The 204,332-nt window shown below is 57.3% G+C and overlaps 2 protein-coding genes, 1 long non-coding RNA gene and 1 pseudogene across 12 annotated transcripts; 2 read left to right on the top strand and 2 right to left on the bottom strand.

The window, feature by feature from the left end:
- Positions 1-59,672: 59,672 nt before the first annotated feature.
- Positions 59,673-179,655, top strand: RAI1 (retinoic acid induced 1). 3 transcript variants are annotated; one of them, XM_086686201.1, is made up of 6 exons: positions 59,673-60,054; positions 98,632-98,776; positions 163,273-168,817; positions 173,021-173,114; positions 177,677-177,726; positions 178,166-179,655. In XM_086686201.1, exons 3-6 carry the CDS (start codon positions 163,289-163,291, stop codon positions 178,178-178,180), a joined length of 5,688 nt encoding a protein of 1,895 aa, XP_086542327.1. In that variant the 5' UTR covers positions 59,673-60,054; positions 98,632-98,776; positions 163,273-163,288; the 3' UTR covers positions 178,181-179,655. The 3 variants fall into 3 exon arrangements, with proteins under 3 accessions (XP_086542327.1, XP_086542329.1, XP_086542328.1); XM_086686203.1 differs by lacking the exons at positions 59,673-60,054; positions 98,632-98,776 and adding an exon at positions 152,237-152,724; XM_086686202.1 differs by lacking the exons at positions 59,673-60,054; positions 98,632-98,776 and adding an exon at positions 161,589-162,603.
- On the bottom strand, positions 96,876-98,395 carry LOC147574078 (uncharacterized; annotated as a pseudogene).
- Positions 179,656-180,754: 1,099 nt separating the features above from the next.
- SREBF1 (sterol regulatory element binding transcription factor 1) lies at positions 180,755-201,527 on the bottom strand. Of its 5 annotated transcripts, XM_086686208.1 has the most exons (21): positions 201,255-201,527; positions 200,419-200,432; positions 190,061-190,157; positions 188,123-188,554; positions 187,528-187,715; positions 187,305-187,442; positions 187,003-187,224; positions 186,218-186,332; positions 185,776-185,996; positions 185,312-185,513; positions 185,003-185,181; positions 184,459-184,720; positions 184,209-184,375; positions 183,853-184,021; positions 183,325-183,433; positions 182,920-183,029; positions 182,686-182,818; positions 182,338-182,503; positions 181,680-181,880; positions 181,482-181,590; positions 180,755-181,118 (listed from the first exon to the last, which is right to left on the bottom strand). In XM_086686208.1, exons 1-21 carry the CDS (start codon positions 201,343-201,345, stop codon positions 180,889-180,891), a joined length of 3,555 nt encoding a protein of 1,184 aa, XP_086542334.1. In that variant the 5' UTR covers positions 201,346-201,527; the 3' UTR covers positions 180,755-180,888. The 5 variants fall into 5 exon arrangements, with proteins under 5 accessions (XP_086542334.1, XP_086542331.1, XP_086542330.1 ...); XM_086686205.1 differs by lacking the exons at positions 190,061-190,157; positions 200,419-200,432 and having other exon boundaries at positions 187,528-187,703; XM_086686204.1 differs by lacking the exons at positions 190,061-190,157; positions 200,419-200,432 and having other exon boundaries at positions 182,686-182,812; positions 201,255-201,526.
- LOC147574076 (uncharacterized) lies at positions 194,800-200,385 on the top strand. Of its 4 annotated transcripts, none has more exons than XR_015243900.1 (4): positions 194,800-194,979; positions 197,207-197,414; positions 197,539-197,616; positions 198,911-199,276. It is a non-coding gene; the product is annotated as an uncharacterized LOC147574076 (long non-coding RNA). The 4 variants fall into 4 exon arrangements; XR_015243902.1 differs by lacking the exon at positions 194,800-194,979 and adding an exon at positions 199,832-200,098 and having other exon boundaries at positions 197,012-197,414; positions 198,911-199,082; XR_015243901.1 differs by lacking the exon at positions 194,800-194,979 and adding an exon at positions 200,105-200,385 and having other exon boundaries at positions 197,013-197,414; positions 198,911-199,082.
- Positions 201,528-204,332: the final 2,805 nt, after the last annotated feature.

The following is a 204,332-nucleotide window of genomic DNA, read 5'->3' as shown; positions in this document are numbered from 1 at the left end:
AAACAGAGCTCTTTTCCACCCTCAAGGTTATCTCTCTTTGCCCCTTGGTTACTCTTCAGATATGGGAAGCCATTTATCACACAACATCTCCTAGTCGGCTCCAGGGCAAACATCTGCTGATGACCTTGCTGGCCAGTGGCTGGACACTTGCTACAAAAGGAGATCAAAACTAAAAGCCACTTCTTCATTTCTTCATTGCCTTCCCCTCCTCTCCCTACCCTCCCCTGGCCTTGGATCTGGCTGCGTGGCTCCCAGCAGTGACTAAAATGGGCTTCTATTACTAAAATCAGCGTTTGCATATTGGGTGACTTTGGGTAAAACTGAAGCCTCTCCTTATTCTGAATCACAAAATAGGCATAATATCTCTTGAGCAAGACTGACACGGGGATCAGCGTCGGTAATAAGCACAAAAGCGCCCAACACACCGTGGGTTCTCAACAAATGTTTGTCTGCCTCTTCTGTATGTAACGGAGGCTCAGCTCTTAGATCACATTCATTACCCTCATGGACATGCTGGGGTCTAGGGCCAGCCCAGCTCAGAGGCCCCCTGGGTTCCCAGGAAGAGAGGGGGTGAGAAGCCAGCAGGGCAGACAGCCTGGGGAGGGGGGTGGGGGCAGGGATGGGGGGCGGGAGTAGGCATCGTGCACTGGAGACCTCATGCATGCTGTCTAAAACCAGGACGATAGGGGCGCCTGGGTGGTTCAGTTAAGCATCCCACTCTTGATTTCGGCTCAGGTCATGATCACATGGTCATGAGATCTAGCCTCTGTGTCAGGCTTATCGATGAGCATGAAGTCTGCTTGGGATTCTCGCTCTTTGTCCCTCTATCACCCCACGCCCCCCACACCCACCCCGCCACGCGCACACACTCCCTCTCAAAATACATAAATAAAAATAAAAACAGGAGGGTAATCAGGAGTCATAGCCACAATACCCGATACCTCCCTCCTGTATTCAGGCCCCCCTGTCCCCACTGTGCCCGAGGAGTGTCCAGGAACCAGAGAGGAGCAGGTTCAGCAGGAGCCGGGGTGGGAGCTGGGGCAGGGCAGTGCTAGTGGTAATGAGTAAACCCTCCCTTCCTCCCCAGGCTCAGGAAGGAGCCTCTCCCCCAGGGACCTCCTATGGCTGAGAAGAGGGCTCACCTGAATCCATCCATTGAAGGCCAGCAAGGAGTGGGTACTAGCAGGGCATCCCTGACCCCTCAGCGTCCACAGAGCAGACAACTCCTGCCTTCCTGCTGGCCTCTCAGTGTTTCCTGGAACACCCCAAGCACACCCTCGCCTCAGGGCCTTTGCACACACTGCCTTGCGCCTTCTGCCTGGAATGCTGCTCCCTCAATGTCCTCAGAGCTCCCTCCCTCACCTCCTTCAGGTCGAGTATCACCTTTCTGCTCTATGAACATGTCAACCTCCCCCTCCAGTCTCCATCCTCTTCCCAACTTTATTTCCCTCCACAGCCCCTATAGTCATCTAACAAATTGATTTAGTTTACTTATTTATTCTGTGTAGTATCTGTCCCTCTCGCTAGAATGTGAGCTTCACGAGGATGGAGATTCTTATCCCTTTTATACACAACTGTCTCCGTGGCATCTGGATCATGCCTGGCATAAAGCAGGCACTCAATAAGGAATGAATGAATGAATGAATGAATGAATGAATGGTTCTGCCATTCCCACATTTGGGGTGTTCTTGGGCAAACCACTTTTCTGGGCCCCAGCGACCCTGTCCATGGAAAGCGGAGAGGGATGGGATCTGTGAGTAGGAAATCAAAGCATCAAGTGAGACTCAAAGTCCCCCTCCCCCCCAACTTTCTGGTTGTGGGCCTGGGGCAAGTGACTTACCCTCTCTGATGCTCAGCAGAAGAGAAAACTCTACCAATTAAAACAAACAGCCAAGCTCTTACAAAGCTGCAGACTCAGCTTAAGCCTCGGAACTGCCCTGTGAGGCGGGGAGTGTTATTCTGGCCTTCCAGATGAGGGAACCAACTTCTGGGGAAGGGACTGGCCCACAGGCAGACAGCTGAGTAAGTGATGCGCTTCAAGCCAGCCAGCCCAAAGCCAGCCCTGGCCTTTTACCACTGTGCAACCCTGCCTCCCTGGGATGGAGGAAATGACATAAAAAGCCCAGCACAGGACCCAGCGCAGGATCAGCACTTATCCAAATGCTCAATGCTCAAAACACATCGTGCTCCTGCTCCTCTTTCCATCACATCCACCCTTCAAGGTCCAGTTAAAGCTTCATCTTTTCTTTCTTTTTTTTTTTTTTTTAATTTTTTTTTTCAACGTTTATTTATTTTTGGGACAGAGAGAGACAGAGCATGAACGGGGGAGGGGCAGAGAGAGAGAGGGAGACACAGAATCGGAAACAGGCTCCAGGCTCCGAGCCATCAGCCCAGAGCCCGACGCGGGGCTCGAACTCCCGGACCGCGAGATCGTGACCTGGCCGAAGTCGGACCCTTAACAGACTGCGCCACCCAGGCGCCCCAAAGCTTCATCTTTTCTAAGAAGCCTGACTACTCCTGTAAGGACTGAGGTAAGTCATTACTCCTCACCATGGCCTCCAGAGGCCCCAAATGGCCCCGCCATTCCAGTTCTGTCTGTATTCCAGCCACACTGACCTCTTCTCAGGTCCGGTGGGTGAAGGAAGGCCAAAACTGAATTTTAGTCCAGTGAAGTCGTCCCTCAAAAATGGAAACAAAGAGGGGGGCGCCTGGGAGGCTCAGTCAGTTAAGCGTCCAACTCGATTTGGGCTCAGGTCACCGTCTCACGGCTCTCGAGATCAAGCCCCGCGTCGGGCTCTGCGCTGACAACTCCGGAGCCTGGAGCCCGCTTAGGATTCGGTGTCTCCCTCTCTCTCTGCCCCTCCCCCACTCATGCTCGCTTGCTCGCTCTCTCTCTCTCTCTCTCTCTCAAAAATAAAAAACATTATAAATAAATAAATAAAATAAATTAGATGGTGAAACTGATAAAATCTTGTGGGGTTAAAATGTTCATCTCGGTAACTGAGGGAAAAAGCAGGAAAAACCTTGTGGGGCTACATATTTGAACGTGAGGAGCCAACTCTATACCGTGATCTCCTCAGAAATGGCCCTCAGGGTACCTGGCAGGCTCAATCAGTAGAATACCTGACTCCACCCCAGGGTCGTGAGTTCAAGCCCCATGTTGGGCGTGGAGCCTACTTAAAAAAAAAAAAAAAAAAAAAAAGTCCTTCCAGCAAGTGCAAAACATACATTCTTTTCAAGGTCATATACAACATTTGCCAAAATCAACCATATGCTGGGGCATAAAGCAAATCTCAACAGATTTCAAGGGATTCCAATCACATAGTTTATTTTCCTAAACACTGGGATTAAGCTAGCAAGCAAATCCCAATGTTTGGAACATCTCCCAACGTCTGGAAATTAGATAATACGTTTGTTTTTTAAACCCCAAAGATGAGGGACACCTGGCTGGCGACTCTTGATCCCCAGGTTGTGAATTTGAGCTCCACGTTGGGTGTAGAGATTACTTAAACATAAAATTCTAAAAGGGGCGACTGGGTGGTTCAGTCGGTTGAGCATCCGACTTCAGTTCAGGTCATGATCTCACAGTTCATGGGTTTGAGCCCCTGCGTCGGGCTGTCAGCATGGAGCCTGCTTCGGATCCTCTGTCCCCCTCTGTCTCTGCTGCTCCCCTGCTCGCTCGCTCGCTCTCTCTCTCAAAATTAAACATTTGAAAAATAAAATCCTAAAAAATAATAAACCTCAGAAATGAGATCCATTTGCTTCCACGCGAGCCACGTGTCTATCCAGGTGGCTGAGGGTGTGAGAACTATACCTTTGGGTCAGGTGACCCACCCCAATCAAGCAACGGTGGCCGGGGAATGGCGAGCGACCGGACTCTAGGAGAAGATGGCATTTCCCATTTATTGGCTTGGTTCCAGAAACACTCTGGTGGGGGTGGGGGCGGAGCTCTGAGTGCTACTGAGTGCTGGGGAGGCAAACAGGGGCTGTCACGGGTGCAGGAACAGGCAGCCGTGGCCCCAAATGCTAGAAGGTGACTTGGAAATCTCAGCAGGGGTGCACCCAGAAAGGAGGCGGGGAAGCAATGAGAATTAAGGGTTGCCGGGCCTCAGCAAAGACATTGCCTCTTGGGGCACATGGGTCATCTTAATGTGTGAAGTCTGGTTTAGGATTATTTCCTTAGGATTCACCCCCAGAGGCAAAGGGTCCAGACAGCCAGACTCCTTTCCCAAGGAGTGCAGCGACACGGGTGAACCTAGAAGGCATTCTGCTAAGAGAAATGAGTCAGAGAAAGACAAAGGCCATAAGATTCCACTTATATGCAGAATCCAAAGAACAAAACAAATGAACCAACAAACAAGAAGCAGAAACATCCATAAATACAGAGAACAAATCAATGGTTGCCAGAGGGGAGAGGGAGCTGCGGGGGGGGGGGGGGGGGGGGGGGGGGGGGGGGGGGCGGGGATGAGCCAAAGGGGGTGAAGAGGGAGGGGGAGATACAGGCTTCCAGCTCTGGAATGAAGAAGCCACCGGGATAAAAGGCACAGCATAGGGAATACAGTCAGTGGGGTTGAAAAAAATAGCGATGGATGGTGACCCACGGTAGCTACACTTGGCGGTGAGCACAGCACATGGACAGACTTGTCCTATCACGATGTCATACACCTGAGACTAACACAACATTGTGTATCACCTATACTTCAATAAAAAATAAATAAGGCTTTGTGCCTCTGCAGAAGGGTGAAGTTTCCATTTCCCTGACCTGCCCGCAGCGAATATTATTATTCCAAACATATTTACATTGATTTAATAGTTGAATAATGATACCTTACTTAATTTGGTTTTTTTCTCCCATTATTTACAATTTTGGGCATTTTCCCCAAGTGCTTTTCTTTCTGATTAGAATACTGTTTTGTTTGCACTATTTACCAATGCACTTCCTGTGCCTTCTTTCAAAAAGACTCATGAGCCTTACTCTTTTTAAAAAAAAAAAATTTTTTTTAACATTTTATTTATTTTTGAGACAGAGAGAGACAGAGCATGAACGGGGGGGGGGGGGGGCAGACAGAGATGGAGACACAGAATCGGAAGCAGGCTCCAGGCTCTGAGCCATCAGCCCAGAGCCCGACGCGGGGCTCGAACTCCCGGACCGCAAGATCGTGACCTGAGCCGAAGTCGGACGCTCAACCGACTGAGCCACCCAGGCGCCCCAACTCTTTAACAATCTCTTGAACTTCTTAATGACACGAACCAGACTGCTGCACATTTTAAGTGATTAAAAACTTTTTTACCTGGAAAATTTCCCAACCCACCAAAAACTTGCAGGAATTATACAATAAACCCATATACCTTTCACCTAGGTTTGCCTATTATCGTTTCCCAGCATTTGCCTTGTCTGTTTATATGTAATTATTTTTTTAATGTTTATTTATTTTTGAGAGAGAGAGAGAGTAAGAGTGGGGGAGGGCCAGAGAGAGAGGGAGACACAGAATCTGAAGCAGGCTCCAGGCTCTGAGCCTGATGTGGGGCTCGAACTCACCAACAGTGAGATCATGACCTGAGCCAAGGTCGAATGCTTAACCAACTGAGCCACCCAAGCACCCCATATGTAATCATTTTTTTTTTATCAACTATTTGAAAGTAAATTGCAGACTCTTCGCGCTAAATACTTCAGTGGCTATTTCCTAAGAACAAAGATGTTTTCCTACGAAACCTCGAGACTGTGACCCAAATCAGGAAGTGTATTATTGCTACAAGATCATATCCAACATATAGGTCACATTCGAATTTCACCGATTGTCCCGAAAACATCCTTCCTGGTGCGTTTTCTCATCAGATCCAGGCTCCAGGGCAGGACCACGTGTTGCCTTCCGCCGGCTTTGATGTGGAACATTCCTTTCGCCTGACCTTGTCTTTCACGACACTGACACTTTGGGAGAACACAGGGTATTTTGCAGACTGCCCCTCGGGTGGGTTTTGTCTCCCATGATTCCCCGAGGCTGTGCCTCTGGCGGCCAGGACGTCACCGAAGTGCGGCTGCGCCCCGCCCCCTCCCCCACCCCGCCGAGAGTGGTGGTGTCGCTGCCCATCCTGGGGCCGTGAGCTTTGATCGCTGTGAGCGTCTGATCTCTCCTCCGCAGAGGTGTGCGTGTCGTCACCCTCTGGCTTGTTCTTGTTTTCATAAAACTGGGGCTTGGCAGCCCGGTTCAGGAGAGTAGCGCTGGTACAGCTGAGTTCCGGTGGGGCCACCCCCGGGAAAGCTGTCATCCCACCCCCTCACCAGTGACCCCTGCTGCCTGCTCCATGCGTCCTTGGTACATGGCATCCCAGCGGCAAGCTGACTCGCTGTATTTACCGAGGAACCCCAAGGCCACCTCCCGGTCTAGCCCCCACTCCTCCTCGGGCCTCGATCTCTCCATCTGTGACACGAAGTGCCCGCGGGAGAATCTGTCCGGTTTCCGGAGGAGGGCGCTCAGCATTTGAGCGAGACCATTTTTTGTGGTGTGGGCGGGTCTTACAAACATGGAGTGTCCCTGGCCCTCGCTTTGAAATACTCCCCCCCGCCAAACATTTCCAGATGGCTCTGGGAAGGGGGTTGCGGCCCCCAGGTGAGAACGGCTAGAGACAACAGCCGGTAATATCAGCTGCTGTCTGCTGAAGGCTTCCCACGTGCTAGCCTCGTAGCAAGCACTTGATCTACATCATCCCATTGGTACTGCACACAACCCGTTGCACAGATGAGAAAAGTGAGGCCCAGAAAGCTTAAGCAACAGCCAGGAAGTGTCAGAGCCAGGACCTCCACCCCAGGAAGCCTGACCCTTAATGTCCCATCCTGTGCAAGGCTATCCGCCCACGGAGGCAACGTCACATAGGGGTGGTGAGCCCGGGGTTTCGGAGTTAAACCTGAGCGTGAGATTGAATTGTCGCTCAGCGGGTATTCACCCTCACTCTTCCCCTCCCGTTGTGGGGAGAGCAGACTTCCCCGCGCCATTGACTTGGGGCCTAGGCGGCTTGCTTTGGCTAATGGAACGGGAATGGGCATAACATAAACAGAGCCCTCAAATGGGCTTGTGCGGTATGCTCTGCCCTCTGGTGCTCTGGTGACCTACCATGAGAAGCACAAATCCTGGGTGACCACTGCCCCTTTAGCCTGGGCCCCAGAACAAACCAACATGGAGGAGACCAGCTCACACTAGACCAGCCAACCTACCCTCACCCTGCAGACACGTACAGGAGCATAAACGCTCTCCGTAAGCCCCTGCGTCCGGGCTGGTTTGTTATGCAGCATTATTGTAGCAAGAGCTGACTGATACAACCTGGGTTCTAAGACCAGCTTGGGCAGGGTGTTTTGCCTCTGCCGACCTCTGTGTCCTCATCAGCATAATGGTACGAGGCTAGTACTGATCTTCTAGGCTTGTTGTGAGGGTCAAAGGTGATAATGCTCTCAGCACGGTGCTTGGCGTACAGAAGATGTTTAGCAAATCGATGCTCTTCAGTAATGCTGTCACTGCTGCTGCTATTACCGTTAGCTGTGACCGTCAGGATTCAGTAACCGCCACACTCAAGGACTCTGACAGTCTGAAGTTAAGGAATTGGAAGGAGACGTGGCCCTAGGTTAAGGGGAGCGGCCCCTAGGAGCACTCCGCCCTGGTCCCCGAGTTGCCCTCTCCCTGATTCCTACTCTCCCCAGTGAGAGCAGCTGGAACCGGCTGCCTGGGCACCAGATGGCTAAGTGCCTGTGGTGAGGCCTGGCCGGGTCAAAGTGACCCACAGGCCACGGGAAACTCAGAGCCAGCCTGTTTCCCCCTCCTCCAGCCCAGGACTTAGGTAATCAGCACTTTTAAATTGCAGGCTGGAGCCCAGCTACCGAGCCCAGCCCCTCATGGGAATGTGTTACTGTTTGGGTCTGTGTTTCTGCGTTTGTGCGTGTCTGTGTGTGTATGAGTTGTCTGGGTCGATGTCTCACTGTGTAGGTATAAATGTCCATTTCGGTGTGTGTGTGTGTGTGTGTGTGTGTGTGTGTGTGTGTGTGTGTGTTTCCAGGTGGGTGAATGTGCTTCAGCATCTATGCGAGTGCGTGTCTAGTTCACACGTGGATGCGACTGTTTCAGTGTGAGTGCAGGTGTGTGTCCATGTGTGCTTGCCTGTATCTCGGTGCCAGCGGGTGTGTGTAGGTGTGATCCGTGCAGGGGGGAGTATACGTCCATGTGTCAGAATGTGTGAGTGTGCATCTGTGTCTCCAGGCCAGTGGGTGTATTGTCTCCAGACTCAGGGCATTGCTGTCCAGGGGCTGCCTGGGAACTGACCCAACGGCAACGCCCCTCTCCTGTGCACACTGGGACCGGCCACACCCGAGGTCCCGCCCAGCCAGGCTCTGCCACTTAACCACTCATTGATCCTGGGCAAATGTCCTGACCTCCCTGAACCCTCGATTCCTCACGGGCTTGTCATGAGGGTCAAAGGCAACAAACAAGCCCTTTGACGGGCTCTCTGTAGGCAGCCTCTGCTGACCAAAGGGAAGCTCAGTCATTCAGAAAGAGGAAGGGGAGAACCGTGGCGGGGCCAGGGAGGTGCAGGCTGGCGGTGACAACAGTAGATGCACAGGGAGGGTGTCCCCACGCCTAGTAGCTTGCAGGTGGTGCCACGGGGCCCGAGACTACAGCTTTCCTACCCTTCATGGCCACCTCGTGTTTTTCTGTGTGTTTTGTTAATTAATACACCTTAGAGTACTTTTAGCTTTCCGGGGAAAGTGAGCAGAAGGTACAGAGACTTCCCATATACTTAAAAGATATTGGCGGGGGGGGATCTGGGTGGCTCGGTAGGTGGAGCACACAGCTCTTGATCTCAGGGTCATGAGGTCAAGCCCCACACTGGGCATGGAACCTACTGTAAGAAATTTTTTTGTGTTGGGGCGCCTGGGTGGCGCAGTCGGTTAAGCGTCCGACTTCAACCAGGTCACGATCTTACGGTCTGTGAGTTCGAGCCCCGCGTCGGGCTCTGGGCTGATGGCTCAGAGCCTGGAGCCTGTTTCCGATTCTGTGTCTCCCTCTCTCTCTGCCCCTCGCCCGTTCATGCTCTGTCTCTCTCTGTCCCAAAAATAAATAAACATTGAAAAAAAAAAATTTAAAAAAAAAAAAAAAAGAAATTTTTTTGTGTTGAGATAAACTTCATTTTATTACCCATTTTCTTTTCTTTCTTTCTTTTAAAGTTTATTTATTTATTTTGAGAGAGAGAGTGCGAACAGGGGAGGGACAGAGAGAGAGGGAGGGAGAGAATCCCAAGCAGGCTCTGCACTGTCAGAGCAGAGCCCAGCACAGGGCTTGAACTCACAAATCATGAGATCATGACCTGAGCCAAAATCAAGAGTCAGACACTTAACCAACGGAGCCACCCAGGTGCCCCTTAACCATTTTATTTTCTTTTATCTTTTTAACAATTGGTAATCGATGTATGAGAAATGCCGCTTAAAGCACCTGCAGTGGTCACTTCAACCTTGACCGCTGGCTCGCTGCTGATGGAGGTTATGTCTGCCGAGCAGCCGCAGGACAATGTCAACCAGTGAGCGGCTTGCGGGTCCTCATCTGGCAAAGACCCCAAGTCTTAGAACCTTCAGCACGGACAGTTTTTCTTGCAGTGTTTCTCACAGCCTTGGTAGGTATTCTAACTGGTCCCTTCACAGTGAGATTCTTTTCCTTTGCACCTCTGCTCAAGTTAGCACACACCTTCTCCAAAGATTTTACGTTATGGCTGCTCAGAGTCATCCTAATTTGGTGATCCGCCACCTCTGGTTCTGCGGCTGTCTTTCCACTATCTCAAGAAGAGGAAGCCGTGCTGTGGCCTCCTGACTGACGGGTTCCTCTTTCCTCGTTCCTCGGGGAGAGGGAACAGAAGGGAGGCAGGGGCAGGAGTAGGTGATCCTGCCTCTGCTGCAGCTGCCACCCCATCTTCCTCAAAGAACTATTTTAACCATTTTAAAGTGTACTGGTCAGTCATTTTTAGTCACATTCACAATGCCGTGTGACCATCATCACGATCTAATTCCAGAACATTTCCATCACCCCACGTAGCCGTCACCCTGCACCCCGTCCCCACCCCAGCCCCTGGCAGCCACTAACCTACCTTCTGTCTCTACAGATTCGCATCTTCTGGAAGAATCACACAACACGTGTGACCTTTTGTGTCTGGCTTATTTTGCTCAGCATAATGTTTCTGAGATCCATCCACATGGGAGCACGTATCAGTATTTCATGCCTTTCTATGACTGAATCATATTCCGCCGTATGGCCATACCACATTCTGTTCATCCGTTCATCTGTTGATGGATACTGGGTTGTTTTCGTATTTTGGCCGTTGTGAATAATGCTGCCGTGGACATTTCATGTACAGGTTGATTGGTTTTATTTGTTTCTTTTTTTAATGGATTCCCTTTTCATTTCTCTTGGGTGTTCTCTAGCAGTGAAATTGTTGAGTCATACTGAGGCTTTTGAGAAACTTCCAGACTGTTTTGCACAGTGGCTACACCATGTTACATTCCCACCAGCAGTTCGTGAGGGCTCCAACTCCTCCACAGCCTCAACAACACGTGTTCGTTTCTGCCTTTTTTTTTTTTAATTTTAAAAATGTTTACTCATTTTTGAGAGAGAGACAGACAGAGCATGAGCAGGGGAGGGGCAGAGAAAGAGGGAGGCACAGAATCTGAAGCAAGCAAGCTCCAGGCTCTGAGCTGTCAGCACAGAGCCCAATGCGGGGCTTGAACTCACAGATTGTGAGCTCATGACCAGAGCTGAAGTTGGACACTTAACCAACTGAGCCACCCAGGCACCCCTTGTTTCTGTCTTTTTGATACTCGCCCTCCTCCTAGGTGTGAAGCGGTATCTCCTTGTGATTTTGATCTGCATTTCCCTAACGGCTAATGATGTTGAGCATCTTTTCCTGTGCTATCAGCTATCTGTTTATCTCCTTTGGAGAAATGCCTGTTCAGATCCTTTGCCCATTTCTAATTGGGTTATTTAGCTTTCTATTATGGAGTTCAAACGTAAAGGGTAATTACACAGGAGGAGTCATTTAAAACGGAATGTTGGCCATCTCAGCTTCTCAAGGGTGTCAGCCCCTGTCTCTGAGGAAACCCTGTCTCTTAACGGCCTGCTCCTGCCCTCCGGCGTTTTCACATACACACACCCATTCCCCATCTCTGGGGGAAATGGAGCACTTCTCCCCCTTCGACCTTGCTTCCAGACAAACCCAAGACCTTTAACCCAGCCAAGAGCTCTTTCGACTATTCTTCCAAAGGAAAGTTGCTCTTTCTCAGAACATCAGGGCTGCGACTGCCTTGTGTGTTTGCAGAAACAGCTGCAGCCAGCTTCCGAAAAGTAGAATTACGTGTTTGTTCTTCCAGCCACTACACGTGAATGACTCCTAATTTTCCATTGCTCAGTTGAACTTCCCTTTCAGACCCCAGACTCTCCCACCTGCTGGACTCCTCCCCACAAGGGGGTGTGTGGTCTTCCAGGCGCCTCGCTCCCAGCCCCCTCCACTCCTAGCCCGTGACCCTAGGCGCCCATTCTCTGCACCACCCAGACTCCTCCCTCTGTCCCTCCCTGCCACAACGAATCAGTCATCAACAACTGTTTCTCTGAAAGAGCTCTTCTCGGCCCTCATCAGCTCCCACCTGAACAGTCACCACAGCTGGCCTCCCTGCCTCCACCCAACAGCAGGCAACTCCCCTGCTCAAAACCCTGCAATGGCTCCTTACTGCACAGACCAAAGTTCAATCTTCTTGTGCTGGATCAGTTCCTTCATTTATCGATTGATTGCTTCATTCATTCAGTAGCCTGAGCACCTACTATGTGCACAGCACTGGGACACAGTAGGACAAAAGACAGGGTTTAGAGAAGAAGCAAATCATTGCAGGGTGACCCGTGGTACAGTGGGCCTGTACGGGGACAATAGGGACAGAGAGGCGGGGGCTAAACCCAGCATGAAGGCAGACTCTTGGACGAGGTAGCTCACCAGGACCCACTCCTACTCCAATCACATCAAGGCACCTCCAACTCCCAGAATGCACCATGATGCCTTTAGAGACCCAGTTGACCTGACAGTCCTGCCTTTGGAACACGCCCAGCCCTACAGAGACCTCGTTACAATGTTGATCTCATCTCGTTGTTATTTTAACTATGATTTTCTGGTAAATGAGTTGCCATCTTGGTTTTATTTTCTGCTGCCACAGACATGCCAGGACACAACGTGCGCCTCTCCCTCCTTGCACCTCAGCCGTCCACCAAGGAGAAGGCAGCCTTTTTTATCTAAAGTTCTGGCATCTCCTAATGCAGCGTCCTCAACCAGGTACGATTTTGCCACATACACACCCCCAGGGACATTGGGCAACGCCTGGAGAGTTGGTTGTCACAGCTGGGAGGTGCTATGGACATCTTGTGGGTGGAGGACAGGCATGCTGCTCACATCCTACTGTGTGCAGGATAGCCCCACCACCAAAAGCCATCTAAGCCAAAACAGAATAGTGCCGAGGTTGAGAAACCCTGTTCTAACCCCAGGTGTGGGTGCCTCCAGAGAAGAGGGCCCTTCCCCGGTCAAGTGGGCTTCCTGGAGATGGCCCATGCTCAGGTGTTTATGTTGGGAAGGTCCAGGTGCTCCAAGGGCCTTGACTGGCTGCTCTGTGAGGAGAAACAGCTGTAGACAGGAGCTTGGAGAGATGACGAAGGGAGACCGCTGGCCATCACCTCTGAGGGCCAAAAGGTGTCCACAGTATCTCTGGGCACACAACGAGACTCCATTTCCCAGCCTCCCTTGCTGTAAGGGATGGCCACGTGACCAAGTTCCGGCCAATGGAACGTGAGAGGAAGGGATGACATCGCTCCCAGGCCAAAGACCCTCCTATGTGCCGGCCTCATCTCTCCTTCCCCATCTCCCTGCTGAATGAAAGGACCCCGAAGACCTACCTAGAGGAAGCAGAGCCACAAGACGGAAAGGCTGCACCAAGCTGACCCCCATGTGCTCACCAGCTCCCACCAGCCCACACCCAACTCACATGAACAAGAAATAAATCTTCACGGTGCTGTACCCTGAGACTTCCGGGTTTCCTCGTTATAGCAGCTAATCTTACTTAACGAAAACCAGACCGGGTCCGCAGGAATGTGAAAGGCGGAAGACCAAGGTCCCCTTCGATTTTTTAGGGCTGACCAAGCCCTCAGTTCCCCGGTGATCCTGAGCAATTGTAGTTTTTGCCAAGCTTGGTATGTGGGCCTTGGAGCAGGGTTTCATCTGACTTTGCAAAGGGAAGGGATTTCTTATACCCGGAGCATTGTACGATAGTCTGTTCCAATGAACAATTTGTGTCCTCTTTTTTGATGGACCATGACCCCCTAGAGGGAAGGGTCTGGGCCCGATTTGCCGGATGTCACCAAGGCCTAGTAAAGGCCTTAGCTCACAGCAGTCCTGAGGAGCAGTTATGAGCCTCTCTGAGCACACAGCGTCCCTGATTGGCCCAACCCACCCTCTGCCTTCGCTTCGGCACCAGTTAGGAACACATTCACCTGCAAAAAACAAAACCCAGCCGATAGAGGCTTAAACAAATAGGCAGGGGATTCTTTTTCTTTCTCACATAACACAACCAGAAGCAAGCAGCTGCTAGGATCAGGGACTGTGACTCCACCTTCCCTAATATAATTCACCCTCCATCCTCGTGCTTTGGCCTCGGAGTCACAAGATGGCTGTGCCATGGCCCTAGTCCTCACACTTGGATACAAGACAAGTCCACGGACGGGGAAAGGTCACGGGCCACGCTAACTACACCTGCCTGTTTTCGTCCGGAGAGCAAAAGCTTTCCCAGAAATGCCCCGAGCAGACCTTCTACTTCAGGACTGATTGCCTGGGTCACATGATCAGCATGAGCATTTGGTGACAGAATGGTCACGGCTGGCTCTTTTGATTAAAAAGCCAAGCGATGTTTTGTCAGCACAAACAGAATAGGTATTAGGAAGTTGGTCGGCGGGGTCTGCCTCAATCCCCAGTCCTGTTTCTGGGGCTGTTGTCAGAAAGTCCCATTGTTCTAGGACTGAGGGGGCCACAAGGCCTGGTCTTCTCCAGGCCCGAGGCTCTGTGAAGAAATAATGGCAGGAGAGTTCATGGCTCCCATCCCTATTCTCCCACATCTGCCTGCTGCCCTGTCCTGGTGCTTCTTCCCAGTAAGCCTTCAGCATAGACATGACACCCTGTTCGCATGGCCTCTCCCAGCAGAGACCATCCCAGTCACTCTGGCAAAGCTACGGAAGAAGAGTCCATGGGTCACTCCCCCAGGGAAGGCAGCTGGGTCACTGGTTTCTGCAGAATAAACATCACGTTCCCAGTTACTCCCATTTGGGAAGCTGTCACATCGCCCCAAAGCCCTGGTCTTCTCATGTGTGCTGCAAATGACCACTGCGACTCACATCTAGAATCCAGAATTCCAAGGAAATAGAAATAAAAACAGCCAGTGGAACGAATGGAGCTACAAAGAGCCAGGCAGACAACGTTTAGCCAAGTGTGGGCACCAAAGGCCAGGGGACTGGGGAACAGGGTAGCATTAGCCAACGTGTGCCAAGTACCTACTATGCACGAGGTACTAAATGGAGCCCGTCACAGACATCAGTGAGCTCCGGTCAGATAAGGTTTCTCTCCCAGCCTGGTGATTCCCTCGCTGTACTTAAACTCCTCGTGCCTCAGTTTCCTCACCCATGCGATGGAAATGACAGCCGTCCCTATCTCACAGGCCCCCTGGCGAGGCTCAGTATATTAGTGTCCATGGAGCATTCAGAAGGGTGGCGCCAAATAAGCCCTCGACATACGTGTGGCAGAATTGTGATGCCCGTTTCACAGGCGAGGGGATGAAAATTCATGAACAAGCAAGCACATTTGCCCATGGTCATGCAACCAGGGAAAGGCGGAGCCAAGGGCCAAAGCCGGGTCTCTCTGACACCAGCCCACACGCTCGAAACCACCAACCGGCGTAATAAACGAGAACAGATTCTACGCGCATCAGACGGCGCCGTGGGTCCCCCGTAGGAGACCACAGGCAAAGCCAGGGACGAGCGGTGAGACTGTGGCACTTCATCTTGCAGCACACGGCCCAGGACATGCCTCTCTGGGCCTGCGTCCCCCAGCAAAGCAGTCCAGAAGAGAAGGGCTGAATGACTTGCAAAGCCTCAAGTCACTCCCATCGGTGGGTCTGGATTACATGCGTCCTGGGACACGCTGCTCCGGGGAAACTGGGAGGCGTGGAAAATGGCTCCCCTGGGGACTGGTGAGGTGGGGAGGGAGGCCCTATAATATCATCTCCCTCTTCCTCACTCACAGAGCTCTGGTCTTTGCACAGCGACGTGCCCAACTTAGACTGCATTTCCCGTCCTCCTTTGGAGCTGCGGTAGCCAATGATCTGGAAGCTTTTGAGTGGGACTAATAGAGACCCTCTTTAAAGAGCCAATTAGAGTAGGAGGAAGGTCTGTGCTCTTTCTCCTCTCTTCTTCTTCTTGCCTATAAAACAGATGAGACAGCTGGAGCTCCAGCAGCCATCTTGGGCTATGAGGTGACTTTGGAGATGGAAGCCATAAACTGAGGACAGTGGAGCCTGGGGCTCTGATGATTTTGTGCAACTGCCAAGCCAGCCCTCGACCCCACCTCCAGTCATCTTTTAAGTGACAATTGATCCCTGACTTACTTAAGGAACCACAGTCAGTTACATTTTCTACACCTTTAGAATCACCCAGAACTGGGTTTGAATTATGCCTCTACCACTTGCGTGACTAGAATGAATCACTGACCACTCTAAGCCTCAGTTTGCTTGTCTGCTAAATGTCAATAATACTTCCATTCTCATAGGGTTCTTGTGATAAAATAATCCACGTAAAGTGGGTCCTCCAGGGCAACCCACGGGAGCTGGTGTTAGGAGCCCTGACTCGCTAGTTCCCACGCACCTCTGTGGCTGTCACCCACTCCCACGGTGGCTTCCTCTTCCCTTGGACCCTTCCAGACCATTCCCACATGGTGAGCACCAGCTGCAGGCTGACCGCCTTGGGGAGACAAAAGCGTTTAGACACATCTCTATTGTGGGCCCCACTGCGCACGGACGACGTGTCCAGAGGAAGAAGATGTCCTTGAAGATGCAGGTCAAGTGTCGCTCCCTCTGAGAGGTCCTCAGACACCCAGCCCAGCAGAGCTCTCCCTTCTTATCCCCCAGCACCCAGATTTGTGTAGTTCTCCCACCAAAGCAGGGGGCTCAGACTAAAGTCTCTAGGTGCCTTGATACGTAAGGGAAGGGTACAGCCCGGCATCCAGCGAGAGCAGGCAGGCCCGCCCACTGCTCCTCCTGGGCCCACAGCATTCCACCAGTCTCTGGTCCCAGATGGGGCCTGTGTGCTACCCCCCCCCGTCCCATTACCCAGCTGTAGCTGCTGCCCCGGTGCCCTCTCTCTCCCCTTTACCTGTGAAACCACTGCCCGAGGGCTGGGAGAGAAGTCCTCACCTCTGACTTCTGGGAGATAGAGTCCTGGCCACAGAGTTTTCCCGCGGTGCACAGCACGGCCTTCAAGGCACGAGACCTGCTTGCCCAGCTAAAGCGCCCACGATGTTGGGGAGAGCGGGCACAGCCTCTGAGAGCCTGCCCCCACCTCCACCCCACCCCGGCAGCCCGGGAAACATCTCGCAGGCAAGCGGTGTGGTCCCGCAACAAGCCCGGGGCAGGCCGAGGCAGGCACCGGGCAGCTGGAGAAGCAGCCTGCCAGGGCTTAAGGTAGGCGGCCGCTGACATCACAGACAGGAACACCAGATACTGTGCGTCTCCTGACGGAAGAACCCAGCATTGCCTCCGAACCCTTCTCGCCAGAAACAATCCACCCCGAGTCTGCGCAAGCACTGGACCCAACCACCGAATTTCAGGAAATACAGGAGACAGAAGAACATACCAAACGCCACCACAGGCGTGCAGCCAGGAAAAATCCAGACCGTGGAGACTCTGGGGGTCAAGAGCTGGTTTCTCCAACAAATAAATTGCAAGGGATCAAAGAGATGGACAAGAAGCCCACAGAAGACACGCCATTGTTTTGTTTTATTTTATTTTAAGTAAGCTCTCCACCCACCATGGGGCTTGAACCGATGATCCCGAGTTCAAGAGCCGCACGCTCTGCCGAATGAGCCAGCCAGGTGCCCCGAGGCTTTGTTCTCTAGAGGGAACTGTCAAAATATTTGCAGACAAAATAATACGATGTCTGAGATTTGCTTCAAAGTAATAAAGAGAGTGTTGGGTAGGTGTGGGAATGGAACAAGGTTGACCAGGGGTTGATAACTGTGCAGCTGGGTGACAGGTCCCGGGGGTTCTTCACCCTGTGCTCCCTGATTTTGTATCTGCTTGAAATTATCCCTAAGAGAAAAGGTGATGTCTTGGCCAAGGGCGGTTCTGCCCCTTGGGGATGTTTGGCAACATCTGGAGACATTTCTAATTGTCACAAGGGCGGGTGCTCCTGGCATCTCGGGGGTTGAGGTCAGGGATGCTGGACGTCCTACAATGGTCAGAGCAGCTCCCCCAATGGGGGGTTATCCACCCGCAGTGTCAGCGGTGCGGAAGTTGAGAAGCCACCCGGTCAGTGCTAAGCCGAGGAGTGCTAAGGTCTGCATTTGGGCAGCCCCTTCCAAGGGAGGTCTGGAAGCGAGAAGCCAGAGCAGGGAGCTGGGCAAGGGCCGTCGATGGTCCTGGAGAGGAAGGATGAGGCCCAGCCAGGACTGTGCCCTGAGGAGCCAAGCGGGGGGCGGGCTGGCTGCTCTCTGACCGTCTGTGAGCATCGCCCCAGCAATTCAGACAAGGCAGTTATGGACTAGGAAAGCCTCTGCCCCGTTCATCGATGGTGATGAGGGTTCTGAAGAAAAATGAGGCGGGGAGGGCATGGGGGGTGCAATTTTAAGTAGGAAGGTCCCCTCACTGAGAAGGTGACTTTCGGGTAAAGTTTCGAGGGCGTCTCAAGGCAGCCATAGCAGCCGACAAGGTACAGACGTTCCTGATCTTCACCTCAGGAACCATCGCTACACGGGTAGGGACGTTTCAGAACAAGCCCGGTGCTGCCCTTCCTACCCCGTGGTCTAGCCCGTGGTGCGTGCCAAGTGCTGGGTGTGATTCTGGTTCTCCGGACAACCCCTCCCCGAAGCCAGAAGAAGTCGAAAGTTCTCCAGGGCACGGGTATTGGCGGGGAGGAGCATGGGAGCCCGGAGGACTTGCAGAAGCAGAAGCAGAAGCACTGAGGCAGAATCCAACGCTGCTCGTGCCAAAGGGATGAATCTTTTGCCAGAAGAAAGGATTCTGAGCGGCAAAGACGAAGCCGGGCTCCCAGGAGGCCATGCTCAGGGCTCAGCTCTGGCGGGCCCGCAGGAGGGCGAGGGTTGACCAGCTGGCCAGAGGCCCCTGCGAGCCGGTGGCCAGAAGCCGCATGGGGCGACAGGAACCCACCCAGCTGGCATGTTCCGTTCATCCAGACCACAAAGACCCCCCCCCCGACTCGGTCCCAGGCACTCAGGAGTCAGCAGGGGTGCAGCCTCAAAGGTGGGGAAGAGGCAGCCCTAGAAAGTCTGAGGAAAGGGGGAGGGGAAGCCATGCAGAGGCCTGGAGGAGGAACCCCGGGGGATATGCAGAGGACTGGGCCCGCCAGGGGCAGGTGAGGCTCCGGAGCCTGGGGGCCCCACACCGAATTTGGGGTTATTGTGAGGGCATCTGGGGAGCCGTGGGGGGAGGAGGGCGGCTGATCAGACCACATCTGATTAAACTCTGTATTGATTGTGGTAAAACACACATAACATAAAATCCGCCATTCGATGTCTTAAGTATGCAGATGAAGCAGCATCTCGTTCTTTCGGTCGCTGCCCTCTACCTGGCTCCACAACACTCCCACCACCCCGAAAGGAAACCCCGAACCCCTGGGCAGTCACTCCCCATCCTCCCTCCCTCCAGCCCCTGGCAACCAGCCATCTGCTCTCTGTCCCTGTGCATTGGCCTCTGCTGGCCGTTTCATATGCAAGGAATCATACAGTAGGGGGCCTTTGGGGCCTGGCTTCTCTCGATTTAATTTCTCAGAGGCCCCTCTGGTGGCCACAGGGAAAAGAAGGGTCTGCAGTGGGGCGTCGTTGAGGCAGGGAGGCCAGAAGGAGGCTGGAGCCCTCCTCAGGTGAGGGATGCTGGCCAGCCTGGACACATAGGAGGTAGGGAGGTGAAGAAGGAGGGGACCCGAGTGTATCTAGGAGGCAGGACCACCAGGACTTACTGACCTGGGCCGTGGCAGGGAGGGACGTCGCGGAGTCAGGGAGGACTCAGGGCTCGGGATCTGAGCAACCCGGACAATGGCGGTGGCAGAGGGAGATGGCAGAGACCAGGAGAGGAGACAGAAGACACAGGGGCGAGTACATCGAAGTCCCCCCCCCCCCCAAGAAATTAAGGGTCAGATATGGAAGGGTTGCTGCGGAGACTTTTAACACAAGCCAAGTCTGGGCCCGCTGGAATGTGGGGGGAGGGGAAGGTAAGTGAGACATCGTGCTGGGGACATACGCAATGCTCATCAATGAGGGTGGGCCATCCACCTCCAGGTCCCTTTTGTGGAACTGGTCAGTTTCTCCTGCTCAAGGGGACGCGTATCGACAAGAAGGCAAGCACACCTGCCCTCTCAAAGCTTCAGGGGACCCACTCACCTGTCTACCCAGCGGAAATATTTCTGGAGGCTCAGGGCCACCAGGCACTGTTGCACAGGTTGAGCACTGTGCAACAGAAAAAGGGTACTTTTACGTAGACTGGTGTTCTCCCTGGAGTTAGGCAGTGCACAGCGTGCCCAGTGCTGCCTGGCAGTCATGGTCATTGCAGAATTGCCGTGTTTGTAAGTAACGGGGCTCCCTTGAGAAGAGATGGGAATGTTTGTGAGAAACAGGACAACGTTCTCTGCTTCTGAAGGTCAAATGAAGTCTGGCATTTAAACACAGCTGTTAGAGTTGCCCTACATCCCGTGTTTTCTTTCTAAGAAGAGGAGCTTGGCCAGGGAAATGTCAACTCTGAGGCACAACCAGCTGGCTCACACACACCACAGCCATTGATGAGCCGTGCTATGTCACCACGTCCTCTGGGGCAGCGGGAGGCTCCCCGAGTTGTGCACACAGGACCCGACTCTCAGGTCAGAGAGGACCCCTGCTTTGTTCAGTCTTGGGGCCAACAGACAGAACCTCCCAGGGCTGGGCTGCCGTGTCGGGTCATCGGGGCTGCACACTGCGCAGCAGGGATCTGCAGTGGAGGCCGCGTAAACATGACCTGCCCTTCGGGCAGCTTCACGGGGCAGGTCAGGAGAGCCCCAGGCCTGGCTCAAATCCCAGCTCTGCCGCTGGCTCGCTGTGCGAACTTAGGCAAGTCACTTCGCTTCTTGGTGCCTCATTTCTTCTTCTGCAAAGTGGGGACCTGTTGGGGCTGCTGGAAGGGGCAGGGGGTGTGTGTGGAGGGTCCCTGACTGATCCTAGGTGCTGGGCTACGATAACCCTTGTCATGATCCCCGTCCCCGTTCTGGGGGAGCCGAGGGGAGACACTAACATACACTCACACACTTGCAAATTCATACACAGAAGCCTCGCCGAGTTTCACAACCCTCTAAATACCCATCCTAAGCCTCTTTAGTTCTTCCTCTTTTAAGCAAAGTATCTAAAATGCAGAAAAAGCGGGGCGCCTGGGTGGCTCAGTCGGTTAAGCGGCCGGCTTCGGCTCAGGTCATGATCTCGAGGTCCGTGAGTTTGAGCCCCACGTCGGGCTCTGTGCTGACAGCTCAGAACTTGGAGCCTGTTTCGGATTCTGTGTCTCCCTCTTTCTCTCTCTCTGACCCTCCCCCGTTCATGCTCTGTCTCTCTCTGTCTCAAAAATAAATAAACGTTTAAAAAAAAGGTTTTTTTTAATAAAATAAAGTACAGAAAAAGGGAAGGAATAATAAACAGCCCTTTGCCGTCACCCAGAGAAATCCTGCCAGGCAGGCAGCCACTGATGGTGGGGACGAGCTTGGCTACAGGCAGTGCCCTCTCTGCCTCACCTTTCCCCCCACTCCGGCTGACCCCCCGGGGTTCCTCTGCCCGGGAAGAGGAATTGAGGGTCGGAGCCCTAGGGAGGAAAGGGGCAAAAGGGCAGAGGGGCCGTGGGCCCTGGCAACACCCTCCCCTCCCAGGTTCCAGGGAGAGCGCCTTCCTGCTAAGCCGCATGACGTTCCCTCCACCTCTGCTCCCCTGAGGGAAGAAGGCCCCTCCGCTGGAGGGCCCCCCAACACCCCTGAGACGTCCCCTCGAAGGCAACACTTCACTCGGGCGACAGGCCAAAGTCAGAGCAAAATGACCCTAGGAATCCATTTGCTTAAAAGTGCCAAATAGGATGGGGCGCCTGGGTGGCTCGGTTGGCTAAGCGTCCGACTTCAGCTCAGGTCATGATCTCACAGTCTGTGAGTTCGAGCCCCGCGTCAGGCTCTGTGCTGACAGCTCAGAGCCTGGAGCCTGTTTCAGATTCTGTGTCTCCCTCTCTCTCTGCCCCTCCCCTGTTCACGCTCTGTGTCTCTCTCTGTCTCAAAAATAAATAAACGTTAAAAAAAAAAATTTATTAAAAAAAAAAAAAAGTGCCAAATAGGAAACGGGCCTCACCTAGTCCTTTTTTTTTTTTTTTTTAATTACAGACATCTTAGTAGGTGTGATGTGGTATTTCATCGTGGTATTTCATTTGTATTTCCCTAATGAATAATGATGCGGCGCATCTTTTCATGTGCTTGTTGTCTGCTTGTATATCTACTTTGAAATCGTTGGCCCACTGTTAGCATTGGTCGGTTGTTTTGTTCATGACGTACAGGAGTTCTTTATGTATTCTGGATTCCAGACCCTTGTCAGAAATATAATTTGAAAATATTTTCTCCCATTACGTAGGCTGTCCTTTCACTTTCTTGACCATGAGATCGTGACCTGAGCCGAAGTCAGACCCTTAACCGACTGAGCCACCCAGGCACCCCTTACATTTTTGTTTACGTTTATTTATTTTTGAGACAGAGAGAGACAGAGCATGAATGGGGGAGGAGCAGAGAGAGAGGGAGACACAGAATCGGAAACAGGCTCCAGGCTCTGAGCTGTCAGCACAGAGCCCGACGCGGGGCTCTAACTCACGGACTGTGAGATCATGACCTGAGCCGAAGTCGGACACTTAACGACTGAGCCACCCAGGCTCCCCGTAGTTTTAGCTTTTAAGTTTAGACCTTTGATCCATTTTGAGCTGGCTTTTGTCTATGGTGTGAGGTAGGGGCCCGTCTTCATTCTTTTGCATGTGACCATCTGGTCGCCCCTGCACCACTTGTCGAAGAAACTGTTCTTTCCCCCATGGAATGGTCTTGGCACCTTGTCAGAAATCAACTGGCCACAGACGTATTGGTTTATTTCCAGACTCTCAGTTCCATCCTGTTGGTCTACATGACTATCCTGTGCCAATACCACACAGAGTTGATTGATGGAGCTTTGTTATCAGGTGTAAGGTCAAGAAGCGTGAATCCGGTGACTTTATTCTTCTTTTCCAAGAGTATTTTTGGCTCATCAGAGCCCCTCGCATCTCCATATGAATTTGAGGATTGGCTCTTCCGTTTCTGCAAAAAAGGCTATTGGGCTTTGGATCGGGATTGCATTAAATCTGCAAGCTTGACAAAACAGCCATCCTGACAATACTAAACCTCCCAACCCCTGAACACCCAGTGCCTTTCCATTTGTTTATATCTTCTTTAGTTTCTTTCAGCAACATTTGTCCTTGTTGGTTTCAATTATCAAAACTATTTTCTTGGAGCACCTGCCTGGCTCAAGTCGGAAGAGCAGGAGACTCTTGATCTCGGAGTTGTGGGTTTGAGCCCCACGTTGGGTGTAGAGATTACTGAAATAAATAAAACCTTTAAGATTTTTTTTTGCTTTCAGTCTGCCATTTGCCTGTTAATTTCTGTGTGTAGTGTCCTTCATGAGACAGAAATCCTTCACTCTTATGTAATCAAATTCACTGCTCTCTCCTTTGTACACATGTTCTCTCCCTCTCTCTCTCTCTCTCCCTCTCTCTCTTTCTCTCTCTGTCATGCATGGGAGCACACTTCATGTTTGGGACATTTGCGATTCATCTTCCCCACCCCAGGATCACAAAGCTATCAACCCATGTTTACTCCTATTAGCTTTACCTCTTGGACATAGTATATGCAGTTTCACTTTTTAAGAGTTGGATCTTGAATTCACTGGGCCCCTCCTTTGCTCTGCTGTGAGGTGGGATCGACCTTGTTCCAGAGGCTGAACCATCACTACTCTTAACCAGCCATCCTTCTCCCAGCTCTGTGATCCCATCTTGATGCCCATCCCACGGAGAATGGAAAGGAATGTTTTCCTTTCCACTGGAATGCACGCACCTCGGCGGGGCGGCGGGTCCAGATGTGCATGAAAAGCAGTGAACTAGGAGCACCCAAGGCTCCTGGGACAGATCGTGATGCTCAGTTAGAGTGCTAAGGAACGGAATGAGACCTAACACGGCACCAATTGAAAACCAAGTGGTGTATTTTTATAAGCACAGAAACACACCTAAAGATGAAATATCAGTTTTCGTAAATGTTTTCATGTTTATGTATTTATGTTTGAGAGAGACAGAGACAGAGACAGAGAGACAGAGTACGAGCAGGGGAGGGGCAGAGAGAGAGGGAGTCACAGAATCCAAAGCAGGCTCCAGGCTCCGAGCTGTCAACTCAGAGCCCGACGTGGGGCTCGAACTCGTCAACTGTGAGATCATGACCTGAGCTGAAGCCGGACGCTTAACTGACTGAGCCACCCAGGCACCCCGAAATATGTTTTCTGAAGTGGGAGTCTTGGTTGGGGGGGACGGGAGCGGGGGTTGGAGATACAAGGGAACCCATCACACAATAAAATGAATGAGAGGTGGTCTCCCACAGACTGGTGATGATAACACGCCAAGACTTGACTCCTGCACAGCAGCCCAGGAAGTGCAGAGTGCAGGACAGACAGCTCCGGAAAGCGTGAGGGGCTCCAGAGGGACCAAAGCCTGAGTCTGAGGGCACCAAGTGCAGGATGATGGGTTCTCCAAGGGCAAGAGGCAGAAGGGGCCTGTTTCTTCCCTACCAGAGCGGTCATGGGCCAAGGCTCAAACTGCCTCCAAGAAATCACACCAGGGGCTCTATTTCATAGCTGAAGAAGGACCCTTAGAGAACCAACGATTTTATTCTATTCTATTCTATTCTGTTTTTGGTGCGAAAGGTGATTTTATTAAAGCACAGGCACAGGACCCGTGGGCAGGAAGAGCTACCGAGAACCAACTATTTTAAATGTTGAAGTTTTAAGGCCACAGGAAGGTTGAACCCAGTGAGCTGGCCTGGAACCACATCTCCGGCCCCAGCGCGGGGTCTCTCCCTGTAGACGACCCTGGACCTGCCCCAGCGTGGCGGCTCCAGACCCGCAGAGCGCGGCCGGCTGCCGCGGTTCCCTCTGGCCACTTTGGCTCGATGCCCAGGCTCGGCCCAGCCCTGCCATGGCCGCGTGAGGAAACAGCTGCCCCTTGGCCTTCCTGGGATCTGGAAGCGGGTCCAAAGCTTCACCCCACATGCTCTGTGCAGGAGGCCCGAGCGGCAGCCCAGGCACTCAGTGGCCCCTGCTTTTCCATATTTATTGGGTTTTCAGATACGCAGACATGTCTCCAGCTCCTGTCACTCGGGCTGCGACTGGTCTCCCTCTGGCTCGCTCTCTCTCACGGACTTCTCTTCCTTCCTGAGACCTGCAGACAAGAAAACCAGCTTTGCAGAGATGTTGGGGCAGAGATCTCAGACAGGGGGCCGGCAGGTACTGAGGAATGCCCAGTCCCTTGAGGGGCCGTGAGAGAGGCACGGGGAGGTGACACAGGAAGGTAGCGAGCTGGCAAGGCCAAACCCCAGCCAGGGCCGACCCCCAGACTGAGGCCAGAGCTGGCCAGCGGGGCAAGGGCAGGCTGCGGCGCCTCTGCCCCCAGTGAACCCTGGCCTGCCCATGCCTGGGCCTAGCCGAGAGTTCAGGGGCATCTGCTTCCTGGTGAGCCATCTCCATGAGCCAGACCGCGGCTGTGCAAATGCAGAGCTGGGGCTGGAGAGGGTTGTCAGGACAAGGTGCCCCAAGAGCCTGGAGGGCCTGCCCTAGCCCTTTAGCGCCCCCTAGACTTGGCCAGTGAAGAAATGGGGGCCCCATTATAGGGCTGGGTGGCTGGGGGATCCCGGAGAGCCGCTGAGGATGGTCACCATTCAGCCCATGGGAGGTGAGGAGCTACTATTATACCCACTTTCCAGCTGAAGAAACTGAGGCTCAGAGACATCCTGCGGTTTGCACAAGGTCACACAGCAAGGCTAGGATGCGAACGAGAGTTCTTCAGGGAGAATTCTCTCACCACTTTGGCCAGGGCCTGGGAGACCTCACAGTCAGCTTCCGGTCAGCAACCACACGCTCTCCCCAGCTGGGAACTGGACACGAGCCACACAGCACACAGTTACGTTCCAAATCCAAATGTTACCAGGAGCCTGGCTGGCAGGGCCACAGCCTTTCCACCTTCATCGCCCCCACCAAGGGACTCCAGCAGAGTTCCAGCCCTGGCGTGGGAGACCTGGCCCAAATCGGGCTCTGCCCCAACCGGCCAGAGCTCCCAGGCCAGGCGCAGTCCCCCTTCTGGGCTGTGAGCTACTCGGTTGTGCGACCATGCCACGATTTCCCCCACCCAGTCCACGAACAGTGCCACTCGCGTTGTTTCTTACCAGTGTTACCACCAGCAGTGCCACTGAGAATGTTCGGGAACACTCGCACAGAGGTCCGCGGGCTCTCTGGGCTCACCCAGACCTCCTGAGGCTGAAACTGCCTCCCGACAAGATTTCCCAGGTGATCTGCATGCACATCAAAGCTCCAGAAGCCCTGCTCTGGGGTCCACTCCTTGAAGCAAAGACGCATCTCCTTGACTCTGCTAAATAAGGCCAAGTTGTCTCCCCAAGTGGCTACACCAGTTTGCATCCCCACCAGGAGTGGATGAGAGCTCCCGTGGCTCAGCATCCTTGCCAAAGCTTGGCATCATCAGACTTCTTAGGATCTTCCAATCGAGTACAGAGAAAACGGTCCTCTGGTCACCTGACAATTTTCATTTGATTCATTTCTTAAACTTTCGCCTCCCCTCCGGCTCTAACACCCACGCAATCACCTTCGACGCTAATATCTGTTTTCTCCAATACGGACAAAAAGAAACGCCTATCTCTGCAAGCGTGTCTCCTTACATCAATGAGAAGAACACCCCCACAGCTCCCTGGGGAGCCAGTGGCCTCCACGGTGGTCGGTGTTTGCTCTCCCCCCACCCCGGGCCCCGCCCTCGTCCCTCAGGAGTTTTGACTTCCAGGGTCACATAGGGAGAGAGCAGTGGGGGTGGGATGCACACCGGAGGGGCGTCCTGGGTCTGACCTCGCGCCCGCCCCAGTGTCGGCGAGCAGGCAGTGCGATGCCCTAGGGACAGCAGGCCGTGCTGCGGAGCCGAGAGGCCAGTGCTGTCTGTGGTGAGGCATTGTCCGGCAGGGAGAGGCACGGAGGGTCTCAGCTGGCCCTCAAGAGGCGACTCCAGGGCGGAATAGCTTGGGCTGCCCTTGGCTCCCGGCACCTGTCAAGAAGAGCCACTTCTGGGAAGAACGCAGGCCTTGGGCTCCCGGGCTGCGGAACGGTGGGTCCCTCGCCCCGCTAGGCCTGGCCCTCAGGAGGGGCCGCCGCCACCGTAGTATCCAGCCCAGCCTGCCCAGAGCACTTGCCCCGCTGAGCCCATACATCTTGGGCACATTCCGGGAAATCCAGTCCAAGGACTGTGGACACCCCGAGGGGAGATGACGTGAGCCACACAGTCAGGCTTGCGGCGCTTCGAGGCCCAGCCTGGCTGCCTTGCGGCCCTGCGACCGATCTCCAGCACACCAGCACAGGTGGCCGGCATCTGTTCTGGACCGTCAGACGGGGCTGTGAGTGCCTCAGGGACCGCGGGAGGAGTAAATGCCGCAGGCACTTGGTCTGGCCCCTGTGGGCTCAGTGGTGTCTCGGGGAGGGGGGGGTGTCTCCTCACAAGCAGACCCTGAGACAAGGATGCCGGAGCAGTGGCTTCTTTGGGAGGTGACCCCCGGCCCCCTGAGAACCCTTGGCACCTGAGCCTGCCCGTCTCACGGGCTGAGAGAGTCCCAGGGAACGCAAGGGCCAGGGGCCACGTGAACCGGGAGGACACCTCCACGTGCAGGAGGGCCCGGCCCAACTCCTGACTCTGCTCTTTCCTGGCCGCTGGCCGCAGGCAGGTTACCAAACCTCTGGAAATCCGTTTCTTTCCCCGGGAGATGAACGAACGCCTCACAGAGCAGCTGGGAGGGCGTGGAAGGAAATCAGGCAAAGCGCTTGCCTGTGGGCATCCCCAGTGAGCTCATCGCTGCCCTGGTTGGTCCAATTCCCCAGAAACTGTTCTGGCTGCTGGCTATGCCAGCCGGAACCCCAGGTGCCCAAGATCCGCAGGTGCAGCCGGAGGGTGACAGAGGAAGACACTCGAGCACCAAGCCTGCTTGGCCTTCGGGACCAGGCTCAGGGGAACTGGTCCAGGAGACACGGTCAGAGGCTGGCCTGGCCCCACAGCCACTGGGCTCTTCATCCTCCAGTACAGCCCCTCCCCCACCCCCGCCACTCCCCTCTTCTCTCCCGGGCCACCACGTGCCTGCCAGGGGTCACCCTCATGTACTAGTGACCTTGTAGGACCCACGCCGGGGTCCTGACAGCCACGGAGAGAAGCCTCTGGCAAACATCAGCTTCTCCCCCTGTCAGATGCGCAGCTTTAACCAAAAAAATGTAAGCAGCATCAAACCCTTGCTGTCTGGGATGTGAGCCAATATTCGACACTCGCCACGACACAGGTTTATGTCCTCAGAGCAACATCTGACAGCATCCCATCCCCTCGCTTATCATTCTTTAAATTTTTTTTTTTTTTAGTTTTTTTTTTAATGTTCATTTTTGGGAGAGACAGAGAGAGACAGAGTGGGAGCAGGGGAGGGGCAGAGAGAGAGAGGGAGACACAGAACCTGAAGCAGGCTCCGGGCTCTGCACTGTCAGCACAGAGCCCAGCGCGGGGTTCAGACTCATGGACCTCGAGATCATGACCTGAGCCGAAGTTGGACGCTTAACCGACTGAGCCCCCCAGGCACCCCAATAATAATTTTTATATAGATGTGAGCTTAGGTAGACGCTGAAAGAAAAAAAAAAACTCCTGAGTGAACCCACACCAAATTGCACTGCAAATGGAACTATGTATGTAAGGCTTCACATTCTCCTGTAAGCACTTTTTTTTAAGTTAATTTATTTATTTTGAGAGAGAGAGAGAACGAGCACAAGTGGGGAGGGGGGAGAGGGAGAGAGAAAATCCCAAGCAGGCTCCACTCTGTCAGCCCGGAGTCCCATGTAGGGCTCGAACCCACAAACCAAACTGTGAGATCATGGCCTGAGCAGAAATCAAGAGTCAGATGCTTAACCGACTGAGCTACCCAGGCGCCCCTACAGCAAGCACTTTTGAGGAACTTAAGAACCTGTTTATTGTAGGCAATCTAAGGTCCCACCGTGGAACTAAGGGACTCGGGGAAGAGGAGGGGGCCGCCAAAGCCTCTTGGGAATCATTTAGACGTCAAGAAGTTGATTCCCCTGAACTTGGAAGGGCTGCAGCGAGTTTCCACTGAGCAGGCCTTACACATCTACAAGCACTGTCCTGTTTCATTGACCACCTGCTCCAGGCCAGACACTGTGGACTGATTTTACTCCTCTCGGCAAAATTTGAAGATGGTACCAGTTCCCCACTTACGGGGTGGGAAACAGACTCTCAGAGGTGGTTTGCTCAATGTCTCAGGGCTAGAAGGTGGCGGAACTGAGACTGGCCTTCCGATCTGCCCTGACCCTTCTCCAGAGGACATGCTAAGCCACTCACATCTGAGCGCAGGGCTGGTGTCTGCAAGGATTTCCCCCGCTCGGGCCATTCTTGAGAACTGAAACTCTGGCGTCTCTCTATTCCTTGCGGGTGCTCAAAAAAATGCCAAAGGAAGGGCAACTCGGTCCCAACACCAGGTGAACAGTGCCACCTGGTGGAAGACAAAGACACTACGAGTAGTGCCTGAGCCGTGGGAAATGGTCTCAGGTGCCCGTGAGATTCAAAGCCAAGGGTAGAGTTGTTCCCTTTGAATTCATAAAAGGGACAGGAGAGAAGGCCCAGGGTGTTGTCACAGATGAAAATCAGAGGTCTGGCCCCTCCTGGGTGCTTCTGACAGTGAACCCAGACTTTGGAGGTGTTCAGCGTCCAACCCAACTCTCGAGTTCTCTCCACAGCGTCCTGCCAGGAGACCATCCAGCCTGGCCTTAAATACCTCCAGAAATGGGGTGCTCACTCTCTATTCGTCTTCTTCACAAAGTTCTTCCTCTTCTCTCCTCATCACATGTGCTCTTTGCTCCTCCTCTTACCTCCGTAAACAGTTCATCTGACCCCTCTCCCCTCTGGCAGCCCCCCAGAAGTTCCAAAAAACCCACCAGCCAGGCTAGGCTTCCTCCAGCGTCACTCCTGGGACGTATGCCTGGTTCTTCTCCCCAGCATGGCTCTCCTCGTGTTAAGTGCTGGTATTTAGGGGGTGGGAAGTGAGAGACAGAGCACAGCCATTGAGCTGTTTGCTCTGACTGGTAAGCTCGTCCCCCAACACTTCCCAAGACTGGAATCTTTACCACTCGGGTCTCAGCTCAGATGTCACCTGCTCAGCAAGGCCTTCCCTGACCACCCCAGGCTAAAATAGCCTCCCCTCGTCTCACTCCTGCCCATTCCCTGCTTGATATTCCCAGAGACGTCTTGCTGTCTACAACTACGTTGCATGTTCGCGACCCGCCTCACTCTACCCCCATCCTGGGCCATGAACTTCACGATGCCGCGGGCTTTGTCTGCTGTGTTGGGTGCTGAGTCCGGGGCCCCAGGGATAGCAGATGATCCACAGACACTGCATTTGCTCACGTGAGTCTCCCCAAGTCTGGGAGTCAAACGGGGCTGTGGCCCAAGTGGGGCCCCCAGAAGCAGACCCTGCGACAAGGATCTGAGGGCAACTATGGGCTGTTATGGGTTGAATTATTCACCCCAAAATACATATGTTGGAGTCCTAACCCCCAGCGCCTCAGAATGAGACCTTACTGGAGACAGGGTCTCTTCACAGAGGTGATCAAGTTAAGTCATTAGTCACAATTTCATTGAGTCGTAATGAGGTCATGAGGGTGGGACCCAATCCAATATGACTGGTGTCCTTACCAAAAGGGGAAATTTGGACCCAGAGACAGACATGCACAGACAATGTGAAGAGACACAGGGAGAAGACAGCCCTCCACATGCCAAGGGGAGAGGCCTGGAGCCGGCCCCTCCCTCACAGCGTCAGAAGGACCCGCCCCCGCACCCCCACCCCCACACACACCTTGATGGGACTTCCCACCTCCAGAACTGTGACACCGGAAGCTTCTGTTGTTTAAGCCCCCAGCCTGAGGTTCTGTGTTATGGCCGGCCTGGGGAGCTACCACAGACATCCACAGAAACTGTCACAGGCAGAGTTGGGATCCCCACTAACAGGGGAGAAGGCCAAGCCTGGAGGTGGGAGTGGCTTGTCCGCGGTCACCCAGAACCAGGCCACAGACTCAAGTCTCTGAACTCCACACAGGGTTAAAACAAGTCCCCCATCCCCGGCCCCCCTGGCTCTGCTCTGGCAGTGCGGAGCCTGTTTGGGATTTTCTCTCTCTCCCTCTCTCTCTGCCCACCCCCCGCTTGTGTTCTCTCTCTATCTCAAAATAAATAAACTTAAAAAAAAAATGTTTTTAAAAAAGCATTGTTCTAGGCAGAATAAACAGACACAAAAGGTCACGTAATGCATGATTCCATCTACGTGAAGTGTCCGGAACAGGCAAATGGACAGAGACCAAAAGTGGATTCGTGGTTTCCAGGACGCGGAAGGAAGGGACAATGGGGAAGCACAGGCTTTCTTTTGGGGGTGATGAAAATGTTCTGGAACTAGATAGTGTTGGTTGTGCACTGCGAATATACTAAAGACCAGGGAAATGGACACTTAAAAATGGTCAGAACAGTAAATTTTACGTTATTTGAATTTATCTCCATTTTTAAAAAATATTTTGGTGGGGGCGCACCTGAGGGTCTCAGTCGGTTAAGCGTCCGACTCTTGAACTCAAGTCTTGATCTCAGGGTTGCGAGTTCAAGCCCCGCATGGGGCTCCACGCTGGGCATGAAGCCTACTTAAGGAAAAAAAATTTTTTTTTCTTTTTTAAGAAAAGAAAGGCAGAAAGGGCCTAGCAGGCAGTAGAAAAGTGAAATCAAAGGCCTCGAGGCCTGAAGCTACAGGCCGTCTTCCAGGAATTGCAAGAACGGAGCAGAGCGGTTGGCAAGAGAGAAGGTATCACCCTAGAGCCAGGAAAGGGATTTGGTGCTAAGCCGTGTGCCAGTGGGCAGCCATGGTGGGTCCTAAGCAGGAAAGTGGCTGGAAGTGGAGGAAGGAGAGGGTCAGGGCTGCGAGGGTGAGGGAAGCGAGTCTAGGGAGGGGCAGCAGGACTGCGGGGGAGATGAGGCCTGTCAGAGGCCAGCGCCAGGGGGACAGCAGGATGGGAGGCAGGGGAGAGAGAAGACTCGGGCTGACAGCCAGGTTTTAGGTTGGGTGACAGTCTCTGACGGCCTCCCAGGTGGGAAGCACCAGGCAGGAGCACTCTGGGAGGAAGATGCATAGGTTCATTAACGTATTGGCTCGGAGGCGCCCAAGAAACATCCAGGACTGGGTCCAGGAAAGTCTGGGCAGGTTACAGCAGCCCAGAAGAATCTGATTTGGAAATAAGGCCACTGTCTCAGATTCTGTGTCTCCCTCTCTTTCTCTCTGCCCCTCCCCCACTCGTTCTCTCTCTCTCTCTCTCTCTCTCTCTCTCTCTCTCTCTTGCCCTCTCTCTCTCAAAAATAAATAAACATTAAAAAAATAATTTTAAAAAAAGAAAGTAAGGCCGCTAGATGGAGGAGATGAATTGAGACAGTGGCTCTGAAATTTTGTGACAACCCAGAGGGGCGGCTTGCCCTGTGGGCTCTGAAACCACGTGGCCTGGGCTCAAATCTGAGTGCTGCCATTTTTTTGTAATTCCAGGACAGGTAACACTGAGCACTGCCATTTAGGAGCTGTGTGGCCTTGATCTCTCTGAGCCTCCTGCCCCGTTTGTGAAGTGTAGGTGGTCCTAGCTCCTATCTCACAGGTGTGCAGGGGGGACTCAATGAGTTAACATTGACGGAACACTCAGATGGGCACCTGCCGATCACTCAACAAATGTTGGCTACCAAGCAGTGCTCCAGATGGTCGTTTAGGGAGCTGATTAAAGAAGAAGCTTCCTGGATTCCGTGCCCACAGGCTCCAGTGTAGACAGTTTCTGATGAAGCCTGCCAATCTGGCTTTTTAACAAGCATCCCACCTGCCCACCCAGTGCCATCCTGGTGCAAGTGGCCTCTTGCACCTCACAGAGGCCTCTTGCACCTCACAGAGGCCCCTTCTGGGCCTCACAGAAGGAGGATGAAAGAGCCTTGGGGACGCGCATAATATGAGGAGCAAGAAAGAAAACCAAAGCACACGAGGGTGGAATTTCAGGAAAAGACAAGTGAGCCATAGAATCAAATGCTGCAGAAAGGCTCAGCCAGATGGGGACAGAGCAGCCTCTGCCCGGCAGACAGATAACAAGAGGATGACTGGCCACCTGTGGGGAGCTGGTTCCATGAAGTGGTGGGAACCGGGCCAAGGTAAAATGAGGCCATTAGAATGCATTCTATCCAATCTGACTGGTGTCCTTATAAGAGGAAATTTGGACACAAGCATGACAGAGAAAGGACCATGTGAAGACACAGGGAAACGGTGGTCATCTACAAGGCAAGGACGGAGGCCTCAGGGGAAACCAACCTGCCTATACCTTGATCTCAGACTTCCAGCCTGAGATCAGAACTGTGAGATATAAATGTCTGTTGCGGAAGCCCCCCATCTGTGGTACTTCACTATGGCGTCCCCAGCAAACTACTGCAGGAGGTGAGTCAGCAAGGCTCATAAAGATTCCAGATACCACCAGAAATCTGGGGCAAGCCTCTGAGGAGAAAGACAGAGACTCATATCAATAAACACGAAACAGCAAAAAAGAAACAAACTCTGCAGGAAGAAGAAAACTTTAAAAATGAGTAACAAGATCAATAATATCTTCAGAAAGATGAGAGAAGTACAGCAATAAAACAAGAACAGGATGTGGCAAAAAAAGAATCTTCATAGAACAGAAAAGGGTCCATGAAAATTATATCTATATCTATATGTTATACTTATACTATATATTATATTGTTGGTAAAATGTATTTATAATGCATTATACATGTTATATTTATAGAATACGTGCATGTATATGTACACACACACTCATAGACATACAGAAATTAAAACATCAGTGTAAGGGTTAAAAAATAAAATTGAATTTTTCAAGTGCAATGAGATAATGAAATAAAAAATGGAAAAGATAAGAAAATGGAGCAGATTTGTACAGGAGCATCAACATCTGAGTTTTAGGAGTTCTCGAAAGTAAGAACAGAAAACAAAGAGGGAAGAAATCATCAATCATGGAAGTTAAGAAAATGTTCCAGATTGATGGGGCTTTTCCTGTCCTTTGCAGATTGAAAGGGCTCACCGAGAACCCAAACAATGGATGAAAATAAGAGTCACATCAAAACATCATTGTGAAGATCAGTGACAAAGAGAAATTCCCACAACTTCCAGAGAGGGGAAAGAGGAGTTGGTCTCCTACAAAGGACCAGAAATCAGACTGACTCCAGACTTCTCAACAGCAACACTAGAAGCCAGAGGGTGATGGACTAGTGCTCTGGAAATAGTTGAAAACGAACTACTTCCCACCTTCAATTTCATACTCAGCTAAACTAGAAACCAAATAGCAAGGTAGATTATAGACATTTTCAGACATGAAAAGTCTCAATAAATGTACTTCCTACATACTCTTTCTTGGGAAGGGTGGAAAACCAAAATAAAAGGGGGAAAAAAAAAAACAACAAGAAAGAGGAAATCACAGACCTAGGAAACAGGAAATCCTCCTGGGGAGAGAGGTAAGAAGTGACCTGAGAGTGATCTAAGCTGTGCACCAGGCAGAAAGGGTGGTCAGGCCGGATTAGGGCAGGGCAGAAATCTCTGGAGAGATTTCTTCAAAATAAAACTGATGACACACATGATATATAAGAAGCGAAATTTGGTCCAGACAAATGGCCGAGGCAGGGGGTTGAGTTCACGGTAAGCACGTACAAAACAAAGCAAAACCTCTCTGTTCTAGCCGTAAGGAGCGCTAAGTGCTGTGCCGGGAAGCACATTTCATCTCGGTAGACTGCATGACTCAGCTGGGAGTGGTGTGCACTTGGGCGTGACGTCCACACCGAATATTGCTTGTGTCTGCTCAGGTTCTCCAGGGAGCAGCAGCTGAGATGATGTGAGAGCACAGAAGTTTGCTGGCGAGTGACGCCCGCGAGAAATAAAAGGGAGGAAAGCTGAACCAGACAGCGAGGTCACTGGACCACCATGCAAATCTGAAAAAGTCTTGTCCAACCCAACCAGGAGCTCCAGAGCAAAGACTGCCCGCTTCAGGAGTTCCACGCTGGGGAGAAGTGGCTTCAGTGTATGCCGTCCCCCGTGCGCAGGAACTGGCTGAGGGCTTTCCCAGAGAGCATCACTTCAGCCCAGATGCTGCCCTGAATCCCAGGGGTGCCACAGCTGGACCACACTCCTTGTAGCAGGGCGCATTTTTTCTTTTTTTTTTAAATTTTTTTTTTCAACGTTTTTATTTATTTTTGGGACAGAGAGAGACAGAGCATGAACGGGGGAGGGGCAGAGAGAGAGGGAGACACAGAATCGGAAACAGGCTCCAGGCTCCGAGCCATCAGCCCAGAGCCTGACACAGGACTCGAACTCACGGAGCGCGAGATCGTGACCTGGCTGAAGTCGGACGCTTAACCGACTGCGCCACCCAGGCGCCCCTGGACGCATTTTTTCTTAAAGGGCAGCACAAGCACTGTACCTCCCTGGATGACACTTTGATTCAAGTCATGACTAATTCTTTTTTTTTAATTTTTTAATGTTTATTTATTTTTGAGAGAGAGACAGAGCATGAGCAGGGGAGGGGCAGAGAGAGAGAAGGAGACACAGAATTTGAAGCAGGCTCCAGGTTCCGAGCTGTCAGCACAGAGCCGGACGCGGGGCCGGAACCCACGAACTGTGAGATCATGACCTGAGCCGAAGTCGGACGCTTAACCAACTGAGCCCCCCAGGCGCCCCCAAATCATAACTAATTCTAATAGAGGGTGGGGGGTCAAGATAGCCCACGTTTTTTTTGAAAGGGAGGAGGGAGAGCACCATATCTCCATCTTCTAGAATGGGAAGTCAGTAGATAATACCAAAAGCTGAAAAAGCAAGAAGCCGTAAGATGAGCAGTTTATTTAGAGGCATGGAGATAAACAGCAAAAGAACCAGCTAAAAAGTTCCAGAAGTGGCTTCCTCTGTGGAAGGAGGCAACTGAGGGAACGAAGAGAGACTGTTGTTGTTCCCAATAAACCTTTAAAACTATTGTACTCCTTAAGCTGTAGGCATGGATAATTTTGAGATAAAAGTTAAAGTATAAATCATCGGAACAAGACTTTGGTTAAGAACTCCAAGACCTTCAGCAAAGCTGGTCAGGAAAATCACTCTGAAAAGACGGCATCTGAGCTAAAAAGTGAAGGCTGAGAAGGAGCCAGCCTAGAGGAAGGCAGAGGAAACAATCTGTGCAAATGGCCTGGGGCAGGAGCAAGCTCGGCAACTTATAGAACCAGCAATGAACTTAGCGAAGAAAGGGGGAAAGTGGGGGCTGATGAGGTGAGAGAGTAGGCAGGGCTGGGTCATGCAGGAGAAATGGGGATTTTATTTTAAGGATGACGAGAGGGACACCTGGGTGGCTCATTTGGTTAAGTGTCAGCTCAGCTCAGCTCAAGATTTCAGCTCAGGCCACGATCTCACGGTTCACGGGATCAAGCCCCTCGTTCGGCTCCATGCTGACAGCGCAGAGCCTGCTTGGGATTTTCTCTCTTGCTCTCTCTCGCCCCTCCCCTGCTCACTCTCTCTCAAAATAAATAAATAAAATTTTTTAAATTTTTTTTTCTCAACATTTTTTTTTATTTATTTTTGGGACAGAGAGAGACAGAGCATGAACGGGGGAGGGGCAGAGAGAGAGGGAGACACAGAATCGGAAACAGGCTCCAGGCTCCGAGCCATCAGCCCAGAGCCTGACGCGGGGCTCGAACTCACGAACCGCGAGATCGTGACCTGGCTGAAGTTGGACGCTTAACCGACTGCGCCACCCAGGCGCCCCTAAATAAAATTTTTTAAAAGATGATAGGAAATGGGGTGGGCAGTGTGGTATAGGGCAATGATGTGGCCTGTTTGAATCTTTTCAGGAAGGACAGAAGCACCACAACCCTGAGGGCTGTGGATGGTGATGGCAGCAGGATGGGGGACAGTGATGGGCTAGGGACTTCGTTTGCAGGTAGAGTGGGCTGACCTTCAAGGACCAACATGGTGCCAAGGGGGCAGAGAGAGTCAAACACCCAGGACCTCACCAGGCCTGTGCCCAGCCCACAGACACTGGTAGGCCCCATTTTCTCTTTCCTTCCTCCTAATGGGGCTTCCTGGGGCTCTACCCAGGTCCCAAGGCCTCAGTCCCAGTCTGGGCAGACCCGGTGGGCCCTGTGGCGCATTGGGCCAGTGGGTCCCATGCAGCCCCTTCCTCTAACCTCAGCACTGACAACCAGAGCCATGAATATCACCGAAAGGGAGCTAGGGGCCCGAGTGGCCCACAGCAACCGCATGCCTGGTCTTTTCTGGGACAGCCCGGTTTACGCAGAATGGCTGAGCCTCCTCTCACTTCAGAAGTGGCCCCGTGTGGCCGGTCAGTTATAGCAGGGGCCGGCAAACTTCTGCATGGGCCAGTTCTGCAGGCCACACGGTGCCTGCCACAGCAGCCGGGCCTGGTTTCGTGGCACCAAGGCCACACTATATACCGTGTAAACGAGTGAGCGTGGCTGGTCCAATAAAACTTTATTATAAAAACAGGCAGCGGGCCGAATCCGGGCAGGATGGCAGGCCAAAGTTTGCTGGCCCCCAGATTAAATGGTCACCCTACTTAACCCTCAGTTTGGACCGGGGAAGGGAAGTGTTCTCTTCCCTTGCAAGAATTCCCAGGCCTTAGAAGCCAGGATTCTGGAAGAATACCTGTTTCCCCTACATCCCGCCATGGTGACAGGATGTTTTTCCTCATCCTCCCCTGCTTTGCCCTCAGGACTTCCAAAGGCCTGTCCAGCCTTATAGTACTGGGGCCTCCCAGTGGCCTGACGGGGCTGTGACTTGCTCATCTGCACACAGCAAGTTGGGAAAAGTCAAGCTGGGCGGACCCCAGGGCACACCAACCCCTTTAGGACACATCAATCCCCAGGAATGGCCCCACATGTATCCTGCCCCCCCCACCCATCGCAGCCCTCGGATTCCACCCCCACAAGTCTCTGGACTGAACCCCTCCCCCCGCCCCCCCCACACAGGCTGACAGGTGTTGGGTAATAGAAACCCAAAGGGGGGGTCAGCGCTCTCTGCCTCCGTGGGGCGCCCTCCACATCCCGTTTCCTCTCCCAGGCTGTCCTGGGGCTATCATTCCAGCGTGGCCTCCGGTGCTCCCAGCCCTCTGGGTAAAGAAAGCTGGGGTCCAGTGTTTTTACTTCCTTTGCTGCTGTAACAAAGTAACACAGAGGCGCCTGGGGGGCTCAGCCCGTTAAAGCGTCTGCTCAGACGTGATCTCGCAGTTTGTGAGTTTCAGCCCCCCCCCCCCATGTCCGACTCACTAGACTCACTACTGATCGGCTCAGAGGTTGGAACCTGCTTCAGATTCTGTGTCTCCCTTGCTCTCTGCCCCTCCCCTACTCACCCTCTGTCTCTTTCTCACTCAAAAGTAAGTAAACATTACAAAGAATGTTTGTAACATTAAAAAAAAAAAAGTAACACAAACTTGGGGGGCTTCAAATGGCAGAAATGTTCTCTCTCACAGTTCTGGAGGCCCCGAAGTCTGAACTCAGGGTGGCTGCCCGGCTGTGCTCCCCCGAGAGGCTCTAGAGGACGGGCCCTTTTCATGTTGTCCTGGAGCCTCCCGCCATTCCCCGGCCTGTGGACACATCCCTTGAATCTCTGCACCACTGCCTGTCTTCCCCTGGCCTCCGTCTGTGCGCCTCGTGTCCTCTCCTTTTCCTGAGCCAAAACCAAGAGTCGGACACTTAACCAACTGAGTCACGCAGGCTCAGGAAGGCGGTGCCCCCCTTCCCACCCCCTGTTGTGCTGATCATGGTTAAGTGGCCCTTCACACCCATTCCCACCTCCTTCTCCTGTGTCTCTCCGGACAGTGAGGCTGGAAGGCTGAACCCATGTTCCTGGATCCCTTGCAGCTAGGGTGGGAAATTGACTCTCGATGTACCAGCCCAGGAGACCAGGAAGGAGGGAGTGAGAGGGGGGCTTCTCCCCGCAAGGAAGGCGTTTGCAGCAGCCGCCTCCCAGGCTCCAGGGTGCTGCTTTCTGAGTACTGAAAGGTTGCTATGGTGACAACGGCACCCTGACTTGGCTCCTGGACTAGATCTTGATCCCCCACCATGCAGATGGTAACAGAGCCAGCAGCTCTGCTGGGCGGTCAGCTCTGCAGCCTGGTTCTGCAGGCCAAGCAACAATTCTATTGTTAACTGTTGCATTCGTCAGGACCAGCAAGGTTAGGCTGTGGTGGGAAGCGTTCCCAAAACCTCAGCGGTTTTTAAGCCTTAAAAGAACAACAGTCGAGCAACGATTTTTTAGATACAACGCTAGAGGCAGGATCCATCAAAGAGTCGCTAGGTTGGCCCTGGTTACATTTTAAAATTTCTGCTCTACAAAAGACACCGCCCAAAGACTGAGGGGGTGCCTGGCTGGCTCCGTCGTAGAGCACGCGACTCTTGATCTCGGGATTGTGTGTTCGAGCCCCGCGTTGAGGGGAGAGATTACTTAAAAAAATAAAATCTTTAAATAAACAAAAATCAAACAAGTAAATAAATAATCCACAGCACAGGCATCAGATGCTGACAAGGACGTGGAGAGAGGCAACTGTCATTCCCTCCTTGTGGGGATGAAAATGGTACAGCCACCCCGGAAAAACCGTTTGGCAGTGTTATGGATGGATATCTGTGTCCTCGCAAAATTCATACGTGAAAGTACCGGCCCCCAATGTGACTATATTCGGAGACAGAGCCTTTATGGAGATAATTAAGGTTAAATGAGATAACCTTAAATGATCCAGTAGATTCCTATCCTTATAAGAAGAGACACTGCTTAGAGCTCTCTCCTCTCTCTCTCTCTCTCTTTCTCTCTCTCTCTTCCCCACCCCTACCATATTAAGTCACAAGAAGAAGGTGTAACTCCAGAACTTTGAAAAATAAATTGCTGTTGTTTGGGGCGCCTGGGTGGCTCAGTCGTTTGAGCGTCCAACTTCGGCTCGGTTCACGATCTCACGGTTCCTGAGTTCGAGCCCCGTGTCGCACTCTGTGCTGACAGCTCAGAGCCGGGAGCCTCTTCCGATGTTGTGTCTCCCTCTCTCTCTGCCCCTTCCCCACTTGGGCTCTGTCTCTCTGTCTCTCAGAAATAAATAAATGTAAAAAAATTTTTTAAATTAAATTAAAAAAAAATAAATTGCTGTTGTTTAAACCACCTAGTCTGTGGCATTTTGTGATGGTAGCCCCAGCTAAGACAGGCAGTTTCGTAACAAAACAAAACACAACCTTACCATGGAATCCAGCCACCACGTTACCCACACGACTGGAATCTCTTACGCCCTCCCAGAAAACTGCACGGAGATATTTACAGCAGCTTTCTTCATAATCTCAACCAAAACGTCCTTCGGCAAAAATAGATGGATACCCTGTGGTCCATCCACCCACCGGAATAGGATTCAGCTCTAAACAGAACTGAGCTCTCAAGCCATGAAAAGACGCGGGGACAAGTTAAATGCAGATCACTAAGTGAAAGAAGCCGGTCTATAAAGGCTGCACACTACATGATTCCAACTATATGGCATTCTGGGAAAGGCAAAGCTACGGAGACAACAGAAAGATCCGTGGTTGCCGGGGCTTGGAGAGGAGGGAAGGGTGATCGGCAGAGCACGGAAAGCGTGGACGATTTTCGGGGCACCGAAACTGTTCTGTATGACACCATCACAGTGGATACATGCCAGCGTGCCTTGATCAGAACCCTTGGAACCTGCACCACCAAGAGTGAACCCTAAGGTAAAGTGTGGACGGTGGGTGATAACAATGTGTCAGTGTAGGTTCATCAGCTGTGACGAATGCCCTGCTGTGGTGAGGGACTCCGAAGCTGGGGGAGGCTGGAGGGAAGGGTACATGGGAAATCTCTGTACTCGCCATTTATTTTTGCTGTGAATCTAAAACTGCTCTAAAAAATAAAGTCAGGGGGGCGCCTGGGTGGCTCAGTCGGTTAAGCATCCAACTTCAGCTCAGGTCATGATGTCACAGTTTGTGAGTTCGAGCCCCACGTCAGGCTCTGTGCTAACAGCTCGGTGCCTGGAGCCTGCTTCAGATTCTGTGTGTGTGTGTGTGTGTGTGTGTGTGTGTGTGTGTGTCTGCCCCTCCCCTGCTCTCACTCTGTCTCTTTCTCTCTCTCTCTCTCTAGAATAAATACTTTAAAAATTGTTTAAATAAATAAAGTCAGGAAGGAAGGAAGGAAGGAAAGATGGGAGGGAGGAAGGGATTCCTCTCACCCATGCTGCATGTCTGACCCAGGGGAGCAGGAAGACCCCCACATGTCAGAGTCACTCCAGGGTCCAGGCTGACCAAGACTCTGTCCTGACGTGGCGTCAGCAGGTCAGGGGAAAGGGAAAGTGAAGACTTGCACACCAGCCCTCGAAGTTGCTTCCTAAAAGTGACAGGCTCACTTCTGCTATTTCATTGGCCAGAGCAGGTCACCTGCCACCCCTGACTTCAAAGCAAGGAGGGAGTGCATCCTGTCTTGCCTGGTGCTAGGAGGGGAACCAGAGTGCTCCTGATAGCCACAGACCACAGTAGTCTCCAGGAGTCCCCGCAGAAACCTTCCCCTCCCTCTTTCTCTTACACACACACACACACACACACTCCTCCTTGGCAAGATCCTGATGTCCTTGTCACTCCTGCCTCACCTGTTAAGAACAGGGGCCTTGGGGCACCTGCGTGGCTCAGTCAGTTAAGCGACCGACTCTTGATTGCAGTTCAAGCTCATGATCTCGCAGTTCATGAGTTCAAGCCTTGCCTGGGACTCCACTCTGTGACAGTGTGGAGCCTGCTTGGGATTCTCTCTCTCCCTCTCTCGCTCTGCCCCTCCCATGTGCTCTCTCTTGCTCAAAATAAATAAACTTGTAAAATTTAAAAAAAAAAAAGAAGAAGAACAAGGGACCTCAATGTTCGGCAGGAATCATTTCCAAATCAGTCAATCAAATATTTATTGAGAAACTACCCTATGCCCAGCAGAACCAGAGGTCATGGTTTACGGCCAGAGATAGTGAAGCATAATTTACACACATGAAATATATCCATTTTTAGCAGACTGTTTTATGGGTTTCAACAAATGTATAACACCGTGCGACCACAACCCCCCTTGTGACATTGAACACTTCCCTCACCCCCTGAAAAGTTCCCTCATGTCCCCTTGTGGTCAACCCTTTCCCCACCCCCAGCCCTGGACAACCACTGACCAGTATTCTGTCCCTATAATCTTGACACCCCCAGAATGTCACCTAAATCGAATCATAGTACCTAGGCTTCTGATCTGGCTTCTTGCATGCACCATAACGCATCTGCGATTCACCCTTGCTTTTTACATGTACCCGGTGGTGATGCCAAGAGTTCACTCTTTTTTATTACCAAATAATATTTCATCATATGGATGTATCACGTTTTGCTTCTCCGTTCATCAGCTGATGAACATTTGGGTTGTTTTCAGTTTGGGGCGATTACGCAGAAAACCGCCATGAGCATATGTGTGGACATATGTTTTCATTTCTCTTGGGTAAACACCTAGAAGTGAAAAGGGTTGCATCATATGGTAAGTGCATATTTAGCTGCATAAGAAACTGCCAGAGCGTTTCCCGAAGTGACTGCGGTATTTTACCTCCTCGCAAGCAACGTACGAGAACTCCCATTGTCCCAGATTTTTTCACCAGTACTTGGTATTATCCGATTTTTACATTTTAGCAATCCTCGTGGGGGTGGCGTGGTGTCTCATGGAGGTTTTGACTTGATTTCCCAGACGACCAAGGACGCGGAGCCTCTCTTCACGTGCTCGCACACCTTCTGCACGTCTTTGGAGAAGGGTCACATCTTTCGCTCGTGTTGATTAGGTTCTTTTCATGTCTTTGGGTCGTGAGAGTTCTGGGTTCGCTTTGCCAAGCCCAGCGCGCACAGGAGCCAGAGCAGAATCCCTCTGTGCAGGAGGGGACGACTGTCACCCGCCTCCTGGGCTCTTCGTGCATCTTCAACACCAGTCCCCAGACGTATGGGGCCTTTCCTACGTGAAGACCTGTCCAGGCTTTCTTGGCCCTAAAACCCATCCTCGGGCCCAGCATCCAAGCCCCCAGCCTGCCCAGGTCTACTCTCTCTTCTCCTTCTGTCCACCTCCTGCTACCTCACAGCCTTCTCACTGTGGAGCCCACGTGGTCCCAGCGCATCGACTGTTCCACGGGCACCCGAACCTCGGCCCAACCTCAGGGCCTTTGCATTTGCTGTTCCCTCTGCTTGCAACGCTCTCCCAATGACTTTGTCCCTCCTTCCATCAGGCCTCTGCTCAAAGGTCACCTCCCTGACCACGCCACCCTCAGAATTCACCCCCCATGTCTCGGCACCCTCGTCTTGCTGACATCGCTGTGCTGCCATTTGCTCACTTGGACCTTGTCTGACTTCCACCAAGCTCCGGACTCCCGAGGGAGGGAAATTTGATCACGCTGTAACCCCAGAAGCTGGCACGTCCTCAGCCCTCAATAAATATGGGTTGAATGAACGCATTTACCGATGAGGATTCCGTGAGCTATCGAGTTTGAATGCCCTTCACACCTTGCCGTGCTTCCGGGGCTCCAAAAGCTACAGTGACCCACCAGGGCCACACGGAGCAAAGGACACCTGAGCCCACATCCCTCCCCACCGAGCCAGCCTCCCGCCCACCCTGCCCTGGGGCCGGCATCCCAGAGATACACGCCCCAAACACCCAGACCACACACAACTCCGACACCACCCCTCCGTGCTGAGTCACCCACAACACCAACACCCCCAGCCCCACGCCTGCGGGAATTCTGCTCACGCTCCCACGTGCAGGCAGGTGGCCTCCGTGCCCACAGGAATTCTCTCCATACGCCCATACACACAGGGGCATTGCCTTGCACACTCGGGAATTTCACTCGCGCGCACACACAGGCGCACGGATTATGCACACCCTGCGTCCCACACCCTCCTGCCGATGTGCCCGCAGCAGCAGGCCGAGGTGACTGACGGGCCCAGGACTCCAGTGGGCCTCCGTCGCCATGACAACAGACAGCTCCTGTGTCTCAGGCTGCACGCCACGGCCCGGGGAAGGGTGCGCGGCACAGCCGCGGTGGATACTTTCCAGAGCAGGAGTGACCCAGGCCTCCTTGTAGACCCCTAGCGCCGGCCCCTCACGGCGCAGAGCAGACCCTTCAGATGTGTGCAGAAGGAGCACTGTCATTGTCCACAGAAAAGATGTGGCCCCCACTCTTGCGTGCCTGCTGTGTGCCTGGCACAGGCGTGTGCCCAAAAGCTTGCACGCGCTTCCTGCCACCCGCCCCCCCCTTCTCACGATGTCCTGACGTGAACGCTGCCAGGAAACCCATTTTCCAGGTGGTGAAACTGAGGATCAGAGAGGGAAAGTCTCTTGCTCGGGGTCACATGGTGAGTCACCAGCAGCGCTAAAATCGGAACCCAGGTCTGCCAGATCATGAGGGTCCTCTTTCCACTGCCCTGCACTGTATCTGAGCCAAGAGGGCTCCTTCAGGAGCGGCCCGGCTGTCCCCTCATCTCATCTTTTTGCACACACCCTTTCCAGACAGGAGCAATCAATGATCAGCCCTCACTAGTGGAAGAATTGGGACTACCCTTATGGAGCTTGATAAGTAGTGAAACCCCTATCATGAGTGGCATTCAAGCTATCAGAGCTGCTATAGAGAAGGATCAGGCATCAGGGAGTAAAGGGTGAGATGAGATGGCCCCTTAAGATTAGTCTTTGAGTCGGGGCGCCTGGGTGGCTCAGTCGGTTAAGCCGCCGACTTCGGCTCGGGACATGATCTTGCGGTCCGTGAGTTCAAGCCCCGCGTCGGGCTCTGTACTGACAGCTCAGAGCCTGGAGCCTGTTTCCGATTCTGTGTCTCCCTCTCTCTGACCCTCCCCCGTTCATGCTCTGTCTCTCTCTGTCTCAAAAATAAATAAACGTTAAAAAAAATTAAAAAAAAAAAAAGATTAGTCTTTGAGTCACAAATGACAGGCAAAAAATTATTGGCAAACGTAACTAGAAAGAAACCAGCTTCAGGAACAGCTGGATCCAGCTCTCAGATATCAACAAGAACCTTCCTCTGGATTCACTTTATTCTCAGAGCAACTTTCCCTCCCCCCAGGGTGGCCCCCACAGCTCCAGATCTACATCATACAACTTATAGCGCCCCCCCCCTCCCGCCCGAAGCCAGCTCAGTATGTGTTCGTCAAGTGAGTGCTAGAAGCGTGAATAAGATTGGGAGTCTGACTCCAAGCAAATCCCGGCCCCGAGGCATTGGTGGTCACTCTGATGCACTCTGGCTTGGAAATTACTGTGTACCTGGCGGTGTCCTGAGCATTTTACAAATGTTAACTCACAGAAATCACATGGCAGCCCCAGGAGGCTGTCACAATCTCCATCTCATGCATGGGGAAACTGAGTCACCAAGGAGTGAAGTATCAGGCCCGAGACAGGGCTTGGAGCCACACAGCTCCTTAACAAGCTGAGCTCAGGGGGGGCTGCACCTCTAAACAAAGACAGGACTGTTCTCCGGAAGCCAACTTCCCCCAGGGATGCCGAGGATGGTCCCGGGGTGAGTGGCCTGTCTAGTCCAAGCATCCCCACCTGTAGGACGGGCAGATTACTCCTTTCAAAAGGGTAGAACTAGGGGCGCCTGGGTGGCTCAGTCGGTTAAGCGGCCGACTTCGGCTCAGGTCGTGATCTCGCGGTCCGTGAGTTCGAGCCCCGCGTTGGGCTCTGTGCTGACAGCTCGGAGCCTGGAGCCTGTTTCCGATTCTGTGTCTCCCTCTCTCTGACCCTCCCCTGTTCATGCTCTGTCTCTCTCTGTCTCAAAAATAAATAAACATTAAAAACAATTTTTTTAAAAGGGTAGAACTTATGCCAGTGCTAGAACTTTCTGTAGCAAGTTCTGTAGAACATCCTAACCACACGCAGCTTCTGAAAATTTGAAATGTAGCTCATGTGACTGAGGAACACTGCATTAAATGTTTTTGTGTTTCATTTTAATTAATAGAAATCCAAATCGCCACACGTAGCTAACGCCACGACACCTCTACGGAGCAGCACAACTGTACTGTTCTAGATGAATACCGGATATTAATTTGGGTTCTGTTCTATTTTTACCCACCCCTGCCCCACGCTCCGATTCCAGGCAGGCTCCTTGCATTTCCTGTCTAAGGGAGTGTTGCTGGTCTCTCCACCAGCCAGGAAGTGTCGGTTACCTGTCCTGACCCACAGTCCTGCCAGAGGTGGTAGCCAGGCTGTGTGGCCCCAGGACCTTTGCATCACTCTGGAGGGGAACAGGAGTCCCAAGAATAGCGGAGATGCAATTTTCCACCCGTCAGCAGAATGGGGGCTTAGGACAGGATTTAAGTTGATTGAAAGAAAATTATGTAGGCTCTTTCTGGGACACCTGGGTTTTCAGCTGGGCCTCTATCACGTGCACATGCACCTGCTCCCTACCAGTACAGGAGGGCTGCATCTGGGCCCACATATACATGTACATGCACCAGCCCCACCCCCACAGACACCCACAGATGCGCGTGGACACACAGGCAGCCACCACCTGCGCTGCGGGCTTTTTCCTCCCACGCTCCCTGCGTGCGTCTGCATCCACAGGTGACGACTTTCTGTGCCCTCTGGGGAGGCTCGAGGGGACCTGTGGCCTCCCCAGGGAGGATCTCAGCTCCACTCCAACCCACAAAGGAGCTGTGGAGAGATCAGACGGGGCCAGGCCAGGGCAGTCCAGCGCAGCCACTGCTCCCAGCATCCCTGGGGATCCCAGGCCCGAGTTGAGGTCCAGCCGCTCACAGAGCGCCAACATTGTCCGGGCTCCCCTCCTCCTGCCCTGTCCCCCACCAGCCCCGGGGCCCCAGCCGCCGGCCTGCAGGAGCGAACGAACACCTACCCACGGACCCTACCCGATCACGTCCCAGCTCTGGTGAGCAGCGGGCAGGGAGGGGGCTCAGGGTGGTAGTCGAGAAATCCTAAAATGTACGTGTATTAGTTTCCTGTGGCCGCTGTAACAAATTACCGCAAATTTGGTGGCTTAAAGCACAGACACTTATTCTCTCAGTTCCGGAGGCCAGAAGTGTGAGATCAGTGTTACGGGGCTGACTTCCGGGGGTCAGCAGGGCACCCTCCCTCTGGAGGCTCCAGGGGGTAAAATTCATTCCTTCCCTCCTCCTGCTTCTGGTGGCTGTCCCCTTCCTTGGCTCCAGCCGCATCACTCCCGTCTCTGCCTCTGTGGTAACGTGTGTGACCTCATGTGTCACCTCCCCCCCCCGTGTCTGTCGCTTCTCTTAGAAGGACGCTGGTGATGGCATATAGGGCCCACCCAGATCAGCCAGGACGATCTCCCCATCTCAAGGTCCTTAACTAAGTCAGACCTGTTAAAGACCCTTTGTGGGCCACAAGTTCCAGAGTTTAGGATTTAGGTATGTTTGGGGGCCCATTTTCAAATTAAAAAAAAAAAAATTTAAATGTCTATTTATTTTTGAGAGAGAGAGAAAGAGAGCAAGTCAGGGAGGGGCAGAGAGAGAGGGAGACACAGAACGCGAAGCGGGCTCCGGGCTCTGAGCTGTCAGCACAGAGCCCGACGTGGGGCTCGAACTCATGAACTGAGAGCTCATGACTTGAGCCAAAGTCGGATGCTCAACCGACCGAGCCACCCAGGCACCCCTGGGGGCCATTTTCAGTCTGCCACGGTGAGCCACACGGACTCTGAGCTGGAGCTCTGTGGCCAGCTCCTGAAGCCAGCCGGGTAACCGAGCAGGGCCATTTACAGCGACAGCCTTTGGAGACCCTGTGTGGTACCAACGTTGTGGGTCTGGTGGGCCTGTGGTCACAGCCTAACGAGAGCCGCCTAGAATTGGGGGTGGGGAGTTCCAGAGAAGCAGAGTGGGGAGACGGGGAGACAGGACTGGGCTCCAGGGCAGGAGAAAGGAATGAATGTGGGGAAAAGGCGTACCGTGACCTGGGCACTGAGTGACTACCACAGATAGTGTCTCTTTTTATCTTCCCTCAGCCCTCCTTGACAGATTAGGAAACTGAGGCTCACAGAGATAACAGCTGAACAACCCCCACAGGACAGGTGCTATCAGCTCTTGGCTCCTACTTACACAGGGAAGAAGCGTCAGCTCAGAGAGGTGAAGTGACTTGCCCCAGGTCACACAGCAGCAAGTGGCAGACTTAAGTACCCCCTGGCTGACTCCAGGACCCACCTTGCTGGTGTCTCACCAGACTCCTTAAAACCAGAGTTTGAGGGGCGCCTGGGTGGCACAGTCGGTTAAGCGTCCGACTTCAGCCAGGTCACGATCTCGCGGTCCATGAGTTCGAGCCCCGCGTCAGGCTCTGGGCTGATGGCTCAGAGCCTGGAGCCTGTTTCCGATTCTGTGTCTCCCTCTCTCTCTGCCCCTCCCCCGTTCATGCTCTGTCTCTCTCTGTCCCAAAAATAAATAAACGTTGAAAAAAAAATTAAAAAAAAAAAAACAAAAACAAAAAACCAGAGTTTGAGGGGCACCTGGGTGGCTTGGTCGGTTAAGCATCCGACTTCGGCTTGGGTCATGATCTTGCGGTCCGTGAGTTCGAGCCCCGCGTCAGGCTCTGTGCTGACAGCTCAGAGCCCGGAGCCTGTTTCAGATTCTGTGTCTCCCTCTCTCTCTGCCCCTCCCCTGTTCATGCTCTGTCTCTCTCTGTCTCAAAAATAAATAAACGTTAAAAAAAAATTAAAAAAAAAACAAACCCAGAGTTTGAGCTGCTCTTGGAGGATGGACAGGATTCGGGGGAGTGGAGAAGGAAAGTGAATGCATTCTGAGAGCTGAATGGACCAGTGGGATTCTCTCTGGTTTCTGGAAGGAGGTGACGGGGAAGGTGAGAGCCAGTGTCTCTGCTCTTGGGGAGGTGTCCCCTCTCAGGGCCTCCAGGACAGACGCCACCAGCTGGTGGTCCCCAGAGAAGGGGTAGACCTCAAGTGCCCATTTTTACCCATAAATGTTTCTCAAGCACCTGCCATGGCCCCTCCCTCCCTGGTTTCCTCTCTCTGCCGTCCGCTCCCAGCCCACAGGCCCTGGGGACGGCAGGGATGAGACAGGGCTGTGCACACACACACCTGCCCCCACACAGCGGGGCCTGAGAGCAATGATCAGACACCCACAGAGACACAGCGCCAGTGGCTCAGGCCAAAACTCTGGAGTGCCCAGGACGCCTCTCTTTCTCTTCCCACATCTGCAAATCCTGTCAATTTTACCTTCAAAATATATTTGGGATCCGTAACTCTTCACACCGCCCCGGCTCGCACCCTGACCAGGCCCTGTTGATGCCCATCTGGACTCATGCAGCCGCGGCCTGGCGGCATCCATGCTGCTGCCCCCGCCCACGTCTGTTCTCTTCGGCCTAGGATTGTTGCCAGGGGGCCTCAAGGGAGATCACCCACTCACTCAGCGTCAGAGCCAGGGGCCTCTCTGTGGCCACCCAAACCCTTCCTGACCCTCTGTGCCCTCGCACCCACTCCAGCCCCCCAGGGGCTAAGCTTCCCGGCACACTCCTGCCTCAGGGCCTTTGCACTTGCTATTTGCAGGGCCAAGCATGTTCTTCTTTAGTTCTCCACGACTTCCTTACAGAACTAAGAAGCCGCTTCCCCACTCTCCCGCCCCCTCTACGAATCTCTGGCATAATTATCCAGAGTCTCCCTATTTACTTTTCTGTTTTATTTGTCTGACTCTCCACCCCCAAAAGTCGACCCCAAGAGGAAGAGGAGTTGTGTCTGCCTGGGTCACCGGTGCACCCCTGCCCAGCCCAGCCCCCGGCATCACAGGCGCTAACACCCGTGGAGCGAAGGAACCACATAGACACAGGTGGACACCCACGGAGACTGGCAGGGGCAGGTGATCCGCACATATCTGTACACTTGGGGGCGGCGAGGCCCGGCCGCCCACACGCATGCGCACACAGGCACGTACGCGTCCTGTGGGGAAGCCGCTCCCGGTCCCCGGAGACCCTGGACAATGGCCCTGACCCCGGCCCCGGCAGCATAGACGGCTAGAGCGTTTGTCCCCAGCGCAGGCCACTGGGTCCTTCCCCAGCCGTGGCTGCCCATCCCGCAGGTGGGCACCTGACGAACCTGACGCCAGTTCCCGGGAAGAGAAAGGACAAGTTCCCTGCAGCTGGACCTCGGGGCACAGAGAACGGCCTCACAGCCTTCCACACATCAGCCAGATCCCCAGCCCCTGTCTCGTCCTCTCCGTCCCTGACTCCGCGCACGCCCAGCCCAGGTGTTACTGTCCCACTGGGCACAAGGGGCCAGAGGGCCAGAGCCGATGAATGCGGCTCCCTGCCCAGCCTCCCGATCCGCCCCCAGTCCTGGTGGCCACCCTGGGTGCCACGGGCAGAGAAGTGTGCAGCCGTCATGCGCATTCCCACCAGCCAGGCCCCTCCAGCCCCGTCTTGGCTGGAGGAGCTTATCACTGATGACTCTCCCGACAAAGATCGATAGAAAACATTTTATCTCCTTCCCCAGGGGCAGCTCAGCCTCAGAGCAGCGCGGACTCCCGTTACTATGGCGACCCTCCCGGACCTCCCATCTCCCCCCGCCCCCACTCCCCACTTCCTAATCCCTCCCCTTCCTCCATCACCCCAGTCCCCACTCCCCCCCCTCTACCCCACTCCCCACTCCTTCCCCACTCCCTCCTCCACCCCCCAGGCTCTGTACCCCCACTCCCCACTTTGCACGCCCTCCCTACCCCCAGCCCCCCATTGCTTGCCTCCCACCACCTTCTCTTTGCCCCCACCCCACAGCCCAGGACCAGCATTCTCTCCCCCTCGAGGCCTGGCAGCTGGACAGAGCCTTTACACCCTTCGGCTCCAGCATGGCTGTTCTGTGAACCCGACAGGGAGCGACCTGGGGGCTGTCTACCCAGACCAGACCTTGCCAGCCCTCCCTTTCCCCTCCAGACTGCAGCTCTGGAGCCCAGCTCAGCCTTGTCTGTCAGGTGCCCTCAGTGTTCTGTGACTAGTGGCCGTACTATTAAGCTCAGTTTCCTCTCTGTACCATCATGGGGATCACAGTACCTCCCTTACAGGGCCCCTGTGAGCACCGCCCGAGCATATGAACCTGTGAAATACGGTGCACAGGGTGTGGCCGCGGCCATGGTTGACAGTCGATGCTCAAGAAATACCAGCCGCTGTTGGTAAGTCTCAACCTGCACATCCATAGAATGGGTATATGAGGGATGATGGTTGTAGAGACTCAATGACAGATGGGAACAGTTTGACCCACTGCCTGGCACATTCTAAAGACTGAATTCTCAGCAAAGACCCTGGTCTGGGCCCTGCTGACCACTGGGGATGTGGGGACGGGGAGGAGGTGGGAGGAACGGCTGTGCCCTGTCTTGCTGGCAGTGGCCTCGAGGCCTCATCAGGGTCCAAGTAACTCATGCCCCACCCCACTCGGGGGCACTTCTGTGTCGGCTGAATCATGGCCCCCAAAGACAGCCCCAAACCCCGAACGCTTTGCACGTGACCTCAGATGGCAAAAGAGACTCTGCAGTGATGAAGACAAGGATCTTGAGATGGGAGAGGAATCGCTTATCTGGAGGGCCCAATGTCATCACAAGTGTCGTCTAAGACAGAGGCAGCCGGAGATGTGACAAAGAGGAGAAGGAGATGTGACAACAGAAGCCAGAAGCAGCAGTGACTGAGGAAGGGGCCACAGGCTGAGGAACGCAGGCAGCCCCTGGAATCTGAAAAGAAAACGACACGGATTCTCCCCTGGAGCCTCCAGAAAGAACCAGCTCTGCTCAGAGAAATGGATTCTGGACTCCTGACCTCCAGAACAGTAAGAGAACGAATCTGTGTTGTTTCCAGCCGCTAGGTTAGTGGCGATTTGTTACGGCAGCCGCAGGCAACATACACACCCTCCCCGTGCCTCCCCTCCTCATCTGTAAAATGGGCTGATTTAGTACTTCCCTTGCTGAGCCCTTATGAGGCTGAAATGAATTGGTAGGTGCAAAGAGCCTAGAAGAGTAAATGGTACTGTTTTTAATCATTGCTGTGCAAAAGCTATCTGCCAAACCCTGAAGAGGACAGCACTCCTGCCCTCAAGAAACTCTCCACCCCGAGCAAGAAAGGCTCATAAAAAATAGCGATCACCCAGAATTCCATGGGACAGTAAGCGTCCAGGCACCCGGCTGAGGGAGTAAAGGCCTGATTTGACCCGAGGAGCTCCGGGAGGGCACCCTGGAGGAGCCCACTGTTTTGTTTTTTTTTTTTAATTTTTTAATGTTTATTTGTTTTTGAGAGAGACAGAGCGCAAGTTGGGGAGGAGCAGAGAGAGGGGGAGACACAGAATCCGAAGCAGCTCCAGGCTCCGAGCTGACAGCACAGAGCCCGACGCGGGACTCGAACCCACGAACCGTGACATCATGACCTGAGCTGAAGTCAGACGCTTAACCAGCTGAGCCCCCCAGGCGCCCGGACCCTGGAGGAACCCAGTCTGGAGTTGAGCCTGCAAGGGTGTGGAGGGAGCCCCCGGACAGAGCAAAAAGAGAAAGGTACAGAGAGAATAGCAGGTGGGGACGCTGGGAGGAGGAAGGGAGGGGGCTGGGAAGGACACGGAAAGGCCAAGCCAGGCTTGGGGTGGGTTGCGGGGTGGAGGGAGGCAAGCCCGGGAGGAACACACTGGAAGGGAACAACTGTCTGGGCCACCGTAAGGAGGGCGGATGTTGGGGGGTTAAAACTGAAGGCAAGAGACCGGTTCCAGAGGCTGTCATTGGGGGACGACCAAAGGCTGAAACTGTCAGGGATTTCATGACCACGGGACCAGGGGGTGAGCAGAGGGAGGAGGGTGACAGTTTCTCCACTGAGGGGAGTGTCTGGGGGTGGGGAGCAGTTCCTGAAAAGCATGACAGTTCCAACTAGTGCTATAACTGAGCACTTAGTACACCCCGGGGCATGAGCAGAGCCCTTGATCCACCTTATCTCCGGCTCAGCCCCCACAGCTCTGAGGGTGAGGGAGCCCCGAACAGCAGAACAGGGGAGGCGGCGGGAGGGGGGGTGCCGGAGGTGGAGAGGGGGTCATGGAGTTGCTTTTATAAACACACGATGAAAAACTGTTTGGGGACTGCTTTTGTAATACTTTTCTATTATTAAAAAAGAAAGAAAGAAAGAAAGAAAGAAAGAAAGAAAGAAAGAAAGAAAGAAAGAAAATATATGTTTTCTTACTGGCTAAGTGCTTTTATTTTCACCACTGGCAATCACAAAAATTTCTGCAGGGCCCAAAAGTATGGCAAGTCCCACCCCTCGATTTAAGAGAGACCCGTGAACTACATGTCCCTTGGGCCTGTGCGTATGTAATAAAAGCTTAAAGACCAGCAAGGGGACAGTGGGGGTGGGGGTGGGAGTCTGCCATCAGGAGCAAGGCTGCATTGGCAAAGTTTTATTTCTTGAGCTGACAAGAATGTATTCAGGGGCGATCGCTGAATTACTGTCTTATCTTCTTGAATATTTGAAATCCTTTTAAATTTTTTTTTATTACTTTATTTATGTTTGATAGACAAAGAGAGACAGAGCACGAGCAGGGGAAGGGCAGAGTGAGAGGGAGACACAGAATCCGAAGGAGGCTCCAGGCCCCGAGCGGTCAGCACAGAGCCCGACGCGGGGCTCGAACCCACAGACCGCGAGATCACGACCTGAGCCGAAGTCGGACGCTTAACCGACTGAGTCACTCAGGTGCCCTTTGAAATATTTCACAATGAAAAATGGCGAGCAAATGGTATTCTCCAGCTCTCCACTGAAGCTGGTCTGAGGTACGGAGTCATAGTCAATTACAGGATGGCTGTTGTAGCCAGCCTCAGGCCCTTTCATCACATCCTGCTTCTGTTTGCGTACCCCCAGAGACAGGAAGTTACCCTCTCCCTCCAGGTGGCGCGGGGTCCTCTCTGAACAGCTCTAACTGTGGGAAAGTTCTTCCTCATAGAGCCAACATCCTGCTCCAGATCCTCCTGCCCACTGGAACCACACAATCTGTATACAAGGCCAGGGCAACCCTTCGGCTCTTTGGAGATAGTGGCCCTGCTCTCATTCTCACATTCCTAATTATTCTTCTCCAGGTAAAGCAGCTTCGGTTCTCTCTGAGACAAGTAACAGAAGATCAGCTCACACTAATTTATGCAAACGGGCAAATTTATTGGTTTGTGAAACTTCAAGTCCAGGAGTTTCTGAGCTTCAGGCATAGCTGGATCCAGGCGCCCAGGTGGTATCTCTGGGTCTATCTCCAGACAGCTTCTCTCCATATTGGCTTTATTCCCAGGCCCACAGCCAACTGGCTTAACAACTCCTGGAGGGCCTGGCATAGCTCAATGCTTCCAGCAAAACTCCCAGAGGGCTTGGATCCTGTGGCCTTTCCTGAACCAGTTACGGTGGCCAGGCAAATAGGGCATTTTGGTTGGCTAAATCTGAGTCGTATGACCATCTCTGCATCCCAGAAGTAGATGTGTTATTACCACCAAAAGACAAGGTTCTGGAAAGAGACCCATAATGGCTGAGACAAGATGGAATTTTATCCCCCCCCCCCCTTATAATTCTCGATGCAACCGTTCCTGGGCTGACCCAGCTAATCCAGGTGATGGGGGTCCCCAGCAGCTGAGCGTTTGTTATCTGCATTGGAAGTAAAAACTGTTAAAACGTGACCAGATTTGCCACTGTCCTGACGGCTTACAAACTTAGCCCCCACCCCCGTTGTTTAGCACCACCTCTCCCCCGGCCCCTGCCATGGACATCTTTTCCATCAGTTTCACTTACACAAGTTGATGGTGAAGGAAATCTTCAAATCTTAACCAAAGCTGTAGAATCTCACAAAGTTGGTGAGAAGGATATTGGAGAACTCCTGGGGGCTCGTGCCCCGTGGCTGACAAATCGAGGCTCCATCTGGCTGGGTCAGCCCCATCTCAACAAGGAAAACCCCGAACATGAAGTGTTTCAGAACAGGATGAAACTCAGAGGATGGAATTCAGTGGCCTGAAGAATGCCCGGACTAAGCCGACAGCTACAAGCACTGAGCTGACCAATTCTGGGAACGTTCTCTCTCCTCTCTGGGCCTCTGGTTTCTCATCTGCAAAATGCAGACAGTTGAGTCTCCACCTCACAGACCAAAATGCACAGGGCCTGGCACATAGTAAGTGCTCAGTAAATGCTGGCTATGTACTTAGGAATGGGAGGCTGCTGCACATCCTAAATTCTGCCTTGAGCCCCCAGGTGCTTTGGCCCTAAGACAGGAGGCTGGCCGTGCGGTTGAGCTCCAGCAGGGCACTTGGACACCCCTGAATCCCGCTCTGTACTTTCTTGCTCTAGGTACTTCCCCTCCCTGGCCTCAGTTTCCTTGTGTGAACCAAGGGGCTATTTGAATAGGGGTGTCTACCCAATGAGGCTGAGGCTTGGTGAAAGGCTCGCTTTGTATTCTGTTGAGTGAGCAAATGATAAATAAGGCTATTCGCTCAGGATGCTCGATCCAATCTTGAGAAAGATCCTTCCCCTTTTCCTATCCTCCAGCCCACAAGGGTCTTTCTCCCTCCCCTAGGTAGAGGTCTTTGTCTCCTTTCAACCTGTGACAAAACTAAGGGTAGCCCAAGGCCAAGGCCACACAGAGGCAGAACTAGGTCTTAAGACCCCTGGGAAGAGGGAGGGTATCTCAAATTCAAATGCATCTGGGGATTTAAAAGAGGGTATAGAACAAGAAGTAGAATTTATATTCCTTAAAGGTATCTCAAGGGTGACTGGGTGGCTCAGTCAGTTGAGCATCTGACTCTTGATTTCAGCTCAGGTCATGATCTCATGATTCGTGGGTTCGAGCCCCACATCAGGCTCTGCACTGACCGTGGCAGAGCCTACTTGGGATTCTCTCTCTCTCTGCCCCTCCCCTGCTCTTGCTCTCTCTTTCTCTCAAAATAAATAAATAAACTTAAAAAGAAAAAAACAAAACAGGTATTTCAACTCACCAAGAACTTAGATTCCTTAAAGGTACTCAACTCCAGATTTTCAAACACTTTGCTCTCCTCTCCAGTCCAAACAAACCCAGCACCCTGGATTCCATATTCAAGCTGCAAGTTTGAGACTTGTACCAACAGCGTCTCTACTGGGAGTCTGTTGCACGGTGGCCCCCTCCCTCCTGGCCCTCTTACCGCATCTGGCTAAGGATGACGAAGCAGTTCTCAGCAGAAATCTCTCGGGCACTGGCTTTGCTGACAGTGACCCCTGTTCAGTTCCCTGCTGTCTTGTGAGAAGCCCCATGCCCTCCCCTGACTAAAACACACTGGGGAAAATCACTCTTCAGATCTCAGCTCACAGGTCACCTCCTTCAGGAAGCCTTTCCGGAATTCCTTGACAGGCAACGGGTGAATAAACTCATGTGCTGGATGACCTTGGACAAGTGACTTCACCTCTCTGAGCCTTGATGATTTTCTTATCTGTAAAAGGAGTTATGATGAGGGAGAATTCAGAGAATGCATGGAGTGTGAGGCTAAACAATGACTCACAAAGATATTCATGTCTTAATCCCTGGCCCCCATGGATGTTCTCTTATATGGAAAAAAAAAATCGGGGGGGGGGGTGGAGGGGGGGTGGTGTCCTTGCAGGTGTGATTAAATTAAGGGTCTGGCATATACAGGTGTCCCTAATGTAATCACAAAGGTCCTTAGAAGAGGAGGCAGGAAGGTCAAGGGAGGAAGTAGGAGGCGGGACAACAGAAGCTATTGTTTTCTTGCCTTTTCTAGCTTCTGGAGGTCACCGCGCCATCACAAGCCATGAAATGCAGGTGGTCTCCAGAAGCTAGAAAAGACAGGGAACAGATTCTTCCCTAGAGTCTCCAGAAAGAGCCAGCCCTCCCAACACCTTGACTTTAGCCGTGGGAAGCTGATTTCAGACTCTTCTGGCCTCTAGAACGGTGAAGAGTAGATGCGTGTTGTTTTAAGCCACTGAAATTGTGGTCATTTGTCACAGCAGCTGCAGGAAATAATACATACGGAAGGCAGCGGGTGCACGTAGGTGCTCAACAATGGCAGTTGTGAGTATTTGGACCCCACGCAATCTCCTTCCCGCAGCGAGGTCGCCTCCTCCAGCTCCCACTGAGGTTCCTGGCGTCAGGCCTGCCCCTGGGCTCTCCCAAAAGCAGGTTAAGGCAGGGAGGGCAGGAGAGTGGACCATGGTGGGGGTTAAAAAGCCCCTGAATGGACGAAAGCGGCCATTCCCACTCAACTAGTATTTGACCTCTGGGCTTAATGCTTCACCCACCTTACTTAATTCAATCCTCTCAACAACCCCAGGAAGCAGGTACTGCTGTGACCCCCGTTTTACAGATGAGGAAACCGAGACTCAGCAAGTCAAGTGGTTTGCCCAAAGCTGGCACAAAAGAGCCAGATTTAGAAACCAGGTTGGTCTCCCCCCCAGCTCCCCCCAGAACGTGTGCTTAGAACTAGCTTAAAACGGTGCAGCTCACTTTGTGACCCAGCCCCTTTGTGACCATTCCCCACTCTCCGTGGGAGATAGGTGACTGAGCCTCAGCGGGAAGGGTGCAGGTCTTGGCTCTGACACGTTAGCTTGGGAACCTGGGCGGGTGATTTCACCACTCTGTGCCACATGAACAAAATGTGATGAGTGAGCCAGCCTCACAAAAGGGCTGCCAGGATCGAATGAGACAACCCATACAAAGAAGGACAGTATCTCAGGGCACCTACGTGGCTCAGTCGGTTGGTGAAGCAGCTGACTCTTGATCTCGGCTCAGGTCATGATGTCGTAGTTCGTGAGTCTCAGCCCCGCATCTGGCTCTGCACTGATGGTGTGGAGCCTGCTTGGGATTCTGTCTTTCCTTCTGACCCTCACCTGCTTGTGCTCTCTCTCTCTCAAAATAAATACATAAGCCTTAAAAAAGAAAGAAAAAGAAACAAAGAAACAAAGAAACAAAGAAACAAAGAAAAAAGAAAGAAAGAGAAAGAAAGAAAGAAAAAGAAAGAAAGAAAAAAGAAAGGAAGAGAAAGAAAAAGAAAGAAAAAGAAAGAGAAAAAGAAAGAAAAAGAAAGAGAAAGAAAGAAAAAGAAAGAAAGAAGAAGAAAGAAAGAAAGAAAGAAAAAGAAAGAAAGAAAAAAGAAAGAAAAAGAGAAAGAAAGAAAGAGAAAGAAAGAAAGAAAAAGAAGAAAGAAAGAAAAAGAAAGAAAAAGAAAGAGAAAAAGAAAGAAAAAGAAAGAAAAAGAAAGAGAAAGAAAGAAAGAAAGAAAGAAAGAAAGAAAGAAAAAGAAAGAAAGAAAAAAGAAGAGAAAGAAAAAGAAAGAAAAAGAAAGAGAAAAAGAAAGAAAAAGAAAGAGAAAGAAAGAAAGAAAAAGAAAGAGAAAGAAAGAAAAAGAAGAAAGAAAGAAAGAAAGAAAGAAAGAAAAAGAAAGAAAAAGAAAAAGAAAGAGAAAGAGAAAGAAAGAGAAAAAGAGAGAGAAAGAAAGAGAAAGAAAGAGAAAGAAAGAGAAAGAAAGAAAGAAAAAGAAGAAAGAAAGAAAAAGAAAAAGAGAAAGAAAGAAAAAGAAAGAGAAAAAGAAAGAGAAAGAAAGAAAGAAAGAAAGAAAGAAAGAAAGAAAGAAAGAAAGAAAGGAAGAAAGAAAGGAAGAAAGAAAGAAAGGAAGAAAGAAAGACAGTATCCGGCACAGAGTAAGGGCACTGTACCTACTACAGTCCCTGTTTTACCAATAAGGAAGCTGAGGTCAGATAGGGGACCTCACCAGCCCCGGGTCACCTGGGAGCTCTGATGCTTTGCCCTCCCCTCCATAGGACCAACAGACCCCAGAGGCTGGGGGGCTGGTGGGGAGGCTCCCAGAGCAGGTGTCTGTGGGTTCTGCCTGAGTCAAAGCTTTAGAGCAGCGATTGTCTCTAAGTTCACAGGCTCATTCACTCACTCGTTTCTTCAACATTCCTCTGCTTAAAATCTGCCAACGGCTTCCTTCCCGTGGCACCAGAATCGCATCCAAATTCCTCACCAGGCCCTCTGTAGCCTTGAAGACCGAGGTCTTCCCTTACGGTTCTGCCTTCAGTGTGCCCACCACCGATCTCCTGGCCCTTTACGCATCGAGCTGTCTCCTGCCTCAGGGCCTTTGTACTTGATCTTCCCTCTGCTGGGAATGGTCCTCCCCTGGCTCTACTCATGGCAGGCTGCCTTCCTGTTTTTCAGTTCCGTGCTCCGGCCTCCTTCTCTCACTTCCAGCTAAGTAGCCCCTATCTGTCACTTCACCTGCTAATTTGCTTCCTAGGACTCATTACTCCCTGAAATTATCTTCTTTACGTATGTAAGCATTTGTTTGTTGTCTGTCTGTCCCCCACAGGAGGTTAGCTCCCTGACAGCTTGGGACCATTTGTCTCTGTTAGATTCCCCAGCGCCCAGCAAGGTGCCGGGAACCCAGTAAGTGGAGAAATGTATGTCCGACCTATTGAGTGTAGACGTCAAGAATGTTTCCCACCCTGTAAAGAGGAGGTCACGGTGACGGCTGATGGTGGGGCGAGGGTGGGAGCCTGGCCTAGGAACCAGGCCAGAGACTGGAAGCATCTGAGGGCAAGGTGCCAGTCCGAATCCGCCCGAGGTTGCAGCCCTCACCCAGCCCCCAGTCCCACGGCGTCCCCAGGACCCAGGCGGGGCGTGCGAGTCCGGGAGGGCTCCACCTGGATCCCACGCAAGGCGCCCTCCCCCCAAAGCCGGCGGGCGAGGCGGGGGGGGGGGGGGGGGGGGGGGGGGGGTGACGCGCAGTGGGGCGCGCGGACCGCCAGGGGGTGCTGTCGGGGCGCGCACGGCCCACCTGGCGCCCGGGGCCTCGAGCGAGCGCAGCCAGGCCGCCCGGGAACTTTTTTCCTCCAGCTCTCGCTCTCCTTCTCCCCCCGCGCGTCGCCCGCCCGCCCGCCCGCTCGCTCTTCCTGTGCGGAGGGGATCGCATTTCCCCGCGGCACCCGCGGACACCAGGCAGGCCCGGCCGGGTGCGCGGCCAGGGCCCGCTCCCCGCGCCGCCGGCTCCCCGCGCCCCCGGGCGCCGCCCCCGCCGCGGCTGGGCTCGGAGAGTCGAGTCGGAGAGCGAGGCGGCGGCGAGGGCGAGAGGCGAGCCGAGCAGGCCGCCCTGCCCGCCGCCCGAGCGCCGGCGCGAGGAGGGGGCGCCGCGGCCCACCCTCCTTCCTGCCTGGCCGCCGGCCGGCCGGGCCGCCGCGCCCTGACCCCCATGGCCGCCCGGGCCTGCGGGCCGCGAAGTCGCAGCGCGAGACCCAGGACCCCCGAGTGAGCGCGGGCGCCGAGGTGAGCACGGAGCGCTGGGGCGCGGGGGCTGCGGGGGGCGCTGCCGGGGTGGGGGCGGCGCGAGGCGTCGGGAGCCGAGGCAGGGTGAGGAACGGAGGCGGGCTCGGGGGCCGAGCGCGCCGCGGGCCGCGATGTGGGGGTCCGCGGGGTCACCGCTTTGTGTGGTGTGGGGGTGCGCGAGGTCACCGGAGGGCCGCCCCGGGGACGGTGCGTGGCGTGGGGGCGCGAGCGGCGAGGGGCGCGTGTGGCCCGGGGCTGTGTGTGCGCCGGGGCGCGGAGTGCTGCCGCGCGGGGCGTGGGGACGCGGGGGGACACTCGCCCGGCGCCGGGGCGGGAGGGGAGCTTTGTGAGTGCGCCCGGGGTGGGGGGCGGGGAGCCGACTTGAGCGTGTGGGACTCGGGGCCTGGCGTGCGGCACGGCGTGGGAGGCAGGGCGCCGGGGGCGGTGAGGGCCGTGCGTGGGGGAGATGGGGCGCGCCGGGGGTCTCCGCGGTGCCCCCACGCGGGCATCGGCGCCCGGGCCTGTGCGCAGGCCCCGCGACCGGGCAGGAAACGGCCCTAAGGCCCGGGGAGCTCCGGCGCGGCCAGGCCCCGGGCTCACGGGCCCTTCGGGGGTGACGTCACGGTCGGGGGGCACCGGACGCGTGAGCCCCGAGTCCCCGGACAGCGGCGCGGCGAGCCGGCCGGGTCCACGGCCCCCCGCGCCCTAGGAGGCAGGGGCCCGGGGAGGAGACGTGGAGGCCGGGCGCCAGGCGGCGTCGCCGAGTGCGGAGGGGGCGAGGGGGTGTCAGGGCGCGGGGGTGACATTTGGAGCCTTGGTCGCGCCGGGGGCCTCGGAGGAGGGGCGGAGGGGAAGCGAAACATCAGTCAGGCCCGAGGCCGCTGCGGCCCCAGCTTCCTGGGGCGCCCGTTTTCCCAGCGAGCCCGTTTCCCTTCTGGGGGCTGTGAGTCCACGCCGAGGGCTGGAGTGCCGGCCGGAGCTGTGCCCTCTTGGAAGCCCTCGCTCGGGGGAGAGGGGGCGGGGAGCGCCGGGGTTTCGGCTCCGGACGGACGAAACCGAGCGTAACAATGCGCTATTGGGGGGCTGGGGGAGGGGAGGCAGCGCGCCTGAATGGCGGACCCGGGCCCCGAGCTGCCCCCGCTCGTAGCTCTCCCTCCCGCAGCGCCTTCCCCGTGGTTTCGGCAGGCTCGGGTCCCAGGACCCACGCGGGACCCGCACGGTTCCCTCCCACGCAAAGTGCCGCACCTCCACCCCCCTCCTGCTTTTATTTCTCCAACGCAGCGGTGTGTTGACGATTCAAGGGCATTACATCTGGTTGCAATCCAGTTTTCATGCCGCTGCCGGGCTGTTAAAACCTCGCGCTGACGTCAGAGCAGGGGAATTACTTCTTTTATTTTATCTTTTTTTAGTTGTCTGCTGCCCTGGGAGGCGAGGCGGGGGTGGGTTAGGCGAGCTGCGAAGTGGGGGCGCCAGCGCCCTGGGAGCCCCAGGCCGGGGGCTCTGCTTCTCTTCCCCCACCCCATTCTCCATAAAGACCTCTCTCTCTGCCCAGGTCGGGCTCACCCAGGGTGGGGGCAGCCCTCGCTGCAGACTCAGTGGAGGCCCCTCCCGATTGACCACACAGCTGTGTTTCCAGAGGCTTCCCTGGGATGTGGCTCTGGGGATGTGGAAGCTGGAAAAGAATCTTGTTTCCCACCCCGCCCGTTTGACGGCAGAGGGTGTATATGGGACCCCAGGAGCATCCTTAGGAGCTCTGGGTGCCACAGACGAGTGAACACAGACCTTCTGGTCTCTGGGAGGCTCGTTCCCAGAAATCTGGCCAAGCCTCTCACAGGCAAAAGCCTTGGAGGGAAGCAGTCTTATCAAGAGATGATCCAGGCCCCAGAAGCCAACTCTGGAGTGGGCTAAATAGGGCTTTTCCAAGAACCAGGGGCCCCTGTGGCTTCTTCCCAGAGTTGGAACTCACCCACTCAGACCGGACCAAGAGGCTCTTGCAGGTGCCCCCTCCCCCATTCCTTTTAGACCCCCCCCCCCCAAGTCTCTACCCATGTTTTCAAACTCTTGCCAGTAGGAAGAAGTACATGTTAGGTCACAATCCTGTTCACCCCACTATCTAAAACTGAAACAAAAGTTGAGTGAAATAACTCTTTTCTCTACTTTGCTGAGCGGATACTTTCTGTTCTAGCCTATTTGAAAAAAAAATTTTTTTAAATGCCGGTTGCAGCCCACTAAATTGATTTCACAATCCACGAATGGGTCATACCCAGACTTAGAAGAAAACAGTCCAACAAAATGAATCTGGCTTCTATTCATTCCACACACATAAACTGAGGCCCTGACAGGTTCTCCCTTTTTAAATTACTCGACTAACACGTGGATTCATGCTTATTGTGAAAAATGCAAATGACCCAGAAGTATATAGAATAAAAATAAGTGTCCTCCACAACGCCCCCCCCCCCCAGGTAACCTTAGTTAAGAGTTTGAATGTATCCTTCTAGATGATTTGCTACTCGCATACATTTACATGTATCATATATACCAATATATAGCTTTCTTTTACCCCCAATGAAAATGTATCTCAGGCTCTTACTGTTTCGCTTCCTTTTTCCTCTCCATTTGTCTTTGGAAAGTCACAGGGCGAGGTGCTCCGGGTCCAGGCTTTGGATTGACTCCTGGTTCCCCCCATCCCCACACACACACTGAATGAGTCATTTACCTCTCTGTGTCTCAGTGTCCTATCTTTTGTTACTTATTTTGAGAGAGAGCATGAGTAGGGGAGGGGCGGAGAGAGAGAGGGAGAGAGAGAAAGAGAGAGAATCCCAAGAAGGCTCTGTGCTGTAAGCGTGGAACCTGATGCGGGGCTTGAACTCACTAAGCATGAAATCACGACCTGAGCCGAAGTCAAGAGTTAGACGCTTAACCAACGGAGCCACCCAGGCGCCCCTGTCTTGTTGCTTGTGATAGCCACCTGTGGTTGTGCCCCCTCCCCCCTTTTAATGTGTGGCTCACAGGGAGGGACAAGGTGAAGCCATGCGCAGTGCGAGCAGTGTTTCTGTGGGAAAGGTGCCTAAGCTCACCGGCCCCAAGGGAACAGGTGTTTTCTAAGGACCCAGCATTTCCGAGGCCCTGTACACCTGCCTCCAAAAAGGTCACAGCCCGGTGGGTGACTGAGACCCAGATAATACCCAAGGGAACCAGCATTGTCATGGGAGCTCGAGCCAGGTTTCAAGCAGGAAGCAGGTCCCCCGGTGAAGGCACCCTGTAGGTGTTACGGGGATAATAAGGGCAAGAGCGTGGGGCAGCATCTTGGGTAAGACTTGCCCCCGTGAAGAAGAGCAGAGGGAGCCACTGCAGAATTTCTTTCCCAGATGGGTGGGACAGAGAAGTTGGGCTTTAGGATTCAGTCTTGACCAGAGTTGGGAGCTTTATGGAGGCAGGGGCTTCAAGCGCAGGTAAGTAAGAAGAGGGGCGTTCCTGGCAGAGGGAACACACAAGCAAGTGTTTGGAGGCTGGAACGGACGTGGCCTGTGTACCGCGGCCAAGAGGGGTGGAACTAGCTCAGAACGAATGGTGGCCAAAGAGGTTGTGCTGGGCCTCACTGGCCTCCCTGCCTCCACCCTGCCCCTCCCAGCGGGGTCCACACTACCAGAGTGATCTTTCTCAACCTCAGCAGATAACTTCCAAGGGCTCCTGCTGGGCTGAATACAGGTCTGGTCTGTGGTCCTTCCCACACTGTAGGGGCCCTTCCTGGTGTGTCCCCCCCTCCTCCCCCCCCCCCCCCCCCCCCGCCTGCTCTGCCCTATTCAAGCCCCTTCCTCTCCCTCCAGCCACAGCACAGCCTTCTTCCCAGGACTCAGCCACGGACATCCCTGCCTCCGTGCATTTCCCTGGTCGCTGCTTCCACCTAGGATGCCTTTCACCTTCCTCCCTGCCTCCCAAGACCAAAACAGACGTCCTGTCTCCTCCTCCTCTGACCTGTGAGGCAGACTGAGTCATCTCCCTTTGTCTATACCCGTGGCATAGTGTTTATCATGGAATTATCGGTAATTCTGTCAGTGTCTGTCCTCCCCACCAGGCTGGAGCATCTAGGCCTGAGAGCACACCTCCCTCCTCTCCCAGCCCCAGTGCCAAGGGCGAGGCCTGGAACATGGGGAGACGCTTGGAAATGCTTCCTGGCAGGAAGGGCTAGGTGCGGTGGGCCGGGTGAGAGCCTGACGCTGTTTCTGTGGGCCCCTGAGATCTTTGGCAGGTGCTCAGGGCCCTAGTCAGAGGATTCTGTTCTGTCAGACTTCTGAGTGACAGGCAGGGCCAGAGAGGGGCCCAGCACCCCCAGGCTGCCCCCTGAGGGGGCTGAGGAGAAACTGGCTCATCCTGTTTCCCCAGGGATCAAGGAGATGACGGTTTGAGGCAGGGCTGTGCCCTGTGCCGGGGTGGGTCACTGGGGATCTGAGACTGGAATGTGATGGGGGGCGGGGGGCGGGGTGGGGGGGAATGCCAGGGGCTGGAGGCAAAGACTGGGGCTCCACTGGCAAAGGAGAGATTTTGTTCTGCTGGTTCTTCAACTCTGAGTGAATAGTGTGTGGGGGACAGAGGGAGGGAGGGAGGGAGAGAGGGATGAAGGTGAGGCAGGAGAAGAGAGAAGGCAGGGGAGAGAGAGAAAGACGCGGAGGGAGGGGGGAAGGAGATGCTCCTGAGGCTAAATTGTATGCTCAGGATCAGCAAAGGAAGTATCCAGGAGTTCTAGGCCTCTGACACTGACCCTTCCTTCCTTCCTTCCTTCCTTCCTTCCTTCCTTCCTTCCTTCCTTCCCTCAGCAGACATCCCCTCGGGTTTTTGGCCTCAGCCCCATGCTCACACGGGGCCCCAGAGAAGAACCACCTGTGGTCTGGCCTTCCAGGCCTTCCAAGTCCAAGATCCAGGTGGACCCTGAACATCCAGCTTCTATATAAAGTGATCAGGCTCAGGTCAACAGGCGCCCGGGGTGCCACGGAGGGGCACGAGCGAGTCCTGGGAGGGGAAACATACAGCTGGCCAGGGACCGGGCACTGGCAGCCATCGGTGAGGAGCTGTGGGGACACGTCCCCTCTTCCCTCAGGCCTCCGTTTCAGCTGTAAACTGGGAGAAGGTCAGCTGCTTTCAGACTGATGGTGCGTGAGCCCAAGTCAGCAGCTCTGCATGAAGAAAATAGGGGACCGAGTGGAGGGGGCAGACAGAACAGGGACGGCGGGAGCTCACTCACAGCGTGGGTAGGCCCGGGGCTGGGGGTCCAGAGGCAGGACCTGCAGACCGGAGCAGAGCTGGGGCCCCCTTTCCTCGAGCCCCCTCCTTGGAGACTGTGCACAGGACAGCGTGGTGGGGGAGCAGCAGAAGCGCTGGTCGAGAACCAGGAAAAGGTTTTCGTTCCAGCTGCTGCTTCAGGCCCGGCACCTCCCTCCCCCGTCAAAGATGCGAGCGTTAATTTCTGCAACCATTAAACGTGCTGCCAGCGTTAGGGTGTCTTAGGATCTGGGACGCAAGGAAGGATCTGAACCTGGGGCCATAAACACAGGCTTTGGGGTTCGGCCCGCCTGGGCCAAATCTGGGTACTGACTGCCCTCTCTAGGCTCCGTACCCCCACCTTTATGATGAGCATAATCAAAAATAATAACAACGGGCATAATCACAGGCCCCTCCTGATTGCGCGCAGAAAAGATGGCAGGTCTGTGCCAGGTTGCCTCTAAACCTTCCCCGCCGCGACACTGGCCAGAACAAAGTTTCTCTTCCAGCCCGGTGGAGGAGATGGATTGCGGGGGTCTTTGTTACACAGCGGGGCAGGTGAGAATTCTACGAGCTTTCTGGCCAGAGCTTCTGTTTCCAGAGAGGCTCTGTCCCAGCGCTGTGGGTGGGCTCTGAGAAAGCATCCGGCAACTTGTGACTTTGGCGGCAGTGGATGTGGCCGTGTAACCACAAACTCACTCATTTGTTCGTTCAGTCATTCATAAATCACACATTGAGACCCTGTTGCACACCAGCGTGCTGGGAGCACAGCCACAAGTGTGATGCCTCTCTAATACGGCCTCGCCGACAGACGAGCGCTTGTATTTGGAGTTCAGCGGCCGCAGTTCACATGCCCAGCTCCGCCACTGACTAACTGGCACAAGTTACTTGTTTTCTTTGCTCGTGTGCCTCATCTGTAAGATGGAGAAGATGGTGACACCTACCTCATAGAATTCTTGGAAGCATTAGTGAGTTAATGCAGGTAACATACAGCAGTGCCTGGTACATAGAAGGTGCTAGGGAATGGTTCCTCCTTGTTGGTTTGTTTGTGTTGTTTTTTTAAGTTTATCTGTTTATTCTGAGACCCCGAGGATGGGAGAGGGGGAGGAGCAGAGAAAGAGGGAGAATCTCAAGCAGGCTCTGTGCTGTCAGCGCACGACTCATGTGGGGCTCGATCTCATAAAACTGTGAGATCGTGACCTGAGCGGAAATCAAGAGTCAGGTGCTCAACTGACCGGAGCCACCCAGGTGCCCCCGCTCCTGCTTGTTTTTTATTCCCTCCCTGAAGAACCTTAACCTTCTCTGTGCTGGGGGAAGTGTTTCCCAGCCAGGGCTCTCCTGAGCAGAGTGATGACGCCCCAGGAAGGGAAGGGAGCGGTGGGTGGCTCTCCAAACCCCATCAAGGCAGACCGATTTCAATTAACACTTACTACCTCCTGGAGTTTGTTGGACCTTTCTATGGTGACCTGAGCTCCTGCTCTACCCAGGGGGCTCCCAGGGTGAGGCCTGATGAGAGGAATAAGGCTGCAAGAGCCTTAATCACTGGGAAAGGCGGGCTTCAGACTGTAGGAAAGATTTCAGTCTTCTGATGAAGGGGCGCCTGGGTGGCTCAGTCAGTTAAGCGTCCCACTTCCACTCACGTCTTGATCTCGCGGTTCGTGGGTTCGAGGCCCGCGTCGGCTTTGTGTTGGCAGCTCGGAGCCTGGAGCCCGCTTCGGATTCTGTGTCTCCCTCTCTCTCTCTCTCTCTCTCTCTCTCTCTCTCTCTCTCTCTGCCCCTCTCCCACTCGCACTCTGTCTCTCTCTCTCTCAAAAGTAAATAAACGTTTAAAAAAAGAAAAGTGTTTTCTGATGGAGACATTCTCAGGTGCCAGAGGCTACCAGACCACATATGCGTGTCTTAGGCAGGCCCCTCCAGCGCTCTGAGCCACTATTTCCTCACCTATCAAGAAACGAAAATAATAGTACCTGCTTCATAGTTTTCTTTTTTTTTTCAACGTTTATTTATTTTTGAGACAGAGACAGAGCATGAACGGGGGAGGGTCAGAGAGAGGGAGACACAGAATCTGAAACAGGCTCCAGGCTCTGAGCTGTCAGCACAGAGCCCGACGCGGGGCTCGAACTCACGGACCGTGAGATCATGACCTGAGCTGAAGTCGGCCGCTTAACCGACTGAGCCACCCAGGCGCCCCTTTAGTTTTCTTTTTTTTTTTTTTTTCCCCCGCCCCCCCTTTAGTTTTCTTTTTAAGAGGATTGAATGAGATGGTGACTCTAAAGCACTTAGCTGTGCTCGGCACATTGCAGAGTGCTTTATCAGAGTCACCAGTTTTGATAATAAAAATTCTCAGAATATGTAAATGTAAATTGAAAACCACCGGAAAGACTCGTGTCCAGTAGGACAGAGACTTGTGACAGTGACTGGAGAGACACCGACGCCCAGAGAAGTTTAGCTAGCGTAGCAAAGTCACACAGTCATCCAGGGCATTGGCAAAGGGGGGGCTAGCCTCGGTCTGGCGCTCTCTGATACATGGAGAGTTGTTTTTCCAGGGAATAGTTATGGGCAGTCAGCATTGATACATGGCTGAGGTCACATGGGCCTGTCTTCTGGAAGCTTCTGGTCCGATAGGGAAAATTAATTTTGCACATGATTATGATGATAGGTAAAGAGATAAAAAAAAAAAAAAATCGCCTGTTCTGTTAGGGGGAGGAAGGAGGAAGCACGCATTCATTCATTTTCGGAGGGCACTGTGCCAGGCCTTAGAGCTATAGTTCTCAGGTGGGGGCGAGGGCACATGTGGGCCACGTCTGGAGACATTTTTGGTTGTCTCAGCTGGGGAGGCGCTGGCATCTAGTGGGTAGAGGCTAGAGCTGCTGCTGAACATCCCAGGATGCACAGGAATAGCCCCCACAACAAATTATCTGGTCCACAATGTCAACAGTGCCAAGGGCGGGTGACCCCACCCTGTAGAAACGGCGGTGACCAAGTGGATGCTGCCCCTGCCCTTTTGGAGCTTAGAGTCTGGCAGGTTCGCAGACATTAAAGACGTGATTGCATAGATGCGGATTTAATTGTAATTGCGTTGCAAGCCAAGAAGGTAAAGTGCACTCTATGGAGGAGAGACCTTGGGGGAGGTTTTTCCAGGCAGAGGGCAAGGCCAAGCAAAAGCTCCCAGAGGTGGGGAGGAGAGAAAGTTCCAGTAGGCGCTCTCACCCTCCAGCCTGGTTTGAGGGAACTACAGCTGCCAGTGCTCTGGGGGCCTGAGCTGTGGGGGCCCCCCGCTGAGACCTCATGGGTGGGACTGCTGCCCTCCTGTGGGGGCCCAGCCTCCTCCCTTTCTCTCATTTGCATCCCTCTGATAGGTGGGAAAGAGAGGCAGAAAAAAGGAAAGAGAGAGAAGAGGAAGAACATATTTTCATTTCAAACACAGGAGGGGTGGGGGAGGTAGGAAGGAATCTGGTTTAGGGTACCTTTGAGACAAGCACAGAAAATCCCCACCGTGGCCCGAAATAGCACTAAAAACAGACGTTTTGGCAAATCAGACTTAATTGAGTGGTTCTCTTTTCTGGAGTCCAGCAGGATGTGGACGGAGCTGGCTTTGTTCCCTTAGGGTGACATTGTCTCCTGGGGCCCTCACCCTGGCTAATTAAACAGAGAGGCCCTGATCTCCTGGGCAGGACGGGAGCCTGGGGAGCTCAGCTTGGCAGCCCTTGGCCTTAGCCTTGAGTGTTCCAGAGGGCCAGAGAGGGTGACTTGGTGGGGGGAGGGGGGACCAGGGGACCACTGGCAACAGGGCCAGATGGGTGAAAGCAGAGGTGGAGAGGTCTGGTTCCTCTAAGGAGTGGAGGTCTCTCTGGATGCTGAAAGGGATCATAAAGAAAAGCCATCATTTAACGAGTGCCTGCTATTTTCCTGGGCATCTGTCCTCTCTGAGCCTTATCAGCTGCTCTATACAGATTCTCAAGGAAGCTGAAGCCCAGAGAGGTTAAGGGACCTGCTTGAGGTCACACAGCAAGCAAGTGGCAGAGCTGAGATCGGATGAGATTGGATGAGTGGTGGTCACTCATCCACTTGGCAGATTTCACTGGCCGTGAAATGATACCGCAGCCTGGTGGGAAGTTTTTAGGGCTTAGAGTCCAACAGCAATGAGCCTGAATTCTGAGTGGGGCAATTGGTCTCTGTGGCTTTCTCTCTTAGAGCCTCCTGTCATTTGTCAAGTGAGCATAATCATGCCTTTATCCTGAGTTGCTGTAAGAGTTAAACTCTGCGTGGAGGGGACAGGAAGGGGAAGAGGGAGGCCCAGGGAGGTTAGGACCTGCCCTGGGCCACCCAGTGTGGCAGGGTGCAATAAAAGAGCCCTGGGTTGAGGGAACCAGGAGAGGTTGTTGTATCTTGTGCAGTATCAGTATTGGGTTTCTTTATTTGAACGGGGAGAGAGGGCAGCCCCTACTCTGCAGGTAGAGAAGGTGGTGTGGAATGCGGGTGTTTATTTTTCTTTGCCTGTGAAAGCCCTGTTTCAGCTCAGGCTGATGAGGCTTCCCAGGACACTGCAGAGGGTGCCCGAGGCTGCACGCTCTGGGGTGCCCACCATGTAGAGGCATCTTCTCAGGTGCCTGCCCAGGATGGGCACTGAGGGGGCACCTACCGTGTAAGGCTCCCAGTGCAGCCTATAAGCTCTTGTCCCAGAGCCCGGGATACCCAGGACGCCCCAGAAAGACTGATGGGGGGAGGGCCATAAAACCAGGGTGTCCCTCTGCCGCCTCCAGTTCAGCCCTCCTGGCCCCATTCATCTCCTTATCTCCTGGCAGCCCGTGGGTTGCTGGGAAGTCAGGGCAGCCTTCCTGATTGACGAACAAAACAAGCCTTGCTCACAAAAGGAGAGGGGAGGTTGGCTGGGCCTCTTGGGCTCCCCTCCCCCTGCCCCAGCCCCTGGCTGCAGGCATCTTTCCTGTTCCACCCCGCTGGCACCCTCCGTTTTCTGAGAGGCAGCAAGGGGGCTGCAAAGCCATTGTGGGGCAGGCTGCCCCAGCTGGGTGCCCTGGCACTGGGGAGGTGGATTCGAGGAATGTTGGGGTGGCTGTGAGGCAGGGCTTGCTGGAATGGCCGCCCCCTCCTTCCCTTCAGCTGGCTGGGAGGGCAGCTTGGAGAGGAAGCCAGGCCGGCAGGTAGCAGAGAAAGACATCGGATCCAGGGGGAGCAGCAGAGAAAGCAAACAAACAGGGCTTTGTGTGGCTGCAGATTGGCGTCTCAGAAGGGAAGCCAGGCCTGTGGTAGTGGGGAGGAGGAGGGACTGGGAGACCAGGCCATTGCTCTGGGCCAGAGATAGGCAGCCGGACCAGCCCTAGCTAGGCGGCCTGGGAGCAGGGAGTGCCACTATGTGTGGACAGGCATCCGGAGTACTTCACTCCTTAACAGATCTGGGCTTGTTTGCCCACGGAACCTGGGCAGAGTCACTCACATGCAGGACTCGGGAAGATAGTCATCTGGCCAAACTGGCCTGGCCCAGTCAGTGTGAGTTCCCATCCTACTCTTGTCCCTCATTGTTGCTGGGAGAACACAGGGTAAGAGGGGATCAGGGTCTCCCTAGGGGAGCTGTCAGCTTAGCTGGATCTCCTGGAAGGGCAGGGATGGCTGCTCAGAGCTGCGGGCGCTTTGGGGGCTTCGAAGGCAGCCCCACTGAAGGGGAAGGGGTCCGTGCTGTCCAGTAACAGATGCCTCGGGTGTAGGTGGGTAGAGGCTGGCATCTCAGGCCCCCAGACCTGGGGAACCAAATACTGTCCGCTTCACTGGCGCACTTGGTTGGGGGAAGGGACACAGCCAGGAAGACGGGGGCCTTCTGGGACCTTCTTTCCGAGAGGGCGAGGGGGCGTTTAGTGGGGGGAGGGGGGGTGCGCGGGGGGGGGGGGGGGAGGGGACGGATGTCCAATTCTGGATCCTAGCGCGGGCTGTCCCAGCTCGGCCCGCCTCTGGGGGCCGGGCAGACCTCGGGCCTCCGGGGAAAGGCTTAGTTAGGTAGGAGCTGTCAGGCCAGACACACTGGCAGCTCGATTATCGCCTCCGGGGCCATTTCCTCTCCTCTCCTCAACCTCGAGAGGGGGCGGCGAGAGGGCAAACGCCCGCGCTTCCTGCCCTCCCCTCCGCTCCCCTCCCGCGGCGCCCACCATCTTGGCCGCGCCGGGGCCTCCTCCGCGGCGTCCGGCCTGACAAGCCCCGGCCGGCGGGCCGGCGACGCCGGGAGGGGTCGGGAGCCTCGCGGCGCGGGGGGCGGGGCGGGGCGGGGCAGCCCGCTCCCGTCGCCATGGCAGCGCTCCGTCCCGGCGTGCTCCGCGGGGGCGCGGGGCGGGGCTACCGACGCTCCGCCCCCCTCGCCGAATCCCTGGCTTTCCGGGAACCCGGGACTGAGGGTAGCGGCCTCCAATCCCGGCGCCGCGGCTCGAGGCCCGCCCGACGACCGGGCTCTGCGTCCGAAGCCCCGCAAGCCCACGTCAGGGGCAGCAGGAAGCGCCTCCCGGGGCCAGGCTCGTGGGAAGGCTGCACGGCTGACTCCCGCGGCAGGGAAGTTGAAAGTAGCGGCCAGCCTCCAGGCCGCGCTGCCCCGGAGCAGCAGGCTCCCGGCGGCCTCCAACTCTGTCCTTCTGGTGCTGCCCGTGGGTCAGTCGGGCCTACCTCCCCGCTAAGGGCCAGGGACGCACCCCACGCACACACCACGTCGTCCAGGCCTGGACTCTGCTGCTCAGACGGCCTGCCTCCAGCCCAGGAGCACGGGCCTCCCCTAGTTGGCAGCCAGTGGACTGTCTGGCCAGGAGACACATTCCTACCTCCCTAGCCCGGGCACTTCGCCTGCCCTGGGGGCAGCCTCTTCCGGAACTTTGCTGCCAACGCCTTAAGACCCGGCACTCCAGGGTCGCAGTGCCGCCTTCTTTCCTCCAGTCTCTTCCGAGGTACCGACCCAGCTGACCCTCTGTTCCCTCCTACCTGGATTGGGCAGGAAGCAAAATTTAATGCCAGCCTTTAGGTGTTGGAAGGGAGGCTGTGTGCCTGTTGGGCAGCTGCCCTTCGGCCTTTCTCAAGCCTCACCCGGTGTGCACACACGGAGGGAGAGTGAGTACGTTCAGTGTGACCCCTCAAGTTGCAGCAGGAGAGACTCAGGCTTGATATCAAAAAGAACTTCCCACTCCTAAGCATTTTGTTTTTAATGAAATTATCATGTTATTAATATGTTGAATTTAGAAAAATCTATGTACAGGAAAACAAGTAAAAAATTCCGTATGTTTCTACTCCTAGGACATAATCTCTGTCAACATCCTTTTCTAGACACATGATAAAGAATATACGATAAATACATGTAAAATATGGGACCATTCTATATATTTGGTTTTGTAAGGTACTTGCTGGTTTTAGCAGCTTTTTTCCCTCTATAAAAGGAGGACAAGCTTATTCCAGACTTTTGGAAAATATGACAAGTTAGAAGAAAAACAATTCACCGATAATCCCAGTCTCCGAAGGCAGGCACATTTGACTTTGCCCCCCTGTTCATTGGTTTTGTGTTTTTCAAGCATGCCATAGCTCATCCTGTGTATGCCATTTGATATCCTGCTCTTCCCAAAGTTGTGTAACACTCTCCTTTTTCCTGAGTCCGTGGGAGTTTTGAGAGAACTGGAACCACGTTCTTGTGAGAACTTCAGAAAAGCCAGGCTAGATGATCCCTTTCTCTCTCTCTTTTTTTTTTTCAAGTTTATTTATTTATTTTGAGCAAGTGTGTGGGAGGGGCAGAGAGAGGGTGAGAGAGAGAATCCCAAGCAGGCTCCACACTGTCGGCGCAGAGCCTGCCACGGGGCTCAAACTCGCAAACTGTGACATCATGGCCTGAGCCGAAAACCAAGAGTTGGCCACGTAACCGACTGAGCCACCCAGGTGCCTTTAGATGGTCCCTTTCTGACTTTGTTTATCCTCTCTCCACCTGCATACCCCAGGCAGGAGCCCTTCCTCATTGCCCCTAATAATGAAATAATAAATAAAAATAATAAAAATAATAAAAAGCAGCTTGGGCCAGGAGGTTCTGCTAGCTCCGGGCCAGGAGATCACCTGGCCTGGTCCGGGACACTGAAGACTCATGGCCCCAGCTGAGATTCAGGTCCCAGCAGCAAGGGGCTTTTACTGGCCCTAGCTGCATGAGGCTGCAGTGAGGTCTCATTCCAGCCTCCTTTGCCCCAGCCATCCTCAGACCCAAAGACCCCTTGTTGGTCCTGGAACACACCTTCTGTTCCCTCTCTACATCCTAGAGCCATTTTTGCTGCCCGAAGCTCCTCAGCCTCTCCCTGGGGGGTGGCAAGCCTGGCACCAGGCTCAGCCTCCCTATGCCCGGCTCCCCTTCAGGCCTCGCTACAAGCTGGCCTCGCCCCCACTGATCCCTGCAGCAAGGGCTTCTGTTCTTCCCCATTCCTGAGCAGTTCAGTTCTAACACATCCAAGCCCCGTGTGAAACAGGCCTTGGAAAATCACAGTTGCCAGGGATGGATTGGCATTTAAAAGGCATCCAAGGCTTGGGGGGAAAAAAGCCAAAGAGACAAGAGAATGCAGGGCCCTGTCTCTGAGCAGCAGCTGGATTTAGTGGATGGAAAATCACAGAATGCCCCTTTCCCTGGGAATAACACCCCTGGCAGAAGGGCAGCGGGTGGGGCACCAGACATCATGCCCCAGTGGCCACCACCTGCCACCACCACGTGCTCTCCAAAATGAAAAGAGGTGGGAGGGATATTGTGAGCCTACAGCCAATGGCCCTGTAAATTACATTCTCTTAACAGGTTTATTCATTTATAAAATATTTAAGACCCGTTTCGCTTTACCTGCAGCAAAGAGGCAGCCAGGTTGGGGCCGAGATTGATGCTCTGAACATGATTTATTTATCTGGATTTGCTCTTCTGGGCTGGGCACCGCCTGCCATGTGGAATTTAACCAAGTGGCAAGATGGGTGTGTATGTGTGTGTGTTCCTGGGCTTGGAGGCCTGTGTGTGCAGCATGTGGCTGTGTCCGTTGAGGGGGGGGTGGGTTCTGTACATGGAGGGGGTGATGGTTCTCCTGTGGCTGCCGCATCCAGGCAAGTGTATGAGTCTATCTGTGCTGGATTGCTGAATATGTGCCTGTGTGTGTGATTTGTGCATATTGTGGGGGTGTCTGTGTTTGCGACTAGGATCGATGTGCGGTTGTATGTGTGTGGTTTTGTGTGTGTGTGTGTGTGTGTGTGTGTGTGTGTCTTGGAGAAATGACAGAGGGTTGGTTTGTCAGAGCATCTCCTGGGTACCCATACGTGCAGTGGTACAGTAGGGGCGCCTGTGCGCCTCTGTGTGTGAGTGTGGTTTGTGTGTCTGTGTTTGTGGGCAGAGAACCTGGGTATGTGGCTGAGGGTCTGTCTTTGTGTTCATGTGTATATCCTGTGGTGCGAGGCCTGTTCCTGTGTGCACATGGAGTGCGGTATAAGACTTTTCTCACCTGCTTTTTATCAATGGTAGAGGGAGTGGTCAGTGACTGGGTTGCTGGGCATCTGTTTTTCCCCCCTGCCCTGGGCACCGGGAGGAACTCGGCACCTAGGAAGTCTGAGTTCTGTGACCCCTGTGTGTAGCTGTGCCTCAGGCTCCAGGGAGGGCTGGCTTTGGGGGCTGAAAGGACACCGATAATCCCTGACCCTGGCCCAAAGGCCAGAGGAAACTCCAGGGTCACTGTGGTCCAGGCCTGTGTTTCACATATGGGGAAACTGAGGTCTAGAGGCCAGACAGCTTATTAGTGGCCTAGCCAGGACCTTAATGCGGAGCCTGGCACCCACTCTAGTACTCTGCTCTGGAGCAGCACCTCCCTGGGCCTCAGTTTCCTCTTCTGTTACACGGGAATGGGTTCCCAGCTTTCCTGGGTTCCTCTCACACAGAGCATTGAAACTGTAAGGGCTGAAGCACAGAGAGAACGGGTTTGTCAAGGATCACTCAGTGAGTCGATTCCAGCTAGGAGGCAGGCAGCAAGAACAGCAAGAATGACGAGGAGATCCCTGCTCTGGGCCCTGAGACCCAGGGGCGAGTCCCAGCTCTGGGGGCGATTCTGTACTTGGGGCATTGTCTGTGTCCCTTCCCCAGCCACAGCCCCTGGCACAGATGGGGCCCAGTGACCCAGGAAGTGGCAGGCATTTGGTTTTCTTCAGCCTTGTGACAGCCCTCAGGCACCCCCCCCCCCCCCCCCACACACACACACCCTTAGCAGCTAATGCGTCTGTCACTACTTTCCTAATGAGGCTGCTGAGGGCCCCCCTGGGACAGAGACAGATACCTTTGCAGGCCAGCCAGCAGCTGAGGGGGTGGGCTGGCCGCAGGGTCAGGTTAGGAAGAGGGTGGCTGAGCCCCTCTCCTGCCTATGGAGGCATCAAGGCCCATCCAGGTCCGTGAGCCAGCTGTGTGGGGATGTGCTTGGGGATGCGTGTCGGGGGCGGTGGGGGGGAGGGATGTCTGAGGGCTTGGGGAAGCAGGAAAGCCCACACCAAGCATTTTTCTTTGGCACTGTGACTGTTTGTAGTAATAATACTTCGTCTGGTGGACAGATACGTTTGCAAGCCTACTTCGTTCCAGGACTGAGATCCGCCATGATCTGGGTTTTCGTAATCCCTGCCCCTGGGATGTGTGGCCAAGGGGGAAAAGACAGTAATCGAACAGTCAAATTACTGGTGTCATTATACATTCATGTATGGGAATGCCCATCATCACAAGCCAAGACAGAGGCATGAAGATACGTGCAGAGCTGTTTATGGAGAGAGAAGTCCTGTGTTTTGGCTGCAGGCTGCTCCGGACACCTGCTAAGGGCATATCTAGGACTGCATGAGTCAGGAGATTTTTTTTTTTTTTTTCCTTTTTGCTGTGTGGCCCCTGGCAACTGCCTACCTTCTCTGAGCTCCTCAGGGGCCAGCAGTTTCCTTCTAGCTCCATTCCCCTCAGAGTGGAACTCAGGCGGCCTGTGTCTCCTCTTCCTGTGCTCTTTGCCTTAACCACCAGGCCCTCAAGACATCTTTCGGCAACAACCTTGACTTTGGAATGCCCGAGGCACTGCCCCAGGGGACACCCAGAGCCACAGCACAGCAAGGCTGCCTCAGGCCCCACCTGCCATTTCGCCTTAGCCCTTTTGCTCTCACAGAGCCACCTCCTGAGCCAAAGGAAACCTTTGGAAGAGATGAAATCTGAGGACCGGTCCCGTCCCCCTCCCCCCAATGCTGTAGAGGGAGGCACGTATCCCTGCATTCACTTGTTCATTTGCTCAGGCCGTGTTTCTTGAATTCCTGTTAATTGCCAGGCATTAGACAAAGTGGCAAACTGGTTGTCCTCTTGCCGCATCTGGCCCAGACCCATTTTGAAGGCCCACCAAATGTTTGTGGGGGAAAATCAAATGATTGCCAGTGAATAATCAATCCTTGGGCACGATTTTACCCCCAGTTTCCAGTTTACTGGAATTCTGTATTATTACAACCTGCTTCCCCCAAGGCCATGATTGGTGGCACTGGCTACAGTCTGACCCCCAGTTGGGGTGGGACAGACCGACCCCCACCTAGCCACAGCCCCCTCCTCCTCCCTGGTAACCCCTCCTGGCTGTTGTGTGATTTCCTGGTTATGAGCCCCGCCTCAGGAGCCAGACTGCCCTGGTGCAAATCCTGCTGTTGGCTTTTTACCAGCCATGGGACCTGAGATAAAGTCCGTCTCCCAAGCCTCATTTCCCTGCTCCGTAAAATGGGGATCACAATTGCAAGTACCCACTAGCTCCTGGTGTTGCTGGGGGTGAGGGATTAAGTGAGAGAATTTCTGCTAAGTGCTCAGAAACAAGGCTTAAGTGTGGGCCGCTACTATTGTTAATAAAGGAACCACTTGCAGGCTGAGACTTGGGTTCTCGCTCCCCGGTTGCGGGACCCCCTGTGTGAGTCACATGGCACCTGCAGGCCTCAGTTTACCCAACTGTTTCTTTGGGAGAGAGACACCTGCCCTCGCTGGTGGGCCTCCTCCCTCGCCCTCCAAAGACCCCTTCTTGGGACCTGGGCGCGGTCGCGGCCAGACCTACACCCCTGTTCCCTGGCGGGACGCACGGCGGCGGGGGTGTTCGTCCCCGGGGCTGCAGGCTCCGCTCGAGCCCCGGGCTCTGGGCGGCCGCACCCCGCCGCCCCTCCGGCGCTCGCCCGCTGCCCCTGCGGGGTTGCCGCCATCAAAGCGCCTTCTCGTTCTTATGCTAATGAGCTGCATTAATGCTTAATGGCCGCGAACGCGCGGGTTTAATTGCACCTGCCCGGGCCGGAGGCGCGGCCGGCCGCGGAAGCAGCTGCGCGCCCGCCTGGACGGCCTTAATTACCTGGAAAACGGCGCCCGGCGGGGAGGGGACGGAGGGAGGGAGCGGCTGGGCCTCGGCGGGCGCTCCTGCCCCCGCCGGGCCGCGGCCCGGCCCCGCTCATCCTCGGAGCGCGGCGCAGGGTGGGGAGAGGCTGGCGTGGCAGGTTCATTTAATTAATTTATCGCCCTGCCTCGGCGGAGACCCGCTCCGCCGGCGGCCCGGCGTTCGATCGCGCGGCGCTCCCTCCGGCCCGCGGCCGCCGCCGGCTGCCCAGCACCGGGCCACCTTTGGCTTGGCATTCAAGGCCCTTCGGGACGGCCGCTGCCCGCGACCCGGCCGGTGCCACGCTGCTCGGCGGCAACAATAAGGGTGGTCGCTGGCTGTGGGCCAGGTGCCCTGGAGGGCGTTCAACGTGACCTCTCAGAGGCCCCCAGATGCCTCTCTCTCCGCCTTACCTTCCTTGCCTTTCAGGAACTGTCCCTGCTGCCTGGAACGAGGGCCCCTCTCCTCCCTCTCTCAACCCGCCCTGAAATCCATCCCCGTCCCCTCCAACAAGGCAGCCTCTGTCTTTCTGCTCCCTCTCTTGAGGGAAGGGGCGGCCCAGGATGCGGGGTATCTTGGTGTCTCCTGCTCCCCCAGACCGACAGGTCCTTGGGGCCAGTCTGGTCTGATTGTCCCAGCATGCAGTGCTGCCCTGGGCCCTCTGCCCAGACTGGGGGTCCCGGGGGATGTAGGAAATGATAGGTCAGGACACCTCAGACTCCAGGTGTTCTCTGTGGGACCTGCCTGTGCTCCTCCCCACGGGGTGAGCCACTGGCAGGGGCCTGTACCCCGGGTCTCTCCCTCAGTCCTGCTTCTCCCCACCCGCCATCTCGTCTCTGCAGACAGAGGGAGAAAACGGGAGGAGCAGGCTCCTCCTGGTCTTACGGTTTCTCCAAGTTTCTCCCCAACCCCCTTCTTCACTCCTCCCTTCTGCACTGCCCCTTGCCCACCAGCCCGTCCTTTCTGCTGCCCCCGCCCCAGTTTCTCTTCCCCTCTGGTCTGCACCAATGACCTCGTTTCCCCAAGTGGGCTCCTGTGTCCTTCCTTTGTGCCATCTCAGAGACAGAATTCTAAAGGCTAAAGTGATGTCCATCAGGAAACCACCGATCCCTGCCCTGCCCTGTGTCAGGCAGTGCTGGGGCGCGGAGGGGAGTCAGATCAGGACTCTGCCCTCCAAGGACTCCTGTTGGGGCAAGGTGGCCCGAGAAAGGAATACTTGTGCTCTAATGTAGGAAGGACCAGTTTGCAGGAGGCAGAGAACTGACTTTGAGCCCAGACGGGGAAGGTCCGGAGAGGCTTCTAAACTCAACATAGAAGGAGAAACGTGAGCTAATCAGAAGGGCCGGGAATGGTTTGAGAGGAAGAACATTTGGGGCAAAGATTTGGGGCAGAACATCGACTCATATTCGGAGTGGGGGGAGTAAGGGACAACTACAAAAAGCTCAAGCTTACTAGAGGGTGGGGAAGCACGAGGCTCGGGAGGTGGGCAGAAGTCCCTCTGCTGGCCAGCAACCTTCCGTGGCTCCCTATTGCTGAGACATCAAATTCACTTCCTCTCATGGCCAGCTCGTACTTACCCACCTCATCTCACGGCACAACCTAGCCTCAGCCCGTTCCCCACCCCACCTAGGATGTCTACTGTGGACCTACTGTGTGAGCGCAGCGTGTGTGTGGTGTTTCGACAGTGACCTTGTGTGGGCTCAATGGCGGTGGGGCCTGCTGGGTGAGCCTCTTCTGGTTTGCTGGGGTCCCAGCATGCCTGGCCTTCAGCCAGAACTTGGCATGCTCCGTCCCCATCCCCAGATGTCCTTGCAGACAAGATGGAGGTGAATGGGCAGGCTGCCAGGGGCGTCAGGTGGCATCCTAGCCGGGTGGACAGTCCTTTCTGATTAATGAGGTGGTGGAAGCCTGGAGGGAGGTCTATTCTGGCATGCCTCGGGACTCTGCCCTTGCCCAGTCAAGGCGAGGAATGAGGCTGAACGTGGGTTGACCTCCTATTATATGCCGGGCTCTGTGCAAAGCTCTTGGTACCCGGAAACTTGTCACCACCCACGAGGCAGATTCCGTTACCATCTCATTCTGCCCATGGAGACACTGAGGTTAGTGGGGGTGATGCCGTGTGTCCAAAGTGTCTCTCAGCTGGGAGGTGGCAGGATTGGGCCCCGAATCCAGCTCTGTGCAACTTCAAAGCCTGTGTTAGTAACCACCGGGCTGTGGAGCGTCACTAATGCATATGATGTCTCTGCTGCACTCTGGGCTTACGGGGACGTGGGGCCATGCCCTTTCAACTCTACCTCTCTTATGGTGCTTGGCATGGTGCTCTGCATGTAGTAGGTGTTCAATAAATGCTTATGGACTGGATGATTGGGGCAGGGAACTATGCGTAGGATTCCTAGGCAGTGGAAAGGCTCCAGGAGCTGGGGAACAAGGGGCGAAAGGGTAAGGAGACTTGGAGGCTCCGGGCTTCCTAGCAGAGGGTGGGCTCAGAGGAGGCTGGGAAGGCCTTGACTTCCTGTCCACATTAGGAGGGTGGCTGCCCTTGGAGGCTGAGCTGCTGGGGCGGACCGCGTTGTGAGTCGCTGGCACTGCTCCGGGGTATGCATGCCACGCAGGGTTTGCGTGCAGGGTGGGGGCCCATTCTGACCAAACTTCGAGGCATAAAGTCTTTGGGAGGAGGGGCTGTGTGAGGGGAATGCATTCTTGGGGCCGCCAGAGTGAGAGTCTTTAGCCATAACTTTTCTGGTATGGAGGCCCCACTGCAGCTCAGGAAGAGTTCCTCATGGTCTGGGGCCCAGGTTTGGGATGGGAGGTGGAAATTGGTGGGCAAAAACAGAAAAAAAAAAAAAAACTAAAAGAAAACCCAGCTGCAATCATAACAGCCACAGTGTTTGTTGAGTGCCTACTAGGTGTCAGATATGGGCTATGTCAGCTGTAATCTTGATCGCGACCCCATTTCACAGATGACAAGACCAAGGCTCAGAGAGATTAAGATCACAGAGCAGGGCTGGGATCTGATTCCAGGTAGGTGTCTCTCTCCCTCTCTCTCAAAAATAAGCCAACATTAAGAAAACCTTTTTGAGATAGTTGGGGACCCTCAGAGCACCGTGGACAGAGACTTAAGATCTCATCTCAGCCCTGCACAGCCCAACAGCGTGACCTTGACTCAGTCACCGGTCCCTCTGAGCCTCAGTGTCTCTCTCAGTAACATTTGGGACCAGCCTCATCGCCTTCGGGGGTTGGGGCACTGGAGAAGTCTGGGAATGTGCTGTGGCAGTGTGAGGAGGGATGGTCAGTATGGCCTTCTGCATGAGGGGACTTCTGGTCTGAGGGCCATCCTTCACCCCAGGGCAATGGGGTGCACAAGGGCCCGGAATCACAGATGTGAGTTCCGATCTCAGCCCTACCACCTACAAGCTGTGTGACCGTGGTGAGTCGCTTCACTGGCTGGACTCCAGCTGCCTTTTCTGGAAAATGGGAATATTCATAGCAGCAGCCTCAGAGCGATCCTACGAGTATTAAGTGAAACTCCACTTCCAGTCCTAAGCCCAGTGCCCAGGACACAGGAAATAATAAATGGCCTCTGCTGTTCATAGTGTTGTTGGTGTTTCTGGAAGTGTCATTAGAGCTGTTGGCCAAAACTTCAGTTCCTCATCCTCCCAAGCCCATGGTGGGATCATGCTTCCTGGACGGCTTGTGGTTGGGCGGGGTCACGTGACCGGTTCTGGCCAATGATCTGCGCGTGTCTCTCAGGCTGAACATCTCACTACTGCCGGCGAGATGCCAGAACTCTCTTTCTCTCTGGCAGCCCAGAGCGGTGACTGCTCAGTGGGCGGGAGCCTCCCTGCCACCCTGCTGGATGCGTGGTGTGAACGAGTGAACGAGAAGTAAACTTTGGTTGTTTCAAGCCCTTGAGATTTGGGGGGTTTTGTCGTAGCAAGGTAGCCTAGCCTAGGCTGACAGGTAGGTCTGTTCATATCATTGTCACTCAAATGTCATTCCCACACACACCAGGGGTCCCTACAAGGGAACAATGAGCTGTAGAGAAGGCCTGCCATTTCTAGAATAGCCTATTTCTAGAATTGTCCCACTCAGACTCTCACTTATTCACCTTCTTCCTCATTTGTGTACATCATCCATTCGTTCGTTCATTCATTCATTCAGCAAATGTCACATGAGCACCTGTTTCGTAGGCCAGGGGAGCTGACGATTGTTGTGCAGAGCAACAGCACGTGGCCCAGGGGGGACGGGGTGGGCTCCCCTGTGGGGCTCAGAGGTGGGGAATGCTGGAAGGGGCAAGGCGGGCCTCAGACTCGCAGAGCCAGGCGGAGGGACAGACTGGCCTTCTCGGCAGTGGGTCCTGCTTGAGAAAAGGCGCAGGGGTGGCAGCTGGGTCTGGCCAGGCTGCAAGGAGACTTTGGCCTTGGGCCTAGTTAGTGCTCTGGGCCGAAGGATGAGGAGGCCACATAGGTAAAATGAAAGACCAGCCGTAGGAGGGAGGGAGGGAGGCCAGGCCAAGGATCTAGGTGGGTGAGGGTTGAACAGCGGTCTGAAAAGGAAGCCCAGGGACTGGGAGAGCCCAGGGCTGGGGGCCAGTGGTTGTGGGCAGCACCTGCAGCCTGGGGGAGCAGTGGGGTGGATGGGGCTCCCTGCACGGTTTTACCGAGAAGATTTGGGGGGTGGGTGCAGAGTCAGTGGCCCAAGCAACATCTAGGGTAGCTGTCCAGGAAGGGGGGTTGCTTAGTCGACTGAACATGGAAGAAAAAACGAGGTCTGCCTGTCTCATTCAGAGCAAACCATTGATTTGGGGGTGGGGCCTAAGCTGAGAGCGGATGGCACAAGTTTCCTCCCTGCACTGTCTCAGAAGAAAAAAAGAATTGAAACTCCCACAGGGGTAAGGTTTCTAAAGATTTCACCACTCAAATGGAGGCTTTCCTTTCTTGAATCACAGGGCGTGCTATTCATTCCCCCACATGGTTATTGATCCCCTACTGTGTGCCCGGCACTGTTCTAGGTGCACGTCGATGAACAAAGCAGAGACCCCTCCCCTGGTGGAACTTCTGTTCTATTGGGAGACAGTACCTCAGAGTATGCTAGAAGGCACATGTGCAACGAGGAAAATAGCAGAGAAGGGGCTCGGGAGTTGGAAGGTGTTTGTTTGTTTACATGTTCATTTACTTGTTTTGAGAGAGACAGCTGGGAGGGGCAGAGAGAGAGGGAGAGAGAGAGAATCCCAAGCAGGCTCTGCTCTCTCAGTGCAGAGCCCAGTGCAGGGCTAGAACCCACGAACCGGGAGCTCATGACCTGAGCCGAAATCAAGAGTCTGACGCCGACCCGACTGAGCCACCCGGGCGCCCCTACAGTTTTAACTTCAGGAATCAGGAAGAGGCCTCGCGAACAGGTGATGTGTGAGGGAGGCAAGCGAGGTCTGGGGGGGGTCTGGGAATGGGGCACTGCGGGCAGAGGGAGTGGCCATGCAGAGGCCCGAGGCAGGAACGTGCTTCATGTGTTGCAAAAACAGCAAAGGGGCCTGTGTGAGGGTGGTGTGAGGGGAGAGGGTTTGTGAACAATCTGCAGGCCGTGGCCAGGACTTCAGCTTTCAGTCTGAGTTGGGGGGGTGGGGGGGAGGGAGGCCTCTCCCTCCCCTGTCGCCTTGGGGCCTTGGTCAGGGCGGAACCGCCATCCAGGCTCCCTGAACCCCAACACCAGCTTCAAAGTGGTGTGTGTCAGGGCATCTGTCTGGGCAGAGGGCCTGGAGCTTGGCTCTGAATCCTAAGAGGGCACACAGATACGAGGCCCCTGCGCACGCGTGGGTGCTGCTCGGGGGGGGGGGGGGGGGGGCTTTGGAAACCCCTTTGTCATGGAGCCACAGAGCCCGAGGGCCCCGAGGAGGCGTCTCAGCCTGGGCGGAGGCCGAGCTGGGGACTGACTGGGGCAGTCCGGGAGCTGGCGCTCCCGGCAGACATCCTCTCGCACGCGCAGCCCTAGATGCCAGCCCGCTGTGGCACTACCCATACTCACCCACGCTCAGACACACCCACACACCCCTGCCACGTGTGCTCGCATTCGTGGACGCTCACACCCCCCGAAATCTGTCACACATACGCAGGCGTGCTTCCCACTGCTCGCCAGCCCTCGGCCAGGCAACCACTTCCGCGCTCGCTTTGGGGCTCTGAGGACGCACAGGCACAGGGAGACGTGTGGGTGAGGGCCCCCAGGCTGGTGCACACACCCACCTGTCAAAGGTGACGGCTGCAGTGAGGGTGACTGAGAAGCTGGGTTTTCACAAAGAAACAGAGCCCAGAGGACGCTTCAGCCCCAAGAGAGGGCATGTGAGGGAGACCCTCTGCACCGGCCCCCCCATCCTTCCCTCACGTGCCATGCGTCCAGACGTGTACAAGCACACGGAAGTTTGCACACAGTCCTTACCGATTTGGACCACCGGCTTCCAGCATCTGAGCCACATGACCACAGTCTCCTGTGGGACCTGTCTACCCCCCCGCCCCCACTTGTCCACGCATGCACACGCCCACCCACGTACACGCACACACGGGCATACAGCCACAGCCATTTTGCTCTTCATTGCTGGTGTGGGGATTTTTCCTCCTTTTCCCAGCACTGTCTCATCCCCACCGCCCCCCCTCCCCCCAGAGCTGGGGTCTGCCCATAGAGACACTCCTGATGGCCTGGCCCCTGGCTCTGTGACTCAGACGCCCAGTCCCCCTAACCACCCCCAGCCCGGGGAGATGCCTGCACAGGGAGGCCTCAGTGCAGGAGAGTGGGACTTCCTGTGGGAGGACCCCCTGGCCCAGCGTTGGGGCCTGAGGCTGGCCTGGGCTCCGTGATCGGTTGGCACCAGCTGCTCTGCCCACGCTGAGGCCCCCTGCCCAGCTGCACCTGTCAGATGTGCCCCCTGTCCCCTGTGCCTACCAGGCACTTGCCCTCTCATTTCAGAGGTGGGGAAACTGAGACAAGGCAGCGGGCAAGCTGCTTTGAGGACACCCATGGCATGTCCACACACACACACACACACACACACACGCTGCTTCATTTGATACAGTTTGCCTTGGAAGCCTATGCATCCTGGAGGGGGAGACCTTCAGGGTCATTTTCTCCAGGGGCCCAGAGAGGGCAGGGTCTTGCCCAAGGTCACACAGCAAGTCCCCGGTACAAGCTGACCAGACTCTTATTCCAGAGCTTTCCTGGTCCAGGGGATGGGACGCATATGTGCATGGGAGGGGGCATCGACGATGATGAGATGACGGAGATGACGACAGGGAGCAGGAGAGAGGGAGGAGGCGGGGCTGGGTTTGCATCCAGCCTCCCCTCTCCCCCTCCCCTGCTCCCTTCTCTCCTTTGCACGCAGGGGTTTGTTTGGAGAATGACTCACAGGAATGCAGCAAAATCCTGATGGATGGGAAGGCAGGGCTGCAGTACCCTGAAAACCTCTTCAGGGTGGGGAGGCGGGACTGAACCATGGGGCCAGAGAGGGTGATGATCAGGGGAGCCCTGCATCAGGGGAGACTGAGGCCCTAGGAGAATATCGGACACTGCCCGCCGTGGAGCCCTCCTTCATCAGCATGAGCAGGCACGCACACGCACACGCACACGCACACGCACAACTGCAGCAGCACACCCGGGCTCCAGCCGTGCCGCCTTCTCTCTGGACCCGTCTCCCCCCTGCTGGCCCTGCCCAGGTTTTCCGTCTTTGCGCACTGGCCCACAGTAGGTGACTGAACAAGTGCATGCTGGCAATGACCGTGACCCAAGCCGGACCCTCTCAGGTGCACGTGTTATCCCTTCATTCCTCTAGCCCTTAAGGGTGCGTGCTATTCTCCTAGTCCTTTAGCCAAGCTTCCTGAGGGCCTACTGTGCGCCGGGCACTGCCAGGGCTGGGGAGGCCGGGATGAGAGGGTGCCACCCTCTGTTCTCCACCTCACAGTCAGAAGGAGGTGGCGTGTGTGTGTGTTGAGGGGGGGGGGGGTCTCAACGGGCCATCAGGGTCAGGTGAGGCCCCGAGGATGAAGTTGAGAGCAGGCATAGGGCGCAGTAGCTGCAAAGGGTGACCGAGCTTGGTGAGCCCGGGCAGGTGCCGCTAGCTCACATGGCTGGAATCTAAAGGTGGATGAGAGATGAGGCTGGGGTCAGCCAGGGCCCCCGATGCTGGGGAGCAGCCGTAGGGGAGACCTTCCTCCAGGGTGCCACATCTGGGCGTCTCTGAGGAACCACAAGGCATTCACCTGGCAGGACCTCGTGGCCTCCCACCGGGGGATGGCCCCCCCCCCCCAGCAGAGGCAGCCCCCTAGCCTGGCCTCAGACCCCAGAGCCAGGACCCTAGCCCCCCCCCCCCCCACCGCCCCCGGGCCCTGCCTCTCGGTGCCTGCTGACAGTCGTCACGCGGGTGTGCGGCCCGGGATGACCAGATCTGTGTTTTCAAGAGAAACCGGAATTTGGATTTTTATGTGAACGCTCCTGGCTCAATTAACAAAAGGCATAGTGTGGTTTAAACCGCACATGTCCACAGGCAGAGGGCCTCGTTCATAACGTCTGCTCTGTGGGGCGCTTGGTTTTTTGCATTTGTCCCTTTTATGTTGCTGACTTCACTGGAGACAGCCCAGATATTCACTGAGCTGCGACTCCATGCTAGGCGCAAACAAGACGCCAAGCGATGGAGCTGCCATTTTAGTGGAGGGGAAGACAGCGGACAGAAAGACAGATAAGGCAGGTGATAAGAGTTAATGAAGAAAAAGCGGGGCTGCAGAGACGGTGGTGGGAAAAGCTGAGCAGACATCTAGGAGAAGGATGTTGTAGGTAGCAGGAATAGCCAGTGCAAAGGCCCTGAGGCCGGGGCGTGCCGGATGCATTTGAGGAGCCTCGAGGAGGCCCACGTGGCTGGAGCAGGAGGAGGAGGGGGAGAATGGGAAGAGATGAGGTCGAGGTAGTAGACATCAGATTGTGTAGGTGATTGTAGGCTGTGGTACAAGTTTGGTTTTAACTCTTGTGTGAGGTGGGAGGCATGGAGTGAGGGAGGGATGCATCCGACTTGGGTTTCAGCAGGCTCCCTCTGGCTGCCAGAAGGGCCGAAGGGGGCAGGGGTGGGCCCAGGGAGGCTGAGAAGAAGCACTTGGCACTTACATGTAAAGACAGAGAGTAAATTAGTGGTTGACAGGGGCTATGGTGTGGAGGAGTTATGGGGAGCAACTACTAATGGGTATAGGTTTCTTTGGGGGGCCATGAAATTGTTCTGAAATCAGACAGTGATTATAGCTGTACCACGCCATGAATATACCCAAAACCACTTTTAATTTTTTTTAATGTTTATTTATTTTTGAAAGAGAGAGAGAGAGAGAGACAGAGCATGAGTGGGGGAGGGGCAGCAAGAGAGGGAGACACAGAATCCGAACCAGGCTCTAGGCTCCCAGCTGTTGGCATAGAGCCTGACGCAGGGCTCGAACCCACGGACTGCGAGATCGTGACCTGAGCCGAAGTCGGATGCCTAACCGACTGAGCCACCCAGGCGCCCCCAAAACCACTTTTAAAGAGTGAATTGTATAGTATGCAGATTGTATCTCACTTAAAATATATATATATATTTCTAGCGCATACTAGGACTTCTAACCAAAATAGATGCCCGCGGAGAAGAGTGGAAGGAAATATTAACAGGAATTGTCACAGGGTGAGGGGGATTCAGGGTTTTGTTTTGTTTTGTTTTTCCTTTCTACTTTTGTATACTTTCCAGCTTTCAAAATTGAAAGTAGGTATTTCCTTCTAAGAAATAAATGCTTTGCGATGTGGGAGGTGGGCAGGGGATTGATGGGGAGGGCTAGGCCTCTGTCCACTGGGCTTTCACGTGACAGGTTTGGAGCAGGAGAGCGCTTGTCCGGGCCCCCAGCTCTGACCTTCTGGGATTCCATTCCTGCTCACATGGCCTTGGTCAAGTCACAGGACAAGAGCTCCCAGCCTCCTCCCCCAACTAGTGTCTGAGCCGCCCGCGTGCCGTCTCCACCGAGAGACCTCCTTCTTTCCCTTGCACGCCTTCAGCCACGGGTCGCTCACCACCTCCCAAGGCAGTTCACTCATTCCATTTCTGGGCAGCTCTGCCTGTTAGCAAGCTCTTCCTTATATGGAGGTGAAATCTGTCTTCCTGTTGCTTCTACTTCTCCTAAGCTCCCTCTCTGAGCCCCAGCGTCTGGGTCTGCAGCACCGGGCCTCCGGGCCCCTTGCTTGGTTGTGGGGTGGGTGGTGGTTGTGAAGGGATTTGGGGACTAGCAGCCCAGAGCACATGTCAGTGGTCATTCAGCACGGGGGACAAAGTGCGGGTGGGCCTTCGCCCCGGCAGCACAGCCAAGTAGGATTTCCGAATTAAATGTTCAGACCACCACCGTGAAATTGAGACTTGATACTTATCCCAGCGATCGAGAACTCCCATCTCTCCGTAGACCAGGAGGGACTAATCGCCTTCAGAGCTGGCATTTTTCAAGGGTTCGCGATGAGGCAAACCCCATAATGACTTTCACGTCCTCATTTCCATGCCTCCTCAACACAGAACCCAGGCCCTGCCAGTCTCCCATTTTAAAGGTGAAAAAACCTGAGGCACATCACGCGAAGCAGCTGGGTGTGAGTCCCTCGTCACGCGTTTCGGGAGTGGTGTGGACTGTCTAAGAAAGTTGACCGCAGTCCTCCCCACCACAAAAATGTATGGAAACAGGGCCGGGGGGACGTCATACTTGTGGCTGGCTGGACCTGGCTCTTGGCCCTGTCAGTCTGTCTGGTGAAAGCCCCTTGTAGCTGCCTCGTCTCGGGGGCCGGGCTGGGGAGGGTTCTCCTGGTCTTGGACGGTGGACCGTGTGCCAAATTTAGGGATAAAGATTACAGCTTTTAGAAGGTTGCTTTCCGGCCCATAACCCCCCCCCCACCCCCGGCCCCCACCATGAGGCAATAAGCAGGAGCAGAGAAGCATCACCTCTCTTCCCAGCTGTGGCGACTGTGGCCCAGAGAGGGTGCACAGCTGCCCAGAGACACACAGCCAAGGTGTGGCAGGACCGGACTTGCACCGGGGAGGGCAGAGGCAGCCCTTTTCCTGGTTTAAGGTGTGTGGGGAGGATGGGAGCCACGATTGCATCACCCGGTAACTCTCCTGGAGGTCAGAACCCAGGCAGGCGTGCGAAGCCGGGGGTTCGACTCCTTTCCTCCACACTCGTGCCCGGGCTGGACTGCTCTGAGTCGGGCCCTGGATGGAGCAGGTGAATGAGAACGGCTCCCGAGACAGGACAGTGGTTCAGGCTCCACCCAAAGCCACTCAGACCTCGTGCCCTCCCGTCTGCACATCTCCGTTTCCACATCTCCAAAATGGGCTAAGGACGCCTCCCCCAGAGGATTTCTGGGAGGATTCCACACGGGTGCTTGGCAGAGTCAACACCCCTCCCCGCCCGCCACCCCTGCCCCGTGGCACAGTCACCTGGGTTCCGCCGGGGAATTTGGGGATGAAGCCAAACTGGGAGGAAAAGCATCAGAACAATAATCCCCTCCTCCTCCCACCCCTCCCTCCTCCCTCCTTGCCCTCCCCACCGGCGCCCCTCCTCCTCCTCCTCCTCCTCCTCCTCATACACTCACGTGGTGAAAAATTCACACCGCACAATTAGCATCCCTCCCACCCCTACCCTCCTTTTTGATCAGCAGTTTCTTCTCCGTCCTTCCAGAGGCAATCTGTGCAGATGCAGGCACCCCCTGAAAAGGGCTTTCCATTTGAATGTTCCTGGGGACTCACCCACCCTGGGAGAAGCTGAGCAGGGCCTGGGTCTCTTGTCACATTCCCACAGCTGACGGGTGGAGGTGACAGGGCTGGGTTGTCCCCTAGGAGCGAGGGAGTTGGCCTACTTGTGCCAAAGACAGAGGGCATGCCGTAGCCGGCCCAGGTCCAGGCGGGACGAGGTCGGGAGGACTTCGGGGGTCCTCACCTGGCTGGGGTCAGGAACTGGAGGCCGAGAGAAGCCCCGGGGCAGCATCCCCAGTGCCACCAGGCAGAGGGAGGGCGCAGGCCCACAGAGCTCTCGGTTGAGCCAGGAAGGGGCTGGAGGGGCACCTGAGGAGTGGTTGAGCCACCTAGAGTGACCCATGGTCTCTGGGGTCCCCATCCCTGGAGGCTGCGGGGTCAGGGAACAAATGACGTGTGGAGGCAGGTGTGCCTACGCACTCTTACACAGAGGAGTCTCTGTGTGTCCTTACGTGTGCAGTGTGTCACTTTTACACGGGTACATTTGTGTAGGTCCCTGCAGTACACGTCCTCGCATGCATACGAGCACATGCGTGTCTCTGATTTTGTGAGTGTGCATACACATGGACGTGTGTGCCTGTGTCTTTCCACCTAGGAGACCCTGTGTGTTTGTGCACATCCTGGCCCCCCTCCCCGTCTGCTGTGTGACATGGGGCAGGCCCTCTGTGTAGAAAATGGCATCCACGACCCCCCTGAATTCGGAGGAGGGAGTAATCCTTGGGCTCTTGCTGGGGTCTCTTCCCCGGGGGGCAGAGGAAGCTGCTGGGGCTCAGGGTAGGTTCCACATGCTCTTGGAAGGAGAGGAAGAGGAGGGAGCTGTTGTCGTTCCCATTCTTGGGTACCTGGGGAGCCGCTGGGCCCAGGCCAGAGGGGCCGTGCGGCTCAGCGAAAAGGGGCAGGGACAGTCCGTGTGTGCGTGTATCTGGTTCCATGGCTTTGCTTTACGCCCATGTGCTGGTACCTGTGCATCTCGGGCTCCGTGTGTCTTTGCAGGTGAGTTTTGGTGTGGGAGCGTCTCAGGGGCTGGGCTGCCGGGTCTGACTGTGTGTGTCAGTCTGCCAGATCCTGAGTATGTCTGTGTGTTTGTCTGGCCTGCTCGCTCTGGCCCAGGCAGGCTTCCCGCTCCGCGCCAGTGAATTCTGCTTGGGGAAAGTGTCAGTGGCCTCGCCCCCCCCCCCCCCCCCCTTGGTCACCGCCTGACCCTGAGGTCTCGGCGTGGGCCATGTACGGGGTTGATGGTGCTTCTTACCACGGCTCTGCGCTGGGCCCCTTCCGTCTTCCCACATGGTCCCCAGTGGCCTGGGGGAATGTGTGCACAGGATGGTCCCCAGAATGGCAGAGGGCCTCTGCCAGCATCGGGGTTCAGGCTCAGGCTGGGACTGGGGCCCCAGGTCGATCCCCAGCAAGAGCCAGATGTTGGTCTGCGGCTAGGGACTATGGCTGAGGTCAGAAGCCCATTCATGGCAGAGGGCAGGGGTCAGTCTGTGGCTGGAGTTGGGGCAGGAGGCTCACACTGACTGGGGTCAAGGGTCCAATGTGGCTGTGGCTAAGGGTCGGTCGGTGGCTGGGTCAGGGGGCCATCTGTGTTGACGTCGAGGACCGGATAGGACTCCCAGCCCCTTGGCGGCTCCCTCACCATGAAGGCAGGTTTGAGCCCTGGGCTGCAGCTGCTTGAGAGGTGGGGGCTCAGAGGCAAGAAGGTTCACATGGCTCCCAGCCGGGCCACATGTGGGAGGAATTGGTGGCATTGGTCACAGCCGGGAACGAAGGGCTGTCCTCCAGACGCAGGACTGCTCAGGAGAACGTGTGGCAGGGGCAGGCCGTCCCCAGGCTGAGGGGATGCTGCCTGGCGGACCTGGTGCCTCCCCTCCCTTCATCCCTGTTGCCCTGTCATCCCTTCTCCCCTCTCCCCTTCATTTGCTCTGGCACCCTCCACACACTTCCTGCTCCTCAGCCGTCTGCCTTCCCCTGTCCCTCCTCTGTCTGTCTGACCGGCTGTCTGTCCGGCCCGCCTCTTTTTCCCACCGACTCCCCACACAGCCCTGCCTGCGGCCTCCGCCCTCTGACTGCAGGGCCTCGCCACCTCCTCCGAGCTCAGGGATACAAGCCCAGCACCTTCTAGCGCACTCAGATGCTGAGAAAGGGAGGTGACTGCCCCCGGGGGTCAGGCGCCAGCCTGGATCGCCCCGAGACATGGAGGCTGTAGGGGCTACGGGGTGAGAGAGAGTGTGCGCCCCCCTGCACAGCGTTCCTCCTCTGGGGCCCACACCCAGTGAAGGGTAGCCCGTAGCGGGTGGGCCTGCCCCGTCTGAGCCTGAAGCTGTGTGACCTCATCTGGTGGCCTCCCACAGCCTAGTAAAGAAGGATGGACAGACAGACAGATGGCAGAGAAAGCCACAGACAGCAGAGATCAAAGGTCGTGCTGATCAAAGGCAGGAAATGGTTTGGTATCTGCAGAGCCCGAGGCAGCCCAAGGCAGATTGTGAAGGACTTGCCCCCTGCCCCCAGGGCTTTCTCCTGCCCCGACTCAGGCCGAACCCGAATAAGGAGACCCCAGACCCACCTCTGCCCTCCACTGCCTTCCCTGAGATTTGGGGCAGGGGGCATACCAAGTGTTTGGAATGTTCTAAGAGTTTAAGAGGACTTGGATGTTTATGATCCTGGCCCCCCACCCCCAGAAGCTGAACCGCCCAAGGGCTTTGCTTTCAAAGAAAAACATCTTCTCAAGTGTTTTTGCTCTGGGTCTCACATGGTGGCCCAGCTCTTAGGAAGTGCCAGGTGGGTAGAGGGTTTTGGCGGGGGACAGAAAGTAACAGGGCTGGAATTGCTTAGTGACCACGAGGGCAGGGGGTCTGTCTGTTTTGTGCATTGTCGTCTCCCCTGTTCCCCCCAACAATGGCACTTGGTGGGCACTCCAGAAATGCACCCTGGAGCAGAGATTTGCGGAGTGGGTCTCACTCGGTTGGCCTGCGAGAACAGCAGTGGCCACAAGGGAGGGAAGGCCAATCGGGCCCTCGGGCTGCTGCCCTGGACTGACGTGTTCCCGAAAAGGGGAAACTGAGGCTTGGAGTGGGAAAATGACTCGGCAGGGCGCTACTCCTAGTGCATCCGATAAAAACGGGGCCTCCTCAGCTATCTACTCTGACACATTGGCATGAAGTTCATTAACCTGTCAGATGGGGCAGGTTTGTGCCTTTCCTAAGGAAGTGCCCTCCCCCTAGCCTGGAGCACCTGCCCCAGACCACTCTGCCAGCAGGCCTGGCTGCTCCGTCTGTCCGTCTGGTTCCTCAGGCCAGATGCAGCAGCTAGTCCTGTTAGCCCCGCCTCCAAAATAAAGGCAGAATTCTGCGCCTTCTTGGCTCTCCATGATCCGCACCCTGGCCAGGCCCTGTCCTCGTCCACCTGGACCTCTGGCCCCCCTGCTCCTGCCCTGCCCGCATGTCTGCTGTCTTCGCGGCTGCTGGGGATACTAGGAGGAAGGCCCTCAAAGAGACCGTGTCCCACTTCTGCTCAGAACATTGCAGAGACACCTCTCTTCACTCCCTATAAAAGCCAAAGTTCTTACAAAGGTATATAGGGTCCTGTGGTGTGGCTTCTGTCCCCTCTTTGTCCCCATCTGTTCCCACTTGCCCCATGGCTCACTCAGCTCCAGCCACACTAGCCTGTGCTGTTCCATGAAAATTCTCACCCTGCTTCTGCCTCAGGACCTTTGCACTAGCTGTTCCCTCTGCCTGCACAGCTTTTCCCCCGACATAGCTGCACGCCCTACTATCTCAGTCTTTCAAGTCTGTTCTCAAAAATGTTTTTAAGTGCAAGTTCCCTGACCACCCAACGTGAAAACACAGCCCTTCCCCAGATGCTCCCAGTCCCCTTCCCTGGCTTTATTTATTTTTCCGCCTAAGTGTAACATACTATATAATTTACCCATTCATTCTGTTTCTTGTCTGACTCATGACCACAAAGAACAGAAGCTTTGTCTTGTTCTTTGCTCTGAATCCTCAACACATAGAACAGTGCCTAGAACATAGTAGGTGCTCAGTAAATATTGGCCAGGCAAATGGATGAGTACTTCTGCTACACTCAAGTTCTGTGACCTTGGACAAGTCAATTGTTTGGACTTCAGAGACCCCATCTTTGAAATGGTGACTGATGTGAGGGAAAGGTAGAGATTTGAAACCTGACTCTCTATAAATATGTATAAGATAGATGTTGCAATCTGCCTGGCCCACCTCTGACCCGGGGCCTGCAGACTGGTGTGTCCTCTCCTCGGAGAGCCATGGCATCTCAAAGCCAGGAGGGCCTGGGGGTTACCAGATCAAGGCTGAGCTTGAATGAGACTTCGGTGTCTCAGTGGCACCCGCCTAGCCTGGTAGGTGGAGTCTAGGCCCCTCTTCTCTGCCTGTTGTGCCCACCTGGGTGGCCCTTGGCTAACCCCTGTCCCTGGTGGCCCGTCAGTGAGCCTAACATCTGGCAGCTCCACTCACCCCATTGCCTGTTCTCCCCAGGCCCCTGCCTGGCGTCTCCTCCCTGGCTCCTGTTTATTATTTAACACTGGAATGGTATTTGGACACACACTTTGCAGGAAAGCAGCTCTATCCAGATTGCACTGGGCAAACAAAGGGCTGACCTGTCCAGGCCCAGGCTCTCCTGAGCACAGCCGCACCTCCCCAGGAAGCATCTGGCCCTTTGACACCCGTGAGCACTCCCACCACTCCCACCGTGGCCCATAAAACTCTCCTGCCAGCCAAGCATGAGGGGGTCCCCCTCCCTACTGAGCCTGGGGAAGGACTCATGTGGTGAGCAGTGGAGTCAGACCCCTGGCCGGAGCAGGGAACCTGCCAGAGAGACATCCTCCCCGGCCAGTCATTCCCTCAGCATTTATGAAGTACCTGCTATGTGCTGGGTACTACCACCATGATCCCATGGTCACGATCCCATGATCCCCCCTCCCCCCGCAACCAGTGGGGTCTGATGGAACAGGTGAGGGTTCGGGGGCCATGTAGACCTAAGTTTGAACCTTGACACTGTCTCTCCTTCATGTGTTCATTTGCTAAATGCATACTGAGCACCTGCTCTGTGCCAGGCAGAGGTGAGCAAGGTTTCCCTAGAAACTAATAGTCCAGTAGGGATCAGATTGTCTTCCTGTGTGTTCTTGATGCATCCTGAGATGGCTCTCAGCCTGGGTGTCTCCTCTCAGAGATGAGTAGGTCCCCACTTGAGGGGTTGTCTTGGTGACCCTCTGTGACAACACTTATAGAAGGGCTCTGGTCGGGTTGGGGGTTTCCAACCCCCCCCCCCCCCCGGCAGATGTGAATCTGGACCCCTCTTCTACACTGCCCCCAGAATAACAGAGAGACCCCTGGGACAGATGAAGGGCTCTGCTCTCCTTGGGACAAGCCATCCCCCCACCGTGTTATTCCTCCAAACCCTTAGGACGTGTGCCCAGATTCCAGAATGGGTGAAGAGTACTCACTGAGTGACCTCGGATGAGTCATGTGATGCATCTTGCCGTGATGTTCTCCATCCCCTTCCCCCATTCTTCTCCAAGGGGGCTATTGGTTCAAAGAAGAGAAAGCCCTGGGCTGGGATAGGCTCCCAAGAAGGCGGCTTGGGTCAACCTCATTCATTCATTCACTCGTTCATTCATTTCTTCATTCAATACCTACTGAATGTGTGTCAGCCTCCATTCTAGGTACAGAGGGTACACAGTGAGCGCACAGACAAAAATAACTGCAAAACACTTAAATAAACAAAGTATATGGTACATTAGAAGGTGGGGAAGAGCACTGCAGCCAGAGGGATAAGCGAGTGCAAAGGCCCTGAGGTAAGAGTGCGCCTGGTGAATTCAAGGACCATCTAGAAGACAAAGTAGTGGGAAAGGGGGAGGGGCATGAGGCCAGAGAGGTAGTGGGGGCCTGACTGTGTGGGATTTCATCAGAGACTGTGAGGACTTTTACTTCACTCTGAAACCAGAGAGGGGAGGGGAGCCTGTCCCTCCCCTCCTGATAAAAGGGGGCACACGCTACCACCCTCACACCCTACCTGCCAATCTTGACCTTGTGGGTGGCTGTACGGAGGAGGTGGCTGAGTCAAATGTGACAGGGACAGTCTGAGGCTGAGGGGTCAGGCAGCACTATGATAGGGGTTGCAGGCCAGTCTGCGGCTGGGTTGGTGATCCCCAGCAGGGATTTGGGGTGTTTTTTTTTTTTGTCTAATGTTGCCTTTCCGCAGCCTCAGGACTGAGAATCCTGGTTCCCAAGGCCAGATCATTGAAGATAGGGGCTAAGTAGCCTGGGTTCTACAGATGGGAAGACCAGAGCTGCCCAGGGCTTGCCGGCTGGGAGTGGGTGCCCACGGTTGCCTTCTTTGTTTTTGCTGCATCCTTACCACGTGAGCTAGGGGTCAGCCCAGAGGGCACATTAGGGTCCATTTCTGGGAGTGAGGCTGGCTCTTTGCCCCTGGGCAGATGCACCCAGCAGTCTGGGGAGCCTGTAAGACGTTCCAGGCCAGTGACCACTGTCGAGCCTGGCTATAAGCTGTTGATTCCTAGGCAGGGGAAAGAGCATGTACAAAGGCCCTGGGCACTTGGATTGGTTAGGTCTGGGCTAGGGCCCAGGAATCTGTGCTTTTGGTTTCCCACTTGACGCTGTACCAATGGTAGGTTTGGGAGTGACTATTCAAGCCACTGGGGTACTGGCGGCCTCTGTGCCATCAGGCCCTAAGCCTGCACAGCCCTTAGCCAAAGACCTGGACACACAGCAATCCATGAAACCCCTTCTAGTCCCCATTCCTCCCTCCCCTCCCCCCAGCCTACAGGAGGCTGGGCCTTAAGAAGAGCTCAAGCAGTGGCAGTTGCCTGCCACTGCCCTCTCTAAGAAGCCACCAGACCTCAGGGAGGGCCGCAGGGTGGGGAGAAGGCTCCCCACACCCAGTTGGCTCATAATTGCTGCGGGAGTAGAGTGTAGGATGCATGGAGAGGTTAGTAGGGGCAGGGTGGGGGTTAATAGAGGAAGTCGGGCAATCACTGAACAGCAAAACCTAAGTGTGATAGAGGTCGTGGGTGCACTCCTCCCCGCTTGGCAGAACAGAGAGGGGCCCCGAGCGGGGAGCACCGGTGGGGGGCCAAGGAAAGCACGACAAGCAAGACTGGCAAGCAGGAGAGAGAGTGGAGAGAGCCGGGTCTGACACGTCGGTGTGATCCCTGGCGCGATAATTGGGTGAACGGACGATAGGTCGGACACGTGTCTGGATGGAAGGGTGGGTAGAAGGAGAGACGGATAGATGAATGAATGAATGGCTGCGTGGGCGGTGAGCAGCCTGGCGAGGGGCGGGCCAGGCGAGCGCTCAATCACAGCCCCGGGGCGCTGGCGTCCGCCTGCTAAGCTCAGAACCCGCCCCCCCCCCCCCCCCCCCCGCTACGGCGGCCCCTCGCGGGGCGTGTAATTCCGTGCCCCCGGGGCCCTGGAGCTGCTCCCCGAGGCGGCTCCTGGACTGGGGCTTAGAGGGGCTGCGCCACCGCACCACCGCCCCGGGGCTCCACGCGACAGCCTGAAGCGCGCGGGCTGGGCTGCCCCTCCGCCGCGGGGGGGGGGGGGGGGGAACCTGGAGGTGCGGTCCCGCCTCGAGGCCCCGGCCCCGCTCTCCTTTGTCTTGGCCCAGTCCTCTGCCGTCTCCAGGCTGCCGCCCGCCTCTTCAGGCAGCCCTCGCCGCGCACTTGTGAGCTGCTCCGGATCTCCAGAGTCTCAGTTCCCACTGCCCCCACCAGCCCATAGGCGTCTCCCCCGCCCAGCAGGGTCCCCCAAACCCAGTGCCTCTAGGACCGCGGAGCCGGCAAGTACCAGGATCTCCAAGCTGCGTTTCTGGTGCGGAGGTGGGGGGGGGGGGGCGCAAGATGAAGGCCCCCTCGTCTCCGCCTTCTCTACCTGCCCCTCCTCCGCCACTACTCGTCGCGCTGCGCCCCGACCCCAGCGCAGCCTGTTCGCGCCTTAAACGGCTCTTCTGCGGCGGTGCCATCGTCGACACCACGCGGAGCCCCCCTCCTGACCCCCGCGCCCGCCAGGCCTCAGACCCGCACGCAGAACACAGCCCTACGCAGCCACACACAAGACCGCCTGCAGACGCACACCACAGCCTCACGTCGACCCACAGCCCTGCACAGGCGTACTGCCCCCTCCACGCGCAGACCCACAGCCCCAACAACCGCAATCCCACTCGCAAACAAACCCACACAGACACACAACAGCCCTGAGGCACACTCGGGCCCACGCAGACACGATCCTGTACACACAGCCCCTCGGATACATGCAGCCCCACAGGGGCGCAGTCCCACCCACGCAGTCACAGAACCCTCCATAAACGATCGCACACAAACACAACTCCACGCAGGCACCGCATCACTCAGTTCCTCCGAGGCCCAGCAAGACACTCGCAAGCTCGTAGCCAGACCCCCCAAACCCCGTGACATTCACACGTCGGGCAGACCAGAAATACACGGCCACACCGGCACACACACACGGACCTAACCGCGCACCCAAGAGCTCACCCACGGGCTCGTAAGTCACTGGAAAAATATTAAAGCGTTTCCCTCCCTCCCCTTCCATCTCTGACACACGCGCGCGTGCGCACAAACACACACACACACACACACACACACACACACACACACACACACACACACACTCACCCCCCACCCCCGGTCCCTAAGCGCCTTGGAGCCTCCTAGCCGGTGACCCCGAGCCCCCGCGGTGAGAGCCGCGGGAGCGTCTCCCCGGCGCCCCCTCCTCCCGCTCCCTACCCGAGCTCACCACTCCTCCCCTCGCCTCCTCCCTCCCTGCCCCCTCCTCCTCCTCCCCCTCCCCCGCGTCTGGGGCGCGGGCTGCGCGCAGCCAAGCCCCCTCGTCGCGCGCCCCTCCCCGCGCGCACCCCGAGCCCGCATCGCGCTTGCAGAGTGGATGCGGCCACGGGGCGGTCTCTAATTACCTCCTGTCCTCCGGTGGCCCGTGAATAATGGCTACTGAGGGCGCTCGCAGGGGCTGCTGAGAAGGAAACGCGGGGCGCGAGAGGCGCGGCGCGCGCGGGAGCGCGAGGGAGAAAGGAGCGAGCCCGGTGCCGCCGCGAGCGGCGGGCGGAGAGAAAGGAATCGTGCGAGCGCTCACATTTTTTTCTCCCAAGGATCTCATCTGGCCGCCGCGTTCTGGAAGAGGCGAGGGGGAGAGCGCGCGCGAGAGGAGGAGGAGGAGGAGAGAGACGGCGCGGGGAAGGGGAGACGGCGAGACGCGCAGCGCCGGCGCCCGGGAGATCCAGGAGGAACCCGCAGGTATTGTTGGCGGCAGAGCTTTGTGTCTTCGGGGGGCCGTTCCGGGGCGCGAGGGCTCCCGGAGCCCCCGGGACGCCGCCGCGCTCAGACCTGCCCCAAACCCGGGGCTGCCGGCGCTGGTGGCCGCCGGCCGCGGGCACCCCTCCCGCCGCGCCGCGATCTTGGCTGGAGTTGCAGATTTGCCTGTTTGGGGGTTTTCCACGCTGGTTGAGGGAATCGGTCTCAGGAGAAGGAATTTCTTTCTTTCCTTTTTTGTTTGTTTCTTTTTCTTTTTCTTTTCTTTTTTTTTTCTTTCTTTTTTTGTGTGTGTGGCCGCAGTTCGGTTGTGTTGGGGACTTCCCCCTCCCCTTTCTTCCACAATACATTGGTGAGAGGTCTTGGCGACTGTGGCCCTGGTGGACGACAGGGGGCTGAGATGGCGGGGCTGGTGGCCGCGGATGGGAAGGTGAGGGACGCCAGAGACGAAGGAGTTTTGCTCAAGTTCGCAGTTTGCGCGCTGGAGCCGGTCAGGCCGGGGAGGGCCGTCTGCGCACCCTGTCCTGCTCCAGGCAACCGGTGGGAAACTTCCCGAGAGCGCTGCCTCCCCGGGGACTCGGCGCCCCCGACGCCTCCGGGCGCTTCCTCCGGCCGCCGCGGCCCCTCCTTGCCGCCTGCGAGCGCTTAAGGTCGCGCTCTCCCCACCCCCGCCTTCCTCCCTCCCCCGGCAGCTTCCGGATCTGGACAGAGCTGGAGGAGCAGCTTCAAACACTTCCCCTGGAGACCCCTCCCCACTCCCCGCGCCGGAGCCTGCCACACAGGCCCCCCTGCCCTGCACCCCCGCCTCACGCGCGCCTGAGTGGCCAGGCTGACAATGAAATCTCGCGCCTTGCCGTCGGGGGTGGGGGTCGTAGCTGGGTCTCTCTGGGGGCTGGTGACCCGGAGCAGGGGGAGGGGGAGGGAGGACTTCTTGGGGGAGGGGCTTGTTTGGGTTAGAGACGTGGACGTCGGATGGTGCTGTGCTGGGGGAGGGGGCGGGGGTAAGGTGGGGTTCTCGGCCCGGCCTGGGGTCGTGGATTCTAGACCCTCTTGGGTTTGTTGATTGGCTGGTGACTTCAGGCACGTCGGACGCCCCCCCCCCAACCTCCTCCCTGCAACTCGGCCTCCTCCCCTCCCCGTACAATGCGGGCTTCAGAGGTGATCCCGAGGGTGATTGTGTGTGTGTGTGCGCGTGTGTGTATGTGTGTGTGAGAGCGAGAGAGACAGAGAGAGAGTGACGGAGTGTTTGTCTCCTGCGATCCACAGCAGACACCGCTCCGGTGACCCGGAGATCCGGACGCCTCGCTCCCTCCCGGGGGGGGGGGGGGGAGGGGAGGGGAAGAAAGGGGGAGGGGAGTGGTGGGAACTTCTCCTTTTCCCACTGGGGCCATGGGAGGGGAGTTCTAGACCGGAGAATTTCTGGGGGCCGCAGGCCTGTGAGGGTGTGCTCAACGCAAAGTAGGGGTCTTGGGGTCAGAAGCTTCTCGTCACTCCAAGCGCCCAGATCCTTTCGCTCTGGGGGGGAAGGTGTGGATCGGGTGAAAGGCTAGTTGGAACAGGACTAGGGGCCGAGAAGAGTCCATGGAAATCTGCCTCAATTGATTCCCAGGCGAGCTTCCTGGGCTCCTCCTTCCCGGAGTAGGGAGGCCCGGGGACCCCAGGCTGGCAACCCAGGCCTGGGAAAGAAACCCTTCTGCCTAGTTAAAGAGAGGACTTCTGGGCAGGGGGGCGGGGCGGGGGAGGGAAGGCACCTTGGGTGGGGGTGGGGGGGTGGCAGACTGTTTGCAGGCTGTTCTGTGGCTTGGTTCAGGAATATCAAGAGTTAACCCTTCCCAGAAATCTGTCAGCCCCCACACAGCAGGGACACACTGTGGGACCCTTTGACGTGCTAACAGCGTGACACTGGCTGACAGGAGCTAGCAGATTCCATACTCTGCTTCCCTTCTCAGCAGCCTCAGGCAGCGGGACAGGGCCTGGCTGGGTGGTGCCTTGTTCAAGGGAAGCAGAAATCAGAGCCCAGGGAGGGTACAGCAGCCAGGTAGCCACCATGCGCCAGGGTTATGGGAACTTGAAGTAGAATCACCATGTGGGCTAAGGGGTTGGTCTTTGCCCTGCTCCCCACCTTGACCCTTAAACCACCCACAGCTGGATGGTTGGCGGTTAAGGGTGAGTTTCTGACCCGTGGACTGGGCTAGGAGACCCTAGGAGCTGAGGGCAGGCCTGGTGGAGGCCAGGGGGAGGCAGGGCTGAAACCTGCAAGATTGATTTCTGCTCCCTACCCCCCAGGGCCCCATTATGGGGGAGTGTCTCCCTACCCCCCCCCCCCCCGCCCACGCATTTGTTTCCTGCAGGTGAGAAATATTCCCTGCAGATCTTAGAGCCCTGGGCCTGGCACACCATGGGCACTCCGCTTTGGCTGGACAAACACAAGAGTGAATGAATCAATGATGAATGAATGAATACATGAATGAAAGGGGAAAGTTTCTCAATAGCAGACATGTAGTCATTAAAAAAAAAAAAAAACCTTTTCAATATATACACATTTTACAATATGGTTCAGAGAACCATCTGAGATCTAGAGAAAGAAACAAGGTTACTGACAGTGGGCTACTAGACAATGTTAATATTTTGATGTTCTTTACAGACTTGGTGGTTGGTTTGTTTTTTTTAAAAGACTTTGTAGCCATTCTCTGTATTCAGATGTATATCCTGCTTTCTTGGTTGGCCCTAACAGGAGCCTTTTCCTGTTTTGTAACCAACTGTTCATAAACACCATGGTTAATATCTTCAGGCTTTTCCAGTCGGGTGGATGTACCATCATTTACTTACTGTTCCCCTTTTGTTCAACATTCCGGATGCTCCTGATGCACGAGGTAGTGAATATATTTTGCACAGAGCACTTTTTTGTGATGTTTAAGATGATTTTCTCAAAATGACGTTGCTGTTGCTGAAGATTCCGACATTTCTGCAGTGGAAGAAATGGGCTTCTCGTTTTCCCAGAAGTGGGGCACTATTCCCCTTCCTTCCTCACAACCTAGAACCTTCTGTCAGAACTGAAAAGAGCCTGGGCAGTGAATCACCTGTCTGAGCCCCCTCCTTTGACAGAGGAGGAAACCGGGGGCCCAGAGAGGGGATGTGAGTCCCAAGGTCACACCGCAGTCGCTGGGCCTTGCAGCAGCCAGGAACCAACTAGTGATCTGTCATTTTGGTTTCTACGTGTGGGAAGAGTTCCCAGGGATCTTTTAGGCTGACCTTGTCCCATTTCAAAGATTGCAGGGGTGGGGGCACTGAGAATCCAAGAGAGGAGAAGCCCCCAGCTTGCCCCTGGCATCAATGGCCAGCTGGAGCAACAGATAGGCTCCTAAGCCTGTCACATACTTTCTGTGTCACATACACTGGCCCTGCCCACAGGATCTGGGGTCACCAAAGTTGCTAGCCTGTGGTTGGCCAGCCGGGAGCTCCCGTGTTGCCCCTCCTCAAAACTCCTTGCTCTCTGCCATCCCATTTTCCAGAAGGAGAAGTCGAGGATCCAAAGCCGGTGCAGTGAGAGGAGTGGGGCTCCTGTCAGAGGATCCCAGTGGTCGTGCCCTTACGCCTGTGCCTCGGCTTACTTGTCCAAAGACCAAGCTCTGGGTCTGTTCAGGAGCTGGGGGGGGGGGGGGGGGGCAGGCGTTGGCACAGATATCCACTGTGGGGGAGTGGGGAAGGACCAGCCACATCTTCAACTTGTTTGGATCTTAGATTGATCTCAGGAGAGCCCCTGGGGAGGAAGGGGGAGGAGGGGGAAAGGGGGGGGAGAGAAAGGAACTGAAGGGGAGATCAGTGAGGGAGGGGAGCTCAGGAAGGAGGAGAATGGAAATGAAGAAGAGAAGAAGAGGGCACCCGGAGGACAGACTGGGGGACATCACTCCCAGGGCAGGTGTCAGGGCTAGCCAGCGCTGGACCGCCAGGAAAGGCTGGATGTTCTGGGGTGGGCTCTGTGAGGGCTGAGTGAAACAGCTGTTAGCCGGGCTCTGGGATCAGAAGGATCCAGACCAGGTGCGTGGCAGGGAGGCAAGACCTGGGAGGCTTCTGTTCCTGGGTTTCCCTGCAGGGCAGGTGGCGGGGCACCAGGGAGGGGGCTGGGGCAATGCGCACTCCTAGGGGACAAGGTGATTGTGGCTCTGACTTCCCATCGAAGGATAGGAACCTTCTGTTTCCCCGCTGCCAGCACACCAGCTGGCCACCGAGGTTCAGAACAACCCTCCCATGAGCGTCGGTTATTTGGACATTTCTGTGGTGCATCTCTGTGCTTGGACATGTCCCCGTGCATGTGTACACATCCATGCATGCCTGTGTGTGCATGTCTGTGTGTCTGATCCTATTTGTATGGGGGTGGATTTGCCTGCCAGCCTCTGCGTGCGTGTGTGTGTGTGTGTGTGTGTGTGTGTGTGTGTGTGCCATGTCTGTCTGCCTTGGACCCTATTTGTATGTTTTTTAAGGGGTCTGTGTGTCTTTCAGCTTGGGCACGTGTGCATGCACGCACGTCTGTGTGTGTGTGCGAATCTGTGTGTAGCCCTGTGTGTGCCATGTCCGTGGGTGTGTGCATATGTCTCTGAGTCTCTGATCCCATTTGTGCATTTCCGGCGGGGGGAGAGCGTGCCCCTGAGCTTGGGCACGTGCATGTTTGTCTGTGTGTGAGCACACACTTTCCTCCTAATGGCCCCAAGAGGGATCCAGGCAGCAGGCTTTTGTGCTGCTTTCAAGGTTGCGGCTGGGTGGGTGAAGGGGGGAGGGGGGGGCAGCCTTCAACTGGGAACGGGGGGAGGCAAAAGAAAATCTTAAAAGACCGTCTTCCCTCTGGTCTCCAAGGAGATCAGCCTGTGAAATGATCCGCACGTTAATTAAAAACGATTATATCCTGATTGAGCCATTCCTGCTCACATCCCCCGGCCGGGAAAAGCTGAGACTGAGGCCAGAGGATGCAGAATGGGGCAGGTCTGGCTGCAGGGCGCAGCCCAAGGGAGGGGAGCCCTCCTGGGGAGGGGGCACTGAGTGGCCGGGTGTTGGAATTATATGCCCAAGACAGATTTGAGCTTCTCCTTTGAATTTTAAAGACCACCACCCCGCCCCACTCCTCCCCTCCCCCCCCCCGCCCCCACCTCCCAAGGTGGTGCTCTCCGAGGTCCTGGGAGCTGGTTGGCAGGATCCCAGACTTCATGGATTCCCCACTCGTGGGCTAGACACTGGCCTTGTCGTTAACACAGATTCTGAAAGTCAGTATTCATGGTTCAGGTTTTACAGAGAAGTGACATGCTTGAGGTCAAGGAGTCAGAAGTTAGGGACCCCAGGCTGGACCCAGTTCTCTGACCCTAAGTTCCAGACCCCACTTCCGAGCTCCCAGCTGCCCCGGTCTCTCATGATTAGGGATCCTGCCTGTGTAGGACCCTGAGACGCTGAGGTGTCAGTGACAGGCCTTCTTATCCTTCGTGGCATCCTGAGATTGTTCCTTTCTCATCCAAGCTGCACAGGGCATAGGGGTGTGGTGTCCATTCATGTGGGGAGCCAGATGACTCTCTGGCCCTGGGCAGCTCTGGTCTGACTCTTGTCACTTGCGCCATCCTGGGCAGGGCCTCTTCCTCCTCCCTCCCACTGTCCCCCGTGAGGTGGCTGACACTGTGACACCAGACCAGCCACAGGTGCTCCTCAGTGCCTGCTGGATACTGTGTACCCATAGTCCTGGGTATCTGCCACGAAGACCTTTCTGGAAAAAACCTGGGCCTGGTCACGCTCTGCCTTACCTGGTTATCTCGCCCCCAGTCAGCCTTGGAAAGACTACTGTCGTAGAAAGTAGTCATAATAATAATAAACCAGGTGACCCTCAGCTTACACCCCAGAATTATGTGTTGCCCTGGTTCACAAGTGCTAGGTGCTTCGGTAAACCCTTTTAGCTCAGCATTTGTGGGGACCCAACTGTCCACAGGCATGGCCCACTGCCCTATCCCTTCTCGTTCCACGCACTTGCACTTGTGCACCTAGGCCCAGCTTCTCCGAGAGGAGGAGACCCTTCTTTAGGTCAGCCACACCCAAAAGCACATGAGAACATTGGCCTCAAGCAAGGACTTTTCACTGAGCCTTGGTTTCCCCTTTGGGCAGTGGGGATCATGGCTTTTTCCGGACCGGACTGTCAGAAAAGTAAAGAAAACCAGGTCAGGTTTGTTCAAACGTCTAGCAGCATCGGGACGCACAGAGGACCTCATTAAGCATTCATCTGTCCATTCAGGGCATCTGTGTGTTAGCGCGACAGGGGCCTTGGGTTTGCTGGCTTGTAGGGTGGGAGACATGTTGTATTCCATGCTTTCTAGGAGACAGTCTGGGGTTGAGGTGACTGTCATTTCAGTAGAAACCTTCAGGGAGCCAAGAATCTCACTGGACACCCCCTGCAGGTGCATTATCAAAGATAGTGTCTGTGAAAAGGAAGGGGATGTTCCTCCTGAGCCAAGTTCCACATTCTAAGGGGGACCTTGACCAAGGGGAGGGTTCTGAGATCAGAAATGATGTCATGGGGAGTTAGAGGGGCAGATGGGACCCAAAAAAGTCAGCATCCACCTGTTCCCAAGGTCAGGCTTGGAAGAGAGGCATGCAGGTGTCACTCATCGCACAAAAAGCATTTTGAGCTGAAGCAGGCGGAGACACTGTGCCTACCCCAGGTCATCCCTTGCAAGGTGCCACCTCCCAGGAGCACTTTGACCCATAGGGTGCCTGCTTTCCCAAAAAATACCTGCTGCTTGCCTTTCTCAGGGCCTGAGATGCCTCCTTTCGTCACTGCCAAAGGGTCAAAACATTGAAAGTTCTGCTTAAAATGCAAACCTATTACTTTGCAGGAGTGATCAGAAGCTGAACTCATGTTTGCATAATGTGGGGGCCAGCAACCTCGAAGTCCCACAGGGCCAGTGGGCAAAGCTAATGAGGATGTGAGGGCTGTCTGGCCTTCGTGGGGCTCAGCAGCTCAGCTCTGCCAGGGTGGCCTGTGGGGATGCAGCCCAGGGTGCCTGTCACCTACCTTCTTAGGAAGCAGGATTGCGATGTTTACATGACATCTCCTGGTTTGTGTCTGTTGTCACCTGATCCAGCAACCCACCTGTGGCCAAATTCAGACACCACCCCCCCTCCCCCAACCAGGCTGCCAGTCTGGAGCCTCTTGGCTTAATATATCCGCCCTCTGTGCCTGGCCTTGAACCTCAGTCTGCAGGGCCCTGAAAACCGTGCACAGGGCCAGCCTCGTGCACATCCCACACTCGCCCTGGCCCTTGTTAGTGGTCTTAGAAGTGAGGGTGTGGGAGCGTGGAGATCACACACAGGGGTGCTGGGACCCGACTGGAACAGGTCGGCCTGACCCTGTCCGTGTGGCTCACCGTGGCCTGACCCAGTCTTGTACATGCACGACTGAGTTCCCACAGCTGCTGCCATTGACGGGGCTCAGCGGGGGGAGGGGGGGGGTTGGGTTGGGGAGGGACAGCAGGCATCTGGTGGGAGCCTGGTTTATAGGTCGAGTTTCATTTCCTACAATCCTTCATTCGGCGGATGTTTGCTGACAGCCCAGAGAGGCACATTCAGGCCATGTCCAGGGAGAGTCAGGGTGGACCTCCCAGTGGAGGAAACATGGGCCCTGGGTCTGAAAGGGGGAGCATTTGACCACAGGAGGGACTGTCACTATACAGCCTGCCGGGAAGCCCAGAGGCACAAAAGGGCCAGGAGAGCTCTAGAAAGACAGGGGTGGGGGAGGCAAGGAGGCAGAGAGGCAGGAGTGGAGGCTGAAAAGGAGTCTGGGGCCTTGACCGTGGTGAAGGGTTTTACCCTGAAGGCAGTGGGAAAAGAAGGCTGTTCCAGGCAGGGAACACAGCTGGAGTCAGGGCTCGAATGAGCCAAGGAGGAGAAAAGCCAGGGATGATCAGAAAAGGACCCGGTGGGGCTGTGAGTCCTTTGGCTGGCCGGCCGGTTCTCCTTTCATAGCCTCTGTCCTCCCTCGGCACTGAGGCCTCCAGTTCTAAGTGCTGGGGCCTGAACTGGACGAGAGCATCCTCCCTCCTTGGACGGAGCCTTCGCCGACCCGCTGCCGAATTCCTGCCTCAGTTTGGAGCAGCTCCGCCCAGCCCTGCGGCGTCTGAGTCTTGGGAGGAGGGATGATTACCTCTCGCTGGGGAAAGAGGTGGATGTCCTCGGGGACCAGTAATTAAAGCCCAGCAGATTGTAATTCCCTAAAAAGAAGGCGCAGCACAGAGAGAGAGGAATGGTACCCAGGGCCCCAGGGAGGACAGGAGGAGGAGCAGCATGGGGGATGCGGGCCGCACAGGGTCGGGGGTGATAAAATAATTCCTGAAATCCTATTATTCGGAATGTTCTCTCAGCGAGGCCTCCCCAGTGCTGGGTCCTGAGCTCTTGGTTATTTCCCGTCTTCACTCCCATTTCACAGGGTGAAGGAGGGAAAGGTCCCACCATCCCCATTCCAGAGATGAAGAAACTGAGGCTTGGAGAAGTCAGGCAACTCTGGTTCAAGGCCCCTCTGGCCTAGTAAGAAGCCGGGGACGAACCCAGGGCTGTGTCTGAGCATGGCCCTCCTTGCTGGGTATTTGTGGTGTGGAGGGTACTGCCCAACCCCAGGGGAGGCCCAGCGGGGCACCCCTCCTGACACTCCCCATGCTTGGAGTCTCCTGTCTAGGGGAGGAGCAAGGGGATCATGCGTCCCACTGTGGTCACTGAAAGGAGTCTGTCATCCAGGGCTGACACTGTCATTCAGTTACTCACCTGCTCTGTGATGCGAGGCGAGAGCCACTTCCCCCTGGTCATCTCCTCATCGGTAAAAGGCTCGGATTATCTTAAGGTTCCTTGTAGCCCAAACAGCTGGATTGGCCAGTAGGGCAAATCCTGACAGCGGAGGTAAGTAACCTTTGAGAATTTTGCGCCCTCGGAGCCCTTTGTGATGTTAAGGGGCTTCAGTTTTTGCATGCTGGAGGGAGGCCGGCTCTGTTATCATCCCCGTGTGTCACAAAAGCACACAGAGGCTCAAAGAGGTCCCTGCTGCTCTGGGGAGAGCCCTCTCCTAGAAAATTAAGACCTACTTTCCACAGTCCTGCTGCCCAGCCCTAACTCCCCTCTGCCCTCTTCCAGGGAGAGGTAGAGAGACCAGGGCCTGAGAACCCAGACCAGAAACTGTTGGCTGTGTGATGCCCTCAGACGGGTGCTGTTTGAGCAGCGCATAGTTTAAAAAAATTTTTTTCAATGTTTATTTATTTTTTGAAAGAGGGAGAGAGAGAGAGAGAGACAGAGCATGAGCGGGATAGGGTCACAGAGAGAGAGACACAGAATCTGAAGCAGGCTCCAGGCTCCAAGCTGTCAGCACAGAGCCCGACGCGGGGCCCAAACCCATGAACCACGAGATCATGACCTGAGCTGAAGCTGGACGCTTACCGACTGAGCCACCCAGGTGCCCCGTCCAGCACACCAGTTGAAAATACAACATGAGATTTCACACGAAAATCCTACTTTTTGCTTCTCTGAAACTAGAAACCCGCCTATGCCCACGGGGTGCTAAAGGCAGAGCTGAGATGGGCTGCCACCTTCTGCCCGGCCCTGTGCAGTCCTCACCCCCCACCCCCACCCCCACCCCACCTCCATCCTGCCTGGCCCTCTGTTCCCATCCTGGCCCCTGGCTCTCACTTGTCTTGGGTAGATTACATCTTTGAACGTCACCTGTAAAATGTCAGAACCAAGGAACTGATTTCAAACTGTGTCTTGAAGTGTTTTCCAGAAATTCTCCAGGGAAAAAAAAAAAAAAGGAAAGGGTGCCCCACGTGGGGGGGACCTCCTGGAGAAAAACAAGGAGGTGCAAAAGGGCTCAGAGTAGTACTTGAGGAGAAACATCGAACTCTCCTTGCCTGTTACCGCCGTGCTTGGGGGGGCTTGGACACAGACACCCGTTGGACTCTTCTGGTTCCATAGCATGGTTCATTCGTTGCGGTCACTCATATGGCCCTCACAGCACCCCTGATAGAGCACCATTGTGGGGGCTTTTATTCTCATGTTTACTGGACAGAGAGAAGTGGAGGGCAGAGAGGTGAAGTGACATGCCCTGGGTCCCAGCGAGGGCGGGATTCTGACAAGGGCCCTGTTCTTGACTGCTGGCCCAGTGCTCGTTCTGATCTAAGATACTGTAAAAATTGGCTCTTAGGTGAGCTGCTTTTTCCTGTGCATTTTAAAAAATGCTCTTTTAGTTAATATGCGGGAGGGATTTCGATGTTCTCGTACATAACCTTTTGCTGAAGCGACAACGTGCGATAAAAGGGTCCCAGGAGAGCTGGTGTAATTTGGGCTGTGAGGGACAGAGAATACCAATGCAGAAGCCTCTCCAGAAAGCCCGCTGCTCCTGGGAACTGGGATACGGGGGGTGGGGGCAGCCCTCTCACCTCACCATGCCGAGGCCAGGCCCTGAGCTGTCTCCCAACTTGGACCCTGGGACCATGTGTTCATCCAGATCGTGCTTGACTATTTGGCTTTTTTTATTCCCTCACGGTTTTGAGTGAAGGTCTCAGTTCCTACAGGAGGAGGTCAAGGTAGAGAGGAACAGAGTATCCAGCACACAAAGAGCCTAAGAGTGGGGTGGTGGCTATGGGACAGACCCCAAAGCCCCATTTGTAGGCAAGAGCTGGCCAGTTGGCGGGGAGGTAGACAAAGGGGCCCATGCTGAGGGCACATTGAAGGGCACCTTCAAGGTCTTTTCAGCATTTGCCCTTGGTCCCAAAGGATCCAAAAAGGGGGCTTGGGAGGTTCCAGTTAATTGAGGCTGATTCTAAATCGGGAGGCTTAATAAATGGTAATTATCATCCTGTGGGAGCAGACCAGAGCTCCCAATGCTGCCAGGAACAGAGATCATGGATCCAGGGCCCCTTTCCCCTCCCACACCTAGAGGCTCAGAGCTTCCACCCGCAGAGGGGTCCGGGACCTGGTGCAGACCAGGGGCCACCCCCTCCTTCCTGTGTGTGGGTCCCGGGCATGAAGGTGTATGGCATCCCTGCCTGTGTGTCTGCACGTGAGATCTTTAGACACTGAGGCACATCGCGTGTCTGCATATGTACGAGTGTGCATGCACGCACGTGAGTGTGCATGCACGCACGTGAGTGTGCATACGCGTGTGCCGGTACCGGGCCACCCTCCGCTCAGCCACCTCCAGGCCCCCTTCCTTCCCCACCCGTCAAGGGACAGAGAGAAGAGACTCTCCCATGTAGAATCTCAGCAGGGCATGGACTTTGCGACTCTGGAAAGCAGTGCCCTGTGGACAGAGGTGACCGTGCAAGGTTTTGGTTCCACCCAAAGAGGGACTTCTGTCATGTAGAGTGTCATTTAGCAGAGGTGGCCTGGGGGGGGTGGCTGCTCCAAGGGGAAGGGAGTGTCCCCTCTCAGCAGGTTTGCAAGCAGATGCCGAACATGTACTTTCCTGTCTTTTGCAGTCCCTTCTAAGCCCAAGTCCTGGCGCCGTGAATCCCCTCCCCCAACACCCCTCCACCCCCACCCCCACCAACCCCCCTCCCCTTGCTGGCACGCATCAGTCACTGAGGCCGCTGCTCCGTCTTGCCAACCCAGACTGGTCTGAGGGACTGGCAGAGGGCTTCTGCCCCTTGGTGTCCCCAGAACTTGGCTCAGAGAGCCCCAGGGAATGTGGATGAGGAGGATAGCTCTGTGTGTGTGTGTGTGTGTGTGTGTGTGTGTGTGTGTGTGTGTGTGTGATGGTGGATTTGTATGTGTATCTGTGTTGTGTGTGTGCATTTGCATGTGTTCTGTACACTTGAATGAGCAGGGCTGCAAGTGTGGAGTGTGGATCTCCATGTAGAGAGTGTGTAATGTGTGTGGCTCTGAGGGGTGGGAGGTGGGCTGAGGGTGTTTCCGTGCACTGTAGGTATTGACCATCAAGTGTGCATGTGGGCCAGTGGATATGCTTGTGACCAGGGTGTGGGGGGGGGGGGGGCGGGGGGGCTGTGTCCCGCCAACTCCTTCCTGGTCCATTTCTTCCCACCCCAGGTCCCTGTCACCACCCTTGCCCCCCAGATCAGATCCTCAGGGGCTCCCAGCCACCCCAAACCCTAACCATCCTCACCCCCACTGATGGGGACCTTGACACCTGCCAGCCCATGTCTTGACTTCATCCTTGCTTCTAGCACAATAGCAGGCCCAGCATGGGGCTGAGAGATCCCAGGGGGCATCCCATAGGGACAAGGGAGGAGGAGGAAGAGGAAGCCTCCGGTTCACTGCTCAGCCCCTCCCCAGAAGGTCCTGAAGGATGTGGGTTTCTGTGTTTCTGCAGCCTCCGGGCCACACAGGGAGGGAGGCCTTTCTGGGGCTACCACCGGCATTTCTAGATGCAAGCCGGAACATTTCCAGAGATGGAATGTTTTTAGAACGTGAGACCTGGCACTTCTGGAGACAGGATGAGGACGTTTCTAGAGATAAGATGGAAAGCATTTCTGGAGGAGGGACAGGTGTGAGGATGACATGGGGGCATTTTGAGAAACGAAGTCTGAACATTTCTGGAGATAGGGGAGGGCATTTTCTGGAGTAAAGATAAAGCCTTTCTGGATTCCAAACATTGCTAGAGATGAAACATTTCTGGAAATGGACTATTTCTAGAGATCAACTGTAGTACCTCTGGAAATGGAGTGTTTTTGAAGATGATGCAGGAGTATTTCTGGGAATAAAATAGGGCATTTCTGGATTTGAGGTATTTTTGGAGCTGAAATGGAACATCTCTAGAGATGGGATGTGATATTTCTGGAAGTGGAACATTCTCGGAGCTAAGATGGAGCCTTTATGGAGAGCACTGGCATTTATGGAGAAGGATTATATTTGAAGATGAGAGAGGATTTCTGGAGATCAGATGGAATGTTTCTGGAGATGGAACATTCTGGAGATGGAATGTTCTGGAGCTGAGAATTTCTGGATTCAAACCAAGCGTTTCTGGAGAGGAAATGTGTCATTCTCAGAAAAGGATCAAGGATGGTATATTTCTGGAGATGGTGTTTTCTGGAGATGAGAGGGCCGTTGCTAAAGCTGGCTGTTTGCCTCTTGGAGTAGTAAATGGGAGAGGGTCTCCTGGGGGTGGGGGGGGGCAGCAACGCCCCCCTACCTGTGCAGGAGATGGGCCTGAGGTCCGGAGGGGAGGCCCTTGCCCAAGCCCACTCCTCCTGTGAGTGGCAGAGCAGCCCTTCTGGGGACCTTTCCAGAGCCACCCCCTCCCTCAGGCTTGTGCTGGAATCCTCCCCCAAGGGAGGCTAGAACCCTCTCAGTTCTGTTCTTGGGGTCCCCACCCTGATCCTGGTGGGGCCCTGGCAGTCTCCAGGCTCACTGCAGGAACAGGCAGTGACTGAATGGTTAAATTTAATTTAATTCCATTTCTTTGGAGCCATCTGAGGCTTACTCCCCAGCCCTCTCTGCCAGGAGCCTCCACCCTCTCTGGAGCCAATATCCCCACCACCCCCCTACCTTGGAGCAGCCCTGAGGTTGGCCTTGCTTCAGCAGAAGGGAAAGAGGGGTACAAGGCTGAACACCGGTGAAGGTCCAGGTCCCTCCCTGCTCAGGCCCAGGCTGACCGTGGGGGTGCCAGGCTACCTCCCCCCACCCCCCGCCCCAGCCCCGACTCCCAGGAAGCGGCTATTGAGGCCTGTCAGCACTTGAGCCGGCCTGGAGCCCCGGAGTAATTATTTCTCTTCCTTAATTGAAATTTCAGCCTCAGTGATCCTGCCTCAGAAGTGTGAGGTGGGGGAGGGTGGGGAGCCCCCTTCCCTGCCCCCAGTGCCAGCCTCCATGCCCCAAACGCTGGTGATGGGCATGGGGTGGAGGGGCGCAGCTCAGAGAGATGAGGGTTAGGGTCAGTTACGGCCACACTGCAGTTAAAAAGCTGACCCTTTCACCTGACGGTTTGGGCGAAGGTCGAGGGGCAGAGGGCGGCCGGCCTGAGGCAGGTGTACAATTGGGGGCAGCCACGCTGGGGGGTTCTGAGCCAGGGTAGCAGGAGGGAGTGGGCTTCCAGGGGCGCCCCTGCCTCCTCCCGGATCTGGCAGGGATCTGAGGGGGTGGCCTGGGGGGCTGTGACTCCGGCCGAGCAGGCCATGATGGCGGCAGAGGCCCAGTTCCTGGTTCAGGGCTGGGTGAGGCAGCTGGCCTGGTGGGGTGGGGTGGGCTGTGGCTGGTGGGGGCAGCTGAGGAGGCTGTTTTCCCAGCTGCGGTCAGGCTGGGCGGAGCATCCGGGCTGGGCTCTGGGTCACCACACACACACACACACACACACACACACACACACACACACACACACACACCCTCTTTCCCTCTCTCTCTTTTCCTCTCTCTCTCTCTCTCTCCCCCTACCCTCCTCCCTTTCTCCCTCTCCCTCTCTGTCTACCTGGGTGGTCCCTGCCACCCCACAGGGCCTGAGGCCTGTCTGCTGGTGGAAACGGAGGACTCTAGGGGCCAGCCAGGAAAAGCCATGGGCTCCAGACAGGCCAAGAGCCCACCCCTCCTGAGCTTCTGAGAGGCGGCTCTGAGGGGCTCAGGCTAAATGCAGAGGCTCCCAGCAGCTTCTACCCACAACTGCCCAGACTCAGGCCAGTGTTCCCATCACAAGGGAGCAACCGTGGTCACCCTCCCCACCCCACCCCCAGCCCCTGGTGCTTGCCCTCAGGGTCTCAGTCTTCCCCAACTGGGAAATGGGGTTTGTGGTCAGCTTCGTGGGAGTTTTCAGGGCTGAAAGGCCTGCCAGGTGCTCAACGAACACTGTAAGCACAGGCTGTTCTTCGCGCTGTTGTTATTAATAAATGTGCCTAAGCCTGAGCAGGCCCAGGCCAGCCCCCCGCAGGTAGCAGGAGCTCAGGGAATGGCAGCAGCTGTCATCACGGTTGTTACCGGGAGGGTGTTTTCCCGGCACCCAGAAATGTCCATCGGGGAGCTCCCGGCCTGGGGCCTTCTCTGCCCCTGGGTGGGCAGGTTTTGTGACCAGGGAGACTAAGGCCTTTGGGAGTCAGGACAGGGTGGGGACAGAGAGCAGGAGATGGCTGCCTCCTCCGTGCACACGGCTCTCTCACACACACACACACACACACACACACACACACAGGGCATCACACATCATCCATTAAGAGCTCCTGGAAAACCCACTGAGGGAAGAGCCCTGCTCAGCAAGGCCATGTCACTGCAACTTGCCCGACCCCTGGGTCGCAGAAGCTCACAGCCCATCTTCAGTGGGGAGCGGGCTACCACTGGCCTCCGAGGACAAGAGGGACAGAGGGAGCTGGATGGAGGGGATAGGTCAGCTCCAGCAGCTGAGAAAGGGTGCTGAAGAAGGCAGCGCCCACGAGTGGCCCATTTGCTTAGAGGGCGGGGGGCGGGGGGGTGGGCAGGACAGACACAGGGGGAGATGGGGAGGGATGAGGGTGCGGGGAGACGACCTGGCAGCAGACGTTGGGGGCCTGTGGCATTGGAACCTGAGCTTGGCCCAGCTGCGGGATGCCTGCTGCTCATCTGGGCTGTGGCCCCCTCCGCCTGCAGAGCTTGGGGACCTCTGTTCTGGCTCTGCTCCAGACATATTCCAATACCTGCCTTTTCCCCTGACCTCCTGCTGCCACACTGGCTTCCCTTGCCCCTCTGCGTGTGAATTTTGAGGCCTTGAGCCACCACCTGCCAGGAGCTGGGCTTGGTCCTCCTGGCAGTGGGGGCCTGGGGGGACTGGAGCAGTGGGGGCGCCCCAGAGGCCGCCCGGGGTGGGTCCCAGGCGCCAGTCCAGCTCGTCAGTCGGCTGCTGGGCTGACCTTGTCACCTTGGGTCCAGAGAGAGGGCAGCCCCTCCCCCACACGCACAGAGCCAGCAGAGCTGACATGACTCACCTCACCGGTGCAAACAACTCCCTCTTCCCACTGGGGGGAAGCAGGAAGCTTCCTGAAGCTGCAGCCCTCCACAGCTGGCTTCCCAGAGGATATGGGGATCGCTCACCTCCATGGGTCAGACCCTGTGCCGCTCCAGGACCCACCCAGAACCTTGGGAGATCCTTCGGGACCGCCACGTTTAGGAGGGAAGGAGGTACGCAGACACGCAGATGCGGACCTTTGCAATCAAGTGCTCAGGGCCTCCCAGCTCCCTCTCCGCCCACAGAAACCCTGGGCCCCGGCAGCCAGTGCTGTGCCTTCTCCCTAACACAGCTGTCCCTGGAGGATTGGGATCACTGTCCCCCCCACCGATGCGCCACATCTACCGAATTGGAAGAGTGGCGCGTCCCCTCTCAGCCTGGAGATGGCCAGTGTGGGGAGAGACCTGACACTGGGTCAGGGGCTTCCTATGGGTTGAGAGTAAAAGAACTGACACCAGGCCACACGGCTAGGATTTGAACTGGCTTCCGCCAACCACAGCTCCCGGGCGGAGAGGTCCAAGCAGCACAGGCCTGTGGGACAGTGCTATTTTTTGTATTTACTTCTGCCCCCCCCACCCCTTCGCCCACCCTGTCAGGCCTCCAGGGCAGACCCTGTCTTGATTTTCCCCAGAACAAAGCGGCCTCTACTAGACATGCCAAAGCGGAGGCTTCAATCAGAGCAGGTGAAAGGGAACTCCGTCTGGCCTTTTGTTACTCAAGGAGGGAGTGAAGGAAATGGATTTGCCCTTGAACAGGGAGAGAGGGAGACCAGGGAGGGGGTGGGGGGCATGTGCTCAAGGATGGGGCACACCTGAGATGAGACTTCTCCCCACCCGCTAGAGCATCGAGAGCGTGGTCGTCATTTTAGTATTCCGCATGCACACGCACGCACACACACTCACACGGGCGCGCGCACACACTCAGATGCACTCACACGTGTCAATCCCATCTTCCCCCCCCACCACCACCCCCCCACCACCGTCTGAGGTTCCCTCCAAACCAGGAAGCAGAGAAAAAAAGGAGAAAGGGAGAGAGAAAAAGAGATTAGTGGGAAGAAAATCCGATTCTGGAGTTACCTTAGTTACCAGCTCTAATGACTCGTGGGGCGGGCTCGGCCACCTTCCTGCGCAGGAGGACCCTCCCTCCCAGGCCCCTCCATCACCCCATTAATAAGACGGGGCCCTTGTTCATGAGTCCTGCAGCAGAAAGGGAAGAATCAAGGACTTTTCAATAAGAGAGAACTCCCTGGGTGGTTTTGAATAGTTGCTTTTTGTGTGGCAGCGGAGGGACTGTCCTCTCCTCGGCGCCCTGCCCTGCCCGCCTCCCTCCGCTGCTCCGTCTGGAGCCGCCTGCTCCTGGGTCTCCAGATGGATGAGCTTGTTTCTCGGGAGCCCAATCTTTTATTGTTCCTGCCTTTCCCTCATGATACCCTCAGCTTACCAGAAGCCAAGGGCAGCCTTTGCATCTCAGGAAAGCTAGAGAATCCCCAAGGTAATTCTAAAAAGGCTTAAACCCAGGGAGTGGGGCTCAGCGGGAGCACCTGGTTCCTGTCCTGTGCCAGGAAACAAAGGCACGCTCCCCACCTCCCTTCCCAGGTGATAGGCCTGCTGGCCGAGGCCAAGCTCACGGCCGTTGCTTCGGTGCCAGTAGAAGGGGCGTGAATGGAGGAGAGACGGGCCAAGGGGAGATGTTGGTGGAAAAGGAGAGAGACAAGCAAATCCGTTTTATCAGACGCTGCATATCTTAGGAAAGCACATTTCAGCTTTTTTGGCTTTTGGCAAGCTGGTCCTACCCTTTAATTTTCTAATAAAAAGGAATTACGTTTGCTGAAAAGGCAGTAACCAGTTTCATGTCAGTATCTCTTGTAGAGACCATAATTCCCGTCTTGGGTGCCTGCCGGCTCAGGGATAGGGGGTGGGCTCCTGTGACCACCGGTGACGCTGTACAGGGCCCAAGGGGCAGGGACATTGGGGCAGACGGCAGGCAGTGCCCCGTGGCTTTGCCCTGCCCGGCCTGCCCTGGGCTGTCCACCCCCAGCCAGGCCTCAAGCTATGGTTCCAGGCTCACCACCAAGGCCCCAAGACTCATAGCAGACGCTTAATAAATATTTGTGGCATGAATGAAAGTACGAATTCCTATAGCTGGGGCCTGGGGTAGCCGGCAGGATGCTCAGAGTGTTGGATCTTTGTTGAATGAATGGATGCATGAGCGCGTGCATGAATCCATGCTCTCCAGTCTGAAATAACCTATCTGGCAGGATGTACCAACCCTGCACCACTCCCTGCCCCCACCCCCAAATCCTGGCCCTGAATTTACTGCAAACTTCGTCAAAAATCATCTAATCTTTTTTTTTTTTTTTTTTTTTAAAGACAAAACAGAAGTGTGTAAAGTTGGAAGTTTCTATCCCCACAGCTCTGTGCCTGAGTCCCCAGAGTCAAGGGCAGGGGCCTCATCCTTTACCCCTTCCTCCTGTCACTGGGAATTCTGTGCCTTAGGTCCAGTTTGGGGGTTTCCTCCAGGGGACCCTTTCACACACACTGTCCTGGGGCGCCGTGGGGCTCCTTAGTCGTCCCCTGCCCACTATTCAACCTGGGCCAAAGGAAACACGCAGGAGGTACTTTGGGAAGTGCCTTGTCTCTGCAGGGTGGACACAGGGACGGCTTCCTTTTGCTGTTACAAATACCTTCATTCCAGTCCCAGTTTTAAACAAGCTCGTGTAGGCAGAATACTTACCACAGGCGGGCATTTGATAAGTGGTAGCCTTTGTGATTTGGAAGGAATCTGTTCCATGCCCCAAACGTTTCTTGTACCCCTTCTGTGTGCCAGGGACCCCACGGTTCCGGAGGGGTGAGGAGGCCCCTGAGCCCAGCTGCCCCTGCCCCCCACTCCCCCAGCAGCTCATCACTGCTGACACCTGGGCACTGTCAGACTGATTTATGCCACTGGAAATGCCAGGGCATGCAGGACAGCAGATCTCACACACAGCATTCTTTCTGGGGCTGACCGCAGTGTGAAGGCATGGAGGCAGCCCCCTGCCCCTGCCCCACATCCAGCTCCCAGGCACCAGGCCCCTGTGCTTCCGCCCACAGACATGGGAGCAGCCTGGGGCTCATCTGCTTGGTCACTTGGGAAGAGACCCTCAGAAATGCCCAGCATAGCATCCTTGGGCCTGCCTGAATTACAGTCCCTGGGGGCGGTCAGGAATTGGAACTATAATAAACCCCTCAGGTACTGCTGTATGCCAGCCAGGACTGGGAACCAATATAAGGTGCGGCAATATCAAGGACATCTTTTAGGCTGGCCAGGGCCTGCTGCTTTTGGCAGTGGGAGAGCTGATGGGCCCAGGGTAGGGAGGGGAAGGGAGACAGAATTGAGTACTGGTGAGGGCACCAGCAGGAGGTGTTGCTTCCTAAGATTCTGGTTTGGGCAGTGAGATAGGTCACCTTTGTGTCTCCTGCACTGTCCTTTGCACATGGTGAATGCTTAACAGACTTTGCTTACAGACACAAGTGACTTTGTGAATCGTGGCACTTGTGTATATGCTGACTTTGGGGTCCCTGTGGGACTGCCAGGATCGGCCCCACTTTCTCACTGACAGCCAACTTGTCTGGGGGAGACCCAGCTGCAGCCTGGGGTATCGTGGGTTTCAGGTTCCCCATGGTTCAAATGCCAGCTCATCTGCCCTGGATGACCTTCCCTGCCCTGAACCTCTGTTGGCTGGTCCGTAAAGTGGGCCACATCATCTTGGCACACCCAGGGTGGCCATGAGTGTTAGCAGCCAAGGAGGCAAGCCCCTGCACAGAACAGGGTCCGTACCAGGAGGTTTCCCCTAAGTCTCCTTGCTGTGGTTTTCCTTCAAAATCACTTTTTAATTACAAAAGGAGAGAGATGATGGTTGTAAATAGAGAAGAAACGTTGGAGGTACATAACATAATAGGTCAGAGCCTCTCTGCACAGAGGCTTCCTTGGAAGTCATTACTTTCCTAGTCTAATGTGGACCTTTGGATTCGAGGGAGGGGGAGCGCGCATTTGTGCGCGCACACACACACACACACACACACACACACACGCTTAATTCTTCATTGAGCACCTACTGTGTGTGGAACTCTGAGCGTTTAGAGACGACTCAGAGCCGGGCTCTGCCTTTAGGGGGCGCTCTGGGTCCTGCCGGGGAGGCTGACAGGAAACTGATCAATTACCCTTTGACGGGGAGCCTGCTGTAAGATGAGGTAAGAGGGGGTGCACAAAGGAAGGGGTTAACCGTGGGTGGCACGGTCGGGAGGGGAAGTCGGGAAGGGCTTGACAGGACCCGTGGGGTTTAAACTGGGCCTGCACAAACGCTGGTAAGTGTTTAGGTGGAGAGGAGAGGGGAGCAGGAAAGGCATTGGGGTCGGGGACAGGGAGGTGGTTTGGGACGCGCGGGCTTTGGGATCCCGGCAGGACCGCCAGGGTCAGCCCCTCCGTGCGAAGCCACCCGTGAGAGCCTGGCCGCGGCGCGCAGCGTGTGGGTGCTGGAGGGCGGGTGGCGCGGGGCCCCGAACCCCTGGGCCGGAGTTTCTGCTGTGCTCTGTAAGTAATAGGAGCCACTGAAGGCTTTTAGGCCGGGAAGTGACCTGGCCCGGTGTGTGTGTTTGAAAACGGTCTCCCTCGAGCAGGGCTTGCAGGAGGGTGAGAGGGTCAGGGAGCCCCCCGGGAGGCTTGTGCGGTGGTCCGGGACGCTGCGGAGCAGCGCTGGTGGCCGGGACGTGGCCAGAGGGGGGGCGGTGGGGGTGGGAGCGGCTGTGCCGGCGGCGATTGGACGCGGGCGGAGGGGGCGGGGTCTGGGGCGAGGACAGGGAATGGACGGTGTGCGGCTCCTGACGTGGGCGGGCGCGACGTGGGGTGGCTGGGCCTGCGTGGCCTTCCTCTCCGGCCGGGGTCCGCTCTCAGCTCCGGGCACGCCTGCCCATCAGGCCTCCATTCCCCCTTTCCGGGCAGAATGCCCTCCACCAGCACCTGGCCGACCCGCGTTGCAAACAGCAGCGGGCGGAGGCCTTTGTGCTTTCCAAGTCCTCCTCCAGGGACGCGGGTGATGACCGAGCCGGCAGATGCCCCGCTGGTGTGCCACCGCCGCCACCCACCACCCTCTGACGCTCAGCTGCTCCCCAGAAAGAAAGACCTTGTCACAAAGGGAGGGAGGGAGAGGACGCGCTTCCGCGACGCAGCCCATCTGGGAGCCAACGTTATTTTCCTGATTCAAGGAAACATCTGTTCATGCGTCTCCTTTCAGAGAGAGGCGGGCAGCCGACCCAGGACGAGGGAAGCCGCGAGGCTGTCCCTGGCGCTGGGCAGGAGGGTGGAGATCGTGGGCTGAGCCCAGGACCCCTGTCCTAAGGGGTTTCGGACAAACCACCACCGTTCTCTGCCGGATTTCCACCCACCTGCTGCCACCTGGCCTGCCTCTGGCCCTCTGTGGACTTCTGGTCAAGAGCTCCCACCACCCCCTAGATGCCCGTGGCTGTCACTGCCTCCTCTCAAGTACAGGGGCTCCTGGGGCAAAAACTATAGCCTCCCCCAGAGTGCCATATGTGTTTATCGAGGGACCCCTTCATTATTTCTCACACACAAGCCATGTTTTTGAAAGATACGGCTGCCAAACAAACTGCATTTATTACATAATGATTAATTCATTGCCCCCATTTCTTATTAATCAAAGACATCCATAACTGCCTATCCAAGCTTTGGGTGGGGGAGATAGCCAGCAGGGCCTCGAGCTGACAGCCTTCTCGCCCAGAGCAGGGGTACTGCTAGATTTGTGTCACTGTGGCCTCGTTTGGGTAAATGCACAGTACCCCTGAGGTTTCTAGAAGAAATACAGACAGCTCGTGGACCCCCCCATATATCGCCTCGCCAAACCCCTGGGGCCACCTGGGATGTTTTATCACCCCCCTCTCCAGCCAGCTCTGAGCTCAGGCTGGCCGCTTGGCACTTGGCCACTGGCTGACCGGCGGCTTGGCAGAGAATGAGGGAGATGGCGTAGGCTTGTCCCCATCCCCGGACGCTGCCATTAGTGGCAGCCAGGGAAGGAGCTGGGGGCCTGGGCTGAGGTCAGGACCGTTCTGGGCAGAGCCAGAGGGCAGCTGACAGAGCACTGTCCTGGCAAGCTGGTCCCAGGCACAGAGGCTGAGAATCTTGGGGTTCCAGGGCATTTGAGATGTTTATCCTCTCCCCTCCCAGGGGCAAGGCAAGCTTGTGTTTTTAGCTCTTGGGATACATGAGGTTGGGCCAATGCCATCCATCCCTTCTTCACTTACCCATCCAACACTGAACGTGTGGCCTGGCACCCACCACGGACGTCCCTGCCCTCAGGGTGTTCACAGTCTAGTGGGGACAGGGGCAGATGCCCAAATAAGTCATTGCTGTCCTGTGTGGTGTCCAGCCACAGGTTGCCCAGGAAGGTAGGGACCAACAAGAAGGCACCCAACCCAAACGGGGACATGTGGTCAAGGAAGCCTTCCAGGAAGAGGTGCTGTTGCTAAGTGCTGTTAGTTAATTTCGCTTTGTTTTGTTTTTGTCTACTTTTTAAATAACTTCTTTGTGCCACGTGCCATTAGGTGCTTTTCACATACGTTGTCGTGTTTAATTTGCACCAACAACCCTGTGAGGTAGGAAATAGCTTCCGCATGTTCTCAATGAGTAAGCTAAGTATCAGAGGGGAGGTTGCTTGGCCAGCTCACTCAGCCAGGATTAGAACTCCAAGTGGTTCTCAAAAGATGACAGAAAAGATGTAAGGGGATGGGCAGTGAGTCTGGCATGCCTGGCAGAAGAAACCGCAAATGCAAAAGTATGGCTGTGGGACCAGCTGGGGCATGAAGGTCTGTAATGCTAGAGCGAGCAGAGGTGGGCTTGGGTCATGGAGAGCTGGCAGCAGAAGAGCTAGGGAGCCACAGCAGGTATGTGAGTCGGGGGTGATGTCCCACTGCACGGGGCTCCGTTGGTCTCACTCAGGGCTCCAGCTCCTAGGCAGACCTCCCTTGCCAGCACTCCCCACTGCCTGCCTGTGTCTCTTCAGGTACCTGGCTACAGGCTCCCCTCCCAGATCTGGTACATCTCTTCCTGCTTCTGACCTCAGGAGACAGGAGTCAGGCTGGCATCGAGCATCAGGGAAATGCCCAACACATCAGTCCCCGAGGGCCTCCTGGACCTCTCCACGAATCCTGCAGTGCCCATCCCAACTGTCCCTGTCCACAAAGAGGCTGAATGGCGGCCAGCATCTGCCCGTCAGCAGAGAGTTCCCGCTCTTAGCACCAGCTCGCTGAGTTGCCTCCAGGGACAGTCCTGCCCGCCTCCCCAGAGAGCCAGCACTTCCGCTGCTGCCTAATGGCTCTCCCAGCTGGAGACAATCCTTGATATTTAGCCCGCGTGGCAGGAGCCTTAATAGCAGCAACTCTCCCTCCCTGCTCCTGCCTCCTGTGCCCCAGAGACAGCCCTGCTCACCTTCTGAGCTGACCACGCTACCCCCATCAGGCAGAGGCCTTTCTGCCCACTCTTGGTAATAATCTGGAGTGAACAGGCACCCAGCGGCACCGTGCATGTGGTGTTTTTTCTTCTGAGATCCAGAGATGCCCTGTGAGAGAGTGTTATTAGTGTGGCCTCCTTTTTTTTTTTTTTTTTTTTTTTTTAGACAGAGAGTGAGTAGGAAAGGGGAAGAGAGGGAGCGAGAGGGGAGGAGACAGAGAGAGGATCCTAAGCAGGCTCCACACTGAGTGGGGAGCCCTATGCATGGCTAGATCCCACGACCCTGGGATCATGACCTGAGTGAAATCAAGAGTTGGATGCTCAACCAACTGAGCCACCTGGCACCCCAGCCTCCATTTCAAAGATGAGAAAACTGAGCCTCAGAAAGGAGCCGTGATGAAGACTGATCATTGTGGCCTCACCTCTCTCCTCTTGGTGCCAGGAAGTGGACTGCGTTCCCTCACGCCCATAGGACCTTTACGGCTGCTGGTCTCTCTACCCAGAACTCTATTCTCCCTTCTCTCCCCCTCCCTGTCCCAGTGTGCCTGCCCTTTGTATTTACTAATGATGGCCTTCCTCTATACACTAGGGTAAGCTCCACAAGGGCAGGACTCCCCCCGCCCCTCTGTATCCCTAGCACCCAATATGGGGCATGCAGGCCCTCAGAAATATTTACCGAACGAGTAAATAATTGAACAAACCCTAACGTTTCTAGAAGTTTATCCTCCGTGTGTGAGGGCAGCAAGAGTTCCTGGCTGGTGGACCATTTCCCTCATGGAGTGATAGATTTAGCCTTCCGACCTCAGGGTGGTCCTCATACCTGGAATGGGTGCATAGATCCTACTGAAATTCCATTGGCTAGAACTCAAGTCATGTGGCCATGTCCATTTGCAAGGGAGGCTGGGAAATGTAGTCTAGCTGTGGCTCTGAGGCCAGACACCGGTTTTGTTGACTCCAAAGCTTCCTGTTCAGGTCTCTCTAACCACCACAGCCAACCTTTACTGGGTCCTTACCATGGTTCTAAGCTTTTCTCATGTTGGCGCATTTAGTTTTCATAACAGCCTGCAAGGTGGGTATTATTATTGTCCCCATCCACAAATGAGGAAGGAGGCCAAGGTCAAATGACCTGTTAAGGGGCAGAGCTGACTCAGGGACCCTGCCCTGCTTCCTTAAAGTACCTGCCTGCACACAGCTATTTAAGTAAACAGGCCAGTGTCCAGAAGAAATGAACTATATGCAGGCTGAGCGGCAGTTGCTGGCTTCCCTTTTTGCTGGTCTGTGTAGGTTCTGCCGTTGCCCGAGATGGGGGCTGCATCTCCCTGAGGGCTCCGCACTCTTCCATCGTTTCAGCTGCCCATTTTTGGAGGGCTTCTTCTGTTCCTTGCCACCCCCCCAGCTCCAGGCCTGCGCCTGGCACCCCCTGTGACTGGTGGGGTAAGACAGGACCCAGCCTCCCACACAGGAGGGGAAGGCACACACGTGGCTACCAACAATTGGCCGTCCACTTTGGGTTTTCTCTTCCAGCCCTTTATGACTGGCAGGTGCTCTCCTGCGGGCCTTTCTGCCACTTAGCAGCAGCCCCCCTGCCTCTCACCCCATGCAGAGAAACGACAAAAGTCCCTGGTAGGAAAGCTGCAGGGGAACCGTGCTGTGATTGGGTCTCTATGGAGGACAGCTCTGGGGAGTGGCCTCTTACCAAGTCAGGTAGCCCAGGCTTCCTGGAGGAGGTGACATTTGATTGTCCCTTGAAGGCTAAGGCAGTAGTTTGTTAGATTGAGAGATGGGAAGGGCATTCCAGGCAGAGGTGACAGTTTGCACACAACCTAAAGGAGTCTGGCTTCTTGGCTCCTATCTCTGCCTTCACCCCCAGAGCCAGGTTTGTTGCCCAGACCAGTGACCCAGGTCCTTCTGACCTATGCTGATAAGGGAATGTCTCCTAGTCCATGGAGGAGGAGAGGAGGCATGGGAAGAGAAGAGGAAGGAGGAGGACACCCTAAAAGGAGGAAGGTGAGGAGGGAAAAGGAGCAGATGTTGACTGGACTGAGCACCTGCTTAGGCCTTGAGGGGCCTGGATCTTTTTGCTGTAACCTCAGGCCTCATCTCCTCTTCTCCCCTTGTTCGCTCAGCTATGGACGCAGTGGCCTCCTTGTTCTCCATCAGGCACACTGATGCCTCAGGGCCTTTGCACTGGCTGTTTGTTCTCGCTCTGGCTCTGATTCCAGTGCTCTCGCCACAGATGGCCGTGCAGCTGATTCCCCCTCCCCTTTAGCCTTCCCTCAAAGGTCACCTCTTGAGGAGACTTACCACATCAACCCTATTTAAAACTACAAACCATCCCCCTCACATTCCCACTCCCCTTACTCCAAACCTGTTTTCTCCAAAGCACTCAGTCACCTTCTAATGTCCTGTATGCTTTACTTGTGTTTTTGCTTATTGGCTGTCTCCCTTCCCCCCCACCCCCAACTTCCCCACCCCCCAAAGTATAATCCCACCCCAGGGCCGGATTTCTTTTAAGTAAAGTCTACCCCCAAGTGGGGCGTCGCACTCACCACCCCAAGATCAAGAGTCGCATGCCCTCACCGACTGAGCCCAGCCAGGTGCCCCCGAATTTTTGGTATTTAATCTGTCTGCATCTCTAGCCCCTGAACACAGTTGGCACTCAAGAAGTGGTGGAATCAATGAGGGAATTCAGCCCTGTGACCCCATTTCACAGACGAAGGAGTAGAGGCCCAGGGTCTCGCGGCCACGTGGTGGGGGGGGGGGCGGCCCAGCATCCCATGGGAGAGATATTTACCAGTCTCTAGCATCCTGCTGTCATAGCCGAGGGCTGGTCCCCCCACAGGGCTCGGGGCGGTGCGAGGGCGCAGGTAGTCATGGTTACAGCGCCAGAGACGCCTTGTATTTCCTGCCTTTTGTGTTCGCACAGGCCCCAGCCCCCAGCCCAGGCCGCCGTCCCTGATTAGCCGTCACGCCGCGGAGGGGCGGGGCGGCCCCATGAGCCCCGCCCGGCCCCGGAAACGGGCGGGGCTAAAACGTGTGGGCGGGGCACCGGGGTGAGGCGTGTCAGTCCTCAGGCGCGCGCGGCCCGTGATTAACAAGCCGATGTGGGCGCGCGCGGCTGGAAAAGGGCGGGGCTTCCGGAACAGCAGCCCTGGGAGCTTGGTTTGGGGGGTGAGTGCGCCATGTTGGCGGCCCCCAACAAAGGGCGCCTCGTGCCAACGGCTCTGTCTCTTGCAGTTTTTTCTGGTCCCCCGGGGTCTGAGAGTGAGAGGCCCGACTGTGCCGGCGCTTGGTGGTCCACCCCTGCTGACCTGTCCCTAGTGGCCGACCCATCCCGGGGGCTGACCACCATACTTGCACGCCGGCCTGTGCCGCCCCTTCCCACCGAAGGGCCTTTGCACACCATTCTCTGTTCGTGGACATTCTACTTCCCTTTCCCTGGCCAGTTTCTCACTCTTCCTCAGGAAGCTTTCCACATGGGCTACTTGCCTGGCTCTGCTTAACAGCTTGTCTCCCTTGCAATTGTGCCTTTATCTGTGCGTCCTCCTCCCACACCAGACTGAGTGCCATCGGGGCGGGGGTCCTGCCTGCGGCCTGGCACACAGTAGGTACTCAATTTGTATTGTTGAATGAACCCATTCATCAGGCTGCCCCCAAGGCCTCCTTGGCAGGCCCAGTGCTGGATGCCGGGACTTGGGAGAAAGGGAGACAGATGCTCCTTCACTCCCAGACACAGAAGAGCTTGTGTCCAAGGCCAGGCCATGGGGTGAGTGTCTGGCCTGAACCCCAGGCCAGAGGAGCCTGGTTTGGTGTGTGCCCTTGGTGAATAGCCCACTGTGTTGGCCAGATGGGGAGCCCTGGGGCTGGCCCTAGGAGGCAGGCGTGAAACAGAAGTGAGCTGGTGAGGGCTGCTGAGCACACACTGGGGCCAGAGGCTCCTGGGAGGCCCAGCCGGCTGACTTCTTTGTGGAGCACTCACCGTGCCCTTCCCTGGCTTGATGGGGTGTGCATGACCAAACCTCCAGAGGCCTTACCCCGACAGCACTCTGATGATGAAAAGGGAACTAAAGTCATGAAATCAGTTAAATAGTTACATATATAGATATGCTTTTGGGGGTTTCGATGGACTTTGGGGTGTATGTGTTGGTCTGCACCGATACCAAAAGAAACACTACAACCCACAGCAGAGCCAGTAACAATGTAGTATTACATCGGACCTTCAGGAGTTTTGGAATTTGTATCAGGGCAATTCCTGGGCCCAGGGCACCCCAAATCACAGACCTTAAGGAGTGGGACCCAGGAATTATCCCTTTTTCAAGCCTGTGTGTTTTTGATGGTCAGAATCTTAAATCCAATTTTTGAGAAACAGAATGGCAAATGTTTGTGCTCCTGAACACGTTCAGATCCCTTCCCGGGCTCTAGCAAGACCCCCCTCTACCATTCTTTAGCCCAGACTTAGGCCCAGACTTCAGGGACTCTGAACCCTTTGGGAATTGGGGAAAAAAAGCTCTGCGTCCTCTTCAGAAAAATGTGCTGTGCACCCACATACACACAAACTTTACAGGTGATTTCAGGAAGTTCTCACACCTGGCTTGAGTGGTCTGAAAAGCAGGAGAGACCTGTTTGGTAAAAGGCCTCCATGCTGACGCTCACCTGAACCAGGGCCAGAGGGCACAGTTGTATGGGTTGTATACAGCACAAGGGCTCCTGGCAGAAATCCAGCCTGCCCTCCACTAGCTGAGCTGTGCAGCCTGGCACGTGGGGTGTCTTTTCCTATTTTGTACAAAGGCATCATATAGCATGCCCTAGCCCTCCTGCCTCCCGTGACAACTCAGGTTATGGCACTAATGAAGTTGGGGAAATGGTGCCCCCTAATGCTGACTAGATGACCTTCCGGAAACCCCATTATTAAAGCCATAGCGAATGACCCAGCAGCCCTCACCCGCCAATGCTTACTTGCTGGTGCTTCTAGAATCCTGGGCTTTCACTGGGCAGTGGTTGGGGGCTGTCCACAGGCTTCACTTGGGATAGGAAGATGGTCAGGACAGCTGGGCCTGTCTCTCAGCAGAGAGTGGGGAGAAGAATAGTGGGTAGAGGAGCACCTACTATGTAAATGTTTATCCACTCGACATGAGTGATTTCATCGCGTCCATTCTATACATCAGGAAAACTGAGGCCCTGAGATAGCTGGAGGTTTGGAGTGGAGATCTACCTGTTTGGGGAGACTTGATGAACCAAACCTCTGGAGTAGGACAGAAAGGAGGCCAAGGAGGGGAGAGGAAGTCGCTAAAGCCATACCTGACTACACCTCACAGCATGCAGCCGGGCTCCTGGAAGCCTCCCCTGGCCTTTGGACTGGTTAGAGGCCTCCTCTGGGCTCACACAGCCTGGACTTTGCTGTCATGGTGCTGCCCCCCTCGTTCAGCAGGCCCATTTCTGCACTGTCTCCCCCAGCAACCTGGCAGCAGCCCAGCACTAAACTGACAGCCCTAGACACAGGGCCTGGCACATAGTGTAAAATGCAACTTTGTTGAGTGAGTGAGTGAGTGAGTGAGTAAGTGAGTAAGTGGCTGATTAAGGGGCCTCGAGGCTCCCGGCACCTTTGTTTCTAGACCCCCGTGGGAGAAGACCTGGCCAGTGGGGTTGGTCAGAACAGCAAGACTGGGAGGCCTGGGGTGGGAGGAGCTGGGGCAGGAAGGAGAGGCACAGGCCTGGGGTTAGAGAGGCCAAGGGGAGCATCGGGCACTGGAGCCGTCTCCAAGGGTGAGTTGGCATTTCCTGTTTGCCAAGGCCCCGGCGGCCACCCTCAGTGACCTCCCGTCCCAGCTCAGCCGAAGGGCAGCGGAGCCCAGACGGTGAGGCTCTGGGAGGCTGGAGGCTGCCAGACATTGAAGCAGAGCTCTCCACACCAGGGTCTGTCTCCACTGGGCGTCTCTCTACTGGACACCCGCAGACCCTCCCCACCTGCAGGCTGCGCACAGCCTCCTGGGGGATCCCTGCCCTCTGGGGACTAAGGGCCCTGAAGATATCAGGGGTCCGTGACCCTTTAAAGCCCCCTCCCCAGGAAGCACTCCCAGCCACCATCAGTCAGCGTCCCCACCAACAGGGGTGCTTTCCTGAGCCAGAAAAGGGGGCACCCCTCACCCCCTGTCTCTTCCCTGCTTATCCCTCCAAGCCTGGGCCCCCCTCACCCTCAGATATGACTGGGTCACTTCGTGGCTCCTAACCCGGCACCTGGGACACCGCAGACCTGCTCCACACTCTCCCATGAAGACAATAATCGGTGTGTCCCTTGGGGTGCCCTCCAGCTGGGGACCAGGTCCAATTCCTTCAGTGTCCCCCGCATGTGCCCCACAGGGCCTGGCTCCGAGGAGGGCCTTGGAATATTCGGTGAGTGAGTGATACCCATAATTCCTGCAGGGGCTGACTTCCTGGAGGAATGTGACATGGGGGTGGGGCGGAGTCTCGCCCAGGCAGGCAGGCAGGAGGCCTTACCTCCCAGGAGAAGCCTCTGCCTTGAGGCACAGTGCCTACGGCGGCCCTGTCAGCACCGGGGAGCAGGGGGCTGGTACAGCCTTCCATGGCCCCAATCCTTGCATGAGTCCCAACCACTCTGGGAGGGTCAGGAGGGCCAGAGCAGCTTCCATTTGGGGCGTGGGTGATTATTTAAGAGGCTGTAGGTGGGTCTGTGTGCCCTGGCTCCCCTTCGGATGGGAGCCCCAGGGTCCCCACTTGAGAGCATTCTGGAACCTGGGACACTTAAATGCCTCGCACAGGGACGGGTATAGGGGGTGCCTGGGGACGCGCGAGTGCAGCACGAGTGAATGAGTGAATGGATGAAGAAGGGATGAGGGAGAGCGGGATGGGGCAAGCCCGTGATTATACCCATGCCCTTGCACCCCACTGCTGACCCCTGTGCCCCCAGGCCAGCCCTGATTTATGTGCGGGCTCGGGAAGGGCTTGTTGTACACACAGGCGGGGTTCGTTCGTTCATGCATTCGTGCATCAATTCATTCCTTCTCTCCTTTATCCGTTCAGCTTAACCCCTGTCATACACCTGCTATGTGCCAGGCTGTCCCAGGTGCTAAGGGCACAGCGGTGGTCAAGACAGACAAAAACCCTTGTTTGTGAAGCTGATGTGTGAATGGGAGGCACTGAAAAAAGGAGATGAACCAGTCAGTGATGGAGCAGGGAGGTGGGATGGGGGGCCAGGGGAGGGGGTTTCTGTAGAGGTGGTCCGAGTAGGCCTCTCTCTATGGGGTGATGGGCTCACCCGCAAGAATGGGGTTCTGGTCATAGTTACTGTCACTGTTATTAACAGCATTGCCACAGCCCTTCAGAGTTTGTGGGCCCTCACGTGCTGCCCCAAGAGGGTGTCTGTGGGGGAAGGCGTGTCACTCTCCTCCTTCTGGCCCCATGGTTGCTTGTGGGTCCACACTAGGCCCGTGCTGAACGCTGGGCACCGGCTCCCTGCACGGGGAAACAGAGGCCGGAGAGGGGCAGGGTCCTCCCATCTGCCTGGTAAGTGAAGGCTCCTGGACACGTTCAAGGCCTGAGGAATGACGCAGAACACTGAGCCCAGACATACCCACATTTGTAAGTGGGAGATGATGTGATTTTGGGGGACAGAGCTGTGGAGGTGAGGGGATGTCATCTGGGTGTTGGGATATCCTGGCCCAGTTTCTCTTGCCCAGAGACCCGGGTCTCAGGGATTCAGGAAGGAGAGAGCCCATCTGGGCTGCCGTGTCAGGAAAGATTTCCTAGGCTGGAGTGAGAGGCCAAGCAGGGTTAGACGAAGGAGGCAGGAAAGAATTCCAGATGAAAAGACCAGCATGGCCAGAGGCTTGGTGGGGAAAGTCCAAAGGGAAGGCACCCTCTAAAAAAACCAGCTCAATTTCGGGGGTTGCCTCAGCAGGGGAGCGGCCCCACGGCAGGGTGGGGTGGCCTGAGCCCACGTTCAGGTGTGTGTCCATCCGGGCATGCGTGCGGGGGACTGAATGGCAGACCCAGTGGCCACATTGCCTCCAGGACAGCCCCCTACGCCCTTGCCCCCGCTTCCCACCCACCCCCCCCCCCCGCCCCTCGGGCTCTGAGCAACCCAGCAAACGGCTCTGCTTCCTGCCCAGCCTCACCGCCTGCTCTCCGAGGGAGGATATTTTTCCCCCGACTCAACAACAGCCGCCACTTGCAGCTAAGCAGAAGGGAAGTTGGGACTTGCATTTTGCCTTCCTAGCGCCTCTAATCAGCCCCACACAGCCCCCGCCACAGGCTCCCATCAGTGCCGCTTCCGGAGACTACTTGAGATACACCTGCTCGCGCTAAAAGGAGAAGCTGCAATCCATCAAAACAACCCCAGGCGCGGGGCGGGAGGGGCCGGGACTTAGTTTCTCCTCCCAGGGACCGGGGCGGCACGGGGCATCTGGATCCCACGGCTCCTTGGCTTCTCCCCTCGGGCCTCGGTTTCCCGACCTGTCAAAGGGGGCAGGGGGATGAGCTCCCGGCTCCTGCCTCTGGGCCTCCTCCCTCGCCCCCACCCTCATCTCTCCCTTTCCAGAGACATTATAAATCAAACGGCTTAGAACGTAAGGCATCAAAAATTCTGAAACCTTCATCTATTATTAACGCTGACAGTAAATTCCCCCTCCGAGCGTTTTACATAGCAACTGTTACCAAGACTCGCTGGTGGAGCTGCCGCATCCCACAGCTCCGGGCGGGATGGCAGCCTCACCCGAGCCTGTACCCGACCGGCCGCCACCTGGGCACCTGCCGGTGCCTCCCCGGGGGTGGGTGGGAGGGAGGGCCCTCGGCAGGGACAACGGTTGGCTTCCTGCTGCAAGGGGGCCCAGGCTGCTCTCGGTGAGCCCGGCCGGAGGTGCCCGGCCAACCTCAGCTCCTGCCTGGGGAGAGAGAAGGGGCCCCCCAAAGCTCTTCGAAGGCAGCTGGAGCCTTCCCTCCTCGCTGCCCTGGTGAGATAGAGGACGGGAAAAGGCTTCGTAAACTGTAAAGGGCTGTGCAGATGTTGTTTACCAACTCACCCACCTGTCAGCTAGACGCTCCCGCGTGCCTGTTTGTCTGCAGGCGGTCTCTGGGCACCAGGGATTTAAAACAAAGACAAAAAGGCCCAGTCCCCGTCGCGTCCGGTTTGGTAGGAGACAGACTTGTCAACCCCTAATTGCATTGAGTGTGATAATCAATGTGTGTTTGAAGAGCAGGAACGGGAGGGGTGAGTCACCAGATCTGGGGGAGGGTAAGGGATCAGCAAGGGTTCTTCGTAGGAGCCTGCACCTGGGCAGGGTTTTGAAGGATGAATAGGGGTGGGTCTGCCTGTTCTGGATAGAGGGACTAGCATGTGCAAAGGCCCAGGGGCGTGAGGCAGACCCACTAGCAGGTGGATTATAGGCTGGCCTCTTTGCGTGGAGGAGAGGATCTAGGAGAGGGAGCAGGTTTCAGAGGGTGCAAGACCTTAGATAACAAAGCTCAGAGGGGCGTGGTTATTTCAGGACGCTGGGGAGCTATGAAAGATTTTAGACTGGGGAGGAACAAAGTCAGATCTGGGCTTGCAGAAGAACCATAGATGTCGTCTGTCCGGTTCCAGTGTGGGGATGCTGCGGTGGGTGATTAGCTAACATCTGCAGGGGCTGCTGTTGGCGGCCTCCTTGTCCTGGAGAGGTGAGACCCCTTGCCAGGTGTGAAGCAGAGGCCACTCTGTGCAAGCTGTTATTTTGCACTTACTGTATGCCCAGCCCCGTGTTGGGCCTGTGGTCTCTGCCTTGGGGAACTTGTCATCACAGTGAGGGGCCAGATGACTACAGACCCCCTGAGGGAACCGAAGCATACGCGGGCCGTGTGAGGCCTCTGCTGTTGGGGCTGGCAAGGGCCCAGGTGAAGGTCTGGGTGACTGCCTAGGGAAACACTGGCTCCCAGGCCGGGAGCCTGCGAACCCCTTCCCATGAGGAGTTCTGTCACTTGCTCTGTGCTGCTCCAGAAAGCAGGACACAAACCGGGACACAGACTTCGGCCCAGCCAAGTGGAGGCGTTGATTGGCGGAGTTCCCCCCTAGTGACGAATAATACACGTTCATTGTGGAAAATTCAGCAGATAGACAAGAGTCTCATGAAAATAAGGCTCCCCTGGGATCTTTCCACCTACCAATGGCCGGGTCACATTTTGTACCCAGTTGCTCCCGAACCAGGGACGGTTATACGTTTTTTTAAGACAGCAGTGGCATCATATTCTTTCCGCGTCCCTTTGGTGACCTGCTTTTCTCACTTAACGCATTGGGAATAGTTCCCCACGTCCTCACAGATCCAGGGGTGAAGTTTGCCAAGGGCTGAGCCACCCGGAGGGGACCCAGCTGACCTAGAATGTCCAGTGCTTGTTTCGGGGCAGAGGCCATGGCCGTCCTACTGTTACACACGGCACCCAGCACAGAGGCTAGCACCCAGTGGGTGCTGAGTGAAGAATTATAGGAAGAAGTAAGCGCTCCAGCCCGAGAGGTGAGTGAGCAGAAGTGGGGTGGAGCCCACAGGCATCTGCGAGTTAGACCTGGGGCTAAGTGGAGTTTGGGGTGAGATCTGTGCTTACCGAGGATTCCCACTGATTAGGGTTAGGAGGGTAGGGTGTTCAGAGAGGGCTTCCTGGAGGAAGCGGGCCGTGGAACATTACAGAAGGGAAGTAAATGCGTAACGGTCCATTCAGTCATCTAACAGTTGCTAAGGGCTCCCTCCTGGTCAGAACCCTACCCTGTGTGGGCAGGTCTGGGGACCTTGACAGGGTTCTGCCCCCACGGTGCCGCCAGGCTTGAGGAAGAGACAGACAAGTGCCCAGGACGTGTGGGTGTCCAGTAGCCCTTGGCCTTTTGGGAGCTTCTGGGCGCCAGGGGTTGTTGGCAGCTCAGTTGATTCCCCGGTCCCAGGTTTCCCTGCCTTGGAGAAGGGCCCCCGCAGCCCAGTGCCCACTCCCAGAAGCCAGAATTGGAAATGCAGCTGTGTGGCTGGGGGCAGATCCCTTAACCTCTCTGAGCCTCGGTTTCGTCAGCCGTCAGATGGTGGCGCTGCCCACCCTGCAAGGCCCCGGCTGCCCAGGGCCACGCTGAAAAAAGGCTCCAGGGAGAAGCCCTCACCTCCCAGAAGTGGGGGATGGCTGAACGGAAAGAGCAGTTTGGCAACAAGTTATGGCTGTAGCCAGAGGGCAACAGGCATTCGGGAAGGAACGCTGACGCTCGGCCCTTCCTTCCCCAGAGCCCCTGGAGCCTCCTAGAACTGCATGCTTGGATGGCAGTGGCCCCTCTCAGTTCAAGACCCTGTGTTTTGGAGTCCAGCAGACCTGGGTTCAAGTCCTAGCTCCCTCACTTCCCGGCTGTGTAACCTTGGGCTAGTTCCTTGTCCTCTCTGTACTCCGCGTACCTATCTCTACGTTGAGGATGGTGACGACACCCGTGTTGACTTGAGGGTTGAAAGAGGAGACCCTTGTGTGAGTGGCCTCAGCATAGTGCCTGGTGCCCAGCAAGCACGTGGAAGGTGTTGTTTTTACTGTTGCCTGGGGCAGTGGGGGTGGCAGGCTCCTCGCTGGTGTCTTAGGTCCCTGGCACACGTCCAGCTACCGGCTTCGGCCTCTGGAGTCACACGGCACCGGTCCGCTCACCAGCCCGCGTCCTTGGCTCTCTCTGAGCACCTACTGTGCGCCAGGCACCGGGGCCGCTGTGAGGGGACCAGAAGCTGCGGCTCGCCGGGAGGCAGACAGCTGCCGATCCTGACAGGCAAGTGACCGACGCGACAGTGGATGGTGGCCGGGGGCTGGGAGGGAAGCCAGGAAGGTGTCGTATGGAAGGTCACAGCGAGAGTTGAGAGGAGATGATCTTGAGCTGAGGTAAGAAGGCCTACTCGCGTTTTGCCAGGCGGACAAGGAGGGGGAGGCTCGCCCCAGGATCGTGCCCGGTGTGTTCAAAGGCTGGGGGGGCGTGAAAAGAGCTGGTAGGTGCAAGTAGCTCCTGGGGGTCCAGTGCTGCTGGGGCTTGAGGTTTGGGGGCCGGGAAGGTGGGTGGAGGTCACCCCTGCATGCCAAGCCAAGGAGGCAGGGACATTGTCCCATGGTGACAGGGGGCCGGGAGGGTTATGAGCAGAGGGCAGGGCCAGGAGAAAGACGGTGGAGTCTGAGGGGGAAGGGAGGGCAGGAGAGGTAGAGCGGGCTCAGGTTCGTGGGCCAGCAGGTGCAGGGTGAAGGGAGGGAGGACCTCTGGTGCTCAAGGGCCTGCAGGCTGAACCTGAACATGAGGATGTCCTGGGACCCAGAAGTAGCCCCAGGCTTCACTCCCAGCCCCAAGCCCTGCGCCTGGGTCAGGACTGGGAGTGCTGGCATCCACCACCGTCCCTTCAGCAAGCATGTGCCTGCTGTGTGCTCTGACAAGATAGACAGGCCCCTGCCTCATGGAGCTCACCATCCTTGGGGCAGACAGACAAAAAGTGAGTCGACACATACACGAGGGAAGTGATCTCAGAGAGTGGGAAGAGCTGTAGGGGTGGAGGGCTGCCTAGGCCAGCAGTCAGGGAGGGCTTCCAGGAAGAGGTGGCTTTTGAGCAGAGAAGATTTAGGGGCCCAGGCAGAGGGAAGGATGTGCACCAAGGCCCCGGGGGGTCAGAGCCTGATGTGCAGGAGGAGCCGGTGGGAGCCAGTGGCTAGAGATCGTGTGGGGCAAAGGGTTTAGAGACGAAGCTGAAGAGGGGTGGCCTCAGAACAGTGCCGGCTGAGCCAAGGGGTTCAGTCTGACCTGCAGGGAAGGTCTACACCCCTGGCAGTCAGGGAGCCCCCCACCAAGGCAGGAAAGCTAACCCACTATATTAATTAGCTTTCCTGTGTGACTTTGAACAAGTCACCTGCCCTCTCTGAGTCTCCAGGCTCTCCTGTGGCAGCGCAGAGGAAGACAGGTGCTTGCTCAGAGCCCTCCCAGCTGTGACTGGGTGGGCGTTTGGGACTTGGGAGGAGCAGGTAGAGGCAGCTTAGTGGAATCAAGGGAATCGGGACACAGCGGGTCCAGGAGGCCTTTGATTCCATGGCCGATCGGCTCCCTGGTGCACCCCCAGATTCTTGCCCACACAGCTCCCATTCAGCCCTCTCCTGTCACCAGGCTGGAGCAAGCTACAGCCGAGGTTCCCCCAGGACTATGCAGTGATTGGCCACTCAGAAACCCTGCTGCTCTGGGAGGTTCCCTGGCAGCCTTTGTAGCTGGGAACCGGGGCCAGTGCTGAGCTGGGATCATTTATCACGTGGCCTCAAAGGGAGGCCTTTCTGGAAAAAATGTTCTTCCCCTGGGGTTCCAATCTGTATCACCTAAAATAGGTTAATCGGCAGCACCGTTTCCCCCAAGGGGCCCCAGATCCTTCCTTGTACCCCACAACTCTCCCCAGCCGGCAGGGGGCCCTCGGGTGGGGGTGGCGTCCCGTAGAAACGTGAGAAGGGAGGCGAGGTGTAAGACAAGCCGTGTGGAGCTGTAGGAGTTGGCAGAGAGCTGGGACACGGTGGGGAGGGGGGCCTCGAGATCCACCAGGCACCTGGCTTTGTGATGACTCACGCAGGAGCTTCACTGGAGGTCCCTCCTGAGGAGCGGGGGGCCAAGCCTGTGTGTCTTTACTTCCCTCCTTGCTTGTTCTCGTGGGAAATAATGACTGCCCACCGACAGCAGCAAAAGAGGGTGATTCGGCTGAGGTCGTGGGATCCAGAAGGGGAGCAGCCACAAGTGGCAGTCTGCCTGGGAGGCAGGGCAGGGGTGGGATGCTGGGGAGTGCCAGGGGCACAGGATGTGAAAAAACATGGTGTGTTTGTACAGCCGATGTCCCCGCGTGCTCAAAGCCAGAACGTTTCCATTTCACAAAGCTGGGGAGGCTGTCAGGGCACAGGCCACAAAGACCCTGAATGCCTGGTGTACTAGTCAGGATGGGCTGGTTACGCCACATAACAAACATCCCCCAAAGATGAGCACCCTAAGACAGGGTTTATTCCTCGTCGGTGCTGTGTCTGTGGCCAGACAGGAGGGACTGCTCCCTGCTGTCACTCGGGGATCCGAGCGGACAGAGCAGCGGCCTTCTGGAACACTTGCGTGTCACAGAGGGAAAGAGACAGAGGCAGGTGAGCTTGTGGAGCTCTCCCCTAAAGCAGCACTGCCACTGTCGCTTGAATTCCATTGACCAAAGCGGGCTACACCCACCCTGACTTCTTGAGGGGAGGGGACGCACACGCTACCTGTGGCCGAGAAGACAGGGACATATCTGGTGGTGAGTTGACGTTGACCACCTAGGCCAGGGTGGGTTCTGTACTTTGTCTCAAGCCAAGTGAGGAGCCTCAGGAGGCACTGAGTAAAGGAAGCTGAAGTCTCCTTTGTTTTAATTTTGCACTTTTCCTTGACTTGCATACAGAGAAGGGCACAAATGAACAGCTGATGAATTGCTACCAATTGAACATACTTGTATGTAACCAGCACTCACATCGACAGAGCAGCACCACCCCCGAAGCAGGCATTGCCTGCCCAGGACCCATTTTTCAGCTTGCGAATTTCATCCGTATGCAACCTCATTGGTCCGATTTCTTTTTTTTCTTTTTTAACGTTTATTTGCTTTTGAGAGGGAGAGAGAGAGAGAGAGAGAGAGAGAGAGAGAGAGAGCGTGCACGTTTGCATGAGCCGGGGAGGGGCAGAGAGAGAGGGAGACAGGATCCGAAGCAGGCTCTGTGCCATCAGCACAGAGCCCAGTGCTGGGCTTGAACTCATGAACCGTGAGATCATGACCTGAGCCAAAGTCTGACGCTTAACTGACTGAGCCACCCAGGCGCCCCTCATTGGCCCGATTTCTTTTACCCAACAAGCCGTTCTGCCCGTGTTGAGTACGGTACCTGCTTTCTTCCACTGCTGTGTAGTATTCCATTGTGTGCATATAGCAGTTTGTTTATCCCTTCCACCTTTGATGAGCATTTGGGTAGTTTACAGTTTGAGGCTCTTATGAGTAAACCTGCCATGAACATTCTAGAGCATGTGGTTTGGTGCCCCAGCATAGCATTCCTACTGGCTATGTGCCTGGGAGTGGAATTATCATGGCCTCGTGGTATGTAAGAAGTCTCCTGGGCACTGTGGAGACACCGAGGCAGTGACCCAGGCCAGGAGCAGGGAGAAGGACAAAGGAATGGGCCAGGCCCTCAGCTCCCTCAACCCCAGAATCCTGAAACATTGCCGGCAGTCCCTCTTCCACAGAACTGGGGCATCTGTGTTGTGAACAGAAGATGAAACTCACATATAGTCAGCACCCCCTAAAATCACATTAAAAAAGGCCCGCACCCGGGGCTGTGCGCTCAGCCCCAAACCATAGCCTGTAGGCCTTACTGTGAGTCATGCGGTGACATAGCACGTTCTGGTACGCAGGCAAGAATAATCGTGTCATATTTGAATGCATGGAACTCACATCTGCCAGGCGCATGTGCGAGGAGCACCCTCGTTCCCAAGTCGTCCGGTTGTGCCTCCTCGCCCACCTGACATGCAGGAAGACTGAGGCCATCCAGTGAGTCAGCAGAGGGGACTTCCGGGGCAGCCCGACTGGTCGAGCCCCCCCCCCCCCCCCCCCCCCCCCTGCTCCTGGCTGCACAGGATCAAGGGTCCGGGGTCATTTGCTCAGAGTGTGGTGAGACTTGCTCTGTTACCTCTTGGGGCGGCATTTCTTAATAGAGGAGCCCAGAGAGGGTAGTTCTTCGAGAACAGTGGGGTTTTAGGCTTTGGCCATTGGAAGACAGGACTGTTGGGGAGCCTTACCTGCAGCTCGCCCTGGCCTCTCTGCCTGGCCGGCCCTCATTCCCAAGGGCTGAGCACAGGAGGCCATGGGCCCTGCAGCTGGAGTCCCCAAGCCGGGGCCTCAGTGCTGGGCAGACTTGGCCTGTAGGCCTGGTCTGTGATGCTGGACAGGTGACCTGCTCAGTGGGGCCGTCTCACACGTGAACTTACACGGGTGCACGTGAGGCCACTGTGTGCGGCCAGCCTGCATCCTGCCAACACCCTTTTATTTGTCTGAGGCCAGAGCAAGGCTCTGCTGAGATCCTTAGACCCATGTGGTTGGATGCATGGCCCCTCCCCCAGGCCCTTCCGGGTTGGTGGGTTTTCGTTTTGTTTTTGTTTTAATAAAGATACGGCGTGGTTATTCTTTTGGCTGACCTCCCCTGGCCCCATGTCTGGGTGACCCAGGCACGAGGTGGTCCCTGAGACCCCCCCCCCCAACTCCTGGAGAAGTGGGCCAGGCGCTGAAGGTGGGGGCCAGGGGGCACCCGGGGAAGCAGAGGGGGGGGACACTGGCCAGTCGTGAGAAGAAATGCATCTTTGTCACAGACACATGTGGGGCTCTTAATGTAAATTGTTTCAGTGCCCAACAGGAAGAAGAAAAATGAGGCTTTGCTGTAAGCCGCCGCCTCTCGGCCTGGCGCGATGTCACTCAGGCGCGTCTGTGGCCCGCTTTTATTAAGGAGCTGTCTCAGCTCTTCTCAGGCCAGAGACCCAGGGGGCTCTCTGGGCAGGAGGTGGCTCGGAGCTGTCGGCGGAAGGCCCAGCGTCAGCGTGGGGGGCGCTGGGGGCCCCAACTCCAAAGGGCACAGGAGACTGTTGATGGATTCTCTGAGCACTGCACTAGGCCTGGGAGCTGGGGACATAGAAGGACATGGCCACCTGCTCTGGGCGGAGTGGGTGCGAGGGCAGGTGTTCCAGGAAAGGGACTGCAAAGGTGCGGAGACAGGAATGTCCGAGGAGCGAGCCGTGGTCTCTGAACACTGGCCGTGGCCAGAGAACACTGGGGGCACTGGGATGAGGCCAGAAAGAGGTAGCAAGGGCCAACTGTGGGGGAGGGGCAGGAGTCTGGTCTTGGGGATCTCGGGGATCTGATTGGCTGTGATGCAGGGGGCAGGGGGTGGGGGAGGCGGGAGGCTCTGGTCTGAGGGAGGCCTCTGGGATAGAAGGACAGAGGGAAGTGGGGACCAGTGGAGGGCAGAGTGGCTGTCCAGGCAAGATGACAGAACACATTGGGACACACTTCATAACCAGCCAGGGTGACACCGAGACTCCCAGCTCCCGGAAGCCCACACCATCCAGAGGACTCAGACTTCACTGGAGAACCAGGCAGAAACAACCCAGGAATAATCCCAGGCCCCCAGATCCTGAGGAACCTTCTGAACCCTCCTCAATGAGGGGAAGAGGGACCCAGACCAGCACGGCCCCCCGAAACTAGTCTGCTGTGGTCTAGTTCTTGGGGGGTATGTAAATCCCTGCCTGGTATCTATGGTAACTCTCTATTAACCACAACTTGCTTCCACAGACTCCTGTTCCCTGTTCATTCTAAAAAACTCAGAGCTGTTGGTCTTTTGAAAACAAATCTTATCTCACTGGAGAAAATACAGAAAATACCAAAGAGGGAAAAGGAGAAAATAGAAGTCATCTCTAGGCCCCTCTGATGAGAAGACACTGGCGTTAAGCATTGTTGTGCATTTCCAGCCAGTTTGTTAAACAAAATCAGGATCATGAGCGCTTGCCCGAGGGGCAGAAAAGGGTCTTTGGAAACAGGGCTGCTGGGGACTAGGATTGGGGGTGCTGCTGCGCTCTGTGACCTTGTAAGAGCTGGTCGCCCTCCGCGGAGCCTGTTTCTGGGTCTCTACGAGGAGAGGAGAGGTAGAGCCCACATCAGGAGTGTAGATGTTTTGACTGCCGCAGTGGTCTGTCTGCTCCGGGAGAGCCTGGTGATGTTTGTTGCAGGGTGGGCACGGGGTGGCGCCCCTGCCTGGCCTGTGGTGAGGTTGGGAGGCAGCCCCTGGAGTCCAGGCAGCCGGGGCTCACTCCTGCTTCCAGCACTTTCCCACTGTGCGATCTTGGGCAATTACATTGCCCTTCCAAATCTCCATCTCACAAGCTATAGAAGTGGGTGGTTGTGATAGTTTGCTGACCCCGTATGTGCAAAGCACTGAGCACATAGTAAGTGCTCAGCAAATGGGAACTATCATCAATATTACGGTTCGTGTTATCTGTGACTTCTCAGGTGTGACTTGGGGCTTAAGTCACAATCTTCCCGCAGTGTTCCGTAGAGCGCTTGGGGCCTAGGGAACGTGGCCAGGGTGTGGCAGCTGGTACAGTGACCTTCTCCCAGCCAGGGCCGGCTTCGTGACCCCGTGACCTGTGCAGCCACACAGGGCCTGCGCTCAGAAATGCCCTGTGCTTGGTCTGGTGCTTTGCCGTCGCTGTCTTAAGACTCATACTTTTTTTTTTTTAATGTTTATTTTATTTTTAGGAGAGAGAGAGAGAGAGAGAGAGAGAGAACAAGCGGGGAAGGGGCAGAGAGAGGAAGACAGAATCTGAAGCAGGCTCCAGGCTCCGAGCTGTCAGCACAGAGCCCGATGCGGGGCTCAGACTCACATATTGAGAGATGATGATCTGAGCTGAAGTTGGCCGCTTAACCGATTGAGCCACCCAGGCACCCCGAGGTTCATACTTTTTGAGCAGGGAGGTTCCTGCATTTTTATTCCGGACTGGGCCCTCCTCATCGCAGAGCTCGCCCCGGACTTCACAGGATTCCTCACAGCAGTCCATGAGCTTGCCTGGGTCCCCACGTGGAGTCTGTGCTCAGAGCTATTCTCAAGGTAGAAGCCTGGCCACTCCCCTGTGAGGCCTGGTGCTGTGCCCCAGGGCACACGTGGAGGCAGGCGCCGAGGAGGGCTCCAACTGTCACGCCAGGGGCTGCTGGTGCCGTGCTTGAAACCTGCCAAGGGCAGGAAGCCGTCTGGGTGGAATGCCAGCCGGGGCGGGCAGGGCAGAGCAGAGCAAGGGGCCTGCCGGGCTGTGGCCAGACAGACTGGGGAGACGCAAAACGACTCAGGTTGGAATCGATTGAAAGCGAGCCAAGCACTCAGGCCGCCGAGCCCACGTGAAGAGGAGAGGGCGGTACACCCACCCAGCACTGAAATGTTCAGGTGATCTGTTCCCCTCCCTCCGATCTCGGGGAGGCGGGCCTGATGCGCGCACCCCCCCACCCACCCTCCAGCACCCAAACATGCGGGGAGAGAGGAAAGGAGTGGGCAGCAGGCCACGTGGTGTCCAGGAGGCCAGGGCAGCATCACAGGACAGGTGGGACTTGGGTCACCTGCATGTGCAGGGAAGTGGCATCCAGGACCCCGGTGGCCGGGCTGCGGTGGGGGGGGGGGGGGGGGGGGGGGCGGGGCCTCTGGCTGGTGAAGGCAGCTCAGCAGAAGGGAACAGAGGAAGCGGAGGAAAGACAGAGAAGGAATACCTCTTGTGTCTTCCCAAGGTGCACATGCCTCCCCACGAAGGAGCCAGGGTACCCGAGGGGGTGCCTGCTGTCTCCCTGCTGGGTCACCCCCCCCCCCCGAGGGGTGCTGGCCCCAGAGAGAGAGTGACAGGGGGTGTACCCAGAAAGGAGAGGGAGTCAAGGAGAGGCTCCGCCTTTAAGCATCCCATGTCGGCCTTTGTGGGGTGACTCTGACGCAGGAAGCCAGGTGCCCGGTCCAAGGAGACGAGGCACCCCATAAGACATAGGAGTCCTATGAGGGGATTATGTGGATTCAGAAGAAAGGGAAGAACTTCATCTAGGGAGGAAGTCAGGGAAGGCCCTCAGGGGCCTCTGCTGCCTTGCATATGGACCTGCAGAGGCGCGGAAGGGTAGCCCAGGAGGCGTGAACCTGCCCGGTGGTGGGACAGCTGAGGCCTGATCCCCACCGCAGAGCAGGGCAGCTGGAGCCGGCTCTCCCCAGGGTGCTGGGGCTGGAGAGGTCTGAGCACCATACTGAGAATAGGAACTTGAGTAGGCGAACGCACGGAGGAGTCACTGAAGGTGTTATCACAAGGGAGTGCCCTGAGCCAAGCCTGTGAGTCTCCATACAGGGCTGAGGCTGGGAACCTGGAAACCCAGCATGGAGCTAGGTCATGGAATTTCCGGCAGGAGGCGATGAGTCCGGATTCTAGGCTGTGGCGATGAGGGTGGGAAGGAGGGGTCTGACGAGGACTTTGAGGCCTCCTCAGAGACAGGCCACAGAAGGACATGGGGCAGAAGGCAAGGTCTCTGGACGGGAGGGGGCCTAGGATGTCTAGGATGTATTGGATCCAGGGGTCTGGAGCTGCAGGGGTGGTTGGGGTGGGAGGAGGTGGGGGAGCTTTGTCCTCAGGAGGCGGCCAGGGCTCTGGGAGGGGAAGAGGTCAGCCAGAAAGAGAGGCCAAACGATGGGACTGAGGACCAGCGCCATTGGGGAGGTGGGCGTGGCCCGGGGCCCTGCTGGACCCTGGTGTGGACAGGAGGCACGAGCTGTAACGGGAGGGACAGGGGAAGTGGTGTCAGGAGGGCCTGGCGACCGGAAGTCTGCATCCACAGGGCCGTCCTGAGTGAGTCCTCTGGCCGAGGTCCTTGTCCACCTGCTGGGGGAGGACGGCCTGTCTCCCAAAGGGCGGTGGGGCTGCCAGGCCTCAAGGACAAAGGCAGGCGGGGGCAGGGGAAGGAGCTTGTGGCTGGGAGCTTAATGGCCCCGAAAAAAAACCATAAAACTGGAGAATTATGGGAGACATAAACAGAGCTGTCAGGGATTAGCCTGGGGAAGAGATGCCAGCGGCTGAGCCGGGATCCTTGCGTGTGCATAAAAGAGACAGAAGTTATAAAAGGAGAGAGATTAAGAAGATGCTGCCTCCACGCTTGGGCTCCCTGGCCGATTCCTTTCTCACGCCCTGGCGGAGGCCCCAGCCGCATGTTGACCCTGGGGGCCCCGGCCTGCTTGGCCTGGCTGGGGCAGGGGCCGGGCCCGCCGGAGTCGGCGTTGCAGGGACCGTTGGGGGGGGGGACGGGGGGGGGGGACTCGGCCCAGGCGGGCGGAGGGGCCGGGGGGCCGGGGAGCCAGGCCCAAGGACGGAGGCGGCGCCAGCTCTGACAATTTATGGGCGCTCACACACCCTGCCATCTTCATTTTCGCCGTTCTGCTGATGTCATTAGCCAAGCACTAATGGGCTTAAATTTCACCTTAAACCATCCCCACTGTCCTCAGCAGATGACAAACGCCCTGCTCTCTCCAGCTCTGCAAAGCTGCCGGGCGGGCTCTGGCAGCCACCTGCCCCTCCTTCCTCACACGCCCTTCTGGCCTCCCAAGGAGAGGCTCCCTGGGACCCCCGGCCTGGGGACACCTACAGGTCAGGGGAATTCCCAGGGGTCTCTGGGAGCCGCAAGGGGCGGGGGGCAGGGCGCAAAAAGGGGAGCTTCGGAGGATGTGGGATGACACGACCTGGGGAGGCAGGAGCCCGGGGTCCAGCAGGGCTGCTCCCCTCTGAGTGAACCGGCCCGGGTATCATGAAAGGTGGCTGCAGAGGGGACTTCTAGGACCCCGGGAATTACCTGCCATGTTCTCGTAAGCCTTAGGGAAATCGCATTTTGTTCAAGCTAACAAAAATAGCCACGGCTTTACTTGGGGCTGGAATCCCATTCCATCAGCCCACGCGCCCACCCACACCCATCCCCCATCCTCCACTCATTCATTCCACAAACATGCAGTCCACGAACCCCTGGCTTGCTCACGTCCATCAAAGGCCCCAGTTAGCAGTCGGATCCCCACGAGAGAGAACAGTGCGTGAACTCGAAACTCAGTTTGTTTGAGAGACAACATCTTCCCAGCCACGCGTCTGAGGGTGGGAGGGGTAGGGACAAAGGAGCTCAGGGGACGGGGTATGTGTGTCCTGTGGACCTGATGGCCCGTCTGGTCCTTGAGGGGCATGTGTGCCTGAAAAGGAGGGACAGGAATAAAGAGAGTGCCTAGGGGGCGTCTGGGGGGCTCAGTCGGTTGAGCGTCCAACTTCGGCTCAGGTCATGATCTCACGGTCCGTGAGTTCGAGCCCCGCGTCGGGCTCTGTGCTGACAGCTCAGAGCCTGGAGCCTGCTTCGGATTCTGTGTTTCCCTCTCTCTCTGCCCCTCCCCTGCTCATGCTCTGTCTCTCAAAAATAAATAAATGTGAAAAAAAATAATAAAAAATAAAAATAAAGAGAGTGCCTGGGCAGAAGCACAAGGTCAGGCGGCTTGGGGGTTTCCCTGCTGATGTTTGCACATGTCCATGCTTGTTTCGCAGTGAGGGGCAGATGTCCAAGGAGCTGGCTGGGACTTACCTGCCAGTAAAGCTGGCCTGTGGGGGGCCAGGCCCCTGGGTACCCCTTTCCCAGGGGAATCATGCTCCCTCCCAAGTCCCCAGCACCAGCCTTTCATCACTGTGTCCCATCACACCCGGACAGCCTGATGCCACACTGTCCCTGCAGTGAGATGGGGAGGGAAGAGGCTGGTGCCGGCCCATGGGTAGGACAGGAGGCTGGAGATGTGGACCTGGAGGGGTCCGCTCTGAGCCGCTGTGCCGCCTGGCCTCCTTGCCCTCGCTGGGATCCAGACTCGCGATCTGCCACCTAAGGGTGTTCGCCCTGACGGGCACTGACACATTGGCAGCCACGAGCCAGACTCGGGTCAGCGATACGTCCAGGAGAGGCTTTGGTGGGGCGGGTCTGAAGGGAGCAGGAGGGTAGGATCACCTCACAGTTGGGAGAATGGGCTCTGGACAAACCCGGAGAGTTGTCCCCTCTTCACCACCACTGTTTGGAATTGGCCGTTGAGTCCCAAAGTGCTCTGTTCCTGACATTTCTAGAATCTCACCCTTCCTGTCTGGCCTGGCACCCCTCACTGCTCCCTGGGAAACTGTCCTTGCTTCCTGGCCCCCTCTCCCCACATTCACCAATCTGCTCTCCACCACTGCCACACCGGGACCTTACAACACACGTGTCCCGTAGTGTCACTCACTCCCTTGCTTGCCCTCTATGGCTCCCCATTGTCGACGCACAATATCCAAGATCTTCATGTGGCTCACAAGGCCTGTACCATGTGGGCCCTGCCTGCTTCTCACCTCCTGCCCCTCACTCACGTTCAACTTGCAAGCCATGGTCAGTCACGTTTTTATTACCTTCGCCCTCCCTCTCTCATCTTCCAGAGGCCTTTCTTCATCCCCTCACTGACCTCAGGTCTCAGGCGAGGGCTTTCCTTTGGGAAGTCTTTTCTGATCCGCTGTTCCCACTCAGGTATGATTTGGGGGCCTTCCCTGTGTTTCGGCATTACCGGCTTTCTCTAAGAGGCTCTAAAGCCCACAGCTGTCTCAGTACTTAGCCCGTCTGTGCTACACAGGAGGCACTCAGTAACTACTTCGATGGATGGATGGATGGATGGATGGATGGATGGATGGATGGATGGATGGATGGGTGGATGGACGGACGGATGGACGGATGGATGTGAGGGTGGGTGAGTGAGAGAGTGGATGGATAGGTGGATGAATACACGGAGGGGGTGTGAGGGTAAAGAAGGGACTGTGCGGTCTGTGACAGGAGCCCATAGGTACCCGGAAGTGGTTCTGAGCCCTGGAGCAAATCCCTGCCTTTCAGCGGGCCTCAATTTCCCCATCTGTAAAATGGTCCACCCAGAACCTGTGGCTAGTAAGGAGACTCACGGTGAGGTGAAGTGAAGGCATAAGCCCAGAAGCAGCAGGTCGGATGTCCCAAGGACAGTGCATGGGACAGAGCAAAATTTCTGGGAATCCCTGCAGCGTCCAAAAGTCTCCCTTCTTCAGGGGGGTCTCTGATGCCCACTGTTTTTGCTTGTGCCCAGGATCCTTGCCCTGAGTAGTGGACTTGGCGCCAGACGAGCCGAGTTTAAGTCTAAGTATTGCTGCTCACCAAGAAGTTCCCTTTGCCTCCAGACCTTAATTGTGCCGTCTGCGAAATGGGCATGCTGATACATTGCTTACACAGTTACTCTTGGAATTAAAATGCTGTGGCAGGGAAGAATGCTCCTCTGTCGATGCCCTGCATATGGAGGGCACCCGGGAAATAGGGGACTCAAAATCCCAGTGCCGAGAGAGCAACTTCTGCCCCAGGGCCTGCCATGAAAACCAGAGTCAACTACAACACTGCTCCCTCCGGGGACTCCAGGAATGGAGTTTGAAGCTTTCAGATCCTAGGCCTGACTTCGTAGCGTGAATTATAACGATAACGTCAGACTTCCCATTACTGACCTACTATACTGCTTCTGGCTCCTCACGAGCTATGTGACTTCGACCAAGTGACCTAACCTCTCTGAGCTTCTGTTGCCTCACCTGTAAGAGGAGTTAAAATACGCACGCTGCTTCTTAAAACAGGGCCCTGCACACGTAAGCACTGCGTGAAAATTAGTTGCGAGGGTGATGATGACAGAGCATGTCCATTTTCCTGTTGGGTCTTTGCTTAACCCTGTGGAGGGGGTACTTGTCCCAATCCACATTTGACAGGGGAAGAAACAGAGGCCCAGAGAGGTGGGGTGACTCACCTGGGGTCACACAGAAAGTCAGTGCAGGGCCTTGGGTACTGGATGTTCTTTCCAAAGACTCACGAGGCTCTGGTCTGGAAAAAGCCAGCCTTAGAGCCGGGTGGAACACAGGAGGCTTTCTGAGCCCTCTCTCCACGGGCCTGGGGCTGTAGAGGCCTCCGGCCAAGTCTGTTCCACCCGACGTGCCAGCTAGGGAACACAGACGGCCAGCCCCGCTCCGGCCACACTGCCTGCCTGTGCCAGGACAGTGTGCCTGCCCACCCGGGCAGAGACCAGCTGCTCCTGGGGCCGGGTGCGTGGGGGAGTGCTGAGCTAGGTTCTTGTCACTCCAAGGAGCTCCCTACCGCCCCCCGCCCCCCAGCCCCACCTCCAAAGCCAGCTAGGACCAGTCAGGGATTTTCCTGAACTTTCCCTCTGTTAGAAAAAATTATATAAATATTTACCCTTTAGAAATAACAGCTCACTTGTTGGGCCCTCCTCTGCCAGGCATGGCTTGGATGACTGTCCACTTTCTCATTTAATTCTCACCCACCCTCTGAGGTACTTACTCATACTGCTGTTTCACAGATGAGGAAACTGAGGCATGGGCGCTGGAGTGGCCTGCTGAGGCCCCACAGCTCAGTGGTGTGTCTAAGCCAGGATTCGGCCCCAGACCGTCCTGGACTGCCTCCCGATCAGGCCACGCCCTTGGGGCCCATGAGCACCCAGAATGGCCCCTGCTTTTAAGTTTTATAATGTGTGTTGCCTTCGTTCTGATGACTGAAGGAAGCACACTGTGGTAGAAATGGAGTGGAACACACAATCTCACACAACACCAGGAGTGGTCCCGGGGAGTTCTGCGCCGGCCGGTGGTTTATCAGCGGCCCTGCTGCCCGCACAGCTTGGGCACGTTGTGTCCCCCAAGGCGGTGCCCCCAGAAGTGATGATCCAGACTCTAGGGGGATTCAGGTTTGGTCCCCCACCACTCGGAGCCTCAGTTTCCCACCTGTAAAATGGGGAATGATCCCCATCTTGCCCATTGCAGGACGCAGGCGCGCTGACTCCTCTCGGCAGCCGGCCTCAGGCCATCCTACCGATGAGGAATCTGAGGTCACGTGACCTGCTGGCCTCTGGACCAACAGCATGGACCGGGCCATGTCAGATTGGAGCGCAAACCCCAGGCTTCTTCAGCCACCCTGCATAGCCCAGAGGATGGACATTCATTCGTATAATAAGTTTTAAAACCTTTTTGTAAGGGTTGTATGCTCACGGCATAAAAAAAAAAAATTTTTTATTATTTTTTTTTTTTTTAATTTTTTTTTTCAACGTTTATTTATTTTTGGGACAGAGAGAGACAGAGTATGAACGGGGGAGGGGCAGAGAGAGAGGGAGACACAGAATCGGAAACATACACCGTCCCCTTTTATGCGACAAAGCATCTCTGCACACTTTCTGCCCTGTGCCTTTCTCCCCAGCTTGGAGGCTGCACCCCCTGAATACATGGGGCCCTTCCTCACTCCCTAGACTCCACTCTGGAATTCCCCAAATGTATTTCTTTCATCCCCCTCACACGGACATTTTAGGGGATCTCCAGTCTTTTCACTGCTGCAAAGGACATCATAGTCCTAGCCCCGTGCGGAGGAATCTGGGCCTGGCTGGGAGCCGGACTGCGGGGCGGAGGGTGCGTGCACTTTTTATTTGGGTCTGTCTTGCCCCCAAACTCTCCAGAGAGATTGTACTGGCTTCTCCCCACATCCCCAGGTGGATGCAGTATGCCATGCTCACCGCTGCTCCGTGCCTAGAAAATCTAACTGGGTATTCCCCATAAGGAAATCCTCAAAGGCCCCCATGTACGGTTGGGGGTCAGGCTGGGGAGAATCTGAGTCTAGTCACTGCGGGCCCTGCACCCCTTCACAGTGGTGTGACCTCGGGCAGTGGGGTTTCACCTCTCTGGGTTGCAGTGTCTTCAACCCATAAAATAAGGGTGATAACAGTACCCCCCGCTCCCCCCCCCCCCCGCCCCCAGCCATGGAGCTGTCCTACGGGTGAGGTTTGTACATGCAAAGTGCTTATTAGGACCGTGCCGGGCGCAAAAGGCTGCCAGCAAGAAGTGGCTGCTGTTTGTGGTTAGTCTGGGTGACCTTTGGTCCCCCAGGACTGCAGCCCCTCGGGTCCACCCCTGGGGTCAGTGCTTGGGTTGAGATCTGTTGTACCTTCGGAAGGGGTCTGGGAAGGGAAGAGGGTGTGGGGAGCCATCAATGGCAGCCGTGGGATCAGTTTATCCCAGCTTCCCGCTATGCCGACGGGGGGCACTGAGGCGCTGGAAGCCGGGAATCGCAGTGTGAAGCTGCCTTTTATCAGCGTGTTGCCAGGAAGCGGTGCCAAATGCAGGGTCCCGGGGGCTCACACCACCGCAGGGACTCAGCTCTGAGGTGCAGAACTCAGAGACACAGAGCCAGAGCCTTGTACTGGGTCCTCAAGAGGACAGGACAGGACCCGTAGCCCTTGGCTGAGCCTCGCCTCCAGGACTCAGCGGGACCCGAAGTGTTGGAGAGCCGAGATCTCACTCTGCCTGGAGAGGCCCATGACTCTGTTTGATTGCCGAATCCTGGGCCCCACCCCCAGCCCGCCACAGCAGAATCTGCCTCTTCCTAAGATGTGCACAGTAGTGTATGAGAAACACCGAGATTCCATCCAGGAAGACAACCCTCCTGCCATGGGGGGACAGGGCAGAGTCTGTGGACAGGACTTAACGTTCAGTCCCAGAAGCTTCCCTGGCTCTGGGGGTACATCATCCCCCATAAGGCCCTACCTACCAGAAGACCTGCTCTGTCTCAGACACACAGAGTTCCCTGGAAGACGAGTACAACGCTTGGCCCTTGCCCCCCAGGGACAATGCCCAGAGGCTCTGGAAGTTACCACCCGTCCCTGGGGTTCTACCACGTATAAAACACAGCAGATCCTTCCCTCTCACGTCAACCCTGTGAGTGCGGTGTAAGTAAGAATAGGTTTCACGTTTCATGAAGCCCAGAGAGGTTAAGTGAATTGCCCAGGGACACCCAGCAGGCCGAGTGCAGAACTGAGATCTGAACCCAGAGCTGTGTGGCATCAGGACACAGGCATTTACAGTCAGGGTGGGATTGGGGGAAGATGAGCCTCCCTGCACCCCAAAGCCACACAGCTAGCCGCCTGTGAGCCCTCACAGCTGGCTGGCCTGGCCCCTTGTGAATCTGACATCTCTCAGGAGCAGGAGAGGCCTGCCATCACCAGCCCCACAGAACAAGCCAGGAAGCATTCTCCTGCAGCCTTCCAGAACAAGACAGCGCTGGGGTCAGGCTGAGTTAGCTCTGTAGGGCTGGAAGAGGCTCTCTCTCCCCCAGATGCTGAGTGACTGGAAGCCAGCAGGGAGGGAGTTCTGGCAGGGCCTGCTGCTGCTGGAGGTGAGGCCCGAGGGGGCTGGGCCTGAGGCTGGGCAGAGGGAACACGGGGTGCAGAAAACCAGCGCACAGGATAACGACAGAAAGTATTCTGTTCCACCTTGGGAGAAAAATAGTGCTGTTTAAAACGGCCAGACACTGGACTCTGACGGTTGCCCTCCCTTCATTTTGACCCTTAAGCACCTCCACATGTCACGTCTGTGTGGAAGAGAGGGAAATCAGGCAGGATGAGGCGGCAGCTGAAAACCAAAGGCAAATATTTTCCGTCCTGAGGCAAGCGGTCCCAGGCCGCCTCCGGACCAGCCTCTGGGGCAGTGGCTGGTGGTTCACTTTCCCCAAAGGTCAATGCTTGTGGTCACCGGGCTACGTGTCCCGGGGGGCTGGCCAGGCTCCTCCCCCACCCAGAGATTTCTGGGGGCATCACGCTGTCCATCCAAGCTTTGTCCAGAAACGGAAGCTTCCTTCCTGGAAAGGGGCGGGGGCAGCCAGGGCAGTGGTGGACAAGGTAGTCCCACGGTCCCAGCTGTTCATCGGTAAGGGGTCCCCCGACTCGGCACCCAGTCCTGAGCCAGAGACGCCTTTCATGTCAAAATAGGAGCTGTTAGTCTGTTGTTGGGGGGCAGGAGGATATAACCACACAGAGCCACTAGGCCCTAAATGAATTTGTAATTTATTCATCACAACGGCCGTACGCGTTTGAAGAGCGCAATGGTACATGGCTGTGTGAGATTTATATTCGGGCTACAGATGAGTAAATGAGGCCTGTGTGGACTCCAGGCCTCACTACAATAACTCTGTAGCCCCAGGAGCCAACCCCCCACCTGGGAACCCTCAGTAGGGGGCCTGGCGCCTTGGGTAACTGGATCTGCCGGAGGAACTGGGTGGAGGGAGTTGGTGGTGGGCACTGTGACTTCTCTCTCCAGTTTCCCCCACACCAACCCCTTGCCCTTTTTTTTATCTCCCAGGGAAACCAGTTTTCTGAAATTGCCGAAGGAGCAAACCAGGACCTCATTATCTTGCGCCCTCAAGCCCCTGGGCACCTCCCTGATGCCCAGCTGCCGGGAAGCAGAGCAAACAAGCTTGAGGCCCTACCCACGGGCCCAGGCAGGGGGACTGAGAAAGGTTCCCCAGAATGGCCCCTTCCCCCCTCTGGAGCTCAGTTTCCACGGCTGTGAAATGAGAGGTGACGTCACCTCCTAGAAGGGCAATTTGAGGGTTAGAAGTAAAATCTATCAAGGCACCTTGGCCATAGGAGGGGGCCAGACAGCGTGCCGTCTGATGCTGCTGCTGTTACACCCCAGCTGACAGTCTGAGGTTACTGAGAACTTTCTAGATCTGAGGGTGGCCCCGGGCTCAGTATCCAGGCTGGCTGGGGGGAGAAGCCCCTTAAGAAGCCCACTCTGCCCTGCCAGGTCCTGCTTGCGCTAAAGGACCCTCTCTCTCCTGCCGCCTCTCTCTCACCTCCAGGGCAGGCTGGGCCCCCCAGCTGCAGCTACTGGCCCAAAGGTGTCATCAGACCAGCCCAGTGGCACCTGCTGTCCTCACATCTGTGGTCCACATGCATCTTTACACCCTCTGCCCGCCGCCCCCCCCCCCCCCCCAGGCCTGCCAGGCTTACCATAATCCTGGCCAGAGGCTGCTCCCATGGGGTGGGGGCCGGACCCTCCCCCACCTTCCAGCTAAGCTGGGGAGAGAAATCCGGCTCAGATTCCCAAATACGCTGTGTTCTTTCCTGCCACTAAGCCAGGCAGCTCCTTGCCGCTGGAACGCCCTTTTCCCTCCTTCTCAGCCCACCACTTCCTCCACAGTTTTCCCCTGTATTTTGCAGCGGCTGTCTTTTACCCCACCTCATTCAGGAGGGGGTCCTTAGGGGGCCCTGTGCCTGTGGGTCTCCAGGATTGGGCGTGAGCAGAGTCTGGAAAATGTCAAGTGCCTGATCCAGTCAAAGCCTGGAGGGGGGTTCTGAGCTCAGCCAGCTCTTCTACTGCCCCCTCCCTTGGGGGTAAGGACAGGCTGGGGTTTGGGTGGGTGGCCTTTTGGAGAGCAAGGTAATGGGAATGGACGTGAACTTCCTGCTGCCTCATTCCCCAGAGGAAGGGGGGTGGGGGTAGGGGTCTGGGCTGCTGGGCGCGACGGGGAAGGGAGTGGGAGGGAGGGGCGAAAGGGGGCCTTACGGAGGCCAAAGCCCGAGAGGAGGGAGACAGGCTGGGGAAAGAGGCCCCCCGGTGCGCCTTGGGCACGGGCACGGGCGGGGTCCGCCTTGAAGTTGGTGTGCAAACCCGCTGCTGTTTAAATGGTGTGTTTGTTTGGAGTGGCTCAGGGAGGAGGCTGAGATGGGGGGAGGCAGCACCCCACTTGGCGCCGCCGCTGCCGGAGGGTCGGTGTGTTAGAAGCTCCAGCTTTGTCGATGACTGAAGGGTGGGCGTTGAGGAGTGAAGGGCGAAAAGCGAAGGGGGGCTCGGCGCCCCGGCCTGGCCGCCCCCTGTTTTGCGGAGGGAGCGCCGGAGCCGCCTCTCGCAGTCACGGCAAGCAGGGAGGGAGGCGAGGGGACGAGAGCGCCGGGTTCCCCGCCCCCACCCCACCCGGTTCCAATATTTCGCAGAAAGGCACGCGGCTCCTAATCGGTCCTTTCCAGGCTGAGATTTAGCCGCGCGATGCCCGCGCAGGGGCGGGGGCCGCGGGCCGGGGGAGGCGCTCAGAGGCCGGAGCCGCCGAGCGAGGTGAGGAGCCCGCGTCCTCGGCTGGTGGAGCGAGCGGGCGGGCGGGCGCGCAAACCCGAGAGGCAGATATAGAAAGGGGGGCAGGTTAAAAATAACCCTCTCCGGCTGGGAAGCTCGCGCGCGCTCTCTCGCCTCGTTCGGTGCCAGAGGACTCCAGGGGAGGTGGCGTTGGGGAGGGCAGCGCGGGATTCCCCCTCCTCCGCGGGGCGGGGTGCCCGCCTGCGCGCCGCGGCTGCACGTGTGCGGGGCCGCGCGCCCGGGCCCCCTGCACCCGGCCGGGGGGCGCCCCCTCCCCAGGCCCGGGCGCAGCTGGCGGTGGCCCCCGCCCGCAGCCTGCGCGGCTGGAGGGAAGCGCTCCATTATTCATTATTTACGAGCGTTAATAGGTTTGAGGCACCGGGGTGGGGGGGGGGGTGGGGGACGAGGGCGCCGTGGGGACCGCGGCCTTAGGGGAAGAGGTGGGGAGAGAGGGGGCAGGGCGGGGGCGGGGCTGCGGCGCGGGCCGCTAGGAAGAGGTCTCCGCCTCGGCCCCGGCGTTCCGGGCGCACCTCCGCCCGCCGCCTTCTGGCAGCCGGGTGCGGGGGCTGCGCGGGGCGCCGGGAGGGAAGCGCGGCCCTTTGATTGTGCCTCTCGGCCTCTGTCCTCCGCGTCCTCGCCCTTTCCGAGGCGCGGGGAGGGGGCGGTGGGCCGTACGCCCCGCCCTGCGCGCCCCTCGCGGCCGCCGCCGCGTCCCCGACGCAGCCCGGGCCTCATTTATCATCATCTTTGGTCAAGTGGAGTGTGCAAGGAACAGCTGCTTCACTCGGCTGACTTCCGAGGGCGGATACAGCGGGAATCAGGGAGATGAATGATGGGGGCTGGGGGCGGGGGTGCAGAGCCCCCCGGGGTCCCAGCGCTGGCAGGAGGGAGGCGCGGAGCGTCCAGCGCCGCCTCCGCCTCGTGGCGAGTGCAGCGCCCCCTTCCTCTCGCGCCCGGTGCCTCCAATTACCGCGGATCGCGGACGGGGGGCGCCCCGGGAGGGGGGCCGGGCGCGGAGAGGCACCCCTCGCCGGCGGACGACGGGCGGGCGCGCTGCTGGCGGAGCCCGAGGTCGCCGTGACCTTGCTGGGGTCAGCGGGTTGGGCTGCGGAGGAGGCGGCGCGGCGTCTTTGGTGGCGCTTTCCGGATTGGCGCAGAGGCCGGGAAACCGGGCGGGGGCGAGCGGGGGTGTGAGGGGGGGAACACAAATAGAAGGTGAAATTTTACCTGCCCCTGAGGGAGTCCTGCGGATTTTCTCCCGGCAGCAGCAGGCGCTCTGCCTTTGTCTTACACGGCTGAAACATCTGTTGCAGAGGGGCGGCGAGGCCGCAAACAACCCCCACACACCCAGCGCGGCTCCCCCATCCCCAGCTCGGCCGTAGCCGAGCTCCCGGACTCTCGGCACCGCGTTAACCCTGCTCGCGCTGGGGCGCCCGCCCCGCAGCACCCCTGCCGCGGTACGCGCCGCCTTGCGCGGCTCCCTGCCCCCCAGCCTCGGAATGGGTTCTCGCGGGGGGTGCCCGGTGACCCACCCCCACTTGGAGTGGGTGCGTGCTATCCATCGGGGGTGGGGGGCGGATGCAGAAAGGGTTAATGGCCTAGTCGCAGACCCTAATTGTCAGACCTGGGCCCCGCTTCGTTTCAATTACCCTAAGTAGAGACTGAATGCGCAATTAACGAAGTCAGCTTGCCAACTGGAAAGCCGTCCCCGCTTTCACATTGAGCAGAATACTCCACCAGCTGACTTGGACTAAGCAATTTCCTCCTCTCTCTCTCTCTCTCTCTCTCTCTCTCTCTCTCTCTCCCTCTCTCCTCCCTCCCCCCTCCCAACCCCCTCCCTTTTTTTCCTCTCTCCTTAATAATAAAATTATACCAAGCAGTTTGCGGTGTGGCAGGCGGCCAGAAAAGCGTTTCTTTAAACGCCGCCGTCTCACAATTAGGCAGCAAGAGGATTTGACACGCCGTGGCGGCCTGACAGGCGGCTTCCTCCCCTGGGGGCTGGGGGGAGGGGGGGCGCCAATTCCCTGGCTCCCCCAGGTGGAACGGGGCTGGGAGGGGCTGGTTTGCTGAGCCTCCCCGACTGGGATGCTGACTGTGGGATGCTGCGGAGAAGGGGTGTCAAAGGCAGGGAAGGGAGAGGTGGTTCGCGCCCAGGCTGGGAAAGGCGGGGGAGGGGGGCGCATTCCCTGGCTCCTCTGGGGTGTCCAGCTGGAAGACCTTGACCCCTCCTCTTTTTGGCTTCCAGCTCTCAGTTCATTTTCTGGTTGACCAAGGGGCACAGAGCTGTAGAGGGATCTCAACCCTGCTGGACCTCTTGGACGAGTCACTGGCCCTCTCTGGGCTTCTGTTAATCCTTCTGCAAAATGAGGGGGGAGTTTGACCTAGAACGTGCTCTGTGGAAAGTGGCTTCTGGTGGCTCACTGCTGCTAGCAGCTGGCCTTGTTGGCGGGAGGCAGAGGTAGGCAGCACCAGGTCAGAAACAAGCCAGAGACCCCTCTCCAGCTTGGACCCCAAAGGCACGTGGGAGAGTGTCCGCCACCCCCCCCTCCCCCAGCAGCCATATCGGCAGCTGACAAATCGGGGTGACTTTGCAGGATTGCCAGGGATTGGAGCCATGAGAACAGAGAGCATTTGACCATTGGCTGTGGCAGCCAGGCCACCTGAGGGGGAGGAGGGGAGATCATGGTAGTGGCCCCACTTGCTCAGTCCTGCCTCCGGCCTCATTCAGGCGGTTCCTTCCATCTGGTGGGCCCTCACCCTTTCTCACATAATGGCCCCTTCCTTCGAGCCTCCCCGGACAACCTCCACTCTCCACCGCGCAGCCTCCTGAGGGTCTGTTGGTCTCAGGAGGGCAGGGGCCCTGCTGCTTTTTCCTCTGGATCCTCAGCACCCAGCTCTCCCCCACCCCACTGTAAGCTGAGCCAAAAAGGACCTGACCCGAGAGGGGAGGGGCTGTGACCCAGGTCTGGAGTACAGAGCTTTTTGTCTTTCCTTCCTGGCTGGCTATTGCACGTGTCCTGGCTGGCCTTCAGGCCTGTCATCATCAGGCTTCTCTTTGGGCAGCATCCTTTAGAGCTGTGGTGAGGATGGCTAATGCACTCAACCCAGAGCTGAGCCCCTCGCCCATCCCATCTGCCCGTCTGTCCAGGCAATGTTTAATTGGCACCCACTTGGGACAGTCTCCGCGATTAGGGCTTAGGACCAAACAGATGAAGAAGCCCCTGCCCTCATCAGGCTGCATTCTGGTGAGGGAGGCACACGTAACACAGCTCATTACACCATTAATTATGTAATTGCCACTGTGATAAGTGCCACCAGGGAACCCCGCAGGGACCCAGCAAGGGGGGGGGGGGCGGGCAGCAAGGCCTCCTCATTTGGTGCCTGGGGTGGAATATGCCCTGAAGGTTGTTAGCACCCCTGGGGCCTCAGCTCCCCCACGGCTCTGCACCTCCTTTCCGGCGCTCCTCAGCTCTACCCTGCTGCTCCACGACATCGCTGGTTCGTGCTGGTCTCAGGGCTTCTCCCAGGGGCCAGGGAAGGTTCTGGGTGCTCCTCCTGTTCCCATTCCTTCACACTGAGCTCCTGCGCGTGCCATTGAGCACGTGCGAGGTGCCCAAATTCTCCCAACAAGGCCCTGGCTCTGCCCTAGCAAAGCTCTGTGTGCATCAGTTACACAGCGTTTGACCCCTGGGAGCTTGTGATGGCTTGAAGTCCACATGGCTTCTCCTGAACTCCGGGTGTTAAGACTTTTTACTTGGTTGATAGCATATATTAAAAGGCGAGACTTCCCTTTAAATGCATATATATGTGAAATACAACTCAGAAGCTCTGGAGTTCAGTGGGGCTCCCCCTCGCTTTGGGACCAGGACCCTTAGTTTGCCTCCGTCCCCACCTGCTCACTTCACTCACGGGCATCGCCTGCCAGGCCCGAAGGAGATTGTTCTTTGTCAAATGAATGAGGAGTTGTGGCGATAAGCCTCCCGTGCCCCGCCCCCCCCCCCCCCCCCCCCCCCGGCATTCGTTTTGCCATCGACTGTTTGTTCTGGGTATTTTCTAGAGTTAATGTCACATTTACACATTATTCGTTCAACAAATATTTATTGTTCTGGGATACGGGGATGTAGCTGCGAACAAAACCGGACAAAATGCCTGCTCTCACGGAACTGTAGTTCTAAGAGGAGAGACCAGTCATAAAGCCCGCCAGCCACATGGCGTACTGAAAGGAGGGGAGCACTCGATAGAAGCAGGGGAGGAGGAGCGCAAGGGGTGCTCTTCCAAGCACAGCGGTCAGAGAGGGGTACCGGGGAGGGTGACCTGAGCAAAGGCTTAGAGTCGAAGAGCAAGCTATGTAGATATCAGAATGGTATTCCTAGCAGATGAAACAGCCAGTGCAAAGGCCCTGAGGCCCGGGGAGGCGAAAAGGTTTGCCCAAAGCCACAGAGTCCACAGCGGCACAGGCCACTGGCTTGGGGCCTTGGTGCTTCCACTTCCGCAGGGAAGTGATGGTCCCTTGGGGCACATGGGACAAGCTGGGGTGAGAGGTTGGGCTCTCTCTCGCCACCTTTGCCTCCCCTCAAAGCCAGCAGACACACAGATCCAATGTCATATCCACACTGTGCAGTTGCCTACAAGGCCAGGGACTTCTGGGGGTTTGGTGGAGAGGCTAGCAGAGCAGACTGCGAGACCCCCTGTGGGTCCCTGAATGTGTGGGCCACCAGACCCCAGGCCTCTTAGCTGTTTGCATCTCAGCAGTCAATACCTCCCATTTTTCTGCTCCTCATTTTGACGATGGGGAGAGGTGGTGATTTTGTTTTTCTTGAATGGTGAATAAGATGATCTAAAAACAATTACTGTCCACAAGAGACTGGTAAGTACGGAGCTGAGAATAGTTGAGCCCTCCCCACCCCAGGGGGGCTCTGGAGTACCAAGGGCACAGCTGCTGCTGAATCCCTTCTTGCTACCCCCACAGCTCCCAGTGGGGGAGGGCTGGCTGGCCATCTGCCCCTTCACCACACCTGGACCGTGCCACCCCCCCACCCCCGACCCCCGACGGCCCAGATCTGTGGGCCTGCTGGCCACCGCATCCCAGAAACCACACCATGGGGCAGTGGGGTGTGGGTGCGGAGTGGGGCTCAGCTTTAGAAGTCAGGCACCCAAGTTGAGATCTGGCTTCTGCTGCCCAGTCGCTGGGCTGTGGGACTCCCGCGGTGACTCCTCCTGGAAATGGTGTTGTGGCTTCCTAGCTGGGCCTGGAGCTTCCAGGAGTTAGCACACTTCACACACCCTGCCTGTGCCCCAGGGCCGGGTGGGGCGACCTCCTGGTGGGTTAGACCCTGAGGACGAGATATTCGAGGGACTTAGGAGGGCCTCTGGGGCTTCCGCAGCTGGGTCCTTGGAATAGACAACGTCGGTGGGCTTTGAGGGAAGGCTTTTCAAACGTCTGGAGTGTCCAAAAGCCTCTGCTCCCTATTCAGACCTCCTCCAAAGAGCCCTGAGATCCCCGCCTCACCGGGGGCTCCTAGTCGCAGCTACAGAGCCTGGCTGGGGACCCGCCTGATGTCTGGAGAGCATGCTGAGGCAGCCTTCCAGTTTCTTGTCCTTCTTGCCTAATATTCAGGACCTCCAGCCCCCATCTCCTCCCACCCAAGGCCTGTAGAGGGGTATGGTGGATTGGGTTCTTCCAAGAGCACACATGGATGCCCACCATGAGAAGGGGTGCATGCCACGTGTGTTGGGGGGGGCGCCCACATGAGGTGGTCTCGAGAGACCATCCTTTGAGGGGGGGCTGCCTTGTTCTCTGGGATTCTTTATGCCCCAGGATCGTTCCCCTGTGCCCCAGGCAGGGCTCTCCCAGCTGGCTCCAGTGCCTCCCTCCCAACGAGCCCCTGGGCCCGAGGACCCTAACCTGTCCCAGGGGCCTGCAGGGACTGGGCTGTTTGTCTTGTGTGCTCCTTGGGAGCTCGTCCCTTCCCCTGTTCAAGCCAGGCCCTTAGTATTCAAGATAGACCCCACAGGACAGCAGGAAACCTGGCTAGTGATTTATCATTTTAATCAAGGCTTCATATTTAGTATTCATTACCCACCGCAGATGGGGAGGCTTGAGGTGGTCCTACATTCTTCACTCCTCCCTGGACACCCCCCGGCCCCATCCCCAGCCTCTTGACCCAGGTAACTTCCTCCTTCCTGGTTCCCAGGCCTTGAGTGGGTTGGGTTTTTACATTTTTCCCCTGCAGCTACAAATCAGGAAACCGGGTCATAAAACAACCTTGGATAAGTGGGTGGGATGGAACCAGTGGCCTCAGAGCCGCTGCTGGGAAACAGAAAGCTTCCTTCTCTCTCTCCTTTCCTTCCTCTCTCTTCCTCTCCATCTCCCCACCCTTCCTTTCTCCCACCACCCCTCGCTCTCAGGAAAACCTCCAGCCACAGCCTCCCAGCTGGGTTCCATCAGGTCCCCTGTGGGAGCCGTGGCCGCTCTGGCCCACACTGTGCCCGTGTCCCTGACCAGGGGGACTGCCCTGGGGAACTGGAGGAGCTGTGGGCCCAGGGACAGCAGTTACCATGGTGATAGTGGGAGGCCAGTGAGCACCACTGCTCATGAGTGGACCTCCCTAAGGTGGGTCTGGCTCCCTGAATAAAAGGGGGGTCCTGCCCTGGTTTCCAGGGCCTCACATGCTGCAGAGGGGACCGCTGCCCTTCCCTTGCAGCACCTTCTTGCTGTCACACTCCGAGATGGCTTCCTCTAGGTGGGAGTTCTTGGTGTGGGGTCCAGGGGAGGGGACGTGCACCCTTGGTCTGGTCGCAGCTGCCGCTGCAGGCATCCCACAAAGGGAACTTCGCTGTGGGTGGGCTCGAAGGTAGGTCTCTTGCCCTCTGAACCTCACCCTTTTCTCTAGAAGGGCAGAATAGTCAAAGCATGCACTGAGCAAACCTGCACAGACTAAGCACCCAGGGCCAAAGGATGCCCCTGCGCCCTTGGACCTATAGTGCCTTTGGCTGGGAGCCGAGAGGCCTGGGCTCATCTCCCCCCCCACCCCCCCCCACCCCTCCAGTTTCATGGCTGTGGAAATGGAGCGGGGAGGAGCAGTGAGGCCCATTGCTGTGCTAAAGGAAGTCCTGGGGCACTGGCTGCAAGGGCCGGGTCCTTGAACCAGCTTTGTGCTGTGTGTGGCCTCGAGAGTGTGCCTGTCCCTGACACGCTCAGTCCAGTGGCCGGGGAAACCAACTTCCAGGAGTTGTTATAAGGGACTTCTGTCATAAGCATTGCGGTCTGGTGCCTAGAGGACACTCAAGACTGACCTTCCCCTCGAGAACCTCGGAGATCAGGCCTTGACCAAGTGTCCACAAGAAGCAGGTGGGGGAGGCGAGGATGGGGAGGCTGGGCTGGCCCAGAGGGAGCCCCCTGAGGATGTGTTAGGAGGGTGCCCTCCCCCGGCCCCCACCCCTTCTCCCTCCTGCTGAACCTACAGAGGCCGAACGCCCCAGGCTGTTCCCCCCATTGTCCCCTCTTGCCCTCCCCGGGTGGGTTCAGAGGTCACCATCTCTCTGCCAAAGGGGCCTCTCTCTGCCCCCCCTCCTGGTGCCACCCACCCCTGCCTGCCGCCTGCCTCTCTCCCCCTCCTTGTCCTTTCCTAGTGCTCTTGAAAAGTAATCATAATCATAATAATTAATAACAACAGAGCCCGTGGCAGGCCTGAGGCAGCTCTTAAAGAGCCAGAGCCCCATTTTCTCCTGGCAGATCCAGCGGACCTTGTTGGCTCAGAGAGACCGAGACCGGCATCGGCTTTGATGCCGTGCCTTTGTTCCCGCAGCCCTCCCTCTCCCCCTCCCGCCGCCTGGGGTTGGAGGGTGGTGTTGGGGTGAGCATTTTTGCCTGCGTTCTCCATCAGGCACTGGGCTTCTCGTATTTTAATTGAACTGTCTTTTCTTAGAGATAGATGCTTTCACCGCATCCAGCTGCTCGTGTATTGGGAAACCCGCCTTTAATACGGCTCGGCTAAATTAAAAGACGCAGCAGCTGGACTGATTAAAGGTGGTGGGGGGGGGACACTGGTCCTAGTACTCTCTAAGTAATGTTTCTGGTAATGCATTTTGGAGAATGTGAAGAAAAATAAAAAATAAAAAAATAAAAAAGCTGTAGAAATGTTAATGATATCCACAGGACACTCAGCAGGAAATGGGAGCGATCTGGGACTAATAAAAGCCGAAATGTAATTTGTGCAGATATACGAGGCGCAGCCTCCAGAGTGGTCCTGGGTTTGCGCGTTTCGGGCTCATAAACACAGGCCGGGGAGGCAGAGCGCCGTAGGATGTCCTCGGGAGCGGGCCTTCCTCGCCACTGCCTGCCAGCCAGTGACACCCGAATAAAAGTGACGGCTGCTGCCAGCCGGTTGCGTGCCTGCTCATTTCCTGTGCCCGAGCATGGGAGGGGGCCGCCCGCCCGGCAGCCTTCTCTGGAAGGTCAGGTCAGGAGGCACGGGGCCAAGCGATGCCTCCCGCTCCTCTGGGTTGGCGTGTCACAGCAGGCACCCCCTGTGACGTTTGATCCCAGCCGCCAGGGATGGGATTGAAGTGGGTCAGAAGGGCGGGCGCGTTTTTCCTTGTTGGGGTGCCTGTGATAAATCCAGGGAGAGGCGGGAGGGAAGGCGCAGGGCTGTGTTTGCCAGGGGCCTGCTGGCTTTGATGGGCCCGGTGGGAAGGGGCTTGCCTTGTGGGACACTGGTCTCGTCTGCAGCCAGGGCCTTCTGTCCCCGAGTCAGGGCCGGCTGACTGCCGAGGTCAGGGGAGGTGGGCCTGGGCCGTGCTAACAGGGCTCCGGGGGCTCTGGCAGCCCCAGACTGGCCCTGCTCGGCCGGATGGAGCCCCTCCCCGGGCCCCAGCACTGAGAAAGGAATCTGAGTGGGATCCAGGGGAAGAGCTGAGGAGTGAGCTGGACCTCCTGGGGGAGCCCCCATCCCCCACTCCTCATCACTCTCTCTCCTCGTTCTCACATCTGCACACATCCGTCCGTCCGTCCGTCTATCTCTCCTCTGTGTCTCTTTTTCATTTCTGGTCCCTCCTATAACTCTGGGAGCTTGTGGCCCCCGGCAGGCCACCCCTTCCTCTTTCGGTGTTGGGAATGAACGGCTGGGAACTGGAAAGTCCCTGGTGCCCCTCTGGGGGCCTGGGCCTTTCTGTCTGCCTCTTGGCTCACCCACCAGCGGCACAGTCGTGGGTTAAATCCTGACCCCCCCCGGGCCTCTGGCTGAACGCCGGACTCCTTGATGTGATTTCTCTTGAGCCTGGAACGTTCCTCGCTCCTGTCTCCATCCCTCCCTCCTTTGAGGGTCTGCTGGGGTGACCCGGCCCCCTGTCAGTTAGGGGGACCGTTGGCCTGGATGCTTTGGGCCAGCTTGTGTTTGTGACTCCGGTTGCCCTGCCCTGAAGGGCCCACTCCTTCTCCGGGGTCATTTCCTGATCCAAGATCCTGCTTTGGGGCTGGTTAGACCTCACCAGGGGCGCGAGCCCCTAAAATAGTAACCAGATGGGTTCTTGGCCTGGTGTGCCCTGATCCTGACCCTGCAGAGTCAGAGACGGGAGGGGCCGACCAGGAGGGCTGGGGCTGCGTCACACCCAGCTGTGGGGCGCTCCTCCGTGGCCAAGGGACTGCGGCTGTGTCCCCCATTAGCATGCACTCCCTCACTCTGGGCCACGTAATCTGTTTACGCACCTATGATATCAAAAACAGGAGGCAGGTGCCGCTGTCCTGCGTTACTGGGAGTCAGAGAAGGGGACGTTTTATGCCTACAATGGCTCCACAGCCCCTAATCGACGTCTGCTAGAAGGAACAGACAGATTCCAGATGGCATGGCAGTGATAGAGGAGGTGTGTGTGTGCACGCGCGCGCGGGCTGTGCGCGCGCGTCTGTGTGTGTGTGTGTGTGTGTGTGTGTGTGTGTGCGCGCGCACGCGCGCGCTCTCTCTCTCTCTCTCTCTCTCCACAGGCCTTGGTGAGTAGCTTCTCTGGGCAGGGGCAAACCTTCCTTGGTCCCTGCATGGCTGGGTCACGCTTGAACACTGCCGCGCTGGGACTGGATTGCAGGACCCAGGCGGCCCCGGGGCGGGGGGGGGGGGGGGGGGGGGGCGGGGGGGGAGACAGGGGAGTGGGATTGCTCTGCTAAACGATTTTACTTACGCCAGCAGGGAAGCGCTGGGAGTGCTGGGGGTGGGGGGTGTGGAGGGGAGGAGCTGGCTGGGAGCAGGGTGGGGTGGCGCCTCCCGCAGCGGTGGCCATCCTTGGCAAGGCTCAGCTGGCAGCGGGCGATGTCGGAGCGGGAATTACAGAGCACACCTCCCTGACACAGAAGTTGTCAATATGTGCACAGCTGGTGGGGAGGCTCAGGCAAAGGGGAGACCGTCAAGAGCTGCGGGGAGAGGGCAGGGCGGGAGAGGGGTGGGAGGCAGGCGTTCTGAGGGGAAGGGAAATGGCCCGTCTGAATCGCTCTCCCTTCCCCCCCCCCGCCCCCCCTCCCTCTCTCCCTTTCTCTTTTCACAGATAACCAGCCCGAGTCATGCAGTCTTTTCGAGAAAGGTGTGGTTTCCATGGCAAACAACAGAACTACCAGCAGACCTCACAGGAGACATCTCGCCTGGAGAATTACAGACAGCCGAGCCAGGCCGGGCTGAGCTGTGACCGGCAGCGGCTGCTGGCCAAGGACTATTATAACCCGCAGCCGTACCCGGGCTACGAGGGCGGCGCAGGCTCGGCCGCCGCCGCGGCCACCGCGCGGGGCAGCAAGGGGCTCGCCTCCCAGCAGTCCCTGCAGGGCAGGCCGGCCTTCTCGGGCTACAGTGTGCAGGACAGCAGCCCGTACCCCGGCCGCTACTCGGGTGAGGAGAGCCTGCAGGCTTGGGGGGCCCCCCAGCCGCCGCCCCCCCAGCCGCAGCCCCTGCCAGGGGGGGTGGGCAAATATGAGGACAACTTGATGAAAAAGGCCGCGGTGCCCCCCGGCAGGCAGTACCCAGAGCAGGGCGCCCAGCTGCCCTTTCGGACTCACTCCCTGCACGTCCAGCAGCAGCTGCCACAGCCCCAGCAGCCCCTGGCGTACCCCAAACTCCAAAGGCAGAAGCTGCAGAACGACATGGCCTCACCTCTGCCCTTCCCCCAGGGCGGCCACTTCCCCCAGCACACGCAGTCCTTCCCCGCCTCCTCTACCTACTCCTCCCCGGGCCAGGGCGGCGGCGGGCAGGGCGCCCACTCCTACAAGAGCTGCACCGCACCGTCCGCCCAGCCCCACGACAGGCCGCTGACCGCCACCGCCAGCCTGGCCCCGGGGCAGCGGGTCCAGAACCTTCACGCCTACCAGTCCGGCCGCCTCAGCTACGACCAACAGAAGCAGCAGCAGCAGCAGCAGCAGCAGCAGCAGCAGGCCCTTCAGAGCCGGCACCACGCCCAGGAAACCCTCCACTACCAAAACCTCGCCAAGTACCAACACTACGGGCAGCAAGGCCCTGGCTACTGCCAGCCGGACGCGGCCGTCAGGACTCCGGAGCAGTACTATCAGACCTTCAGCCCCAGCTCCAGCCACTCGCCCGCACGCTCCGTGGGCCGCTCCCCCTCCTACAGCTCCACCCCGTCGCCCCTGATGCCCAACCTGGAGAACTTCCCCTACAACCAGCAGGCGCTCGGCACCGGGGCCTTCCCCGCCGGCATCGCCGACCACAGCCACTTCATGCCCCTGCTCAACCCCTCCCCGACCGACGCCGCCGGCTCGGTAGACAGCCAGGCTGGCAACTGCAAGCCGCTGCAGAAGGACAAGCTGCCTGAGAACTTGCTGTCGGATCTCAGCCTGCAGAGCCTCACGGCCCTGACCTCGCAGGTGGAGAACATCTCCAACACGGTCCAGCAGCTGCTGCTCTCCAAGGCGGCCGTGCCGCAGAAGAAGGGCGTCAAGAACCTGGTGTCCAGGACCCCGGAACAGCACAAAAGCCAGCACTGCAGCCCCGAGGGCAGCGGCTACTCGGCCGAGCCGGCGGGCACGCCGCTGTCCGAGCCGCTGAGCAGCACGCCGCAGTCCACGCACGCCGAGCCGCCCGAGGCCGACTACCTGAGCGGCTCCGAGGATCCGCTGGAGCGCAGCTTCCTCTACTGCAGCCAGGCCCGGGGCAGCCCCGCCAGGGTCAACAGCAACTCGAAGGCCAAGCCCGAGTCCGTGTCCACCTGCTCCGTGACGTCGCCCGACGACATGTCCACCAAGTCCGACGACTCCTTCCAGAGTCTGCACAGCAGCCTGCCGCTCGACAGCTTCTCCAAGTTCGTGGCGGGCGAGCGGGACTGCCCGCGGCTGCTGCTCAGCGCCCTGGCGCAGGAGGACCTGGCGTCCGAGATCCTGGGGCTGCAGGAGGCCATCGGCGAGAAGGCCGACAAGGCCTGGGCCGAGCCGCCCGGCCTGGCCAAGGACGCCGGCAAGCCCCCCTTCTCGCTGGAGAACCACAGCGCCTGCCTGGACTCCGTGGCCAAGAACGCGTGGCCGCGGCCAGGGGAGCCGGAGGCCCTGCCCGAGTCCTTGCAGCTGGACAAGGGTGGCAGCGCCAAGGACTTCAGCCCGGGGCTGTTTGAAGACCCCTCTGTGGGCTTCGCCACCCCTGACCCCAAGAAGACGGCCGGTCCCCTCTCCTTCAGCAGCAAGCCCACCCTGGGGGCCGCGGTGTCGGACCCTGCCGCCGCGGCTTTTGACTGCTTCCCAGACACGACCGCCGCCGGCTCCGCGGACGGCGCCAACCCCTTTGCCTGGCCCGAGGAAAACCTGGGGGACGCCTGTCCCCGGTGGGGCCTCCACCCCAGTGAGCTCACCAAGGGCCTGGAGCAGGGCGGGAAGGCCTCAGATGGCGTGGGCAAGGAGAACGCCCACGAGGCTTCGGCCTGCCCGGTCTTCCAGGAGGAGGAGCCCCCCGGGGAGAAGGCCACGGTGCCTCGGGACTCCGAGCAGGAGGAGGCGGGTGGGGTGAAGGAGGAGGTGGGCGGGCTGCTGCAGTGCCCCGAGGTGGGCAAGGCCGACAGGTGGCTGGAGGAGGGCCGGCACTGCTGCTCAGCGGCCGACTTCGGGGACCTCCCCCTGCTGCCACCCACCGGGAGGAAAGACGACCTGGAGGCCGAGGAGGAGTACTCCTCCCTGTGTGAGCTCCTGGGCAGCCCCGAGCAGAGGCCCGGCATGCAGGACCCGCTGTCGCCGAAGGCCCCGCTGATGTGCACCAAGGAGGAGGTGGAGGGGGTGCTGGACACCAAGGCCGGCTGGGGCTCCCCGTGCCACCTCTCCGGGGAGTCTGTCATTTTGCTGGGCCCGACCGTGGGCGCGGAGTCGAAGGTCCAGAGTTGGTTCGAGTCCTCCCTGTCCCACATGAAGCCAGGCGAAGAAGGACCCGACGGGGCGCTGGCTCCGGGGGACTCCGCCACCCTGGCCCCGGACGCCTCCCTGGCCCAGAAGCCGAACAAGCCCGCTGTGCCCGAGGCTCCCATTGCCAAGAAAGAGCCTGTGCCGCGCGGCAAAAGTTTACGGAGCCGGCGGGTGCACCGGGGGCTGCCCGAGGCCGAGGACTCCCCGTGCAGGGCACCTGTGCTGCCCAAAGACCTCCTGCTCCCCGAATCCTGCACGGGGCCCCCCCAGGGACAGATGGAAGGAGCAGGGGCCCCGGGTCGGGGGGCCTCAGAAGGGCTCCCCAGGATGTGCACACGCTCCTTCACGGCCCTGAGTGAGCCCCGCACACCTGGACCCCCGGGCCTCACCACCACCCCCGCGCCCCCAGACAAACTGGGGGGCAAGCAGCGAGCCGCCTTCAAGTCTGGCAAGCGGGTGGGCAAGCCGTCACCCAAGGCGGCATCCAGCCCCAGTAACCCGGCCGCCCTGCCCGTGGCCTCCGACAGCAGCCCCATGGGCTCCAAGACCAAGGAAACAGACTCGCCCGGCACCCCGGGCAAGGACCAGCGCTCCATGATCCTGCGGTCCCGCACGAAAACCCAGGAAGTGTTCCACTCCAAGAGACGGCGGCCCTCAGAGAGCCGGCTCCCCAACTGCCGTGCCACCAAGAAGCTCCTCGCCAACAACCACCTGCCCGCCACGTTCAAGGTCGCCGGCAGCCCCCAGAAGGAGGGCAGGGCCAGCCAGCGGGCGAGGGTCCCCAAGCCCGGGGCAGGCAGCAAGCTCTCCGATCGGCCCCTCCACTCACTCAAAAGGAAGTCCGCCTTCATGGCGCCTGTCCCCACCAAGAAGCGGAACCTGGTTTTGCGTAGCGGCGGTGGGGGGGACGTGAAGGAGGAGGGAGCCGAGGACTCCTCCACCCTCTTCAAGAGGATGTCTTCCCCCAAGAAGGCCAAGCCCACCAAGGGCAACGGTGAGCCCGCCGTGAAGCCCCCGCCCCCGGAGACCCCGGATGCCTGCCTGAAGCTCGCCTCGCGGGCGGCCTTCCAGGGGGCCATGAAGACCAAGGTGCTGCCGCCCCGGAAAGGCCGGGGCCTGAAGTTGGAGGCCATCGTGCAGAAGATCACCTCGCCCAGCCTGAAAAAGTTTGCGTGCAAAACGCCAGGGGCCCCTCCTGGTAATCCTCTGAGCCCATCTCTCCCTGAGAAGGACCGAGGGCTCAAGAGCGCCGGGGGCAGCCCAGTTGGGGCAGGCGAAGGTCTCTTAAATGTGGGCACCGGGCAGAAGCTCCCAGCAGCTTCGGGGGCCGACCCGTTATGCAGAAATCCAACCAACAGATCCTTAAAAGGCAAACTCCTGAACAGTAAGAAACTGTCCTCGACTGACTGTTTCAAAACTGAGGCCTTCACGTCCCCGGAGGCCCTGTTGCCCGGGGGGACTGCCCTGGCGCCTAAGAAGAGAAGCCGGAAAGGCAGGGCCGGAGCCCTCGGACTCCCTAAAGGTCCCCTGGAGAAGCGGCCCCACCTAGGCCCGGCTCTGCTCCTGACTCCCCGAGACAGGGCCAATGGCACTCAGGGGGGTGGTGAGGACAGCTCTGGTGGAGGAGGCAAGAAGCCAAAGACAGAGGAGCTGGGCCTGGCCTCCCAGTCCCCTGAGGGCCGGCCCTGCCAGCCCCAGACAAGGGCGCAGAAGCAGCCGGGCCATGCCAACTACAGCAGCTATTCCAAGCGAAAGCGCCTCACTCGGGGCCGGGCCAAGAACACCACCTCCTCCCCCTGTAAGGGGCGTGCCAAGCGGCGGCGGCAGCAGCAGGTGCTGCCCCTGGATCCCGCAGAGCCTGAAATCCGCCTCAAGTACATTTCCTCCTGCAAGCGGCTTCGAGCAGACAGCCGCACCCCGGCCTTCTCGCCCTTTGTGCGGGTGGAGAAGAGAGACGCGTTCACCACCATATGCACTGTTGTCAACTCCCCGGGGGAGGAGCCCAAGCCCCACAGGAAGCCTTCCTCCTCTGCCTCCTCTTCCTCATCCTCGTGCTCATTCTCCTTGGATGCGACCGGGGCCTCCCTGGCCACGCTCCCTGGAGGCTCTGTCCTGCAGCCACGCCCCTCCCTGCCCCTGTCCTCCACCATGCATCTGGGGCCCGTGGTTTCCAAGGCCCTGAGTACCTCTTGCCTTGTTTGCTGCCTCTGCCAAAACCCGGCCAACTTCAAGGACCTCGGGGACCTCTGTGGGCCCTACTACCCCGAACACTGCCTCCCCAAAAAGAAGCCAAAACTCAAGGAGAAGGTGCGGCCGGAGGGCACCTGTGGGGAGGCCTCGCCGCCCCTCGAGAGAACACTCAAAGACCTTGAATGTGCAGCTGCCGCTGCCCCTGGAAAAGCCCCGAGGCCCGACGGCCCGGCCGACCCCGCCAAGCAGGGCTCCCTGCGCACCAGCGCCCGGGGCCTGTCCCGGCGGCTGCAGAGCTGTTACTGCTGCGACGGTCGGGGGGATGGGGGCGAGGAGGTGGCCCCAGCTGACAAGAGCCGCAGGCATGAGTGCAGTAAGGAGCCGCCGGCAGAGCCTGGCGGGGACACCCAGGAGCACTGGGTGCACGAGGCCTGCGCCGTGTGGACGGGCGGGGTCTACCTGGTAGCCGGGAAGCTCTTTGGGCTGCAGGAGGCCATGAAGGTGGCCGTGGACATGGTAAGAGGCCAGCCCAGTTGCGGTGCGGGAGCTCAGGGTCCGCAGCTCAGGCAGGCAGGCAGGCAGGCAGGCAGGCAGTTGGGAATCCCCCCTCATCTCTCCAGTGCCACGGTTTGGGCCAAACACACCCACGATCACAGACTCACGTGTGAGGCGCTTGGGGGTGGAGTCGAGACGGACGGAGGCAGCACGGGCTCGCCCACCCCTGTCCAGGACTTGCAGCTTCAGCCCCTCAGCACCCGGCCCGTCCCGGCGCCCGGCCCCTCCCCCATACACACACCTGACACCCACCGTCGGGCTCCCGTCACCCACCCCCAACCCCCAGTCCACCTGGCCCCGTCTCGTGCCATCAGCTGACACGCCAAGACCCCCCCCCCCCCAAAACAGGCAGCCTCCCAGAATTGAACATCCGGGCAGCCTAAAAAAAGCAGGTGCCCCCCTTCCAGTACGTGTCTCCTTGGCCTCTGAGGTGGAGCACGGGCCGAGGGAAAGAGCCTCTCGGGAGGTATTTGGGATGCGTCCCCCTCCCAGGGCCGGGTGGTCTGGGAACCTCTCGTGAAACAGTCACAAAATGCTCCTTGAGGAACAGTCACAGATCCGTGAGCAAGAACGCAGGCTGGCTTTTTGGTTCAGACCCCGGCACCGCCCGTCACGCACCGTGTGACTCTGGGCGTGGGGCTCAGCCCCTCTGTGCCTCCGTGTCCTCCTCTCTAACGCGGGCAGGGTGGTTCCCCGCCGCGGAGGGGCTGTGGGGCCCGAGCGGGTTCGTGCCCGTGAAGCTGTCAGAGCCGTGCCTGGCCTCAGTGCCCGCCGACCGTCTTCTGCTCTCTGCTAGGCCCAGTGATGGCGGCTGGGCCACATCACACTAGGTGATGCCTCCAGTCCGGCTACCGGGGGATCTTGCTCCTCACGCTCCCTTCTGAGGGGTGCGGGCGGCCGGAGTGAGCAGGCAGCTGGGGGCGCATCTTGGAGCCCCCTCAGGTCTGCCTGGTGGCAGTCGGCGGAATGTGCCCGGGACGTGGTGGTGGGGCCAGCATTCTGTTCCTGAGGCCTGTGCTCTTGCCCTCCCCCTCCCCCACTCGGCCCACCCCCTCCTACTGCCTGTGCTGGGGGTCCCCACCCCCAGCCACTGGGACCGGCCCCTGTGCCTGAGGGCCTCAGCCTCCCCTCCTTTCCTGCACCAGACCTTACACAGCCCCGGGGGCGTGGTTAGAGACCTCTCCGCGCCCGGGCTTCCAGCCTGACTGAGGCAACCCCAGTTCCCAACAGGACACCTGCTAGTTTCTTGTCTTCCTCTCTCCCAGTCTCCTTCTCTCTCTCTCTCTCTCTCTCTCTCTGTCACTGGCTCCCGGCTCCTGCCCAACCTGTCTGACATAGGCTCAAGTCTCTCCCATCATTAAAAAGTAATACCCTCAGATCACCGCCTCCCCCCTCCAGCACGCATGGCCCGCCCACCCCCACGCGGCTCTGGCCTGCCTGTGCTGCCTCTCTGAGCCGGGGCCTGATCCAGCCTTTTCCTAGCCACCTGCACCCATCGTGGTGGGTAAGCTGCCCACGTGCCCCAGCCTGTTCCGGGCGCCCTGGTCTCCCCTCGCGGACCCGCACGCGAGTCCTGTTGGGCCAACGAGGAAGCCGGGGTCAGAGCGGCGCCGTGCCTTCCTGGTGTCCCGCGGCTGTTGAGTACTGGAGCTGGAAGTCAGCCCGGTCGACCCATCTCTGCCCGCTGTGCCCTATGCCAAAAACGGTGTGGTAGCCTGGCACCACCGGGGGCCTCCCCGGGAAGGTCGGGACGGGGCCGCGGCAAGGACATACAGCAGCAGGCACTTGCCGTTCGCCGGCCGCACCTCCCTCCCTCACCGGAGGCAGTTCAGATGGGATCTGAAGGGCCGCCGAGCCAGAGATGGTCCAGCCAGGCCAGGGCTTGTGAGCCTCAGAGGGGATCATTAAGGCAGTCCCCCCCCCCCCCCCCCGCCCCAGCTGGAGGAGCAGACCGTGCCACAGAACGCTCTGGAGAGACGGGCAGGCTCTGGGACTTCTGAGGGGCACGGCTCCATGCCCCCTGCTCCCATGGCCCGGGCATCCTAGGCCTCCTGTCCCCACCAAGACCTCTTGCTGCCTGGACAGCTCAGTGGCAGCACACTCCCTTAGAGAGACGCAGACCCGGGTTTGAATCGCAGCTCTGCTGAGGGCAGGTTCTGTGACTCCAGCAAGTCACTGCCCCCTGTGAACCTCAGGAGGCCAAACCCTGCTGGCAGGGCCGCAGGGTTGCGGGGCTGTGGGGGTGGTCTTCCCTCCCCAGCACGCAGTAGGGGCCCTGTGCATCAGGGCTCCAGGCCCCGGCACACCTGTTGCTACCTTGGCCTCACTTTTGCTCTCTGGGGGACAGAACTTCCATGTGGCCCCTCGGGGGCAGCCCCGTTTCTTCTCTGTCCCCTCCCGAGAGCCCCCACATGGCTTGCTGTCCCTGAGCCCTACCATGCCCACCCCCTGGGACCTCGGGTTCTCTCTCCACCAGCCTGGAGTCCTTTGTCAGGTTCACAAGCCCTGCTGGGGGAGCAGAGGATCAGAGCCTGGGTGTGATGGTCAGAAGGGCCCAAGGCCTCTGTCCCTCTGTCCCTTGATTTCTTCACGTCTGCAGTGCCACTCGGGATTGGGGGAGGGGGGGACACGGTGCAGGCATGGTAGCGTGAGGCTGCTCTTGCGACTGTTGTCCTTTAAGCGACAAAACCCCTGAGGGCGCAGCCCTGGTTTGGGCCCCAGTCCTGCCTTATTCCCTCCTTGTGGGCCAGAAATTGAGGGAATTTGGGGCCTCACGGTCCCAGGAGATCTCAGCCCTGACCGCAAGGAAACTGCGCGTCTAAAGGCATTGTATGAAAACCTGATGTTCCAGAATATACCCAGCCCCCATCCCTGCACCTCCCCGCTCCCAGCTTGATGGCCAGAGGGCGCATTCCTGGGCATCTTCCCCAGGAAGGTGGGAGAAGACTCTCATTCCTAGTCTCCCCCAGATGCTGGGGATGGGATCTGTCTTAGTCCAGGGACCTGGCATGGAGCCCCTGCCTCGAACAGTATGGGGGGGTGATTGCCAGCCTGTGCTCCAGCCGGGCAGCTGGGCTCAAAGCCCGGCTCGGCGACTTAGGGGCTGTGTGCCCTCAGGCAGTTTAATCAGCCTCTCTGAGCTCTCGTTGGTAACCTGGGTAGAATTACGAGGATATCAACATAAGGTTACGGGGAGGCTGCTTCCAGGCACATGGGGCACATCGTAAGCTGCCGTTACCTGTTGGTAGCTTAGCAACCACAGCTTAGTCCTGCCACAGCTGCGCTGCCCTCCTGTGTCTACTCCCCAACCCATACAGTGAGGCTTCTCGTTTTGCGTCGCCTCCTTGGCATCGCCCAGCTGTCCCGGCCATGTCCCTGTTCAGACAAGTGGGGCAGAGTGGGCTGGCCGCTGTGCTGCCTCACATGAGATTTACATCACCTTGGCATGTCAGGACTGGCTGTGTCCTCTTCTCCGGGGATCTGGTGAGGATGAACGGCCCATCGAAGGGCGGGAGAGTGTCTTTCTGGGTAGAAAGCAATGCTTCTTGCCTTCACTCTTGCCTGGAGCGGAAGCCTCAGTTTCACCATCTAGAAAATGGGGTTTGTGAAAGTTACGGCCTGAAGGGCCGGTGGGAGGAACCAGTGGGTAAGGACACACCCGGTGCCTCGCACACACAAACCTGCTCAGTGCTGGCCGGTAGCCACAGCCGTAGGGTGAGTGGCCTCACGAGTTCTTGTCATCTGCTGGGCACACGGCGTCTCTTATTTAATCGTCACGACTGTCCCATAAGGGAGGCACTGTCCCCTCTGCACTGCACAGACGGGGCATGGAGAGTTTGAGTTAGCGGCTGAGGTCATGTGGGGCAGAATGGCGGAGCTGAGATTTGAACCCAGGTCTGTGTGATGCCTAGACCTGGATATTTATCCACGAGATTAGACGTTTTCCTGCCCCAAGAGGGTCACCTCGTCCAAGGCACAGCTCGGAATTCTGCCACAAAATCGCCCTTGGGGGCACTTGTGCCCCATACTGACCCTCCTTCCCACCGATGTCCAGGGAGCGTTTCGGGGGAAAGGACATGGGGTCCGTGGGAGAGCCTGTCTATAAAGCCCGCCTGCCGGGCTCCTCAGCCCTAGACTCACCCGTCTTCCCTCTCTCCTCACCAGACCTGTTCCAGCTGCCAAGAAGCCGGGGCCACCATCGGGTGCTGTCACAAGGGATGCACCCACACCTACCATTACCCGTGTGCCAGCGATGCGGGTAAGAGCCAGCCCAAGGGGACAGGAAGGCCCTGGAGGCCCACCTGAGCAGCCCAGGGGGACCCGGGCACCCCGCTCCTTGAACCCTGCCCCAGTTCACGCCTTGGCTGCCCTCCTCTCCTGCCCCAGCAATTTATTTTCTCAGCTGTCTCTCCCCTGGGACCCATGATGGACAATGCTAAGGCCACAGAGAGGAACCAGTCCCGAGCCACCTGCTCGAGGGATGCCCAGAGGCATGCATTACAGGATGGAGGGCTAGCTCAGGAGTTATCAGTGCTTAGGAGTGGTAGGGGCTGGGGAGGATCTCCGGCCTCAGAGAGACAGGGGTACTGGGGTTGGGTCTTTGAAGGCTGAATAGGAGTTCACTGGGTAAAGAAAGATGGGAGATACAGACCTCAGCAAACACCAAGTGAGGTAGGAGGAGATTGGGGTTCAAAACACTCCTATTGGGGGCGCCTGGCTGGCCCAGTCAGTGGAGCATAGGTCCCTTGATCTCGGGGTTGTGCGTTCCAGCCCCATATTGCACACGTGGAGCCTACTTATAAAAAAACAAACAAACAAAAAAACCCTCCCGTTGGCTACAGGCAACGGTTGTAGGTTTTCAGCAGGACACTGGGGTCTAGACACAGGATCAGGCTTCCCCTGCACCCTCTCCCACCTCATTCTCTCCTCTTACTCATTCATCTGTTGCATGAGCGTTTATGAGCACCCACTGTGACCCAGGCACACAGAAGGACAGACTGCATGGGCCGGAGAGATCCGGGAGTCCCAAACCTCATCGAGCAGGCAGGGAGACCCAGGCTCACAGACAGTCTTTCGATTTCATCCAAAGAAAGAGGCTGCTTATGGCGGAGCCGTAGTCACTGAGAGGCAGCTCTGGCCCGGATTCAAACCCCCGTGGCATTCTTACCGCGTGGACTTGGGGAGGTTCGTGGATGCCTCTGCAGGTGGGCTCCCCATCTGTAAAACAGAGATTAGGATCATCCCTCTTTGCTGCGGCTGCTCGGAGCAGTGAGCCAAGTAATGAACGCCGCCCAGGGAGGTGCAGCCCTCGTCCCGTTTGGGGCCAGTCCCCTGGACGGTGGCCGCCTCCCCCTGCTCCCCGCTCCCCCCCCCCCCACCCCACCCCCGCCTCTAGCCTGGAACCCGGGTGAAGTTATCAATGACTCTGCCTCATGGATGACGGAGCAGAGGTGTCTCCCAGTAGGTCCTCCCATTACCTGGAGCCCTCTCCTCCCCACCTGCCCGCTTGGTCCCGGGCCAGCAGCAGCCCCAGCTAAGCCACCCCCGGGAGCACCCGCAGGACTGAGTGATGACAGTTCCTTGGCGAGGGCTGAGGTGCTCGCACCGTGCAGGGAGGGGGCCGGCTGGAGCGGGATGTGGGGCTTCTCGCCGGTTCCACAGACCTACTCTGGGCAGCAAGAACCAGATTTTAGTGTGGACTCAGCCACTTAACCAGACCCGTGGCCTTACCCCAGTAATAGATAACTACCCCGAGGTGCATCCCTCCTTCTACAGTGATTAACTTAGCACCCACTGGGTGCCAGGCCCTGCCTCAGGCCCCTGTGCTTTCCCGGGCTGCATCTTTACAGACAGGCTGCCTTTCCCATGGCCACACAGCAGGACAGACCAGGATGCGACTACTTTGCCTGTCTTGCTCCCCATCCTGTGTTCTCTCTCCCACCCCAGTACCGTTCAGAACCTCCCGGGGGTTCCCGTTTGAGTGAGACAGACAGGAAAATCATGATGTTTGCCCAAAGTTATGGCAACCAGGAAGGGCGAAGAGTGCGTCCCTTGGGACAGAGTCACCCTGTCTGAGCTGGGGGAGGGGGGTGTGTGTGGAATCCAGGAGGACTTCCAGGAGAAGGTGCCATTGGAGCCCGGCCCCACCAGGTCAGTGGAGGTGCCCCGCAGCTGGTTAGCGGTGGGATGTACATACCAGGCCGGACACAATACACTTCCGCTCGAAAGGAAATCTTCGAAGGATTTCCCGTATGATAGGGGTCTCTGTAGAGCCCCAGAGCTTGCCACGGGAAGGGGCCCTGGAAGCCGGGCAGATGAGACACTGGCTCAGCCAGAGCCGACGGGGCCAGAGGTTGTCCCGGCGGGAGACGAGACCTGCTGATGCGGACAGAGCCTTCGCTGGCATTGAATGTGCAGGCCTTAGGGTGAGGGGCGACGGGGTGTGGAGCCTGCCATCCAGCTTCCCCACGTTGGAGGGGACAGGTCTGGGGCAGCACAGGGGTGTGCCGAAGGTGTGTCGGCTACTGGCTCTCCCAGGCCCGGCTTCCCGGCTTCAACGCCAGTCCCCGGTGGTCTGTGCCGAGGGCGTGGTCAGCCGGCGGGCTCCGCTGCTCCCTCCAGCTGGCAGACCTCCTCGCCACTGACTTGGGTGGCTGCGGTCGCGTGGCCTCTCGTGCCCCCGCAGGCCAGGCTCAGCACCACACGGTTGGCCAAACCGAGTCCCCCAGCCCGCCCAGATTCACAGGATGGATTCCTCTTCTGCCCGAGAAGAGCGACAGAGCCACAGCGCAGAGGATAGTGGCCCAGGGAGGGGGCCTGGAGCTCTTCCGGCAGTCTGTCCGTCCGCCACACGGGGCTGCTTCCCTCTGGACAGGTTGCATTTGAGGCGTCAGCAGACGTACAAGGGAAGTTGTCCCAGCTGGGCTCAGGACAGAGGCTCGCTGGCCATCAGCCCCAGGGCTCGTCAGGGCGCTGGAGGGGCCGGGGGGGGGGGGGGGGGCGTGGGCACCGCCACTTAGCAGCTGGCAGAGGAGAGCGGGTGGAGCCCCGGGCACTGGAGGAGCAGCAGCCAGAGAAGCTGGGAGAACAAGTGAGCCTCCGGGCGGCAGGGAGGGCTGGTCACGGCCCCCCTGACCAGGCGGGAGGCTTGGGAGACAGAGGAACTGGGGGAGGAGGCTGGGGAGGCCATCCAGCGTTTGGCAGACAGGAGCCCCAGGCTTCTGTTGGCACCTTCCACCTACCCGACCCCTTGGGCCTGCGAAGCGGGGGCCTGTGGGACTCTCCAGATGTCTGGGTCACGCTCTCAGACCGTAGGGCATCAGGGCCGTCCCGTTCTGCCCTGGCTCACTAGCCCTGTCCCTTCCACCCCATTAAAGACCACCTCGTTGGGGCTGAGTGACTCAGAATCACTGGCAGAAGCCAGCAAGCCACGGGTCTGTCTGAGCCTTTCCACACTCAGGCCCCGGAGCCACTTTGTCAGCTGGGTCCCCAGGTGCAGACACCAGGAGAGGTGGCCTGGCCCTGTCCTGTGGTTCCCCTCCACACGTCCAGGGTGGATGCCGGGGGCGTGGCTGAGCAAGCTGGTTTTGGAAGTGGTGACCTCCTGCCCTCTGCTTCCAGAGACCCGGAGCCTGTAGGGCCCGAAGTGGGATGTGGGGCGGGGATGACATCACATGTGCAGGCCTGGGGTTTTAGCTCAATGCTCTTTGGAAGGTGTGAGTTCAGTCCCGGCACCGCGTCTGGCCTGTCGGAGCGTAGAGAAGAGGAAAAACTGACGATCCGCCTCCAGCCGCTGGCCCTGGAGTGCACAAACCTCGTGGGCAGTTTTCGGTCTCAGGCTCCCCAGCTCTGGCAGCGGTCGGTCGGAAAAAAAAAAGGGGAGACAGCCACAGGCCTGGAGCGTTCCCAGCCCTGTTCTCAGGCCTTGCAGACCTGCCCTTCCCCGCCCTGCCTACCAGCCACCACGCTGCCGTGATGCCACGGCACAGAGCCACGGCGTGAGCAGGAGGAATGTGCTGGAAGGAGAGGCCTTGCTTGGCCAGCTCCGGCCTCCGGCTATTTATGGGTTTGGGGTTTGCTCAGAGCAGTGGCCGGCAGGGTAGGGGTGGGGGTGAGCCCAGAAGGGGACGAGGGGGTGGTGACTGGGGGCTCCTGGGGGAGAAGCCGGGGCCTCCCTAGGTGGCATCAGGCAGTGGAGTGGCAGCTTGTTATGAGTGCACCCCTGGGCCGAGGTGGGCATCAGGGACTGGCCATGCTCAGCGTCCTCTCTGTTCCCCCAGGGTGGGCAGTGCCCAGGGCACCCAGATGCCTGCTGGGATTCACTCAGACCCAAGACCTCAGTCCCGTCTTCCCCTTGCCCCCAGACTCAGGTCTGCCTCCCCCCTCGAGGCCCCCACAGGGACAAGCCCGTATCCTGAGTGTCTGCTCTGAGCGGCACAGGTGCCAGTGGCTGGTGAGCAAGCAACCGACACATAGACCAGTAGGAGGAAGTGACAAGCATGGCCGTGGCCGAGTGAAGTGAGGCAGGGGCAGGGGAGAGACACACGCATAGGGGATCTGCCATAGGGAGGGAGTCAGGAAGTCCTCGGGGATGACAAGCGGGCCTTCCGGGGCTGGCTGGGGAGAACAAAAAGCACACAGGCCCCTCAGCTCAGTCGCGATGGGGTGGAGACCGGGAGGGTTTCAAGCATGGGCTGCTTTACTTTTTGCAAAAAGCCCTGGAGCCTAGGGTCTCGTGGGCGCTGGGCCCCCCTCCCCGCCTGGCCCCCTGATGAGACTCCTGCCGCCATCCTAACCACCCAAACTTCTCTTTGGTGGCAGGTTGCATATTCATCGAAGAGAACTTTTCTTTGAAGTGTCCCAAACATAAGGTAGGTGACCACAGGCCTTCCCTCTCCCCACCCCTTGCCCTGCGGACCCTCAGCGGGGCCCAGCCCCCACCTGCCCGTCTCCAAAACTTCATTATTCCTGGTTTATCCGCAGCCTTTGGGGCAGGTTGGCACGCGCTAGTCAGACCGCCTTCTAACGAGGCAGGTCCTGAAGGAGGGGGCCGTCCGAGGTGGGGGCCAGTAAGGGCAGACAGGGGCACGGAGGTGACGGTGGCAGGGTGCGGGGAGAGAAAAGTTCAGGCCTAAGGTGAGGCTCCGCTGCCTCCAACGATACTCGCGCCCGGGGCCGGAGGCGCGGGCAGGGGCGGAGCCTCACGCGGGGGCGGGGTCATGTGGGGAGGGGCGGGGCTGGGAGGAATTCGCTCCCGGCGCTGGTCCGCCACCGGCAATAACGGGCGCTTTGGCGTCTCTTCCCCTGCAGAGGCTGCCGTTGTAATCCACCCCAACGGCGGGAGAAGCCGCCGAAGCCCGCCTGCCCGCCCGCCGCCGAAGGAGAGGAGCCGCCTGCGCAGCCCCCGGGCCTTTGAGCTGCTCCCAGCGCGGGTCCAGAGCCGATCCTTGATCCGGATTCCGGATCTTGGATCTGGCCCCTAGGGCTGAAACTTGCGGTCCCGGGTTGGGAAGAAAACACGTTCTGGAGCCGCCTGCTTCCGGAACAAGACAACACTGGGCGTTCCCGCCCGCACCCACCCCCGGGCCAGGCTTGGAGAGAGGGAGCCCGTGGAGCGGCCAGACTCCTTGAGGCACCCAGGTTCCGGCGGGGATTGGAGACCCCTTTAGCCTGGGGACACGCTTCTCCCCTGGTAGTTCCAAGACGACGTGGCACACATTCCACGTGGGTGCTGCCGCCACCGCAGCCGGTCGCGGCTTGCAGCTGGGCGCCCTGGGGGTGGGAGTGGGGGTCCAAAGGGCCCAGGAAGTGGCCAAGGGCGGCTCCGGGCTCCGAGGCCGGGTGGGGTGGGGAGGGAGCCGAAACCTTTCCGGAGAGGACTAGGCCGGCGGGGGAGGAGGCCGAAGGCTTTGGAAGGAACCTTTCGAATTGCGTCCTAGAGCCCTTCCCACCCACCCAGCCTTGGCCAAAACTTTTCGTGCGGTTTGGGCAGAGCCAGGGGAGTCCGGGACCCATGCTCAGGGGATGCGGGCTCCCCGGGTGTGGGTGGGACTGGGGCACCCCTTTGGCTTCTGTTCGTCCCCTTTCCAGCCCTCTGCCCCACCCCTGGAGCGCGACCTGGGAACGCAAAGGAGTGGTGACCAGAGCGCACCTCCGGCGAATGCGTGATCGTCCCTCTGCACGACCACCCGTCTCCAGGGACAGCAGCGCCCACTCGGCACGGGAGCAGAGACAGCGCTAGATTCGTGTACAAACCTGTGTACCCCTCTATATATATGTTACATAGAATGTATATATGTTGGGAACATGCTCGCTTCTCCCGTGTGTCGCCGCCGCCCTGCGTCGTGCGTCCCTCAGCACGGGGCCCTTGCCAGGAAGGGGGCTACGGCGACGCCCCCCTTCCCCGCGCAGCCACCACCGGCCCAAGCCAGTCCCCGCCAGTCCGTCCGCCTGTCCGTCCGTGTCCTCAGCTCTGTCCACGCTTCGATAGGCCTGATGCAGCCCCCAGACTGGGGCCGCCCTAGCAACTTCCTGTACATATGACTGTAAAATGGTAAACGTGTGTATTATATCTGGCCTCGTTATATAGTGTATATATATGTATACATATACATATATATAATATATATGAAGACTGTAAATGTTAAGACGACTAGTGTTCTTATTAGTATATTGCTTCACACTGAAGATTGTGTGTATCGAGCTGTTTCTAAAAGATGTTTATTTTCCTTAAGAGTAAAAAACAGTCATTGCATTCAGAAAAAAAAAAAGTCAATAAAGATACAACGATTGTTTTGGAAGTCTGCAGCCCGTGGATTCTAACCAGATTCCGCTGGGAGAGGGGGCCAGGCTTTAGGTGGGGGGTGGGGACGGAGAGGAAGGCTTAGTGGGGCACAAATGGATGACCGTCAAGGATCTGACCGATTCTGCTGGGAGGGCACCCGCCCACGCACCCACACTCCAGGCGGCCTCGGGCCCTGGGGTTGCCATACGGGTGCAAAACTCCCCCAAGTGCAAGAGACAGAGAAATGGGGACGGGTGGGGGAGGGGAGACGCACACCCCAAACAGGGATACCAGTCTGTAGTTCCTATCACAGTAGGTCCTTAAGGACATGGCGTCCTCTCATGTCACCCGAGGGCTGATAGGGGTAGAAGTAAGGACGTGGGAAGCGGCAGCTGAAACCAGAACAGCTCTTAAGGATCAAGGGTTGATACAGTCCAAACGTGTGGCTCACAAATTGGAGGGATCCAGGTCACCTAGAGGTCGTACCCACAGGCCTCCCATATCGAAGGGGAAACTTTAGTTCCTAATGGCGGATAAGAGTGGGAAACCTTTGCCTGGGTCTAGGGCAGGAAGCGGGTGGGGAGGGGAGACCCAAAGGACCCCCTCTGGCTCTTCTATCAGCAAAAGCGCACAACTTCCGCCCCCAAAGAACAAAACCCGGATTATAAATAATTTCATTTTTTATTCTCTGTACAAAACTTCTCACCTATGAAAATAAAGTTTGCAAAAGGCAAAGTAACACTTGAGCCTCAGAGGCCAGGAGGCTGGTGCGCCTGATCTACACTATGTACAAGTCTCTCCAGAAGGGAGAGAGGCGCCTTGGAGTAGGGCCCCCTTGCTGGCTGGGAAAGCCAAGTCAGCCCCCCTCAGCTCAGTGAAATGTACCCCTCTCTGAGACAGAAGGGGGGAAAAGCCACCGGGTGCCTACAGAGCCAGGAGGTGACATCGGCCGGCCAGGCCCCTGCAATCCCCCGATCGGCCACCAGAGGTCAGCACCATGCTGGCCGCCGCTCTTCCCTCTTCGGTTGGGGCGCAGTCGGGGTGGTGGGCTCGCGCCCCCTCCGGCCTCCCAGGTGAAGAGGCAGCAAAAGCACCTGAGTGCCTCCTATCTCCACCCACCCCCACCCCCCCCCCAGGAGACAGTGCCGTCCGTGGGTGGACCGTCTCTGTCGCTGCCTTTGGCCGTCGAGGCTCCGTCCCGGCACACAGGCCGAAGGATACCGGGGCGCTGGGGCCGCCGGCGAGGGGTCTAGCTGGAGGTGACGGTGGTCCCGCCGCCCAGGCGCATGAGCATTTGCTGGCAGTCATGCAGCAGGCGGCGATCGCCGAGCTTCTCGAGCGTGCGCGCCGCCTCGGCCAGCATGCCCACGCGCTGCCCTGGAGCCGACAGGAAGCCGGGGGGCAGGTAGCAGGAGGCCAGTAACAAGGCCTCGGCGTGCTCCCTCCGCGTGGGCCGCGGTTCCAGCTCCGCCGCCGCGCCTGTGCACACCGCACGCGCGTCAGGGGCAGGGCCGTGCCGGGTGGGATCTCGGGGCCTGTCCGCGCCCCACTGGCCGCCCTCCCCGCGCGCCTCGAGGCGCACCGAGTGGAGCCTCAGACCCCTCCCCAGGGCCTGTCCCGTGCCACTGACTCAGAGAGGCGTGCACAGTCGTCCATCCACAGAGGATGGTGGCCCCCGGTGCATTTGACAGGTAGGACATCGCCATCAGGCAAGCACCACTAAGTCCCTTGGTCTCTGCCTCTCTTACCCAGTCTCCCTCCGCATCCATCACACCCCTGGGCTGAGAGGGGAGGGGAGGCGGGGCCAGGACCCGCCCCCTACCAGGGCGGTGCCCCTCTCACCTTTGCCGCAGGGGCCTGTCCTCCTCCTCAGACTGCGGTCCAGGAGCTGGTGTGTCCGCGTGGGGCTGGCCCCTGCCATTAGCCGGGCCGTGGCCTCGTGTAGGAACACCTGGGCACGAGGAGGCCGGGGGAGTCGGGGTTCAGGCCAGGCCCCGGCTCTCCCCGCACCTGCTGCTTCGTGGCCCCGTGGGCACTCACCCTCCGCATGGCAGGCCGGAAGCTCTGCGCCAGGCGCCTCAGGCCGCTCAGGTCCCGCTGGAAGCCACGCAGTTCGAGGGCGGAGGCCTGGGCCCCAGTGCCGGGGCCCTGCGAGGCCTGGGTGGGCGCGGGCGGCTGCTGCCGCCGCCACAGGCTAGTTCGTGCCACAAGGAGCAAGTCACACAGGAGCAGCTGCATGGCCTGGGGGTGGGGGGCAGGGCAGGGGTCAGGGGGGCTCCGGCTCTTGGAGGGGAAGGGTGGGGGCCCGCGGTGCCAGGGGCCGGCTCCGGGCTGCACTGCCGAGGCACTGCACCCGCCTCACTCACGTGCAATGCAACAGCAATGCACCGCGGGGCCGCCCGCCTCTCCAGGCCCCCACACCTGCCGCCTGCCACAGGGGCAGCCTCCAAAGAGGGCTCTGCCAGACCACTCACCCTACCCCTCCTCCTGGGGGTGGGGAAACTGAGGGCGGGGGCGGAGGGGTGGCCACTTTCCCCTGGACCCAAGCCTCAGCCAGAAAAGCAAGGCGAGCCGGGCCTCAAGTCCTGTACTGTCAGGCTAACCCCACAGTCTTCTGCAACCCAAGGAAGAACGTCCGGGGAGTGGAAAGGCGGCGACCGCCCCCCAGACCTGCGAGGCCCCCGGCACCAACCCTCACCTTGTCAATGGAGCCGCCAGCTGGTGTGGTGGCCAGGCTGTCCTGCAGGTACCCGCTGGCCTTCTCACAGATGGCCAGGCTGGCCGGACCAGACTCTGCCTTCCTGCGGCCCAGGACGGCCCGGGCAGCCTTGAAGGAGTGCAGAGCCGCCCTGGGCAGGGGTCTCCTGTTGGGGCCAGGGCAGAGCACTGATGGTCAGACGGGGCCCAGGCCCTCACTAAGCTCCCCACTGCCCTGGTTGTGGCTTCACGGGGAAGAAAAGGCGGTGACCCCAACGGCCCGGAACAAAGGCTGGGGGGAGCAGCACTGTGCTGGGGGGGGGGCCGGGAGATTCCGGCCGGGACTCACTCGGACTCCTGCAGGGCGCGGGGCAGGTGTTCCACCAGCGGGTACAGCCGCTCGGCCGCCTCCTCGTCGCGCCTCAGCCAGTGGGTCACCACGGCCGTCAGTGAGGCCCACCACTTGGCCACGGGGTCTGTGCCTGTAGGGAGCAGAGGTGTGGGTGGGGAGGCTCCCTGCAACTCAGCCACACTGTACCTGAAGCTGAGCTGGGAGTCACAGGGCAGGGGCCTGGGGGCTCACCGGTGGCGGTGGCCATGCTGGAGCTGATGGAGAAGCTGCAGGCTGGGGCCCCGGCAGCATCAGAACAGCTGTTCAGCAGCTGCAGGTACCCAAGGGCGTCTGAGAATTCCCTGCATCAGAAGAGAGGACTGGCAGTCAGCGCAGGTGGCAGGGGGCCTGGGCAGGCCCCAGCCCTCCTCACCTCCCACCCGAGCGCAGCCTGATGTGCTAGCTGTACCATGCGGCCATCTCTTCCTGCCAAGCCGGGGCGGAAGCGGACCCAGGGAGGAACTGAGATGCGCCTGGGGCCACCCAGCGGGTGGACAGCAGCCCGGCTCTGGCCACCCACACAGGGCCCTGGACGTAGCCACTCCCAGACTTCACCGTGGAGGGCGCCTGCCTGCAGGGGAGCGTAGGGCCCCTCACCTGTCCCCATCAGCTGATCCAGGGCTGGGACTGGGTTGAGCCATACAATTCAGTGCTCGCTCCAAGAGGTGTTCGCGGAAGAGCTGAGTCACCTGGGCCAAGGGGTCCACTGCAGGGAGGAGTGGGTGAGCGGGGTGGGAGGAAGGGCCCCCACATCCACTTCTCCCCACCAAGTGCTCTTTCCTGGTCATGCAGGTGGGACAGATAAATGCTCCCACCCGTCCTTGGATAGGATGACCCACCTTGGCCAGTGTAGTCTACTTAATAACGTGCCTCTGTCAGCCTGTCCCCTTCCATCTGATCTCCTTACTGCACAATGAATGGTCTTGCTTGGGATCACCTCCCAAATCAACCACCTGCCCCCAAATCTCTGTCTCCCTTTTTGCTTCTGAGGAGCCCCCACTGAGACAGAGCCAGTCTTCCCGTTCCTGCAGCCTCCACAGCAATGACAGACGGGGGGCGTCATGGGCACGGGGGACAAAGGAAGAGGTGGGAGGACAGGGGATGGGCACAGGAGTGAGAGAGCACCTGGGTTGCCGGCCAAGCTGTACAGACTCTCCCTCGGGGCACTGCACACGGCCCAGTCCCCATCCACGAAGAAACGGTGGCCCACAGGGTGGCACAGCCACTGCATGGCAAGAGGCACCGAGCCACTCTGGGCCAGGCAGGCCTGGCGGGCACTACTCAGGAAGAAGCGCTGTAGGGGAGGGGAGCTGGGCTGTCACACTGGACCCAGACAGGGACTCAAAACCAGACCTTGGCCCGAGACCCGAGCTAGGCCCGGGAGCCCACCCGTGACCAACTGCCTCCTCCAGTGCAGCCCCTGGTCAGAGCTGCAGGGACACGCCCCCAGCCCTGTCCCCACCAGCCCGCCACCCACTCACTGTCAGAAAATGCAAGGCCCTCGGGAGACTGGTCTTGACCCTCAGCGCGACGGCCACATAGATCTCAGCCAGTGTGGCCAGGGATACGGCATCCCCCGCGCATTCCGCCAGGTTCAGGGCACTCAGTGCCAGGTTGACGGCAGCCAGGTGCCCGCCCGTGTACTTCCCTGAAAAATGGGCAGGACGTGAGGCCGGGGTGTGGGGCAGGGGCGGCAGGAGCCCCTCAGGCCCGGCTCCCCACCCTTCATACCCATGGTGTGCAGCTGGTGCAGCTTGTGGTAGGCGAGCGCTGCGTCTCGGGCGCTGGTGCGGGCATCCGCCTGCAGGGCGCAGTCCCTCTGAAGGCCCCCTGCCCGGCCTGCCAGCCAACGGCCCACCCACAGCCGTTGCAGCAGGTGGCGGATGAGGTTCCAGAGCAGGCTACAGGCCAGGTCCAGGTGGGAGGTGGGCAGTGGCCGGCCCAGCGCCCGCAGGGCCAGCCACAGCTGCTGGGCGGCCTGGGCAAAGTCCCCCTGGGGATGAGGGTTTGCCAGGTAAGGAAAGGGGTGTCAGGGAATCTGAGCACGCGATACCCCTCCTGCTCTGAAGATCCTTCCACCTTGGGCTGTGCACCATGACCCTAGTGTCCCCCACTCAATGGGAGTCTGAAGGCTAGACAGGAGTGGGGAAGACAGGGCCCGATTCACCATGACAGGGAAGGGACGGGGAGTGGCACCCAGCACTTTCCCGGGGGCTGCCTAAGTCCCGGCCCCGCCCAGTCCCCTCAACCCCACCTCCAGGATCTGACCCCTTACCCGGGCCAGATCCAGGTCAGCCTGCTTGCGATGCCTCCAGAAGTGCACGGCGGGGCCTGAGTGGGGCCGTGTGACCGGCTCGCCGTAGACAAAGAGGAGCGCCAAGAAGACCAGCACCAGCAACCCATTGGTCAGCCAGACCAGTGGGGGCAGCAGCCAGGGGGCCCAGCCAGGGCCATCTGGGGGTAGACAGAAGGATGGGGGACACAACTCCCCGGAAACCCAGAGCCCCAGCTCCACGGGCCTAGGGTCCCCCCGAGTATCCCTTCTCACCTCTCACCCAAAGATACCCACGCTGGCCTGTCCTACCTCTGCCCTCAGTGCCCAGCACGCTGCGCCCAGGATGGTAGTAGGTGCTGCTGGCATCCGAGGGGGTGGGGAGACCCCGGCTGGCCAGCAGGGAGGCCAAGGGGTTACAGGAGAGACAGAGGAAGACGAGTGTGCACAAGGCCAGGCGGGAACGGTCCAGCATGCCCCGGCCGTGAGGGGACAGCAGCTGCTCCGGCTTCACCTGGGGGGTGGTGGGCAGGTCAGGGAGGGCAGAGCGGGAGTGGCCCAGAGAGGATGGAACAAGGAAGAAGGGCTCAGCACTCTACCCACACTCACTGTGGGACCTCACATGACTACAGGCCTCGGTTTTTCTGTCTATAAAATGGGAGGTGGGATATGTTAGGGGCCTCTTCCTGACCTAGTCTTAGGGCTCAGATGTTATCACAGGGAGACAGACGGGGTGGGGGGGGGGGGGGGGCGGGGAGGGAACGGCAGGACCCTACCTGGCTGTCCTCAAAGACTGGGCTGTCGGGCTCTGAGTCACTGCCACTGCCACCACTGCCACTACTCCTGCCGCCAAGGGACAAGGGGCTGCTCTGAGAGGGCGAGCCGGCGTCGGAGGGTGGCGGGCTCAGCGTGTCCACAACCTCGGGCTTCATGCCCTCCATGGGCACGTCTGTGTTTCCTCCACTGCCACAGGCTGATACCAGGTCCTTCAGAGATTCTGTGGGCCAGAAAGGAGCAGGGCTGGGGGTGAAGGCTAGGATACCCACTCCAAGTCAGCGTAGGGCCCTGTGGAGAGGGGAACTAGGAGGTTGCCCAGCTCTTGAAGGTCCAGTTGGGGCCAAAAGAGGGGCTAAGGGCCCTTATAGGGTTAGAGCTTAAGGGGCAGGCAGGGGCGGGGGAGGTGGGCAGAGCCAAGGGAAGGGTGAGGCCAGGACTCACTGCTTTTGTGGGCAGCCGTGCGGAGACTCAGGTTCTCCTGCTTGAGCTTCTGGTTGCTCTGTTGCAGGAAGCGGATATAATCGATGGCCTTGCGCAAGACAGCAGACTTATTCAGCTGCAGGTGGTAGGAGAGACACAGCACAGGGAGCCGGTCAGGCCTGGCAAGTAGGCACCTAAGCGAGGTGGGTGACGCTGCTTTACAACACCGCTGCCTCAGGCCCTTTGCATTTGCTATGTCTTCTACACGGAATGCTCTTCCCCCAGGAGAACCTAACTCCCCGGATGGGCATCAAGATTAATACGTAAAATGCATACAACGGTGTCTAGCTAACTGCTGCTATTATTACCGTTTTCATGCCTCACTCCCTCACTTCCTTCAGGTCTTTGCTTATGTAATGTCACCTTTGTGAGGTGGTTTAGATGTGCAACTCTCACCATCCCTCTTCCTGCTTGATTTTCCTCCACAGCACCTACTATCCCCATATGGCGTGCTCTAACGCTTACTTATTTATCCTGTTTCTTGTCACCCCCCGTCCCCCCTAGAACGACTGTTCCTAGAGAGCAGGGTTTTTGTCTGTTCGCTGCTGTATCCCCAGTACCTAAGTTAGCGCCCCCCACACAGGGGAGCCTCCCTCCATGAAGTGCAGCTGAATCACTGGCCCTGGCCAGGCCCAAGGAGGCTAAAGCCCACGGCCCAGGCTCAGTCTCAATCCTTCTTTTTTCTTCCGGTCACCTCCTTCCCCAGGGTCACCCCAGACAGCGCCTCTGGAAACTGCTGCCCGTACCTTCGCCTCAGTGCCCACCACCAGGTCCTTGAGCTCGACGATTTTGTCGTTGATGGAGGAGCGGTAGCGTTTCTCAATCGCGTTGTGGGCTGTGCGCTTCTCGCCACGGCTCTGGGCCGAGCCCGGGGCCTTGCCGCCGGCTGCCAGCCGGTTGATGGGCAGCTTCTCGGCGTCCACTACCAGCGGCACTGTGGCCAGGATGGTTCCTCCGCTCACCAGGGTCTAAAGGGCCGGTACGGGTCACCAGCCGGGCATGCACATGCGCAGACCCCTTGACCTCCTGCCCCACCCATGCCACCGACCTGCAAGGGCCCTGTCTGTACAGCCGCGCCAGGGGCCAGGGAGCTGATACCCGCCGTCTTCACGGTGGCCGCCACGTCTGTTTTCATGGTCGTCAGAAGCAGAGAGTCCGCCTTGATGAAGTGGGGCTGCAGCAGGACCTGGGAGAGGGGGACGCCTCAGCCAAGAGCTGGGAGTCTGAACCGGGGCTAGCCACCTTCCTGACACCCGGCCAGCCCTCCTCACCGGGACCTGCTGGATCTGCGAGGTCACGGTGGTTGTTCCAGGGGCTGCTGTGGGGGTGGCCGTGGCTGTCAACAGCTGCTGGGGGGCCGCATTCTGAACCTGGGTGTACAAGGAGACGGGCGGGACCCCTGGCAGGGAAGCCAGTGGCAGGCCAGGCAGCGGCTGCGGGGTGTTCCCTGGAGGGGTCCCTGCAGAGATAAAGGCTGGGGCTGCGGGCACAGGCTGCCCTAACCCACTTTCAACCTACCTTTCAGGGCCCTATCACCCTATGGCCTTGGATGAGTCATCACCCCCCGGGGCCTATTTCCTATGGGGACAACCCATGCCTAGAGCTCGAATGCAGATGTACAGGCTTTCCTGGCGGGCGTTTGTCTTTGGAAGGACGGCGTGGATGTGGACACCCCGGCAGAGTGGGAGGCAATGCTTCACCCCAAAATAACAAGAACACAAGGACTGCTAGTACCGGGGTGTCTGAGGCACTAGAGCAGAGGCCCAATGTCTAAAGTCTGCCAATTCCTCTCCCGAGACGGCAGCAGACCTTCCTCTCTGTGCTCCTGCTGTCCCCGCCCCCCCATGCCCCGCTCCCCCCCCTTACCTGTGGAGAAGCCTCCAGTGGGGCTGGGATAGCCCAACACAGGGGCAGAGCTGAACTGCGGTGGGGCTGGGGCCGGAAAGCTCTGGGGCAAGAGGGACCCCGGCAGGGGCTGCGGGGTTGGGGGCTGCAGGATAGTCAGCGGCAATGGCTCCTCCTTGATACCAGGCCCAGGGGAGAAGGCAGGCACAGACGGGTACATCTTCAATGAGGTGGGTGCAGGCTGGGGAGGGGACAAGGGTGGAGGGGTCGCCTTGGGTCCCCCCAGGAAGCCTTCGAGTGGGGAGCTCATGGTGGCAGGAGATGGAGACAAGCTGCCCGGGGAGCTGGCATCAGGACTGGCAGGGTCTGTGCCCCCTGCCCCACCGCCAGCATAGGGTGGGTCGAACAGGCCCGGGAAGTCGCTGTCTTGGTTGTTGATGAGCTGAAGCATGTCTGGAGAAAGGAGAAGAGGCTGTGTGAGTGACAGCAGGGCAGGGGCTGGCCCCTGTACAGGGCATCATACACTCCCTGCCTCTTGTCCACACAGCTGTACGCGTGGAGCAATGATGCAGAAATAGAAAGCCACCCACATAAGCCCGTGCCCCCAGACACACAGCCATTGCTTGGGCACCTGTGACACCTGAAGCAATGCCTGGTGCTTCGTATGTATCCAACAGTCCTTGCAACAACCGGACAAGGTCACAGCCCTGCAGGGACCCGGTCCCACGAGGCCCATTCACTTGCCCCACACCTACGCTGAGGCAGAATTGGGGCTTAGGCCCAGGACTGCGGACGTCAGGGCTGCCATCACCAACCCATTCCTCTGTGGAACAGGCCGAGGCTTGGGGCTGAGCCAGCCGCTGGCCACGTGTGTGCCAACCAGTGTGTCCCTGCGTGTTCTGGGCGCAAGCCCAGACCGACCCTGCAGCCAAGCAGCCTCGAGACCAGGCCATTCAGTTTCCCCTCTATAAAAGCGAATGCTGTCTGTCCTGACTCCTTCCTCCTCGTACAGACTGGGACACACTCCCCGCCACTTGCCCCAGCCTCTGCCCCAGCTGGCGGGAGACTAGCTGCCTGGCTGTGTTGGCCCGGGGCCCTCTAACCCAGCAGGGGCAGCCACCCACTGGGTTAAAGTGCTCTGCAGGACCCACGAGCACAGCCCTGGGACCCCCGCGGGCCCCCGAGGTCCCCAGCCTGAGCTCCCGGCCCTGCTCGCCACTGTTGGCCTGGGCCAACAGCCTCCTCTCACGGGGCCTCAGTTTCCTCGTCTGTACAACAAGAAAAGATGAAGCCCTTCACGGCAGGGCTGCCCCAAGGTTTTGCGGGACAGGAAGCTGGCCCCCCCGTGGGACTCACTGTTGCCTGCCTCCTTCCTACTGACAGGTGCCCAGGCAGGGAGGGGACCTCCTTATGGGCTGCAGCAGCATGAGACGGGGGTGCCGGGCTCAGTCTCCCTGGGTCCTCCAATGGAAACACCCCATGGGTCCGCGGGGGGCGGGGGGGGGGGGTTGATGCAGGTGGGAAACGCATACCGCACTTTCACTTGCGGGGCTTCCCATCCCTCACCCCAGCCCTCATGAGCCCCTCTGACAGATGGTGAAACCGAGGCCCTGAAAGAAAAACTGAATCCAGGTCTGGGATCCCAGATTTGACTCACGGGAGCGGGGTGGGGGGCGCTGGGAGACGGGACAGCAGGACTCCTCCCTGGAGGACTTGGGAAGGCCACCCTCTCACTCCAAACGCCTGGGTGGGGGTAAATAATGGGGGGTGGGGGTGGCCCACCAACTCCAGTGAGAGCCGGGAACTGGCACTCCGCCCCCTCAGGAACTGGCTCTTCCTATTGGGAGCTCCACAGCCACTGCATACACACGCCCCCCTCTGAGGGAACCAGGGGTGGTGACCCCGCAGCGGAGGTGGAGGCTCTGTGATAAAGGGGTGGGGGGGTCCTCCAAAAAATACCTTCGAACGTGCAATCCATGGCTCCGCGGCCCGCGCCCGCCGCCCCTTCGGGGCGCCCCGGCGGCTGGCCTGCCGGTCTCCGCGCACCGCAGACCACCTGTCAGGGCTCCGCCGCGCTTTAAAGCCCGCCGAGCGCCCCGCCCCCCGCCTCGCCCCGCCCCCGCCGGCTCCGCCCCCCCCGGGGCCGCGGGCCGGGCATGGGGTGAGCGCGCGCGGCCAATCAGCGACCGCGCCACTGCCTCACTAGGGCCCCGCCCCTGCCCCCGCCCCACCCCCGACGGCGGCTAGGGCTCGGGTTTCACCCCGCGGCACTGAATGGGGCCGGGGTTACTCGCGGGCGCGGGCCCTTAACCCGTTCGGCGCCGACACCCGCCGGGGTTACTGGCGGTCACCGGCCCCTTTAAGCCCCCAGCTCCGACCACATCCGCGAAGCGCCGCGGAGTGGGCTCGGGACCGGGAGGCCCCCGGAAGGGATGCCCCAACACTCTTTGGAAATCGCTGACACTCTGGGCGGCTCCCCACCCCTAGGCCTCAGTTTGCTTCTCTAGACAATGGGATGATCACATCTCCTTGGGCCTCTAATGAGAAAAGTGAAGGAGAAAATGGGTGCTGCGCTCAGTACCAAGAAGCGCTGACGTAAGGCCAAGGGCCGCCTGGTCTTAGGTGCGGGGACCTTCCCTTCCTGGGCCATCCCCCAGCACATGGATGACTAATAACTGGCCAGAGCCGGGAAACTGAGGCCCAGAGTGAGGAAGGAAGACCCTTATCCCAAACTACTCATTCAGGTAATACTGGAACCTGAGTCCTCTGTCTGCACAGATGTCCTTTTGCAGAGAAATCTGGGTTTGGGGTGGAGGGAAGGAGGTCAGCAAAGTCTGCCCTGGCCCCCAAGGTCTCATAACCCCGCCCCCCCCCCCCCCCCCCCCCCCCCCCCAGCAATCGCCAGGTATAGCCTGACTCACTTATTCACTGCAGGGTCCTGGGAGCCCAAGAGGCAGCCTAATCCCTGGGACAGAAGGTAAAGAAGGCATGGGTGACGGGCTCTGGGGGTCTTTTGAGGAGGTACCTAGGACTGCCTCCCCTTCTGAGTAAGGTCAAAGTTCGACACACATACAGATGAACAGAGCCTGGCAAGCTGCCCAGGTTGCCAGTTTGGGCTTTTGTGGCCAAACAGACCACCAGCAAGTCCTGCCCCAGCCTTCAACTGTAGCACGGGGGCTTGCCCCTCCTCTGTCTCTGTCTCCTGCGGCCTTGGAGGGTGGCTGAATCCTGGGCAGGCAGGCAGGCAGGCATGGCAGAGTGAGCAGCGTGTTCAGGCCTGGAGTCCCTCCTGCCCCCAATCTCTCTCCCTCTCCACCAGCCTATAAACAAGGAAACTCAGCCCCATCTCCCTTACACACATCTACTTCCTGATCTTTCTAGATCTTTCCATGGCTTTGGAGGGGGTGCCAAGGATAAGGAAATTCTCTAGCACCTCCACCTCCCTCTCTCCTCAGCTTATGGGTGTTCACACCCTCTCTCACCGCCCCCCCCCAAAAAAAACAAAACAAAGCATTGCTGCTGGAAAGACTGTGACCTCATCCAAAGCATTGCTGCTGGAAAGACTGAAGACAGGTTAGACACCAAGGCCTGAATTCCACGCACAAGTTTCAAAAGCAGACCCTCACGGCTCTGTTCTTCCTTACCACGTTCCCCAGTTTTTGAGCCCAGAATGTGGCAGGACCGACAAGTAAATACTGGCCTGAAACTTTTCAGGGCAGGGCCAGGGCCAGCCCTGAGGGTGTCAGGCCTGGGACACCCACTTCCTGTCTCATCCTTCTCTTCCCTTCTCCACAGTTTCATGCCTTTTTGTTTTCCATTTCCCACATCTTTGTGCGCTGCCCCCATTCCATCCTGAGGAGGTAGGAGGGAGAATGGTCACCCAATGCCCCCCTGAGGGTAGCAGGAGTCAGGAAAGTCTCTTGAGAGGGGGCGCTGGCCATGGGGCAGAGGACACGGTCTAAGCTAAGATGCAGCGGGAAAGAGGGCCTGCGTGTCACAAGGCATCTGGTGGCATATGAGGGGCCAGCCTCTCCCCGAACTCACGGCCTGAGCAGCCCCCCATCTCACTCTCCCCTGGAGCTGAATGTGCCCGCCAATTCCTGCAGAAGCTGGGTGCCAGAGCTAAGAGGGGGGGTAAATTTGAGAGCAAGCCCTACAGCCCTCCTCTTCCCCATACGGCCAACGGGGCGGGCCTTCCCTCTGTGCCTCACCTGCCACGTAATCCCAGGCAGGTCACTCCCCTTCTCTGAGCCTCCACCCCTGGTCTCCAGAGGTGACAGGGGTGGGGTTCTAGAAGAGCAAGCATATTTACTGCAGCAGTATTTACAAAAGCCAAATTATGGAAGCAGCCCAAGTGCCCATCAACAGCTGAAAGAAAAATGAACATATACAATGGAATATTACTCGGCCATCAAAAAGAATGAACTACTGCCATTTGCAACGACATGGATGGAGCTGGAGAGTGTGATGCTAAATGAAAGAAGTCAGTCTGAGGAAAACAAATACCATACGCTTTCACTCATAGGTGGAATTTAAAAAACCAAAGAGAAAAAAGACAAAGCAAAAAAGAGACTCTTAACTACAGAGAACTAACTGGTGGTTACCAGAGGGGAGGAGGGTGGGGGTGGGGATGGATGAAGGACGTGGCAGGGATTAAGAGCACACTTATCAGGATGAGCACTGAGTAATGTATAGGATTGCTGAATCACTATATGGTACACCTGAAATTAATACAACATTGTAGGTTCACTAAAAAAAAATGAAAAAAAAATAATAAGAGAGCAAGTGTATGAAACACCCAGCATTCAGCAAGATCTCAATAAACGTTAGTCCCTCTGCAGCAAATAAAATGGTCTAGAGCTGTTAAGGCAGGTAGTGAGTCGCCCATTACTTGCAACATTCAAGTCAGAGCTCCGTGACCATTTAATGAAGATAGTTTTACGCAGAGTAAATTGGGCTGGGACTAGGGCGAGGCAAGAGAAGTGCCCAAGACAGCGGGCCCCAAAAAGCTGGCCATGGCTCCCAAGTGGTGGACCCTTCTCCAGTGAGCTGAACACTAGGCTTCCGGCATAAAGAGAGACTCAGAAGGCCCGAAGGTCCATGCCCTTGAACACAAGGAAGAAAAGGAGGCATAGACTCTGAGCCTCAGTGGGCCCATCTCGCACCCCCTCCAATCTTTCACCTTCCTCACCTCCTCCCCAAGCCTGGATTCCTCCCTTTTCCTCTCCTTTCTCCAGTCCTGCCCTGATTGTAGCAGGGCCCAACAGGAAACCTGAGCCCCTCTCCCTCCCTGGTTCTACCTTGAAACCTCCTTTGGAAGGCAGATGTGGGGCAGCCTTTTATTCTCTGGCCTGTTTATTCTGTGAGGCCATGATGGAAATCTTGGGAGGACCCAATACCACCAACTGGCAGGAGCCCAGATCTGATCATCACAGAAGCCTCCAGCCCATCCAACCTTCATGAGGCCTTGAACCCCAAACAAGCTCTGTGTGCAAGCCTCTTAAGATAGGGAGCTCACCACCTCCCTCACATGGCCTGGTCCGTGAAGCCCAGAGTTGTCTCTCTGACGATATCTACTGCCTTTTCTTAAGTGTCTACTGTGTGTCAGGCCTTTGCCAGCACTGAGGGTACAGGGACAAAGCATAAAGGCCTTCCCTCGTGGAACTTATGTTCCAGTGACCGACAGTCTGCAAATACATGGAGGAATTGTGGGTACAGATGGTGACGGGCACCACGAAGAAACAGAGGCCACATAAAGACAGTGCGAGGGGCCGCTACACATGTGATCAGCAAGCCTCTCTGAGGAGGTAACATGTGAGTAGAGGCCTGAATGAAAGAGACCGGGAGGGAGGAAGAATGTCCGGAGCAGAAGGAACAGCAAGTACAAAGGCCCTGAGGTAGACACAAGCTTGGTGTGATGATGCTGAGACAGCAAGGAGGCCAGTGTCGCCAGAGCAAAGGGAGCAAAGAGGGGACAGAGTTCAGGGAGGCAGCCAGGAAGCTGAGATTCCAGGCTGTCTGTTGCCTGAGCCAAGGACACCAATTCTCCAGGAAATGGGCAGGAAAAGGATTTGCAAACTGTCCCGTGCAATGCAGATCACAAAGTTGCACAACTCTGAGGAACAGTGAAGGATATAAAGCCGCACCGTCACAGGAGAGGACATGGGACAGGGCTTATAGGACGCCCGCAGCACTCCACCTCTGCCTGCTTGAAGGGCACGAGGCAGGGATGGGACACTCGCCGAACATTCTGGGAAGCCAGGGCTACGCTCTGCCTGCCATTCATTCCTGCTGCTCCTACCAGTGCCTCCTTGATCCTCCTGAGGATTCAGGTCAGCAGGTTTGCACGACCTCGGCCGGTCATGGATGCAACGGGGACAGACTGTCCTTTGTGCACTCGGGGCTGCCTGGGGGTGCAAATGTGTGCTGGCTCTTCCTGGAAGAGGATGGGCCCATGGCTGCAGCCCCAGCATACCTGGGCATGGGCCCTCGAGACAGACCAGGAAACTGAGGCTCAGAGAGAGGCCGTGTGTCCAAGTGGCTGCCTCTGCCAAGGAGAGAATCTGGGACTCAGACACAGGTCCACCAACCCCAGAGTCCACACTGGTCAGCTCCAGCCTGCCAGAGACAGGAGAGGGCCCTCGCTCCAGCCTGGCTCTGCCCCAACCTGCTGGCAGCACTTGTATCCGGTCAGGAGGTGTGTGTGGTGTGCAAGAACGGAAGAGGAGGCAGCACAAAGCTCAGTAAGGCTCAGCTCTGTCACTGCCCCTTCCCGGAGGCCTTCCTGACCACCATTAGTGGCCGGGCCTTGCCTGGGAGGGCCCGAACCCTGGCATCACTCAGCACAGGGCTGAGCACAGAGGGGACGAGAATCAGAGGTTTGTACAGCCAGCCAGCCACCGTCCCGCTGCCGGTCTCCGGCCACAGGGCTCTCTCCCTGCCTCACTTTCCCCGTCTGCTTTCCGAACACGCCATGCTATTCGGGGCTACCATGCATTCGCCCAGGCTGTTCCCTCTACCAGGAATGCCCTTCCCGGTAGCCTTTGTCTACCTAGCAAACTACTGCTCCTCTTTCAAAACGCGATCTGATGTCACCTTCTCAGGTTCTTCCCTCCTCTGTGTCACTCCACACGCTAGTTCCCAACGGCACACACCAAACAACCCTGAACGTGACCCGGAAGATGGCCACTATACCAGGTGCGAGGAAGCACCAATTCAGACATCTTGTCATAGGTGAAGGCTTGGGGCACCTACTCATCATTTTGGCAGCTGAAAACCAACCCAGGGCCCGAGACAGTGGCAGTTTGGGGGCAGTCCCCTACCGCTGAGCAGCTGTCCCCTGTCTAAATAGTAGTGCCGTACATCTATTTCCCCCTTTTGGGTTGTTTACCTGCAGCCTGTTTTCAACCTGAAGAGGATGTATTGGTTCGAAGGCCACGTGCTGCTGTTTTGTTTAATGTGTATTTAGTTTTGAGACAGAGAGAGAGACAGAGAGAGAGAGAGAGAGGGAGAATCCCAAGCAGGCTCAGGGCTGTCAGCACAGAGCCTGACATAGGGCTCATTTTCACAAGCCGTGAGATCACGACCCGAGCCAAAATCAAGAGTCAGACATTTAACTGACTGAGCCACCCAGGCGCCCCTAGTCTCTTTATCTTTAATGGTAGCTGAGGACTGGGTGTTGCCCCCTGGGGATCGGGCAGGGGGAGAGGTGAGAGGCTCCCCACTTTACCCAGCCCCACCTTGTCTCCCAAGCAGAGAGCCGGAATCAAAAATGGTGCTGAGAACTTGGAACCACAGTCCATAGAAACTTCCAACATAGGATCCTTGGATAATAAGCTAAACATATTAGGTGCCGGGTCCTGGTTAAGTGCTCTAAAGGATGAAAATTGGTTGAGGGCCTACTATGTGTCCTGTGCTACGTAAGCCCTTGATCTAAATGAGCTCATTTAGAGGCTGAGCTCTAAATGGGCTGAGCTCTAATGGGTTGATTGCCCACAACTCCAAGAAAAGGTTTTCATTTGTTTGTTTGTTTGTTTAGACAGAGAGATCACGTGAGAAGGGTACAGGGGCAAAGGAAGAGAGAAAGAATCTCAAGCAGGCTCCGTGCACAGTGAGGAGCCGGACATGGGGCTCGATCCTACGACCCCTGGAATCATGACCTGAGCTGAAATCAAGAGTCTGAGCCACCCAGGCACTCACAAGAAGATGCTTCTATCATTATTCTTAGTACACTGAGGAAAATCTGAAGGCCAGATAGGTTAAGCCACTTGTTCATGGTCACACAGCAGGGGTTGAATTTGAAGACCCCTGCGATCTGGTGGGAACCCCAGAGCCCTAGGAGGGGTAGGCCTGGCATGTGACTGGGAGGGACAGGCTTGCTGGGAGAGAGCTGGAGCGTCACTTGGGGGGAGGGGGTGAGCTTGAGCAGGGTTCCAGGTGGGGGTGGGCCTTTCCAGGCCACAAACTCTCCCTGTGCCACCTCCCAAACTCAGCATGGGAACCACACACCTGGAGCCAGCCTTAGAGACCACCCCGCCCCTGCAGGGGCACCTGGGTGGCTCAGTCGGTTAAGCTTCTGACTTGGTTTCAGCTCAGGTCATGCATGATCTCATGGTTCATGAGTTCAAGCCCTGCGTCGGGCTCTGCGCTTACAGGATGGAGCCTGCTTGGGATTTGGGATTCTCTTTCTACCTCTTTCTCTGTGCCTCCCCTGCTCGTGCGTGTCTCTCTCTCTCTCTCTCTCTCTCCCTCTCTCAAAAAAATAAACATTAAAAAAATTTTTTTTGAAGATCCCCCCCTGTGGGAGCCCCAAATCTGTCTCTAAGGCTCTCCTGCCTCCCCTCACACAACCCCCTCTGTGTAGCCACATGGGACATAGGTGTCACACGAATGCCGTCCTGGTCGGGTCTGGGGATCAAAGGGCACATCCACAGGGCCGATGGCTGGCAAGAGACAAGGCCAGAGATACTTCCTCTGGCCAGTCAGTGCTGCCATTCCCAACTGAGCTGCACCTGTTGTTCAGACAAAGTCCAGATCCCAGTCCTCCGCCTGGCGGTGACCCCTGCCTGGGGTTGACCAGGTCACTCAGGATGTTTGCGTCCACAGCAAAGTGAACATTGGACAGGAGGTAACCCCCAGACACCTCAACCTACTCCCAGCATGCCTCTGTCCATCCCCCCGAAGAGACAGGTCTGGTAAGCCCTGCAGGTCAGGAACGCCATGCTGGGACAAAGGAACCTTATCTTGGGGGCACTGGGGAGCCATCGCTGTTTGGGGACTGAGAAGTTGTATGCCCGGAGCTGAGAGCTGAACAGTAAGCAGTCTTGCACTGTATTTCCTCCTGGTGGGACTGGGGGAAGAACTGGGCGTGAGATAACACGGGGAGAGGTGGGGAGGGGGGTGGCAGAATGGCCCCCAATGTGTGTTCTCTCCACCAGGACTGCCCTGGAGCCAGAAAACAGCCAGACAGGCCTGGGCTGAGACCTAGAAGGCAGGCCCTCCTGTGGTTTATTCAGGTACCTTGACGGACCCCAGGGCCGGGAGGGAGAGCGCCAGAAAACACTGCCAGTGCTGAGCTGGGGCGGGGAGGGGTGAGATCCAGGAAGGCCACCCTGTCTGGGAGGACTGCCGGGGTATGAAAAAGAGTGAAGGTGGGGATACCCGGGCAGAGGGGAGAATGAACTGTGCCACCAAAGGCTTCAAATAAACCAGCGCCCCCAGGGTGACTACTCAGCCCGGCCCCTGCCGGAATCTCACGGCCACTTGCCTCTCCGGCATTTAAAAGCATGTACAAGATCTGAGAAATTAATCAGAGCAGTGAAACCTGCCGGGGGCTTAACACTAATCCCAAACATGGCACAGGACTGCTCTCTCGTTGCCTCCACCCACTGCCACAAGGACCCCCCAAAGCACAGAGCCAGAACGGGAGGCCCTGGGAGGAGACGGAGCTCGCCGGAGGTTGGGGTGTACCGGGCCCAGGCAATGCCTTCACCCACAGAACTAAGGGCTCATGCTGGCAGCTCCGCCCCCAAACCCGTCATAGGACAGAGGGTTTGGCAAAGCCGGGCATCAGGGCTGGGTGGAGCTCAAGGCCTTTGGCCCCTTGCCTGGTGACAGTCCTCGTCTCATGACTCAAGGCTGCTCTGGGCTGGGAGAGGGAGGTGACAGCGTGGCCTCTGACCCTTCTTTGACCTACTCCCAGGCCCCCAGCATAGCCCCACATGGAGCAGCCTCCAGGGCTCCCTGTTCTATTGCTTCCCACCCCCACCCCCACTCTTAGGAGTACAGCAGTTAAGAGCGTGGCCTCTGGAGTCCACAGCCTGAGTTTCAATCCTGGTTCTGCCAGGTTCTGGCTATGTGACCTCAGGCAAGTCACTTAACCTCTCTGTGTGCCTCAAGGCACTCACTCATCTGTAAGATGAAGATCTGAAGTCTACCCTACTCAGGGTTGTCAGGGGGACCCAATGGTCAGCTAGGTGCCAGGATACAGTAAGTGTTCAGTTAGTGTTGTGATTCCCCCACTCCAGCGGCCAGAGGAAGCTTCCGACATATAACCCAGGCATGGCAACGCCTTGCTCCAATCCCCCCCAGGGCTCCCCACTGCCTCCGAGATTCAGTCCATCTACCCTTTCAGGCACTCGAGGCCTGCCTGGCCTACCTCTCAACCTTCTGTCATCTCAGGGGACCTGGAGACCGTACCTTTCCCACACCCAAGTCACATCTCTCTAGACCCTGAATCTGCCTCTCTCCAAGGACAGGGTAAAAGCCTCACAAGTAGGCCTGGTCTCTGACTATAAATTCCCCTCCCAGAACGTCTGCCTACAGAACTAAAGAAGGATCCATCCAAGCAAAGACTGGCCTGGGGTGTCCCCTGCAGTACAGTTTATAAGAACAGAACAACCTGGATGACCCAGTAGATAAACCAAGGAACTCGACTGCTGCCTGGCTATAGATACAGGAACAAAGCAAGTTACAACCTGCTGTGAGCTAATGGACCCTATTCTCTATAAAAGTATACATTAGCGGTTGCCTGGGCTGGGTGTGGAAGGCTGGGTGGGACCAGGGAGCAGTTGTAAATAGAGGGGATGAAAATGTTCCACAACTAACTGGTGATGGTCAACACAACTTGGTCAACGTAAAAACTTATTGTACACTTAAAATGGGTAAATCTTACGACAGGTAAATTGTACCTCAATGATGTTTTCAAAAAGTAGATCACAAGTGTAGAGCCATTCAAAAACAAATATATATATATATATATATATATATATATATATATATGGACATACACAGAAAATAATCCCCCACATAATTAACACAGCTTATCTCTGCGTGATGGGTTTAAGGAAGATTTTGGTTGTTTTTTTTTTTTTGTGTTTTTTTTTTTTTTGCTCACCTGCACTTTCTAATTTTTCTATAATGCAAAGAGATCCTCTGTGTAACTGGCGGGGGCGGGGGCGGGGGGCAGGGGGCGGACAGAAAGTTTGGATAAAGGCTGAGAAATCTACTGTGGCAGGCAAACGTCAAGCCCCAACCAGCAAGAGGCCCCAGTGTTTTCCCCTTCTCTCACAGAGTAGAGCTGATGCCTAATTGCCCCCAGCCCCCAATGGCTGGGAGGGCCTGGCCTTTGGGCCTCAGGACCTAATGCTTCTATGAGTCAATAAGAAAGGTCTATGCCAGACCTGTGTTCTGGATACACCTGCCCTGATTCCATTCTCCCAACTCCCCTAGGAAGGGAAGCATTTGTATCCAGAGTGGGAAACTGAGGCACAGAGGTTGAGAGAGCTTGGGCAGGACGTCAAAGTAAGTGAGTAGTGTCCAGATTCAAGTCCTGCTTTGGAAAAGCCCCACAATCAGGATCTCTCCTCCCAGACCCTCCCCTGGCCTGGCCCGTGGGGAAGGGGAGCTGATAAGACCCCAGGCTGACAGCCAGCTGAGCTACCATGCAAGGCTGCAGTAAGACAGGAGTGGGTGACTTAGATGTGCCTGTTTTGGTAACCCCAGGTGCCACGGGCTCCATGGACATGTCTGTCTAGGTTGTGGGAGGTTTGAGTCCTGTGCTCTTGGCCTCAGGTTCCCCATCGACCAACCGCAATTTAGCCGGTGTTGCTGAAACTGCAAAGCGACCACGGAGGGCAGTCTGCTGGGGACTGTGGTTTGCCCTATCTACAAAGTGGGGCCACAGCCTCCCAAATGGTACCTGCCGCACTGTCCCCAAACCCCTCCTCTGTCAAGCAAACAATGATGCTTTCAAAGATGTGAGTAAACCTCAGTCCTAGTCCGCCCTCCAGCCCACAGGGGATCCTCTTTTTATCAACCGTCCCAACCTCACCTCCAGTGCATTCCTCTTAACTCCTCAAACTCGGGGCCTTCGCCCTTGCCACGCCCTCGGCTGGGAAAACATCCTTTCCAGGAGGGTCCGGGGCTGACTCTCAGTCTCAGCTCAAAAGTCTGCTCAATGAGGTCTCACCCCACCCCTGCTCCACCCCAGCTTGCAACTAAATATCCGTTTGCGGTTTTTCTGGTGGATTTACGTGCTCCCAAGAAAAGGAGGATCCCAGGCCGGCCTGTGAATCCCCCCTCCGCACAACGCCTAGGAAACGGCCTGGCATTCAGTAAATGTTGAATGAATGTTTGCAGAAGCGATGCCCGTCTTGGACCAGGGGAACCGGACGGGGGCGGGGTGGAGGGGAGAGGGAGGAGAGACAGGAGGAAGCGCCGCGCGCATGCGTGTGAGCTCTGAGCCGAGCTGAACTCTCAGGCCGGAGGGAATGACCGCGAGTAACCCTGAGCTGACGTCAAGGCTGGAGCAGGGGCGGGGCCTCGGCGACGCCCAGGTCTCAAGCTCCCGCCTCGGCCGACACTGGGCTGAGGACTCACGGGCTGCGCGGCGCGGGGCCCGGGACGCTCAGAGGCGCACGTGCCCGGCCCTGAGCCTCCAAGAGACCCGGCGAGGCGTGGCCCGAGACGCCAGGGCGGGCACAGGGACGCTCAGAGCGGTCTGGACAAGGAGGCCCACAGCGCGCGGCCCAGAGACGCGGGGAAGCCCCGCGCAAGCAGTACAGAGCCGGCGCCCCGCGCCGGCGGGGGAGACAAAGGCCGGTCGCCGCCTGAGCTCCCGGCTCCCGCGGAGCCCAAGCGGCCCTTGACGTACCTTCGATGTCGGTCAGCAGCGCCGCGTCCAGCTCGCACGGCTCGGCCAGCGCCTGCTCCAAGGCCGCTTCGCTGAAGGGCGGCTCGTCCATGGCGCAGTTGCCTCCTCCGGGCGGCCCGCCGGGCCCGCCGCCGCGTACGGACTTTCGCAGCGAGTGTCGCGTCCGCCGGCCCCGACCCGCTGCCGCCGCCGCGCGCGTTCGCGTCCTGTCCTGGCCCCGGTGGCGGCCGGGCGCCGGCGAAAAGTTCCTCGGAAACTGGGTTCCCCCGCTGTGGCTCCGCAGGGAGGGCGGGGCGGAGGCGGGGCCCTGTCGGGAGGCCCCGCCCTCCAGGGTAGCCGGCCCCACCCTACCTGGAGAGAGCCGGGACCAGGCCACCGGGTCAGCCTCGAAAACCTACCTCCAACCGGCCCCTCCATCAGTGTGCCCTCCAGTCATTCATTTTATCCAGCCTCTGGCCCACTGCTGCAGGGACGCTCGGGCAGGCAATGGGCCCTCCCTGGGCCTCAGTTTCTCCAACACCAAGCAAGGGGTCTGGGTGGAAACTCCAGGACAGGGCCTGTCCCAAATGTCTCTGGACTTGGGGCTGGTGAGCTGTGGGGTCTGGACAAGTCTCACTTCCTAGATTTGGCTCTTTAGAACAAGACAGATCTGTCCAAGATAGAGCGAGCTGTAAAGACCTGCTGTGAGCTCTCCTGCCAACTCTGTGCTTTAGTTTCATCAGCTGGAACTGGAGCTTGGTGCTGCTTCTCCATAGGCTGGTTGGGATGTTAGTGATTACATGGGGGGGGGGGGCAGGGGGCTGGGCCTGTGAGATCAGTCTGCAACCCCCACCCCCCACCCCCAGTTTCCTTAGATCAGATTGGTCTCCTGATAAGAGGATAGCCCAAAGGGAGCCTGGAAAAGACAATTTCCCTTCCTGATTTAATCAGGTTTCCTCCCAGATCCAGCTGTGGTGACAGTACAGGCAGGGATTTGGGAGCCAGTGGACCCAGTACAGCCCCTGGAGGTGAGCTGGCCTCAGTAACCAGGAACACAGGAAGACCCAGAGTTCTAACTGCCCAAGCACACAGTTACCCAGGGACAACAACAGGGCTTCAGGGCTATCTGACTCCAAACTCGGTGCTTAGCACTGGCGGCAGCCAGAATGGGGACACAAGGAAGAGGTGGATTGTGCTTTAGACTTGAGCCAGGTTGCCCTGGATCATGACAGGCTGGGTCTGGGTCAGAGGAGGCAGTTTCGCTAGGAAAATGGCTGGAGGCCAAACCCTGGGCCCTGTGGACTGGGGACAGAGCTAGGTGGCAAGGGAGGGACCCATGGAGGCGGATTGAGATAAAATAGAACATTTGAGTATCGGAAACTGGAAAGGCAGTGAGCTGCCTGTCCCTGGAAGTATGCAAGTGGAGAGTAGCCAAGAAGACCCATCAGAGGTCTGGACCCCCAGTCTCTCCTAGCCCCTGACCTCAGTGAGTCATGCCAGCCCAAATACTGTCTTGCTCAGGCTCCAGATATAGCTTGTCTGGCCACACCTTCTGAGGGAGTAAAATTAGTGGGGCACTTTAGAAGGGGGGTGCCTTGGCCAGGAGAGACTTGGAGGCCCAAGTCCCAAGGGCTCAGCCTGTACATGCAGCTGTCTTTGTTTCCCTCCCAGAAGTGGCTGCTGTGGAAAATTACCCAGAACAAGGGTGGCCAGAAGCCATGGGGGTCTCCAAACCGCATCTGCCCCCCAAATGGCCCTGCTCTGGCATCCGCCCAAGGATCTAGATGAACTTCTGCTGGGGAGCATAGAGGGATCTGTGTTCTCCCCAACCATCTTTCTTCTTGCCCCCCTACCCAGTCCCTTACCACCCCAAGCAGGAGCCAAGCACCCAGGAGGCCTTGGGAATCTGGTGACTAACCTGAAAATTCTAACAGTCCTTCCCAGGGAGAGGGGTGCGGAGAAGAGCGGGTACTGAGTGAAGCCTATGAAGGCCACATTTTCCAGGGGCGCCTGGGTGGTTCAGGTCATGATCTTACGGGTGTCGGTCGTGAGTGATCTCACGGTTAGTAAGTTAGAGCCCTACATAGGGCAATGACAGCTCAGAGCCTGGACCGTGCTTCAGATTCCGTGTCTCCTTCTCTCTCTGCCCACCCCCCCCCCCCCCGCTCTCTCTCTCTCTCTCAAAAATAAATAAACATTAAAAAGGGGGGGGGGCACCTGGGTGGCTTAGTCAGTTAAGCATCTGACTTCGGCTCAGGTCACGATCTCGCGATTTGATTCATGCGTTTGAACCCCGCGTGGGGCTCTGTGCTGAGAGCTTAGAGCCTGGAGACTGCTTGGGATTCTGTGTCTCCCTCTCTCTCTGCCCCTCCCCCACTCACGCTCTGTCTCTGTCTCTGTCTCTTTCAAAAATAAATAACATTAAAAACAAACAAACAAACAAACACCTTTTTCCAGAGTCAGGATGCTGGCCTCGCTTTTCACCTGCTTGCTTAGTGACCTGGAGCCCTTCCACTTTTCTGAGTCTCGGCTGTTGGATTGTGAAATGAGAATAACCCTTCCTGCGTCACTCTGCAGAGGCAGGTAGGCTGTGTTGGAGTCATCATCACAACATACCTGCCTCACCGTTCTTTAAATGAATTTACCAGATATGTAAAGAGCATGAGTCAATAAATATGCATGCCATAACTTCAGGAGTTAGGAGAAAGAGGGTAAGGCAGGGTCAACAGGAGACCTGCAGCCCAGGCTAGAAATGCCAATTGAAATTGAAGCCCCTGCCATGGGTGATAGTTGGGGTGGGGGGTGCTTTATACCTTTGCAACCTAAAAGACAAAAAACTTTGCTTCACAGCCTTACGTTGCCAAGGGCAATTCTCAAGGTGAGAGTGAGGAAAGACAGGATGGGGCTCCGCAGTTCTCAGGGAAAGCTCTTGGTGGCTCCTCCCCCTAAATAGCTTGAGACTCCCAAACAAGCCCCCCAGACCTCTCTTGGCTGGAGTGATCCGAACTCACACAAGGAAGGAGTGTGCCAGGGCACGGAGGGGCACAGCCGTGGTGATGTGGTGATGCCCCCCCACCCCCACCCCGTCCTGGTGTGTCT

The sequence above is a fragment of the Puma concolor genome, chromosome E1 (genome assembly GCF_028749965.1).
Source record: "Puma concolor isolate L17-30 chromosome E1, mPumCon1.1.hap2, whole genome shotgun sequence".
Classification (NCBI taxonomy): Eukaryota; Metazoa; Chordata; class Mammalia; order Carnivora; family Felidae; genus Puma; species Puma concolor.
Note: the sequence above shows the minus strand (reverse complement) of the source record. Positions and strands in the feature narration are given on the sequence as shown.

What these genes read in the sequence shown, in the direction of transcription:
- SREBF1 (XM_086686208.1), bottom strand. Translation starts at nt 201,345, where the DNA reads ATGGACGAGCCGCCCTTCAGCGAAGCGGCCTTGGAGCAGGCGCTGGCC. An exon ending in CACTGGAGGCTTCTCCACAG is followed by an intron (nt 187,716 to 188,122) that starts GTAAGGGGGGGG and finishes TTATCTCTGCAG; the next exon opens with GGACCCCTCCAGGGAACACC. An exon ending in GACAGGCCCCTGCGGCAAAG is followed by an intron (nt 181,119 to 181,481) that starts GTGAGAGGGGCA and finishes CGGTGTGCACAG; the next exon opens with GCGCGGCGGCGGAGCTGGAA.
- RAI1 (XM_086686201.1), top strand. Translation starts at nt 163,289, where the DNA reads ATGCAGTCTTTTCGAGAAAGGTGTGGTTTCCATGGCAAACAACAGAAC. An exon ending in TGAAGGTGGCCGTGGACATG is followed by an intron (nt 168,818 to 173,020) that starts GTAAGAGGCCAG and finishes TCTCCTCACCAG; the next exon opens with ACCTGTTCCAGCTGCCAAGA. An exon ending in CCCGTGTGCCAGCGATGCGG is followed by an intron (nt 173,115 to 177,676) that starts GTAAGAGCCAGC and finishes CTTTGGTGGCAG; the next exon opens with GTTGCATATTCATCGAAGAG.